Source organism: Dendrobates tinctorius, unplaced genomic scaffold, assembly GCF_039654945.1.
Source record: "Dendrobates tinctorius isolate UK_male_01 unplaced genomic scaffold, ASM3965494v1 ptg000104l, whole genome shotgun sequence".
Classification (NCBI taxonomy): domain Eukaryota; kingdom Metazoa; phylum Chordata; class Amphibia; order Anura; family Dendrobatidae; genus Dendrobates; species Dendrobates tinctorius.
Genome location: NW_027361772.1, coordinates 11,932,100 through 12,220,457, shown reverse-complemented (window position 1 = coordinate 12,220,457; position 288,358 = coordinate 11,932,100). Strand labels below are relative to the sequence as shown.

General features: G+C 44.7%; 5 protein-coding genes and 1 long non-coding RNA gene across 12 annotated transcripts in view; 2 read left to right on the top strand and 4 right to left on the bottom strand.

Moving 5' to 3' along the window:
- Positions 1–95,518, bottom strand: part of LOC141100343 (C-type lectin-like) — a 129,545-nt gene extending 34,027 nt beyond the window's left edge. Inside the window, exons 1-8 of the mRNA XM_073588759.1 lie at positions 95,463–95,518; positions 78,544–78,714; positions 59,121–59,171; positions 58,488–58,595; positions 48,446–48,487; positions 21,783–21,830; positions 20,901–20,942; positions 14,707–14,870 (exon numbers count right to left, since the gene is read on the bottom strand). Coding sequence (XP_073444860.1) covers positions 14,707–14,870; positions 20,901–20,942; positions 21,783–21,830; positions 48,446–48,487; positions 58,488–58,595; positions 59,121–59,171; positions 78,544–78,586 — 498 coding nt within the window. The 5' untranslated portion in view covers positions 78,587–78,714; positions 95,463–95,518. The remainder of the gene's footprint in view (positions 1–14,706; positions 14,871–20,900; positions 20,943–21,782; positions 21,831–48,445; positions 48,488–58,487; positions 58,596–59,120; positions 59,172–78,543; positions 78,715–95,462) is intronic.
- Positions 1–109,352, top strand: part of LOC141100345 (uncharacterized) — a 140,972-nt gene extending 31,620 nt beyond the window's left edge. Inside the window, exons 2-5 of one of the 3 annotated variants that reach the window (XR_012234678.1) lie at positions 20,923–20,979; positions 21,059–21,199; positions 40,618–41,036; positions 43,449–44,411. This is a non-coding gene — a long non-coding RNA (uncharacterized lncRNA). Of the gene's footprint in view, positions 1–20,922; positions 21,200–40,617; positions 41,037–43,448; positions 44,412–108,866 lie in introns of those variants that run through there. The other 2 variants (XR_012234677.1, XR_012234679.1) reach the window with 2 other exon arrangements.
- Positions 33,556–37,604, bottom strand: LOC141100344 (uncharacterized). The gene is made up of 2 exons (XM_073588760.1): positions 36,873–37,604; positions 33,556–34,460 (listed from the first exon to the last, which is right to left on the bottom strand). Exons 1-2 carry the CDS (start codon positions 37,602–37,604, stop codon positions 34,446–34,448), a joined length of 747 nt encoding a protein of 248 aa, XP_073444861.1. The 3' UTR covers positions 33,556–34,445.
- Positions 109,353–126,723: 17,371 nt separating the features above from the next.
- LOC141100436 (uncharacterized) lies at positions 126,724–162,646 on the bottom strand. Its single transcript, XM_073588948.1, has 13 exons — positions 162,196–162,646; positions 160,253–160,381; positions 159,383–159,415; positions 158,364–158,402; positions 158,171–158,244; positions 153,820–153,916; positions 151,993–152,034; positions 149,987–150,064; positions 145,907–145,984; positions 141,079–141,132; positions 134,103–134,251; positions 129,218–129,321; positions 126,724–127,356 (listed from the first exon to the last, which is right to left on the bottom strand). Exons 1-13 carry the CDS (start codon positions 162,644–162,646, stop codon positions 127,224–127,226), a joined length of 1,461 nt encoding a protein of 486 aa, XP_073445049.1. The 3' UTR covers positions 126,724–127,223.
- Positions 162,647–177,213: 14,567 nt separating this feature from the next.
- On the top strand, positions 177,214–248,208 carry EVI5L (ecotropic viral integration site 5 like). Of its 4 annotated transcripts, none has more exons than XM_073588755.1 (20): positions 177,214–177,368; positions 187,665–187,825; positions 199,901–200,066; positions 203,569–203,793; positions 206,246–206,320; positions 206,411–206,536; positions 207,250–207,393; positions 207,993–208,082; positions 213,336–213,433; positions 213,519–213,579; positions 215,886–215,939; positions 218,106–218,138; positions 224,508–224,648; positions 230,753–230,881; positions 232,710–232,850; positions 232,949–233,113; positions 237,475–237,621; positions 238,540–238,635; positions 238,752–238,847; positions 242,652–248,208. In XM_073588755.1, exons 2-20 carry the CDS (start codon positions 187,665–187,667, stop codon positions 242,937–242,939), a joined length of 2,436 nt encoding a protein of 811 aa, XP_073444856.1. In that variant the 5' UTR covers positions 177,214–177,368; the 3' UTR covers positions 242,940–248,208. The 4 variants fall into 4 exon arrangements, with proteins under 4 accessions (XP_073444856.1, XP_073444858.1, XP_073444859.1 ...); XM_073588756.1 differs by lacking the exon at positions 177,214–177,368 and adding an exon at positions 177,390–177,520; XM_073588757.1 differs by lacking the exon at positions 218,106–218,138.
- A 7,869-nt stretch (positions 248,209–256,077) lies between these two features.
- Positions 256,078–278,919, bottom strand: TGFBR3L (transforming growth factor beta receptor 3 like). 2 transcript variants are annotated; one of them, XM_073588753.1, is made up of 8 exons: positions 278,816–278,919; positions 271,186–271,325; positions 269,576–269,704; positions 268,226–268,531; positions 263,459–263,597; positions 262,415–262,447; positions 256,289–256,399; positions 256,078–256,215 (listed from the first exon to the last, which is right to left on the bottom strand). In XM_073588753.1, exons 1-8 carry the CDS (start codon positions 278,859–278,861, stop codon positions 256,193–256,195), a joined length of 927 nt encoding a protein of 308 aa, XP_073444854.1. In that variant the 5' UTR covers positions 278,862–278,919; the 3' UTR covers positions 256,078–256,192. The 2 variants fall into 2 exon arrangements, with proteins under 2 accessions (XP_073444854.1, XP_073444855.1); XM_073588754.1 differs by lacking the exon at positions 278,816–278,919 and adding an exon at positions 277,600–277,751.
- Between the last annotated feature and the right edge of the window lie 9,439 nt (positions 278,920–288,358).

The following is a 288,358-nucleotide window of genomic DNA, read 5'->3' as shown; positions in this document are numbered from 1 at the left end:
AAACATCGAACCAGACAGTGGTCCGTCAGTCAGGTCCCCAACACCACGGACACCCCACAAGGACGGGCGGGCACCAATGATAACCTGGTAGGCGAAAGGCCTCAGTCATGGCATTCCAGACAGCTGAAGGTAGTGGAAGGGGAGAGTAGTGGGAGGTTCACGCCGTAGAGTTGTCCGGGTGGACCTCACCAACCCGAAAGAAGTTGTCACGTGGCGTGCGCGCTGGCGAGTAGCAGTAAGCTGCTCAAAGCATGGTGCTCCCGGTTTTGGCCCAACGACCGGTCCGACAACAGACTGTGGACAAGCTTCAGAACGATGTAGGTAGGGGAGTACGATTGTCGGGACGACAATGGACAAAGGGAGGGGGAGTGTGGGGAAGGTGACTTGACGGACAGACGTGACTGGTAGTAGGAGGGGATGGTTTGTGCACTAGAGACGGAGGTTGACAGGATAGAAGGGTGACAGCTGGGAAAGGTGGATAGGAAAGTGCAGTACCTGGAAATGACCACAAGATGGCAGGGGGGAGTAGTTTAGGACTCAACATCAGCTTATGGCTTGAGAAAGGCTTAGTCATGGAGGTCGGGGAGATAGGAACCCAGGAGGGGAATTCCCGGTGAGAGAGGGAATAAATAGAACAGGGTAGGGTTCCAGGCAGGCTAGTCCAGGGAGGAGCTCGGTAGAAGACGGTGAAGAAGAAGAGCTCGACCAGGGGACAGACAGCAAAGAGACAGTCAGGGGGGTGGCCCTGACCCGACGGACCGCAGGATAGACGAGGACCCGGAGGTACCGATTGGACGACGACCTCGGGCAGGTGAAGCGCTGGCGGTAGATTGGTCTAGGACAGCCCCAGCGAAAGATCCGTGAGGGACGTTACTTCGACTGGAGCAAAGGTGCAGGTACCCGGGCCTGTAGACAGAGAACAGTAAAGTGGCTGCGGTGCATGGCTGTGATCGTCAGGAGGACGACGAATAAATCCGGAACTGTTACAACCGAAATCTGTCTCCGCCTCGTCCTTGCATCGCCTGGTGTCTGTGTCATCCGGACAGGGTAAGCAGCGGTCCACTTCCCAATCCGGCCCCCTACCACACATCAACCAAGGTATCATTTTATTCAGTATCACGGCGCTGTGTAGATTACTATGCATAACCTTGCTGACAGGTTCTCTTTAAGTAGTATTCCAAATCCAGACCTCCATGGGATATTAATTTTGATTTACATTGTTTATTTTATGTTTTATAGTTCTCAATACATTCTACCATGTAATGAATAAAGATTTGCTGCTGGAATATTTCATTCAGTGATATCTAGGATGTGGTATTTTAGTGTTCCCTTTTTTTTGAGCAATGTAGATTGTCTTCTGAATTATGAATCAGAAATCTGCCTAATTAAGCAAGATATCAAGAACGGTCATAAAACAATCAGTTAACAGTCTTGTTGATGCCATCTATTTACCGCACCCAACCCAACACCCAGAATTCTAGCAAGGGACCATTCACAAATGAAGTGGTACTCTCAGGTCAGCCAAACAGATTATGGCTCTTTTCAAATCATGGTGAATCTTTCATTTTAGGTATTGAAAGTGGCTCCAGGGTGCACTGTGCTGTCTAGTCCATTCCAAAAAATCAGTGTGGTGGGGCTGGTTGCATGGTGTCCTCCCCATGCATTCTGCCAGAAATAGCTTTACAGGTACCGACTTCTAGCTTGGGGGTGGAACAAGTTCCAAAATGGCTAGTACACTGCTATAGTATTGCAATCATTCACTAGATACAGTGCCTTGCGAAAGTATTCGGCCCTCTGGAACTTTTCAACCTTTTCCCACATATCATGTTTCAAACATAAAGATACCAAATGTAAATTTTTGGTGAAGAATCAACAACACGTGGAACACAATTGTGAAGTAGAATGAAATGTATTGGTTATTTTAAATTTTTGTGGAAATACAAAAACTGAAAAGTGGGGCGTGCAATATTATTCGGCCCCTTTACTTTCAGTGCAGCAAACTCATTCCAGAAGTTCATTGTGGATCTCTGAATGATCCAATGTTGTCCTAAATGACTAATGATGATAAATATAATCCACCTGTGTGTAATAAAGTCTCCGTATAAATGCATCTGCTCTGTGATAGTCTCAGGGTTCTGTTTGAAGCACAGAGAGCATCATGAAGACCAAGGAACACAAAAGGCAGGTCTGTGATACTGTTGTGGAGAAGTTTAAAGCCGGATTTGGATACAAAATGATTTCCAAAACTTTAAACATACCAAGGAGCACTATGCAAGCAATCATATTGAAATGGAAGGAATATCATACCACTGCAAATGTACCAAGACCCAGCCATCCCTCTAAACTTTCATCTCAAACAAGGAGAAGACTGATCAGAGATGCAGCCAAGAGGCCCATGATCACTCTGGATGAACTGCAGAGATCTACAGCTGAGGTGGGACAGTCTGTCCATAGGACAACAATCAGTCGTACACTGCACAAATCTGGCCTTTATGGAAGAGTGGCAAGAAGAAAGCCATTTCTCAAAGATATCTATAAAAAGTGTCATTTAAAGTTTGCAACAAACCACCTGGGAGACACACCAAATATGTGGAAGAAGATGCTCTGGTCAGATGAAACCAAAATAGAACTTTTTGGCAACAATGCCAAACGATATGTTTGGCGTAAAGGCAACACAGCTCATCACCCTGAACACACCATCCCCACTGTCAAACATTGTGGTGGCAGCATCATGGTTTGGGCCTGATTTTCTTCAGTAGGGACAGGGAAGATGGTTAAAATTGATGGGAAGATGGATGGAGCTAAATACAGGACCATTCTTGAAGAAAACCTGTTGGAGTCTGCAAAAGACCTGAGACTGGGACGGAGATTTGTCTTCCAACAAGACAATGATCCCAAACATAAAGCTAAATCTACAATGGAATGGTTCACAAATAAATGTATCCAGGTGTTAGAATGGCCAAGTCAAAGTCCAGACCTGAATCCAATCGAGAATCTGTGGAAAGAGCTGAAAACTGCTGTTCACAAACGATCTCCATCAAACCTCATTGAGCTCGAGCTGTATGCCAAGGAAGAATGGGCAAGAATTTCAGTCTTTCGATGTACAAAACTGATAGAGACATACCCCAAGTGACTTGCAGCTGTAATCGCAGCAAAAGGTGGAGCAACAAAGTATTACGTTAAAGGGGCCGAATAATATTGCACACCCCACTTTTCAGTTTTTGAATTTCTGCTATTGGCCTGAAGATGCAAAAACTGCATGCCTGCAAGCTGAAACCGCACATTTGCAGGCAGAAAGAGAGGAGGAGAGTGCACACCTGCGAGCGTCTCTAGTAAGACTTGTGGAAGACAAAGAGATAGCAGCTGCAATAGCTAAGGCAGAGTACTTGGAAGCTATGAAGGATCCTGATTATGAGAAATGCAGCAACGTCCTCGGAACAGATCTAGAGCAGCAAGATCCAGAGCAGTGCTTCGCAGAGTATGTCCATCAACATACCGGCATGGATGACAGCCCTGATGCACTACCTCGACCAGCCTATGCCGATTACCAGCGATCCAACCCCGAACTTCGCTATCAAAAACAAGGAGACGTCCAGCACAGAGATGTCGACCACAGCTGCTGTTCGACCGAGCAGAAAGTACAGCTCCCGTCTCACCTTAAAGAGACACCTCTTCCCCGAGACGGTACTGCACAGACTATCCAAAGCCAGAAGCGTCTTACAGGTATGGTGATACACCACACACTAGACATGACTGTAACACATTGGCTCTTGTCAGCACTGACCAAGCCACCATGGACTTTGCAAAGTTCTTTGCCCACCGAGAACTGGTTACAAAAGGAATTGTAAAGTTCACTGATAAAGCAGAGAACTATAGGTCATGGTGAGTCTTGTTCCAGAATGCCATTCAAGGTCTGGACCATTCTAGTAGTGAGGACTTAGATCTCCTGGTAAAGTAGCTCAGAAGTGATTCAGTCGAGCATGCCAAAAGACTAAGAGATATTAATATAAAGTATCCACACATAGGTCTACGTGTGGGAAAGACTTGATGAATGCTATGGGTCCATAGAAGTCATAGAGAATGCTTTATTCAAAAGAATTGATGATTTCCCTAAGCTAAGGACCCAAAGGTTATCAAAAGCTTAGAGAACTGAGTGGTTTATTGATACAGTTACAGGTTGCCCAGGAGGAAGAACACTTGCCCGGATTGGCATTCTTAGACACTGCTAGGGGTGTCAATCCGATAGTACAAAAACTTCCTTACAACCTACAAGAAAAGTGGGTTACATATGGTTCACGGTTTAACCCTCCGTCAGGCGCAATAGATCTGACAGGCACACAGTAATTAGTTTCACTTCTCTCTCCTTGCCCACTTATCAGAAAACCCCACCCCTCCTAGTTATCTCCTGACTCTACAGGCTCTGTGAAACCTGATATCACAGTGACTCAGCAGACCTTCTAGTGAGCAGATATCAACACTTTGGCTTCTCAGGCACATTGCGCCTGATTTCAACACAAATTGAAAGGTTAGTATTTTCTTTTTTAATTCATCACGATTGTGTATTTAGCTTGTTTTATGAAGGATTAATGCTAAGTTAGTGTACATAAGTACTGTTTTCTTGGACAAAAGGAGGGTGGCTTCTAAGGCACATTGCGCCCTAACACATACTCTTTCTCTCTTGCTTCAGATTTTCTGCTGCAATGGCCAGAAAACAGTATGATTCATCTAAACCCCTTCATTTAGAAGAAATGAAGATTTTTTTGTTAGAAGATGATGAGGAAGAACCAGCAGTAACTGAGGATTTAGAGGAATCTAGTGACATTTCATCTGAAGATGAGGTAGCAGAATGTAACACTGATTCTGGAACAGAGCAGGATGGTGATGACACTGATACAGAGGAAACAGACACAGATCTAGCTTATTATTTGGGCAAAGATAAAAATACAAAGTGGAACAAAAAGGCACCCAAGAACAAACAGCGCAGAGAATCCCACAATATTATTACACACCTTCCTGGAGTTATTGGAAGTGCTAGAAAAGCTAAAACTGCAGTGGAATGTTGGAGTAATCTAATTACAGATAGCATGTTGGAAACTATTGTTCGGTTCACTAACCAGTATATTGACACAATCAAAGAGCAATTCTCCAGAGAGAGGGACATCAAAAACACTGATGTGATTGAACTCAAGGCATTTATTGGCTTGTTATACCTAGCTGGTGCTTTCAGAGCAAATAGGCAAAGTTTGGAGGAGCTGTGGGGGACAGACGGTGATGGCATCGAAAAATTCAGCCTTGTGATGAATCTGAAACGATTCAAAGTCCTGATCCGTTGCCTCCGTTTCGATGATCGAAGTACCCGGACAGAACGAAAAGGTTATGACCGGCTTCTTTACAATGCTGAATGTGGGTGGCATCAACTCACAAGTAATTTACCTCGGTAATGAACTTAAACAAATGCGCAGGAGAATGTACCTAAAACATTTGGCTAATGAACTGGTGAGTGGAGAGCTAAGCCTAAGAAGTACAAAGACGGTTGGAATGCCCCTTGCCCTGCAACACCGGTTGAAAAGATATCGTCCCAAGGACGTTCCAGAACAAACACCGACTCTACCACCTTCTAAAAGACGCAGTTGTACTACCTGCTCATTTGTATCTGGTTTCAGAAGGCTTTCTAAATATGACTGCAAAATATGTAAAGAATCAATCTGCCTTTCCCATGCAACTTTCGTCTGCCAGCCTTGCTTTTCTAAGTGTACCTGTGCTGCTTCTGCTGCAATTGAAACCACTGAAGATGAGTAGAAAATAATTAATTAACATCTAAGTGCAATATCCTTTAAGTTTTTTTCCATAATTTTATATTTAAGCAATAGTTAAGTAAAGATAACTGGAGCCTATTTGGCGGTACTACCGAAAAGTGGTACTTTTAGTTTTAATAAGTTTATGGTTAATAAATGTTTTTTTTTGCGTCTGATTTGGTGTAATCTCTTTTAATACATTCCTATGAAGGTCACTGACTACTTCTATAGTCCTGAAATTGAAATATGTAGCTACTATAGGTGGTTTTCTGACCTGTGCTTGTCAGGCACATTGCGCATGAACTGAGGAGAATCTATATTGCGCCTGACGGAGGGTTAAGCAATCACATAATATACCGTTCCCTCCTTTCACTGTATTCATAGATTTTGTCACCCAACAAGCTAAGATCAGAAATGACCCTAGTTTTGACTTCACTCTGTCATGTTCCACTGCCCCCGGTGTCAAACCCAGTAGGACACCCGTGGCAGTCCACGAAACTAACATTACTTCCACAGGTCCTCCTCACAATACGAGTAAGCCCCCTCCAGAAGAGGACAAACCTCAAGATGTCAGTAGGCAGTGTCCTCTACACAGGAAATCACACCCTCTACTAAAATGCAGAGCCTTCAGAGAGAAATCTTTGGAGGATCGCAAAGGTATCCTCAAGGAAAACAGCATCTGCTTCAAATGCTGTGCCATAACCTCCATCTCGCCAGGAACTGTGAAGCTAGCGTGAAATGTGCAGAATGCAGCAGCACGGATCACAACACAGCCTTGCACCCTGGACCACCTCCACGAGTGTTGTCGCAAGCAGAAGAACAAAGACGAAGACACCCCTGCGGTCACCTCTCAATGTACGGAGATCTGTAAGGGACTCACAGGAGGAAGATCCTGATCAAAAATCTGCCTTGTCCGAGTCTACCCAGCAGGCCGCAGGGACAAAGTCTTCAAGATATATGCAATCCTGGATGACTACAGTAATAGGTCTTTAGCCAGGTCCATCTTCTTTGACAACTTCCACATCGTAGGCCCCGGTTCTCCCTACTCCTTGAGGATGTGTTCAGGTACCGTTGAGATGGCAGGGAGGAAAGCAACCGGATACAAGGTGGAGTCAATAGATGGCCAGACCTGCCTATCACTACCAACTATCCTGGATTGCAACCAGATTCCCGACAACAGGTCCGAGATACCTTCAACGGAGGTGGCGACACATCACCCCCACCTGAAACGCATAGCCCACCTGATACCTGAGTTGGATCCAGAGGCGCCAATAGCTTTACTCCTAGAAAGAGAGATACTATGAGCCCACAAGACTAGGGAATCTATCAATAGCTCCCGGAATGCTTCATACGCACAGAGGCTCAACCTTGGATGGGTCATTATAGGAGACGTCTGTCTAGGAGGGGCACACAAGCCGTCCTCAGTCAAAAGTATGCTTGCGAGCACACTAGAAAATGGACGTCCATCTCTCTTCCAGCCATGTCACAATAGTCTGCTGGTAAAGGAATTACCGAACAGCACTCCCCTACCTTGCACTTCCTCAGTTCCTACCAATGAAGACCATGCCTGTGAAGGTGAACAATACCACATAGGATGTACAGTCTTCCACAGGACAAAGGAAGACAACAAGGTAGCAATATCTATAGAAGAGAGGATGTTCTTGGACATCATGGATAAACAAAAAGACAAGGATAAGTCGAACAGTTGGGTTGCACCTCTACCATTTTGACCTCAGAGAAGATGTCTACACAACAACAGGGAACTGGTCTACAGCTGATTCATCTCCCTCAGACACAAGCTTCAGAAGTCACCTGAGACGAAGGAACACTTCTTTACCTTCATGGAGAAGATATTTCAGAACAACCACGCAGAGATTGCACCTGCACTTCGGCACTCAGAGGATTATTGGTACTTGCCCATCTTCGGAGTGTACCAGCCTAAGAAGCAAGTTCAAATAAGATTGGTATTCGACTCAAGCGCCAAATGCGAAGACGTCTCATTGAATGATGCCCTAATGTCAGGACCAGACCTCAGCAACAGACTTCTGGAAGTACTACTCTGTTTCCGCAGGGATTTGGTGGCATTTATGGCTGACATACCACAGATGTTCCACTGTTTTCTCGTCGAAGAGGAACACAGAAACTACTTGAGGTTCTTCTGGTACCGCGACAACGACCTGGACAAAGACATCGTAGAGTACCAGATGAGGGTACACATCTTTGGGAACAGCCTTTCCCCAGCAGTCGCTATCTACGGCCTCTGAAATTCCACCAAAGAGGGCGAAGAAAAGTACGATTCAGACGTCAGATCCTTCGTAGAAAAGGACTTCTACATAGACGATTGTTTGAAGTCCACAATGATAAATGAGGCTGCAATCAGTCTACTAAAAAGGCTCAAGAAATTCTCGCTCAGTCTAACCTAAGATTACACAAGATTTCCTCCAACAGCCGAGAGTTGATGGAAGCCTTTCCCTCTCAAGACTATTCCAGCGATCTAAAGGACTTAGACCTAAGCATCGACTCCCTGCCCATGCAACGGAGCCATGGATTGCTTTGGGATCTGAAGACGATGCCTTCAACTCCAGATCAGCAAAGACGAGAAACCCTTCACGTGCAGAGGAGTTCTTTCATTCGTGAATAGTCTATACGACCCCCTGGGATTTGTAGCTCTGGTAACCATCCAAGGAAAAATGATGCTGAGGGTCTTCACCCAAGACTAGAGTTGAGCGACTTTGGTCAGATCGGGGTTCATGAAACAAAATTTGTTTCAGATGAAACTGGTCCGACTAGGGCAAAAAAAGTCGGAGTTTCGTCTGAAACCTGACCCCAATGCAATTCAATGTGGATTAAAAGTCGGCATTGAGTGGATGAATGTCATCCGCTCAATGCCGACTTTTATTTCCCATTGACTTGCATTGGGGATTGGGTTTCGGACAAAACTCCGACTTTTTTTGCCCTAGTCGGACCAGTTTCATCTGAAGCAAATTTTGTTTCATGAAACCCGATCTGACCAAAGTCACTCAACTCTACCCAAGACACGTCTGATTGAGATGATCCACTTCCGTCAGAAAAGGCTCACCTGTGGGCAGAGTGGAGGAAGTCTCTTGAAGCCTTGACTGACCTTCGTGTGAAACCACTGTATGCTCCTGTGCCATCTACAGAAGTCAAAACACAAAGACTTTGTATCTTCTGTGATGCGTCACTCAAAGCAATTGCAGCAGTAGCGTACCTCAAAACTATAGACGTGAAGGAACAATGCCATATTGGGTTCGTTATGAGCTCGACAAAATTGGCGCCACTCCGTGAACACACGATTCCCAGACTAGAACTCTGTGCTGCTGTCCTCGCAGTTGAGTTGGCTGAACTTATCTCAGATGAGATGAATCTGGAGATCAAAGATGCAGAGTTCTACATCGATAGCAAGGTGCTACTGGGATACATCTGCAACGAGACGTGATGCTTCTATGTCTAAGTCAGCAATTGGGTACTGAGGATACAAAGATCCACCTGCCCTAATGAGTGGCACTATGTACCTACTCACCACAATCCTGCAGACCATGCGACTAGATCCATTGTACCAAGTCATCTTAAGGATGCCACATGGTTCACAGGCCCTGCCTCTTTGAACCATTCGATGCCCCACATCAACAGGCCTCATGTGTTGTGAGCTCATTTTCGGGTTTGCCTCTGGCTTCTGGTGAGGGTTATGGAGCTGGCTGTGCTGACAGAGGAGTAGTGAGTTCTCTATCTGGACTCCCTCTGTTGGTGAAGGGAGGTAATGAAGCTGATCTAAATGGCTGAGACCGGCCACCTGAGGAAGAGGACTGTGATTCGACATCAGGAATTTCTGATTGGATTTAAGGCAGCCGACTCCCTAGTTTCTTGGTGGTGATTTCTCCTGACTGTGGCTTCTGGTTTCCAGTTTGGTTCCTGCCTTCTTAAAGCTAAGTTTTCTCTGCTATTGTTCATATGAGTTTTCGTCTGGTTTACTTAGTTTTTGTGTTCAGCCAGCCCTGGCTGGGACTGGGCTGAATCCCCATTTTGTCTCTGATCAGTTGATCTCTTTTGCTCTGTCTTCAGAATATACCTGAGTGCTGATATAGGGAATTGAAGTCTAGCGACTTCAGGGCCTTTTTCTATCACACGTGTTGGACATTTTTTGGCAAGGTTTTTTGCGTGATTGCAGACAGCAGCTTTTCTTTCCTGTCCTTTCTAGTTAGTGAGGGCCCCATCGTTTGCTCAGCCTATCTTTCTATCTGTGTTTGTGTTTTCATCTTGTTTCACCGACAATACATGTTGGGGGCTGTCTATTGCTTTGGGGTCTGCTCTGGGGCAGTTTAGATTTTCCCTTTCTTTCTTTAGGCTTATGTAGTTCTCCGGCCGTGACAAGGCGTCTAGGACCACCGTAGACACGCTCCACGGCTACTGCTAGTTGTGTGGATAGGATCAGGGGTCTGCAATCCGCTAGTTACCAACCTCTCCGGTTTTCTGGGCTTAGCTTGCTTTTTGTTTTTTCCTCCTCGGTGACTCATTCATAACACTCATGCATTCGAACTAGTGGATCCAGATACCGATGAAGAGCTCCATCCTCAAGTGTCTGCTCTACATACAGAGATTTCAATTTATCACCTTGAATCTCATCGGTTCAGCAGGTTCTCAACCTGGAAGTCACTTGTTTGAGCCATCGCTTGTCTACTTCATGTGACCCAGTCCTACAAGTCAGCACTACCTGCAAGCCAGAGACCTTGTAAAGGTTGGCATCACTGCAAGCATGCGTTTACAACTCCCAACCTGGAAAGAGCCAAGGTTACAATACTTTGTGCTGTACAAAGGGAAACCTACACCAGAGAAATAGACAACCTCAACAAGGGACAACTCATTCCTAAAGACAGCGTGCTGAAGAAGCTCGATCCAATTGTCGACCAAGACGGGCTGCTGAGAGTAGGTGGCCGTCTTCAGGAAGCTGAGGTAGAAGTTTCAGAGAAACACCGGGTAATAATTCCTGGACATCATCACATCACAACCCTGCTCATTCAATTCAGCATCATGATGACTTAGTGAGACACCAAGGCCGTTTGTTTACTGAAGGTAACCTACGGAAGGCTGGACTATGGATAGTAGGAACAAAGAGAAGCATGAGCAAATTCATCTTCAACTGTGTTACGTGCCGCAAACTCAGTGGCATGTTCCAAAATCCGAAGATGGCCAATCTTCCACCCGACAGACTTAGTACTGATCCCCCCTTCACAAACTTTGGACTAGACGTATTCGTTCCTTGGTCCGTGGCTACTAGATGCACTAGGAACATCCATACTGAAGCAAAGTGTTGGACAGTTCTATTCACCTGTCTGTCCATCAGAGCCGTTCATATCGAAGTAATCAAATCTATAGACACTTCGAGTTTTATAAATGCACTTTGACGCTTCATCGCAATCAGAGGCCCTGTGAAGCATATTCTTTCTGACCGAGGTACAAATTTCGTCGGAGCGGCAAGAGAACTCCAAATCCCTTCCAATTTAGACATCGCTAAAATTGAAAGGAACCTAGACGAGCAAGGATGCACCTGGACTTTCATTCTCCCACATTCTTCACACATGGGAGGTGCCTGGGAAAGAATGATAGGGACAGCACGCAAAATGCTAGACTCTATCTTCTTGCAAGCAAACACCAGACTCACACACGAGAGTTTAACTACGTTCTTGGCTGAGGTCTCTGCTATCATGAATGCCAGGCCGCTGACAGCACTTTCCAGCGATTCTGGAGACCCAACAGTCCTTATCCTGCAATGTTACTCACACAGAAAACCTGTGTCCCGAGAGCTCCACTTGCAGAATTCAACGACAAAGACCTCTACAGGCGACAATGGAGGCAAGTGCAAAGCATGTCCAATGTCTTTTTGGGAAAGATGGAGGAAGCAGTATCTCTCCACTCTGCAAATCAGGACAAAGTGGCAGAAGGACCACCCAAACATCCAACCTGGCGGTGTTGTACTCGTCAAAGACAGTCAGTCGCATCGAAACGAGTGGCCACTCGGCCTAGTCACCAAGCCCCTTCCCATCAAGGATGGGAAAATGCACAAAGTAGAGGTCAGAATGTACAAGCTTGGAAAGAACAAACTGTTCCTTAGGCCAGTTACTGAACTTGTATTGTTATTTTCCCCAAAAGAACCAAATAGTTGCATCCGTTGATGCCAAGCGGGGAGTGTTCTGTCCATTATTGCGCAGCAAGTTAATTCATAGTGTAGTGCCAGTTATAAACATTAGATGTCATTAGTTGCTTATTTATCCTGTTCCTGGATAAAGTGAGCATTTCTCTTTAACAGTGTGTTCTGATTAGAACCACCCCCATAGCTTCCTGGGCAAGAAGGCTTGCAGACATTTTCCCCTCAGACCTTTGAGTCTTACACATGTGTTCTGGTACTCTCTCCTTACAAATCACTGCTCCTGACAAGCAGATTCCAGTGAAGATCAAATGTACTTACATGTTTGTGTTAGAACAGTTATGCAGCCACTGTGTAGCATATTGTGTAGTTAGGCATGTTGTGCTTTGTTTCATATTGTTGTTTTCTCTGTATGCAAATAGATGCATGTAGTACAATGCTGGCAGCCTGAACTCGCTCTAGATAGCCATGTTAGCTGTATCTCTGTGTTATGCTGTATTATGTGCTATTTCTGTATTGTCCCTGTTATTCATGTAATTGCACCCTGTATCATGATGTTTCTCTGTTAACTGCCAAGTACTGATACAATGCTTATTTCCTTGTAGTTTTTACCACTCCGTTACTATCCACTCTGTGATCACACAATATCATCCACTATTATTGTTCACTGTTAACGTTCACATCATCACCTCAATAAATATAGACTTAGGCATCCATACAGTCTGTTTACTGGGGAGTGGATTAGGTTAAACTGTATGCTGAAATCCACACAGCACCATACGTGGAGGAAGGCAGAACATCTCCCATTACCTATTTTGAAAATTAAAAACTTGGGGACAAACTAAAACATTTTAGTGGAAAAAAATCTTAATTTTTCATTTACTCAGTCTAATGTTATACAATACTGTGAATCACCTGAGGGTCAAAATGATCACTACTCCCCTAGATGAATTCCTCTAGAGGTGTTTCCAAAATGGGGTCATTTGGAACAACTACTGCTATACCATATGTAACATGGTCAGCATCTACAAAAGTGTGGAGGGAGCTCAGCTTTTGAGCCCCCTAATCAGATGGTGAACCCATCAGTGACTTACATTGGCACGCAAATGGTTGGGCATCCCTGGTCAAAATTACTATTATTGTGAACAGATAAGCACATTGAAGATGAAATGATCTCTAAAAGGCCTAAAGTTAACGATCACACATTTCCTTTGTATTTTAGTACAGCACAAAAAATATCATATAATGGATGCAACAAAATCAAATAATTAACAAAAAAAAAAAAAAAATATAAGGCAAGAGTTGACCAGAAGAGGTGGTTATAGAAGTTAGAATAAGGGAAAAATGTAAAACTATTCAGAACTGTAGTCCGCGTTTACTGGACGAGGTGAGAAGTGTGTTCTTTTTATCTCTGTCCAGTGGATTTGTGTCCACATATCATTTATTTAAGTGTATAGGTAAGCACAGTTGTCTCCACTTTCCTGTACAGACGGTAACCATACAAAAGCACATACCATATATTTTATGGAGATTTTTTGCAATGGATGAATACTAAGGCATCCATCCTGAACATGGCCACTGTTAGGCTGAGTTCACACGTTGCATTTTTTTCGCGTTTCCGCGGCGGTTTTAACCGCGCGATTTTGCCGCGAAAACACGAAAAATAAGCATCCCATGCATTCCTATGGGATTCCGCAATGCTGTGCTAATGCTGCGGTTTTTACCACAGCAGAATCGCTTCGCGGTAAAAACCGCAGCATGCTCAATAATTTTGCGGAATCGCGGTGATCCCGCACCCATAGGAATGCATTGTTCCGCTTACTTCCCGCATGTGGCTGTGCACACCATGCGAAAAGTAAGCAGAACAATTGCGGATGGTACCCACGGTCCGGAGGAGAGGAGACTGTCCTCCGGGCTTTGGGTACCATATCCCTGTAAAAAATAGAATTTAAAATAAAAAATATTGTTATTCTCACCTTCCGACGTCCCGCGCAGCCTTCCCGCCTCTCTCCACGCTCTCGTTCCCAGTAATCCTTTGCGAAAACGCCCGCGATGGCGTCCGTTCTCGTGGGATCACGAAGTCTCTCGGTCATTCGCGAGACGTCATCGCGAATCACCGCGAGACGTCGTGATCCCGCGAGAACGTACATCATTGCAGGCATTTTCGCAAAGGATTACTGGGAACGGCTGCGCGGGACGTCGGAAGGTAAGAATAACACCATTTTTTATTTTTTTTTTACATTTTATCTTTTACTACTGATGCTGCATAGGCGGCCTCAGTAGTAAAAAGTTGGTCGCACTTGTCAAACACTGTGTTTGACGAGTGTGACCAACCTGTCAATCAGTTCTCCAAGCGATGCTACAGATCGCTTGGAAAGCGCTAGCATTTTGCAAGCTAATTACGCTTGCAAAATGCTAGTTTTTCCGCGGGAATTTAAAATGCGATTTTCCCGCGGAATGGAATTCCAGAATTCTCGCGGTAACTTCCGCGAGAGTTCCGCTACGTGTGAACTTAGCCTTAGGCTTATACATCATTTGCGTTTAAGCCAAGAGTGGGTACAAGCTCAGTGAGCACTTAGCCTAAGGCTCAGTCCACATCTGTGTTGTGGTTTCCATCTATACAAACTGGAAACCAATGCCAAGGATTCCATTATTTTTACTGAAAATATAGCTCTAGACTCCAACGCCCATAAGGAAGACTCTGAGGCAAATTACAACATCCCATTAGAAGAGCTGGTTTTTAGGACTTACCATTTCAAAATCGTTTTCAAGTGAAATGAGTATCCCATTTCGATATGCACAATAGTCTTTGCTCCTTTCCCACGTTTCACTATTTCTTGAAAAGAAATAACAATAGGATCTAATCTGTGTCCATTCATGAGGACAACTTTTGCAGGAACCTTCTGAGACGTTCACTGTGGAAGAGAGAAAAGATGAGATACAGTATAGGACTAACATGGAAAGTGGAGGTCATGATGACAGTATCTTGTTGCCAAATGTTTGCTAGGTTTTTTTTGTATTTTATGATTAACTGATTCAAAAAAGACACAAATTGGGGCTAACTTCAGATTACAGGCATTGCTACATTTTACTTTGATGGACTTTCCTTTTGAAGTGCAATTGCAATGCGTTCCATCCCCAAGACTTACACAACAGAAGAACCAGGAAGCCTCAGCTTTTTCCGTGGTATCTGACAGCGAAATCCAAACACAAGTAGTCGTGTCTGGTACCGAAGATCAGTCCATTTCTGTGAATAAGGTTTAGTTGCTGCTGTACAAGTGATAGGGAAAAATGTCTAGTGTTGCACAGCTTGTTGCACAGCTCCTTGAATACCCACAGTTGCAGTAGAAAACTTCACAGAACAGATTACAAGGGATAACAAGCTTTTACTTGTCAGAACATGAGGTAAAGGAAAAATGCACAGTCATACAATGCTGCATCATCAGGAAGTATGAAATCAAAACTGAAACTAACAAGAGAGACCTTTTTCTCATACAATACATTAAGAAAGGAAACTTTACACAACATCTCCATCTATTGCCAGATCAGCATAAAGTCCTCCTTTACATGAATGAAGAAGTCCATAACTGTTGCATATGCCAACACATTTTCTCAACATTTAGAACTTATTCAGTCAAACCTATTTTCTTCATTAGTCTCTGATGTTTTTCAGCATTCAATGCCTTTGTGAAAATGTCTGCTGTCATATCTTCAGCTGGACAATATTTTAATTTCAGGATTCCTTGTTCCTGATGATCCCTCAAGAAATGATACTTCACATCAATGTGCTTGGTTCTTGGGTTAACTCTTTCTATCTGAGCAAGAACAAGACATCCTTGATTGTCCTCATTTATTTTTGTTGGTTCCAACTGTGGTTGCCCTAGGTCTATTAGGAATTGTCTAAACCATAGAATTTCTTGACTTGCATGTGCTGCTGCAACATGTTCTGCTTATGTTGATGACAGCGTTGCTATTGATTGTTTTTTACTAGTCCAACTAATTGGTCCGCCTGAGAGAAAGAAAAGATAGCCACTGGTAGATTTTCTGTCAGTTGGATCTCCAGCCCAATCTGCATCAATGTATCCAGTTAAAATGCATTTATCACTTGTAGGCAGTTTCAGTTTAACATTGCTAGTTCTTTTAACATAACATCTTACTCTCTTCACGGCATTCCAATCCGCTTTATTTGGCTTAGATACTTTTCTACTCAGAATTCCTACTGCTGCTGCGATGTCTGGTCTTGTAACAGTCGCTAGATACAGTAATTTTCCTATTGCCATTCTGTACTCTTCATTATTTGGTAACACATTTTTCTCACTATTCATCTCTTTAAGATAATTAGTTTCCATTGGATACTTTGCTATTTTTGCATCCTTCAATCCAAATATTTCGGTTATGTCTTGAATCGTGATTTTGATTAAGTAAGAAACTTCCATCTTCTTCTCTTTCTATCTGTAATCCTAGGTACTGTTTCACATTTCCCAAGTCTTTGATCTCAAATTGTTGATTCAGGATTTTTAGCATGTCGTCTTTATCCCTTTCTTTTTCAAAACAAACTAAAATGTCATCAACATATATGAGTACATAAATCCATCTGTCCATAAGTCTTTTTGTGTACAGGCAAGGATCAGCTTTGCTTCTTTGAAATTTTTCATTTGTCAGCACTTCTGTGATTTTATCATTCCACGCTTTAGCTGCTTGTTTTATACGGTATATACTTTTCTGTAACTTGCAAAGCATGTTTGGGTTACTTTCGTCTTTGAATCCTGGAGGTTTTTCCATTTAAATATCTTCGGTTAAACTTCCAATCAAAAATGCTGTTTTTACATCCAGATGTTTCAGTTGCATTTGCTTCATTTCTGCAACTGCAAACAAAGTTCTTATTGTTGTATGTTTGACAACTGGAGCAAATGTTTCATCATATTCTTCTCCATATTTTTGAGAATAACCTTTAGCTACGAGTCTTGCTCGGTATCGTTCAGTTGTGCCATCTGTTTGGTACTTTAATTTAAAAACCCATTTACATCCTATAACTTTTCTTCCTTCTGTTAATTCTGTTAGTGTCCATGTCTTTGAGTCATGCATGGATTTTGCTTCTATTTGTGCTGCTTCTATCCATTTATTACCTTCTACAGGAAGTCAAGATATGTCTTTCCAAGAGGTAGGTTCATAAATTTTACTTGTACTTGCCTTGTATGAGAGGCGTTTTGGTGGTTTTCCTTTTTTTCTCTTGTTGAACGTCTTGGATCTGTTTCTGTTTGTAGTTGTATCTCTTCACTTTCAGAATTCTGCTTTTTATGAATTTCAACTTCTTTTTCATCAGATATTCCTTCAGCTATATCACTGCTATTTTTCTCATTTTTTGCTTCCAGTGAAATCATAGTATCTCCATTTAGATCCTCAATGAATGTCACACTGTTACACACCGTAAATTTGCCTGTTTTGGGATCTAGGATTGTATATCCTTTGCAATTTTCACTATATCCAACAATGATTATTACCTTATTTCCTGCTAGGATTGTACTTTCATCATCTTTGAATTTTACAGTAAAGCCCCTGTCACACACAGCGATCTCACTAGCGAGATCGCTGCTGAGTCACAAGTTTTGTGACGCAACAGCGATCTCACCAGCAAGATCACTGTCTGTGACAGCGATCAGTGACCAGCCCCCCTGCCGGGTATCGCTGATTGTTGTTGAAATATCTGGACATTTTTGGGGTTGCTGGTCTCCCGCTGGCCAGCATGCATCGCTGCGTGTGACAGGCGGGAGACTAGCGACCAGCGAGCAAGAGCTGGTAACCAAGGTACACATCGGGTTTCTAAGGGGTGCGCGGCGCCTAGAAACCCGATGTGTACCATAGTTACCAGCGCGCTGGTGCAGGGAGCTGGTAACCAAGGTACACATCGGGTTTCTAAGTGCTGCTTGCCCCTTAAGAAACCCGATGTGTACCTTGGTTACCAGCTCCCTGCATCAGCGCGCTGGTAACTAAGATACACTGCAGGTAACTAAGCGACGTGCGTTGCTTGTTACCCACATGTCGCTGGTCCTGATCACTGGTGAAGCTGCCTCTTTGACAGCTCACCAGCGATCATGTAGCGACACACCAGCAATCCTGACAAGGGGATATCGTTGTCGGGATCGCTGGTGAATCGCTATGTGTGACGGGGCCTTAAGTCCTTTAGCTGTTAGACATTTTACAGATAACAATCCCCCTTCTAATCCTGGAACGTATAACACATCCTGTACAAGTATTTTTGAATCATGTCCAAATTTGAAAGAACAGTTTAGCATTCCTTGTCCAATACCTTCTGCAGTTATTTTGCTTCCATCTGCAAGATAAATGGCTTCCTTCTTATTTAAATCAAGTTCAGTAAATACATTTTTATTACTTGTTATGTGACTTGTTGCTCCTGAGTCAATAAACCAACCAAATGATGATTTCTTATCAGTTACTTTAAATGAGCCATTCCAATTATTTTCACATGAATCAGAAATTGTGTTTTTCACCTTCGGTATATTCTCCCTATGGTTTAATTTCTGTTCTGCTTTCCATATAGTACAGTCTTTCTTTAAATGTCCTTTTTTCTTACATCTGAAACATTCTCTTGTCTCTTTATTACAGGGTCTTTTTGATTCTGTAGCTTTAAGAGCATTTCCATTATCTTTTTCAGTAGAAGAATCATTTGTTTGTTCTTTCCTTCTTTGATATTCATTTATGAGTCTGGTCTTCACAAATTCTAATGTTATATCTGTTTCAGGTCTTGTCTCTAGTGCATTTATTAAAGCAGTATATGAATCTGGTAAACTGCACAATAATATTGCTGCTACATGGCTTTCCTTAATATCTTCACCAATTGATGTCAACTGTGATATCACTTCCATAATAGAGAATATGTGCTTCTGCATGTCATTGTCTGCACTGACTCTCATACTCTAAAGGTTTCTTAACAAAAATAACTTTTGATTTAAGCTGGGTCTTTCATGTAGCTTTCTCAGTGCCTCCCACATTCCCTTTTCTGTATCCTCATTCCTTATGTGGATTAAATGAGCATCATCCACTGATAGGCTGATAGTAGCTCTTGCTTGCCTATTTTTTCTATCCCATGTCTGATTATCTTCAACGGGTCTATCTGTAGTTATTACTTCCCATATATCATCTTTAGACAATAACATCTCTACTTTGAGCTTCCATAACTGATAGTTCTCATTATTCAGCTAGCTACTGTGAGTTTTAGTTATGTGCTACTCATTATCTTTACCTTGCCTTACTTGTTTGTAGAGAATTGTACTGAAGAATTCTTCTGCATTCACCAGGTTCTTTGCTGAGAGTTTGGTGTCCTGGGTATCTTGGGTCCTTGGTGAGGCTCTGGGATTCTCTGTGTCTGGGATTCTCTGTGCCTGGGTCCATACCCTGTTGCACAGCATGTTGCACAGCTCCTTGAATACCCACAGTTGCAGTAGAAAACTTCACAGATCAGATTACATGGGATAACAAGCTTTTACTTGTCAGAACATGAGGTAAAGGAAAAATGCACAGTCATACAATGCTGCATCATCAGGAAGTATGAAATCAAAACTGAAACTAACAAGAGAGACCTTTGTCTCATACAATACATTAAGCAAGGAAACTTTACACAACATCTCCATCTATTGCCAGATCAGCATAAAGGCCTCCTTTACATGAACGAAGAAGTCCATAACTGTTGCATATGCCAAAATCTAGGTCATACTTGACCATTCATCTAGAACGTCCTAGAGGTTCTAGAAACAAGGGAAGACCTTTTTATGGCAACAGTAGATAGAGTAAAGGAACTACACACCTAAATGCACTTAGAGATGCCTCAAATAGGATTCATTGAGAATATTTCACATCTATTGGATGCACCATTGTAAGTACAATATAACATAACATTTTGAATGAAAAACCCTTCATCAGATGTATAGGTTATGTTTCCTGCATATAGGTTAAGGGAATCCAGGGTGTGGGGTGGGATTCTCCCAAATAGGTACAACCAGGATCCAACAGTATCAAGGCCTGTGGTGTGTTTCTAGAGTTCGATCCTGATTGTACTTGTTTGAGGGAAGCCCAACCCACACCATGGATCCGCTTGGCCTATATGCAGTGAAAATAACCTCTACGTCTGATGAAGGGTTTTTCATTTGAAACGTTACAAAGTACTGCTCTTACAGCGGTGCAACTAATGGATGTGAAATATTGTCAATAAATTCTATTTGAAGCATCTCCAAGTGCCTTTAGATGTGGAGTTCCTTCACTTTGGCTGCAATTGGTCTAATGGAGCTCAGTAGTTGGCTAAAGAGGAACTAGCACTCATCTCAAGCTAACTCTAATTCACTGGCTGTGCCACCTAACTGTTTGATTACTACTATTTGGGGGGCAAATTTCCTGGGCCTTGTAAAAGCCTCCTAGAACTTGAGTTCCAAAGCCATTTGGCACCTTCAGAGATGGAAAAGGGGCATTGATAAGGTGAGATGTGCTGGAAAAGGTCAGCTTATATAAATATAGTAACACTTTTGAGGTGCTAATGATTTTGACAGTTGACAAGTATGGTCTAGTTGATCCCAATCACACAAGTCTTGGGAAGGAACCCCAACCAAATGCAAAATGAAAGTCCATCAATGTGAAATACAAAATAATGTCTGCAATGTAAGATTAGCCCCATATATGTTTTTTGGATGGATGGATGGATGGATGGCTGGAGGTTTCCTAATGCTTTAATAGCAGTAGGAGTTATAGAAACCTGCTATAAGTGATGGTATTTGCAGGCCAATATGTACCAGGGTAACTCAACAATTTCAGGCGCTGGTTCTCCAAAGGATTTTCAGAGTGGAATAAGAGACACCTAATTATGGAGCTATACCTGCCTTTAATTACAAATGTAGCTGATATATTCAGCAATAAAGGATATTATGTGTGTACATTACCTTTATCCTTTAATTTTGACAGATCACCCATGATATTGGAAACTGAAAAGAGAAATCCAAAAATTCAATTGTATATACGGTAAGTGCTAAAAAAAAATCAGAACCAAGTATTTTAAGTAGAGGACTACTCCAAGGCGGTGTCTCATTTTGGTGATCAGTAGGACTTCCAGAGCCATGTATATGACAAAGATGACCAGCAGCTGCAGCAGGCATGGCTCTCTCCATCCAAATCGAAGGGAACCTCAAGAAAATTGAATAGAGAGAAAGGCCACATAAGCAGCCGCTACATGCTAATTGATGTGAGTATTAACCTTTGTGCCCAACCTAGACCAACACAAATAAAGAATATCAACATTATCCTCTTGAACCTAAATGATGCTTTTTGGCTATTATCTAGTAAATCACTCCATCAGGAATACATTTTACTAGTACCTTAACCACCCTGCATAAAGATGTGTGATGTAGTGTAGTGACGTAAAGTGACTGCAGACTTGTGAATCCTTACAGAGCGCACAGTGCATGCTGTTAGGATTCTCCTATGCCGGCACCAGGTGTAGACGGGCATGCGACTACAAGTATGTGATTTGCATATACATGCTGTCACATGCCGACTAGACACCGGACATGTCTAGTCAGAATATGACCAGAAGTATGCAAATCACATACTTGCTGTAACATAACCATTGTTCCTTGCACAGAAGAATCCTGACACACTGGGAGGATTCACAAGTCAGCAGTCACATTTAATTCAAATTTAAACTCTGAGCCTGGACAACCCCTTTAATGAGGAGGCGTTTTCCATCTCCACTATCTCCATTATACAGTTCCCCTGCTATAATGATGATATATTACACATACATGCCTTAGTGATTAGATAATTACCTGATTTCCAGAGCTCTGAGACATCATTTTTCATCACTGGCTCTGAAACTGTGGAAGAACCATAAAAGAAAGAGATTGTCAGTTTTTGGCTTTGTGTTCCAGGACACAATGGTCTCTATTAATGTTGGCGCACGTAGGGATTTATTAAAGGACAACATCTGCAAGGAGTTTGTATGTTCTCCCCGTGTTTGCGTGGGTTTCCTCCGGGCACTCCGGTTTCCTCCCACACTCCAAAGACATACTGATAGGGAATTTAGATTGTGAGCCCCATCGGGGACAGTGATGAAAATGTGTGCAAAACTGTAAAGCGCTGCGGAATATGTTAGCGCTATATAAAAATAAAGATTATTATTATTATTATTATTAAAGATAGTGTAAAGGGAAACTGGATAGGTCAATAGCAACTAATCAAATCGCTTTTTCCAGTTTCGCAAACCCTACATGGACAGGATTTTCTCTTCTATGTGAAAAGCCTGGATTTAAAAATGTCTTACTGTTTACAGCTCAAAAACAGACTTATGTGTTTTTATGGTTTTTCTTCTGATTGCAGATTAGAAAAAAAAGGATCAGATTAGACACAGGTTGTGCTTCTAGACAGTAACTATGGAATCACATAGAGGACTGCATAGGAACTGGATACACAAAACTAGTAGAAGACTTTGCATCATGATGCATAGAATCTGTAGGAATCATTCCAAAAATGAACACATCCTTAGCAATGGTTTTTAACTCCAGTTTCCACCCCAAACAGAACAAAAGTTCATAGAAGCATAGAATGTTAGAGTTGGAAGGGACCTCCAGGGTCATCGTGTCCGACCCCCTGCTCAATGCAGGAGTCAATAATCCATCTCAGTCAGATGTCTGTCCAGCCTCTGTTTGAAGACTTCCATTGAAGGAGAACTCACCACTTCTTGTGGCAGCCTGTTCCACTCATTGATCACCCTCACTGTCAAAAAGTTTTTTCTAATATTTAATCTGTATTTTCTCCCTTTCAGTATCATTCCATTGCTCCTCGTGTTTCCATGTGCAAATTAGAATAAGGATGATCCCTCTATACTGACAGCCCTTTAGATATTGTAGACAGCTATTAAGTCTCCTTTTAGTCTTCTTTTTAGCAAGCTAAACATTCTCAGATCCTTTACCCTTTCCTCATAGGACATTGTTTGCAGACCTGTCACTATCCTGGTCACTCTTCTCTGAACTTGCTCCAGTTTTTTATGTCTTTTTAACCTCTTTCTGCCATATGACGTAATATCCTGTCCATGTGCCCTGGGACTTAATTCCCAAGGACGGGATAGTATGTCATAGCGATCAGCGGCGCTCACGTGGTGAGCGCCGTTGATGGCGGTCGGGTGTCAGCTGATTATCACAGCTGACACCCAGCACTATGTGTCAGGGGCGGTCGCCGACCGCCCCCGACATGTTAACCCCTGGCACACTGCGATCAAACATGATCACAGTGTACCGGGAGTTTAGGGAAGCTTCGGCAGGGAGGGGGCTCCCTCCTTGCTTCCCTGAGACCCCGACAGCAGCGCGATGTGCAGCGCTGCTGCGGGGGCCTCCTTCCCTGCAGGTCCCCGGATCCAAAATGGTGGCAGGGACCTTCGGGGGCCTGCAGGGAGCCGGCTTCCTCATGCCTGCAAAGCGCCGGCATGAGGAAGCCTCCAGCACTGCCTGTGTCAGATCGCTGATCTGTCACAGCGATCTGTGATGTGACATATAAGCGATCTGTCACATGACAGTGATGTCCCCCCTGGGACAATATAATAAAGTAAAAAAAAAAAAAAGTGTAAAAATAATTTATAAAAAAAAAAAAAAAATCGCTAAATAAATGTAAAAAAAAAATTCCCTAATAAATTCTTTTTTTGGAAAGAAGAGAAAAAACAAAAAGTGCGATAACGCGCGATCAAAAAGATGGATATAAATAACCATGGTACCGCTGAAAATGTCATCTTGTCCCAAAAAAAACAAGCCGCCACACAGCGTCATCAGCGAAAAAATAAAAAATTTATAGCTCGCAGAATAAAACGATGCAAAAATAATTATTTTTTATATAAAATTGTTTTCATTGCATAAAAGCGCCAAAACATAAAAAACGACATAAATGAGGTATCGCTGTAATCGTACTGACCCGAAGAGTAAAACCGCCTTATCAATTTTACCGCACGCGGAACGGTGTAAACGCACCCCCCAAAAGAAATTCTTGAAATGCTCGTTTTTGTTCATTCTGCATCCCAATAATCGGAATAAAAAGCGATGAAAAATGTCACGTGCCTGAAAATGGCACCAATAAAAACGTCAACTCGTCCCGCAAAAAATAAGACCTCACATGACTCGGTTGGTCAAAATATGGAAAAATTATAGCTCTCAAAATGTGGTGATGCAAAAACTATTTTTACAATAAAAAGCATCTTTTAGAGTATGACAGCTGCCAAACATAAAAACCGCCATAAATAGTAAATCAAACCCCCCGTTATCACCCCCTTAGTTAGGGAAAAATAATAAAATTTAAAAAATGTATTTATTTCCATTTTCCTATTAGGGTTAGGGCTGAGATTAGGGTTAGGGGTGTGTTGGGGTTAGGGTTGGAGTTAGAATTGGGGGTTTCCACTGTTTGGGCACATCAGGTGCTCTCCAAACGCAACATGGCGTCTGATCTCAATTCCAGCCAATTCTGCGTTGAAAAAGTCAAATGGTGCTCCTTCCCTTCCAAGCTCTGCCATGCGCCCAAACAGTGTTTTACCCCCACATATAGGGTATCAGCCTACTCAGGACAAATTGCAAAACAACTTTTGGGGTCCAATTTCTCCTGTTACCCTGTTGGGGGCAAAAATATCATTTTTGTGGAAAAAAACATGTTTTTTTTATTTTCACGCCCAGGCGTTATAAACTTCTGTGAAGCACTTGGGGTTCAAAGTGCTCACCACACATCTAGATAAGTTCCTTGGGGGTCTAATTTCCAAAATGGTGTCATTTGTGGGGGGTTTCTACTGTTTTGGTACATCAGGGGCTTTCCAAACGTGACATAGTGTCCGATCTCAATTCCAGCCAAAAAAAGTCAAATGGCGCTGCTTCCCTTCTGAGCTCTGCCATGTGCCCAAATAGTCGTTTACACCCACCCACATATGGGGTATTAGCGCACTCAGGACAAATTGCACAATAACTTTTAGGGTCCTGTTACCCTTGGGAAAATAAAAATTGGGGGTGAAAAGATCATGTTTGTGGAAAAAATATGATTTTTTTATTTTCACGACCCGGCATTATAAACTTCTGTGAAGCCCTTGGGGGTTCAAAGTTCTCACCACACATCTAGATAAGTTCCTTAGGGGGTCTAGTTTACAAAATGGGGTCACTTGTGGGGGGTTTCCACTGTTTAGGTACATCAGGGGCTCTCCAAACGTGACATGGCGTCTGATCTGAATTCCAGCCAATTTTGCATTGAAAAAGTCAAACGGCGCTCCTTCCCTTCTGAGCTCTGCCATGTGCCGAAACAGTGGTTCCTCCCCACATATCAGGTATCAGCGTACTCAGGACAAATTGCACAATAAATTTTGCAGTCCAATTTCTCCTGTTACCCTTGGTAAAATAAAAAAAATTGGACCTGAAGTAATTTTTTTGTGAAAAAAAATTAAATGTTCATTTTTTTTTAAACATTCAAAAAATTCCTGTGAAGCACCTGAAGGGTTAATAAACGTCTTGAATATGGTTTTGAGCACCTTGAGGGGTGCAGTTTTTAGAATGGTGTCACTTTTGGGTATTTTCTATCATATAGACCCTTGAAAATGACTTCAAATGTGATGTGGTCCGTAAAAATAAAATGGTGTTGCAAAAATGAGAAATTGCTGGTCAACTTTTAACCCTTATAACTTCCTAACAAAAAAATATTTTGGTTCCAAAATTGTGCTGATGTAAAGTAAACATATGTGAAACGTTACTTATTAAGTTTTTGTGTGCCATATCTCTGGAATTTAAGGGCATAAAAATTCAAAGATGGAAAATTGCGAAATTTTCAAAATTTTCACCAAATTTCCATTTTTTCCACAAATAAACGCAAGTTATTTGAATGAAATTTTACCACTAACATGAAGTACAATATGTCACGAGAAAACAATGTCAGAATAAGTGGGATCCATGGAAGCGTTTCAGAGTTATTACCTCATAAAGGGACAGTGGTCAGAATTGTAAAAATTGGCCCGTCATGAACGTGCAAACCACCCTTAGGGGTTAAGGGGTTAAAAATGTGGTTTCCAGAACTGGACAGAGTATTCCAGATGAGACCTGACCAAGGAGGAGTAGTAGGGGATAACTACTTCACGTGAACTAGACTCTATGCTTCTCTCAATACATCCCAGAACTGTTTTTGCCTTTTTTCTGCTGCATCACACAGTTGACTCATGTGCAGTCTGAGATCTATTAGTATACTCAAATATTGGGACATTGTATAGAAATAACTTGTTGTAATTAATAAGTACATAATTTGTGCAATACTAAAATAATCTGAAAAACGTTTTTTTTCCCATGGTCCATTTGATTTACTAATTATAAGAACCATATTTGTTGCGTTGGGGCAACCATGTTGGCAAAACTGTGAACTGCAGATATCTGCCATATTGGTTGACACATCAGCTGAGATTTGTATGATCCTGCTTCAGCAGCCATATTGGTAGTCCATACCTGCTGGACCTGTGAACCTCCTCCTACCTGCCAACATCCCCGGCAACTCTTTTGATTTTTAGGCCAGGCAGGTTGTTACGGTAGCTCGTGTGACACAAACATGAGGTCTACTAATCAAGTGCTGGAGATATAAGTAGGCAGGAACTACTGACTACAGAATGTTTCCGCTGGACTAGGGTTCTGCAAATCTTTCTGATTTTTTTAATTCTGTGAATGGTGACTGAAAAGATGTTGGGATCAGAACCCCTGGGCCATGCAGGCTCAGTCCACCCACAAAGACTAGGGTGGCTGGGATTTGTAGTGCCATCCAGTCTTGCAGTATGGGTGTGTGCTGTCCAGCTGGAGTAATTAATTAGCTCCCTACTTTGGCCAAAGGGACAGCACCACACCCTAGTACAATTCCCAGTTTACTGCAAGGAATTGTCAACTATATTTCAGTCTAGCGCTGTTCTACTCATACAGTTCTGCACCTGCATAACCAGCCTGATTATTATGTGCTGACATTTCTACTGACTCACAATTTTGTGCCTTGCCTGCCCTCCTGGTTTTCACTCGGTGTTCTGACCTTTCCTGCCTGCACTCTCAACCAGTCAGTATCTACTCTGAGGACTCAACCCAGCGTCCCTATGTTAGTTCTCATTCCTCTTCAGGGATTAAAGGTTGAAGGCCAGGGATCTCCTAGGTCATGAAAGTCGGAGTAGGTAGCACAGAGCCTGCTCATGGAAGCAACAAACAGAGCTACCAAGCGATGAGGACAGAGCTACTTTTACACTCTGGTTGTCACTTTTAACCTGACCCCTGTCCACAGGTTTATTGACCACTAGGACTTTTAAAGGGATGTCAACTCTCTTTTATCCGCCCTCTCATTGTTATTTTCCATGATGGGGATACTGTGTGTTAGGAATTTCAGTCCTTCTCTGAGAGGTTTCCAACGTTTTAGACTGTTCTGGTTCATTTTATAGGTTGTTACAGTATGCATAATCAGTAGTATCAGTAGTACACTGGAACACTATAAACTATGAATATATAACTATGTATATATATATACACACACATACAGTCCCTTGCGAAAGTATTTGGCCCCCTGGAACTTTTCAACCTTCTCCCACATATCATACTTCAAACATAAACATACCAAATGTAAATTTGTGGTGAAGAATCAACAACAAGTGGGACACAATTGTGAGGTTGAATGAAATGTATTGGTTATTTTAAGTTTTTGTGGAAATTCAAAAACTGAAAAGTGGGGCGTGTAATATTATTCGGCCCCTTTAACTTATTACTTTGTTGCGCCACCTTTTGCTGCAATTACAGCTGCAAATCGCTTGGGGTATGTCTCTATCAGTTTTGTACATCGAGAGACTGAAATTCTTGCCCATTCTTCCTTGGCAAACAGCTCGAGCTCAGTGAGGTTTGATGGAGATCGTTTGTGAACAGCATTTTTCAGCTCTTTCCACAGATTCTCGATTGGATTCAGGTCTGGACTTTGACTTGGCCATTCTAACACCTGGATACATTTATTTGTGAACTATTCCATTGTAGATTTTGCTTTATGTTTGGGATCATTGTCTTGTTGGAAGACAAATCTCTGTCCCAGTCTCAGGTCTTTTGCAGACTCCAACAGGTTTTCTTAAAGAATCGTCCTGTATTTGGCTCCATCCATCTTCCCATCAATTTTAAACATCTTCCCTGTCCCTGCTGAAGAAAAGCAGGCCCAAACCATGATGCTGCCACCACCATGTTTGACAGTGGGGATGGTGTGTTCAGGGTGATGAGCTGTGTTGCCTTTACGCCAAACTTATCGTTTGGCATTGTTGCCAAAAAGTTCGATTTTGGTTTCATCTGACCCGAGCACCTTCTTCCACATGTTTAGTGTGTCTCCCAGGTGGCTTGTTGCAAACTTCAAACAACACTTTTTATGGATATCTTTGAGAAATGGCTTTCTTCTTGCCACTCTTCCATAAAGGCCAGATTTGTGCAGTGTACGACTGATTGTTGTCCTATGGACAGACTGTCTCACCTCAGCTGTAGATCCCTGCAGTTCATCCAGAGTGATCATGGGCCTCTTGGCTGCATCTTTGATCAGTCTTCTCCTTGTTTGAGATGAAAGTTTAGAGGGACGGCCGGGTCTTGGTAGATTTGCAGTGGTATGATACTCCTTCCATTTCAATATGATCGCTTGCACAGTGCTCCATGGGATGTTTAAAGTTTTGGAAATCATTTTGTATCCAAATCCGGCTTTAAACTTCTCCAGAACAGTATCACGGGACCTGCCTGTTGTGTTCCTTGGGCTTCATGATGCTCTCTGTGCTTCACACAGAACCCTGAGACTATCACAGAGCAGCTGCATTTATACGGAGACTTGATTACACACAGGTAACATAGTAACATAGTTAGTAAGGCCAAAAAAACACATTAGTCCATTCAGTTCAGCCTATAAAATTCTGTCAGAATAAATCCTCAGATCTACGTCCTTCTAAAGAACCTAACAATAACTGTAAGATACAATATCGTTACGCTCCAGGAAGACATCCAGGCCTCACTTGAACCCTTCGACTGAGTTCGCCATCACCACCTCCTCAGGCAGGGAATTCCAGATTCTCACTGCCCTAACAGTAAAGAATCCTCTTCTATGTTGGTGGAAAAACCATTTCTCCTCCAGACGCAGAGAATGCCCCCTTGTGACCGTCACCTTCCTTGGTATAAACAGATCCTCGGAGAGATATTTGTTTTGTCCCTTTATATACTTATACATATACTTATACATGGTTATTAGATCGCCCCTCAGTCGTCCTTTATCTAGACTAAATAATCCTAATTTTGCTAATCTCTCTGGGTATTGTAGTTCCCCCATCCCCCTTATTAATTTTGTTGCCCTCCTTTGTACCCGCTCTAGCTCCATTATATCCTTCCTGAGCACCGGTGCCCAAAACTGTACACAGTACTCCATGTGCGGTCTAACCAGAGATTTGTACAGAGGCAGTATGATGCTCTCATCATGTGTATCCAGACCGCTTTTAATGCACCCCATGATCCTGTTTGCCTTGGCAGCCACTGCCTGGCACTGGCTGCTCCAGATAAGTTTATCATTAACTAGGATCCCCAAGTCCTTCTCCATGTCAGATTTACCCAGTGGTTTCCTGTTCATTGTGTAATAGTGATATTGATTCCTTCTTCCCATGTGTATAACCTTACATTTATCATTGTTAAACCGCATCCTCCACCTTTCGGCCCAAGTTCCCAACTTATCCAGATCCATCTGTAGCAGAATACTATCTTCTCTTGTATTGACTGCTTTACATAGTTTTGTATCATCTGCAAATATTGATATTTTACTGTGTAAACCTTCTACCAGATCGTTAATAAATATGTTGAAGAGAATAGGTCCCAACCCCGACCCCTGTGGTACCCCACTGGTCACAGCGACCTAGTTAGAGAATATACCAATTATAACCACCCTCTGCTTTCTATCACTAAGCCAGTTACTTACCCATTTACACACATTTTCCCCCAGACCCAGCATTCTCATTTTGTGTACCAACCTCTTGTGTGGCACGGTATCAAACGCTTTGGAAAAATCAAGATATACTATGTCCAATGACTCACTTTGGTCCAGTCTATAGCTTACCTCTTCATAAAAACTGATTAGATTGGTTTGACAGGAGCGATTCCTCATAAACCCATGCTGATATGGAGTTAAACAGTTATTCTTATTGAGATAATCCAGAATAACATCCCTCAGAACCCCTTCAAATATTTTACCAACAATAGAGGTTAGAGTTACTGGGATATAATTTCCAGGTTCACTTTTAGAGCCCTTTTTGAATATTGGTACCACATTTTCTATGCGCCAGTCCTGTGGAACAGACCCCGTCGCTATAGAGTCTCTAAATATAAGAAATAATGGTTTGTCTATTACATTACTTAGTTCTCTTAGTACTCATGGGTGTATGCCATCCGGACCCAGAGATTTATCTATTTTAATCTTATTTAGCCGGTTTTGCACCTCTTCTTGGGTTAGATTGGTGACCCTTAATATAGGGTTTTCTTTGTCTCTCGGCATTTCACCTAGCATTTCATTTTCCACCGTGATATAAGGGTTAATAAGGGGCAGCTGGTTGGGGCTCAACTCCTTTTGGAAGTGCATTGAGCAGCAAGGTGGTGTGCTGGTGAAAGGGGAAAAAAAAAAAAAAAAAAAAAAAACTCTTTTAAATCTTCTTCCTGAGCGAGTGTGAACGAGCTGAGTGTGACCTGAGCGTAAGTGCGAACTGTGGTAAGTGTGTGACTTGAAATTCAGTGACTTTAGATTCAGAGAGTTTCCAAGGGAGGTCTTACTGAATTGCTGTTATAGTAATACTTTTTTTTTTTTTTTTTTATTTATTTTTGCTTATCTTATTGTCTGGTGCAATCCCCATTAGGATGTGCTCCACTATTGCCAATGCCATCCAGTGCACGTCTTGCCGCATGTATGCAGTCCTTGAACAGCCGGTCGAGGGTGCATACTGCTGTGCGAGATGTGAGCACGTTGTGCATTTGGAAGCCCAGATACTGGATCTAAATGTGCAGCTGGCAACACTGAGATCCATAGACAATATGGAAAGGAGTCTTCTGCTCACTGAGCAGACGCTCAATGGGATAGATGAGGGGGGGGATGCTAGGTTGGAGCTGCAGGACAATGAAGCAGCTAGCTGGGTGACAGTTAGAAGGTGGGGTAGAGGGAAGAGCACCAGGGAGGCTAGTCCTGATCTGGCACACCCCAATAAGTTTGCAAAGTTGGCAGATGAGGGGAGTGTTAGTGCAGGAGTAGCACTGCTGCAGCAAGGCATGTCCTCTGAAAGCCGGAGGAGTGTCTTCTCCAGTAAGGGGGGAAATAGGAGGGCAGAGCAGGCCAGACAGGTTCTGGTAGTGGGAGACTCAATTATTAGGGGAACAGATAGGGCAATCTGTCACAAAGACAGGGATCGTCGAACGGTGTGCTGCCTACCTGGCGCTCGAGTCCGACACATCGCTGATCGGGTTGACAGATTACTGGGAGGGGCTGGTGAGGATCCAGCGGTCATGGTGCACATTGGCACAGATGACAAAGTTAGAGGTAGGTGGAAGGTCCTTAAAGATGATTTCAGGGAATTAGGCTGTAAGCTTAAAGCAAGGACCTCCAAGGTGGTATTTTCGGAAATACTTCCTGTACCACGTGCCACGCCAGAGAGGCAACGGGAGATTAGGGAGGTTAATAAGTGGCTCAGGAATTGGTGTAGGAAGGAGAGGTTTGGGTTCCTGCAGAACTGGGCCGACTTCTCAGTTGGCTACAGGTTCTACGCTAGGGACGGGCTGCACCTCAATGGGGAGGGTGCCGCTGTGCTGGGGGAGAAAATGGCTAGAAGGTTGGAGGAGTGTTTAAACTAGGGACGGGGGGAGGGTATTCCTTTTATAGGAGGGGAAGACAGTGCAGATAGAGACCTGGGCACAAATAATGACATTGGGGGTGGGGGTGGCATGGGGGGTGGGGTTAGAACAGTTAATAATTTAAGAAAGAATAGAGGTACAGAGAGATACATAAAGTGCATGTATACTAATGCCAGAAGTCTCGCCAACAAAATGGAGGAATTGGAGTTAATGTTGTTGGAACATAATTATGACATGGTGGGGATATCTGAGACATGGCTGGACGAGAGCCATGACTGGGCGGTTAATTTACAGGGCTATAGTCTGTTCAGAAATGACCGTACAAATAAGCGAGGGGGAGGCGTGTGTTTATATGTAAAATCATCCTTAAAACCCATCCTTCGTGATAATATATATGAATCTAATGAAAATGTAGAGTCCCTGTGGGTAGAGATAAGGGGAGGGGGGAAAAATAATAAATTACTGATAGGGGTTTGTTATAAATCTCCAAAAATAATGGAAGCTACAGAGAATATCCTCATAAAGCAAATAGATGAAGCTGCGACTCAAGGAGAAGTCATTATTATGGGGGACTTCAACTACCCTGAAATACATTGGGGAACCGAAACCTGCAGTTCCAGCAAAGGTAATAGGTTTTTGACTACTATGAGAGGCCATTACCTTTCACAACTGGTTCAGGACCCAACAAGAGGGGGGGCACTGCTAGACCTAATATTATCCAACAGGCCAGACCGCATATCAAATGTAAGGGTTGGGGGTCACTTGGGTAATAGTGATCACAAATTAATAAGTTTTCATGTATCCTTTAATAAGATGTGTAGTAGAGGGGTTACAAGGACACTAAACTTCAGGAAGGCAAATTTCCAACGGATGAGAGATGATCTTGGTGCAATTAACTGGGACGATATCCTGAGACATAAAAATTCACAAAGAAAATGGGAGACGTTTATTAGCATCCTGAATAGGACCTGTGCACAATATATACCGTATGGGAATAAACATGCGAGAAATAGGAGGAAACCACTATGGCTAAATAGAGCTGTAAGGGGCGCAATAAGAGATAAAAATAAAGCATTTAGAGAATTAAAGCAAGTAGGTAGTGATGAGGCATTAAATAAATACAGAAGATTAAATAAATTCTGTAAAAAGCAAATCAAGACAGCAAAGATTGAGACAGAGAGACTCATTGCCAGAGAAAGTAAAAATAATCCCAAAATATTCTTTAACTACATAAATAGTAAGAAGCTAAAAAATGATAGTGTTGGTCCCCTTAAAAATAGTCTGGGTGAAATGGTGGATGAGGATGAGGAAAAAGCCAATATGCTAAATGACTTTTTTTCAACAGTATTTACACAAGAAAATCCCATGATGGATAACATGATCAGGGATAAAATTCTCCATTAAATGTCACCTGCTTAACCCAGCAGGAAGTACGGCGGCATCTACAAATCACTAAAATTGACAAATCCCCGGGCCCGGATGGGATACACCCCCGAGTACTGCAGGAATTAAGCACAGTCATTGATAGACCACTATTTTTAATCTTTAAAGATTCCATAATAACAGGGTCTGTACCACAGGACTAGGCAAAACCGTTGGCACAACCCTGTAGTATTAGTGGTGCTCAAGTAGGATCCCAATCCGTGACTCGTGATATACAAAAACTTGGCACACACTTGTGGATTCTGATGCAGAAAAGTGATTGATTTTAATAAAGTACAGTACATACAAATAGACGTTTCGGTCTATGACCTTCATCAGTGTACTGTAGGCATGAAATAAAAATAAAAACAACAATAAACATAGATACAAAGAAAGTATATACAAAAAAACTGGGTCGCTCAAACAGAATCGATCATAAACATATGCAGAGACATCAAATTCATTAATGCACATATGTGTAAGGTGTATATGAAAAGGAATAGTGGTGGAAACCAAGGTCTACTGAGTAAGAAAGACACATACCGTGAGACTGTACTGTGAGCTCAAAAATAACTGGGCATAAATCTAGAAACCCTATGAGAAAAAGGGTATAGTTATAGGACTTAAGGTACACTGGGTGGTGGGAATATAACATACCCGAATTACATACCAAAGAATGGGGAGGCACTAAAGGCCGTTTCTCTGCAAAAGAGAACATATGGAGCTAATGAAAAAAGTCCCATGTCAAAATATAGATAAATTAAGTATCCATAAGGGCTTACCGTTGCTTGTAAATAGTAAATGGACGCGGTATCCACCGCAAGTCAATAGCGCTATGCTAATGGGGAGCGTCAGGGTTTATATCCCTGAGAAATGTGGAGGCTGAGTGAATGAGCGCAGACCGGAAGTGCGCAACCGGAAGTGAGCCTGGCGTGCGCTCCACTAACATCATCGTGCGCTCCAGGCACTGGAAAATGACAGGGAGGGGGCGTAGATAAGTAACGCCAGTGTGTGTGTATGAATACTAATGAGTGGGATGGATTGGGAGGAGGTGCAAGGTGATGACTAGGTTGCCATAGTAACCGCTAGAACGTAGTTACAGGAAGTGCCAGGGAATAAGGCAGAGAAAGTTCAGTGCTCTGGTGACGGTGATTTCAAGACAATTCACAATTGTTGGTTCTGAAATAAAGATGAAAACAGATTAGTATGCGGTATGCAAATTTAGATACATGGTATGTTATCATATAGATCATACCACCTCATATCCCAATAATAATATCATATGATAGCCCATATATTAGCCCATAGATTGCAAATATGGTTACGATGGAAGAAAGGATTGTATATCATAGTCCTTATTTAACCCCTTGGGCGCCAGGGTATTGAGCTCATGAATCCAGTAGGCCTCTCTTCTTTTTAATATATTAATCCGGTTGCCCCCCCTGCGTGACGGATGAATTTGTTCTATAACTTGGAACTTCAGTTGTGCAATAGTGTGTCCAGCAGTGATAAAATGATGAGGAACCGGAAGGAGCATATTTTTGCATCTGATAGTAGATTTATGTTTGGATATCCGATCCCTTATGTGCTGTGTAGTTTCCCCCACATATAATAAGCCACAAGGGCATTTGATGATATATATAACAAAAGAGCTATCACAGGTATAATACTCTCTAATATCATACTTTCTGCCTGTGTGGGGGTGATGAAAGGTATTTCCTTTCTGAATGTTATTACACTGTGTACACTGAAGGCAAGGGAAGGTACCATATTTAGGATTTTTAAGAAAGCGTTGTTGACTATAGGGACGAGGAGAGCCTATGTCTGCTTTAATTAAAATGTCACGTATATTTCTGGGTCTCCTAAAACAAGGGAGAAAAGGTTTTTTGAAAGCCTCTATATTCGGATAGGCAGTTGTCAGAAGGTGCCAGTGGCGTCTTATGTTAGAATGTATTCGATAGGCTAGGGGATGGTGATCATGTACAAATGCGATCCGGTTGGTTACCTTGGGTTTGGGAGGGGAATTTAAATCTAAACTATTCAATGTGTGAGATGGATAACCCCTCTCCAAAAATTTAGTACGCATCTCATTCATGCGTACTTTCTGTACCTCCGTGTCTGAGACTATCCTCTGAACTCTTTTCAATTGCGATTTGGGGATAGCATTCTTCATTTTTGTCGGGTGAAAGCTTTCGTAATGAAGCAAGCTATTACGATCAGTTGGTTTTCTAAAAAGATCGGTGGAGAGGTTGCCCAAGTTGTCTTTAATGACTAGTGTGTCCAGGAAATTGATCTGGTCATTATGATGTGTCATTGTAAAGCTGAGGCCTGGCCAGGATGTTTGTAACATGGAGAAAAAGGCATCCAAGGTGTCAAGTGATCCACTCCAGATGCAGAAGATATCATCGATGTATCTCTTCCACACTATAGAATAGGTGCGGAAGAGAACATCTTGATAAATGACACAGTCCTCAAGGTGGGCTACGTAGCAATTTGCATAAGGGGGTGCAGTGTTAGAGCCCATCGCGGTCCCCCTAGTCTGTAAATAATATTTGTCCTCAAAAAGAAAAAAATTTTTTGTTAATACTATAGACAGGAGTTCACAGCAGAGGTTAGTCTGTTGTGGATGAAATTTAGACAATTCAAGTAGCCTACGTACTGACTGGATACCCTCCGTATGAGGAATAGACGTGTATAAGTCTTTGACTTCAAATGTAACCAGGATAGCATCCTGGGGAATTGGGCCTAAATTATGGATAATATCAAGGAAGGCTCCTGTGTCTAGTAGGAAAGATGGTGTTGATTTTATGAGAGGTGTCAGAATTTTTTCCAAGTATTTCGAGATGGGAGAGAAGATGGACTCTGTAGAGGCCACAATCGGTCTACCTGGTGGATTATTTAAGTTTTTGTGTATTTTAGGGAGAATGTAAAAGACAGGTGTGATTGGAGATTGTTTAGTTAAATAACCACAAGTTTTGTCATCCAACATTCCACTAATTTTGTATTTGGATAAAGTGTCCTGGATTAATAGTCTGACTTCATTGGTAGGATCATGAGGAAGTGGTTTATAAACCGACGTATCGCCAAGTTGGCGATAAACTTCATCTAAATACATGGATTTGTCTAGAATTACAATGGCTCCCCCCTTGTCAGCCGGTTTGATGATAATCTCCTTATCATCTTGTAGGGTTTTGAGAGCTAATTGATCAAGTGTAGTCAGGTTTGACGGGAAATGGACCTTGCCCTTATTGATATCACCCCTGAGGCTCTGAAAAGTGTCATCTATGAAAGAGATAAAAGTCTCTAGGGCATGAGACCCCATGGGTGGTCTATAATTACTCTTATTCCTAAGACCCAGGCTGTCGGATGATATCAATGGTGAGTGCGACGGTATAGATTCGTTTCTGTTATCAATAACACTAGAGAAATGTAATTTAAGTCTTAACGATCTATAGAACCTTTGAAGGTCCATATCAAGATTGAATGTGTTATATTTATAGCTAGGACAAAAAGAGAGACCACTCTGTAGCATACGATGTTCCGCTATACCTAGATTTTTTGATGAAATGTTAACTACAAGTGGGTCATTACCTGCGAGCGGGTTATGCGACCAAAGTCCGTGTTTCTGCGTAGGTCTCTTCCCCCTCCGGGTCCTCTTCTTTTTGAAGGTCTGCGTCTCTGTCCTAAAAAATGACTTGATGGGGCCTGTCTCTCGTAGTCTGAACCTGAGGAAGAAATGTCCGTGGTAGACCTGTAATTTGAGTGAGTGTGGAAGTTCCCGGAACTGTAGGTTTCTCGCCATTTATACACTCTGTTCTGTTCGTAGTCCTCTGTATCTCGAACAAATTTATTCCTTTTCCTTGTCTCGGTGTCCCGTCGATGTTGCTCAAAGACGCTGTTGATCTTGGTTTTCAAATTGTTGAATTCCTCAGTGGTAGTTGAAGATGCTAGCTGTGTTTCGATGTTGGAAATTTCTTCCTTGCACTTAGTGATTCCCAGGTGCAGATGCTCTAACGTTAGAGTGATAAGGTCAAAGGAACATTTATTAATAATTTGCTCAAACCGCGAGCAAAAATCATGTGAATCACTGAAAAGAGTGGGACGTAAGGGGACCCGTAGCCCCCTAGGAATCCTCTGAACTTTGAGGTATTCCGTTAGAGTGACACAGTGTAACTCAAGGTTAGTGCATCGCCTGAGTGTTTTCTCCAGATCACGACCTCTGGTCTCTTTAGGAGGAAGTCTAAGGAAATCACTCGGCAAGGCAGACTGTGCTATAATGTTCGATGTCTCCTCTGCATTATATGAAAAAGTCAATGAAGACATAGCCCAGAGAGGGTGTGCTCAGCGTAAGGGTTACTATAATTAGGCAAAACCGTTGGCACAACCCTGTAGTATTAGTGGTGCTCAAGTAGGATCCCAATCCGTGACTCGTGATATACAAAAACTTGGCACACACTTGTGGATTCTGATGCAGAAAAGTGATTGATTTTAATAAAGTACAGTACATACAAATAGACGTTTCGGTCTATGACCTTCATCAGTGTACTGTAGGCATGAAATAAAAATAAAAACAACAATAAACACAGATACAAAGAAAGTATATACAAAAAAACTGGGTCGCTCAAACAGAATCGATCATAAACATATGCAGAGACATCAAATTCATTAATGCACATATGTGTAAGGTGTATATGAAAAGGAATAGTGGTGGAAACCAAGGTCTACTGAGTAAGAAAGACACATATCTTCTGCATCTGGAGTGGATCACTTGACACCTTGGATGCCTTTTTCTCCATGTTACAAACATCCTGGCCAGGCCTCAGCTTTACAATGACACATCATAATGACCAGATCAATTTCCTGGACACACTAGTCATTAAAGACAACTTGGGCAACCTCTCCACCGATCTTTTTAGAAAACCAACTGATCGTAATAGCTTGCTTCATTACGAAAGCTTTCACCCGACAAAAATGAAGAATGCTATCCCCAAATCGCAATTGAAAAGAGTTCAGAGGATAGTCTCAGACACGGAGGTACAGAAAGTACGCATGAATGAGATGCGTACTAAATTTTTGGAGAGGGGTTATCCATCTCACACATTGAATAGTTTAGATTTAAATTCCCCTCCCAAACCCAAGGTAACCAACCGGATCGCATTTGTACATGATTACCATCCCCTAGCCTATCGAATACATTCTAACATAAGACGCCACTGGCACCTTCTGACAACTGCCTATCCGAATATAGAGGCTTTCAAAAAACCTTTTCTCCCTTGTTTTAGGAGACCCAGAAATATACGTGACATTTTAATTAAAGCAGACATAGGCTCTCCTCGTCCCTATAGTCAACAACGCTTTCTTAAAAATCCTAAATATGGTACCTTCCCTTGCCTTCAGTGTACACAGTGTAATAACATTCAGAAAGGAAATACCTTTCATCACCCCCACACAGGCAGAAAGTATGATATTAGAGAGTATTATACCTGTGATAGCTCTTTTGTGATATATATCATCAAATGCCCTTGTGGCTTATTATATGTGGGGGAAACTACACAGCACATAAGGGATCGGATATCCAAACATAAATCTACTATCAGATGCAAAAATATGCTCCTTCCGGTTCCTCATCATTTTATTACTGCTGGACACACTATTGCACAACTGAAGTTCCAAGTTATAGAACAAATTCATCCGTCACGCAGGGGGGGCAACCGGATTAATATATTAAAAAGAAGAGAGGCCTACTGGATTCATGAGCTCAATACCCTGGCGCCCAAGGGGTTAAATAAGGACTATGATATACAATCCTTTCTTCCATCGTAACCATATTTGCAATCTATGGGCTAATATATGGGCTATCATATGATATTATTATTGGGATATGAGGTGGTATGATCTATATGATAACATACTATGTATCTAAATTTGCATACCGCATACTAATCTGTTTTCATCTTTATTTCAGAACCAACAATTGTGAATTGTCTTGAAATCACCGTCACCAGAGCACTGAACTTTCTCTGCCTTATTCCCTGGCACTTCCTGTAACTACGTTCTAGCGGTTACTATGGCAACCTAGTCATCACCTTGCACCACCTCCCAATCCATCCCACTCATTAGTATTCATACACACACACTGGCGTTACTTATCTACGCCCCCTCCCTGTCATTTTCCAGTGCCTGGAGCGCACGATGATGTTAGTGGAGCGCACGCCAGGCTCACTTCCGGTTGCGCACTTCCGGTCTGCGCTCATTCACTCAGCCTCCACATTTCTCAGGGATATAAACCCTGACGCTCCCCATTAGCATAGCGCTATTGACTTGCGGCGGATACCGCGTCCATTTACTATTTACAAGCAACGGTAAGCCCTTATGGATACTTAATTTATCTATATTTTGACATGGGACTTTTTTCATTAGCTCCATATGTTCTCTTTTGCAGAGAAACGGCCTTTAGTGCCTCCCCATTCTTTGGTATGTAATTCGGGTATGTTATATTCCCACCACCCAGTGTACCTTAAGTCCTATAACTATACCCTTTTTCTCATAGGGTTTCTAGATTTATGCCCAGTTATTTTTGAGCTCACAGTACAGTCTCACGGTATGTGTCTTTCTTACTCACTAGACCTTGGTTTCCACCACTATTCCTTTTCATATACACCTTACACATATGTGCATTAATGAATTTGATGTCTCTGCATATGTTTATGATCGATTCTGTTTGAGCGACCCAGTTTTATTGTATATACTTTCTTTGTATCTATGTTTATTGTTGTTTTTATTTTTATTTCATGCCTACAGTACACTGATGAAGGTCATAGACCGAAACGTCTATTTGTATGTACTGTACTTTATTAAAATCAATCACTTTTCTGCATCAGAATCCACAAGTGTGTGCCAAGTTTTTGTATATCACGAGTCACGGATTGGGATCCTACTTGAGCACCACTAATACTACAGGGTTGTGCCAACGGTTTTGCCTAATTATAGTAACCCTTACGCTGAGCACACCCTCTCTGGGCTATGTCTTCATTGACTTTTTCATATAATGCAGAGGAGACATCGAACATTATAGCACAGTCTACCTTGCCGAGTGATTTCCTTAGACTTCCTCCTAAAGAGACCAGAGGTCGTGATCTGGAGAAAACACTCAGGCGATGCACTAACCTTGAGTTACACTGTGTCACTCTAACGGAATACCTCAAAGTTCAGAGGATTCCTAGGGGGCTACGGGTCCCCTTACGTCCCACTCTTTTCAGTGATTCACATGATTTTTGCTCGCGGTTTGAGCAAATTATTAATAAATGTTCCTTTGACCTTACCACTCTAACGTTAGAGCATCTGCACCTGGGAATCACTAAGTGCAAGGAAGAGATTTCCAACATCGAAACACAGCTAGCATCTTCAACTACCACTGAGGAATTCAACAATTTGAAAACCAAGATCAACAGCGTCATTGAGCAACATCGACGGGACACCGAGACAAGGAAAAGGAATAAATTTGTTCGAGATACAGAGGACTACGAACAGAACAGAGTGTATAAATGGCGAGAAACCTACAGTTCCGGGAACTTCCACACTCACTCAAATTACAGGTCTACCACGGACATTTCTTCCTCAGGTTCAGACTACGAGAGACAGGCCCCATCAAGTCATTTTTTAGGACAGAGACGCAGACCTTCAAAAAGAAGAGGACCCGGAGGGGGAAGAGACCTACGCAGAAACACGGACTTTGGTCGCATAACCCGCTCGCAGGTAATGACCCACTTGTAGTTAACATTTCATCAAAAAATCTAGGTATAGCGGAACATCGTATGCTACAGAGTGGTCTCTCTTTTTGTCCTAGCTATAAATATAACACATTCAATCTTGATATGGACCTTCAAAGGTTCTATAGATCGTTAAGACTTAAATTACATTTCTCTAGTGTTATTGATAACAGAAACGAATCTATACCGTCGCACTCACCATTGATATCATCCGACAGCCTGGGTCTTAGGAATAAGAGTAATTATAGACCACCCATGGGGTCTCATGCCCTAGAGACTTTTATCTCTTTCATAGATGACACTTTTCAGAGCCTCAGGGGTGATATCAATAAGGGCAAGGTCCATTTCCCGTCAAACCTGACTACACTTGATCAATTAGCTCTCAAAACCCTACAAGATGATAAGGAGATTATCATCAAACCGGCTGACAAGGGGGGAGCCATTGTAATTCTAGACAAATCCATGTATTTAGATGAAGTTTATCGCCAACTTGGCGATACGTCGGTTTATAAACCACTTCCTCATGATCCTACCAATGAAGTCAGACTATTAATCCAGGACACTTTATCCAAATACAAAATTAGTGGAATGTTGGATGACAAAACTTGTGGTTATTTAACTAAACAATCTCCAATCACACCTGTCTTTTACATTCTCCCTAAAATACACAAAAACTTAAATAATCCACCAGGTAGACCGATTGTGGCCTCTACAGAGTCCATCTTCTCTCCCATCTCGAAATACTTGGAAAAAATTCTGACACCTCTCATAAAATCAACACCATCTTTCCTACTAGACACAGGAGCCTTCCTTGATATTATCCATAATTTAGGCCCAATTCCCCAGGATGCTATCCTGGTTACATTTGATGTCAAAGACTTATACACGTCTATTCCTCATACGGAGGGTATCCAGTCAGTACGTAGGCTACTTGAATTGTCTAAATTTCATCCACAACAGACTAACCTCTGCTGTGAACTCCTGTCTATAGTATTAACAAAAAAATTTTTTCTTTTTGAGGACAAATATTATTTACAGACTAGGGGGACCGCGATGGGCTCTAACACTGCACCCCCTTATGCAAATTGCTACGTAGCCCACCTTGAGGACTGTGTCATTTATCAAGATGTTCTCTTCCGCACCTATTCTATAGTGTGGAAGAGATACATCGATGATATCTTCTGCATCTGGAGTGGATCACTTGACACCTTGGATGCTTTTTTCTCCATGTTACAAACATCCTGGCCAGGCCTCAGCTTTACAATGACACATCATAATGACCAGATCAATTTCCTGGACACACTAGTCATTAAAGACAACTTGGGCAACCTCTCCACCGATCTTTTTAGAAAACCAACTGATCGTAATAGCTTGCTTCATTACGAAAGCTTTCACCCGACAAAAATGAAGAATGCTATCCCCAAATCGCAATTGAAAAGAGTTCAGAGGATAGTCTCAGACACGGAGGTACAGAAAGTACGCATGAATGAGATGCGTACTAAATTTTTGGAGAGGGGTTATCCATCTCACACATTGAATAGTTTAGATTTAAATTCCCCTCCCAAACCCAAGGTAACCAACTGGATCGCATTTGTACATGATCACCATCCCCTAGCCTATCGAATACATTCTAACATAAGACGCCACTGGCACCTTCTGACAACTGCCTATCCGAATATAGAGGCTTTCAAAAAACCTTTTCTCCCTTGTTTTAGGAGACCCAGAAATATACGTGACATTTTAATTAAAGCAGACATAGGCTCTCCTCGTCCCTATAGTCAACAACGCTTTCTTAAAAATCCTAAATATGGTACCTTCCCTTGCCTTCAGTGTACACAGTGTAATAACATTCAGAAAGGAAATACCTTTCATCACCCCCACACAGGCAGAAAGTATGATATTAGAGAGTATTATACCTGTGATAGCTCTTTTGTGATATATATCATCAAATGCCCTTGTGGCTTATTATATGTGGGGGAAACTACACAGCACATAAGGGATCGGATATCCAAACATAAATCTACTATCAGATGCAAAAATATGCTCCTTCCGGTTCCTCATCATTTTATTACTGCTGGACACACTATTGCACAACTGAAGTTCCAAGTTATAGAACAAATTCATCCGTCACGCAGGGGGGGCAACCGGATTAATATATTAAAAAGAAGAGAGGCCTACTGGATTCATGAGCTCAATACCCTGGCGCCCAAGGGGTTAAATAAGGACTATGATATACAATCCTTTCTTCCATCGTAACCATATTTGCAATCTATGGGCTAATATATGGGCTATCATATGATATTATTATTGGGATATGAGGTGGTATGATCTATATGATAACATACTATGTATCTAAATTTGCATACCGCATACTAATCTGTTTTCATCTTTATTTCAGAACCAACAATTGTGAATTGTCTTGAAATCACCGTCACCAGAGCACTGAACTTTCTCTGCCTTATTCCCTGGCACTTCCTGTAACTACGTTCTAGCGGTTACTATGGCAACCTAGTCATCACCTTGCACCTCCTCCCAATCCATCCCACTCATTAGTATTCATACACACACACTGGCGTTACTTATCTACGCCCCCTCCCTGTCATTTTCCAGTGCCTGGAGCGCACGATGATGTTAGTGGAGCGCACGCCAGGCTCACTTCCGGTTGCGCACTTCCGGTCTGCGCTCATTCACTCAGCCTCCACATTTCTCAGGGATATAAACCCTGACGCTCCCCATTAGCATAGCGCTATTGACTTGCGGCGGATACCGCGTCCATTTACTATTTACAAGCAACGGTAAGCCCTTATGGATACTTAATTTATCTATATTTTGACATGGGACTTTTTTCATTAGCTCCATATGTTCTCTTTTGCAGAGAAACGGCCTTTAGTGCCTCCCCATTCTTTGGTATGTAGTTCGGGTATGTTATATTCCCACCACCCAGTGTACCTTAAGTCCTATAACTATACCCTTTTTCTCATAGGGTTTCTAGATTTATGCCCAGTTATTTTTGAGCTCACAGTACAGTCTCACGGTATGTGTCTTTCTTACTCACTAGACCTTGGTTTCCACCACTATTCCTTTTCATATACACCTTACACATATGTGCATTAATGAATTTGATGTCTCTGCATATGTTTATGATCGATTCTGTTTGAGCGACCCAGTTTTTTTGTATATACTTTCTTTGTATCTATGTTTATTGTTGTTTTTATTTTTATTTCATGCCTACAGTACACTGATGAAGGTCATAGACCGAAACGTCTATTTGTATGTACTGTACTTTATTAAAATCAATCACTTTTCTGCATCAGAATCCACAAGTGTGTGCCAAGTTTTTGTATATCATGTACCACAGGACTGGCGTATAGCAAATGTGGTGCCAATATTCAAAAAGGGGACAAAAACTGAACTTGGAAATTATAGGCCTGTAAGTTTAACCTCAACTGTGGGTAAAATCCTGGAGGGTTTTCTAAGAGATACTATACTGGAGTATCTGGAGAAGAATAACCTTATGACCCAATATCAACATGGGTTTACAAGAGACCGTTCCTGTCAGACTAATCTGATAAGCTTTTATGAAGAGGTAAGTTCCGGACTGGACCAAGGGAATGCAGTGGACGTGGTGTACATGGACTTTTCAAAAGCTTTTGATACGGTGCCACACAAAAGGTTGATACATAAAATGAGAACAATGGGGATAGGGGATAATATGTGTAGGTGGGTTAAGAGCTGGCTCAGGGATAGGAAACAAAGGGTGGTTATTAATGGAGCACACTCGGACTGGGTCACGGTTAGCAGTGGGGTACCACAGGGGTCAGTTTTGGGCCCGCTTCTTTTTAACATATTTATTAATGACCTTGTAGGGGGCTTAGAGAGTAGAATTTCAATATTTGCAGATGACACTAAACTCTGCAGGGTAATTAATACAGAGGAGGACAATTTTATATTACAGGAGGATTTATGTAAACTAGAAGCTTGGGCTGATAAATGGCAAATGAGCTTTAATGGGGATAAATGTAAGGTCATGCACTTGGGTAGAACGAACAAGTTGTATAATTATGTGCTTAATTGTAAAACACTGGGCAAAACAGTCACTGAAAAAGACCTGGGTGTATGGGTGGACGACAAACTCACATTTAGTGGCCAGAGTCAAGCAGCTGCTGCAAAGGCAAATAAAATAATGGGATGCATTAAAAGAGGCATAGATGCTCATGAGGAGAACATAATTTTACCTCTATATAAGTCACTAGTGCGACCACACTTAGAATACTGTGTACAGTTCTGGTCTCCGGTGTATAAGAAAGACATAGCTGAACTGGAGCGGGTGCAGAGAAGAGCGACCAAGGTTATTAGGGAACTAGGGGGTCTGCAATACCAAGACAGGTTATTACACTTGGGGTTATTTAGTTTGGAGAATCGAAGGCTTAGGGGTGATCTTATTACAATGTATAAATATATGTGGGGACAATACAAAGACCTTTCTAATGATCTTTTTACTCTTAGACCTGTGACGGGGACAAGGGGGCATCCTCTACGTCTGGAGGAAAGAAGGTTTAAGCATACTCACAGACGCGGATTCTTTACTGTAAGAGCAGTGAGACTATGGAACTCTCTGCCATATGATGTTGTAATGAGTGATTCCCTACTAAAATTTAAGAAGGGCCTGGATGTCTTTCTTGAAAAGTATAATATTACAGGGTATATACACTAGTTTCCTTAATATTGCGTTGATCCAGGGAGCTAGTCTGATTGCCGTATGTGGAGTCGGGAAGGAATTTTTTTCCCCAATGTGAAGCTTACTGTTTGCCACATGGGGTTTTTTTGCCTTCCTCTGGATCAACATGTTAGGGCAAGTTAGGATAGGATATGGGTTGAACTAGATGGACTTAAAGTCTCCCTTCAACCTTAATTACTATGTTACTATGTTACTATGTGAATACCGTGGAGAAGAAAGTGTTTAATATATTAGCCTTTTCCTCATCATCTACAACCATACTTTCCTCACAATTTTTTAATGGGCCTACACTTTCACTTTTGATTCTTTTACTATTGATATAGTTGAAGAACAGCTTTGGGATTAGTTTTACTCTCCTTAGCAATGTGCTTCTCTGTTTCCTTTTTGGCAGCTTTAATTATTTTTTTAGATAAAGAATTTTTCTCCTTATAGTTTTTTAGAGCTTCAACGGTGCCATCCTGCTTTAGTAGTTTAAATGCTTTCTTTTTACTGGTAATTGCCCCTCTTATTTTTTTATTTAGCCACATTGGGTTTTTCCTATTTCTTGTCCTTTTATTCCCACAAGGTATAAACCGCTTACAGTGCCTATTAAGGATGTTCTTAAACATTTCCCATTTATTTTCTGTATTCTTATTTCTGAGGACATTGTCCCAGTCAACCAGATTAAGGGCATCTCTAAGCTGGTCAAACTTTGCCTTCCTAAAGTTCAGTGTTTTTGTGACCCCCTGACATGTCCCCCTAGCGAAAGACAAGTGAAACTGTACAATATTGTGGTCGCTATTTCCTAGATGCCCAACAACCTGCAGATTTGATATTCTGTCAGGTCTATTAGATAATATTAGGTCTAAAAGTGCTGCTCGTCTGGTTGAATTCTTCACCAATTGTGAAAGATAATTATTCTTGGCTATTAGCAGAAACCTGTTGTCTTTATGGGTTTCGCAGGTCTCTGTTTCCCAGTTAATATCCGGGTAGTTAAAGTCCCCTATAACAAGGACCTCATTATGGGTTGCAGCTTCATCTATCTGCCTTAGTGGATTATATTTATGGATTATATTTATCATCATTAGTCATTTAGGACAACATTGGATCATTCAGAGATCCACAATGAACTTCTGGAGTGAGTTTGCTGCACTGAAAGTAAAAGGGGCCGAATAATATTGCACGCCCCCACTTTTCAGTTTTTGAATTTCCAAAAAAATTGAAAAATAATCAATAAATTTCGATCAACTTCACAATTGTGTCCCACTTGTTGTTGATTCTTCACCAAAAATTTACATTTGGTATCTTTATGTTTGAAGCTTGATATGTGGGAAAAGGTTAAAAAGTTCCAGGGGGTTGAATACTTTTGCAAGGCACTGTACATATATATGTAGTATACCATGTACATACACACACACACATACACACACACACACGTGTTTCTCACAAAATTAGAATATCATCAAAAAGTTTATTCATTTCAGTTCTTCAATACAACAAGTTAAACTCTTAAATTACATAGAGTCATTACACACAGAGTGATCTATTTCACGTGTTTATTTCTGTTACTGTTGATGATTATGCTTACAACCAATCAAGCACAGTGATACTGTTGTGTGTACACCAGGTATTGGTACTTTTGGCGGTGTGGTCAGGTGCCAAGTCCTGCTGGAGAATGAAATTTCTGCCTCCAAAAATCTTGTCGGCAGAGGGAAGCATGAAGTGCTCTAAAATTTCCTGGTAGACGGCTGCGCTGACTTTGGTCTTGATAAAACACAGTGGACCTACACCAGCAGATGACATGGCTCCCCAAACCATCACTGAGTGTGGAAACTTCACAGTAGACCTCCAGCAGCTTGGATTGTGGCCTCTCCACTCTGAAAACAACACCTTGGACCACTGAGCAACAGTCCAGTTCTGTTTCTCCTTGGCCCAGGTAAGACGCTTCTGGCGTTGTCTATTGGTCATGAGTGGCATGACATAAGGAATGCGACACTTGTAGCCCATGTCCTGATACTTCTGTGTGTGGCGGCTCTTGAAGCAATGACTCCAACAGCTGTCCACTCTGTCCACAGCTGTGAATCTCCCCCAAGTTTCTGAATGGCCTTTTCTTAACAATCCTTTCAAGGCTGCAGTTATCCCGGTTGCTTGAGCACATTTTTCTACCACACTTTTTTCTTCCAGTCCACTTTCCATTATTATGCTTGGATACAGCACTCTGTGAACAGCCAGCTTCTTTAGCAATGACCTTTTGTGGCTTACCCTCCTTGTGGAATGTGTCAATGACTGCCTTCTGGACATCTGTCAAGTCAGCAGTCTTCCCCATGATTGTGGAGCCTACTGAAATGGACTAAGGGACCTTTTTAAATGCTTAGGAAGCCTTTGCAGGTGTTTTTTTGTTAATTATTCTAATTTAGTAAGATAATGACTCTTGGGTTTTCATTGGCTGTAAGCCGTAATCACCAACATTATCAGAAATAAACACGTGAAATAGATCACTCAATATAAAAGTTTCACATTTTGTGTTGAAGAACTGAAATAAATTAACTTTTTGATGATATTCTAATTTTGTGAGAAGCACCTGTATTTTTATATATGCTGTTTCTCTACATAATATATTATTATTTTACAATTATTTTACAATGCTGTGAAAAGTTTTACCAAATTAAAGTATTTACCATTAAACTTGAGAACTGTGAGTTCATCGCTCAGCGTTTTATCTGAATGAGAAAGGAAAAGTGTGATTTCCTATCAGCTGATTTGCAGGCAACATAAAAAGGCAAACATGAAAGTTCAAAAATAAAGGATTAAAAAGTCATGGAAAGTGCACACAGGGGATACAGGTTTCTCCATAAGGCCAGGGTCAGACCTGCGAGAAACTCGGACGAGTCTTGAACGTCAATGCCCGGCACTGCCGCCGGCACTTGGATGGGAGCATTCAGATGCATGTATTTCTATGCAGCTGAATGCTCTGATCCGAGTGCCGGTGGCAGTGCCGGGTAGTGACATGCGAGACTTGTCCGAGTTTCTCGCAAGACTGACCCCGGCTTTACTGTAAAAGTATGTACAAGTGAAGTTTTTGGATCTGGACTCTGAAGCAGATCCACTTCAAAAACTGCTTCTGATACACTACAATTACTTGTGGATGTAGATTTTTAAGTGGATCCACTGAGAAAATCCACAGAATCGACTAAGATTTCAAATCCACAGCACTGGTCAAGTTTTCACCATGTATTTGAGACTTCATAAAGCGTGATCCACAATGTTGAATACAAATATAAAGATCTGTGCTGGCTTAGTTGATTGATGCTTTGAGTATTACTTTCTATTGGCACCAACCTTATAATGTACCATACCATGCTCAAACAATTCAAATCCAGTGGATCAAGGGTTACAGTACAGACTATTGTTTTACCGAACTGCCGTGATCTGCTCACAGCCAAAATTGTACACTGAAATATATAGCAGCAAGATCAGTGGATGTCATGGCGGAAATGCTGGGCTACATTGGCAAAGGTGAAAAAATCCATAGTGTTGGTCCATTTCTGTAAAATGTCATCCACAATATTGGATGGTAGTACTATAATATGGATGGAAAATATTCCATATATAAAACAAAGCGTGCTCGTAACTCATAAACTTTTAACCTCTGATAGAAAGATCTATGAAGGCTTAGATTAACTGGTGTCCATCCTGGTAATTTACAAAACCCTTATATTGCACTATATTATGGCCAAATAATACTAACATGCAGTGCTCAAATACATTAACACTGCTATAAAATGCCAAAAACACTGCCAGGCTGCCTGTGACACTTTCCAGTAGTTTTCCATAGCTTAGGGATCTGGTGCAATATCTGAAAGGCTAGGCCTAAGGCAACCAATGCCGATGGCCTCCCCTTAATGAGGTGTGCCACATGAGCAGGAACATAGGCCTTGATTCATTATTTGTGGAGTGGGGGGATAGTCACGTTTCAATTTTGCCTTTGCCATATTTGTTGATTTTTTTTTTAGCTAAATTCTTCAAAATGATGCATGAGGTTCATTAATTTTTGGAAACTTAAAACTGGTATTTATTTATGTCTTTATTCTTTGACATAATTTGCAATGTGTTGCAAAAATTGTGCCAAGAAACTGACGTGTATAAAATTACTCCAGGGTGGATCTGGAATACATTTGTGAAAACTTTTCAAAACGTCGCAAATAATCAATCTGGCGAAAACATTGAGAAACCCTAAACGCCACCGACATTGGCCAACGAAAAACACAACAGGTGATCACATTGAAGTTTAATGTAGATAAATGTGAGGTTTTACACTTGGGCAGCGGAAAGAAAATGTATAATTATGTACTGAATTGGGGAAAACGTTCACTGAAAAAGGCTTGGGTGTATGGGTGGACGCAGGGCCCACCATCAGGGCATTACTGCCCTGACTGGCGTATGGGGCCCGGTGGGCAGAGGGGGCCCGCATCAGGCCCCTTCTCATCTGCTAACCGGGCCCCTATCGGCAGGCTAAACCGGGTCCTTAGCGGCGCTGCGGTGCGGCAGCTGAACGCGATTGACATACGGGCCCGCCGGCCTGCACATCATTAGTTAACATCCGCCAGCCAATCGGAGGCTGGCAGCGGACGCTGGAGGCTCATTGTCAGTCGCCGGCGAGTGCGTGCTTCAGCTGCATGGAGGGAGCTTCGCCGCAGGACCGCGGCCAGGTAAGAACTTTTCTTTTTTTATTGAAAGCGGCAATCCAGGGGGCCCGGGGCAGAATGCTGGACATGGCAGAATGCAAAGGCAATATAGAGTCACTGCACACGGTGGTTATGCTTATTGTGAAATAAATTTATTGCTTGACGGTGAAGAAGCGACATCTGACGTTTCGGCCTTTATCACAAAAGTCGCCCTTTAATTGAATGAAGGATCTGTGTTCACCGAATAGATAGTGTCACTGCTAGGCAATAATGAATTGATAGCATATTCCAAGTCGCCAGTAATCCTGATTCCTGAGGAGGTGGTGGACTGGTAAGTATGCCAGAGAGTTATTGGTGGCGCAGTGGGGGAAGTAGGCACAGCCGTGCCACAGCAGTGTGGCAGAATGCAAGACATGATGGGAGCAGAATGCAGACATGGGGGCAGAAGGCAGACATGGGGGCAGAAGGCAGACAAGGGGGCAGATTGCAAGACTTGATGGGGGCAGAATACAGACATGGGGCAGAATGCAGTCATGGGGCAGAAGGAAGACGTGGGGCAGAAGGAAGACGTGGGGCAGAATGCAAGACATGGGGGCAGAATGCAAGACATGATGGGGCAGAATGCAGACATGGGGCATATTGCAAGGCATGATGGTGCAGAATGCGAGACATGGGGCAGAATGTGACAGTGAGACACAGGAGGGGGCAGAATGGACACAGGGCAGAATGTGACAGTGAGACACAGGAGGGGCAGAATGTGAGACACAGGAGGGGGCAGGATGCGAGACACGGGGCAGGATGGGAGACATGGTGCAGGATCATGGGGCAAGATGGATAAGATGTAGACAGATGGGGCAGGATCGGGAGATCATATGGGGGCAGAATGGATACTCATGAGGGCAGCATGATAAAAAATATGGCTGGAGCCAGGAATGAGACATGATGGGGCAGATTGCAGACATGGGGACAGAATGCAGATGTAGGGAAGGTGGACTGACGGACGGACCTGTCTGCAGAAGGAAGTTAAAGGGTGTAGTGCATTGTAGATGGAAAACAGCTGGAGATAAAGAGTGTAATAGTAGAGTTTGATCATTAGAGGGCAGTGGAGAGTGTGAGGATAGGACTGAACATCAGCCATTGGCTAAGAAAACTTTCAAGTCATGGGGGGCGGAGTTACCAGAGCGGGAAGGTTATAAAAGGAAGAGAGAAGGTTCTGGAAAAGTCAGTCAGCGAGGGGAGCACAAGAAACAGCAAGGTCTGCTGAGGGGAAAGAAAAGAGAAGAAGCCCCAGAGGAGACGGACAGCTGGAATAGGTTACGGGGGTGGCCTGGACAGGAGGGGCCGCAGACAGAGACAGCCTGAGGTACCACAAAACAAACGGACTCGGACTGGTGAAACGCTGTGGTAGGCCTAGGGCAGCCACAGTGAATGAGCCGCGAGGGACGTCCATTTGCCAACAAAAGAAAGTGAAGGTACCCGGGCCTGTGTACAAAGTCGAGCAGCTGCTGTGTGCGGCTATGGAGATTGTCGAGCAGCTGCTGTGTGCGGCTATGGAGATTGTCGAGCAGCTGCTGTGTGCAGCTGTGGAGATTGTCGAGCAGCTGCTGTGTGCGGCTGTGGAGATTGTCGAGCAGCTGCTGTGTGCGGCTGTGGAGATTGTCGAGCAGCTGCTGTGTGCGGCTGTGGAGATTGTCAAGCAGCTGCTGTGTGCGGCTGTGGAGATTGTCGAGCAGCTGCTGTGTGCGGCTGTGGAGATTGTCGAGCAGCTGCTGTGTGCGGCTGTGGAGATTGTCGAGCAGCTGCTGTGTGCGGCTGTGGAGATTGTCGAGCAGCTGCTGTGTGCGGCTGTGGAGATTGTCGAGCAGCTGCTGTGTGCGGCTGTGGAGATTGTCGAGCAGCTGCTGTGTGCGGCTGTGGAGATTGTCGAGCAGCTGCTGTGTGCGGCTGTGGAGATTGTCGAGCAGCTGCTGTGTGCGGCTGTGGAGATTGTCGAGCAGCTGCTGTGTGCGGCTGTGGAGATTGTCGAGCAACTGCTGTGTGCGGCTGTGGAGATTGTCGAGCAGCTGCTGTGTGCGGCTGTGGAGATTGTCGAGCAGCTGCTGTGTGCGGCTGTGGAGATTGTCGAGCAGCTGCTGTGTGCGGCTGTGGAGATTGTCGAGCAGCTGCTGTGTGCGGCTGAGGGGATTGTCGAGCAGCTGCTGTGTGCGGCTATGGAGATTGTCGAGCAGCTGCTGTGTGCGGCTATGGAGATTGTCGAGCAGCTGCTGTGTGCAGCTGAGGGGATTGTCGAGCAGCTGCTGTGTGCGGCTGAGGGGATTGTTGAGCAGCTGCTGTGTGCGGCTGTGGAGATTGTCGAGCAGCTGCTGTGTGCGGCTATGGAGATTGGCGAGCAGCTGCTGTGTGCGGCTGAGGGGATTGTCGAGCAGCTGCTGTGTGCGGCTGTGGAGATTGTCGAGCAGCTGCTGTGTGCGGCTGAGGGGATTGTTGAGCAGCTGCTGTGTGCGGCTGTGGAGATTGTCGAGCAGCTGCTGTGTGCGGCTATGGAGATTGTCGAGCAGCTGCTGTGTGCGGCTATGGAGATTGTCGAGCAGCTGCTGTGTGCAGCTGAGGGGATTGTCGAGCAGCTGCTGTGTGCGGCTGAGGGGATTGTTGAGCAGCTGCTGTGTGCGGCTGTGGAGATTGTCGAGCAGCTGCTGTGTGCGGCTATGGAGATTGTCGAGCAGCTGCTGTGTGCGGCTGTGGAGATTGTCGAGCAGCTGCTGTGTGCGGCTGAGGGGATTGTTGAGCAGCTGCTGTGTGCGGCTGTGGAGATTGTCGAGCAGCTGCTGTGTGCGGCTGTGGAGATTGTCGAGCAGCTGCTGTGTGCGGCTATGGAGATTGTCGAGCAGCTGCTGTGTGCGGCTATGGAGATTGTCGAGCAGCTGCTGTGTGCAGCTGAGGGGATTGTCGAGCAGCTGCTGTGTGCGGCTGTGGAGATTGTTGAGCAGCTGCTGTGTGCAGCTGAGGGGATTGTCGAGCAGCTGCTGTGTGCGGCTGTGGAGATTGTCGAGCAGCTGCTGTGTGCAGCTGAGGGGATTGTCGAGCTGCTGCTGTGTGCGGCTGTGGAGATTGTCGAGCAGCTGCTGTGTGCAGCTGAGGGGATTGTCGAGCAGCTGCTGTGTGCGGCTGTGGAGATTGTCGAGCAGCTGCTGTGTGCGGCTGTGGAGATTAACGTGCAGCTGCTGTGAGGTGCTGTGGGTCGTGGAAAGACAATCAATAAAGAAGACCTGTTGAACACGATCCTGTCTCTGTCTCGAGTCTGTCTGCGGACAGTGATGGACTACCCCCCTGTTGGTTACCCCTACCTACACAGACATGGGAGCAGAATGCAGACATGGGGGCAGAATGCAAGATGGGGGCAGAAGGCAGACATGGGGGAAGAAGGCAGACGTGGGGCAGAATGCAAGACATGGAGGCAGAATGCAAGACATGGAGGCAGAATGCAAGACATGGAGGCAGAATGAAGACATGATGGGGGCAGAATGCAAGACATGATGGGGCAGATTGCAAGACATGATGGGGCAAAATGCACGACATGATGGGGCAGAATGCACGACATGATGGGGCAGAATGCACGACATGATGGGGCAGAATGCACGACATGATGGGGCAGAATGCAGACATGGCGGCAGAATGCAAGACATGGGGCAGAATGCAGACATGGGGCAGAATGCAAGACATGGGGCAGAATGCAAGACATGGGGCAGAATGCAGACATGGGGGCAGATTGCAAGACATGGGGGCAGAATGCAGACATGATGGGGGCAGAATGCAAGACATGATGGGGCAGAATGCAAGACATGATGGGGGCAGAATGTAGACATGGGGCAGAATGCAGACATGATGGGGCAGAATGCAAGACATGATGGGGGCAGAATGCAAGACATGATGGGGGCAGAATGTGACAGTGAGACACTGGAGGGGGTAGAATGTGACAGTGAGACACAGGAGGGGGCAGGATGTGAGACACGGGGCAGGATGGGAGACACATGGTGCAGGATCATGGGGCAAGATGGATAAGATGTAGACAGATGGGGCAGGATCGGGAGATCATATGGGGCAGAATGGATACTCATGAGGGCAGGATAATAGAAAATATGGCTGGAGCCAGGAATGAGACACACGGGGCCAGGATGGGGGATATTATTACCATAGGGGATAATTAAGGGATATTATTACTGCAGTGATGTATTTATTTTATTTTTTTGAGAATACTGTTTTAAATGGGGAAGGTCCTGTTACTGTGCAGAGCGACACTATGTTGCCTTTTTTTCTTCATCTGGTGTATTGAAGAACTTGGGAAAAATTAAGTAATGTGTTCTGCAAGTGGAGCTCTAGATAATGGTGTTATTTCCTGCAGAGACAAGCCCTGCCTGGAAGACATGATGGAGGTCTGTGCTGGATGAAAGATGAAAAGTGAAGCTGAAGGACTTCACCTAAAGACGTCACTGGTGAGTCAGTCTGTTACCTGTACACTGACACTATACACTATATACAGAGCGCCTTTGTACAATGTCACCAATGATCACTGTATTACCTGTGCACCGACACTATACACTATATACAGAGCTCCTGTGTACAATGTCACCAGTGATCACTGTATTACCTGTGCACCGACACTATATACAATGTCACCAGTGATCACTGTATTACCTGTGCACCGACACTATACACTATATACAGAGCTCCTGTGTACAATGTCACCAGTGATCACTGTATTACCTGTGCACCGACACTATACACTATATACAATATCACCAGTGATCACTGCATTACCTGTGCACTGACACTATACACTATATACAGAGCTCCTGTGTACAATGTCACCAGTGATCACTGTATTACCTGTGCACCGACACTATACACTATATACAATGTCACCAGTGATCACTGTATTACCTGTGCACCGACAATATACACTATATACAATGTCACCAGTGATCACTGTATTACCTGTGCACTGACTCTATACACTATATACAGAGCTCCTGTGTACAATGTCACCAGTGATCACTGTATTACCTGTGCACCGACACTATACACTATATACAATGTCACCAGTGATCACTGTATTACCTGTGCACTGACACTATACACTATATACAATGTCACCAGTGATCACTGTATTACCTGTGCACTGACACTATACACTATATACAGAGCTCCTGTGTACAATGTCACCAGTGATCACTGTATTACCAGTGCACCGACACTATACACTATATACAGTATTACCTGTGCACTGACACTATACACTATATACAGAGCTCCTGTGTACAATGTCACCAGTTATCACTGTATTACCTGTGCACCGACACTATACACTATATACAGTGTCACCAGTGATCACTGTATTACCTGTGCACCGACAATATACACTATATACAATGTCACCAGTGATCACTGTATTACCTGTGCACTGACTCTATACACTATATACAGAGCTCCTGTGTACAATGTCACCAGTGATCACTGTATTACCTGTGCACCGACACTATACACTATATACAATGTCACAAGTGATCACTGTATTACCTGTGCACCGACACTATACACTATATACAATGTCACCAGTGATCACTGTATTACCTGTGCACTGACACTATACACTATATACAGAGCTCCTGTGTACAATGTCACCAGTGATCACTGTATTACCTGTGCTCCGACACTATACACTATATACAATGTCACCAGTGATCACTGTATTACCTGTGCACTGACACTATACACTATATACAGAGGTCCTGTGCATAATGTCGCCAGTAATCACTGTATTACCTGTACACTGGCACTATATACAGAGCTCCTGTGTATAATGTCACTGGTGATCACTGTATTACTTGTACACAGACACTGCATACTAAGTACAGATCTCCTGTGTATAATGGCACTTATGGTGATAGTATTATGTTTTTTTATTAATTATCAGTATTGTAGTATTTAGTCACCAAATGGTGGTAATATGTGGTCTGGGCATGGTGCGGTGGTATTTGTCCCTTGTATGTGCTATTATTCTGTCACTGTGGTGGTAATATGAGGTCTGGTCATGGTGTGGCTGTGTTTGTTCCTTGTATGTGGTATTATAGGTTACTATGTGGTGGTAATAAGTGGTCTGGTCATGGTACGGTGGTATTTGTCCCTTTGGATGTGATATTATTTGTCATTTTAAAAATTGAAAAATAAATAAAAAATGTACCTAAATTGTATTGGATATTTTAACAAATGTTTAATAGAATAGAGTAGAGTAGGGCCTGGCCAAAAGAGTCTACCTTGTCGTGGTGGCAGATTTAAAAAATCTTTTGGCCAAAACAAGAGCTGCTGGCTATGTGTGTGATCTGGAGATGGGAACTGTTAATGTGTGATTGGTGAGAAGTGGAGTTTTTCCAAGAGAGAGCAGTGGGACTGTGGACAGTTCAAGGGGTGGAGGGCGGGGCTGGGGTGGAGCCTGGTCGGAGTCTCAAGGGGGCCCCGAAAATTTTGACAGTATGGGGCCCCGAACTTCCTAGTGGCAGCCCTGGGTGGACGGCAAACTCAATGTTAGTGGCAAGTGTCAGGCAGCTGCTGCCAAGGCAAATATCATCATGGGATGCATTAAAACAGGCACCGATGCTCATGTCGAGAACATAGTTTTGCCTCTATACAAGTCACTAGTGCGGCCACACTTACAATACTGTGTACAATTTTGTTCTCCGATGTATAAGGACATAAGTGAACTAGAGCAGGTGTGGAGAAGAGAGACCAAAGTTATGAACTGCAATACCAAGACAGGGTATCAAACTTGGAGTTATTCAGTTTGAAAATATGAAAGTTTGGGACAATCTTGTTACAATGTGGAAATATATGAGGGGACAGTACAGAGACCTTTATAATGATCTTTTTACACTTAGGAATTTGACGGAGACTAGGAGACATCCTCTATACCTAGAAGAAAGAAGGTTCACTTTTAATCACAGAAGGTGGTTCTTTACTGCAAAAGCAACGAGACTATGGATTCTTTGCTGTAAAAGCAGACTATTGATTCTTTACTGTAAAAGCAGTGACACTATGGATTTTTTACTGTAAGAGCAGTGAGACTATGGATTCTTTGCTGTAAGAGCAGTGAGACTATGGATTCTTTACTGTAAGAGCAGTGAGATTATGGATTATTTACTGTAAAAGCAGTGAGACTATGGATTTTTACTGTAAGAGCAGTGAGACTATGGATTCTTTGCTGTAAGAGCAGTGAGACTATGGATTCTTTGCTGTAAAAGCAGTGAGACTATGGATTCTTTACTGTAAGAGCAGTGAGACTATAGATTTTTTACTGTAAGAGCAGTGAGACTATGGATTCTTTGCTGTAAGAGCCGTGAGACTATGGATTGTTTGCTGTAAGAGCAGTGAGAATATAGAGCTCTCTGCTGCATCATGTTGTAATGGTTGATTCACTACCAAAGCACAAGGAGGGCTTGGATGCCTTTCTTGAAAAATATCATACTAGAGATTTTGGGTACTAGATTCGAGAATGGGACATTGATCCAGAAAACTAGTCTGAATGTAGTGTGTGGAGTCGGGAAGATATTTTTCCCCTAATATGGGGCAATTAGCATCTGCCTCATTAAGTTTTTGGCTTCTGGATTAACATGTTAGGTTGTATGTTGAACTCAATGGACTTGTGTCTACCTTGAACCTTAAAAACTATGAAACACATAGCACAGATGTAAAAAAGGTGCTACTGGAAAGATCAATATGGCGCAAACAAAATAAAGGAACAAAACTCTAAATACTCAACAACAAAAAAAAGCACAAAAGCACTAATGAATTGAGCCCATGCTGCTTTATTTAACTGGAACCAAATCATGGGACACTGCGTCCTAGGAACAAGATTGCAGGCTGTGGTCCAAGACAACTAGACATCAAAGAATAGTGCACCAAACCACCAAAAAATGCCATAGAAGGGGCAAATCTTTTTAGCTCAAAGGTTCGGTATGCATACCACTGTGACTTCAATACTTACAATGACCAAACAGGATGCCGGAGAGGATGCCCAAAATGATAAATATGATGCCCAATGTAACTATCAAAGCCAACGACAGCCAACCACGGTTTTTCTTTGGATATCGTCCTGTTCAAAAAATGAGAAGAAACTGACCACACTCACAATAAAGAACCGATGGTTAATCTTTGTAGTAACTCCAACAGATCGTAGAAAAAAACCTTTCCATTCCTTGTAGGTGAGAAAAGTGACTGCAAGAATAGCAGCATTTGCAGCATTAGTGTTGTCTTACATGTCATCAATGGGATGTGTCATGTTTGGGTAGAATCAAAGCTGTCATGGCATTAGAAGCTATGACTTCAGAGGGAATAGAGATTGGGAAAGATAATGAGAGTAACAGAGATGTCACTTTGGGGTACGTGTCACAATATTCTGAATTAGGAATGGATTTCTAAGGTTCATATTGACAAGATGTAAAGGAGGATTCCCATCTTATAAAGCGGTGGCTTCTGCTAGATAATGCCATTACTTGATCATCGGTGGGGATCCAACCTCTAGGACCCCTGCCAACGCTTTCTAAAATGGGAATAAGAGAGTATTTATAAATACTACATTTATAGCTATATATAGGTAACATTCTGGTTTTGTTCTCACCTGTGTGGCTAAAAAATGTTTCATTGAAGTTAGCTGAAGATGTGTCCATATCTAAGTGGAAAGAAAAAGTTTATTTGATTAATTGTTACAGAAAGGTCTTTCCTATTTTCTAAATTTACAATAAGAAGGAAACTTGACATTGACTTGGTTGCGATACATAAAAATGACATGAGGTCATTTTCCCTACATTAATATGCCAGAGGTTCTTGCACACTATTTTGATCTCCCTCTTTCATATCTTTGCTATGCTATCTTGTGCTATATTTTGACCTAGCATTCTAACCCAACTTATTCTCACTACATCACTGAAATAAATGTCCATTTTGGTGGAACCTCAGACTGTTTAACTCTTCTGAACTTTTTGGATTCTGATCCAGCCATCCCTGACTATGCTTTAGGCTCTTATTCTATCTGTCACAACCCAGCTGTCGGGTGACCCAGTATCAGGGGCTCCTTCCCTGTTACTACCTCTAGGGGGTGACCTAGATCACCCTATTCCCCGGGATTCTTCTGAAGGTGAAGATGCTGGGGATGCCAGCCTTGCCTTATCTCCTGAATCAGCCTTCCGTCTGTTCTCTTTCCCCACCCAGGGAAGAGGTGCTCTACTGTGCAACGCAGTACACCAACCCGACGAACAAGGCTACACAAACAAGGATAAACTGAAATTGCCAGGCATACAAATATTCACTCACATATAACAGAGGAATGCACCGGGGCGTGAAGTACGAGGGAATAACCAAAGTAAGAGGAGGCAAGAAAATTATCACACTTACAAACCATGCAATAGTCACAAATAACTCCTCCAAGCTCCTCATATAAACATCTCTCCTCCAAGCCATGCAGAATGCAGAAAAAGCTAGCTCTGACATGGGTTTGAATCGGGACCCAGATTATAAAGGGGATGGAACTGGCTAACTAAGCTCAGCTGAGAGCCCATACGCCCAGAGTTTCCAACATGTCCGATTAACCCCTGTTCTGCCAAAAGAAATAAACACCATTTCAAAGTGCTTCTTTTTTAGCGCAGGAGTAGGAGCAATCCGATGCTGCGGTCCTCTGGCTCCTCTCTGTTGCGGTAACCCTGTGACACTGTCTTTTTTAGTGATTCCTTGGGTTTGATGATGGCTAGTTTAGTTTTTCCTTCATCTGAATGCACTGGTCAGCTTGTCTCTGCAGAAGGAACTTAGGATCCATAAAGTGAAGTCCAGATCCTTGTCGAGGGTGAATATCAAGGTGGCCCTTAGACTCTGCCTAAAAGACTGGCCAGCACAAAGTTTAACTCCAAACCCATTTTATGCTTAAGTTTTCATTACACTGTTCTCCTTAAATCAGTTAGAAGATGGTTTGTGATACACGCCATGACAAAAGAAAATGTCATTGTCTTGAAGAAAACATGAGTTTAGCAGATGCTTCATTATTAGTAGATCAGCAATAAATCTAAGACATTCCGTGGCCTTCAAGTCTGTATCAGAAGGATTTAAGCTATCTAGAAACTTTGATGATAAAAGCATTACGGAAATGATTGTAAAGAAAGAGGATGAAAAATATGAAGATAGAACAATTTTACATTAGAGAATAAGAACTTATCTTATACTACAAGTTCCCATTTCTTAAGATTGAATGCTAAAGCAGAGGAAGCAAAGAATTGCTGAATCTCAAGGGATTAAGTTACTGTAAGTTTTCATTAGGCCATTCAGTCTGCCCTACAGACCAAACAATTTGCCTATTTGTATTAGCAATCAGTGAATTAGATTTTAATTCTAAACTCTGTTGGACACTGAAATAACCTCTTTGAGTTACACGTTATTTTCTATACTAAAACTACATACAGAGACAACACAGAAGTAAAAAGACATTCAGATTTTTTGTAATTTGTCTTTAATTTCACAGTACCCACTTAATACAAATGGTAAAATAAGTATAGAAAAACTTAGCTGTCTCACCTATTGCTTCTTTTTCAATGTTGATCCATTTGGCATAGAAAAACTGTAAAAGTCCTCCATGGGGGAGCAGGTTGGGCCATCATCATCCTACTGCCCAAAGCAAAACCCTTAAGTGGTCATACATATTGGATGGCCGTTATATATATATATATATATATATATATATATATATATAGCAGTTGGATGAGTGATGCTTCGGCTGCCAGCCATCTCAGCCAACTCTCCCGAACACAGGAGCACTCATTCTGTCAAGGTTTCCTGTGTCCTCTATGAGAAAGCCACCGATTGACATGCTGGCCAGCGTCTTATTTCAGGGAGAACAATGCGATCGTCAGTACGAAATCATATATGCCTGATTCGCATCCTTTTTAACCATCATTTGTCCGGCACCCTGATACACTTTAGACTATCAGTTGAACTTATCAATATCAGCCGGTTCAGCTGACATATGGCCAGCTTTATCGGTGGCATCTGATTAAAAGCCTCAACTGTGAGATCATTTTCACATTCTTTTTCACGTGAAAACATTGTGTCACCCCACACCTGACATCTAAGTGACTAGTACAAACTCAGATATTTCCTTTCTATGGTGATGACAGCCAATGAGCCCTTTGGGACATTGTGCATTCTGCAATGGCATCTCTGGATTTAGCAGTAAATACTTTGCTCAGCAAAACCAAAAATCTTATATGAAGTAAATTAGAGTATGAAAAAAATGTGACTGAGCGCTTGTTACCGTATATATAAGAAAGGAAACTGGGTTAGAGGAATTTCCTATTTACGTTCTGTTCAATTTTGAACATTTGACCCCACAGCAAGGAAAACATTGACATCCATGATGAATGTAGAATTCGATAAGCTAATAGTGTCCTAGAGCTGTGCTTTACTTGGCAATTTTACGTCCCTTTCTACCCTTAATTTCTCACAGGACTTTTTTACCCAGTTTTCTCGGATTCAAAAATTAAAAAATTGACCAGATGTGCAGATATAAATGTATGAGGGTAAATCACTATCAATTTAGATAGCTTCTTTGTCATAGACTCTGAAATAATTGAAGGGTAAGGAGTAGAAGCGGTCATAGGACAATACTGTATGTAAACATAGAGGGAAAGGGTGAGGGAAGGATATATAAATGTATATCACCCCCTCAAGCCCACTCAACTTACCATGTTGTGAACAGACATAGCCAGCTTTAGAATGAATGGTGCCCTGGGCAAAATTACCCTTTAGTGCCCCAAACCCATTGTTTTTCTACTCAGGACACATGAGTGGCCATGTTTGTTATTTTTAATGCATTTATAGCACCTGTACAGTTTTTAGTATGGACAGAAAACCACTTTAAAAAGGTTTTCAAGATATTAATATCTATCCTTGGTGGGGGTCCAATGCATGGCATCTCAACAATTTCCCTTTCCTATACAGTATAAAGCCCCCACAATGCCTCTTACAAAGTATGGAGCCTCAAAAGTGCTTGATTATCTATCCTTAGTAGGGGTCCAACATATGGCACTTCCATAATTCTCCAACCCTCAGGGACGGACTTGCCCACCAGAAAACCCGAGAATCCTCCGGTGGGCCCTGGCTTCTCTTTCAGGAGAGTTCATAGTGCAAACCTTGCAGTTGCTATGGGGCTCTTGAGTGGGGAAGAAAGGTGGCCATCAGAATCAAATTCTCTGGTGGGCCCAATGTTCTTCAGTCTGACACTGCCTACCCTACACACTATGAAGCTTGCACGACTGTACAGGTTGCACATAGCTAAGTTTGGCCTTGTGTACAGAACACAATACATGTCTGCACAAAGAGTATGATACATCCAGCTGCGGTTGCCCGTCCAGTGTAGGCTAGTGGGAATCCTTCGCAGTCTCAGCATAATCAGACTTACAGTTTCTTCACTGCTGGTAGATCCAGTTGAAAAATATATACAATATAATGTCTTTATTCACAATATCTACATTTACATGATTCAGGGTTGAGTTGACCCCTTCATCAAGAATAATAACATCTTACAAACAGGTAAAGCATGCTGGCTTAAATACATAAAAAGGTGCCAACAAGGCATAAGTAATACATGCAAATAATTAATAAAAGCATGACAAAACATCGGTAGGTAATTGTTTATTACTTAATAATTGCTTTCGTCCGTATAACAAAAAATTATAGTGCCAGATAGTGATGAGCGAGCGTGTTCAGCGCGGCTCGATACTCGATCATGCATCGGGGTGCTCGATCAAACAGCGCGAGTATCGCATGGTACCAAGTGAGGTAGGTTATTTTGATGGAAGAAGAATATCTATAATGTAAGGATTATTGTTTGTAATCGACATGAGAAACTGGTGTACTAGCAATAAAAACTAGGAGATGAATAATGATCAAATTTGATTCAAAATGCATGTTTTTGCACTGGAGTCTCTCAGTCGGTCTTGCTTCCTGGGATTGTTAATTAAAGTAATTTTGAAATGTTACCGGATTATTGGAGCTGCATGTCTTTTTGCCTTTCATTGCTGCACACAGATCGTGTTGGTGTTGAGTCCGTTGGGCTTTCTCTACTGAGTCTAGCAATACAAATAGCTATTTTCCATAAATTTCAAGAACCTACAGCCTACAGAGGCCGGAGATGGTATTAATATGACCAGGCATAACAATGTACAAGGATGCATGACTGCAAAGAAGTAATAGATAGCCGTGAATTATAAGGAGACCATACTGAACATAAAGCAATATGCGGCATAGATGCTAACTAAAATATACTTCTATGTAGAATGTTATACATATAGGAAATGCAGTTAAAGCCAGCCCATCAGATAAAACAGTATTTGCATGTAACCCTACCAGTTTTTCTCATCAGGCTTTTTCACAGGTTTACACCAGAAACCTCAATAGACGTCCTGACAACTCCATCCATACAGGATATACAGTTAAAACCAGCCCACCTGATGAAACATCATTTGCATGTAACCCTACTGGTTTCGCCTCATCAGGCTTTTTCATGGATTTACATCAAAAACATTGACAGGGGTCCGGACACCTCCAGCTATACAGGACATGCAGTTAAAACCAGCCCATCAGATAAAACAAAATTTGCATGTAACCCGACTAGCTTTGTCTCAGGCTTTTTCATTGGATTATATCAGAAACATCGACAGGGGTCCTGACACCTCCAGCCAAAAGGACTATAGCAGCTCTAAGGAAACTTTACAACCAAGGTGAATTACTTTCACAACTGACAGACTACAAAGAGAATACTTGGTTTGGAAATACACTTTGAACTCACAGGAATTTTCCAATATAGACAACTGATATAAAACAAGTTATTGTGTATCAAAATATCAAACTAAAATCATGACCAATTTGTTTATGAAGTTAGAAAACACTATGAATGATGAACTACACAATATATATTTAAAAATAAAGTATGGTATGTCACCAAAAATATCATACACAGAGGCTTGTGCCTAATTGTCAACTCTTAATTTTTGATGACAAGGCATTTTCTGAGGAATGGGGTGCCTAAAGTGCCAAAAGTAACTGTATTATACAAAGGAGGGCTACACTTAGCGAGACTTTAACAGCTCAAATTGCCTCTCTCATAGACAAACTCCAAACACCTGAAAACCATGTGGATTTATTCAAGATAAATCAAAACATCACCACAAGGTTCTATAAACTTGAGCAGGATTGTATCTTTAAAAAAAAATCACAAAAAACAGGCAATCCCTGCATGCGTTGCGGCTGCCAAAAAGCAGCGAGACATGCAGGTGCGTGGACTTCAACATATTTTCGAGCACACCGAAGATACTCAGCACCAGAGCATAATAAGCAGATTGAGGCAGTGTTATTTTTTGGTCAAGTCAAATTGATGCAAAAAGGAATAACATTGAAAAATCTTGAATAAGGGTAAGAATAAAGAAGTATGTGATGTACAATTGTCATAAATTAGAACCAACTCCTTCCAGTAATTAACAAGAATAGACCCAGGGGTATAACGACCACAGTCGCAGAGGTCGCGACCATGACCGGGCCTATGCAGGTGAGTGGTCTGCCGACGCCAGCAGAAACTTTAACTGGATGTGCGGCCTCGGTCAAAATCTAGCACCGGGGTCCATCAGACTCTAGTTACACAACTGAATAGACCACTTAGCAAGCATACAAAGATATGTGAATGTCCTACCTAACAAAAGGATATTGTCACAGGGTTACCGTGACAGTGTGGAGCCAGAAGACCACAGTGTCTGATTGCTCCTACTCCGGTGCTGAGAAGAAGCACTTCTCCTTCATTTTAAATGTGTTTATTTTTTCTGGCAGAACGGGAGTTAATCGGCCATGTTGGAAATCCCTGTGCTCACAGCTGAGCTCGGTTAGCCACTTCTTTCCCCTTTATAATCTGGGCTCTGATACAAATCCTTGTAAGAGCTAGCTTTATTGCTGCATGGCTAACGGAGGGAAAGGACTTCATATGAGAAGTAGAGCTGGAGGCGTTATTAGTTACTGTTGCTTGGTTTGTACGATTCCTTATCATTATCTATTTTGGTTTACTCCCATACCGCCACGCCCCGATGTTATATGTGAGTGAATATTTTGTATGCCTGGAGTTTTCTGCTATTGCAAAAAAAGGGGGAGACAAAAAAGTGCAATAGGGTCTTATCCACGTTACAAGAGACAGTATATCATTAAATATGCTCACCTGGTTAGGATGAGATAAGAGCGTGTAGGTAGCGGCTGCTGCAGATCCACAGGTCTTCAGCGACCAAAGAAATCATGAATCCAAAGGGAGTTTGTAGCTATATTCCGCGCTGCCGCTTTAGACAAATTCCAGGAGAGTGCTGTATGATTGCAGTGGTTTTATTCTACGCGTTTCAGGGGTCTCATGCCCCCTTCATCAGGAAATACCACAAATACATACAGGTATCACAGACATAAATAGGTTTGAAAGGATGCTGGATTTCAAAAAAATGAGTGCCAACAAGTCAGATGATGCAGTGTCAAAGTTCAATGACACCACATGATTAACAGTTAACCTAAGATATATTACAAAAGAATACGTATTTTAAAAGATTTTTTGATTAAATTTTCGTTTACAAAACAGATAATAAAGTCAAATTTACGATTTAAACAAAAAAAAAAAAGGGGGAAGGGGAGAGTTTATTCCTGTTTAGAGGTGGATACCTTACATGTGAACTATCGTATGGAAACAGCAAACCGCTTTTTTTCATTGAAAGCATTGCAATCTTTATACAAAAAAAGGGGAAAAAAGTGAAAACATAATTTTAATTCTTTACCAATAAAAAATATATAATTTTAGTTAAATTCTAAAAAATTAAATATAAAGTTATTTTTTAGTATAGAGGAAATGGGTTTAAAAAATAAAAAAGGATGCTAAAAGCAGCAACACACGAGAAGCTGCACAGCAGTCAGCGCTGCTCAGAATGAGAACGCAGACAGCATGGATTCATTACTTCACTAATACAAAGATCATGGGCAAATTTTAGATTTAACACGAAGCACATAAAAAAAGGGGGTTAATATCAGATGCAGCAACACACAGGACGCTGTGCAGGAGCCCACTACTGCTCAAAGTAAAAATGCAGGATAAAGCGGCAGAGTGAATGGGTGGCTTCATTAATAGATAAGATCGCAGGCAGCTTTTGTGTTCAACACGTGACACATAAGTCTTTACACTGTGAAGGAGTGGCAGTAACATTCTTGCACTGTTCACTAATCTCTATGGCTAGGCAATATATGCATGGGAGCTGAGTTAAAGGAGAAATGAGATACTATTATCAGCCGGGGTCATTCTTTCATGTCAGACTAGTAGAATTAGTAGCGCTTACCCGGGCTTAATTAAAGAAGAAAAAAAAAAAAAAACTCTTAAAAAAAATTTTTCTTCAAAAAATGCAACTAACAGAGATAATGTTTAAGACAGAGGTATGAAAGTGATTGCTCCCAAGGGCAAAAGGAGCTAAACCTGATAGGAGGCTATACAGGATTTTCATATATATAACACTCTTTTAGAGCTAACGCACAAGTAATATTTAAATAAATACATAAATATTTATTTATTTATTTTTTTTTCATTAGACCAAGGAGGCACAGTATTGTAAAATTAATTATAAATATAAATATAAAATTGCAATTAGGTATTGCATTAAGTACAAACAAATCTATAAAAAATATATAAAAACCACAAGGCGGGGACTGCATAACTAGGTTAACATTATCAACTAGGGAAACTGACACAAATAGTGCATATAAAATTTTAAATTTAAATAGAACAAAGAGAAATTATCGCAAAGAACTCAGAAGCCATCTATACACATGAGGGGTTTTTTTTTTGTTTTTTTTTTCTCTGATTACAGAGCATGTGAATATGGGTGTGAACAAAAATTCCACTGTCTAGGTAAAAACCTCAGTTATTTAATTTAAACCCTGTGGTTTCAGACTCCCTAATTTGTAGATCCAATAGGCTTCCTTTCTATTTAATTTCGTAGATCTGTTCGGTGCACATTTAGGTATATGATCGATAGGGCTAATTTTTAATAATTTCGAATTCTTATCATGTACCAAAGCGTAATGTCTGGACAGCCCATGAGTAAGCAGGCCTTTTTTAATATTATGCCGATGGGAGTTCAATCTGAGGTGTAGGGGTTGTGTGGTCCTCCCTACATATTGCTTACCACAGGGACATTCAATGACATAAATGACAAAGTCAGAGTTACAATTTAGAACAAAAGGGATCATAAATTTCTCTTTAGTAGAAAATGAAATTATATAATTAGCTTTATGATTTATATTAGAACAGCATAAGCAGTTCCTCGTGCCACATTTAAAGATTCCTTTAGTTGAATTCAGGGTGTAACCGTTAATGGGGCTAGCATGAGCTCTCAGGCGGCTAGGGGCTATTAGATCCTTGATTGTGGGGGCTCTACGGAATGTAACCCCGGGATTCCTAGGAAGGATATTGTTCAGAATGGGATCGTTCAGTAATATATGCCAATTCATATGAAAAATTCTACGGATTTCATTATGTTCAATGGAGAATTGCGTTATAAAATTCATTGAAAAGTTCTTATCAGTAATTACTTGCTCTTTAGGCTCCAGCAATGCTCTCTGATTTACTTTGAGAGAGTTTTTAAAGGCATTCTTAATTAAGTGTGAAGGGTATTTTTGGGCAAAAAATCTTTTCTTTAAAATATTGGACTGATCTTTAAAGTCAGTATCCAATGAGCAGTTTTTTCTAATCCGGTGAAATTGATTGTTAGGGATGTTATTCAACCATTTGTTGTAGTGCCCACTATTAAAATGAATGTAGCCATTGGTGTCTACTTTTTTAAAAAACGTTTTGCTACATATTCTGTCTTCTTTAATAAAAAGGTTAATATCTAAAAAAGTAATTAAAAGACTGCTGTAAGCTGCTGTAAAAGAAAGATCCCAGTCATTACAATTTATTGTCTGAATAAAAGTTTCAACATTGTTAGTGGAGTTGTCCCAGATAAAAAATAAATCATCAATGAATCTTTTATAAAAAATAATATTTTTGCTCCAATTTTCATTCAAAATAAAAGAATTTTCAAAAATCCCCATGAAAAGGTTAGCGAAAGTAGGTGCTACCTTTGAGCCCATTGCGGTCCCCTTAACTTGTTGATAAAATATTTTTTCAAAGGTAAAAAAATTATTTTTCAATATAAAATCAATACCTTTTAAAATAAAATCCTTTTGAGCCAAAGAAAGTCTAATGTCAGATTTTAAAAAATGATGAAAACAATTCACACCTACATCATGTGGAATATTAGAATAAAGTGCAGTCACATCCATAGTAATGAAAACATATTGTGGTTTCCAAGTGATTTCTTGGAGTAGATACAATAAATGAGTTGAGTCTCTGAGGTGACTTTTTAATTCAAATACATGTGGTAACATAATCCTATCAATGTAATGAGCTAGATTAGAGGTTAGAGAGTTAATACCCGCAATTATCGGTCTGCCAGGAGGATTGCAAAGACCTTTATGTACTTTAGGTAAGTGATAAAAAAAGGAATGCTTGGGTTTTTAATGCTTAAAAACTTTTTTTCTTTATAATTGAAAATATTCTGGGAAAGACCCTCGATGATTAAAGCATTATAGGCTGTAATAGATTTAGAATAATCGCTAAATGAGCTTTTAATATAGTAGCTAGTATCAGATAAAATTCTATGAGCTTCATTAATGTAGTCACATCGATTTTGGATTACAATCCCACCACCTTTGTCAGCCTGTCTGATCACAATCAAACTGTTAAGAGAAAGAGATTTCAATGCTTGTTTCTCTTGTCTATTAAGATTAGGTTTCTTCCTTTTACTAATGCCCCTCCGTGTTATTTTTTCAAACTCTTTTTGTACAATATCGCTGAAGGCATTAATCTGATGACTTTTGTCCTCAAGGGGATAAAAACTAGATTTATAAGGTACATCGAGATGAAAAAGATCATGAACATCTTCATCCATTTCAGCAGAATCCTTTGTGGTGTTTTTAGCAAAATGTCTTTTGAGAGTTAATTTTCTGATAAAAATCTGCAAGTCCAAAAAGAGGTCAAAATCCTTCGATTTATTATTAGGGCAGAAGGATAATCCTTTGGAGAGAAGGGCTGTCTCACTACTGGTAAGATCATAATCTGATAAATTAAAAATATTAGAAATATTAGAAGCATGACCCTCCTCACTACTTGTTAAGGTAGTATTTTTCCTTTCTTTTTTTCTCCCACCTCTTGTTCCTCTAATGCATTTTTTCTTTTTCCTTTTTTTGGAAGAAAGAACTGATCTATTTGAGGTGTGCTCTTGAGAGCACAGGGTAAAAAAGGCACAATACCATTTTTGGAAACATTAGAGTTATCCAGTATAATGGTATTAATAATTTCTGAGGAAGTAATAGCACTTGTTGTGGCAATATTCACAGTATCAAGCTCATTAGTATTGAAAGGTTGAGAGGGTAAAAGCATGCTTGGTGTAGTATCATGTATAGATAAATCCAGTAATGAAATGGGGAGAGGGGAAGATACCGATAGGGAAACATTGCCCCCTTTCGTGGGTGGACAAGAATTTTTGAAGGTGGAGGACATTTTTACTTTTTCCATTTCCTTATCAGCAATGTTTTTGTTAATCTGAATTTTAATCTTTTCAAGGTGTTCCCTTGCTTCAAGCAGGGTTTGGGAGTGATTAAGAAAACTCTTATTAAGAGCTTTGCCAGAGGATTTTGGAGTACTCATATTATCTGGTGGGATACTGGAGACAGAATTATTGTCCAGATTAGTAATAGGAGTTTTGGTATGGAGGGGTTGTGGGCTAGATCCACCCGAATCACCATTTGATTTCTTTATTTCTGTAAGAGATACAGTATAGGTCTGTTTATTAATAGGCTGTAGTGAAGCAGAATCATTTTCCGGATGACTGTGAGTTCACAAATGACTGGAATAATATTGTAAATAATTGCATGTCAGAAATGTTAACTGCCCTCTTTAAAAAGAGGTCCCAGCTTTGCGATATAGCAACAATTAAGATCAAACAAATCTACAATGATCTTATACCGTTTATAGCGCACCCAGAATATAGGAAAATAAATTCAAATGTGACGACATTTATTATGCAGCTAGAAAATGACACGATAATGAACAAATCCAAAAAATTACAGAGGGACAGGGAAGATTATAAACGAAAAAACAATAACTAGAATAAGAACTTAAAGAGCAATTGTTTAATTGCCTCTACTAAAAATGATTCTGCTTCACTACAGCCTATTAATAAACAGACCTATACTGTATCTCTTACAGAAATAAAGAAATCAAATGGTGATTCGGGTGGATCTAGCCCACAACCCCTCCATACCAAAACTCCTATTACTAATCTGGACAATAATTCTGTCTCCAGTATCCCACCAGATAATATGAGTACTCCAAAATCCTCTGGCAAAGCTCTTAATAAGAGTTTTCTTAATCACTCCCAAACCCTGCTTGAAGCAAGGGAACACCTTGAAAAGATTAAAATTCAGATTAACAAAAACATTGCTGATAAGGAAATGGAAAAAGTAAAAATGTCCTCCACCTTCAAAAATTCTTGTCCACCCACGAAAGGGGGCAATGTTTCCCTATCGGTATCTTCCCCTCTCCCCATTTCATTACTGGATTTATCTATACATGATACTACACCAAGCATGCTTTTACCCTCTCAACCTTTCAATACTAATGAGCTTGATACTGTGAATATTACCACAACAAGTGCTGTTACTTCCTCAGAAATTATTAATACCATTATACTGGATAACTCTAATGTTTCCAAAAATGGTATTGTGCCTTTTTTACCCTGTGCTCTCAAGAACACACCTCAAATAGATCAGTTCTTTCTTCCAAAAAAAGGAAAAAGAAAAAATGCTTTAGAGGAACAAGAGGTGGGAGAAAAAAAGAAAGGAAAAATACTACCTTAACAAGTAGTGAGGAGGGTCATGCTTCTAATATTTCTAATATTTTTAATTTATCAGATTATGATCTTACCAGTAGTGAGACAGCCCTTCTCTCCAAAGGATTATCCTTCTGCCCTAATAATAAATTGAAGGATTTTGACCTCTTTTTGGACTTGCAGATTTTTATCAGAAAATTAACTCTCAAAAGACATTTTGCTAAAAACACCACAAAGGATTCTGCTGAAATGGATGAAGATGTTCATGATCTTTTTCATCTCGATGTACCTTATAAATCTAATTTTTATCCCCTTGAGGACAAAAGTCATCAGATTAATGCCTTCAGCGATATTGTACAAAAAGAGTTTGAAAAAATAACACGGAGGGGCATTAGTAAAAGGAAGAAACCTAATCTTAATAGACAAGAGAAACAAGCATTGAAATCCCTTTCTCTTAACAGTTTGATTGTGATCAGACAGGCTGACAAAGGTGGTGGGATTGTAATCCAAAATCGATGTGACTACATTAATGAAGCTCATAGAATTTTATCTGATACTAGCTACTATATTAAAAGCTCATTTAGCGATTATTCTAAATCTATTACAGCCTATAATGCTTTAATCATCGAGGGTCTTTCCCAGAATATTTTCAATTATAAAGAAAAAAAGTTTTTAAGCATTAAAAACCCAAGCATTCCTTTTTTTTATCACTTACCTAAAGTACATAAAGGTCTTTGCAATCCTCCTGGCAGACCGATAATTGCGGGTATTAACTCTCTAACCTCTAATCTAGCTCATTACATTGATAGGATTATGTTACCGCATGTATTTGAATTAAAAAGTCACCTCAGAGACTCAACTCATCTATTGTATCTACTCCAAGAAATTACTTGGAAACCACAATATGTTTTCATTACTATGGATGTGACTGCACTTTATTCTAATATTCCACATGATGTAGGTGTGAATTGTTTTCATCATTTTTTTAAATCTGACATTAGACTTTCTTTGGCTCAAAAGGATTTTATTTTAAAAGGTATTGATTTTATATTGAAAAATAATTTTTTTACCTTTGAAAAAATATTTTATCAACAAGTTAAGGGGACCGCAATGGGCTCAAAGGTAGCACCTACTTTCGCTAACCTTTTCATGGGGATTTTTGAAAATTCTTTTATTTTGAATGAAAATTGGAGCAAAAATATTATTTTTTATAAAAGATTCATTGATGATTTATTTTTTATCTGGGACAACTCCACTAACAATGTTGAAACTTTTATTCAGACAATAAATTGTAATGACTGGGATCTTTCTTTTACAGCAGCTTACAGCAGTCTTTTAATTAATTTTTTAGATATTAACCTTTTTATTAAAGAAGACAGAATATGTAGCAAAACGTTTTTTAAAAAAGTAGACACCAATGGCTACATTCATTTTAATAGTGGGCACTACAACAAATGGTTGAATAACATCCCTAACAATCAATTTCACCGGATTAGAAAAAACTGCTCATTGGATACTGACTTTAAAGATCAGTCCAATATTTTAAAGAAAAGATTTTTTGCCCAAAAATACCCTTCACACTTAATTAAGAATGCCTTTAAAAACTCTCTCAAAGTAAATCAGAGAGCATTGCTGGAGCCTAAAGAGCAAGTAATTACTGATAAGAACTTTTCAATGAATTTTATAACGCAATTCTCCATTGAACATAATGAAATCCGTAGAATTTTTCATATGAATTGGCATATATTACTGAACGATCCCATTCTGAACAATATCCTTCCTAGGAATCCCGGGGTTACATTCCGTAGAGCCCCCACAATCAAGGATCTAATAGCCCCTAGCCGCCTGAGAGCTCATGCTAGCCCCATTAACGGTTACACCCTGAATTCAACTAAAGGAATCTTTAAATGTGGCACGAGGAACTGCTTATGCTGTTCTAATATAAATCATAAAGCTAATTATATAATTTCATTTTCTACTAAAGAGAAATTTATGATCCCTTTTGTTCTAAATTGTAACTCTGACTTTGTCATTTATGTCATTGAATGTCCCTGTGGTAAGCAATATGTAGGGAGGACCACACAACCCCTACACCTCAGATTGAACTCCCATCGGCATAATATTAAAAAAGGCCTGCTTACTCATGGGCTGTCCAGACATTACGCTTTGGTACATGATAAGAATTCGAAATTATTAAAAATTAGCCCTATCGATCATATACCTAAATGTGCACCGAACAGATCTACGAAATTAAATAGAAAGGAAGCCTATTGGATCTACAAATTAGGGAGTCTGAAACCACAGGGTTTAAATGAAATAACTGAGGTTTTTACCTAGACAGTGGAATTTTTGTTCACACCCATATTCACATGCTCTGTAATCAGAGAAAAAAAAAAAAAAACCCTCATGTGTATAGATGGCTTCTGAGTTCTTTGCGATCATTTCTCTTTGTTCTATTTAAATTTAAAATTTTATATGCACTATTTGTGTCAGTTTCCCTAGTTGATAATGTTAACCTAGTTATGCAGTCCCCGCCTTGTGGTTTTTATATATTTTTTATAGATTTGTTTGTACTTAATGCAATACCTAATTGCAATTTTATATTTATATTTATAATTAATTTTACAATACTGTGCCTCCTTGGTCTAATGAAAAAAAAAAATTATTTATGTATTTATTTAAATATTACTTGTGCGTTAGCTCTAAAAGAGTGTTATATATATGAAAATCCTGTATAGCCTCCTATCAGGTTTAGCTCCTTTTGCCCTTGGGAGCAATCACTTTCATACCTCTGTCTTAAACATTATCACTGTTAGTTGCATTTTTTGAAGAAAAATTTATTTTAAAGAGTTTTTTTTTTTTTTTTCTTCTTTAATTAAGCCCGGGTAAGCACTACTAATTCTACTAGTCTGACATGAAAGAATGACCCCGGCTGATAATAGTATCTCATTTCTCCTTTAACTCAGCTCCCATGCATATATTGCCTAGCCATAGAGATTAGTGAACAGTGCAAGAATGTTACTGCCACTCCTTCACAGTGAAAAGACTTATGTGTCACGTGTTGAACACAAAAGCTGCCTGCGATCTTATCTATTAATGAAGCCACCCATTCACTCTGCCGCTTTATCCTGCATTTTTACTTTGAGCAGTAGTGGGCTCCTGCACAGCGTCCTGTGTGTTGCTGCATCTGATATTAACCCCCTTTTTTTATGTGCTTAGTGTTAAATCTAAAATTTGCCCATGATCTTTGTATTAGTGAAGTAATGAATCCATGCTGTCTGCGTTCTCATTCTGAGCAGCGCTGACTGCTGTGCAGCTTCTCGTGTGTTGCTGCTTTTAGCATCCTTTTTTATTTTTTAAACCCATTTCCTCTATACTAAAAAATAACTTTATATTTAATTTTTTAGAATTTAACTAAAATTATATATTTTTTATTGGTAAAGAATTAAAATTATGTTTTCACTTTTTTCCCCTTTTTGTATAAAGATTGCAATGCTTTCAATGAAAAAAAGCGGTTTGCTGTTTCCATACGATAGTTCACTTGTAAGGTATCCACCTCTAAACAGGAATAAACTCTCCCCTTCCCCTTTTTTTTTTTTTTTTGTTTAAATCGTAAATTTGACTTTATTATCTGTTTTGTAAACGAAAATTTAATCAAAAAATCTTTTAAAATACGTATTCTTTTGTAATATATCTTAGGTTAACTGTTAATCATGTGGTGTCATTGAACTTTGACACTGCATCATCTGACTTGTTGGCACTCATTTTTTTGAAATCCAGCATCCTTTCAAACCTATTTATGTCTGTGATACCTGTATGTATTTGTGGTATTTCCTGATGAAGGGGGCATGAGACCCCTGAAACGCGTAGAATAAAACCACTGCAATCATACAGCACTCTCCTGGAATTTGTCTAAAGCGGCAGCGCGGAATATAGCTACAAACTCCCTTTGGATTCATGGAGTTTTCTGCTAACACTTGTTTGTGTTGCCTTGTTTGTCGGGTTGGTGTACTACAGTGCGTATCCCGGGGAGTAGGGCGAGCTAGGGTGTCCCCTAGTGTTAGAGACAGGGAAGGAGCCCTGGTCACCCGACAGCTGTGTCGTGACAGATATATTGTGATAAGAAAAATCAATAAATGTAAAGATAATGCCATACCATCAATGTTACCCCATATAATTATGGAGAACTTCATCTTTCCAATAAGGAATTAAATTAGTAAAAGGTAAACTTGAGGGAGCTAAGGTACTGACCTGGGATCATGATCCTGTGTGGGGCAGAAGGCGCACAAACATAATTATAAAGTATCCCTTCATACATTTCATGCCCAATTGCCCTTCATACAGGATAATGGCTCCCACACCATTTCACACAGTATGATCACACCACACAACCTTCCACAGAGTATGATGGACACTACATCACTGTATAATGACCCGCAAATAGTCTAATGGCTTGAACACTGTATAATGGCACTCACTAGCCTTCCAAACAGTATAATGGCCACAATATAGCCCTCCTATCAGTATAATGAGCCCCACACAAACCTCCACACAGTATGATGAATCCCACACAACTCTCCACACTATATAATAGCCCACATACAGTATAATGTCCCCGACTAGCCCTCCAAACAGTACAATGCCCCCCACATAGCCCTGCCATCAGTATAATGATCCCCCACAGTGTAAATTGTCCCACATTCAGTATGATGTCCCCCACTAGCCCTCCAAACATTATAATGGGCCCTAAATAGCACTCCAAACACATCATAATGCTCACAAGTAGTCCTCCAAATAGCATAACGGCCCCCACATAGTCCTTCAAATAGTATAATGGCCTCCACATAACCCTCAAACAGTATAATGGCCCCAGGTAGCTCTGTAAATATCATAATGACCCCACATAGTCCAAAAACAATAATGCCTCAAGGTAGCTATCCAAATACCATAATGGCCCCCACATATCCCTCAAAATAGTATAATGGCCCCCACAAAGCCTTCCAAATAGTATAATGGTTCCCACAATGTACTCATGGATTAAAAAAATACCTCCCCTGCTGCTCCAGAATCTCTACAGTGTGTGGTCTGAAGCTCTGCAGAGTGAGATCTAGTGATGTTGTGGTAAAGGCAGGTACATGGGATGCAGTGACGAGACACGAGACGGATTGATCTTTAGGTAGTAAACTTTTATATATATATATATATATATATATATATATATATATATATATGCCGATAGGGCTATCCTGAGCAAACCAAACAAGATAACAGCAGTTGTCCTGGCAGGGACCAAATACAAGAAAACACTGATAATGAGAACACGACTACTCCGGCAAAGGCCGGTCACTATAGGGCCGCGATATGGCCGACTACGGGTCTTTAGTAACTATATGTCACTTAGCCGTTCTGACGTCCAACGGCGAGCTGCTCGATGATGCTTCGGCGACGCAGCCGCTGGGCCCAGCCGCTGAGGATCTGGCAAAGACTTCTGGCGTTCCTATGCGCAGGCGAGGCAGGGGCACAACAGGCACTAGGGGAGTTCTTTGACGGAATGTCTCCCAGCGGAGGCCACAGGATACTGCCTGGGAGTGGGAGAGTGGTGGCCGCAGCCTCCGAAAAGGGACAGGCAGCGGCGATGCTGAGTGGCGGCTGGTAGGCCACCGGTGCTGCCCAAGGCCGTACTAGAAGACCCGAGGTTGGCGGCGGGCATGCCCCTGCTGCGGACTGGAGCGGGGCAGTGGCGGCTGCAGGCGGCAATGGACAGGCCGCAGCCGCGGGTTGGAGTGAAGCGGCAACGGCCGCAGGTGGCAGCGGGCAGGCCGCAGCTGCTAACTGGAGTGCAGTGGTGGCTCTCTGTTGGTCGGCTCAGTGCCGTCTCCCTGCGGTCCACCGAGAATCTCTCTCCTGTCGCTGTCCTCCGCTCTGGTTGCGGCTGGAGGCTGTGGCTCCCTGGCACCCTCTCGGTCTCCTGCTCCTTCTCTCCCGATCTACTGACTCACTCTGACTCGCGTCCTCCGCCCCTTTTATAGTAGCTCCTCCCCCAACCTTTCCAGAAGTCTTTGCGGTCCATCCCCTAATTGTGTCCCCCAGAAACAGTCTCCCTAGGAACCTTGGTAACGGCCCCCTTGGTTCCGGCCCGGATACAGAACGGGACTCCTCCTCCTACAATGTCATCGCGTCCACTGCGCATAGATGTCAGAGCTCAGACGAATAGTGATCATGATGGAGGAGGGAGTCATGGCTCACTGTTACATCCTTGTTTTCAACTGTATCTGCAACCAGGAAGCAAATAAAGTTGAAAACTTGATGCTCGGTGCCGGCACTGGCACCGGACCCCACCTAACTCATGGGCCCCATAGTGGCCACGTGGTCTGCTGCTGTTAGCACTAGGCCACTGCCTATGTGATATGTTAAATACATCAGATATATAGATTACTACTGATCTAATTCCAGAGAGGACCTAAAAACTTAAAAAGCATGATATGTACATCCTTCAGTAACACATCTGTGTTTAGAGAAAATAAATCTTTAGATACCCAAGACATGGGTGTAACGAAAGAGTGGTAAACTATTATAATAAGCTGGTCTAAAAAAGATCAGGTCAGGGGAATTTTTTATAATCATGTTAGTAATCATGTCATTTACAAATCTTCTCGTCTCACAAGGAACCATGGAGCTCAATTAAAATACTGCCAATCCAGTTTCCATCCTGTGGACCACATCAACAAGAATCTTAAGTATGTGAGAAGTCACAAATTCTTCTTGGTTTTCTTCAATTTACAGTGGTGTTCTAGTTATTTTATAAGGTTAGTTACAGATCTAACGAAGACCTTGCTCTAGGCTCATGAAGTCCAAAACACTGAAACAAATGATTCCATAGATCCAAAAAGTTCTAGAACTGAAGAAATGTCCTTCTCCAATGATTAACATCTAACCCCATTATGGGTCACTACTCTACAATTTCTTCCTCCAGTCACTGATATCCAATCCTATAATTCTACTTTTCACTCTACCTTTGGTTCCCACAACATCAAAATCATGTCTCTTACATATATTTTTTGTTACCTGTATTGGATTCATCCAAGGATTGCTCATAAATATTCTTCATTTCTTCCAGGGATAGCACGCTATGCCTTCTCTGATAATTACTGTGTTCTGTATGATGGATTTTGCTCACCTCTGAACCACAAATACATCACATGCCTAATCCCATGTCCATTTGCTCTCTCGGACTTCCTGTAGGCAGTGAAAATAATAAAAATCAGATAATGTGTAGAAAGAACAGAGGAAGTTAGTGGAAAATGCTGATTCTTGGTATTCAAGAGGATTCGCTTCCCTCTAATATACTGTTAAGAGTGGCCAGTTTTACATTATTATTTTTTAATTATTCTTACACTTCTACAATAAATTATAAGCACTTTTGAGTAAGGTTTTAATTGAAATTTTGGGTTATTTTATGTATACAGCTCCTATTTAGTCAGAATATAGTAGTATCATTGTTGGATTTGTAGCACAACAAACCAATATATTTCACTCTATCCAGAGACCATTGAGCATACTCTTCATATTTTCATCTAGATGCCAATTTCTCACCCTTGATCACATATTCACATTCGTTGGAACAATTGCGGTTAACATATGTCGAGTCGAGCGAATTTTTCAAAATTTGGTTCCGATTACGATCAGTGGCGAATATTATATTTGCAATATTCGCCGAACACATCCAAATGTCATTGGAGTCAATGGGAGTATGAATGAGCAAATATGTTCGGAATCGATAGTCAAACAAAAATTCGGCACGAATAGGGTACAAACATGGCACGAATATGGCAAATTCAGATTCGGCGACGATTCCGAACATATTCGCTCAACTCTACATACTGTATGTACTCATCAATGTATTCCTAATGATGTGGGGCAAATGGCAGAATGAGGCATGAAGGATTGTATTGCCTGCCGTAGGTTTACAATAAGAGGCTGAATTTATTTTGCTTGCTACTGTATCGCTACACAATTAAGGATGCAAAAAAAAATATTGTAGACTGGTACAATGGAAAAAGTGAATTTAGGCCCCAAGTCGTTGGCATTGAAATAAGAAAGTAAATCTGGCAAGGTCGCCCCCCTTCTAATGAGCCGATCATCAATGAAACGAGCGTACCGGATAATATTAGATGAAATAGTTATTATCAATGTACAGATAACGTTTTTCCCACCATGTCATAAAAATATTAGCGATTGAAGGTGAAAACTTGGCAGCCATGAAAGCTCCGGATACCTGGAGATAATATTGAAAGAAATATGTAAGAAAAATTACATTTAAGCAAAAAATAAACCGAGGAGATCAAAAATTACCTAAATTATTCAGCACAGGATGGGCCATTTATATGGTGTGATAAAACACTCCGGGATCGCCTTTGCTGGGGTCAAAGGTCACGTGCGTTCAGCATGAAACTCAGGCGCAGAGCTGGGATTCGGGTATAACTGACACTGGGTCAGGTTTATTAATGGTGAAAGCAGTGCATAAAGAAATAAAACATAAAACAAATCCTTGCCTGTCCGGCACTAACTAAACAATGGACAACCTAACTACCAACTGGCGGGCTTCTCCCGTCCAGCCAAACCACAGTTGCAGTGGGCACTGCTTCCACTCACGTGTGTCTCTCACACAGACAGGCTCTCTGTGTTCCCAGGCTGAGACACTCACACAACCACCTGGCATCCTTTTATATCCACCTCCCATTATCCATTAGTAAGCAGGTGCGATACTGACCAGACTAGGCCACATAGGAAAGGAATCTGGGCGAGATATACCTGCCCTCATCCACTATTCCCACATGATTCTCACATATCCCCCCCCTCTGCTCAGACCACTCCGGTCGAGCAATGACACCCGCCAAACAGTGCACTCGGGACAGGGCATCTGCATTTCCCATCTGTACCCCTGGGCGGTGCTCCACCGTAAAAGTGTAGGCCTGCAGGGCAAGGAACCACCGGGTCACCCGGCTATTCCGTTCCTTGTTCAAGTGCATCCACTTGAGAGGGGCATGGTCAGTGATCAGCCTGAACTTTCGGCCCACCAGGTAATATTTGAAGGCCTCTAGAGCCCACTTAATGGCGAGGCACTCTTTTTCCACGACTGCATACCTTTGCTCGTGTTTATTCAGCTTCCTGCTGAGATAGAGGACTGGGTGTTCCACTCCGTCCCTCACTTGTGAGAGTACGGCCCCGATACCGGTGTCAGAGGCATCCGTTTGTACCACAAACTCGCTGCGGAAGTCCGGAGTCACCAGTACGGGCTGAGAGCAAAGTGCCCGTTTTAGGCCATGGAAGGCTTCTTCAGCCGCTAAACTCCATTTAATCATGACGGAGTCTTTCCCTTTTGTAAGATCCATCAGGGGGGTAGCGATGGCTGCAAAATTGGGTATGAACCGGCGATAATAGCCGGCGATTCCCAGGAAGGCTTGCACCTGCTTCTTGTTGACAGGTTGTGGCCAGTCCTGAACCGCCTGAATCTTATCAACCTGGGGTTTAACAACACCCCTCCCAATTACATACCCCAAATACCGGGCTTCTTCTAGCCTGATGTGACATTTCTTGGGGTTCGCGGTTAGACCTGCCTCCCACAGGTCGTCAATCACAGCTTGTACTTTCTGGAGATGAGTCTCCCAGTCCAAGCTGTAAATGACAATGTCATCCAAATAGGCCGAAGCGTACCGCCTATGTGGCCTCAGGACTCGATCCATCAGTCTCTGGAAGGTGGCCGGTGCCCCGTGCAGTCCAAACGGCATATACACATACTGAAATAAACCTTCCGGCGTAGCAAATGCCGTCTTTTCTCTGGCAGCCTCAGCCAGAGGGATCTGCCAATACTCCTTTGTTAGATCTAGGGTCGTAATATACCGGGCTTTTCCTAACCGATCTATTAACTCGTCGACCCGGGGCATAGGATAGGCATCAAATTTTGAGACCGCATTCAGTTTCCTGAAGTCATTGCAGAACCGGATGGTGCCGTCCGGTTTAGGAATTAGCACATTCGGGCTGGACCACGCACTGTGCGATTCCTCAATGACTCCTAACTCTAACATTGCCTTCACTTCTCGGGAAACGGCTTCACGGCGCGCTTCCGGGATTCGGTAGGGCTTTACGTGAACTGTGACACCAGGTTCCGTTACGATGTCATGTTTCATTAGCATAGTCTGCCCGGGTTTTTCTGAGAAAAACTTTTGGTTGTGAAGTAGAAACTGCCTGACCTCAGTCTTTTGCCGCTCCGAGAGAGTCTCTGCAACCCGTACCTCCGGTATGGTATGCGAGCAGACAGGACGGGCCAGCTCCGCTGACAAGGCAGACCGATCCTTCCAGGGCTTTATCAGATTTACATGATAAATCTGTTCAGGTTTCCGTTTACCTGCCTGGTATACTTTGTAGTTTACTTCACCAACTCTTTCCTTGATCTCAAAGGGGCCCTGCCACTTTGCCAGGAACTTACTGTCCACCGTGGGGACCAGGATCAACACCCTATCTCCGGGTGCAAACGTACGGATCTTGGCGCCCCTATCATAGATTCTTTTTTGGGCTCCTTGAGCCTGTATCATGTGTTCTTTGACGACAGGCATAACAGCCGCAATACGATCCTGCATTTGTGTGACGTGATCTATCACTGTTTTAAACGGAGTGACCTGACCCTCCCAGGTTTCTTTTGCCACGTCTAATAGTCCGCGAGGACGTCGGGTGTACAATAACTCGAAAGGCGAGAATCCCGTGGAAGACTGGGGTACTTCCCTGATGGCAAAAAGCAAATACGGAAGTAAATAGTCCCAGTTCTTCCCATCCTTGTCTATCACCTTTCTCAGCATCTGCTTCAGAGTTTTATTGAACCGTTCGACCAACCCGTCTGTTTGAGGGTGATACACGGATGTGCGTAACGGTTCGATTTGTAACAACCGGCAGAGCTCCTTCATTACCCTGGACATAAAGGGGGTCCCCTGGTCAGTGAGTATCTGTTTCGGTATACCGACCCGACTAAACACATGCACCAGTTCCTTGGCAATCGTCTTGGTGGCCGTGTTACGCAAAGGGATGGCCTCTGGGTAACGAGTGGCATAATCCAAGATGACCAGGATATGTTGGTGTCCACGTGCAGACCGTGGAAGGGGCCCAACTAAATCCATCCCAATCCTCTCAAACGGGACTTCAATAATAGGTAGGGGTACCAAAGGGCTACAGAACCGGGGCTTAGGTGCAGAGGCTTGGCAGTCAGGACAAGACTCACAATATACACGAATATTGTGATGCATGCCTGGCCAAACAAAACAGTGTAATATCCTTTCGGTGGTTTTCTGGACTCCCAGGTGACCTCCCATCACATGTCCGTGGGCCAGGTCCAGCACCTGCCGCCGGTAGGGTTTTGGTACGACTAATAGTTGCACCGTATCTTCCCCCTTTTTCTCTATCTGATAGAGTAAATCATTCTCCAGAACCATGTAAGGATATGCCAGCCTAGAGCCAGGTTCTACGGGTACCCCATTTATCACTTTTACATTTGTCCTAGCCTGAGAAAGGGTAGGATCCTTTATTTGCTCGCTTTGGAAGTCATCTTTCTGAACTTCTAAATCTGGCAAACGGGGAGGTGGACGGCTGTCGGCCTCCTCCTCTTGCCCGGCCTCCTCCGTATCACCCGCCATGACTGAAAACGGGAACTGTAGGTCATTTCCAGCAGACTCTTCCCCAGAGTCTTCCGGGGAGACCTCTTCCAGGGGTTCGGGACCCACACGCGCCCTGGGAGAAGAATCATGTACACTATTACCCGAGGGCATCAACTGATTCTCCCACAATTGCCAGAAGTGGGGAAAATCCCGGCCCAGGATAACATCATGCAATAACGCCGGGACGAGTCCCACTTTATGTTGCACAGACCCATAGGAAGTAGTAATGCATATGACCGCGGTGAGGTACGAACAGGTGTCTCCATGCACACACGTTACAGAAAATTTGTCTGATGGTCCAGTCGGGGCTGACACCAGACTGGCCTTCACCAGAGTCACCACACTTCCCGAGTCTAACAATGCCACCACATTTTTGCCATCAACAGTTAAATCACACAAATGTTTTTCCACATCTTTTTGACCGGCATTCACACTCACTACCCATGCAACCATAGACATGCGGTTTTTAGAGTCTGTGACGTCGCACTGCATGGGTTCAGTGGTGACCGGACAGTTCGCAGCAATATGTCCCATCTCTTGGCAGCGGAAACACCTAACGGGCCCCTTGCTTAGCCCATAGTTCGTTACTCTCGGCCTCGCAGTGCGGGCAGTCCTGTTTTCCTCCCCCACTGTCTTAGGGATTTTTCCATCTCCCCTACTCCCTGGAACAGTCTTACCGGTTCCCCGTGGAGATGATGAAGAATGAGGTGGGGTAGCGTCGTCTCGGAGTCCTTCCGCCACAGAGTAACGTTCAACCAGATCCACCAGTTGATCTGCCGTCGTAGGATTTCCATGGCTTACCCACTTCCTCAGGGCTGGCGGTAGAGCTCTCAGGTACTTGTCCATGACGACTCTCTGAATTATCTCTGGCGCTGTCAACACCTCGGGTTGTAGCCACTTCTTCGTCACGTGGATCAGGTCGAACATCTGTGACCGCGGTGGTTTATCCGGCTGATAAGTCCATTGATGCACTCTCTGTGCACGGACAGCGGTCGTCACTCCCAGCCGGGCCAAGATCTCGGATTTCAATTTGTCAAAGTCCTGCGCAGCTTCAGGTTCCAAGTCATAATACGCCTTTTGGGCCTCACCGGAAAGAAACGGGGCAATCAGGCCGGCCCATCGTGTCTTCGGCCATTTTTCCCGCACCGCCGTCCGTTCAAACGTGGTCAGGTATGCCTCGACGTCATCTTCGGTCGTCATCTTCTGCCAGTACCGACTCACGTGAAACACTCCCGACTCGGCTTCCAGGTTAACCTCCTGTAGGCTTGCCAGGCGCTTCGCCACCTGCTGGAGAAGCGAACGATCGGTAGCTGTCATGTCCACCAACTCCTTCAGCTGGGCCATCATCACCCGATTAGCTTCTTGCTGGACGGCGGTGGACTGTACCAGCGCTTTCACCACGTCCTCCATGCTCATGCTTGCAACGTGATGCCCGCGTTCTCCACCACAATGTGATAAAACACTCCGGGATCGCCTTTGCTGGGGTCAAAGGTCACGTGCGTTCAGCATGAAACTCAGGCGCAGAGCTGGGATTCGGGTATAACTGACACTGGGTCAGGTTTATTAATGGTGAAAGCAGTGCATAAAGAAATAAAACATAAAACAAATCCTTGCCTGTCCGGCACTAACTAAACAATGGACAACCTAACTACCAACTGGCGGGCTTCTCCCGTCCAGCCAAACCACAGTTGCAGTGGGCACTGCTTCCACTCACGTGTGTCTCTCACACAGACAGGCTCTCTGTGTTCCCAGGCTGAGACACTCACACAACCACCTGGCATCCTTTTATATCCACCTCCCATTATCCATTAGTAAGCAGGTGCGATACTGACCAGACTAGGCCACATAGGAAAGGAATCTGGGCGAGATATACCTGCCCTCATCCACTATTCCCACATGATTCTCACAATGGATACACGTAAATAAAATGGGAATGGTTGGTGATATCAACTTTCTGTTTGTGGCACATTAGTATATGGGAGGGGGGAAACTTTTCAAGATGGGTGGTGACCATGGTGGCCATTTTGAAGTCGGCCATTTTGGATCAAACTTTATTTTTTCCAATGGGAAGAGGGTCACATGACACATCAAATTTATTGATAATTTCACAAGAAAAACAATGGTGTGCTTGGTTTTAACGTAACTGTATTCTTTCATGAGTTATTTACAAGTTTATGACCACTTATAAAATGTGTTCAAAGTGCTGCCCATCGTGTTGGATTGTCAATGCAATCCTCTTCTCCCACTCTTGACATACTGATAGCAACATATAAATGGTCCACCCTGTATATTCATTATACTGTTTGAATAAGCAAATAGCCTCCTCAAAGAGGAAGAAGACAAGAACTATAGTGCCACCTATTGGAAGTGGCAATCCTCAATATCGACCCTTTAATGACTTAGGATAAAAACCAAACTAGAATCTCCATTTACAGACATGTGATTTGATGTGTTGCCCTTCCTCAGTGCGAAGCATGAGATCTAATTTGTCTGTATGTAAGACCTCTGTCAGAGGCCTCTCATACAGCCAAATCAGATCTCTTAGAGGGACAACACTCCGAAACATGTCTGCAAATTGAGATTCTGCTTTGGATTCTTATTCTAAGTCATGTGGAAAGGCTCGTTAAAGGGTCGATATTGACTTTTAGGATTGCAACTTCCAATAGGTGGCACTAGAGTTCAAGCTCTCTTCCTCTCTAAAGAGGCAATTTGCATATTTAATTTCCCAGAGGAGCATTGCATGGCCTATAAGTCTCCTTAGATAGATTGTCACCCTCCACAAGGAGAAACTTTACCCCTTAGATTACAGTACATTGATTGAAAACCATGCGATAGAATGGCCAGATCATGTGGAATGAGAGTATTTAAGGAGACAATCCAGATGTGAAACTTCTTCCACTCAAAAATTATAACTAAAACATATTTTAATGTTTAAAACTAGTGATGAGCGAGCGTGCTCATCACTACTCGTTACTCGCTCAAGCATCTGCATGCTTGAGGTCCTCATTACTCAGCGAGTATTTTTTAAAATGCTAGAGTGGGATCTTGAATCCCAGCTCCACATGTTTGGTGCTTTTTAGACATCCAGTAAACATGTGAGGATTGCTTGCTAGTCACTGTAATGGCATAGCCATCTTGGTTGTGGCATTACTGTGATTAGCTGGCCGTGTAGCGTCATCAGATCTATATAAGACTCATGACGCTATGCTCGTCACACTGTACCCCAGAAATAGGCAGAAATAGGCAGAGCAGGGACAGATGCTGGTGAAAGAGGGACAGAAATGTAGCTGCGTATTAGCCAGGGATTCAACCACATATTTCTTTAAACTACAACAGCCCTTTTTAGGGCTAATTATAATCAATAGTAATACTGCTGTTAGCAGCACTTAGGGAGAGAATGTGCTGAAAGGATTGTGTACAACAGGATAGGGGGAAATGCACGCCGTTTATGCTTCAGTCTGCAACTCATACTAAAACTTCTTCTCGGAGCTAATAATATTCTTTTGCTCTTAATCCTGAAAATTGTTCTGAGCAGGGAAATATTATACAATAATTTTTCTACTGCAGTTGTGCTTCAAAAGCATACAGCCAGACTTGATTGGATCTCAATAGCATCGCTGTATTGCTCCTGCTGGGTAACCAGTCCATCTGAGCTGGGCCAATTTTCCTGCAATTATAATACTGTAAATTGTTTTCAGCAGCCAAAGATTAGACGCCATTTATAGTGCTCCAGTTAAGCATGTAAACAAAAAAACTTGGTTGGTTAGAAATACCATTGCTATATTGCTCCTGTAGTGTGGTGTAACCAGTCCATCTGAGATGACCAAATTTTCCTGCAATAGTAATACCACAAATTTTTTTTCAGCAGTGAAATATTATACTCCATTTATAGTGCTCCAGTTGTGCATCAAAACAAAAAAACTTGGCTGGTTAGAAATAGTACCACTATATTGACACTGCAGTGTAACAACTCCATCTGAAGTGGGCAAATTTTCCTGCAATAGTAATATCGCAAATTTTTTTCAGCAGGGAAATTTTATACAGCATTAACAGTGCTCCAGATGTGCATCAAAACAGAAAAGCAAGACTTGTTTGGTTAGAAATAGCATTGATACTGCATTGTAAGAGGTCCATCTGAGGTGGGCAAATTTTCCTGCGATAGTAATGCTGCAATATTTTCTCAACAGGGATATATCATATGCAATTTAAAATGGGCAAGTTGCGTCACAAGGGACGGGGAAGTGTATGTATGATGATGATGAGCGCAAAGCCCGAGGCTGTGAGCAAAGTGAAACTCTGCTTGTCAGGGGAGCACAATAAACACATACATCATGTGGATCTAGCTCCCTGTTCCATCTTGTAAGGGGGCACAGAACACCACTCTTGAAATCAGGGAAGTATGAAAAGGTTGTTGGATGGATAGCAGATAATGCTTCCAGTCACTTTGCCAGAACCACCCTGTTTTCCACATGGTCCAGTTTCAGTAATTCTGGACGACAAAATCCTCACCCTGATCATCCTTACTCCAACCATGTCGAGTGTCCGGAGACAAGAGATCCCATGCTTGTACTTTCCGAAGAGCTGTTCACATTGCCATTCATAAATTCTGGCCATTTCAAGCAGAGTATGAGGAAGTTGCATGTAGTGATGTCCAAATATTTGAGCAGCCCCACTCACAAGAAGGTGATGGTGGGAAAATGCAATTACTGTTGCAAGTGGTGGATGATAAGACAAAATTGCCAAAAAGTGATGTTCCTACATCATCAAGTCAGGAGGAGAACCAGGGTGCGAAAAATGGAAGACGAGGTGGTGAGCGATGAAGTCACTGACCCAACCTGGGAAGGTGACATGCAGAGCGAGGACAGCAGTGCAAAGGGGGAGGGATCCATAAAACCACTACAAGCTAGAAGAGGTAGTGGAGTGACCAGAGACCCAAAGCGAGCAACTGTTTCCCAGAGCTCCATCACGAGTGAAATTGCTAAGCCAAGGGTTAGGTGATCCCGTGTCTGGCGCCATTTTAAAGACAGTTCAGTTAACCCTATAAAGCAACATTTGTAACATCTGCCATGCCAGCATCCGCAGCAACAGAACAACTACCAGCCTTACCACCAGCATGCTCAAGCATATGTAAGCACAGCACCCGACTTACTTGGGCCAAAAGCCAGGGTCCAGAAACAGTGTCTGCGAGTGACACCACTGTCTCTTGCCCTGTTTTACGTGCAAGCCTATCCCCTGTACATGATGTAGGCAAAGATGCCCCCTACCCTGCACCCATCGTTGCACACTTGCAACCACCATCAGTAACCACATCCACGTCCTTGTCCCAGCACAGCATTCAGTTGTCCCTATCTCAGTCCTTAGAACGCAAGCGTAAATACACCGCCACCAACACACAGGCCACATTACTGCTTTCCCAGGAAATGCTGCCGCTTAAGCTTGTGGAGACAGAAGCTTTCTGCAGCCTCATGGTGGTGGGCATCCCTCTGTACTCGGTCACCAGCCACCACTAATTCTACCAGTGTGCCATCCCTACCTTACAGAAGCACGTGTCCCATAACCAACGCTGTTACTGGAAAGGTCCACTTAACCACAGACACCTGGACAAGTACTTGTGGCAAGGGACACTACATTTTCCTGATGGCAAACTGGGTGAACATTGTGGAAGCCAGAACCCAGCCGCACCCTGGGACAGAACACATGCTACCAAAACAGAGGATGGCGGCCCTGATTCATTCAGTGTTGCTCCCACCTTCTACAGCAGTTCCTGCACCTCCTCCTCACCTTCCATCTCAGCAACGTCAACAGCAATCTCAAGCTGGAAGCATTGCTGTACTGTCTCAGTCAAGCGGTAACAAGCTCTGCTGAAGCTAATCTGCTTAGGTGACAAACCGCACACAGCAGTATAGTTTTTGAAAGGTCTAAGAGACCAGGCTGATCTGTGTCTCTTGCCCCTGAACCTACAACCAGGCATGGTCATATGTGACAATAGCCGTAACCTGGTGTTAGCTCTAAAGCATGGCAACCTTGCACCCTTACCGTGCCTGGTCCACGGGCTCAACTTAGTGGTTCAGCGATTTCTCCAAACCTACCAGATCTGCTTGAGCTACTTGTAAAAGTATGCTGCGTCCATGCCCATTTCCGCAAGTCAGCTACAGCTGCTGCTGCCCTGGCATTGCTGCAACAGTGTTTGCAGCTTTCAGCTCACCGACTGGTGTGCGATGCCACCACATATTGGAACTCACTGTTACATATCTTGGCAAGGTTTGGTGAGTGGCAGAGAGCAGTAGTTGAATTCGAGCTATACCATTGGTATTCCGTCAGGCTCCACGCATAAGAGCTGATGACTGGGCATGAATGTCTGACATCTGTGCAGTTCTCCAAAACTTTGAGGACTCAACCAAGATGGTGAGCGGTGATAACAATTATAGAGGAGGCATTGCAGGTGGAGCAAGTTGAGATGGTGCAAGAAGCTATACTGGGCGATGCTACACAGTACAGCCTCATCTCATCTTTTCAACATGGATTGGATGATAATGAAGAGGGGGAACAGAAGCTGGTTGCCTGCACTACAGACAGCAGTACCCACACCACCTTCATCTGTTCAGCATGGATGGCCTGAAGATGAGGGAGGATGAGGAGGAGAACAACATGGACAGTTGTCCTCTTGGTGGGAAAAGGTTCAAGTTTAGTGTGTAAGGGGGTGAAGCACAAGAAGAATCAGAGGGGGGTTACCTTCTCTGCTCCTGATCTGGAACCACTTAGCCAGACAGAAGTGTTGCTAGGGGGAAGACTTTCTGCCCTAAATGTACTGTACCATGTGACTGCTGGGTGGAGAGAGGAACAGGAAGGAGGGCAGGCTGAGAGCACGCGCAGCTCAGAGCAGCATGTGCAGGGGAAAGAGCAGGTCGCAGCTGCACGCAGGGGAAAAGAGAGAACTCCCGGTCAGAGGGCACAGACAGGAGGACGTGTGAGAAGTATTGCTGTCTGTGAGTACGTGGAAGCAGAACCTTCAGTGACTAGAGAAATGTGCCCCACTGACCTGTAGAGACATTGGCCAGTGTAGAGACAGTGAACAGAGTGCGTAGCCCCTGTACCCGCGGTGGTAGCACAGAGCCCCTGATTCCTGCTGTGAGAATTATAAAGAGACCGAACACCGTACCTGCGGAGAGACTGCTAGTGCTTAAGCAAAGACTCAGAGCAGGGGAGACCCAGTCTGCCTAGCATTAACCCCTGGAACCCCTGTTGTGGGTAAATAGAGACTGCGGAGCCTACAGAGACCAGTGATACTACAAGTGCCGCTGCTGACGGCGCCCACGTTGGAAAGGATGACCCTACAAGCAAGTTTTCTTCAGAACTGATAAGCTACAGGAATCCCTGTTTTCATTACCGTTATTCTGCTTTACTGTTTGATCACTTGTCTTAGTGCCTATATACTGTTAAAACCAGTTTAACCCTCATTACTTTCTCCCTGCGAGGAGAATCTAATCCCTGTAAATAAACCCTTCAACGTTTGATCTGTCTCTGTTCCGTATTGGACATTCCCAGCACCTGCACATTATTACATGTGCACTCTGTCAGAAGGGCGACGTGCCGGTGGAACGGACTGTAAAAGTCTCTTTACTGAAGAGTCAAAATTCACCGCACGCTCTAATTTTTTCACATGCAAAGAATTTTCATCTATTACTGTCAATTAACATAATCATGATGCAAGGGAGCAAAAAAGATAAACTATAGTGCAGAGCGACTGAACTTATACACAGACGTTTCGACCAGTCCTGGGTCTTAGTCACTGAGCCGCTGTGTCAAATGAAATAGAAAGCATATGCGAGGGTAATAAGGTCCCATAGGGATCCACCTAGGCTAAGCTTGATGGCTGTTGAGTTTGCTGGAGATCTGGAGGTCAGTTTCTGTGTAGCGGCGCTCCTGCGCCTTGCTCATGTGTCAGCCTCTTGGTAGAGACAGGGAAGTCTTGGCTGTTGGCAGTCTGGCACACATGGCTGAGTTTATGTTCAGCTACCTTTCCCGTGACCCTTGAGTTGTACACATTTTGGCCAACATTAATTACTGGTTGGTCACCCTTCTAGACCCAGGCTACAAGGAGAACTTTACCTGTGGTGGAGAGGAATAATAAAATGTTGCACTACGAAAAGTCCCTAGTTGAAGAATTATTTTAAAAATTCCCAACTGACAACGATGATGGCAGAGGTCACAGTTCCTAGGATAACCCAGGAGTAGAGATGAGGGAGACACCCCAGATTCAGCAGTGGCAGGGAAACATTATCAAACTACTGAGACAGATTTCTCAGACTCTCCCATCACCCAAGCCCTGACGCGTTGGGTACATTGACAAGGAGTGAAATGTTTTGGAAGATGCTGTAGGAGTATCTTGCTGAACGTGCCAGCATTCTCCGTGATTCCTCTGTGTCTTACAACTATTGGGTATCCAAGCTAGACACATGGCATGAACTGTCTCTCTATGCCTTGGAGGTCCTGGCCTGCCTGCCATATTTTGTTAGAGCGGGTTTTTAGTGCTGGCGGGGGTATTATAACCGATAGCTGTCAACTAAAAATGTTGAAAGGCTGACTCTTATCAAAGTGAACAACAGCTGGATTGGGCCAGGCTTCTCTACACCACCGGATGACAGCAGCGGAACCTAAACTCAAATCTACTGTTTGGATTTTTTTCTGGTCTATTCCTATGTACCCCATCCCATTCACAACATGAGTATACGCTTTTAGATTTTGTCCTTTTCCTACTCCATCTCCACCCTTGCCATAAAATTTTTAAGGGTGTTTATGATGACTGCATTAACAATTATTAGAGGCCTACTGTTAGGCACCAGGATTCTCCCACTGCATGGGGTAGATCCCAAGCCTTGTCTGCCTCTGCGGTCTCCCATTCTGCTTCAGCTGCATTGGGAGCTGCTCAGCAAAGACGTCAGTCCCAGCATCTTGCTCAGACTCGTGCTATTTGCTTGGTTATTGCTGGCTCTCCAGCCAAAGCTATAGTAACTAGCAATAGGCAGCAGCAATCAGGCGTTCCAGAGGCTAAGTCCATAAATCACCCTACTAAGCATGCATGTTAGGTGGCGACCTCTCATTGGTGGTTGGTCGTCAGCTGCTCGGGTGATGTGGCAGTTCCGGATTGGTCGACGAGCAAGGTCCTGTCTGACTGAACTTGAACAGGAATGTATAAACGGTTCCCTGGAGCGCGCATCGGCGCGCTAAGATCATATGTGTTTAGTGTGTTGATGGATATGCTACTGTAGTACGTGTGCCGACTGGGGGGTGGTCCCTTTCGGCTGCGAGACAGACACAGAAACACGTTCAATCAGGTCCACTTTATTGGGTGCCTTCTTTGACATCCACAGCAATACGACAGCTTCTGCACTTTGGCCCGGGTACCTGTCACCTCCTCCTACTCCTTTTGGCAATGACCCTCTGGGGTCTATCATCATGGCTGCCGTTAGGCCCACGGCCACAGCGCTTCCCCCGGTCGAGTCCGCCCTCTGCGACACTTACTACCCCATCGGTGTCCAGCCGTCCAGTACCCCAGGCATCCTTTAGTCCGCGTCCTTTGGTCTGCAGCTGTCCGGTCAGGGCCACCCCCCCGACTATCCATCTCTCTCCTCTGTCTTTTCCTGAGCTCATCCTTCCTCTGTCTTCTCCTGAGCTCTTCTCTCCTCTGTCTCCTCCCGGGTTCTCCCTAACCTTGGGACTCTCTTTCCTTTTATCCCCTTCCCTGGGAATTCCCCTCCTCTGTCCCGTCACTCCACCCACCATGACTCTGCGTTTCCTAGCTTTAGCTGCTGTTAAGTCCTTTGCTCACTATCCTATGTCTCCATCAAGTGGCCAAAACCCAGTACTACACCGTCTCTCACTAATTCTAGCGGTTTCCTTACACATATATATACAAATTCCCGTCAAGCATTGTACACAGCACATTTTACATTTTCCTTCTTCATCATACAGGTCCACATATCAGTCCACCCTCCTACACTACCACCATGTGTGCATGTGTGCTGCTACTAGCACGATGAATGTGTGTGTCTAGACAGGCAGTGTAGGGTGGGAACTCCTGCTTGGCTCAGCATCTGACTCCAGGTGTCCTAAGTCGCGTGTGCAGTTTGCACAGCTGAGTGTCAGAGCGAGCACAACCACCAGCCTAGACTTTACTGGGGGGTAGCTATAGGGACCCCAACTAGTGTCATTACCACTATGCTCCTGTGTCATCTAACAGGGTATATTCTTGAGTGCTCTTTGTGGTAGTATCACTCTGTGGAGTAACAGAGTCAGGTATTTTGCACACTGTTCACACTGAGTGACCTTTAACTTAGTGTGTGTACAGTGCTTGCTCGCAGTTTCTCTCCACCATTGTTCTATAGCTGCGGTTTTCCATCACCGCATAGTGGACCTTGGGTGGCGATCGCACTTTACCATAATTTTTATTCAGTGTGATCCGCAAACCCTAATAGTATCTTAGCTGCAGGGTCTGGCTAGCAATGGCAGACGAGCAGCAGCTTCCACGGTCCAGCTGGAGAGCAGGTTGTCCATGTTAGAGCGAGCAACCTCAGCAACCTCGCATTAGCAGTGCAGGCAGCCAGTGAAGTCTCTGCTAGGGTTTCAGCTGCAACTCCTGTTCCGTTTTTTCCACACTTACCGCTCCCCAACAAGTTTTCTGGGGATAGCAAGGTTTGTAGGGGATTCGTGAACAAGTGCTTTATCCAGCTGAATCTACTGAGTTCACGTTTCTCGTCTGATTTGTGGGATTTGTGGTGTCCCTTTTGATAGACATTATGGGAACGTAAGGACCTGGTGGTCCGGAGCGCCTCGCGTCTTTTGAGTGCCCTGAAACAGGTCTTTCTAGGACTCCAGTTTACCCATGATACCGCGCTTCAACTCCTGGCCCTGACGCAGGGCTCTTTTCCAACCAGCCAGTTTGCTATTTGGTTTCGGACATTAGCTTCTGAGCTGGAGTGGCCAGATAAGGTCTTGGTCCCGGTGTTTTGGAGGGGCCTTGCAGACCACGTTAAGGATGCTTTGGCCATGAGGGAGATGCCCACTACACTGGAGGATTTAATATCCGTATCCACTCGTATCGACATTTGGTATGCCGAACGAAGGTTGGAACGAGCCCAGTGTGGGAAAAGGATTCGGTTGGCATCAAATTTTACCAATCCTTTGGGGTCTCCGCCTCAGACTAACGCAGAAGGGAAGCCTCTGCTGGGTCATCAGGCGGAGGCTAAATCCCATCCCGTACGTCTCCCTCCAACTTGTCTAGTCTGTGGGCAGGCTGGTCATTTCGCCGACAGGTGTCCCAGGCATCAGGGACAACGTCTGTCTCTAGTGGCTATTGGAGAGGGCACCCCAGATTCGTCAGATGTGTCCTCCAAATTAACGTTTAAGGTGACACTGTCTTGGGTCGACCTCACTTCGTTCAGAGGTCTGCGTGGATTCCAGGGCAGAAGGTAATTTTATGTCCTCCTCCTTCGCCCAACAGCATGGAATACCCATGGTGATGCTCTACACGCCGATCACCATCCGGGTGTTAAATGGGTCTGCACTATCCTCTCAGATCACACATCACCATTGAAAGCAATGCAAATGTGGAAAAACTCAGCAAAAACTCTGTGTGTCAACATAGCTCAAGGTGTGCAGTAGCATTTTCTTTTCTTTATTTTGTCATTATCCTGGAAAGAATGTTTCTTAACATTTTTTCAAATAAAATCCATTTTAACTGCAGTTTTGTATGCTTTATTGTTAGTCCGTAAGAGTGGCTTAATTCTATGACAACTTTGTTCCCAGCAGTGACCTGGGATTCAGAAATGCTTCCAGGGGTCTTCCCTATGCTGTTCCCATGCCATTTCAGCGCTGTTTCCATCATTATCACCAATTTTTACCCCTCTCAAGACCTCTGGGGGGTGGGGGCACTGGAAAAATGCTCAAGTTTACTGTTGACTTCCATTATACTCAAAAATCACAGGAAGAAAAAATACGATCAAATAAAGTCCAAAGACAAAAAATTATTTGAATATATGAATAACAATTTTATTGAATATACAGGAAACTGGAAAAATGGGGATTGTGTCAGAATGACCATAAGGGCACATAGGCTGAAAAAATGGAGCATACATTCGGGTGTATAGACCAAGGGATTAGGAATACATCAACATTCATGGGCTAACATGATGATAAGTATATTGCACCTATCCCACATTAAAGTAATAATACCAGGCAGGGTACAAAAGAATGTATATAATCACATCACAAGAAGTCTTTTACCTGTCAGTATAGTAGATACGGTAGAGGTCCACCCAAGGCATGCCCCCTCCCAACACACGTTTCGGCAGATGGCCTTTCTCAAGGGATAAGGGGAAGCAGGAAGTGAAAGGTATTTAAAAAGAGAATCTACCAATCAAACTGTGAATCAAAGGCATGTGACAGATCAGGCCTATAGCATATAATTGACCATAATACCTCACACAAGATGGCGTTGATCTACCAATCAAACTATGAGTCAGAAGCATGTGACAAATCAGGAATGTAGCATATAATTGACCTTAATGCCTCACACAAGATGGCGTTGATCTACCAATCAAACTATGAGTCAGAAGCATGTGACAAATCAGGCCAGTATCATGTAGAACAATAGTGCCTCACGTAAGATGGCGCTTATCACCATGGTGACACCCAAATAGGGAATAAACTATCACAAAATACTGTAATTAATACACATAAATGCAATTGAACACTAGATAAGAGGAGACACTGTCAACAGTCAACACTTTGTTTTTATTAAAATACGCTATCAAAATGCAAATAGAAGATGCAGCAATAACAATGGCCACAGCCTGCGCCTCATCCTCCCATGATAACACGCGCATTGCCATAGTTACTGTAAACAGGATCGCACTGAGTACTCCTCCCTATTGTGAGTCATCACCGACGCCGCGCCCACCGCTGATGACGCGCGCGTCGCCCCAGACACCACAACAACAGGCGGCGTCAGCGTCAAGCGTCCAGTGACGTCACAATCATGTGACTCATCACCAGGACAACTGAGAGACGCCAAAAGCCACCTGGCGTGAGGGAACCAGGGCGGGCACGGGCTGCTGAAGAAACGGGATGTAAATAAATGCAGGACACAGGGAAAGATAGACAACCCTGAATATCACAAACCTGGTCATATAATGAAATTTTGAATGCTGAAAATATTGAAATAGAGAACCTACAACACTATCCCAAAGTATGGGGAAATGAAGAAAACATGGAATAATGCGCCATCAGAAATTAATTAATTAAACAACATGCCTATATGGAGTATCTCATAGAATGGCATCCGAAAGAATGATATACACCTAGAAGGATATTTGCAATAGATATAAGAGAGCATCGATTATAATACGATATTAACATTAGGACTAGCACAAATAGTACAGAACATGCATATGGAAGGACTACTGAAGATTATATTAAGTCTTATAAAAAGATAATAGATATCTAATTAGATATGCAAATCAGCAAAGAAAATACATATAAAAAAAGCATACCAGAATAATATAAATAAAGTACATAAGTACATCAAAATATTCTCTGATTTCTTCACATGATATAGCCGCTACTATTATCTTCATATGTTAATAGTCCATAGCACTGTTAAGATGACCACACATACATCCGAAGAAGTCCAAACATAACGCAGATGATGCACGGAGATATCGGTAGAAAACTCTAAAAATTAAAAAAGAGAGTTAAAACCAAACAATAAAAACAACAGCCATTGGTCGATATGGTCATATTCGATGGTAAACTCCGCTATAAAAATGGAGCAAAGCTAATAGCCTCGTTTAGCCCCTTTGGGTGAACAGTATCCAGAGACCAAATCCAGCGTGTTTCACGTTGTGTGAGCTTTTGAGTTAGATTACCACCACGGACCCCCGGATCAATAATGTCAATGCCACGGACACGTAGCAAAGAACCATCACATCCGTGTTTGAGCTTGAAATGCCGCGGTAACGTCCTAAGTGTGGTTGGGTCATCAAGGCCTCCTGCCGCCTGTATCCCCAATACATGTTCCCGAACACGTGTCTTCAATTGACGTGTCGTCATGCCAATGTATATTAGATTGCTCGCAGGGCCACCATCAGGGCATGACAGCCCTTATAAGTGTATGGGGCCCGGTGATTATGGGGGCCCGCCGGCGCCGAGCATGCTGGCAGCCCAGTCCACGCTCGGGCTCTGGGCCCCCCTACATTTTGTTCAGCCTCAGGCTTCTCCGCTTTTCCGGTGCGCAGCTCATGCCGGGCCCCTCCCCCCCCCCGGTGCACCTTGGTCCAGCGCCACCCCTTCACGTGACATCCACGCTGCTCTGCTCCACTTCCTTATTCCGGCACCACATGGGACTGGGAGCGGTGGCAGAAGATGGTGGACGGCGGCGGGACGCAGACGGCAGGCAGAGTCACGAGGGGGCAGCGAGCGAGCAGGGTAAGGTAAGTAGTCTGTCTTTGTCTTGTCTGTCTCTCTCTCCATGGCGGCCGCACTGATGATGGGGTGAACCAGAGGGCCTGGCTGATGATGGGGTGAACCAGGGGGCCCGGATGATGATTGGGGGTGAGCCAGGAGGCTGATGATGGGGGAGCCAGGGGGCTGATGATGGGGTGAGCCAGGGCCAGGGGCTGATGATGGGGTGAGCCAGGGGCTGATAATGGGGTGAGCCAGGGCCTGATGATGGGGTGAGCCAGAGCCTGATGATGGGGTGAGTCAGGGCCAGGGGCTGATGATGGGGTGAGCCAGGGGGCTGATGATGGGGTGAGCCAGGGGACCCGGCTGATGATGGGGTGAACCAGGGGGCTGATGATGGAGTGAGCCAGGGGGCTGATGATGGGGTGAGCCAGGGGGCTGATGATGGAGTGAGCCAGGGGGCTGATGATGGGGTGAGCCAGGGGGCTGATGATGGGGTGAGCCAGGGCCCAGGGGGACAAATCTCCAGCGTCCATGATTAGTAGGCACATTGTTGACTGTCTCCACAGTCTCTGCAGCTCAGCCCGTAGTCCTATCCTTTTATTCAGCACAGACTGTGCTGACCAGTACCAGCATCTTGACTGTCTCCACCTGCAGCTCAGCCGTTGTCCTATCCTTTTAGTCAGCACAGACTGTGCTGCACAGTACCAGCATGCTGCTGACTGTGCTGCGGTTTGGGTTGGAGTTAGAATTGGGGGGTTTCCACTGTTTAGGCACATCAAGGGCTCTCCAAACGCAACATAGTGTCTGAACTCAATTCCAGCCAATTCTGCATTGAAAAAGTCAAACAGTGCTCCCTCCCTTCCAAGCTCTGCCATGCACCCAAACAGTGGTTTGCCCCCACATTTGGGGTATCAGCATACTCAGGACAAATTGCACAACAACTGTTAGGGTCCAATTTCTCATGTTACACTTGAGAAAATAAAAAATTGGGGGTGAAAATATCATTTTTGTTAAAAAAAAATAAGATTTTTTTATTTTTATGGCTCTACATCATAAAACTTCTGCCAAGCACTTGGGAGTTCAAAGTGCTCACCACACATCTAAATATGTTCCTTAAGGGGTCAACTTTATCGTAGCATTTACTGACCGTGGGAACATACCGTAAAGCAGGGTTCCCCAACTCCAGTCCTCAAGGCCCACCAACAGATCATGCTTTCATGATTTCCTTTGTATTGCACAGGTGAAGCAATTATCACCTGAGCAATACAAAGGAAATCCTGAAAACATGATCTGTTGGTGGGCCTTGAGGACTGGAGTTGGGGAACCCTGCCCTAAAGAGTTTTGGAATTATTACTGTATAAAAGTTAGTAAACTAAAGAAATGGGGTGATCAGCCCTTTACTCTTGACTCCTATTTTATTTATTTTTGGGTCTTTTCATAATCACTTAGAGTTACATTTTGAGGTGTATTTATGTTCTATAATTTATCGGCTTTTAACAAATACCAATAAAGATGATTTTTTTTTGTAGTATATAATCAGTGATTATATATGCAGTGATATACACTTTCCATTTATTTGGTGGGCAGGCTGAGGCGGCTGCGGTGGGCAGGCTGAAACAACCATTAGATTCTTCTTGATCGGGTGGTGGGCGCGGCGGCAACACCGGCTGTGTGAGTAAATAACAAGTCAATGTATTCGTTTGTCCAGTATGTGATTGTATATATATATATATATATATATATATATATATATATAATTTCAATTAGTTTAAAAAATGTATGTGACACATTCCCTTGAAGAAATATAATTTAAATATACAAAATAAAAAAAAGTTTACCAAAAAAAAAGGTTACCAAAATGTTTAATAGGATAGAGTACAGTAGGGCCCTGCCAATAGAGTCTACCTTGTCGTGGTGGCAGGCTTAAAAAATCTTTTGGTCAAAACAAAAGCTGATGGCTATGTATGTGATATGGTGTTAATGTGTGATTAGTGAGGGCGTGGTGCAGAAGTGAAGTTTTTCCAAGAAAGGGAGGAGGGATTTTGAAAGGTTTGCATGGTAGAGGATGAGCTAGGGTGGAGACGGAACTGGGGGTGGAGCTTGGACAGAGTGTCAAGGGGGGGCCCCATAAATTTTGCCAGTGTGGGGTCCCGAAATTCCTAGTGGCAATCATGGTTACTCGTGTCAAGCACTCGAGTATTTTGATTTTCTCGACTCGAGCAACGAGCACCCAAGCATTTCAGTGCTTGCTCATCACTGTTTAAAGTGCATCAGTGGCCATGCAATATTTGTCTGTAATAGTTTTTTTTTAATCTGCATCCAAATGAAGACTGAACACTTTTGTAACCTTGATGCTGGAGAACTTTTTTCTTTTGTATTACTATCTGGTGTACCCGGACTGCTTTGTACACGCTCGTGGAAGTGACCTGGCAAATATCATATGTACAGTATATACCGTACACATGCTCTGTTTGCCAAAGAGGAGAGCTCCCCATCCCCAGCAATCAGGAAGTTGGGGGGCTGGAGCGTGGTGTTGTTACATCTAGAAATTCTATAAATGTTTAGTTGCAACCCTGCTCACACAGGCTCATCAAGCACAAAAACAAAAAAACGGGAAACAATCAAACACACCAAGATTGGCAGGGGTTACCACCTTACACGCTGCTTGTTTACATGTATTACTTATTTTAGGAGATGAGACAGATAAAGATTTTGGAAAAGGAAATGTTTTCTAACATGCTGATTCATGTTTATTGACAATCTGCTGCATTTCCATTATTTCATCCCATCAGCTATTGTGTATCGTCGTTAGTGCTGGTTAGGAATGTTGTAAGGACTGAAGCCACAATGTATGTATTGCACCCAGAGGTATAGCTATAGGGGGTGCAGAGATGACAGTCAACAATCATGCCTGTTGCCCAAAAGACTCTCTGAAACATAATAAGACATCAGTATTAATGTTTCCCATGGTAAATAACAGCCCTGTTACAGGTCGTCACCAAGTGAATGATGGCTTTTGCTCATTCTACGGTGCCAAGGTGGTTCCTACCAGTCACAGCTTGTGATGTATGCCATGTCTTGGGTTTACCAGACACTATGGATCCTGTGGTAGATCAACTCACTCAGCTGCTCAAAGAGGTAGTCACAGGAACACTTTCCTTTTAAATTTTAAACTGGTTTATTAACCCCTTCACCCCCAAGGGTGGTTTGCACGTTCATGACCGGGCCAATTTTTACAATTCTGACCACTGTACCTTTATGAGGTCATAACTCTGGAACGCTTCCATGGATCCCGGTGATTCTGACATTGTTTTCTCGTGACATATTGTACTTCATGTTAGTGGTAAAATTTCATTCAAATAACTTGCGTTTATTTGTGAGAAAAATGGAAATTTGGCGAAAATTTTTAATATTTCGTAATTTTCCAACTTTGAATTTTTATGCCCTTAAATCACAGAGATACGGCACACAAAAAACTTGATAACTAACATTTCCCACATGTTTACTTTACATCAGCACAATTTTGGAACCAAAATTTTTTTTTGTTAGGAAGTTATAAGGGTTAAAATTTGACCAGTGATTTCTCATTTTTACAACACCATTTTGTTTTTAGGACCACATCACATTTGAAGCCACTTTGAGGGGTCTATATGATAGAAAATACCCAAAAGTGACACCATTCTAAAAACTGCACCCCTTAAGGTGCTCAAAACCACATTCAAGAAGTTTATTAACCCTTTTTTGAATATTTAAAAAAAAATGAACATCTAACTTTTTTTCACAAAAAAAATACTTCAGGTTCAATTTTTTTTATTTTACCAAGGGTAACAGGAGAAATTGGACTGCAAAAGTTATTGTGCAATTTGTCCTGAGTGCGCTGATACCTTATATGTGGGGGGGAACGACTGTTTCGGCGCATGGCAGAGCTCAGAATGGAAGGAGCGCCGTTTGACTTTTTCAATGCAAAATTGGCTGGAATTCAGATCGGACGCCATGTCACGTTTGGAGAGTCCCTGATGTACTTAAACAATGGAAACCCCCTACAAGTGACCCCATTTTGGAAACTAGACCCCCCAAGGAACTTATCTAGATATGCGGTGAGAACTTTGAACCCACAAGGGCTTTACAGAAGTTTATAACGTACAGCAGTACAATTAAAAAATCATATTTTTTCCACAAAAATGATCTTTTCACCCCCAATTTTTATTTTCCCAAGGGTAACAGGACCCTAAAAGTTATTGTGCAATTTGTCCTGAGTACGCTGATACCCCACATGTGGGGGTAAACCACTATTTGGGCGCATGGCAGAGCTCGGAAGGGAAGCAGCGCCATTTGACGTTTTTGGCTGGAATTGAGATCGGACATAATGTCGCGATTGGAAAACCCCTGATGTACTAAAACAGTGGAAACCCTCCACAAATGACACCATTTTGGAAACTAGACCCCCTAAGGAACTTATCTAGATGTGTGGTGAGAACTTTGAACCCCCCAAGGGCTTCACAGAAGTTTATAACATAAAGCCGTACAATTAAAAAATCATATTTTTTCCACAAAAATGATCTTTTCACCCTCAATTCTTATTTTTCCAAGGGTAACAGGACCCAAAAAATTATTGTGCAATTTGTTCTGAGTACGCTGATACCCCACATGTGGGGGTAAACCACTATTTGGGCGCATGGCAGAGCTCGGAAGGGAAGCAGTGCCATTTGACGTTTTTGGCTGGAATTGAGATCGGACACCATGTCGCGATTGGAAAACCCCTGATGTACCTAAACAGTGGAAACCCCCCACAAATGACACCATTTTGTAAACTAGACCCCCCAAGGAACTTATCTAGATGTGTGGTGAGCACTTTGAACCCCCCAGTGCTTCACAGAAGTTTATAACGCCCGGGCGTGAAAATAAAAAATTCGTATTTTTTCCACAAACATGATCTTTTAGTCACCATTTTTTTATTTTCCCAAGGGTACCAGGAGAAATTGGACCCCAAAAGTTGTTGTCCAATTTGTCCTGAGTATGCTGATACCCCATATGTGGGAGAAAACTACTGTATGGGCACACGTTGGGGCTCGGAAGGGAAGTAGTGACGTTTTGGAATGCAGACTTTGATTGAATGGTCTGCGGGTGTCATGTTGCCTTTGGAGAGCCCCTAATGTACCTAAACAGTGGAAACCCCCCACAAATGACCTCGTTTTGAAAACTAGACCCCCTAAGGAACTTATCTAGGTGTGAGGTGAGCACTTTGAACCCCCAAAGGCTTCACAGAAGTTTATAATGCCCGGGCATGTAAATAAAAAAATCGTATTTTTTCCACAAACATGATCAATTAGTCCCCAATTTTTTTATTTTCCCAAGGGTAACAGGAGAAATTTAACCCCAAAAGTTGTTGTCCAATTTGTCCTGAGTACGCTGACGCCCCATATGTGGGAGAAAACTACTGTATGGACACACGTCGTGGCTCGGAAGGGAAGTAGTGACGTTTTGGAATGCAGACTTTGAGGGAATGTTCTGCGGGTGTCATGTTGCCTTTGGAGAGCCCCTAATGTACCTAAACAGTGGAAACCCCCCACAAATGACCCCATTTTGGAAACGAGACCCCCTAAGGAACTTATCTAGATGTGTGGTGAGCACTTTGAACCCCCAAGGGCTTCACAGAAGTTTATAATGCCCGGGCATGTAAATAAAAAAATCGTATTTTTTCCACAAACATGATCAATTAGTCCCCAATTTTTTTATATTCCCAAGGGTAACAGGAGAAATTGAACCCCAAAAGTTGTTGTCCAATTTGTCCTGAGTACGCTGACGCCCCATATGTGGGAGAAAAAAACTGTATGTACACAAGTCGGGGCTCGGAAGGGAAGTAGTGACGTTTTGGAATTCAGACTTTGAGGGAATGTTCTGCGGGTGTCATGTTGCCTTTGGAGAGCCCCTAATGTACCTAAACAGTACAAACCCCCCACAAATGACCCCATTTTGGAAACGAGACCCCCTAAGGAACTTATATAGATGTGTGGTGAGCACTTTGAACCCCCAAGGGCTTCACAGAAGTTTATAATGCCTTGACGTGAAAATAAAAAAATCATTTTTTTCCACAAAAATGATATTTTTGCCCCCAATTTTTCATTTTCCTGAGGCTAACAGGAGAAATTGGACCCCAAAAATTGTTTTGCAATTTGATCTGAGTAGGCTGATACCCTACATGTGGGGGTAAAACACTGTTTGGGCGCATGGCAGAGCTTGGAAGGGAAGGAGCACCATTTGACTTTTTCAACTCAGAATTGGCTGGAATTGAGATCAGATGCCATGTTGCATTTGGAGAGCACCTGATGTGCCCAAACAGTGGAAACCCGCCAATTCTAACTCCAACCCGAACCCCAACACACCCCTAACCCTAATCTCAGCCCTAACCCTAACCCTGGCCCTAACCCTAGCCCTAACCCTAACCCTAGCCCTAACCCTAGCCCTAACCCTAACCCTAGCCCTAACCCTAACCCTAATGGAAAAATGGAAATAAATACATTTTTTTTATTTTATTATTTTTCCCTAACTAAGGGGTTGATAACGGGGGTTTGATTTACTATTTATGGCGGTTTTTATATTTGGCAGCTGAGGCACGCTAAAATACGCTTTTTATTGTAAAAATAGTTTTTGCATCATCACATATTGAGAGCTATAATTTTTCCGTATTTTGACCAACCGAGTCATCTGAGGTCTTATTTTTTGCGGGACGAGTTGACATTTTTATTGGTACCATTTTCGGGCACGTGACATTTTTTGATCGCTTTAAATTCCGATTTTTGGGACGCAGAATGAACAAAAACCAGCGTTTCATGAATTTCTTTTGGGGGGGTGCGTTTACACCGTTCCGCATGCGATAAAATTGATAAAGCGGTTTTATTCTTCGGGTCAGTACGGTTACAGCGATACCTCATTTAGGTCTTTTTTATGTTTTGTCGGTTTTATGCAATGAAAACAATTTTATATAAAAAATAATTATTTTTGCATCGCTTTATTCTGCGAGCTATAACTTTTTTATTTTTTCGCTGATGATGCTCTGTTGTTGGTTCGTTTTTTGCGGGACAAGATGACATTTTCAGCGGTACCATGGATATTTATATGCGTCTTTTTGATCACGCGTTATTACACTTTTTGTTTGGCAGTATGATAATAAATCATTATTTTTTGCTTAGTTTTTTTATTTTTTAAGGGGTTAACTAATGGGACAGTTTTATAGGGCGGGTCGTTACAGACGCAGCGATACCTAATATGTGTACTTTTATTGTTTTTTTTTTTATTTCCAAAAAATGGATTTATTTGGGGGAATATTTTTTTTTTTCTAATTTATTTGGTGATTTTTTTAAATTTATTTTAACACCTTTTTTAATTTTTTTTAACTTTATTAAATAGTCCCAGGTGGGACATCACTGTCCTGTGACAGATCGCTGATCTGTCACATCACAGATCACTGTGACAGATCAGCAATCTGTCACAGGCAGTGCAGAAGGCTTCCTCATGCCTGCGCTTTGCAGGCACTGAGGAAGCCAGCTTCCTCCAGGCCCCCGAAGGCCCCCGTTGCCATCTTGGATTCGGGGGCCTGCAGGAAAGGAGCCCCCAGCAGCAGCGCTGCACATTGCGCTGCCGTGGGGGGCTCAGGAAAGCACGGAGGGAGCCCCCTCCCTGCCGATGCTTCCCTTTAACCCCCGGTACACCGCGATCATGTTTGATCGCGGTGTGCAAGGGATTAACGTGTCGGGGGCGGTCCGTGACCGCTCCTGACACATTGTGCCGGGTGTCAGCTGTGATAATCAGCTGACACCCGGCCGCGATCAGCGGCGCTCACCACGTGGGCGCCGCTGATCGCGGTAGACGTACTATCCCGTCCATGGGCATAGGGGCCCGGGTCCCATGGACGGGATAGTACGTCTGATGTCAGGAAGGGGTTAAAAAATACCGCATAAACCAGTGCAAAATCAGGTAAAATATACACTGCCCTCCTGGCATAAAGGGAACAACAAGATAGCATACAGTACAATCTGTGTGGCTGCAGGGATCCACCCACTCAGGTGAAGAAAAACAAGGTTCAATTCTCTTTAACCATAGCATCTCTGGCACTGCCAAGTTCAGGTGCGATGCGCCTGACAGGCACGCGTTACAAAACCGCCTATACTATCTAATTAACTCAATTTCTGGTCTCTAAAAGTAATCAGTGACCTTCATAGGGATGTAGTAAAAGAAAGTACACAAAATAACATGCAAGAAAAGAACATTTTATAAACATTAACGTACTAAATTAAAAAATACGTAAATTTCACAACTACCACCAAAACCCTCTTATTTGTAAGAAAACCCTACTTATTTCTATGAAATATCCACAAACTTTGCATTATTCATTCATAAAACATGAAAGTAAACAATTGTGATGAAGAAAAAAACAGAAAGTACGAACCTTCAAAACTAAGAAACTTCAGGCGCAATGAGCCTGAGAGGCTACGGAGGTCATGTCTGCTCTCCGGAAGGATGATGGTACAACTGAATGGGGGGGTTTCAAGCAGCACCTAAAGATAGGAAGGTAGTGGGAGGGGCGGGATCCCCTGCCGCCTTGGAGAGGAGGGCAAAACAAAAATGTGTGAGCTGTGCCTGTCAGACCTATAACGCATGACACAGAGTTAACACTAGCACAGCTCTGGAGATCTCATCTCCAGACACACAATGTGACTGGATACACTGCCTCCAGCAGGACGAATTTCTATGACACCCGTGACCCTGGATACACCGCCTCCAGCAGGGCGAATTTAAACAATCTAACGTGCAGCCGGATACACTGCCTCCAGCAGGCCAATTTAAATAATTACACGTGTGTCTGGATACACTGCCTCCAGCAGGGCGAATTTACAGAGATAAGGGAAACACCAGGGAAACCGATACAATGGAGGGCCCTCCGATAGGGAACGGGGACGTGGAGACCTCCTGCACTCCCCTTAGTCAGTGTCTCTACACTCCTGACGGTCCCTAAGCAGGTTCCGCACCTGGCGACGAGCAGGATACCTAAAAACCCTAGCTTGCCCTGCACCTATCCCTTTCTAATGAATTGGACGGTGCAGAAACTAATCCCACCACTGCACTAAGACACACAAACGGAAAGTTACAAACAGGGAAAACACCACTTAGCTTTGCTCTGTTGCTATTGCTCCCAGCAACAGAGTCCAGCAATCCGAGTACAGCTTTCCTCCTTAATAGCTGCTACTTCACTAAAGCTTTGTCAGAGCTGCAAGGAACTCCTCTCTGTGGCTCCTTCCACACCAGGACTCTGACTGAGCTGCAAGGAACTCTTCTCTAGCTCCTTCCTCCACCAAGAATTATTGGAAAGGACCAATATCACAAACAGTGAGTGAGACCACCTGACTCTCCTTTATAGGTGAGAGCCAGCCATCACACCTGTTAGTGATTCCCGTGTAATAATACTAGCCACCACCGGGGGCAAAACAAGAACTAAAGACACCACTGTGTAATGACCCTAATGGCCACCGGGAGCAAAACTAACTTTAAGCAAACAGCTTAAAGGAAAAAAAGGTTACTTGTGCTTTTATCTGTCACAATCCAGCATGGATTGTGACACACTGAACACTGAATGAGTCCAAGGGCTCCACATTTAATTTCTGGACCACACCCTGGGCTGGAGACTTGGTGAACAGCCTCCCACCCAACTTTTCAGCTGTTCACAAAAAAAAACCTAACCCTTAACATGGCTGATTAACCCCTCTCAGCACTTAGAATGCTGCAGCATTTTTTATAGGTTTATATCACTGAGGCTAACATCCTGAGTAGCACACATCTCCCCTCCAGTATCAGTGACCTGTCCACAATCCTCATAGTCTATATCACTACTTTTCATAGATGCTTGACCACTTATGGCTGAGAACATGCAGCATGCCCATTGCAAGATAATTTTTGCAACAGGACTTCAATCCTAGTGTTTCAGATTTCAGGATTACAGCAGACCAAGCAGTGATTTCCAAATCTGTGAAAAAAAAGTCTCTCTGCACTGTTCATGACTTTTTTCCTAGAGGAAACACTCTGCCCCACTTGTGCAGCACCACTCTAATGGCCCACCGTAAGTCTCATGCAACTTGTTTCATCACACATTGAGCAGGTTCCTCTAGCTCCTTACCATTATAATACTGGTGCCAAGCTCTTCTATTTAAAGGGGGGTGGACACTACTGGACAGCGCCTTATTAATGGGTCCTGGAAGTGAAAAAAATGTAAAAAAAAAAATTATGAGACCATTGAGACCAATAGTGGATGCAGTGCTGAGTTCGGAGAAGTGGTGCCACTCTGAGTGAGAAGTGAATATTAGTGTTAACCAAATAAATGCACAACTTGGAATCAAATTTACTGAAATTCACAGGTCCTCGCTAATTCTAACACTCTGTGATTCAATTTGCAAGGATCGAATAAAAGAAAAAAATATCACCGCCATTTCCCACGCTGCTGAAGATTAAGAAAGTACGCTAATATTTTCAGGCACAGCCGCTCAGGTTTCCTCATAATGGCCTCACATGGTCTAGGGCAGCCAATCGGAGTGGCCATCACAGCCAGTGTAAAAGAGGGGGGCAAGCCAGGGAGCGCCATTTCATGCTTGTACCGGGTATCGATAGGAGGTCAGAGCACACAGCTTATTCCACAATTGAATGGAAAAAGACCTAATCTAATTGTGTACTATTTCAGTGTTGAAATAGATTGGATTATTATTCAGACTGGTACTAGCACTCCCATTTTCAAGGATTCATGTAATATATAGAGAACTACTGAATCTGTATAGCCACTCAGCGTCACTTCCCCCCCGCCAACAAGAGGCTCCTCCAAACATCCTGCACGTGGCCTGTAAAGAAAATGTATGATACAAATAGTTAAGGGGTATTTCAGTTTTTCTTTTTTAATAAATTTGCAAAAATTCCTACATTTCTGTTTTTTTTCAGCCAAGATGGGGTGGAGAGTGTACATTAATGAGAAAAAAAATGAACTTTTTTGAATTTACCAAATGGCTACAATGAAAAAAAGAGCAAAAAATTTATAGGAGTCTGAATACTTTCCGTACCCACTGTATATCACTGGCTGCATTAATTCCCAATTATACAATTTTATAATTAATTCTATCTTTTCTTCGGTTTGTAAATTTGATATATTTATCCCTTAACTATTTGTATCGTACATTTTCTTTACAGGTCACATGCAGGATGTTTGGAGGAGTCTCAGGAACTGAACTCGCTCTCTACTAAGGGGACGCCGGCAGCGATACACAGCCAGCATCTGCTGCTCACTGGAGCAATCGCTGCTTTCTAACCATTTCTATTCCACTGTCAATCGCTGACAGCACCATTTAAAGAGTCTGCCATCAATCCCCGCCCCCCGCCAGCGATCACGTGGGTTACAATGGCAAACAGGAGCTTGCTGAAGACCAACATGGCTTTCATCATAGTCCTCATGTGAAACGTCTCGAGGGGCTTCACGAGAGAACATCAGTTACACTATGATATTGCAGTGTAAAGTAAATGTATATTATTATTATTATTATTATTATTTATAATTATAATAATAATATTAAAGTATATTAGTATAAAGTATATTAAAACTTGGTTTGAATTTAGCCTTAGGAGACAAAACATAAAAGGAAAAATTAAAAAAAAAAAAATAATAATATACAAAATCCCCTCCTTTTACCCATTCAAAGATTTTTTTCAAAAAGCGTCAAAACAATATAAAAATGTAAAATTATGGTATTTATACATTGGATGTGAAGATCTGAAAAAAAAACCAAAAAAAAAAGGAAATGCCAGAATTGCTGTTTTTTGGTCTTCACACTTCGCAAAATAACGCAATAAAAAGCAATTTAAACATCATATGTACCCCAAAACGTAATCAATATAAACCGAAGCTCCGCATGCAAAAAACAAGCTCTTACACTACATTAACGGAAAATAAAAAAGTTACGGGTGTCCGAATAGGGCATCACAAAAGTGCAGACTTTTTTTTTTTTTACCACCAAAATATTTATTTAAAAAAACCTTATATTTGGTTCGCCATAATTGCAGTGACCCGAAGAATTATATTTCCAGGTCATTTTTAAAATTCAAAATAACCTCTTCCTGACCAGGCTATTTTCTGGGGGGTTTTTTTTTCAGTTTCGTTTTTTCCTCCCCTTCTTTCAAGAGCCATAACTTTTGTATTTTATATAGCCGCATGAGGGCTTGTTTTTTTTGCAGGACGATTTGTACTTTTGAATGACACCATTCATTTTATCATGTGTACACAGATGCCAAATATGTATATATATATATATATTTATTTTTTTTTGGACCGTGAAGAAGGCGGGTTTTACCGCTGAAACGCGTAGTCCTATCTGCACTACTTTCCTGCGTTATTGCTGTTTTGAACTGCTTGGTCCATTGTATTTTAATGGATTTATGAATAAAAAGAAAGAAAAGATTTTTAACAGCATCCTGGATTGCTCACGTTATTGCTGGACTTTGCTTTGTCGTTGTTCACATTTGTATGGATGGACTCCTACATCCAGATCCGGGCACAACGGAGTTAACCAGGTCAGCTGAGGTTCCAGGTGGTTCACAGGAGTGAGCTGGTCTACATTGTTGGATTAATATATATATATATTTTTTATTATTTTTTTAATTTAAGTGGTGAAAACAAAATCAGAAATTTGAAGAAAAAAAAATCTTCTTTTGTCGCCATTTTCCAAGACCTGTAACATTTTCCATTTTGAGGTATGGGGCTTTATGAGGGATTATTTTTTACTGATACCATTTTGGAGTATATATGATGTTTCGATCGCCTCTTATTGCACTTTGTTGTGGTGACCAAAATAAACGTAATTCTGAGGTTTCGATTTTTTTTCTCATTACGGTGGTGACCAATCAGATTAATTAATTTTATATTTTGATAGTTCGGACATTTCTCAACCCAGCGATACCAAATATATGTATTTTTTATTTTTAGTTGTTTTATTTTTAATGGATTTTTTTTAATTTTTTTTTTTTTTTTTTTTTAATTTCTCACATTTTACTGCAATGGAGTGCAGAGACTGACAGCGCCATTTACCAAGATAAGAACCATGGGCAGAGGAGCACCCGCCGCTGTTAAAGGCAGATTTTGGCTGATTAAATCAGTCACTATATAATAATAATAATAATAATAATAATAATCTTTATTTTTATATAGCGCTAACATATTCCGCAGCGTTTTACTGTGTTGCACACACTATCTGCCAAAAGAGATGCGAACTTGGAGCCATGGAGTTATGGTGCTAATGCAGTAACATGAAAAATCTAAAAAAAATATTAGAAATATTATCCCATTTTTCAGTACATTATATGAATGGTGTCTTTCAAAATTGCAACCCTTCCTGCAAAAAAAAAAAATAAAAAAATAAAGGTACTATATGTCTATGGAGAAATAAAAAAAAAAGCGTTATGGCTCTTGAAAGAACAGTAAGAAAATGGATTTCTGAGACATTGCACATGTCCTGTAATGCGTGGACTGATACTTAACAGTCTACTGTACTGTTGTGCCCTCTAGTGATCAATAAGGGAAATGGCAACAAGCGCGGGAACTGAAAACTCTCCACCTCCACCCAGGATGCAGCAGAGGAAATGAGGCGTTAAATGGTACCTACTACCCACTGTGGTGGACAGAAACAACATGAAATCACTTCACCAAATTAAAATATTATTTTCATTTTTTTAATGATGAAGCATGGCAGTCACAAGGAAGGTGATATATTTGTCTCCTTTAACGTGCTGTTCGTACGTGACGATTCTTACAGTTGTTTTTGAGCAGATTATACAAGAAGCATTTCGCGAGAATGAGTTATATTTTACTACAAAAAGTAGAAATGTATACTTGCCGGGATTGCATAACACAAAAATCCATAAATTCTGATAATCCAGCACTTATTTCCAGCACAGAATTGCACAGCATTGGTGTTGGTCACAGGGACACTGGTAATAAAATCTAGGACATTGCTCAGGACCAAAAATTCTTTACAAAATTCTTTACAAGCGGCAAAAATCTGTCAAATATGTGTAGTCATGCACATGCGGATGAGTGCATCAACAAAACGCATTACTGTCTATGGGATCGCATGCGCACGCAAGGACATGCGTACGCACATGTGTTCAATACAAAGGCGTAATTTTAATGAATTGGTCCGGAAGTGATTCAACAACCAGCTAATTGATAGCGCTATAAAAGGATGTGTAGACACTGCAAGGCCATAACTCTCTGGACTCTGGAGGATAACACAACACTGGCTATGTAAGTATAGACCCTTAGAAAATGTCATCCTCCCTCACTGCTCTTTGTACTAATTTTTTTTCTGTTACTTTTAGACTTGTCGACTCTCCTGGTGCAGTGGTTGTCTCCTGGTGCAGCGGTTTTCTCCTGGTTGTCTCCTGGTGCAGTGGCTTTCTCCTGGTGCTGCTTTCTGTCGTGGTGAGGACAACACTGTCTATGTAAGTATAGAAGCTTTGAAAATGTCTGTCTCTCTCAATGCTTTTTCTGTTCCTTGTAGACTGGTCGACTCTCCTGGTGCTGTGGTTGTCTCTTGGAGCTGTGGTTGCCTCCTGGTGCTGCCGTTTGTCTCTGGCCTGTGCTGACTGCTGTGCTGTTGGACTACTGCCTGTAATGTAACTATTGATGTCCATGGATTTTTTTTTTTTTGGTCTACATTGTTTTTGGATCTTAACAAGTTTAATTTTTCTTCTGTTCTTTTCTGTAGTGTTTCACTTGACTGCTGCCTGCTCTTCAAACATGTCCTCAAGCGAAGAACTGGCTTCTTCCCAGTGTGGACCTGACAAATATTATGTAGTCACAATTGCTATACTGATTTGTATGTATTGACTGGCAATACTACACATGTGTTAAATCATGTAACTTCTTTACAGGTACCTGCCACTGATGAAGAGCAGGACAGTCGAGTGGAGATGATTCTTCCCAGAGTCGTCGGGGTCATTTGTCTCAGGAGGACAGACGTGGTGTAAGTAGTATTTTCATCAGAGTTATAATAGAATTTTTTTTCTAATTTATCTATAGGTTTCACAACGGGAAAAAGCCACAATCGACATAGACAACAAGCAATTAATCCACCTTGTCCAAGAGCGAGTACCGTTGTAGGACAACCGTGACCATCAGCACTCCGACAATGTGGTGATTCGACGTCTCTGGGAAGAAGTGGCAACATCGCTGCTGGCTGATTGGGACTGTGCCGCGCGACGTGCCAGAAATGATTTTGTGTACATATTGCAATGTGATCTGGCGTGGCAGTGAACCTGTTAATGTATGTGCATTGTTTTCTAATTAATTTTTCTTTTTTTCCCCCTTCACAGTGAAGAGAATCAAAATCCGTTGGCACTCGATGAAAGACCGCTTCAACAAGCACATGAGAGAGGAGATTCGGGTTCGAAGTCGTTCTGCTCAAAGGTTCCGGAAATACAAATACCACCGGAACCTTGCATTTCTGAGGCCTTCGCTTGCTCAGGAAACGTAAGTATACATTTTTTTTAATTTTTTTTATTTTCTTTTTAATAATGTTTTAATTTTTTTCCCACACAGAACCTGGAGCAGCCCAACACAACCTGTTTTTTTTCCACTAATGTTTTTTCCCACACAGAACCTGGTGCAGCACAACACAACCCGGATCATCCTCTGTTGAAGCAGCCCCTCATCTACCAGCCAGCCACTGAACAGACACAGTCCCAATCATCCACCAGCGATGGAGCAACCTTGCAGGCTTCACAGGCTGGGGAACAGCCAGCCGTTCCATCAGGTTTTCCCCTCTCCTAGCCCTCTGCCCCTGCTTTTGTTGGGTCTTCTCGTCAGCAGCAGAGGGCCCTGGAGAGGTCAGGCATGCCCGAGTTTATGCACTTAAGCTCAGTCTTCCAGGATGGTGTTAGGTTGATTGCTGACAGAGTGAAGAGTGGGTTCAAGGACGTCAACAAACGCCTTGACCGCCTGGAAGCCGACCTTGAGAGATCGGCGTGACATTTTTTTCTGCAACAGAGCGGAGAATGTCGGTAAAACCTTATGCCTCAACTCCAGCTGAACGTCATGCAGGCCTGCCAGGCTACTTACAGCCATAAATTGCAGCAGCAGCAGTCCCAAGCTACAATCAACAGGCCGGAGGATATTACCAGCAGCCAATCTATTTCCCAACTCCCATAGCACTGAACTATCCTCCACCACTGCCTCCAGTTCACAGAGCGACAACGCTGCCGAATTCATCAAACTTGCAGCCAGCAGCATCCACCATGCTGCAGAGTCCAGCACCCATGCAGCCAGCAGTATCCACGATGCTGCCCACTCCAGCACCCGTGCCCAGTCCGGCACCCGTGCTCAGTCCAGAAAACCTGCCCAGTCCAGCACCCCTGCAGACAGCACAGTATCCACAATGCGGCCCAGTCCAGCACCATGCCAGATGACTGCTGCAGAGACCACCACTCCCAATCGGCCAAAAAACAGAGGGCAAAAAAAAAAATGTTACACCAGAACAAAAACTAGGAGCCAAAAAACCATTCCCACATTGAACCCACCACCTTCACCCTCACCTACCAATTTGTAACTACCTTCCCTTGTGTCTTTGTCTGTTCCTTTTAGTTTGTCTATTGATTTCCATGATTCCACTTTGTCATCTATCCCCAATGTCTCCACTGCCATCCCTGATCAAATCCTTCAATTTGTTGCCCCTTCCCCTGTAGATCCTTCCCCTATAACCCCTTCCTCATCAACTACCACCCAATCCTCACAGCTCCACACCTCTGGGCCTTTTCCTGGGAGAGAGACAACTTATCCACCACTTGGTCCCAGATCTGGTGCATTCTCTCCACCACAGTGTCAACACCTGGGCAGGCAGAAGACTCCACCTGCCCTGAAGAAAATCGAGGATGAAACCCAAAGTTACAAAAAAAAGGTGACATCAAAGTGGCAGAACTAGCTCTATTATTTAAAGCAAATTCGGCCAAGGGCAAAAATGAAACCCAATCATCCTGATCAGCGGAAATAAAACATCTCAAATACGACTCCAAGGTCTGGTTTGTTCTCTCCATCTGCCCATTGGTCTGAGGGTGAAAAGCAGAGGAGAAGGACAACTGAATTCCCAGCTTGGAACAGAAAGTCCTCCAAAATCTAGACACAAACTGAACTCCTCTGTCAGATACAATGTTCTCAGGAATCCCGTGCAAGCGAACCACCTGTTGCAAAAACAGGGGCACCAACTCAGAGGAAGATGGCAACTTAGGGAGTGGTAGAAGATGAACCATCTTAGAGAACCTATCACAAATCACCCAAATAACAGTCATACTCTGAGAGACAGGCATATCAGAGATGAAATCCATTGAAATATGGGTCCATGGCCTCCTGGGGACCGGCAAAGGCATCAACAACCCACTAGAGCGAGAACAAGGTTTAGACCGGGAGCAAGTCCCACAGGACTGCACAAAATTCCTGACATCACGAGACAAGGCGGGCCACCAAAAAAAACGACTCACCAGATCTCTAGTACCAAAAATACCTGGATGACCAGCCAATGCAGAGCAATGAACTTCAGACATCACTCTCTTCTTCCACTGGTCAGGAACATACAACTTTCCACTGGGACAACGCTCAGGTTTGTCCTCCTAGAACTCTTCCAGAGCACGTCTCAAATCGGGCGAGATGGCAGAAAGAACTACCCCTTCACCTAAGATGGTAGCAGGCTTGGTCACCACAGGAGAATCAGCAAAGAAGCTCCTAGAGAGAGCGTCAGCCTTGACATTCTTAGTGCCAGGAAGAAAAGAGACCACAAAATCAAAACGTGTAAAAATCAAGGCCCACCTAGCCTGTCTAGGGTTCAAGCGTTTGGCCGACACCAGGTAAATCAAATTCTTGTGGTCAGTGAGAACCACGACTTGATGTTTAGCTCCCTCCAACCAATGTCTCAACTCCTCAAATGCCCATTTCATGGCTAACAGTTCCCGATTCCCCGCATCATAGTTACGTTCAGATGGAGAGAACTTTCGGGAAAAGAAAGCACAGGGATTCATTTTAGATGTTACAGGATCCTTTTGGGACAAAACAGCTCCTGCACCAATCTCAGAAGTGTCCACATCTACCTGGAACGGGAGTGAGACATCAGGTTGCCGCAAAACCGGGGCAGAAGTGAATCTTCGCTTCAGCTCCTGAAAGGAAGAAACAGCCTCCGGAGACCAATTCAACACATCAGCACCCTTCTTAGTCAGATCAGTCAATGGCTTGGCAATACTAGAAAATTTTGCTATAAATTTCCGATAAAAATTAGCAAAACCCAAAAACTTCTGGAGGGCCTTCAAAGAAGTGGGCTGAACCCAATCATAAATGGCCTGTACCTTGGCCGGGTCCATTTCAATAGTTGACGGAGACAAAATAAATCCCAAAAAAGAAATCCTCTGTACCCCAAAAAGGCATTTCGATCCTTTGACATACAGGGAATTCTCCCTCAAGATCCAGAACACAGTCCGAACATGTTCCACATGAGAATCCCAATCCTCGGAGAAGATCAAAATATCATCCAGATAGATAATCAAAAATTTATCCACAAAGTCTTGGAAAATGTCGTTCATGAAGCACTGGAAGACAGAAGGGGCATTAGTGAGCCCAAAAGGCATCACCAGGTACTCAAAATGTCCCTCCGGAGTATTAAACGCCGTCTTCCATTCATCCCCATGCTTAATGCGGATAAGATTATACACCCCCCTGAGGTCAAGCTTGGTAAACCAGCAAGCACCTTTAACACTGGAGAATAGATCCAAAATCAGGGGTAACGGATACTGATATTTAATAGTAATTTTGTTGAGGGCACGATAATCAATACAAGGCCTTAATGAACCATCCTTTTTGGCCACGAAAAAAAAACAGCACCTAAGGGTGAAGAGGATGGTCTAATATGACCCTTCTCCAACGCCTCCTTAATATAGGATCGCATAGCCTCGTGCTCGGGTACAGATAAATTGAAGAGCTGACCATTGGGAAATTCACACCCCGGGCTCAGTTCAATTGCACAGTCATAACTCCTATGAGGAGGCAGAGACGCAGACTCATTCTCACTAAATACATCATAAAAGTCCGCCAAATAATCAGGAACATCATGCGACTGAGGACAGGTGGAAAAAACCGGAGCCTCACTAAGGGCACACCGACAACCCCAACTCACCACAGACACAGATTTCCAATCCAAAACTGGATTATGAATTTGCAACCAGGGAAACCCCAGAACAATGGTATCATGCAAATTATGCAACACCAAAAATCTGCAATTTTCTTGATGGTCTGGGGTGACCCGCATTACCACCTGGGTCCAAAACTGAGGTTTATTTTTCGCCAAAGGAGTGGCATCAATCCCCCTCAAAGGGATAGGCGTCCGCAGAGGTGTCATCGGAAATCCACAACGTTTAGCAAAATCCAAGTCCATTAGGTTCAGGGCTGCTCACGAATCCACAAAAGCCTTGGCGGAAAATGTGGACAGGGAGCAGATCAGAGTAATTGCCAGAAGAAACTTAGGTTGAACACCACCCACAGAAAACGTGTGTGCAAAACGTTTCTCTCGTTTAGGACAGACAGAAATAATATGCGAGGCATCTCCACGAAAAAAACACAGCTTATTACGCCTTCTGAAATCCTGACGTTGCTCCCTGGACAAAACTCTATCACATTGCATAGGTTCAGACACTTGTTCAACAGGTGGCAACACCTCTCGTGCAGTCCTGCGTTCACGTAAACGCTGATCAACCTGAATGGCTAATGACATAGAATCGTCAAGACCAGAGGGAACAGGAAATCCCACCATAGTATCTTTTACGGCTTCTGACAAACCCTTCCGAAAGAGCTGTCAAGGCATTATCATTCCAGGTAGTAAGGACCGCCCACTTTCGGAATTTTTGACAGTACAATTCTGGAGAATCTCGACCCTGCCTCAATGCCAACAGGGTCTTTTCAGCCTGATCAATAGCATTAGGTTCGTCATACAACAACCCCAAGGCTTGAAAAAATGCGTTCACATTAGTCAGAATAGGATCATCTGGTTTCAAAGAAAACGCCCAATCCTGGTGATCGCCACGCAGCAAAGAGATGACAATTTTAACCTGCTGCGCAGAGCTCCCTGACGAGTTAGGCTTCAAGGCAAAAAATAATTTACAATTATTTTTGAAATTCAAAAATTTAGACCGATCCCCAAAAAACACATCAGGAGTAGGGATCTTTGGTTCAGCAGCATGTGAATGAGCAAGGTAGGCGGAAATTCCCCACACTTCCGCAGCGAGCTGCTCCACACGATCAGACAATTGCTTTATCTCCATTGAGGGAAAAGAAAAATTCCCCCTACGGCCTCAGAGATATAGAGGAAAAAATATACACACTTTTTTTCTTTTTTACAATTCTTTCCTGCTATTGAGTACCCTAGGATCTGCGGTAGGGCTGGTGATTCTGTTATGAATGAGTCACCGTAGGAGGCAAAAACAGAAATACTAGCTAAGTCCAGAAAACCAGAGAAGTTGGCAACTATCGGATTGCAGACCCCTGAACCTATCAACAACAACTAGCAGTAGCCGTGGGGGGTTCCTACGGTGCCCTAGACCCCTCGATCACAGCCGGAGAACTAAATAGCATAAAGACAGAAAGGGAAATCTAAACTGCCCCAGAGCAGACCCCAAAGCAATAGGCAGCCCCCAACATATAATGACGGTGAAGCAAGATGAAAAAACACTCACACAGATAGAAAGATAGGCTGAGCAAATGATGGGGCCCAAGCTAACTAAATAGGACAGGATAGAAAAGCTGCTGTCTGCAATCCGCCAAAACCCTATCAAAACAAGAGCCAACAGGCTGATAGGGAAAAAAGCCCTGAAGACGCTAGGCTGCAAAAAGACTATATCAGTACTCAGGTATTTTCTGAAGAGAGAGCAAAAAGGAATTCAGCTCACCCCAGAAGGGAATGGCAGAAATCCAGAAAAACAAGGCAAAACAAAACCAAAACACAAATGCAAAAAGCAGAGCAGAAAACTTAGCTTTTGAGGAGCAGGAATCAGACTGGTCTCCTAGAATCCCTCAGAGAGATCACCAGCAAGGCAGAAGGGCGTCGGCTGCCTTATATCCAGTCAGCAATTCCCGTCACCCAGTCATCATCATCCTGCCCAGGTGCTTGGTAATCAGCCTCACTACCTTCCTTCACCAGAAGAGGGAGTTCATCAGACCTCAATGGTGAAGGGGAAAATGAACTCACAACAGTCCACCCCATCTCACCCTCACGAAAAACCCGACGCAAAAACCAATCACCCCGACCTTAACCCTTCTTTTTTGTTAAATTTTGTAAAATAAAAGTTGTATTTTGTTTGCACTATTTCTTGTTTTCTTTGGATCTTTTTGTGCCACAGCCACAAACACACATGTGTATTGTATTTTTGAGGGAAGGTATTTTTTTATTTAACTCAGCAAACATTAGGGGTAAATTGTAACATTATATGTACATTTTTACATCACAGGTACATTTAAACATAATAGGTATGTAATTTTGACATTACAGGTAAATTTAAACATAACAGGTACATTTAGCTTAGCGGCTTAAATCATTTCATCTTGCCATGCCACACGTCCATTATCTGAAGCAAAGTAAGCAGCAAGCTTATCCCTCAACTGGGCAACTTCCCCTGTGGTTCTCAGAGGGTAAAATTGGTAATCATGCTATGTAACAGGTTCCTCAGGTTGTAAGTTTGGTTGCTCTTTTACCAGGATGTAGTTGTGCAGAACAACACATGCTTTCACAACCTTATCAATAATGTCAATTTTTAGATTAATGGATGTGCACAAATTTCATCATTTAGATACCAGCAATTCAAATGCACACTCCACGGTTCTTCGTGCCCTTGTCAGTCGGTAGTTGTAAATTTTTTTTTGTGTGATTTAAGTTCTGACTTGAGTATGGTTTAACCCCTTAACCCCCAAGGGTGGTTTGCACGTTCATGACCGGGCCAATTTTTACAATTCTGACCTCTGTCCCTTTATGAGGTAATAACTCTGAAACGCTTCCATGGATCCTGGTGATTCTGACGTTTTCTCGTGACATATTGTACTTCATGTTAGTGGTAAAATTTCATTCAAATAACTTGCGTTTATTTGTGAAAAAAATGGAAATTTGGCGACAATTTTTAAAATTTCGCAATTTTCCAACTTTGAATTTTTATGCCCTTAATTCACAGAGATACGGCACACAAAAAACTTAATAAGTAACATTTCCCACATATTTACTTTACATCAGCACAATTTTGGAACAAAATTTTTTATTTGTTAGGAAGTTATAAGGGTTAAAAGTTGACCAGCGATTTCTCATTTTTGCAACACCATTTTATTTTTACGGACCACATCACATTTGAAGCCACTTTGAGGGGTCTATATGATAAAAAATACCCAAAAGTGACACCATTCTAAAAACTGCACCCCTTAAGGTGCTCAAAACCACATTCAACAAGTTTATTAACCCTTTAGGTGCATCACAGGAATTTTTTGAATATTTAAAAAAATGAACATTTAACTTTTTTTCACAGAAAAAATACTTCAGGTTCAATTTTTTTTATTTTACCAAGGGTAACAGGAGAATTTGGACTGCAAAAGTTACTGTGTAGTTTGTCCTGAGTACGCTGATACCTGATATGTGGGGGGAAACCACTGTTTCGGCGCATGGCAGGGCTCAGAAGGGAAGGAGCGCCGTTTGACTTTTTCGATGCAAAATTGGCTGGAATTCAGATCGGACGCCATGTCACGTTTGGAGAGCCCCTGATGTACCTAAACAGTGGAAACCCCACACAAGTGACCCCATTTTGGAAACTAGACCCCCAAGGAACTTATCTAGATATGTGGTGAGAACTTTGAACCCCCAAGGGCTTCACAGAAGCTTATAACGTACAGTCGTACAATTAAATGATCTTTTCACCCTCAATTCTTATTTTAACAAGGGTAACAGGACCCCAACAGTTATTGTGCAATTTGTCCTGAGTACGCTGATACCCCACATGTGGGGGTAAACCACTATTTGGGCGCATGGCAGAGCTCGGAAAAGAAGCAGCTCCATTTGACGTTTTTGGCTGGAATTGAGATCGGACACCATATCGCGTTTGGAAAGCCCCTGATGTACCAAAATAGTGAAACCCCCCCACAAATGACACCATTTTGGAAACTAGACCCCCCAAGGAACTTATCTAGATGTGTGGTGAGCACTTTGAATGCCCCAGTGCTTCACAGAAGTTTATAACGCCCGGGCGTGAAAATAAAAAAATCGTATTTTTTTAACAAACATGATCTTTTAGTCACCAATTTTTTTATTTTCCCAAAGGTACCAGGAGAAATTGGACCTGAAAAGTTGTTGTCCAATTTGTCCTGAGTACGCTGATACCTCATATGTGGGAGAAAACTACTATATGGGCACACGTCAGGGCTCGGAAGGGAAGTAGTGATGTTTTGGAATGCAGAATTTGCTGGAATGGTCTGCGGGTGTCATGTTGCTTTTGGAGAGCCCCTGATGTACGTAAACAGTGGAAAGCCCCCACAAGTGACACCATTTTGGAAACTAGACCCCCTAAGGAACTTATCTAGATGTGTGGTGAGCACTTTGAACCCCCCAGTGCTTCACAGAAGTTTATCGATCCACCGGGCGTGAAAATAAAAAAAATCATATTTTTTCAACAAACATGGTCTTTTAGTCTCCATTTTTTTTATTTTTCCAAGGGTAACAGGAGAAATTGGACCCCAAAAGTTGTTGTCCAATTTGTGCTGAGTACGCTGATACCCCATATGTGGGAGAAAACCACTGTATCGGCACACGTCGGGGCTCGGAAGGGAAGTAGTGATGTTTTGGAATGCAGACTTTGATGGAATGCTCTGCGGGTGTCATGTTGCCTTTGGAGAGCCCCTAATGTATCTAAACAGTGGAAACCCCCCACAAATGACACCATTTTGGAAACTAGACCCCCTAAGGAACTTATCTAGATGTGCGGTGAGCACTTTGAACCACCAAGGGCTTCACAGAAGTTTATAATGCCCGGGCGTGAAAATAAAAAAATCTTATTTTTTCTACAAACATGATCATTAAGTCCCCATTTTTTAATTTTCCCAAGGGTAACAGGAGAAAGTGGACCCCAAAAGTTGTTGTCCAATTTGTCCTGAGTATGCTGATACCTCATATGTGGGAGAAAACTACTGTATGGGCACACAACGGGGCTCGGAAGGGAAGTAGTGACGTTTTGGAATGCAGACTTTGATGGAATGGCCTGTGGGTGTCATGTTGCCTTTGGAGAGTCCCTGATGTACCTAAACAGTGGAAACCTTCCACAAATGAAACCATTTTGGAAACTAGACCCCCTAAGGAACTTATCTAGATGTGTGGTGAGCACTTTGAACCCCCAAGTGCTTCACAGAAGTTTATAACGCCCGGGCGTGAAAATAAAAAATATCATTTTTTTCCACAAAAATGATATTTTTGCCCCCAATTTTTTATTTTCCTAAGGGTAACAGGAGAAATTGGACCCCAAAAGTTGTTTTGCAATTTGTCCTGAGTACGCTGATACCCTATATGTGGGGGTAAAACACTGGGCGCATGGCAGAGCTTGGAAGGCAAGGAGCACCATTTGACTTTTTCAACGCAGAATTGGCTGGAATTGAGATCAGACGCCATGTTGCATTTGGAGAGCACCTGATGTGCCCAAACAGTGGAAACCCCCAATTCTAACTCCAACCCTAACCCCAACACACCCCTAACCCTAATCTCAGCCCTAGCCCTAACCCTGGCCCTAACCCTAGCCCTAACCCTAGCCCTAGCCCTAACCCTAACCCTAACGGGAAAATGGAAATAAATACATTTTATTTTAATTTTATTATTTTTCCCTAACTAAGGGGGTGATAACGGGGGGGTTTGATTTACTATTTATGGCGGTTTTTATATTTGGCAGCTGTCGCACGCTAAAAGACGCTTTTTATTGTAAAAATAGTTTTTGCATCACCACATATTGAGAGCTATAATTTTTCCATATTTTGACCCACCGAATCATGTGAGGTCTTATTTTTTGCAGAACGAGTTGACGTTTTTATTGGTATAATTTTCGGGCATGTGACATCTTTTGATCGCTTTTTATTCCGATTTTTGGGATGCAGAATGAACAAAAACCAGCGTTTCATGAATTTCTTTTGGGGGGTGCGTTTACACCGTTTCACGTGCGGTAAAATTGATAAAGCGGTTTTATTCTTCGAGTCAGTATGGTTACAGCGATACCTCATTTAGTTATGCAATGAAAACAATTTTATATAAAAAATTTTTGCATCGCTTTATTCTGCGAGCTATAACTTTTTTATTTTTTCGCTGATGATGCTGTGTGGTGGCTCGTTTTTTGCGGGACAAGATGACGTTTTCAGCGGTACCATGGATATTTATATGCGTCTTTTTGATCGCGCGTTATTGCACTTTTTGCTCGGCGGTATGATAATAAATCATTATTTTTTGCTTCGTTTTTTATTTTTATTTTTAAGAGGTTCACTAAAGGGGTTAACTAATGGGAAAGTTTTATAGGGCGTGTCGTTACAGACGCGGCAATACCAAATATGTGTACTTTTATTGTTTGTTTGTTTTTTTATTTCCAAAAAATGAATTTATTAGGGAATATTTTTTTTTTTAATTTATTTAGCAATTTTTTTTAAATTATTTTTACACTTTTTTTTTTTTTTTCACTTTATTACATTGTCCCAGGGGGGACATAACTGTCATGTGACAGATCGCTGATCTGTCACATCACAGATCGCTGTGACAGATCAGCGATCTGTCACAGGCACTGCACAAGGCTTCCTCGTGCCTGCGCTTTCCAAGCACTGAGGAAGCCGGCTCCCTGCAGGCCCCCAAAGGTTCCCGTCGCCATCTTGGATTCGGGGACCTGCAGGGATGGAGCCCCCCGCAGCAGTGCTGCACATTACGCTGCTGTGGGGGGCTCAGGGAAGCACGGTGGGAGCCCCCTCACTGCTGATGCTTCCCTTTAACCCCCGGTACACCGCAATCGTATTTGATCGCGGTGTGCAAGGGGTTAACGTATCGGGGGCGGTCCGTGACCGCCCCTGACACATTGTGTTGGGTGTCAGCTGTGATAATCAGCTGACACCCGGCCGTGATCAGTGGCGCTCATTATGTGGACGCCGCTGATCGCTGTGACGTACTATCCCGCCCCTGGGAATTAAGTCCCAGGGCACATGAACGGGATAGTACGTCACATGGCAGAAAGAGGTTAATGAGGTTGGCCCACATTTGGAAAGCCTTATCCCCAACAACAACAAAAGGCATTGGCGGTCCATCAGTGTTGGGAAGAGGTTATGACTGCGGAAAATTAAAATCATTCCCATACAGACGTTGGCTTATGTCAGAGTTTTTGAAAGTCTCCGAGTCATTTCCTCTTCCAAATGAGCCAATGTCCACGGCAACAAATCTACACTCGGCATCCGCAATAGCCATTAGAACAATGGAAAAGTATTTTTTATAACTGAAGTACTCTGTTCCACTTCCAGTAGGTTTCATAATCCTAATGTGTTTGCCGACCACAGCCCCTACACAATTAGGAAAATTACAAATTTCCTGGAATTTGGAAGCATTTTCAAGCAAGAGTTCAGTTGTGGGTTGGGGGAGGAATTCTTGCCGCAGAATGTCAACTAAAGCTCGACAAGTGTCTACAATAATCCCAGAAAGTTTGGACACTCTAATCCTGAATTTAAATTTGAGTGATGATAATGTCTCTCCGGTAGCCAGGAATCTGCAGAACAGAAAATGAGGGGAAAAAAATCAGTACATGGCTTATATAGCAATCATACTAATGCCAGGTGTTTCTTTTTCCAAATTACATATCTCAGGGTGACCAAAAGACGTTCCTCAGCAGGAATTGCTCGACGGAGCTGTGTGTCCTGCCTTGCGATGGCTCCTTGGACACTTAGCAGTAAGTCATGGAAGCTCTGTTCTGACATCCTCGTGTAGTCAAAAAACTTCTCTGTGTTTTGCTGCAGCTCTGTGTACAAAAAGTGCTAGGCTCCACGTCTCTCGGAATTCAAGTATGGGGTGTTGCCAGTAGCAACGACGACGTCATCTCCATCTTTCTCTTCTTTGTTCTTGACAAGCAAAAGCAAAGGCAGCAGCTAATTTCAATTGTAAATCCAGATCTTCATAGAAGCTGTCCATTTCAAGATCCATCTTGCAGCTAAACACAGCAGCCAAAGACGAGGATTTCATCAGTGCAGTGTGTCTTTATACATAGAAATCTCATGAGACACGCCTACTGGGTGTCTGATGTCAAGGAAAAGCTACTGCAAAACATTGGAAATTGGCCTAGCAAATGGAGGTCTAAGGCTAGGTTCACATTAGCGTTTCTGTGAGCAGCGTATTATCTGCATGCGCAAATGCATGCAAAAACGCATAGAAACGCATGCAAATGCAGTGTCATGCGTAAGATGATGCGGACAAAAGCGCTGCGTAAACATGCGTTTGCATGTGGTTTTTCATGCAATTGCGCATGCAGATGATACGCACAAAAATCGCTAATGTGAACCTAGCCTTAGACCTTCATTTGCTAGGCCATTAGACCACCAGGGACTTTACTATTAGCACAGTTTCTACCAATAAACTTTAGATACTTAATGCTACTATTGAATGGAAAACAGATGGAGAAGTTAAGAAGACACACTTTGGTCCATGAGGATCACTGAATACCACTGCTTTCTATACACCAGAAGCGTAGATATGACTCCGAGTCCCAACCATCTTGAGGTCAGTGGAGAGTCCTGGGCTAGAAATACTGTCCCCCTGTCGTGTAAAGGCGGCAGCATGTCACGTTGTCAATTGTATCTGTGTATTTAGGATGCAGATGCAGTTGCATATAATGGTGGAGTGGGGAGTGTCAGCGTCCTGCTCCACCCTTCACCGTCTTAGGCTTGGCACCATGACATTGATGTGTTGACACATCCCAGAGCGGAGAACTTTTCTCCTCATGGGAATGGGGCTAGGTGAGTATTTGTTTTCATTTGCCAGTAGAGTCGAGGGGCACCACACTGGTGGGAACGGGGCACTGTAAGGCATCATACTGTGTGTGGGGGGCAGCATGCTTTGTGTTGGGGGGCTGTGGATGCACCAAACCAGTGGTATGAGGGCATTGTGTGGTATCATACCATGTGTGGGACATCATACTGTGTGTGGGGGATTGTGGGGGCACCACACCAGTGGGATGAGGGAATTGTGGGGTATCATACCATGTGTGGGGGCAGCATGCTATATGTTGGGGCGCTGTGGGGGCACAACAACAGTGGGATGAAGGCATTGTGGGGTATCATACCATGTGTGGGGGCATCATACTGTGTGTGGAGGACTGTGAGGGCACCCCACAGGTGGGATGAGGGTATTGTGAGGTATCATACCATGTGTGGGCATCATACCGTGTGTGGGGGACTGTGGGGGTACCACACAGGTGGGATGGGGGCACTATGAGGCATAATACTGTGTGTGGGGGCATCATTCTGTGTTGTTGGGATCCTGGGAGCATCATACTGTGTGTGAGGGACACTAGGTGCATCATATTGTGTGTGTGGTCACTCTGTGGGAATATTTGTGTGGGGGTATCATTGTGTTGGTGGAGCAATGTGACAACATCACGTTGTATGAAGGGGCACTGGGGTATAATATTGCATAGGGGGACATCTGACTGTGTAGTGGATATCATTTTATGGGGGGCACAGTGAGAGGGCATTATAATGTGTGTGGGGCACTGTGTGTTCATCATAATGTGTACAGGGGGCATCATACTGTATGGGAGCGGCACTGTTGGGGAACCAAGGGGGTAACGTAGAAATATCAAAGTTTGCGGGGAGCATCTTTGGGGAATCAATCTGCGTAGAGGTCACACAAGGGGTACTAACTGTGTGGGAACACCCAGGGGTTTCATTAGAGGCATAATTTTATATGGCTAAGTTCACACCAGAGAATAAAAAAATTGTTTCGCGTGAACCAGTACAAATTTTATACATCAGCAGTTTTTACAAAATGACAAGACTAAATACAGCTTCCTGTGTTAAATAATTGAAATGTATCTGTAAAGATCAGATGCTATTCAGTTTTTACATATGGAATCCAATTTTTTTTGCGCACCCATAGACATGAATGAATGAGGCTCATCCAACATATGGAATGCACTAGTGCATGCTGCGGTATTTTTCATGGTCCGTGAAAAAAAAATGCTCATCTGCTTTGCCCAATTGATTAACATTGGTCTGAGTGGTGTCCATGCGCTGTCTGTTTTCTGTCCGATTTTTCATGGACAGCACTCGGACCGACAGTTCGGACATGTGAACGTGGCCGGTAGGTGCAGAAAAAGGACTGGACGGGGTTAGGACTGTGGCTTAAAGGTTAAAAACAATTGCCAGTGACCCTCTTTACTGTCACTCAGAGCTTAGATATGGCCGGGCTTCAGTGTAAGACGTAGACTTGCATTGATCAGAGTCATTACTCAGCAGGTTGTTGCTTTTTGGCAGATGTAATCTATTGTTTTGTCACAATCCAAGTCGTTCCATCCTCCTGTTATCATCTCAGTGCAGTGCTCACGTTGTGCGGCATTATTGGGTTCGCCATTATTCCAGTTACTGTAAAGAAAAGATATGGTACAGATTACTGTATCCCTGCTATCAGAGCTGTTGTGACCTGATTGTGAAGAAATACAGCACCTTCCATCAACCTAGTAAAGGACTGGATTTTCAAGGGGTTTTCTGGATTATAAAAAGTAGTCTAGAATAGGGGGATCATAGCGAGAGGTTCACCATACAGATCTCCACTGTATGCTGCAGTGATCTCAATCTGGAGGACTTGACACCGTCAGTAGTTATAGGCAGTTCCACCTCGTAGTAACACATGAAAAGATATGCAGGGTCCAACCAGGTGAGGTGGCCGATGGTTATGATTTTAATGTATGCCTTAAAGGAATGGTCTGATACCTATAATGCCCATAATAAATATCTATGTTTACGCTCTAATCATTTTTGTAATACGCTTTATTATAAAATTCCCACTTTTCTTCCGATCCTGCTGTTCACTATAACCATTATTTTATTTTACCTCCAGTAACGTGTCATTTGCGGAGGTGACTCAGGAGTCTGGGGCTGCACTCTCTTCTCCTTAGCTTCTATAAATCACTCTTCCTGAAACAAGACATCATCAGGGGGTGGGCACTTACCACAACTTATGTCCCCGCCGTCCCCTGATGATGTCCTGGTTCAGAAGTGGTGATGGAGAAGTGACCACATCTTTAGGGGCCGCTGCCTCACTTCTTCTGTCCCCGCCATCAGCAACTTCAGTTGCTGCCATCACAGTCCATGATTCTGACACCGCCACCTCTTTCCCTGTAATGAGGTGTCATCAAGGATGGTGACTAAAACATGGTGATTGACAGCAGCACCGCCCCACAGCTTCTGTTACCACCCTAAAATGAACTTTCATCAGGCGCTGGTGTCACTCACCCTGCTTCTATCACCGCACCCTGATGGCAACTCATTTCAGTGAAAGAGGCGGTAGAAATTAAAGCAAGGACTGAAATGGTGGCGAATTAAGTTGTGGGTGGCGGTAACAGAAGAAGTGAGGCAGTCACTGAAGATATGATCACTTCTCCATCATCACTACTAAACCAGGACATCAGGAGGGGGCAGTAGTGACAGAAACTATGGTATGTTAACACAGCGTAGCCCCATAATGTTTATTTTTTTCACGAGGGGTGATACACGCTGCAGAGAAGTGGCCGCAGGGATATCTTCCTGTTGATCTCCCATTTGAGACCCCCCCTAAAAAGAAACATCACAGAACGTAAAGTAAAATAACAGTTATAATGAATAATAGGACATTGAGAAGAGTAGGACATTTATGAGAAATCTAATTACAAAACTGTTTACAGCTTAAATATACTGTAGATGTTTAAAAGGGGCATCATAGATATAAGACAACCCATCTATAAAAATCTAAATCATCAGTCGCCTCACCTGCTAAAACCAAGCATATCGTCATAAAAAATTTTTTTAAAAACACAGTAGGAATAGTAGCTTAGGGACAATGGTAGGGAATTTTACAAAATATAAACACAAAAATGGTTAGGGGGTAAAAACAGATATTTATAAAGGGCTTTAAAGGTATCAGACAGCCTCTTTAAAGGGAACATGTCGAACCTTCCAAACCTTGTGCTATACCAAAAATGTTGTCCAATAGTCATACACCCTTTTAGGCTATAAGCCTTCCACACCCCTGACCATGCGTTTCCACATCAACAAGCATTCCAACATCACGCACAAGAAACCATCCAGGAATGGTGCTTTGTAGGAAGTTTAAGCAAAGGGATTTTCCATTTCTTCTCTCGATTAAAATTTATGAGAGTAAAGTAGGGCGGCACGGTGGCTCAGTGGTTAGCACCATGGAGGCTTTCAGAATACGTCTGTATATGAAACCTGTGCACTCATCACTCACGTGTACGTGGCCATCGTTCCATCAACCCAAAGCCAAGTGTTTCCATTGCCCTTCTTGAGACCGATCCAAAACCTCTTATTGCCAGTTAATGGACGAAGTGCAACCTGGGGAAAAGGTGAGCACATCTCAGAAACAATAAATTCTGAACAAATTGTATATTGACGACTCTGACAAATCATCTTTGATGACTAGTAATAAAAAAATGAGTTGTCAATGACTTAAAGGTACAGTCACACATGATAGTATATTGTTTCGTCTCATTTTATTACCAGAATGTTCTCAAAATCGCTTTAAAATTGCAATGGGATTGCAATAATTGAAGCAAAAACAGCAGTCTATTTTGTATTGTTAAAGGGGTATTCCCATCTCCAAGATCCTACCCCTATATGTACTAGGTGTAATAATAATAATATTACAAATACCTCTCATTTGCAATGAAATATAGTTCTCCTAATAACCTATGCTGCTTACCCCATGTGCAGGCCATTGCAGTAGCTTATGTATCCATGGTTAAGACCACAAATAGCTAACTATCACTAAATAAGTTGTCGTAACCATTAATACCTAAGCTACTGCAATGCCCTGTACATGAGGTAAGCCCCATAGTGTCATACATGTTTCCATACAGCGGCACACATGTTCTATAGTGTCATAGATGTTCCCATAGAGCGGTAGAGATAGTCCATAGTGTTACAGACGCATGATGCAGTGCCAGAGGTGTCCATAGATGTCCCTAGTGTCATAAAGTCCCTATACAGCAAAAGAAGCATCATAGTGTCATAGAGGCCCCATACAGCATTAGAGATGCCCCATAGGGTCATAAAGGCCCCATACAGCATTAGAGATGCCCCACAGGGTCATAAAGGCCCCATACAGCATTAGAGATGCCCCACAGTATCATAGAGGCCCCATACAGCATTAGAGATGCCCCATGGGGTCATAGAGGTCTCATACAGCATTAGAGATGCCCCATAGGGTCATAAAGGCCCCATACAGTTTTAGAGATGCCCAATGGGGTCATAGAGGCCTCATACAGCATTAGAGATGCCCCATAGGGTCATAGAGGCCCCATACAGCATTAGAGATGCCCCATAGGGTCATAGAGGCCCCACACAGCATTAGAGATGCCCCATAGGGTCATAGAGGCCCTATACAGCATTAGAGATGCCCCATAGGGTCATAGAGGCCTCATACAGCATTAGAGATGCCCCATAGGTTCATAGAGGCCCAACACAGCATTAGAGATGCCCCATAGGGTCATAGAGGCCCTATACAGCATTAGAGATGCCCCATAGGGTCATAGAGGCCTCATACAGCATTAGAGATGCCCCATAGGTTCATAGAGGTCCCATACAGCATTAGAGATGCCCTATATGGTCATAGAGGCCCCATACAGCATTAGAGATGCCCTATATGGTCATAGAGGCCCCATACAGCATTAGAGATGCCCACAGGGTCATAGAGGCCCCATACAGCATTAGAGATACAGATACTACAGAGGGTGGCTATGGGGGTGCATTATACTACAGAAGGTGGCTATGGGGGTGCATTATACCACAGAGGGTGGCTATGAGGCTACATTACACTACAAAGGGTGCCTATGGGGGGTGCATTACATTATAGAGGATGCCTATGGAGGTGCATTACACTATAGAGCAGACCTGGGCAAGGGCCCGCCCACTGCCTGTGACCAGCCCGCGGAGGGGTCTGGGACTTCTCCGGTTCCTGCTTTCCTCATGAATCATTCATGAGGAAAGCAGAAAGCAGAGGAGTCCCGGCAGACGTGGCGGTGAGCGGAGTGGACCCCGACCTCCTGAGAGAGGCACAGAAACATTGCCTCCAGCGCATCGCCCACACACCAGACCTGCGGCGCTGACTGGTCGAGGCTGGAGGGGGGCGTGGTCTGAGAGAGGGCTGCATAGATGCCGTTGGTGGCGTCTGCTTGCAGCAGTATACATCACACCACGCCTCCAACTCTGTGCTAAAACGTGCGGGCGTGGAGGCGTGGAGTGACCTATACTGCTGCAAGCAGACCAGTGACACTGTGGTGCAACGTAAGGCTAGCATCAATTACTTTAGACTGGGTCTGGACTGGGTGTTTGGGTCTGGACTGGGTGTTTACGTCAGGCCAGGGTCTGGGACTCTGGGTAGAGTGGTCAGCGCCTAATAAAGCCCCTGTGAGCAGTACAGGAGTGGTACACAGATAATAATGTAATTAAGTCCTCCATATTTTCATTGTATTGTAAATCTTTGCATTGTTTAACATACTGTTTGTTTATGAAAAGATAGCATATGTATACTATATATTATATACATATATAGTATTGGGTACAACTGAGTTAATTATATTAGTCCGGCCCTCTGACACCATCCCATGGCAAAATTAATTGCCCACCCCTGCTATAGAGGCTGCCTATAGGGGTACATTACACTAGGCTGCCTATGGGGAGTGCATTAAACTATATGAAGACCTATGGGGAATGCATTATACTATATGGAGCCCTATGGGGAGTGCATTATACTATATGGAGTCGGTGGACTTATGGGGAGTGCATTATACAATATGGAGAACTATGTGGAGGCCTATGGGGCGTACATTATACCATATGGAGATCTATGGGGAGAGCATTATACTATATGGAGACGGTGGACCTATGGGGAGTGCATTATACAATATGTGAAATCAAAAGAAACAAACGCGGACGGCACCGCTGTTACCGTAGAAGCTCAGATGGCGTGCGGCGTGCAGGAAGCTGACAACTGGGAATCTCGGGTGCCCGACCTTTGGAAAAAGCGATCCTTGGAATCCACATAGAAGAAAATGTCGCACTCAACGAGTCACGTAAATTTTCACAGGTTTATTGACACATGCATCACATGTCAGGCCGGGGGAGTGACATAGGAGTGCGAAAAAGACTGACAACGGCCGTTTCGCGCTGTTTCGCGCTCCTCTTTAAATCATACTGTGTAAAGAGGAGCTGTATAGGGGGAGACTCGAGACATTGTTAAATGTAAAGTGGGCACTTATTGTTATAGGGGAACTCAGGTTGCTGTGACTGTCAAAGGGGCACACACAGGGCAATATTACATTCTAGGAGACAAAATGTGGGCACTGTTTTCTAGGGAACTTGCAACCGGCATTACTATTTTCTAGAGGGTTGCTTTAGAATTTAGTGGTCACACAGGGCCACACAATAGGTGAAGTAATGGGGACACATAAGGCAGCAGCGGCTCAGCATTGGGGTATTAGCAGGATGAGGAGCTTGTGCAGGATGAGAAGTTCCATGCTTTTTTTTGCAGCGCGTTTTTCCCCAAAAAAATGCATGGAAAAAACGCATACAAATGCTGCGTTTTTTTCAAGCATTTTGTATGCGCACGCATGAAAAAAACGCAGCGTTTTTATGCGTTTGTATGCGTTTTTAGTGCGTTTTTTTCCAACATTAGTTGGCCTCACCAAAAAAATCAAGATAGGGTTAGGATTAACACTAACCCAAACCATGACTTTACTAACCCTAACCCTAACCCTTAACCAAACCATGCTAACCCTAACCCTTAACCAAACCATACTAACCCTAACCCTTAACCAAACCCTACTAACCCTAACCCAAACCCTAACCCTAAACCCTAACTAACCCTAAACCCTAACCCTTAGCCAAACCATACTAACCCTAACCCAAACCCTAAACCCCCTTAACTAACCCTAACTCTAACCTAAACCCCTAATTTCCATTGTCTAACCAATGGTCAACAAAAAAACGCATGCGCAAAAAAACGCATACATGAGCATGCCAATGCGCACATATGCGCACCCATAGACTTACAATGGGTGTCTTGCTGTAAAAAACCGCATTGCGCGCGCATGCGTTTTTTTGAGGCAAGTCGGACACCCAAAAAATGTAACAGGATGCATTTTGTGCGCCCGAGCGCACACCACAAAAAACGCATGCGCGTAAAAACGCATACAAATGCATGTGTATGCGCACATAAGCGCATCCCATGCAAAATATAGGGAAAAAAAGCGCATGCGTTTTTTAGCGCTAAAATACAGCGCGAAAAAACGCAAGTGTGAAACCAGCCTTAAACGTGTCTGTTGTATTCTCTGCAGTCGAGTCCTGGCTGGAGGAGTCGTCATGTCGGTCTGGGCCAGATGGAAAAGACGTGAAAAGTGAACGATTCCATCAGAAAGAACGTCAGCGGTAAGTCATTATCTGTAACTCTGCTGTAATCTATTATATGTTCTGTAGGACTGGTATCTACCACTGACCATATGGCAGTTATATCAATATTGGTCTTTATATACTGTAGAGATTATTTTCATTAACAGAGCAGTCATCTGCTGAGGTTCTCCTCCACTATTAGGGTGCGTCACCCAGTTATAATCAAGGTTACCTGGTTAGGGGCCCACTCAGAAGTTTCGCCCCCCTGAACCAAAACCCTAGTCACGCCTCTGAACCGAACTGTACATCCAAAAAGATGCTGCTATAATACTGCGTCTTATAATTGGTCCAAATTTTGGATTATTATGCTGTAGTATGAAGTGTTTTATAGTACTAGATGCCTTCATTACGGAATATTACTGCTTTTACAATATGTGTCCTGACTGCCTATATAAATTTATCTTTAGTGGTATGTTCCATTTTGGACAATCCCTTTTTATTAAAAAAAATGTGTTTAGACGATGAGCCGATCACAAGATATCCTTATCTGACTTCCAAAAATCAAGTGTCCAATTTCTCTACAGCGCCACCACAGAAGAACTGGAAGAGAAGCTCTGTGAAGCCTCTCTGGACATCCATTCCTCTCTCATCTAATAGGATGTTGTTTTCTAAATCAGACACCCTCTTTAATTAATATACCGTCCTCCCCATAAGAGTTCATAAATTACCAGTTCTGTATTGCTTTTCAGGACGAGGAGGGAGGAATCCCTTTTACTGCATTCTTTCCGTGAATTCTCCCAAGTCTGGTGGGATGTAGAGAAAAAATAGCAACTTGAACCAAGCTGGGACCAGCCGGCCGGACAGGACGTACAGAGGCCTAAAATCAGAACGAGAATGGTTAACTAGGTGACAATACGGCATGGAGTGGTAGGGAAGGTTTTAATGGGTCATCCAATATATATTATGTATGTCTACTCTGTGCAGGGTATAGCGGTATTACACATGTCAGGGCAGTGGTGAAACCTAGCTGTAGTGACAAGGGGAATTGTGTGATCTTTCTGCTGCCTCTTAGGCCTTAAACATTTAAAGGGGTACTGCAAAAATGTGAAGCCCCCGTATTTGTTTTATTGTAGCTGGCACAGTAAGGGAAGGTCATTAAGGGGTATTGTGGCTGGCCGTTAATCCATTCCCAAATGAATAAACTTCCTTGGCAGGGGTCCGCAAAAGTGTGGAGGGGGCTCAGGAGTAGACACTCTCCTACGTCGCTAATGCTGTTCTTACAGCTCTCCTGACACCTCTCTCTGGCTGCACTTACAGCTCTCCTGACCTCTCTCCCACAGCACTTACAGCTCTCCTGATCTCTCTCCCACTGCACTTACAGCTCTCCTGACCTCTCTCCCACTGCAATTACAGCTCTCCTGACCTCTCTCCCACTGCACTTACATCTCTCCTGACCTCTCTCCCACTGCACTTACAGCTCTCCTGACCTCTCTCCCACTGCACTTACAGCTCTCCTGACCTCTCTCCCACTGCAATTACAGCTCTCCTGACCTCTCTCCCACTGCACTTACAGCTCTCCTGACCTCTCTCCCACTGCACTTACAGCTCTCCTGACCTCTCTCCCACTGCACTTACAGCTCTCCTGACCTCTCTCCCACTGCACTTACAGCTCTCCTGACCTCTCTCCCACTGCACTTACAGCTCTCCTGACCTCCCTCCCACTGCACTTACAGCTCTCCTGATCTCTCTCCCACTGCACTTACAGCTCTCCTGACCTCTCTCCCACTGCACTTACAGCTCTCCTGACCTCTCTCCCACTGCACTTACAGCTCTCCTGACCTCCCTCCCACTGCACTTACAGCTCTCCTGACCTCTCTCCCACTGCACTTACAGCTCTCCTGACCTCCATCCCACTGCACTTACAGCTCTCCTGACCTCTCTCCCACTGCACTTACAGCTCTCCTGACCTCCCTCCCACTGCACTTACAGCTCTCCTGACCTCCCTCCCACTGCACTTACAGCTCTCCTGACCTCTCTCCCACTGCACTTACAGCTCTCCTGACCTCCCTCCCACTGCACTTACAGCTCTCCTGACCTCTCTCCCACTGCACTTACAGCTCTCCTGACCTCTCTCCCACTGCACTTACAGCTCTCCTGACCTCTCTCCCACTGCACTTACAGCTCTCCTGACCTCTCTCCCCAAGGCCTACATTGTGGGTTTGAAGCGGGTCCCCCATATTGCACAAAGGACATAAGAACACCCTGGATTGAGATTGCACCTTAGAAAGAGGACTACCTCAGTTCAAAGTTTTACTGAACCCTGTTGAATTTGATAAAAGTTTACTTGCACTTGTACTGTTTTATTGCACTTAATATAAAGAATGTTTTATAGTATGGCATAGAATGTTTATTGATATTTGCGCTAATGACGGTTTCTGCTAATATTTTCTAGAGAAGAATAGTGATAGTATTTCTCAAGACTTGAAAGCATTTACTGCAGGGATGCTTAATGTAAAGTGTTACATTTTATCAGGAGTATCTTTATATTTCACTGTTGTGATTGTTATGTAACGTTAAAGAAAAAGTGCCTTCCATAAAGGGAAGTTGCGTTTAATTTTAATATTTGTTGATATGCATGTTCAAAAATGTTGTATGTTTCTGTAACATCTGTGTTTTTCTCTGTTCCAGCCCGCGGATGTGCTGTGTTTAATGGGGGGTATGTGGTGCCCCTGAGGGTTCAGTCGCCACAGAGGTACTGCACCTCATCCAGAGGTGTGGTACCCCACTCTCAGGTAAGGAGGGAGCACCACCCAGGACTCTAACACCTGCACCCAACACACACTAGAGCAGCAGGGTACCCTGGACGTACCCTGCCCTGACCTCTCTCCCTCAGCACTTACAGCTCTCCTGACCTCTCTCCCACAGCACTTACAGCTCTCCTGACCTCTCTCTGGCTGCACTTACAGCTCTCCTGACCTCTCTCCCGTTGCACTTACAGCTCTCCTGACCTCTCTCCCACAGCACTTACAGCTCTCCTGACCTCTCTTCCGCTGCATTTACAGCTCTCCTGACCTCTCTCCGACTACACTTATAGCTCTCCTGACCTCTCTCCCACAGCACTTACAGCTCTCCTGACCTCTCTCCGGCTGAACTTACAGCTCTCCTGACCTCTCTCCAGCTGCACTTACAGCTCTCCTGACCTCTCTACGACTCCACTTACAGCTCTCCTGACCTCTCTCTGGCTGCACTTACAGCTCTCCTTAACTCTCTCCCACAGCACTTACAGCTCTCCTGACCTCTCTCCCACAGCACTTACAGCTCTTTTGACCTCTCTCCAGCTGCACTTACAGCTGCTCTCCTGACCTCTCTCCGGCTGAACTTACAGCTCTCCTGACCTCTCTCCAGCTGCACTTACAGCTCACATGTGAGTGAGTGTGAGGGAGTCTGTCAGAGTGTGGACAGACTTCCATGTGTCCAGGTGGGACACTACAGAGTGGTCTGTGTTCTAAGGAAGGAGAAGCCTTCCTGTGTCTGCAGCTGCAGATAGAGCGTCTGCTATGACATTGCCCTGGCCTGTGTGTGCACAGGACCTGAGGGAACCAAGCCCAGCTAAGGACTGTTTTTGTGTTGCTGTACAACGATTTGCCTTTTGTTCATGCTTCAATGTATGTGAACAGCAGCCGGAGGTGCCGGTGATTTGTGACAGCAGGAGCTGTAGCAGCGCCAGAAGGAACTGGTGTGGTGTTGTGCTTAAAGGGCCAGTACCAGCCCAAAAAGACAAACTGTACTGTGTGAACTGTGGCATAAGAAGTTCTGCAGAACGGACATGGGGAAATCCCGAAAGGGGGCGGTGGCCCAAATCGGGGTGGTAGCCCAAAAGGGGGTGGAGTTCCAAAAGGGGGCGGTGACCCAAATTGGGGTAGTAGCCCAAAAGGGGGTGGAGTCCCAGAGGGGGGCGGTAACCCAAATTGGCAAGGTGGCAAAAAAAGAGGCGGCGGCAAAGGTGCCATTGGACTGTAGCCGGGAGCAGCGAAGTTTCTGCTGTACTGTGTGTAGCTCGGTCAGTGAACCGACCCTACAGTGCCCCTTCTGGCTGGATGGAGAACGGGTGATGGGATTGTTAGACCCGGGGAGTCGGGTGTCTGTGCTAAGAACCACTCCTGGACGTTGTGTGTCGCCTGGGACGGTGACGAGAGTGAATGGCTTTGGTGGGGACGATAAAGAACTCTTGACAGCATACCTCTACATTGACACGACTGAGAGTTCCACGTACCATGTAGTGACAGTAGTCCCAGACTTACAGTGTACTATGGTAATAGGGCGGGACTTAGAAGCCCTGTGGGACTGGTGGACAAAAGGAGAAGTGTCTGTTGAAACAATGTGTATGGGAGGTAATGGTGTGGAAAGTCCACCCCCTAAAGTTGACAGTCCTAAGTTAAGCATGACCAGAGAGAACAGTGCATCGGCCCAACTTACGGACATGATGTCACCTGACGGGTACCACAGGGGGACTGATAGTGGTGTGGTAATTACAAAGAGTGGACCTGACACACGAACAGAGAGCAACATGAGCGTTTCCCATACGGTGGGGTGTGACACAGGTACCGGGCGTGACTGTAATATGTTATTGCCAGTAGCAACCACTAGGGCTGAAGACAGTGGTTGTCAGACAGAAGCACGAACCTAGGGTAATGACAGTTTGCACCAGGTAGAAGCGCACCTATGAGACTTGGAGCAAGGGCGCGAAGAGAGGTGTCAACAGCTGGCGAGGGAGTGTGTGAAGGTGGCGAGTATGGAAGTCGCCAACTCTGCGCAGGTGGAGCAGCTGCACCACCTAGAGTCCGAGCTCTTGGCAGTCAAGGCACTGAGACAAGTGACTGAGCACAGAGTGGATGAGCTGGAGAAGGAAGTCTCTGAGCCCAGAGGTCACCTGTCAGCGTGTAAAACCATGAACAAGACCCTGTTGGAAGATATAGAAGTGCTCAGAGAGACCCAAGAGAAGCATCAACAGGAGATTCTCCGGAGAGAGGATGAGCGTCGCTGCTTGGCAGAGGAGCGAGATGGAGTTCTTCAAGAGCTCAAGATAAAGGAGACTAAGGCCCAGCTCCAGAAATCCACAGATGACCGGGAAATCAAACTGTTGCGCTCTCCCGAGCTGATCACAATGAAGAGGAGTGAGCTGGAGAGGCTGACCAAAGAAGGGGCCTCCACGAAGGAAGAAATCCAGCTGGGGAAGTGCCACGCAGGTGGCCATACAAGGGATGCCGATGTCTTGGAAAACTGCACTGGCGCTCAGGATGAGGAGGTCCAACAGTATGTCCAAGAAGGGGAGACTTCGCTTTTCAAGTGTATAATAGAGGTACCCGAAGACATGCGAGAAGCGTGTGCCATTGAGGATCAGCATGAGGCCTTTAGGAAGGCTATAGAAGCATGTAGTGTGATCTGGGCACCAGACACGAAGCAGTAGGTCATACTGTCAACTAAGGAAGTCACAAGGAAGCGGGTTGCTATCCTGAGGGATATGCATCTACAATGCCTCCGCACAAAGCAGATGATCCTGTTGAAGAAAAAAAAAGCCGCTCGATGTCTAGAGTGTGCGAGGAAAGTTCAAAGTCAGCAGGGCATTGCAGAAGACATCATTCAAGTGCCCGGAGGTCTGGTGAGGAAAGTCATCGGAAGGTTTGGGAAAGTGATGCAGGAGATGGTGAACAGGTCTGGCGTGATGAGAGTGAGGATTCCGGCTGATGACGAAGCCCAGGACATGGGTGAAGATGGGAGGGTTCCATTCCTTGTTGTCCATGGAGCCCATGGAGAGTCTTGGGAATATCCGGATGCTCATGGAGTATCGCGTGTCATACCTGAAAGAAGTAGAGCAGCTAAGACTTGAGAGGGAGCAGATCAACAGAGAGCTGCAGGAAATGGAAAGAAGATGACCGCCACCTTCAACTCGCGGTATAGAAAGGCAAAGAGGTTCGCTTAAGACTGGAAGTCCTCAAGCTGGAGATAAGAGAACACATAGAGATAAATGGAAGGGCTGCTCTCGGGACCATATAGACCTTAGGAGAAATGGCCAGCAGAGAGATGACAGTAGGTGGCCTGATGGAAGAGGAAGTAGTGATGCTTCAGTTAGCTCAGAGCTGAGTGACCTAGGCGGGAGACCCTGTAGAAGACGTGGTGACAAAGAGTCAGTCCAGACGAGGTATGGGGGCAAGGGAGTCGCAACACCATACTGACCGCCGGGGATGCGGGTGGTCTGACATGGGCCCATCTTTATCAAAGAACGAGACAGAGTCGGATAATGGACGCCTACTGAAGGGTTCACTAACAGGGCCTGACTTTGATAGACGATTTGACTGGCAGAGACGACCGAGAAGGATCTCTGGTCGAGTAATAGAAAGTGCCAAGCCCCACGGCTTTAGGCAGAGGGGGGGAATATGTGGTGTGACGGGTGATCGCGTGGTTAATGGGAGGTATATGTCACATGGATGGATGTTCCCTGCGATGCAACCCGGAGTATTTTGTCTCTAGTGTATATGAGCACTAAAGATGTCATTTAGTGCACTGGGTGTCCGGGTTGCGGGTAGCTATGAGAGATGGGAGGGTCTGGCTACCCATATTGCCTCACCTTTGGGTGAGGGTGCGGACTGTACCCCATTTTGCCTGAAGATATGTGTATTTTCAGGACCTGTGGTGAGGTCCTGACCATGTGATCAGCTCATGTGAGCCATACCTCACCTATGGGTGTGGTTACAGGGCTATGTAATTGAGGTGTTTAGCACATGTGAGTGAGTGAGGGAGTCTGTCAGAGTGTGGACAGACTTCCATGTGTCCAGGTGGGACACTACAGAGTGGTCTGTGTTCTAAGGAAGGAGAAGCCTTCCTGTGTCTGCAGATAGAGCTCTGCTCTGGACATTGCCCTGGCCTGTGTGTGCACAGGACCTGAGGGAACCAAGCCCAGCTAAGGACTGTTTTTGTGTTGCTGTAGGACAGTTTGCCTTTTGTTCATGCTTCAATGGTTTATGGAGAAAATAAACCGAATGGACTCGTTTTAACCCTGCGTGTGCCAGTGTTTACCACCAAGACCTGCAAAGTGAGTAACCCCCGTCCACAGACAGTGTGGAACGTTACACTACAATCCTGTCTACAATGTGATGATGAGCTGCAGATTGCATTATTAAAGGAAAAATGTCACCAGGTTTTTGCTCCCCCATCTGAGAGCAGCATAATGTAGAGGCAGAGACCCTGATTCCAGAGATGTATCACTTACTTTATTGTGTGCAGCAGTTGCAATAAAGTCACACTTTTCTCTGCTGCAGATCTAGCAGAGCTCTGAATGCTGAATTGTGTATAACCCCACCCACACCACTGATTGGCTGCTTTCTGTGTACACTATGCATAGGCAAAAAGCTGGTAATTCATGGTTTGGGCAAATTTACACAGATCTCATGAATACACGGCAAGAGACACCTAGTCCTATAGTGATAATCTCCTGCTGATAAAACACTTATTCTATTGAAACAACAACACAGCATAGTAAGTGACACATCACTGGAATCAGGGTCTCTGCCCCTACATCATGCTGTTCTCAGCCTTCATAGCAAAAAACCTATTGACAGATTCCCTTTAAGTAAAGGGATTTCTGTATAATATCTCTTGGAGGAGACGGAAGACCAAAAAAACATGATGCTTTCATTGTAGACTTACCCAAAACTTTTTTAATGGTTTTTACATCTGACTTTAGAAGCACTAATTCATTCACTGTAAAAAAAAACAAATGACACAGACTTTAGGATCAGAGGAGGATGTCAAGAATTGATGGAATTAGTGGTGCGCAGTCAAGAAAATTATAGCCGAATTATGATGCTCATATCGTACAGGATCGCATGCACGGCTCATTGTTCCTTAGCACCAGCCCTGCGCCATGTGGCAATGGGGCAAAATTTAGTGAAAACAGCATAAATTGATAAACTATCCTTAATAGATGTCAATCATTCAGGCTGGATTAGGTGGAATAAGAGTGTGCGGGGTGTTTGTTTTTTTTTACACACCCCAGGTTGTCTGATATCTGTGGATGGATGTTTGAACACTAGAGCTGACCAGGGCACAATGATCGTGGTCGGGTAGGGTGTGACCTGGCCTGGGGATGAAGGGGGCCCGCCAACGCCAGCGCCTTTTTCAACTGAATGTTCATCCTCTGATGGAGGGCATTATTGCAGGATAGGAGTCAGGATGGGGGGCATTGCTACAGGATGGGGGGGGATTATTGCAGGATAGGGTGCCAGGATGGGGGGCATTGCTACAGGACGGGGGGGATAATTGCAGGATAGAGTGCCAGGATGGGGGGCATTGCTACAGGACGGGGGGATAATTGCAGGATAGAGTGCCAGGATCGGGGGCATTGCTACAGGATGGGGGGGATTATTGCAGGATAGCGTGCCAGGATCGGGGGCATTGCTACAGGATGGGGGGGATTATTGCAGGATAGCGTGCCAGGATCGGGGGCATTGCTACAGGATGGGGGGGATTATTGCAGGATAGGGTGCCAGGATCGAGGGCATTGCTACAGGATGGGGGGGGATTATTGCAGGATAGGGTGCCAGGATCGGGGGCATTGCTACAGGATGGGGGGGGATTATTGCAGGATAGGGTTCCAGGATCAGGGGCATTGTTACAGGATGGGGGGCATTATTTCAGGATGGGGATCATTGCTACAGGATGGGGGGCATTATTACAGGATAGGGTGCCAGGATCGGGGTCATTGCTACAGGATGGGGGGGATAATTGCAGGATAGAGTGCCAGTATGGGGGTCATTGCTACAGGATGGGGGGCATTATTGCAGGATAGGGTGCCAGAATCGGGGTCATTGCTACAGGATGGGGGGGATAATTGCAGGATAGAGTGCCAGTATGGGGGTCATTGCTACAGGATGGGGGGCTTTATTGGAGGATAGGGTGCCAGGATGGGGGTCATTGTTACAGGATGGGGGGCATTGCTTCAGGATGGGGGGCATTATTGCAGGATAGGGTGCCAGGATGGGGGCCATTGTTACAGGATGGGGGGCATTATTGCAGGATGGGGGTCATTGCTACAGGATGGGGGGCTTTATTGCAGGATAGGGTGCCAGGATGGGGGTCATTGTTACAGGATGGGGGCATTATTTCAGGATGGGGGTCATTGCTACAGGATGGGGGGCATTATTGCAGGATAGGGTGCCAGGATCGGGGTCATTCCTACATGATGGGGAGGATTATTGCAGGATAGAATGCCAGAATGTGGGGAATTGCTACAGGATGGGGGGCTGTATTACAGGATAGGGTGCCAGGATGGGGGTCATTGTTACAGGATGGGGGCATTATTTCAGGATGGGGGTCATTGCTACAGGATGGGGGGCATTATTGCAGGATAGGGTGCCAGGATCGGGGTCATTCCTACATGATGGGGAGGATTATTGCAGGATAGAATGCCAGGATGGGGGGAATTGCTACAGGATGGGGGGCTTTATTACAGGATAGGGTGCCAGGATGGGGGTCATTGTTACAGGATGGGGGGCATTATTGCAGGATGGGGGTCATTGTTACAGGATGGGAGGCATTATTGCAGGATAGTGGCCAGGATGGGGGCATTGCTACAGGATGGAGGACATTGCTTCAGGATAGTGCAAAGATGGGAGACAATGCTACTGGATGGAACCAGAATGGAGGACATTATTACAGCATGGGGCAACGATGGAGGACATTACTACACAATGTAGGACACTACTACAGGATAGGGACCAGTATGGGAGACATTACAGAATGGGAACATTATTACAGGACAGAATGGTGGTGATACTCAGATACTATCTGATGATAATATATGGGCATTGTGTAGCGGTATTTATCGCCTTTATTTAGTTTATTATTGGTATATTAGTTTTGATTTAGTGGACATGTTCAATAACAATATGGTGATATTTTTTATTTAGTAACTGTGTGACTGCTATTTAGAAGTATTACTTAGAAAACAATGTTATATCCATGTTCTCTGTGCAATTTATTTATTTTAGGATTTTTAGGATTTAATGCAATTGGGGCCCATACATCTGAAGAACATGCTGGTGGGGGTCCAGGTCCATATTTTGCACTGCACCCACAGGACTCCAGTTACGCCTCGGGGCAGACCTAAGAATTTTAGCTGGCTACGTTCATCTCATCATGGCAGCTGTTGACCCCATGGTAGAAGGACGCTGTACTATGTCACAAGGCTAGTACACTGATGGACTGATTCTAGAAACATGTATCTTCTATGGTTCCCTGGTCTTCAAAGTTCCCAGATCTTAATTCTATAGAGCATCTCTTGGATGAGGTAGAAGGAGATGTTCAGAGAAGGTCACCACCTCCATCTAATGTTCACCAACCACCAAAGGCTAGTCTGTCCCCATGGGTCAGTATTCAACCCTCAGTGAAGTCTGCACTTGTCAAATTGCTGCAGTTTGGAAACCCAAAGGGGGTCCAGCTCGCTCCGTAATGGCTGTCTCTAATAAAGCGGCTATTCATGGAACAAACTCCAGGTGCTCGTCTTACTTGGATTCGAACCCAGAATCTCAGTTACTCTATATCAATATTATTCACAGATTCATTCATCAAATTACCCAAAATATGCCAGGAAAGGAAACCTTTAATCAATTTTTAGATGTCTTATCAAAATCATATAAGTAGGTGCCACCATACTCGCTGAGCAGGGCCACTAACCATGAATGCACCCATTACCCATTAGGCTGTGTGCACACGCTGCGGATTAGGTGCGGATTCATCCGCGCGGATTTTGTAAAATCTGCAGGTGAAACCGCAGGTCAAAATACCTGCGGTTTTACCTGCGGATTGCTCTGCGGTTTTGCCCTGCGGTTTTTCATCTCCTCAATGGAGGAGATGGCAAACCGCAGGAGAATCCGCAGAAAGAATTGACATGTCAATTCTTTCTGCGGATTGAAAACCGCAGATAATCCGCGCGGAAAATTCCGCACCGTCTGCATTGCGGTTTTTGATTCCCATAGGGAATCATGGTACTGTACACCGCAGCAAAAACTGCTGCGGGTCCGCAGCGGCCAAAACCGCTGCGGAACCGCAGCAAAATCCGCAGCGTGTGCACACAGCCTTAGGCTGAGTTCACACGTTGCATTTTTTTAGCGTTTCCGCGGCGGTTTTAACCGCGCGATTTTGCCGCGAAAACGCGAAAAATAAGCATCCCATGCATTCCTATGGGATTCCGCAATGCTGTGCTAATGCTGCGGTTTTTACCGCGGCGGAATCGCTTCGCGGTAAAAACCGCAGCATGCTCATTAATTTGCGGAATCGCGGCGATCCCGCACCCATAGGAATGCATTGTTCCGCTTATTTCCCGCATGTGGCTGTGCACACCATGCGGAAAGTAAGCAGAACAATTGCGGATGGTACCCACGGTCCGGAGGAGAGGAGACTGTCCTCCGGGCTTTGGGTACCATATCCCTGTAAAAAATAGAATTTAAAATAAAAAATATTGCTATTCTCACCCTCCGACGTCCCGCGCAGCCTTCCCGCTTCTCTTCACGCTCCGGTCCCAGTAGTCCTTTGCGAAAATGCTCGCGATGACGTCCGTTCTCGCGGGATCGCGAAGTCTCGCGGTCATTCGCGCGATGTCATCGCGAGTTACCGCGAGACGTCGCGATCCCGCGAGAACTGACGTCATCGCGGGCATTTTCGCAAAGGACTACTGGGAACGGATGCGCGGGACGTCGGAAGGTAAGAATAACACCGTTTTTTATTTTTTTTTTTACATTCTATATTTTACTACTGATGCTGCATAGGCGGCCTCAGTAGTAAAAAGTTGGTCACACTCGTCAAACACTATGTTTGGCGAGTGTGACCAACCTGTCAATCAGTTCTCCTAGCGATGCTCCAGATCGCTTGGAAAACGCTAGCATTTTGCAAGCTAAATACGCTTGCAAAATGCTAGTTTTTCCGCGGGAAAATCGCAGGAATTTAAAATGCGATTTTCCCGCGGACTGGAATTCCGGAATTCTCGCGGTAATTTCCGCGAGAGTTCCGGTACGTGTGCACTTAGCCTTAACCTAAATATCCCTGTGTGGCTCATTTCTAAATTTTTTACCATAACCAGGTTCCTCGCATCATGTTCTCACTCTCACATGTTTTTTGCATTTAATAGCCCTCTGTGTCTGTACTGTTACATATTTAGACTGTTAACTGGTTCCTGCAGCAACAGGAACACCCGATTCTTACACTAGGGAAGGTCCAAACCATAAAAACAATAAAAGCAATGGTTACCATCCACCTTTCGTGTCTCCCCTTTTCCCTTATAGACTGTAAGCTTGCGAGCAGGGCCCTCATTCCTCTTGGTATCTGTTTTGATCTATGTGTTTATTGCTATGCTGTATTGTCTATTGTCTCTACAAGTCCCCTCTATAATGTAAAGTGCTGCGGAATATGTTGGCACTATAGAAATAAAATTATTATTATTATTATTATTCTGCAAATTAAGGCACCGAGATTCACTCACCCAATGTTTGGTTCATCTTCATCAAGTTTTCTTTCCAAATTTCTTTTTCTTTATTGATTGAGTCCTGGACCCGCGATACTATTATGAAAGCAGAAATGGGTTTTTCCAAAATCAACCTCGGTTAATCATAAGTACAATTTGTGATTGGTTAATATGCCAGTCACTATTCTTTTCAGACAGCAGATTGGAAATGTTGGAGCCCGTAACAGAGTTAGTATTTGTCATTAAATATAATAACCATCTTAATGTATATACGGTACATACCGTCCATTGGCTACATCTGGTGCCTCAACTCCATGTAAAGACAAAAAAGAAGGAAAAAATATGCAGAACGTTCTACATATTTTATCGCTAATTTTCAGTTGTCTCTGAGCTGTTAAGTGACAATTCGCTGCTAGGAAGTCTTTAATATACAGTGTACACAGACATGAAGTAATTTTGTGCTCTTATCTTTATGTTGCACATGTTCAGAAGCAGCAGCAGCATGGAGGACATTATACAGAATAACTGAGCAGTGCAGCTGTGATTCCAGCTTCGAGGTGAGATATAGACTTGCTATAAAGCAGCAGCACAGGAATGTGTATGTATGTCTGTGCCTTTTTTAATCTGCTCCTCTCTCTCCTCTCCAAATACTGACTGACTTTAGACGTTTTCCAGAGAGGATGATGAGTTTAAAAGGCAGAGGGGTAGGGAAGAATTGGCTCATAAGTTGAGAAAGATTCAGAATTCTTTAGTAAAATATACTCCAAAGTTTTGTATATTTGCTTGTACTAATGACTTCTGCAGTGTGAGCTGAAGTGACAATAACCATTTAAGAATCAGAACTTGAAACTACAGTGAATACAGAAAGTATTCAGACCCGTTAAAATTTTTCACTCTTTGTTTCATTGCAGTCATTTGGTAAATTCAAAAAAGTTAATTTTTTTTCTCATTAATGTACACTCTGCACCCCATCTTGATGGGAAAAAACAGAAATGGAGAAATTTTTGCAAATTTATTAAAAAAGAAAAACACAAAATATCACATGGTCATAAGTATTCAGACCCTTTGCTCAGACACTCATATTTAAGTCACATGCTGTTCATTTCCTTGTGATCTTCCTTAAGATGGTTCTACTCCTTCATTGGAGTCCAGCTGTGTTCAATTAAACTGATAGGACTTGATTTGTAAAGGCACACACCTGTCTATATAAGACCTCACAGCTCACAGTGCATGTCAGACCAAATGAGAACCATGAGGTCAAAGGAACTGGCCAAGGAGCTCAGAGACAGAATTGTGGCAAGGCACAGATCTGGCCAACGTTACAAAGGAATTTCTGCAGTATTCAAAGTTCCTAAGAGCACAGGGGCCTCCATAATCCTTAAATGGAAGAAGTTTTGGACCACCAGAAGTCTTCCTAGACCTGGCCGTCCAGCCAAACTGAGCAATCGTGGAAGAAGAGCCTTGGTGAGAGAGGTAAAGAAGAACCCCAAGATCACTGTGGCTGAACTCCAGAGATGCAGTAGGGAGATGGGAGAAAGTTCCACAAAGTCAACTATCACTGCAGCCCTCCACCAGTTGAGCCTTTATGGCAGAGTGGCCTGACGGAAGCCCCTCCTCAGTGCAACACATATGAAAGCCCCCATAGGGTTTGCTAAAAAAAAAAACACATGAAGGATTCCCAGTGTTAGGCGTCGGATTCTGGTCACTGCACAGCAGGAATCCTGAGCCTTGCATTCGACAGTCTCCTATTCCTCTCCGGCCTCAGAGGAGGCTGCTTAGCAGACTCGTCGATCCAGGCTCTCTGCTCAGACCAGCTCTGCAGGTTTGGCTGCTGCTGCCACCTCTGGTCCAGCTATAGCAAAGCATGCTGGTCAGCAGCGAGCTACTCCAGGGACTAAGTCCTCTTTTCGGTCCACTGAGCATGCCCGTGGGACGATCTCTCATTGGAGATCGGAGGTCACATGCTCAGGTCCTTCTCCAGCTTGGATTGGACCATCAGGAAGGTCAGGAAGGTCCCGGAAGGACGCTGCTATAAAAGAGTTGCATGGCCGCACGGCCATGCGCTAGTATAGACAAAGTTTAGACCATGTGGAGTGAGTTTTGTATGCATGTATGAAAGTCTCTGGTGAATGACTCATTGGAAACCCCTACCCTTGGTACGCATGTGTTGTGCAGCCTAGCCTGTCAAGCGCCCAGGTCTAGGTGTAGGTAGAGGCAGAGTCCGAGACTAGAATCAGTGTCCACCGGTAGCTCTACACGCCACGGTGCAGGTGCTCAACACTCCTCCCCGGTCAACGTCTATAGTGGTGTCCGCAGGTGCGACACCACGTGCTCGGAAGGTCTAGAGGGACTCTGGCCCCGGGTCAGAGGAAGAATGGCAGAGGATCCCCAAATCCTGGTGTGAAAAACTTGTTGTATTATTCCCAAGAAGACTCATGACTGTACTAGCTCAAAAGGTGCTTCTACTTAATACTGAGAAAAGGGTCTGAATACTTATGACTTTGATATTTCAGTATTTCTTTTTTAATAAATTTGCAAAAATTTCTACATTTCTGTTTTTTTTCAGTCAAGATGGGGTGCAGAGTGTACATTAATGAGAAAAAAAATGAACTTTTTTGAATTTACCAAATGGCTGCAATGAAAAATTTAAAGGGGTCTGAATACTTTCCGTACCACTGTAAATATAATTTTTATTTTTGGCCATTTTATGACTTGTATCCTGCATATTTCACCAGTTTTCCCCTCTACATTCTTTATCACTAATTTTCAGTTGTCTCTGGAGGGTGAAGACGAGCTGCTAGGTTGTCTCACATACACAATACCCAAACTCTTCTAATTATGTTGCATATATTTAGAAGCAGTTCAGCATGGAGGACAATATAGTAATAATCATTTTTATTTGTATAGCGCAAACATATTGCCCAGAACTTTATAATTCAAAGGGTACAAACAAGATAAGACATTACAGAGTAACACATAGTTCAACAGATACCAAGATGAGTGATGTCATGGCGATATCGCGACAGAGAGGGGCCAGAAGATTGCTTTGTCTGGTTACTCCTGCAATTATTAGAACTACTTCAACATCCTATTAAACGGTGCAGGTTTTCCATGCTCTGTCACAGCAAGGGTTAATATGTTCAGTTGATCTCCTGGAGCTCATCAACCTGAATTGCTTCACATGTTCTGTGTTGGCCACTCTCCTCCCTTTGTATATATGCTTTCCACTGGCACTTGGGAGTTGTCAGTGATAGCTCTTTCTGGTTTGGTGGTGAAGGAGAGAATTCAGTGTTTGGAGTAGGTGGTTGGAGAGTTTTTCTCGAGATTTTTGTGTGGAGTTGGTTTGCGCATTTTTCCTTATCCTCTCCCATTTGGTTTCCCCTTCCTATAACTCTTTTGTTTCCCTCTTTGTTGGTTTGTGAGTGTATTTGTTTAACAGTGGATTTCTTTTACAACTCTGTTTACTGCTGTCTGGTTATTGTTTGCCTATAAACTTTGGCCCCTCACCTTCCTGGGTGGGGGAGGGATCAGATAAAAGTTAGGTTAGGAGCACGGCTAGGTATGAGACCCTGGCTTCTCCACTCTCCAGGATAATCTGGGGGACAGGGATAGAATAAGGTGCCCTTAGCTTGAGGGAGTGGGTAGGCGCCCACAGTCCTTTGATGCTACGTGACAAGTGAGGGCCCTGCTTGCAAGCTTACAATCTATGAAGAATTAAGGGCTGAGCAGTGTAGCTGTGAATCCATCTTTAAGACGAGATAAACACTTACTATTAAGCAGCAGCACAGGTCTGTGTATGTTTTTGCCCTTTTTAATCTGCTCCTCCCTATCTTCTCCTGAGACTGACTGACTTTAGAAGTTTTCCAGATAGAATAATGAGTTCAGAAGGCAGAGAGAAAGGGAAGAAGCATAATTCTCTATTAAGAAATATTACAAAGTTTTGCATTGGCCATGGTCATGGGCAGAGTTATAATCACATGCGGCCAGGCAGATTACCTGGCCCCATCCTTACTCTCTGTGTGAAAACATGCACCATGTAGATTTGGTCATAGCACTTTGGAAGAAATGAAGTAAATTGTATTGCAAGGCTTTGCTTACCCAGTGACTTGTTGATAGTCATCAAGTTTTCCTTCAAACTTTCTCTTTCATTCTTGATTGAGTCCTGGACCCAGGATGCTGAGTAGAAATTAAATACAGGTTATTCCAAGATTGTAGCACTGGTTACATAAATATCATTAACCATTAAAGGAGTTGTATAAGATTAGAAAACTATGACTGCTTTTCTCCAGGAAAACCTCCACCCCTGTTGTCACGCTCACGCCTTGGCTGACTGGCGTGAGCCGGGGGGGGTTTGTGGCCCCACTGTGCCACAAACCAGACTACCCTGGAAGGGGCGTGACTTCGACAGCTACCTCGGTCTTCACTGGAGCCTCTGATGGTGAGGTCAGGCTTGTGCGGCAGGTAGTTGTCGGGTGCCACTCCAGGGTGATGTCTGGCTGTGGCTGCTGATCCCACTCGGGGACAAGTCACTTGGACAGGTGTGACTAACAGGCAGGCTGAGACACTGGGCAAGCAGGCACGGCTTGGTACACTGGCAGCCAGGCACGGCTTGGAGGCACGGCTTGGAGGCACTGGGCAAGCGGGCACGGCTTGGAGACACTGGGCAAGCGGGCACGGCTTGGAGACACTGGGCAAGCGGGCACGGCTTGGAGACACTGGGCAAGCGGGCACGGCTTGGAGACACTGGGCAAGCGGGCACGGCTTGGAGACACTGGGCAGGTAGGTGACGGCTTGGAGACACTGGGCAGGTAGGTGATGGCTTGAGACACAGAGCAAGCAGGAGTGGTATATGAGAGAACAGGTTTGGACCTGTTCACACAGGAGGTGCAGGTATGGATATAGGCAGGAAGGAGTGGAATATGAAGGAACAGGTTTGGACCTGTTCACACAGGAGGTGCAGGTATGGATGCAGGCAGGCAGGCAGGCGTGGAATATGAAGGAACAGGTTTGGACCTGTTCACACAGGAGGTGCAGGTATGGATGCAGGCAGGCAGGCGTGGAATATGAAGGAACAGGTTTGGACCTGTTCACACAGGGTGTGCAGGTGAAGGCAGGAGTGGAGAGAGAAGCTGCAGAAAGAGGTTCTGCAGCGGCAGCAGGAGTGGAGCAAAGCTGAACCACAAGGTCTGTGGAGAGAAGCTGTATCAAGAAGTTCTGCAGCGGCAGCAGGAGTGGAGCAAAGAAGAACCACAAGGTCTGTGGAGAGAAGCTGCAGCAAGAGGTTCTGCAGCGGCAGCAGGACTGGAGCAAAGCAGAACCACAAGGTCTGTGGAGAGAAGCTGCAGCAAGGGGTTCTGCAGCGGAAGCAGGAATGGAGCAAAGCAGAGCGGCTAAGGGGCCATGCAGACAGAGCGGCTAAGGAGCCGTGCAGATAGGGAGGACACAAGGAAAGACACGGCAGAGAAGGAACCACAGACAAGGAGACTGACAGACAGAGGTAAGACTGAGTTCAGACAGAGACACCGGGACAAAGACACAAGGACCAGGATATTCTGCCTCCTGGCAGGTGGACAGAGAACAGACAAGGCACTGGGAACAAGACTCAAGGGCCAGAATATACAGCCTCCTGGCAGGCAGACAAGGTACAAAGCAAGACTAGGAGTAAACCTCCAGATACACAGAACAGGGCCTGGCTTCCTCAGTAGCAAGATACTAACTGAGATTAGACATTGCACAGGCAATGTTTCAGTGGGAGTGGCGAAACTAAATAGTCAAGGGCTCCAGGTGATTGGTCAGGGACAGATTACACAGGTGCACCCTGACTGCATAAGAACCAGAGAGTTCAGGCGCTGCCCCCCTATACATACAGTCTGGAAACATGGAGAGCAGAGGCACAGAGCTGGCAACAGACAGAATTCACAGCATGGCTTGAAGCAGAAAGTAAGTTGGTGTGCGGGGGATGGGAGACCATGCAGTGATGCCAGCAGGGTTGTTACACCTGTCCATGGATTGTGACTACTACATTGCAAAAAATGGAGCTGGGCTGCAATACTACACCCAAAAAGGCAACCATGTATTTCCAATCCCTTTTACATGCTAGTCACCATTTTTCTTCAGCTCGGCCAGTTGATTGGAGATATTGGAGTCTGAAATAAAATTAGAATTCGGCATCAGATCGAATTAAACACACTTCCGTCATTATATTACTATGTGTATAGAGAATAGATCAGGTTCTTCAAACTAAGAGAGAACCTGTGATATAATGACTGTATGAGATTCAAAAATTATGTATGCTTTTCCCATCCTCATAATCGCCCCCATACTGTCACGACTCTGATGTTGGGTGTCCCAGGACCAGAGGATCCTTCCCTGTCCCTAACACTAAGGGAGCCCTAGCTCGCTCTGTTTTCCTGATTACTTCTCATGGTGAAGATGCCGGGGCCGTGTTCTTTGCCTTAGCTCCTGAATCCACCCACAGCCTGTACCCTTCCCCCACCCAGGAAAGAGGTGAGTAGTAGTGTACCATAATACACCAACCAGACTAACAAGGTAATACGAACAGGGATAAAGGAAAATACCAATCATACAAATATACTCACACAAACAACAGGGGTACACACCGGGGAATGGAGGATGGGGTAAAACCAAAGTAGGAGAAGAAGGGAATTAGTACACACCCAAAACCTACAACAGTTGATGATAAATCCACCAAACGCCATCACAAGTTAACAACAACCAACAACCTCCAGCCATGCAGCATAAGCTAACTCTGACAATGAGTGCTTGCCAAGGCCTAGTTTATATAGGAGATAGGAGTGGCTAACAGTGCACAGCTTTGCCTTAATGCAGGAAACTTCCAAGAGCTCTCAACTTATCAGAATAACCATTGCACTGCTAAAAGAAACCTGCACCATTAATAATATGAAGGTGAAGTGCGTCTAATCAGTGCTGGAGTAAAAGAAATCAGACGCTGTGGTCTTCTGGCTCCTCTCTCTCACGGTAAACCCTTGACACATACAGTATCACTCTTATCCATGGACTGTGCCTGGTATGAGTCTCAACTGCAAACAAAGCCCATGGTTAACGTTGGTGTTCCATAGAGGAAAAAAGCAAAGCTTTTTTTTGAGTACGGGTCAATTTTTAAAAAACACAGAATAGCTCTTTGCGACACTGGCCTTATATAATCACTGTTTCAACCAAAAAACATCAGCTTTGATAGTCAATGCAAAAACGAATAAAATTGCAAAGCTATTTACCTAAATTGGCATTGGTGACCCCAAAAACTCACTCCAAAGTGCCCACCATAGGCTGTCTCCCTACTCTCTAAATTGCTATCCACTGACTTATGTCAAATGTAATCCATCTCTAGCAGAAGGGGCACCAAGGCAGGGACGAGTTTCTTCTCTCATTTTTTCTGCACTCTTATCTGTCACACTGCATACTAGAACGCTCAAGAGGCTTTCCTTTCAGAGCAGGCCATAGGACCATAGCAGACACAGTGCATGCTCTGAAGTGAAGGAAAGGAAGTTCTAGATCCTATAGTGCTGGCTGAAAACTGAAGAGAGTCGGTAGAAAGTTGCAGATCATAAGAATCAGGACAGTTCCTACAGTGACATGTGCATGAAAGAGCAGTATTAATATAAGATAAGGATATGGGGAAAAAGGTAGGAAGACGCAGCTTCTACTTTGATTTTGGATGAAATGACATGTACACTTTTAGAACTTTTAGAACCAAAAACTGATTATTTCTGTAAACAATGACTATTGATTAATTTTCTTACAGCAAACAATATGTTAGTGTTAACTATGTTCTTTCTATTCGGTCGTTTACAAACAGGAAACTAGAATACCTTTTCAGAGTAAGAACCTAGAATTCTGCCGTTTCATCTTGATTTAGAAATCTTGGGTGAATCTCCTGAAAAAGTACTCACAATAGATGAAGATGATGCTTGTCAGAAGAATCAAGAAAAGAAACGTGAGAAGCAGGTAGAATATCAGAACCATCTTCTTCCAATGGCATACTCGCTTCTCAGCCGGTCCAGTGGTTGGCTCCACTAAAAGACAAGAAGATCAACTATGATAATACAGTAGAAGGACAAACAAATCACTTTTGGAACAAATCAAGTCTGACATGTCACTTGAAGCAAAGATCACCAAGCTATGACTTGCCTACTTTGGACACATCATAAGAAGAGATCAGTCACTGGAGAAGAACATCATGGTCGGAAGAATGGAAAGAATAAGGCGAAAGGAAGACCAGCAACTCGATGGCTTGACACTGTCCCACATAAAAGATTGGTAAGTAAGATGAGAAAGCTTGGGCTAGGGGAAAATGTGTGTAGATGGGTAGGTAGCTGGCTTAGTGATAGAAAACAAAGAGTGGTTATTAATGGGGCATACTCAGATTGGGCCTGGGTTACTAGTGGGGTACCACAGGGGTCTGTATTGGGCCCCCTACTATTTAATATATTTATTAATGATCTAGTGGATGGCTTACACAGTAAAATATCAGTATTTGTAGATGATACAAAACTATGTAAGGTAGTTAACACAAAGGAGGACAGTTTGCAACTACAGACAGATTTGAGTAAATTGGAGAATTGGGCTGAAAAATGGCAAATGAGGTTTAACACAGATAAGTGTAAGGTTATGCACATGGGAAGGAGAAACAGATGCTACAATTACTTACTAAATGGGAAACTGCTGGGGAAATCAGACATGGAAAAAGACTTAGGCATCTTAGTCAATAAGAATCTAAATTGGAGTGCCCAGTGTCAGGCAGCTGCCACCAAAGCAAATAGGGTCATGGGATGCATTAGAAGAGGTCTGGGGACACGAGATGAAAACATAATTCTCCCTCTGTACAAATCACTCGTCAGACCACACTTGGAGTATTGTGTGCAATTTTGGACGCCGGTGCTCAAGAAAGACATTACTGAACTTGAAAGGGTTCAAAGGCGGGCTACTAAAATGATAAATGGAGTTGGTTCACTACAATACCCAGAAAGGTTATCAAAATTAGGTCTATTTACTCTAGAAAAGAGAAGACTTAGGGGAGACTTAATATATATGTACAAGTATATCAGAGGGCAATACAGAGATCTCCAATGAACTGTTTGTAGCAAGGACTGTGAAAAGAACAAGGGGGCATTCTCTTCGTTTGGAGGAAAGACAATTTCTGTACCAGCATAGAAGAGGGTTCTTCACGGTAAGAGCAGTGAGGCTCTGGAATTCTCTTCCTGAGGAAGTGGTGATGGCCAACTCACTGAATGAATGTAAGAAAGGAATGGATGCTTTTCTTGTGAGTAACAGTATAGAAGGTTACGAATAACAGAATATTATAGGTAGATGGTTGACACAGCTTAGGGGAAGGAATTTTTTTCCCTATGGAGAAAATTGGCTACTACTCTGTGGGTTTTTTGCCTTCCCCAGGATCAACAATGCAGAACAGCTGCACTAAAAGTAGGCTGAACTAGATGGACATAAGGTCTTCCTTCAGCCTTCAAAACTATGTTACTATGTTATCTAGGTAACAGTGGAGAAGACCCTGGTGGACCTATCTAGGATTGCACAAGATCGATGTCTCTACAGATTGTTCATCCACCAAGTCGCCATGGCTTGAGATCGAGCCAAAGGGTGATGAGAAATAAAATAGAAGGACAGATCATTAGGAAACCATCAATTGTCTTATGTTTTCCTTTATTTTCATGATATCTATGATTTTTAGAAGAAAAGTTAAAGTAGAAAAGAGTCATAAATCATTACAAGGGGCACTAAAGTCAATGAGCATCAATTTAATCTTTTTGAGCTAGTAGTCTTTTAGACTCCTATCCGTATGGTCTAATAGGGCACATAGTTTTTAGCCAAAAGAAATCCTGTAGTGTTGTCCAAAAACATCGGCAACTCTTCCATGGCACAAAATACAGATGACAAAGATCTGTCACCTGCACAAAATAGAAAAATTATTTTATTGGTCCTTTTCCAATAAATCAACCTGCTTTCATTGTTTTCTTCCACTGATAATTGAAGAAATTTCACTGGTTGAGATGAGGCCCAGTGATCAATATGATAAGTGTAATCAAAGCATCAGCTCAAAAAGGCTTCTATGCACAAAGCTGGAGTAAACCAGTTTCCTCAGCAGGCCCCAAGGACACTCTTGATTTTCACCCTTGTACCCTTATATAGGGATCTGGCTTTAGCTGTAGACACCTTGGTTGTGTCCGCAGAGTAGCTGTAGGTCGTTGTAGAGAGTTAAGGATAGAATGATCAGCGAGCCAAGTCAGAATAAAATACCAAAGACATAGGGAAGAATACAGGTCAAGTTTAGAGAGTGAAGTAAAGACCTGAGGCAGAAGACAATAGTCCAGGGTGAAATCCAGAGGGCATCTAAGAGGTTAATCAGCAGAGTTGTAAAGATATATAAGAATATTAAGGCTCAGCCAAATATACAGTGCCTTGCAAAAGGTCTTGGTAGATTTGCAGTGGTATGATACTCCTTCCATTTCAATATGATCGCTTGCACAGTGCTCCTTGGGATGTTTAAAGTTTTGGAAATAATTTTGTATCCAAATCCGGCTTTAAACTTCTCCACAACAGTATCACGGACCTGCCTGTTGTGTTCCTTGGTCTTCATGATGCTCTCTGTGCTTCAAACAGAACCCTGAGACTATCACAGAGCAGGTGCATTTATACGGAGACTTGATTACACACAGGTGGATTATATTTATCATCATTAGTCATTTAGGACAACATTGGATCATTCAGAGATCCACAATGAACTTCTGGAGTGAGTTTTCTGCACTGAAAGTAAAGGGGCCGAATAATATTGCATGCTCCACTTTTCAGCTTTTGTATTTTCACGAAAATTTAAAATAACCAATAAATGTTGTTCAACTTCACAATTGTATTCCACTTTTTGTTGATTCTTCATCAAAAATTAACATTTGGTATATTTTTGTTTGAAGCTTTATGTTTGAAGTTCCAGGAGGCCGAATACTTTCAAAAGGCACTGTAATCGCCCCAGGGCCAGAATAGACATGGCAATAACTGGCAATAGGAGGAAGGAGGATGCCACAAGAAGGTGGAAATAACGAGCCACGTGCTTCCACTGGTGGCCAAACCCAAGCTATCATTGGTCTACTACCCAGCACAAGCGTTTGGCCGATCAGCAGGATCTTCAATATTCTGATTTCTGATACTAATATGAATGCCGCCAAGCAGGAGAGGAGGATAGTTATCCTTTAGAGGTGTGAGTAGTTATGTGGGCTGGATGGCTGAGAGCCACCACCCAGAGATGACATCCCACCTCTTCCTCTGATGTCAGCACCGTCCACGCAGCGGCACCTGACAGCATAGGCAATCGACATGGGAGCGGGGAGGGGGGACTATGTTTCTCTAAGAATCAGCAGCAAGAGCTCAGGAATTATAGTCATGGGTCCTGGACGTTTTATTTTCAGAGGTCACCAGTAATTTTGACCTTGACATAAGAATAAGATATTTCTCAATTTATACATATTTCAATCAGACACATCAAGCATCAGATTGCGGGGACTCAACTGCTTGGACCACCACTGATCATAAAAATAGGGGCCCGTTGTTCCTGTTTTACTAGTGCTGCTGTGGTTCATAAAGCACCATTCTGAGTCTACAGGTCTCAAACAGATAATCATATAATATAAAATGAAAACCTGGCACTCAACTTAATGCTTGGTGAGGCAGTTTATTGTAGTACCAGAAAACCACGTCCAGGAGGAACAGGCTGCGCTGATATTTTCAACTATTAAGATTATCCTGCGTTACAGCAGCTTTCTGACCATTTGATTACTGGCGTTAGCAGTGAATAACATAAAAAGCGCCCTCCTTCAAGCTACTTTCAAACATACTAGCACGTAACTGATGAAGGTCTATATCGACCGAAACGTTTTCTGGTACTACAATAAACTGCCTCACCAAGCATTAAGTTGAGTGCCAGGTTTTCATTTTATCTTATATGGTTTGGGAACCTAACTTGGCACCACTACAGTAGTGCACACGGTGTTTTGTATCAAACAGATAATCAAGCTGTCTCCGTGGGATAAAGGAGCCCAATTTCTGTGATCTATGGAGGTCCCAACATCTAAACCCGCAACAATCAAAACACTTTTTGGGTTCTTGGAAATCCCCTTTAATACAGAGATATTCTGGTAGTTCCCTGTGAGAGGGAAACATTCACACACTCAATACCCACACTATTTAAATGGGGACCTTTGCATAGACTGCTTCCTCTTTTAGAAGGTCACAAACAGATTCCTGTGGCTGCTTACCTGTCTGCTGATCTCTGAATGCTGCATTTACCGCTTGGGACGAGAAGTCGAGACCTAAAGGAAGAAGATTGCAAAATGTCCTCCTAACATATGAATGGGATGAGCCATAGACATGGGAAATACAAACATACAACTTACGGTATATCTTCTGCTAGTTGGTCCTGTTCGCTTACCTATTCGCGGTGGCTGAAATGGTGGAGAAATTCCTAGTCCTGACAATAAAGAGCACACATAAGACAGTGACTTCAGAGTTAAAATGTTATCAACAGGGACACTTCTGGCAAAGCTGATGCACTACAGGGTGCCTAGCACAAGCAACACCAAAAGACCATGTATCATCATGTAAGGTCACGGGTTTTACCAGAAACGGAACCCTTTACAAAAAGCCTTGTTCCCTCTCACACTTGACACTTTAAAAAAAAAAACGATATGAAAAACAACAACACGGATACACATGAACATTTTAATACAAAGGCAATTTTTTTTTCGATGCAATGGTGACTACTCATAGTATTAAAATAATGCTGACATATAGTGTCCACATAAGACATTCATATATTCCCCAATACTGTCATACCATGTACAAATTCTCCTGCCATACAATTCTCAGATGTCAGCCTGATAACATATGCAAATAATACTTCCGTATAATGTGCACATATAGGACAGTCATGTATTTCCCAATACTCTCATTCCATGTCCAAAATCCTACCCCCATACAATGCCCAAATGTCAACTTCATACCGTATGCAATTAATACTACCGTATAATGTCCACAGGGCAGTGATTTATTTACCAATTCCAAATGTCAAGTGGTTGGTTGAGTGCCGTGGATTATTCTGTACTGCTGGAATTATTTATTTCCCATATAAGGTCCAAATAGACTTGCAATAAGTGTCCAATAATACTACCACTATGTAATGCCAAATTGCTGAAGGAATGGAAAGAAATTAACGCTAAAGTCCCTGGTGGTCCCCAATTCTGAAGATTTACATTCTACACGTTCACGTTGCCCATGGAGGTCCTGTCCTTAGGGTGCCCATGGGATACCGCGATGGGCCATTGCTGAGTTAGCCACACCCATTAACCGACTATAGGGATTACACAGGGTATTACGGTATTTTTGCCTATACATTAAGTTCAGTATCAGTAAATCATGGTCTGTGCATAGAGGATAAATATAAATTCTTACCATGACTTGCAATTTTTGCAGCCTGATCCATACCTGAAAGAAATATTTTGACAATGACCAGGAATGAATTAATAGCAAAGAGGCTAAAAGTAAAATGGGCCTGTCCTGGTAATGTTTCATGTGACCACATCTTTATTCATAGCTCTTTCCTGGCCCCTTGCCACCCTTCTAAGAGGGAAGAATAAGTCCTGCATTTCACACTTAGAAAAATTGCCGATTTTAGCTGTCGGCAGACCATTTCCAGATAAAAAGGCCACCAGAAGAACTTGCACAGCTATACATTGCTCTTAAACCAACATATGATCTGGCTCAATTTTTTTGGTTTTGGCTTATCTAATCGTTGCAGCCAAAGAAACCATACTTAATGACGTATAGATATGAAAAAGTAGACATATTATATTACAGTAATGTACAAGTTGTGGCGCTCCCTGCATGACCTGCCAGCTAGCATTCAGTTCTGCAACAGACGGAGCCCAACAGCGTAGAGATCAGGATGGCTTATCTTGAAAATCCATGCCAGAATCAATATATAATGCTTAATTATAGTTTACATTTAATCTCCTGCCTTTCCTCTGCTCCTCAGTTTTCTCTTCTCTGCTGAGATCTCACACTGCTCTGTTCAAGCCGCATTGTCGGTCAGGGCAGGGTGGGAGAGGACTGAATACTCTTGGACTCAGGAGCTCTCTCTTTAGATGGACTCATAAAATGCTCATCTTAATATCAGGATCATACAGTTATTCTGACATAGATTGTCAAAGTAAATACACCAATCTCATCAAACCTATGTATTATAGTATACAGCTTGTATTGGAGAAATCTGGTCACAGATCCATTTTCAGTTGTACAATTTGTGAAGGTTTTTTTTTTTACATTTTAGTTGCAGGTCTTTTTTGCCTGTGGTTTCGTTCCCCTTCTTTAAGCGTTCTGGTACAGCAAGCACCTTCCTGTTGTCAATCACATTCTCATAGTCATCGGCGTCGTCATCAGATATTCCACATACTGAGGACAAGAAGACAAATTTACATTAGGAAACCTGATGAAGGGGTTACACAGTAGGTCAGTTTCGGACAACCTCATTTAGCCACTTTTTAGGCTTCAGATTAACGTTTCAATACCCGGATCTCTTAGTGCTCTAGTGCCTTGAGCTTAGGTCACCATAGATTTCCGTGATGTAATTCGGCACAGTAGACCAGAATTCTGCAGTGCGCAGGCGCCGGAGCCACGACAGGAAGGGAAGAAGAGGACGGCGTCGTATGAAGATTGGAGGCGCCGGGCCGGACCGGACAGCCCCCCCGGTGAGTATAATCTAACTCTTTTTTCTTATCTTTCAGGTTACATGGGGGGCTTATCTACAGAATTACAGAATGCTGTAGATAAGCCCCTGATGTCGGTGCTGGCAGCTCATAGGCCAAAAAAAGGGTGACAGATTCCCTTTAATGTCACCTTACAATAGAAAGATGACATTAACCCCTTATGACCCCACTTGCCACCGCTACAGGGCAAGTGGGAATAACCCGACAAAGCTCCAGAATAGGCGCATCTAATAGACTTGATGACGCTAGGCGGCCAGTCAATCACAGTCATGCTACAAACAAGATGGCTATGGTATTACAGTGACTGGCAGGCAATCCCCACACGTTCATTGGATGTCTAAAAAGCGCCAAATGTGCGGGGCAGGAACTCGAGCTCCTGCACGAGTAATGAGGAGCACGCTAGCTCATCACTACACCTAAGCGATCAGGTGCTATAAGGAAGACCCTCTTAGCTCAAGTATATTTATGTCTTCCTGAATAATCCATACACCTGTACTCACCTGTTTTGACTCCGCTCCCTGATGAGGTTCCATAAAAATTCTGCATCTTGTCTTCACGTACAGAGGAACTTCTATATTTCCCAATATCTCAATATCTTCAGTCCGTTAGCCGTCACATAGCTCTCACAGCTTCCCCTGTAGAAGACCACAAATGAGCTCTGTCCTGATGTGGTGCAATGGAGTGAAATAGTCCTGCAAACCTACGGACTTATTAACTGATGTGCACGTTGTGTTCCTCCAGAGTCATCGACGTACGTGGCAGAAGTGTCTCACTTTGCTTTTTCTTCCTCATAAAGACCAACAGAGCAATGCCGATCACACCCAACAAGTAAGTAGACCTCCCTAAGGACACTTGGTTCCAGTGCATGTAGGCAGTAAAACCAGTATACCTTTCTTTCACTTCTGTCATTTTCTTCTTCTTACTGGGCTTTTTTAATCTTTTTGAAACCCATTTATATCACTGACTGAAATACAGTAAGTAAAAAATCCTACTGACTAGGGATGAGCAAATCCGAACTGTAAAGTTCAGGATTCGTACCGGATACCTAGTGTCCACTGCTGAACTCCGAACACGCACTTCTCCCAGAAGTCCGTTTTAGTGTTTGAATGCTCAATAAAGCTTGTTGAAAGGCTGCAGCACAGCCAATGAACAAGTTTTTAGGTTGTGGCCACTTCCGCAGCCATTACAGTCATATCTAGTATTGGCATGGTTGCGATTGGCAATGCACCACTTGACGTCCACCAAGTCGTGTCACCCGCATGCATCAGAGGAAGGTGTTTCATTTGGGCGCGTAGCAGTAACAGATCAACCTCTTCCTCTACCTTCAGCAACTACAGCACCACGGCCACGTCCCCTATTTGATGCCTGCTCATTTTTTGCACCTCAAAAAAGTGCAGAGTATTTCACGGGCTGCATACAGAGAGAGTGGCCAGCAGATTATTACACTGCCTGTATGCAGCGTTCCACCACAAAGGCTGTTTTGCAGAGTACCCCCCCAACGTGTCTGTGTAAAAAGGTCAGCCAGGGCTGTAGGCATGGCCGAGGACACCGGGGCACCTGAGCTCTGGTCTTCCTTCACAGACACACTACATTTCTTGTGTAGTTCACTTGCCTCCACATTCCTGGCGCTGATGAGGTCCACCCTCCTTTTCGTGGGGTCGCCTTTCGCCTTGGGTGAATGAACAGAGACACAGCCGTAGTATAATTCAAAATACAATACTTTACTCTCAGAACTTCGCAGTACTTCCACATCCAGTACAGCATTTACAGCAGTATTCACTTCACACAACACTTCTTCCTTCCATTCCTTTCTTGCTCTGTTACATGATTCGAGATCGGGTTGTACCGCACTGTACGTATTCTCCCTATGCAGCCTGACTTCCTTTGAGAGTTCCCCCGGCTGTTTCTCCCTGGCTCTGAGGGCGCCTGCCCATGCTTGGAACTGCCACATGATGAGTAAACCGCCCGTCCGTCCTGCCGTGTACTTCAGTGTAGTTTCTTCACTAGAAACGTCTGTAGCTATAGCTATGCTACTTGCACTTCACCTGTAACTTTACTGCTTCTTGCTCTGGCCATGGTGATGCTGCTCCCCACGTTCTGGATGATGGGGCTCTCACTTGTGTATAATGGTGCGGGGTATCAAACTTGTCCGGGCCAGAGGCCACCCGAGCTCTATGGGCATCCTTGCCCCCACTGATCCTAACCAGGAAGCTCCCTTCCCTTAAACTAAGTGACCCCTCCTATATTAACTATCTACATTCCTACTATTCCCCCTATTGTCCTATATATATTTCCTATATAATAGGCCCCATCTAGTGGCCTATTAACAACACTGCATTAAATCACATGATATACATATACTAGACACAGCATAATAATGAAATTACGTAACAACGAAATATACATATATATGTGCATACATTAGCAGCTTAGGGTTCTTAAAGGGGTAAAACCTTCAAACCCTTACACCTGATTTACAGATTATCACCCATCAAAATAAAAAATAACAATGTTGACCTCCTCCTCCACCGCCTCTTATACCTATACTGCCTTGTCCATCCCCTCCTCAACCAACCCCATTTAGACATCGGCCTCCTGGTTCAAGATTATTACATTATTTATTTTTTGTATTCTGTTATTTTCAGTCATTTTCCTATCAACATTTGTTTGCAGGGCAATTGTCTCACTCTTACCCCCATTTTGCTCCCTTTTACACCCCCTTAGCTTTTACTATGACCATTTTACAGCACCAAAGTTTAGATCAACATTGACTTCTATGGGGTTCGGGTTAAAGTTCGAGCAGAGATCTGGTACCCAAAGGAACTTTGGACTGCAGTTCAATCGAACCCAAATATCCACGGGTCCGCTAATCTCTACTTCTGACATTGAACACATCCTAGACACGCATCCAATCTTGCCTCCATTTGGATAGTATACAGCGGGGTTTATGTCTATTTCTTTGCTTCTGGCTGCATTATTATTATCCAGTTCTTAGCAACAAAAAAAACAATGATCTAGCAAAAAAATTACCGTATATACGACAAAATTTTCAGCACTTTTTTTTGTGCTGAAAACGCCCCCATCGGCTTATACACGAGTCATTGTGCAGAAAACCGGCGGGGGAGGGGGAGCGGCGGCTGTGGCACAGTGACAGGTGCAGCTGCAGGCGCCGGCTAACAGAAGACATCATGCTCACCTTCCTTGCACCGACGCTGCATCTCCGTCCCTGTATCTCTGTCCCGGCGCCGGCAGCTCTTCCTGTGCTCAGCAGTCACGTGGTACCACTCATTAAGGTAATGAGTATGCACGCGTCTCCACTCCCAATGGCGTGGAGCGCCAATTTATTACTTAATGAGCGGTACCACGTGACCGCTGAGCACAGGAAGAGCTGCCGGGACAACGGAGATGCAGCGACGGTGCGAGGAGAGTGAGAAGGATGGGGGAAAGGGGAGCCATGCATACAACGATGGGAGGGGGGGAGAGCCATGCGGGACCGAGGGAGCCATGCGGGACCGGGGTGCCATGCATACAACAGGTTGGAGCCACACATAGCAGGACAGAACGGGGGAGCCACACATAGCAGGACAGGACGGAGGAGCCATGCATACCAGGACAAAACGGGGGAGCCACACATAGCAGGATAGGAATAAGGTGACGATGCATACCTGGCTTATACTCGAGTCAATAAGCTTACCAAGTTTTCCGTGGCAAAATTAGGTGCCTCGGCTTAAACTCGGGTCGGCTTATACTCGAGTATATACGGTATATACAAGTTAAGTATACGTGTGTGAGGGAGGGCCAGGGCCGTAGTCGTGGCAGAGATTAATGGATCAGGCACGTCATGGCCTCCCATCACAGGCAAACAGTGTTCATTACTCTGCATACCTGTGGCTTCACTTTCTGCACCGTCAGTGTCTCCTCTGCGTTTCTGTAGGCTCCCTCTAGACTGTTTCGCACAAATCGAGACACAGTCAATTTCAACTTTCAAATGAACAACTTTACTGGTTTCCTTACACAGCACATCTATATTCATTACAGCATCGACAACAGGTTCCATTATGCACATTTCTTCCTCTTTCCCTGTACTCCTTTCTTTGCCATACGGCACGTGCCCGGGTCGGACCATATCATACGGTTCCTCCCTGTCCAGACTTACTTTGCTTGGGGGTTCACTTAGCCGTTTCTCCCCGGACCTGAGGGCATCTGCCCATGCTATAATGTTATGATGAGTCACCGAAGGAGGAAAAAACAAAATACCAGCTAAGTCCAGAAAAAAACAGAGAGGTTGGCAGCTATCGGATTACAGACCCCTGAACCTATCCACAACAACTAGCAGTAGCCGTGGGGGGTTCCTACGGTGCCCTAGACCTCTCAATCACAGCCGGAGAACTATATAGCCTAAAGACAGAAAGGGGAAAAACTAAACTGCCCCAGAGCAGACCCCAAAGCAATAGGCAGCCCCCAACGTATAATGACGGTGAAGCAAGATGAAAACACTAACACAGATAGAAAGATAGGTTGAGCAAATGATGGGGCCCAAGCTAAATACATAGGACAGGATAGGAAAGCTGCTGTCTGCCATCCGCAAAAACCCTATCAAAATGAGCCAACCGACTGATAGGAAAAACAGGCCCTGAAGTCGCTAGGCTTCAAAGACTATATCAGCACTCAGGTATATTCTGAAGACAGAGCAAAATATCAACAGATCAGAGACAAAAATGGAATTCAGCTCACCCCCGGCTGGGGATGGCAGAACTCCCAAAAAACAAGGCAAAACAAAAACAAAACTGAGGAGTACAAAGCAGAGCAGAAAAACTTAGCTTTGAGATGCAGGAATCAGACTGGTCTCCAAGAATCCAGCAGGAAAATCACCAGCCAGGAAGAAGGGCGTCGGCAGCCTTATATCCAGTCCTCAATTCCAGCCACCCAGTCATCATCTAGCTGCCCAGGTGTTTGGCAATCAGTCTGACTACCTTCCTCCACTAGAGGAGGGAGTTCATCAGACCTCAATGGTGAAGGGAAAAATGAACTCACAACAGTATCTCCCCCTTGAGGAGGGGTCACCGAACCCTCATCCATGCCACCAGGCCGCTCCGGGTGAGCCCGATGAAAGGCACGCACCAATCTTTCGGCATGAATATCAGAGGCAGAGACCCAGGAATTATCCTCCTGACCATAACCCTTCCACTTAACCAAATACCGGAGTCTCCATCTAGCCAGACGGGAATCCAGTATCTTCTCTACCTCATATTCCATGTTACTTTCAACCAATATAGGGTCAGGAGGTGCCACCACAGGAACTACTGGTTCAACAAACCTCTTCAACAAGGACTTATGAAACACATTATGAATTTTAAATGTGACAGGAAGAGCCAACCGAAAAGAGACCGGATTAATAATCTCCAAAATCTTGTAAGGTCCAATAAATCTAGGCTTAAACTTAGGAGAAGCCACCTTCATAGCGATATTTTTTGATGACAACCAAACCATATCACCCACCTTAAACTGGGGACCAACGGTCCTACGCCGGTTGGAAAACCGCTGGGCCTTTTCCTGGGAGAGAGACAACTTATCCACTACTTAGTCCCAGATCTGGTGCATTCTCTCCACCACAGTGTCAACACCTGGGCAGGCAGAAGGCTCCACCTGCCCTGAAGAAAATCGAGGGTGAAAACCAAAGTTACAAAAAAAAGGTGACATCAAAGTGGCAGAACTAGCTCTATTATTTAAAGCAAATTCGGCCAAGGGCAAAAATGAAACCCAATCATCCTGATCGGCAGAAATAAAACATCTCAAATATGACTCCAAAGTCTGGTTTGTTCTCTCCGTCTGCCCATTGGTCTGAGGGTGAAACACCGAGGAGAAGGACAACTGAATTCCCAGCTTGGAACAGAAAGTCCTCCAAAATCTAGACACAAACTGAACTCCTCTGTCAGATACAATGTTCTCAGGAATCCCGTGCAAGCGAACCACCTGTTGCAAAAACAAGGGCACCAACTCAGAGGAAGATGGCAACTTAGGGAGTGGTACAAGATGGACCATCTTAGAGAATCTATCACAAATCACCCAAATAACAGTCATTCTCTGAGAGACAGGCATATCAGAGATAAAATCCATTGAAATATGGGTCCATGGCCTCCTGGGCACCGGCAAAGGCATCAACAAGCCACTAGAGCGAGAACAAGGTTTAGACCGGGAGCAAGTCCCACAGGACTGCACAAAATTCCTGACATCACAAGACAAGGCGGGCCACCAAAAAGATCGACTCACCAGATCTCTAGTACCAAAAATACCTGGATGACCAGCCAATGCAGAGCAATGAACTTCAGACATCACTCTCTTCCTCCACTGGTCAGGAGCATACAACTTTCCACTGGGACAACGCTCAGGTTTGTCCTCCTGAAACTCTTCCAGAGCACGTCTCAAATCGGGCGAGATGGCAGAAAGAACTACCCCCTCGCCTAAGATGGTAGCAGGCTTAGTCACAACAGGAGAATCAGCAAGGAAACTCCTAGAGAGGGCGTCTGCCTTGACATTCTTAGTGCCCGGAAGAAAAGAGACCACAAAATCAAAACGTGTGAAAAACAAGGCCCACCTAGCCTGTCTAGGATTCAAGCGCTTGGCCGACTCCAGGTAAATCAAATTCTTGTGGTCAGTAAGGACCACGACTTGGTGTTTGGCTCCCTCCAACCAATGTCTCCACTCCTCAAATGCCCATTTCATGGCCAACAGTTCCCGATTCCCCACATCATAGTTACGTTCGGATGGGGAGAACTTTCGGGAAAAGAAAGCACAAGGATTCATTTTAGATGTCACAAGATCTTTTTGGGACAACACCGCACCTGCACCAATCTCAGAAGCGTCCACCTCCACCTGAAACGGGAGTGAGACATCAGGTTGCCGCAAAACCGGAGCAGAAGTGAATCTTCGCTTCAGCTCCTGAAAGGAAGAAACAGCCTCCGGAGACCAATTCAGCACATCAGCACCCTTCCTAGTCAAATCCGTCAATGGCTTGGCAATACCAGAAAAATTAGCTATAAATTTCTGATAAAAATTAGCAAAACCCAAAAACTTCTGGAGGGCCTTCAAAGAAGTGGGCTGAACCCAATCATAAATGGCCTGTACCTTGGCCGGGTCCATTTCAATAGTAGACGGACACAAAATAAATCCCAAAAATGAAATTCTCTGTACCCCAAAAAGGCATTTCGATCCCTTGACATACAGGGAATTCTCCCTCAAAATCCGGAACACAGTCCGAATATGTTCCACATGAGAGTCCCAATTCTTGGAGAAGATCAAAATATCATCCAGATAGATAATCAAAAATGTATCCACAAAGTCTCGGAATATATCGTTCATGAAGCACTGGAAGACAGAAGGGGCATTAGTGAGCCCAAAAGGCATCACCAGGTACTCAAAATGTCCCTCCGGAGTATTAAACGCCGTCTTCCATTCATCCCCATGCTTAATGCGAATAAGATTATACGCCCCCCTGAGGTCAAGCTTGGTAAACCAGCAAGCACCTTTAACTCTGGAGAATAGATCAGAAATCAGGGGTAACGGATACTGATATTTAACAGTAATTTTGTTGAGGGCACGATAGTCAATACAAGGCCTTAATGAACCATCCTTTTTATCCACGAAAAAAAACCCCAGCACCTAAGGGTGAAGAGGATGGTCTAATATGACCCTTCTCCAACGCCTCCTTAATATAGGATCGCATAGCCTCGTGCTCGGGTACAGATAAATTGAAAAGCCGACCCTTGGGGAATTTACACCCCGGGTTCAGCTCAATTGCACAGTCATAACTCCTATGAGGAGGCAAGGACGCAGACTCATTCTCACTAAATACATCATAAAAGTCCGCCAAATAGTCAGGAACATCATGTGACTGGGGAGAGGTGGAGAAAACAGGAGCATCACTAAGGGCACACCGACAACCCCAACTCACCACAGACAAAGATTTCCAATCCAGAACTGGATTATGGATTTGCAACCAGGGAAACCCCAGAACAATGGTATCATGCAAATTATGCAACACCAAAAATCTGCAATTTTCTTGATAGTCTGGGGCGACCCGCATTACCACCTGTGTCCAAAACTGAGGTTTATTCTTCACCAAAGGAGTAGCATCAATACCCCTCAAAGGGATAGGCGTCCGCAGAGGTGTCATAGGAAATCCACAACGTTTAGCAAAATCCAAGTCCATCAGGTTCAGAGCTGCTCCTGAATCCACAAAAGCCTTGGCGGAAAATGTGGACAGGGAGCAGATCAGAGTAATTGCCAGAAGAAACTTAGGTTGAACACCACCCACAGAAAATGTGTGTGCACAACGTTTCTCTCGTTTAGGGCAGAGAGAAATAATATGCGAGGCATCTCCACAAAAAAAACACAGCTTATTACGCCTTCTGAACTCCTGACGTTGCGCCCTAGACAAAACTCTATCACATTGCATAGGTTCAGACATTTGTTCAACAGGTGGCAACATCTCTCGTGCAATCCTGCGTTCACGTAAACGCCGATCCACCTGAATGGCTAATGACATAGAATCGTCAAGACCAGAGGGAACAGGAAATCCCACCATAGTATCTTTTACAGTTTCTGACAAACCCTTCCGAAAGAGGGCTGCCAAGGCACCATCATTCCAGGTAGTAAGCACCGCCCACTTTCGGAATTTTTGACAGTACAACTCTGCCGAATCCCGACCCTGGCTTAATGCCAACAGGGTCTTTTCAGCCTGATCAATAGCATTAGGTTCATCATACAACAACCCCAAGGCTTGAAAAAATGCGTTCACATTATTCAGAATAGGATCATCAGGTTTCAAAGAAAATGCCCAATCCTGGGGATCGCCGCGCAGCAAAGAGATGTTTTAACCTGCTGCGCGGAACTCCCTGACGAGTTAGGCTTCAAGGCAAAAAATAATTTACAATTATTCTTGAAATTCAAGAATTTAGACCGATCCCCCAAAAATACATCAGGTGTAGGAATCTTTGGTTCAGCAGCATGTGAATGAGCAAGGTAGGTGGAAATTCCCCGCACTTCAGCAGCGAGTTGCTCCACACGATCAGACAATTGCTTCATCGCCATTGAGAGAAAAATTCCCCCTACGGCCTCAGAGATATAGAGGAAAAAATATGCACACAAAAAAAAATAAAAAAAAATTCTGACACTTTTTTCTCTTTTTTTTACAATTCTCTCCTGCTATTGAGTACCATAGGATCTGTGGTATGGCTGGTGATTCTGTTATGATGAGTCACCGAAGGAGGAAAAAACAAAATACCAGCTAAGTCCAGAAAAACCAGAGAGGTTGGCAGCTATCGGATTGCAGACCCCTGAACCTATCCACAACAACTAGCAGTAGCCGTGGGGGGTTCCTACGGTGCCCTAGACCCCTCGATCACAGCCGGAGAACTATATAGCCTAAAGACAGAAAGGGGAAAAACTAAACTGCCCCAGAGCAGACCCCAAAGCAATAGGCAGCCCCCAACATATAATGACGGTGAAGCAAGATGAAAACACTAACACAGATAGAAAGATACGTTGAGCAAATGATGGGGCCCAAGCTAACTACATAGGACAGGATAGGAAAGCTGCTGTCTGCCATCCGCAAAAACCCTATCAAAATGAGCCAACCGACTGATAGTAAAAACAGGCCCTGAAGTCGCTAGGCTTCAAAGACTATATCAGCACTCAGGTATATTCTGAAGACAGAGCAAAATATCAACAGATCAGAGACAAAAATGGTATTCAGCTCACCCCCGGCCGGGGATGGCAGAACTCCCAAAAAACAAGGCAAAACAAAAACAAAACTGAAGAGTACAAAGCAGAGCAGAAAAACTTAGCTTTGAGATGCAGGAATCAGACTGGTCTCCAAGAATCCAGCAGGAAAATCACCAGCCAGGAAGAAGGGCGTAGGCAGCCTTATATCCAGTCCTCAATTCCAGCCACCCAGTCATCATCTAGCTGCCCAGGTGTTTGGCAATCAGTCTCACTACCTTCCTTCACTAGAGGAGGGAGTTCATCAGACCTCAATAGTGAAGGGAAAAATGAACTCACAACACTATAAGCTGCCACATGGTGAGCGACCTGCCCGTCTGTACTGCCATGATCATTCTTTCAGCTCCAGTTCCCACTATTGCTGTACTGCTGTTGTTCTGTCCTACTGGTCCTGGATGGCTGGGCTCTAGCTTAGAATGTTAAGTGATCACTGCTTCTATCCCGGGCTCTATATCCCGATAGGACGGTCTAGGCACCCTGGCCCTACTGAACTCTTAGAGGAAGTCCTCCCTCCCTTAACTGCAGTTGACTCCTCCAATACTTAACTATGTACAGGGTGTTGACTAACTAGACACTGTCAGAACCCCATCTTGTGGACTACATGGGTACTGCACTTTCCCTATGTCAGAAATATTATACATAGCAAGAAATGTATATACAGTACATTTATACAAATATAAACAAAGGGAGTATTTACACTAAGGAAGGGAGTGGATTATTACATGGTCCCGATACACTCCTTACACGTGCAAAGTGTAAAAGCATGTTCACACTGTGACCATTTCACAGACAAAACCCAAGAAAGAAAAAAAAACAAAAAGCACATATACCCTACAGCAAATAAATAAGTAAATAGTAATAGTGCATGTAATGAACATAGGATACAAATTTAACGCTATTTTGATTTAAAAAAAAGCATAAAAGCCATCCCGCCATGACAAGATGTACCCAGTCAGGATGGCTCTAACCTGTCTCTAGTAATTGTGTCAGCTGACCTCAGTGTAAATAAGGGCAGAGCAGGACAGGGGCCCCGAAGCTATACAGAATAAATACTTAGCTCATCAGTAACGTATTCCCTATCCTGTGGGATATATCCTCGAATTTCAACACCCAGCCAGGACCCTCACCTTCATATAACGTGCCGAGCCACAAGAGGAGAGTAATTTGCCCATGGCCACCGGAATCCTTCACAAGCATCTGGTCATATATGTTATGTGCAGGAGTGTGTTGGCGTTTTACAGGTTCAGATGGCTGAGGACGGATATCGTTAAAGAAGGGGGAAATGTAAGGAGATGGACATAACACCCATGTTCCCTCTTGAAGGAACCAGTATAATGTTATGTGATGTATTGTGAACTGTGATGTGCGTTAAAGATGTTAGTAACAAGATAATGTGTGTAGCTTGACAATAGGGTTAGTGACAGTTAATGTTTAGGACTAGCTGATAGTGGGAAGGGCTAACTAGAAAGGAAAGTGACAATTTTCCTATTAGAATGTCAGATTTTGCCTAGAGTGCGTTAGGGGGCTCCAGACTACACCTCCAGACTGCTGTTAGAGGGGGGCTCCAGACTACACCTCCAGACTGCTCTTATAGGGGGGCTCCAGACTACACCTCCAGACTTCTGTTTTAGGGGGGGCTCCAGACTACACCTCCAGACTGCTGTTATAGGGGGGCTCCAGACTACACTTCCAGACTGCTGTTATAGGGGGCTCCAGGCTACACCTCCAGACTGCTGTTATAGGGGGGCTCCAGACTACACCTCCAGACTGCTGTTATAGGGGGCTCCAGACTACACCTCCAGACTGCTGTTATAGGGGGCTCCAGACTACACCTCCAGACTGCTGTTATAATGGGCTCCAGACTACACATCCAGACAGCTGTTATAGGGGGCTCCAGACTACACCTCTAGACTGCTGTTATAGGGGACTCCAGACTACACCTCCAGACTGCTGGTATAAGGGGCTCCAGACTACACATCCAGACTGCTGTTATAGAGGGCTCCAAACTACACCACCAGACTGCTGTTATAGGGGGGCTCCAGACTACACCACCAGACTGCTGTTATAGGGGGCTCCAGACTACACTTCTAGACTGCTGTTATAGGGGGCTCCAGACTGCACCTCCAGACTGCTGTTATAATGTGCTCCAGACTACACATCCAGACAGCTGTTATAGGGGGCTCCAGACTACACCTCTAGACTGCTGTTATAGGGGGCTCCAGACTACACCTCTAGACTGCTGGTATAAGGGGCTCCAGACTACTGTTATAGAGGGCTTCAAACTACACCACCAGACTGCTGTTATAGAGGGGCTCCAGACTACACCACCAGACTGCTGTTATAGGGGGCTCCAGACTACACCTCTAGACTGCTGTTATAGGGGGCTCCAGACTACACCTCCAGACTGCTATTATAGGGGGCTCCAGACTACACCTCCAGACTGCTGTTATAGGAGGGCTCCAGGCTACACCTCCAGACTGCTGTTTTAGGGGCTCCAGACTACACATCCAGACTGCTGTTTTAGGGGGCTCCAGACTACACCTCTAGACTGCTGTTATAGGGGGCTCCAGACTACACTTCCAGACTGCTGTTATAGGGGGCTCCAGACTACACTTCTAGACTGCTGTTATAGGGGGCTCCAGACTGCACCTCCAGACTGCTGTTATAGGGGGCTCCAGACTACACCTCCAGACTGCTGTTATAATGGGCTCCAGACTTCACATCCAGACAGCTGTTATAGGGGGCTCCAGACTACACCTCTAGACTGCTGTTATAGGGGGCTCAAGACTACACCTCCAGACTGCTGGTATAAGGGGCTCCAGACTACACATCCAGACTGCTGTTATAGAGGGCTCCAAACTACACCACCAGACTGCTGTTATAGGGGGGCTCCAGACTACACCACCAGACTGCTGTTATAGGGGGCTCCAGACTACACCTCCAGACTGCTGTTATATGGGGCTCCAGACTACACCTCCAGACTGCTGCTATAGGAGGGCTCCAGACTACACCTCCAGACTGCTGATATAGGGGGCTTCAGACTACACCTCTAGACTGCTGTTATAGGGGGCTCCAGACTACACCTCCAGACTGCTGTTATATGGGGCTCCAGACTACACCTCCAGACTGCTGCTATAGGAGGGCTCCAGACTACACCTCCAGACTGCTGTTATAGGGGGCTTCAGGCTACACCTCCAGACTGCTGTTATAGGGGGTTCCAGACTACACTTCTAGACTGCTGTTATAGGGGGCTCCAGACTGCACCTCTAGACTGCTGTTATAGGGGGCTCCAGACTACACCTCCAGACTGCTGTTATAGGGGGCTCCAGACTACACCTCCAGACTGCTGCTATAATGGGCTCCAGACTGCGCTTCCAGACTGCTATTATAGGGGGCTCCAGACTACACATCCAGACAGCTGTTATAGGGGGCTCCAGACTACACCACCAGACTGCTGTTATAGGAGGGCTCCAGACTACACCTCTAGACTGCTGTTATAGGGGGCTCCAGACTACACCTCCAGACTGCTGTTATAGGGGGCTCCAGACTGCACCTCCAGACTGCTGTTATAGGGGGCTCCAGACTACACCTCCAGACTGCTGTTATAGGGGGCTCCAGACTACACCTCCAGACTGCTGCTATAATGGACTCCAGACTGCACCTCCAGACTTCTATTATAGAGGGCTCCAAACTACACCACCAGTCTGCTGTTATAGGAGGACTCCAGACTACACCTCTAGACTGCTGTTATAGGGGGCTCCAGACTACACCACCAGACTGCTGTTATAGGGGGCTCCAGACTACACTTCTAGACTGCTGCTATAGGGGCTCCAGACTGCACCTCCAGACTGCTGTTATAGGGGGCTCCAGACTACACCTCCAGACTGCTGTTATAATGGGCTCCAGACTACACATCCAGACAGCTGTTATAGGGGGCTCCAGACTACACCTCTAGACTGCTGTTATAGGGGGCTCCAGACTACACCTCTAGACTGCTGGTCTAAGGGGCTCCGGACTACTGTTATAGAGGGCTCCAAACTACACCACCAGACTGCTGTTATAGGGGGGGCTCCAGACTACACCACCAGACTGCTGTTATAGGGGGCTCCAAACTACACCTCTAGACTGCTGTTATAAGGGGCTCCAGACTACACCTCCAGACTGCTGTTATAGGGGGCTCCAGACTACACCTCCAGACTGCTGTTATAGGGGGCTCCAGACTACACCTCCAGACTGCTGTTATAATGGGCTCCAGACTACACATCCAGACAGCTGTTATAGGGGGCTCCAGACTACACCTCCAGACTGCTGTTATAGGGGGCTCCTGACTACACCTCCAGACTGCTTTTATAGGGGGCTCCAGACTACACCTCCAGACTGCTGGTATAAGGGGCTCCAGACTACACATCCAGACTGCTGTTATAGAGGGCTCCAAACTACACCACCAGACTGCTGTTATAGGGGGGCTCCTGACTACACCTCCAGACTGCTGTTATAATGGGCTCCAGACTACACATCCAGACAGCTGTTATAGGGGGCTCCAGACTACACCTCCAGACTGCTGTTATAGGGGGCTCCTGACTACACCTCCAGACTGCTTTTATAGGGGGCTCCAGACTACACCTCCAGACTGCTGGTATAAGGGGCTCCAGACTACACATCCAGACTGCTGTTATAGAGGGCTCCAAACTACACCACCAGACTGCTGTTATAGGGGGGCTCCTGACTACACCTCCAGACTGCTGTTATAATGGGCTCCTGACTACACCTCCAGACTGCTGTTATAGGGGGCTCCAGACTACACCTCCAGACTGCTGTTATAGGGGGCTCCAGACTACACCTCCAGACTGCTGTTATAGGGGGCTCCAGACTAAACATCCAGACTGCTGCTATAGTGGGCTCCAGACTACACCTCCAGACTGCTGTTATAAGGGGCTCCAGACTACACCTCCAGACTGCTGTTATAGGGGGCTCCAGACTACACCTCCAGACTGCTGCTATAATGGGCTCCAGACTACACCACCAGACTGCTGTTATAGGGGGCTCCAGACTACACCTCCAGACTGCTGTTATAGGGGGCTCCTGACTAAACATCCAGACTGCTGCTATAGTGGGCTCCAGACTACACCTCCAGACTGCTGTTATAAGGGGCTCCAGACTACACCTCCAGACTGCTGTTATAGGGGGCTCCAGACTACACCTCCAGACTGCTGCTATAATGAGCTCCAGACTACACCACCAGACTGCTGTTATAGGGGGCTCCAGACTACACCTCCAGACTGCTGTTATAGGGGGCTCCAGACTACACCTCCAGACTGCTGTTATAGGGGGGGCTCCAGACTACACCTCCAGACTGCTGTTATAAGGGGCTCCAGACTACACCTCCAGACTGCTGTTATAGGGGGCTCCAGACTACACCACCAGACTGCTGTTATAGGGGGGCTCCAGACTACACCTCCAGACTGCTGTTATAGGGGGCTCCAGACTACACCTCCAGACTGCTGTTATAGGGGGCTCCAGACTACACCTCCAGACTGCTGTTATAGGGGGGGGGCTCCAGACTACACCTCCAGACTGCTGTTATAAGGGGCTCCAGACTACACCTCCAGACTGCTGCTATAATGGGCTCCAGACTACACCACCAGACTGCTGTTATAGGGGGGCTCCAGACTACACCTCCAGACTGCTGTTATAGGGGGCTCCAGACTACACCTCCAGACTGCTGTTATAGGGGGGGCTCCAGATTACACCTCCAGACTGCTGTTATAGGGGGCTCCAGACTACACCTCCAGACTGCTGCTATAATGGGCTCCAGACTACACCTCCAGACTGCTGCTATAATGAGCTCCAGACTACACCACCAGACTGCTGTTATAGGGGGCTCCAGACTACACCTCCAGACTGCTGTTATAGGGGGCTCCAGACTACACCTCCAGACTGCTGTTATAGGGGGGGCTCCAGACTACACCTCCAGACTGCTGTTATAAGGGGCTCCAGACTACACCTCCAGACTGCTGCTATAATGGGCTCCAGACTACACCACCAGACTGCTGTTATAGGGGGGCTCCAGACTACACCTCCAGACTGCTGTTATAGGGGGCTCCAGACTACACCTCCAGACTGCTGTTATAGGGGGGGCTCCAGACTACACCTCCAGACTGCTGTTATAGGGGGCTCCAGACTACACCTCCAGACTGCTGCTATAATGGGCTCCAGACTACACCTCCAGACTGCTGTTATAGGGGGCTCCAGACTACACCTCCAGACTGCTGTTATAAGGGGCTCCAGACTACACCTCCAGACTGCTGTTATAGGGGGCTCCAGACTACACCTCCAGACTGCTGCTATACTGGGCTCCAGACTGCTGTTATAGGAGTAGGTCTATGTCTGGTGTGATCTCGGCAGAGACACATGCTGCACAGATCATGCACTTGTATTTCTATTATTATAGCTAAAGGGAAATATTTCCTTCTCAATTCCCTATTGGTCCACTTATCTGCCAATAAGAAAAATTATCTATCATCCTATTGGCTAAACACATCCTACCAAGCCCCGCCTTCTTCAGGAAGGTAGCCGCTAGTAACACACTTATCTAGTCCCACCCAGCTGTCATTTTCTCGCTTCCGGATTGGTTCTTCTCTCACTGTCTTCTTCTCGGATTGGCTCCGCTTGCTTCCCATAGACACTGGAGCTAGCTCCGCCCCACTGTCACCGGTTCTGTCTCTGACTGGCTGCGGCTTACGTCAATCGTCCAAAGGTCGCAACCCCATTGCCTGGGTCTGTCTTGGCGTAAGAAGGAAGGCGGGACTATGCCGTGGGTCTGATTCCTCCGCCGTTCGGTGCTGGAGAGCCCCGGGGAGGGAGGAGCTGCGTGACAGCGCCGGGGGCCTGAGGTGAGAGCTCGCTGGACGGTACATGGCGCACTAGTATGTAACGTAACGAAGGCATTTCCTTCTGGGGTGATACTGGACGTCACGGTGACCCCGGAGAAGGCGTGTCTCCGGTGCTGGTGACATCATCACAGGATCAGGTGCTGCAGGCAGAGGTGTGAGGAGTAGGCGCAGTGCTGTTACGTCATTCACTGATGAGGTCATGAGTCAGCTCTAGATTCCTCCTTCTGACGTCTCTATGTAGCCAGCCTCATCCACCTATCCATCATCTGCCACCTGGTCCTGAGCCCACCCTGCCCGCACCCAGACGGGGTCCTCTGTGTCCAGTACTACCCCCATCACCTCCCTGTGTGCAGTACTACTCTCCCCATCCTCTTTCCCCATGTCCAGTACTACTCTCCCCATCCTCTTTCCCCATGTCCAGTACTACTCTCCCCATCCTCTTTCCCCATGTCCAGTACTACTCTCCCCATCCTCTTTCCCCATGTCCAGTACTACTCTCCCCATCCTCTTTCCCCATGTCCAGTACTACTCTCCCCATCACCTCCCTGTGTTCAGTACTACTCTCCCCATCCTCTTTACCCATGTCCAGTACTACTCTCCCCATCCTCTTTACCCATGTCCAGTACTACTCTCCCCATCCTCTTTACCCATGTCCAGTACTACTCTCCCCATCACCTCCCTGTGTTCAGTACTACTCTCCCCATCCTCTTTCCCCATGTCCAGTACTACTCTCCCCATCCTCTTTCCCCATGTCCAGTACTACTCTCCCCATCACCTCCCTGTGTGCAGTAATACTCTACCCATCCTCTTTCCCCATGTCCAGTACTACTCTCCCCATCCTCGTTCCCCATGTCCAGTACTACTCTCCCCATCCTCTCCTCCCTACTCCTGTCCATGTGTGCAGTACTACTCTCCCCATCACCTCCCTGTGTGCAGTACTACTCTCCCCATCACCTCCCTGTGTGCAGTAATACTCTCCCCATCCTCTTTCCCCATGTCCAGTACTACTCTCCCCATCCTCTTTCCCCATGTCCAGTACTACTCTTCCCATCCTCTCCCCCCATGTCCAGTACTACTCTTCCCATCCTCTCCCCCCATGTCCAGTACTACTCTTCCCATCCTCTCCCCCCATGTCCAGTACTACTGTTCCCATCCTCTCCCCCCAGTCCAGTACTACTGTTCCCATCCTCTCCCCCATGTCCAGTACTACTGTTCCCATCCTCTTTCCCCTTGTCCAGTACTACTCTCCCCATCCTCTTTCCCCATGTCCAGTACTACTCTCCCCATCCTCTTTCCCCATGGTTAGTACTACTCTCCCCATCCTCTGCCCCCATGTTTAGTACTACTCTCCCCATCCTCTTTCCCCATGTCCAGTACTACTCTTCCCATCCTCTCCCCCCATGTCCAGTACTACTCTTCCCATCCTCTCCCCCCATGTCCAGTACTACTCTTCCCATCTTCCCATCCTCTCCCCCCATGTCCAGTACTACTCTTCCCATCCTCTCCCCCATGTCCAGTACTACTCTCCCCATCCTCTTTCCCCATGTCCAGTACTACTCTCCCCATCCTCTTTCCCCATGTCCAGTACTACTCTCCCCATCCTCTTTCCCCATGTCCAGTACTACTCTCCCCATCCTCTTTCCCCATGTCCAGTACTACTCTCCCCATCCTCTTTCCCCATGTCCAGTACTACTCTCCCCATCCTCTTTCCCCATGTCCAGTACTACTCTCCCCATCCTCTTTCCCCATGTCCAGTACTACTCTTCCCATCCTCTTTCCCCATGTCCAGTACTACTCTCCCCATCTGCTTTCCCCATGTCCAGTACTACTCTCCCCATCCTCTCCCCCCAAGTCAATACTACTCTCCCCATCCTCTACCCCCATGTTTAGTACTACTCTCCCCATCTTTCCCCATACTACTCTCCCCATCCTCTCCCCTCATGTCTAGTACTACTCTCCCCATCCTCTTTCCCCATGTCCAGTACTACTCTACCCATCCTCTTTCCCCATGTCCAGTACTACTCTACCCATCCTCTTTCCCCATGTCCAGTACTACTCTCCCCATCCTCTCCCCCCATGTCCAGTACTATTCTCCCCATCCTCTTTCCCCATGTCCAGTACTACTCTCCCCATCCCCTTTCCCCATGTTTGTACTACTCTCCCCATCCTCTGCCCCCATGTCTAATACTACTCTCCCCATCCTCTCTGGAAATCTCCGTTTCTGATCTCGGTGACCGATGTGAAGAACTCATTGACTTCTTAGGAAAATGTGATGAATGTGTTAGTTTTGCATAGTTCTGCAATGTAATGAGTCACGTCTGACTGATCGCACAGGGAGCGGACAGTCCGGTGCTGGGAAGAAATTTAGGCTAAATCCTCTATAGGAACATCAGACAGATTAACCCCTTGTGTGTGAGCCCGATCGTGTAACCCTTGGCTATGGAGCGAGTCCCAGGGCATCGCTGTCACAACTGAGCCCAGAACTCAGAAACGCTGCCCAGGTCTTTATCCAAAATATCAAACCAGATTTTATTCAAATTCAGTTTAATAACTCCCAAAAGTTCATGAGACCTAGAAAACCCCTCTGTGCGTGTTTCGCCCCTGCTTTGTCTGTGTCTGCCACCCCAGATGATGCAGTTGCGAAACTCCCGTCAGGTCTGTCCTTGGTGGGTGAAACCTGATTCTTCAGGGCAGTGATATCTTTTTTTTTTTTTTTTTTTTTTTTTTATGTTTGGCTTAAAAAAATTCTATGCTTTGTTTTAAGAAATTGGTTGTGTCCCCATTGTTTGCGACCCATAACCCGTAATTTTCTGGTATATGCAACGTGGTGATTGTTTTTTTTTTTATTGCAGTTTTTGCGGCGACTGAAAAACGTCAGTGTCGGTGTTTTTATTTTTGCTGTTTGTATTTTGGGATCTGATTTCCGGTGGATCCGGAGGTTGGCACCCGCATTGATGCTGCTGGGTTGTTTGTGTGGTTTTTTTTTTTTTTTTCATTTTTGACATTTAGACTTTTTTTTGTTTGTTTACTGTAAAAAATGTTGTAATTTAATAGATCGGACTTTGATAATTCAACAACACCAAGTTTATTTTATACATTTTTCATTTTCTTTACTTTTAATATTGGAAAAGTGCAGCGACTAGAATATTTTTTTTTTCTTTTTTTTGGGGCGGGGAGAGGTGTTTTTTTTTTGTGCTTAAACACTCTTTTTTAAGTCTGTTTAGGGAACTTAAAATCGTGATCATTTGTGTAATATTTAAGCATTGTACTCTATGGTTGAGATTTTTCACCCAAAGCGCGTAAGCATGGTGGGTTTTCTTTTTCAATATGTGCACATTCTCACAATTTCTTTTGGGGGGGGGGGAGAGTTACAGGTGCTTCTCACAAAATTAGAATGTCATCAAAAAGTTACTTTATTTCAGTTCTTCAATACAAAAAGTGAAACTTACATATTCTATAGAGTGATTACACACAGAGTGATCTATTTCAAGTGTTTATTTCTGTTAATGTTGATGATTATGGCTCACAGCCAATGAAAGCCCAAAAGTAATGACTTAGATAAGAATACTTTATAACAGCAGCTTGAAGAAATGATTTTAAAATCCAAAATGTTGGCCTACTGAAATGTATGCTCAGTAAATGCACTCAATACTTGGTCGGGGCTCCTTTGGCATCAATTACTGCATCAATGCAGCGTGGCATGGAGGCGATCAGCCTGTGGCACTGCTGAGGGGTTATGGAAGCCCAGGTTGCTTTGATAGCAGCCTTCAGTTCGTCTGCATTGTTGGGTCTGGTGTCTCTCATCTTCCTCTTGACAATACCCCATAGAATCTCTATGGGATTAAGGTCAGGCGAGTTTGCTGCCAATCAAGCACAGTGATACTGTTGTTTGTAAACCAGGTATTGGTACTTTTGGCAGTGTGGACAGGTGCCAAGTCCTGCTGGAGAATGACATTTCCATCTCCAAAAAGCTTGTCGGCAGAGGGAAGCATGAAGTGCTCTAAAATTTCCTGGTAGATGGCTGCGCTGACTTTGGTCTTGATAAAACACAGCGGACCTACACCAGCAGATGACATGGCTCCCCAAACCATCACTGATTGTGGAAACTTCACACTACACCTCCAGCAGCTTGGATTGTGGCCTCTCCACTCTTCCTCCAGGAGCGGGGACCTGGATTGAAATGCAAAAATTTAATCTGAAAACAACACCTTGGACCACTGACAACAGTCCAGTTCTGTTTCTCCTTGGCCCAGGTAAGACGCTTCTGGTGTTGTCTATTGGTCATGAGTGACTGACACTAGGAATGTGACACTTGTAGCCCATGTCCTGATACGTCTGTGTGTGGTGGCTCCTAAAGCAATGACTCCAGCAGCAGTCCATTCCTTGTGAATCTCCCTTAAATTTGTGAATGGCCTTTTCTTAACAATCCTTTCAAGGCTGCAGTTATCCCAGTTGCTTGTGCTCATTTTTCTACCACACTTTTTCCCTCCACTCCACTTTCCGTTAATATGCTTGGATACAGCGCTCTGTGAACAGACAGCTTCTTTAGCAATGACCTTTTGTGGCTTACCCTCCTTGTGGAGTGTGTCAGTGACTGCCTTCTGGACATCTGTGAAGTCAGCAGTCTTCCCCATGATTGTGGAGCTACTGAAACAGACTAAGGGACCTTTGTAAACGCTTAGGAAGCCTTTGCAGGTGGTTTTTGTTAATTATTCTAATTTCCTTAGCTAATGACTTTTGGGTTTTCATTGGCTGTAAGCCATAATCATCAACATTAGCAGAAATAAACACGTGAAATAGAGTCACTGTGTGTAATGACTATAGAATATGAGTTTCACTTTTTGTATTAAAGAACTGAAATAAATTAACGTTTCAATGATATTCTAGTTTTGTGAGAAGCTCCTGTATATCCTGTGTACTGCAGTGTTGAGTATTGCAGCATATAATACTAATCGAACAAGATGTCCAAATACCACAGTCAGCGAATAGTTAAACAGCGGCGAATGGAGCTGGAGGAAGATGTCGGCTGTATAACACAGACCTCGCTTCTTACCCCGGCACCTGTCCGCAGGAGAGCGGCTACCTCGGATGGTCCCATAGACAATGAATGGAGCATCAGTGTGCGTGCTCTAGTCCTCCGCTCCGTTCAGATGGAGCTGTGTAGAGGGCTGTTCTTAGGATCAGTAGGACTGCAGCGGTCGGACCCCCAGGAATCAGTAGAAATTTAGTGTGCCCTCTTTAACTTTGACCAAACTCGCCCATTTTGGAAGAACTGGGCCACCATTTATGTGTCATCCCCGGTAGATGATATCGGGAGAATGAAAGATTGGACATGTTGACTTCTAACACCCAATCTTTTTGTTTTCCCTGGGGCTCCTGGTCGTAATTGACTCCCCTCCCGCTGTTCAGAGCACATCCATGCTCTGACATACTGATCAGGCATGTGTACAGGTGGCCCTTAGGGATAGTCATCAGCTAACCGAACAGTCAGCCAACAGCTTAAAGGGAATCTGTCAGCAGAGTTTTGCTCTGCAGTCTGAGAGCAGCATGATGTAGGGGCTGAGACCCTGATTCCAGCCATGTGTGACTTACTGGTATGTTGCTGTTTCAATAAAATCAGTGTTTTATCAGCAGGAGATCATCACTGCAGGACTAGGTGTCTGATGCCTGCTAGTCAGCTGCTCTGTATGACCCCGCCCCCCAATACTGATTGGCAGCTTTCTGTCCGTGTACCCAGAAAGCTGCCAATCAGCGTTGTGGGCGGGGTCATACACAGCTCAGCATTCTTGAGCTCCGCTATATCTGCTGCAGAGGGAACAGGGATTCTATTAAAACTGCACCAAGCAGCCCAGTAAGTGACACATTGCTGGAATCAGGGTCTCAGCCCCTACATTATGCTGCTCTCAGATTAAATAGCAAAAAAAACAGTTACAGATTTCTTTTAACTTTATCTTCAGCTTTATAGGGAAGCCACAAAAAGTGGGAGTAGAGCGATGAATACATGAAGGGTGATGAAAATTGAGGTCTACTCGAAAATGCATGGATATCTGTCATCTGACTACTCTGATTTGGCTGATCGATTTTATCGGAGCGCAGCCCCTTTAAGTGACCCCCGTCTTTTACACGGCTATAGTGTTCTCTTTATTATCTGAGGGATTTAAAGTTAAACTTTAGCCTAAAGTTATTTTCTGGACTATGCCAGGAATTCCCTTAAGTGTCACTTTTAGGCCGTCCGGAGCGGTAACAAGCCACCCATAAAGGCCATGACTGCACCTCTGCTGGCCTCTGATTGGAGCCCGGTATAGTCGGATTTCATAAGAATGTAAAAAACCCCCACATTCAATGATGTTCTGTAACTGGAGGTTCTAAATGTCTGCACTCACCCGGAGGGACCACAATGTAGGCCATGGTATGTTTTTAGCCTTTCTGTTACTTGCTCACTTTGTTCTCATCTTTTTTTTCTCACTGGTTCCCATGTGGAAACAATCAGCAAGCAGGGTTACTGCTGTTAACGGATCTTATGCTGGATCTGGTGCAGGATATACCTGTATCAGGAGCTCGATTGTTAGTGCCACCGACTAACGGGGAAATCCCCAGCATGGAGTCAGTGTGTGATTCAACTTTTCTCCGTCGATAATCTCCCTCCCCCCAGTGATAGGAGTTATAGCCAGACCTATGAAAAGAGGACTTGATCAGTGACCTTTTGACTTCTAGGGTATATATCAGCTCATGACCTATTCATTTAAAGGAATTTTACTAGTAGGTAATGGTCTAAAATAAGGAAATAGTTGTCACTGGGTGTCCTCCGCTCCAGTCTTCTCCACCAGTCCTGTAGTGCTGACATCCCATCCATCATTCACATGACCACTGCAGTCAATCACCGGTCTCGGCCACCACGTGCCATGCACGCAAGCGTCTTCTTCAAGGCTAGTTATTGGCTGCAGCAGTCATGTGACTGGCTATCATTCACAGATTGGTGAAGACCACCGGAGTGGAGGCACCAGGAAATCCAGTAAGTATTAGTAATCGGGTAAGGTGTTATCAGAGGGTCTTCGGCGTGCTCGTATATTATGTTCGAGTCCCCGCTGCTGCATACTAACAAACGGGCAATCCCTACGTGTTGTGACTGCTGAACAGCCGCGAGACTTGCAGCCGCGGGGACTCGTACCTAGTATTCGAGCGTGCCGAAGACCCTCGGGTAACGCCTTATGCGAGCACGCTCGCTCATCACTAGTAGTATCCCTTTATATATTCTTGGAAAAGTGTCTTAAAATCCCCGAGAACGCTTTTGACAGTTGTCCATGTCACCCTTAGTCCCCCATTCACAGGGATGTTCTCCAAGTATTTATCTCCACGAGCGCGCGCCGCTCCTCTGTCTCGCGACTTCCTGCTCCCCATGGTGAGGGGCAGTTGACAGTTCCGCTCCACAGCATGGCTGAGCCGGTGGTCTGCACAGGCCGCGTTGAAGAAGCCCAAGGACGCTGACCGGATCCAGCAGCCCGGCCAGCTGCAGAGCTCTAAGCTCCTTGCCTAGGAATCCGCCACCTCGGAGGTGGCTAGTAACTTTAGCAACAAGCTGTAAAGTTTAAAATTAAAAATCAGAACGAAGAGGAAAATTGCAAATTTTCTGGGTTTCACTGATTTAATAAGACGAGACGACCCCTTTAATGAGAACATATAGTGGTGTCCTTTTTTTTTTTTGCATAGTGCAGGGTGCTATGCTATTTTAGGCCGGCCATGACGCTTCAGACTGACTAATCGGACCGATGAACACGTTTAGTGTCGACGCCAGTAAATTCCCTGCTGTCCACACCAATCATGACAGCGTGTGAACCAGTCCATCAGGACAGGCGATGACCGTGCCGCCTGTCCTGCCTCAGGACCAGCAGGTACTAGAATTTCACACCATCTTTCATAATCCATCAGAAGAAGAAAAACCGGCTACAGTGAAAGTGATTTTTATATGGCTGCCACTTCCCCGGGGCACACAGGAATCCTGCGCAGTTAGATGGCTGTATTACTCGCGCGAGGATCGCGTCGCAATGCTCGGACTGGCCGTCGGCTCTCCTCACCTGAGCGTGACGGGCCGGCATGTATTTCTATGCAGCTGTCACGCTCAGGTGAGAAGAGCCGACGGCCAGTCCGAGCATTGCGACGCGATCCTCGCGCGAGTAATATGGCCATCTGTCTGCACTCTTACTGTATACCTCAGGCCTCCAGGGTCCTGCACTACTGCCTAAAACGGCTTTGCTTATAATAAACAGGACCTGTCACCGGGAGAAAAGCATGTGTCTTAATTGAAAAATCATTAGAGACTTTTTCCACCTATTCTGAGAGCAGCGTAACGTAAGGGCCCAATCCCCGATTCCAGCAATGTGTCACTTCCTGGGCTGCTTACTGCAATTTTGATTAAAACATTATTTAATCCGCAAGAGATTATCAGTAGAGAAGACTAGCTAACCTGCAGCTCTGCTAGTCCTCTCAATGCTGAGCTCTGTATAACTCCGCCCCCAACACTGATTGGCAGCTTTCTGTCTATGGACAGTGTACTCAGAAAGCTACCAATCAGGGGTGTGGGCGGGATTATACAGAGCTCAGTATTGAGAGGACTAGAAGATCTGCAGCAGATAAAACAGTGATGTTATCAAAACTGCAGCAAGCAGCCCAGTAAATGATACATCGCTGAGATCAGGGTCCCAGGCTGTACATCACATCATTTTCACGGTCATTTGGCCTACAAAAAAACATGGACATGCGAACATCCCCTTACACTATAATAATTAAGTAAAAACGCAAGAACGGGGTCTGACTATTCCGGCATCCAGCCATGGGAAGATATATAGATGAAATGCCTACACCAGAAAAGGTACAAGAAATTAGAACAAAACTAAAAAATTGACATGGACGTCACAGGTACATGAAAATTGGATGTCTGAATGAAATTTTGGGATGAATGACCCGACTCGCTGCAGGGGTCTGTTATGGATCTTCGGTCCCCTGTGGTCCCGTAAACCTGTCGTCCTACAGAATCTTGCTCGTTATTGCGATATCTTGCCCCTCTATAACATTATACACCACCTTATTGACCACCTCCTATTTAGAGCAGATTTTCGGAGCCACCATATATTATATATACCTGCCATTTTCCTTGAGCAGACCATCCCCCCCCCAAAGGAGACCACTTTTCATTGGAATTTTGATTTGTCACCATAAAGATTATTTTACTCTATATAACAGTTATGGCCAAAAGTTTATTATTAGTATTTTCTACGTTTTTACACTTTTCTTGACAAATCCATCAAGTTTATGTAAAGTTCAATAAAGTTTTGACCCTTAAATGACAAGACTTCTGCCCTTCGCCCCGGCAGCTGGATATTAGCTTGTGGGCCAAATCCTGACTGATGATCGCTCATTCTTGACTCATCGGTGCTCGGAGATTATCACAATTTCTCTGGTTTTGTTTGTCCTCCCGCTTTTTGAGGATCAACCGCAGGTTCTCGATCGGACTGAGATCTGGGGAATTTCCAGGCCAAAATGTCAATCTTTTGTTCACCGAGCCTCTTAGTTATCACTTTTGCCTTGTGACATGGACTCCATATTTCTGGCGAAAGCATTGTTCATCACCATAGTGGTCCTGGATGGTTGGGACACATGAGCGGTCTCCATGGATGAAAAGCCCCCTCACATGAGTGCTCTCAGGATGCTTTACTGTTGGCTGACGCAGGACTCATGGTGATCCTCAAGTTTTCTCCTCCAGACAATCATTCTTCCTGATGTCCCAAATAGTATAAAGGGGGCTTCATCAGAGACAATAACTTTACCCTAATTCTTCTGCAGCCCTTCCTTCAGAGTTTTTTTTTATCTGATGAAGCCCCCTTTGTTTCCCTACAGCCAGGGAACAGGGGTTGTTCCAAAATTGGAAGATTCCCTCAACTGTGAACCCCTTTTCCGTAGATTCGTGGCGATCCCTGCAGTCTGACACCGCCTGTGAGTAGGTCATAAAGTGCTCTTTAATGAATTTTGGAGATTTATCAAAACAAGTGCATGGGGGGGGGATTGAGTAGTTGCTCATGGAAACCAATCAGATGTGAGCTTTCATAATCAAGAGGACCTTTGGAAAGCGGACCTTTGGAACAAATGACAGCAGCGAGCTGATAGGTTGTGAATGGTAATTGCTCCATTGTGCCCTTACCGTGAAGTCATGGTATGGTGTAAATGGAGATAAGCTGTTCCTACACCCATGGTGCCCTCCACATTCTCAGTTTCTGTAAGTGACTCCCTGTTTTATCGTTTCAGATGAGCACTCTGGCCCCCCTCCATCTCGCAGACATGGCCAGCCCGGCTCTCAGTCCCGATGATTCGTCCCTGTCGGCGGCGGTGAGCATCTCGCCCTCAGACTCTGAGAACCTCAGTCCGGATGAATTGGAGCTGCTCAGCAAACTGGAGGAGCAGAACAGGTACACGGCACATAATGCTAGACACGTATTGTGTGCGTAAGGCCATTTACGTCAGTGAGATGACACCTTTGATATGACACACGTGGTTGCCTTTAGTTTATAAAAATCCAGTAAGTTTGATTCTTCAATCTTCACCTGATAGGCAGACTGTTCTGAGTTTCAAATATTACTGTGGTTGTCAGACCTGTGTGCACCCCGGGTGGTGGGATGATGTCTTCATTAACTCCTATATCAGCACAGCTTCTATCCTTCACCTATTTCCTCTTGATGTGCTTTCCTCCTTGTCTTCAGCTCGTGTTCTCTGCCCTCCCAGAGACTATGCATGCTTTCTTCCATGTCCACATTTTGGAGATCTGTGTATACTCTCTTGTTCCTCCCCTGCTGCTGTCTCTGACACTGAAATAATGTAGAAGTTGAGCAGAGAGAACTGTCAGGAGTAAGAGCCTTTACAGATTTGTATCTTGTTTTTTAGGTCTCTTGACTAGATAAAGGACTTCCAGACACTCTGCTGCAGCAATATGGACTATTCAGAAAGTTACTTAAGTTAGGGAACAAGTGAATAAGCAAAATTAAATTTTGTGCATAGATAATGGAACTTGGTGTAATTAATTGATACCCCCAATCATCGCTAAGAGAATAACTGTCCTTGTTGTCCATAGCGAGCAATCAGAGCTCACCTTTAATGTCTTAAACTGCTTTGTTAAAATGAAAGCTGCTCTGTGATTGGTTGCTATGGGCGACAAGGCTAGTGTTATTTTTGTTTTGATAAATGAGGTCCAATGATTTTCTTGCTGGAAAAAAAAAGAAACTGAATGATTTACAGTGGAGGGATTATGAGAAATCAATGATAAAGCCGGGGTTTTCTTCTTTATGCATCGTCTGATGTATCTGTTACTGAACAACACTTTTTATTGCGCAGGAATCAATTTCTCGGCTCTTAGCTTGATCTCAGCTTTTTTTTTATTCTCCTGTTTAAGAAAGGAACAATGTGAAATGAGGTGACATTTTAAAAACTCTCCCCATCCTTAAAATCTCAAGTCCTTGAAGGGGTTTTCCTCACGAACAAAGTACATTCTAAACAATAAGTCTTGGAATAATAATAATTTCCACAGTTGGATGTGTTAAAAGTAAATGTTCCTGTGCCGAGATAATCTTATAAATGTGCCCCTGCTGTGTACTGTGTAATGGCCGTGTCTGACCGTACAGGGACATCACCTGATCATACGACATCTCCTGGGCAGGGGAGGAAGCAAAAGAGTATACAGACAGGACAGCACAGGATTGCAGCCCTTCAGGAACAGGAAACCTACAGATACAAAAGGGCGGCACCTCTCCCACGCATCAGTTGGTTTCCTGTTCCTGAGGGGACGGGATCCTACAGAAGACCGGATCCCAGGCCGGCCGGTGCAGGTAGCGAGGGGGTCTCCTACCTCGGCCTGGTGCGGAGCTCCTGGAAGACGCCACGATGGCCCAGGATGGGTGGCACGGCGGTGGCGTATGCAGCAGGGAGTGGCGTCCGGAGGAGGTCCGTCTCCATAAAAGAAGCCGTTGCCGGTAAGTATGCCCCCCGGGGGCTCCCAGCTCCGGCGGCGCAATCACGGTGGTCAGGGGGGCCGGCACGGCTGCGGTGTGCTGAGGCCGGGGAGCGCTGCACACTGGAGCGCCCGGGCGTCCCGCTTGACTTCCGGTCACGTCGGAGTCGCGGTGACGTCAGGGGGCGGAGCCGGGGGCGCTTCCGGGTCGGCGTAGCCACTGCGCAGGCGCGAGGACCCAAGATGGCGGCGCCCATCGGAGAGACGCCGATATGCGCCGGTTCTCCTGCCAGGAACGGCGCCAGCTGGGAAGGGGGGACCTATTAGGGGGGAGGGCGCGGCAGGAGGAAAATCTGCTGTCCAGAGGAGGGGTATATAGGCAGGACCCTAGATGGGTGCCTTGCCTTGGCCACATTATTGCAAGCAGTAATGGAGAGCGATCAGGAGCAGCAGCAGCAAAAGCAGCAGCGACAATCATCATTGCCGCCCCTGGATGACCATCGGCAGGTCAAACAGAAGAAGAAAGAGTCCCGTGACAGTAAGGAGCGTGCGGGACGAAGTGACCAATCCAGTCATAAAGGCTCCTCTAGGCGGACAGGAGCATCGACTGAGAAAAATCCCCCTCATTCTCCGGTACTTAATTGTGGCACTGGTAAGTGATCTTTGTGAATGTTCACTCAGTGACGGGGCCTCCTTCTGTGTTTTATTCTAGGGGAAGAAAGCTACGAGTAAAACCAAACACAGGGAATGCGCACTCTGTGCATGCCCGTTACCAGACTCATGCCCCAAAAGGTTGTGTCCCCCCTCTATCTAGCAGACAGTGGAGGAAGAGTCGCCCGTGGTAGCTGCGAGTTTAAGGGACATAGTCAGGGCAGAGATGAAGGAAACCCTAAGATCCCTGTCCCAACCAGAAAGTTTAAGGGGTGGGGACCCGGTAGAGTCCGATTCCTCGGCAGAGTGGAGGAGAAGTAAGGACTCCCATGTTTCATCTCCCTCGACCTCAGAAGAAGAGGACTCTGGTCGGTTTTGTCTGCCGCTTGACCGAGTAGACAAGCTAGTAAAAGCAGTCAGAGGGACAATGGAAGTGGCGGAGCCTAAGCCCCAGTTATCCATGCAGGATGTCATGTTCGGGGGACTGGAGCAGAGGAAGCGAAGAGTCTTCCCATTGAATGAAAAAATTCAGGATCTGATCCGCAGAGAGTGGAAAAAAACAGATAAAAGAGGGTCGCTACCACCAGCCCTCAAGCGGTAGATATCTCTTTGACGATCCGACAGTGAATACTTGGGACAAGGCCCCCAAATTAGATGCAGCCATTGCGAAGGCATCAAAATGGTCCTCACTACCCTTTGAGGACATGGGGTCCCTTAAAGATCCTCTAGACAGGAAGGCAGATACCTTCCTTAAAAATACTACCTGGGAAATGGCAGCCAGTTCCTTAAGACCAGCAGTAGCATCAACATGCACGGCCAGGTCCATGATGGTCTGGTTGGACCAGTTAGAGTCGCAGTTAAAACAGGGAACGTCTAGACATACAATTCTTGGGGCCCTACCAATAATCCAGGAGGGCGCAGCCTTCCTAGCGGATGTCTCGGCTGATGCAGTAAGAATGGCCGCCACGGCAGCAGGACTCTCTGATGCGGCTCGTAGAGCCCTGTGGCTAAAGTGCTGGCCGGGAGATATTCAATCCAGGGCGAAACTCTGTACTATCCCGTGTGAGGGGGAATATTTGTTCGGTGCAGTCCTGGACGAACTGCTTGAGAAGGCCGTGGACGATAAGAAAAAATTCCCAAATCTTTGGTCTGCGTCCTACCGACGTCCATTTAATAGAAGGAGATTCGGTCAGGGGAGAAGGCGCAATCCTTCACCTAATAGAGACTGTCCCAGATGGGAGGATAGAAGAAGAAGAGGTACGGGCTTCATGTTCAGGCGCTCGTCGAGAGAACGAAAGAGACAGAATCAATGACTAGCAATTCCCGTGGGGGGTAGACTGTCATCCTTCCTCCCGGCATGGTTACAGATCACCAATAGTGACTGGGTGCGCAATGTAATATCCACCGGGCTTAGGTTGGAGTTCACTCAGGTCCCACGAGATACCTTTAAACCAACTCCATTAAGATCTTCACCCCTCGAACAAGCTGCTTTAGAAGCGGAGGTCTTGAGCCTGTGCCAGAAAAACGTCCTGATAGAGGTTCCGGAATCTGAGAGAGGTAGAGGGTTCTACTCTTCCTTATTCCTAATCCAAAAACCGGTTAAAACATTTAGAACGATTATTAATTTACGTTTCCTTAATGAGTTTTTGGTTAATCGCACCTTTAAGATGGAATCCATCAATTCAACAATAAAAATGCTGTTTGAAGGGTGTTTTATGGCAGTTTTGGACTTGAAAGACGCATACTATCATGTACCTATCCACGCAGATTTCCAGCAGTTCCTGAGAGTGGCGGTTTCAATAGATGGTATAGTCCGTCATTATCAGTATAGAGCCCTTCCCTTTGGTCTCTCATCAGCGCCCCAGGTATTTACAAAAATAGTGGCCGAAGTTATGGCTCATTTACGGGAAGTTGACATCTTAATTGTCCCATACTTAGATGATTTTTTGATTGTGGGAAATTCGGTGGGCCATTGTCTATCCCAGATAGAGAGAGCTAAGTCCAGACTAGAGAACCTCGGATGGATAATAAATTACAAGAAATCCCGATTTCAGCCCTTAAGGTTCCAGAAGTTTCTAGGCTTGCTATTAAATTCAGAAACTCAGCAGTGTCTGTTATCTTTAGATAAATTACAACAGATACAGCAGCAGGTTCTTCGGGCAATTGATAATCCCTCCATGACCCTCAGGCAGGCCATGTCTCTGTTAGGCTCTCTAACCTCATGTATACCAGCAGTCAATTGGGCACAATTCCACACTAGGGCCCTTCAGAAAGACGTCCTGGTTAATAGCAGGGCCTTAGAAGGCTCCTTACAGGGTCAAGTATTGCTAAGCCCCTCGTCTCTTACATCTCTTAGGTGGTGGCTCGATGACGGAAACTAAAGGGGGTTTTACACTAAGCGATATCGCTAGCAATATCGCTAAAACGTCACTGGTTTTGTGACGTAGCAGCGATATTGCTAGCGATATCGCTATGTGTGATACTTACCAGCGACCGGCTCCCCCGCTGTCCATCGCTGATCGCGCGAGAATGTCCGGCTCCATTTCTCGTCGGGCGCTTCCTGCTGAGACTTCCTGCTGTGACGACGAGCGACGCGTGGAGGCGGGCGGGAGGACGTCAGGATCGCTGTGTGTGAATGGTAAGTATCGTGCGCTGCGTCGCTGCTGAATCGCTGTGAGGTCTTTCTGTATGAAAGCTCACTAGCGATCATTTAGCGATGCACCAGCGATCCTGACCGGGTGGGATCGCTGGTCGGATCGCTGGTGCATCGCTAAATGTAAAAGGGCCTTAAGCCTTAGGGGTGCCCTGGGTAACGCAGATAACCCGCATTATAACCACAGACGCTAGTCCTTTTGGTTGGGGGGCCCATATGGGGGACATAGTGGTACAGGGACAGTGGGACTCCGATGCTGAGACCTCATCTAAACAGAGGGAGCTGTTGGCGATTGAGTTGGCAGTCAAAAAACTCATTATGTACCTACAGGGCCATCATGTGAGGATACTCTCGGACAACCAGGTAGCAGTAGCCTATGTCAACCACCAAGGTGGAACTCGTTCCGACGCCCTGATGCGGATAACGGAACGTCTCCTTCAGATAGCTGAGAAAAATTTTTGATCTTTAACTGCACTCCACATCGGGAAAAGACAACGTGAAGGCAGACTTTCTAAGCCGCAGGGCCCTAAAGCAAGGAGAATGGGCTTTAACCATGGATATTTACCACCAGATTGTCCGCAAATGGGGTCAGCCGGAGGTAGACCTCTTTGCCACCATAGAAAACAGGAAAGAAAAATCGTTCTGCTCTCTGAATCCCAGGGAAAATCCACTGGCAGTGGATGCCCTCCTGATAAGATGGGACTTCTCTCTAGCATATGCCTTTCCGCCATTAAATCTCCTACCTCTGGTAGTAAGGAAGATCAGGGAAGATCGGGCAAGGGTCATATTAATTGCCCCCTTTTGGCCCAGGAGGACCTGGTTCGCATGGTTGAGGACCATATCTGTATGCGATCCCTGGGTACTGCCGAACTTTCCGGATCTCCTCTACCAGGGGCCAGTCAGCCACCCACAGGTAGCGGGACTCCATTTGACGGCGTGGTGTTTGAGAGGACACTATTAAAGGATAGAGGGTTCTCCAAAAATTTAATTGATACCCTCCTAAAAAGCAGAAAACAAACTACCACAAACATCTATGCTAGAACCTGGAGGCAATTCCTGTCCACCTTTCAGTTTGATGTCAGGGACGGAATTTCCACAAAACTAATTCTGGAATTTCTCCAGACGGGTCTCGAATTGGGTCTCTCCACAAGCACATTAAAAGTACAGGTTTCAGCCTTAGGGGCCCTGTTTGCATGTGATATTGCCAATAACTATTGGGTAGCGAGGTTCATCAAAGCAGCGGCTAGATCGAGACACATACACAAAGACAGATGTGTACCTTGGGACTTAAATTTAGTCCTTACGGCCATGACAGACCATTTGAACCTCTGGATTTGGCCTCGTTAAAGATTATATCTCTTAAGGCAGCTTTTCTGGTAGCGATAACATCCGCACATAGAGTAAGCGACATACAGGCACTTTCCAGATTGCCCCCTTACACAGAGTTCTTACAGGATAGAGTAATCCTAAGGCCGGACCCGGCATACCTTCCCAAAGTAGCATCACACTTTCACAGGACACAAGAGATTGTTCTGCCTTCCTTCCTCCCTAATCCTACCAACCCTAAGGAACAAAAACTTCAGGCTTTAGATGTTAGGAGATGCTTACTTAAATATTTTCAGCCACGGATCCTTGGAAAAAGGAGAATGCATTATTCCTATCCTTCCAAGGTCCCAGGAAAGGTTGTAGAGTATCAAAACGCACGTTAGCAAGGTGGATTAGGGAGGCTATCTCTCTTGCCTACACAGCAGGTGGCGGTCCGGCTCCACAGAATTTGAGGGCGCATTCCACTCGTGCCATGGCATCATCTTGGGCAGAGAGATCGGTCAATTGACCAGATATGTAAGGCGGCCACCTGGTCATCTCCTTCCACCTTTTTTAACCACTATCGGTTAGACATGGGTGCCTCCTCAGATCTCACCTTTGGGCTAAGGGGGCTGTAGTCCCTCCCTAAATTAATTTTACATCTCTGTAATTCTCTCGTGATGCTGTCATGGGAGTCCGAATAAAGTATTAAGTTATGTACCGGTAACGGTATTTTTCGGAAGCCCATGACAGCACCCTTAGTTCCCTCCCTTTTTCACATATAGGGGTGCACTCCTTTAGAAGATTGTTCACAAAATTACCTTATGTGAGAGATGGTGTAAAAAAAAAAAAAAAAAAAATGTTTTGGTAAATAGGATAGATAGGTTGTATATATTATATGCGGTGTACTAACCATGGTAGCCTCTCAAGCTCTGTAATCCAACTGATACGTGGGGGAGGTGCCGCCCTTTTGTATCTGTAGGTTTCCTGTTCCTGAAGGGCGGATCCCCTCTCTCGTGGTGCTGTCATGGGCTTCCAAAAAATACCGTTACCGGTACGTAATTTAATACTTTACCTCACAGAAAGAAGCAGCCGTGATTTCCCTTTTGCCTAAAAAATATATTTTTTTTGCGCTAAAAAGTCTCAGTAAAGGTTAAAGACAAGAATAAAGACCATTTTTATTTTTGCAAGAAAAAAAAAAATCACAAACCCCGTGAACCCTTTTTTTGAACAATTTGATATACAGAAAAAAATAGGAAATTAATATCCTCCTAAAAAAAAAAGAAAGAAAGGTGACTTAAAAAAACACAAGGGATGATTTGGGCTCAATGTCTTCTGTAGAAGTAGCCGCTGGTCTGACCGATTTTCTTGCTGAGGTTCAGATTGGACATCATCCACTGTAGGGAAAATGTAGTAGTACGTGGCAGCAATGTAATATGCGACTGGCCAGGTCTGCGCTTAAAGGGGTTGTCTACTTCTGAAATATCAAAATGGAGAGCGCTGCAGCCAGTCGACGGCTCCTGCCCTGTACGTTGATGGAACATTGATGAGCTGCAGCCGATCAGCGATTGTTATGTCATGTGAGTGCGACCTGTACGGTCAACGACATCGCTGCAGTGGTACTGATGTGGTGATATATGGTCCTGAAACGCGTTGTACAGTATCTCGTAAAGAATAAAATCATACATACATCCACGCAAGTAATGTTGTCTGTCATCCCGATTTATAAAGATGGAGACAGTCAGAGCAGTCATGGATCGTGAACATGGGCATGGGAAAACCTGAAGACCCGAACAGTGGAGAAGACATTGTGGGCAAACACTCTTCTTATTCACCAGCTCGAGTGGACAAAATCCTGTTGATTTTTAGTTAGGGCCTGGTCAGACTCCTGTAGGTGACAATGTGATTTTTAAAGGGTACAAATTAACACCTAAGTCGTTGATCGGTGGGACCCCTAGCCGGAAAAAGCTATACTCAGCTATCTACGGCAGTCCCGTAGAGATTGAATGGGAGCGGTGGCTTGACATGTGCTGAGTCCCATTAACGGGATCGGTGGGAGTCTCACCCATTGGTCCCCAACGATCAGCAAGTTAGAGCCAATTGAATGTGCCGGGAAATAAAGAGCCTGTAAATGCCAAATGGTGCAACGCTTTTAAGGGAATTTTTTTTTTTTTTTTTAAGCCCTACGCGCCAAAAAGGTGGAAAAACCTTTAAGTGGTCTTGCAATGTGTTTCCAGCCTGTCACTCAGCAAACTCAAGCTGAGGGGAGAGAAGAGGGTCCTCCGTGTCTCGTGACTACACAAGCCAGTGAGCTGTCAGTCAAGCAAAGGAAGGTGGGGCTAGGTGTGGAATAGAGCTGGGGAGGCAAAGGCTTGGGATGTGCTCCGATCATGCCCAGAGCACTTCAGCCTTATTAGCATATGGATTAAATAATAAACCCTTATCAATACCAGTGACACCCGCACTGTCTGTGTGTATCAATTACACATAACCTAGGTCAGCAGCTAAGATTAAGAGAAGCATAACGGCGGGCGAACGCTCTGCAGGATGTTACATTGCGGTAGGAATCACCCATGTGGCTGGCACACTCAGACGAGCTCACCCCTAGCTGGTGTGAGTGATATGTTTGATCATTTCTGCACAGAGCTCATTAAAATGTGCCGAGACCCCCGCACTGAAAAAAACCCTCCATTGCTGCGTGTCTGGGAAAGTCAGCTGCAATTCTCACAGCGGGACAATGCAGCATAGATAGCGGAGCCAGGCGGCTTTCATCCTCCGTACAATGGCCTCTTTCAGACGCGCGGTGTCGGGTGAATAGCGCAGACTGGCTTCTTTTCCGATTTAACTCACACTAATTAAATCTAGAATTCATTACCATCTACAAGGCAGAATGGGGGATAGAAATCCACAAGTCGTATATGTAATACATGGAATGGAAATCGCACAAGACGGCAGGATATACTCAACTACCAAAGTGAAAATACTGGTCTCCTAAATAGGTTAGTACCGCTTGCCAAGGTTACCGGCCACCTCTGCGCTGTATCAGAAATGACTGGTTTCCTAGGCAATGAGTGAACTGCTTTGCTTTAGGCCCCCTTGACACATCCTGATATTTCTGGAACTGGAAAAACCTGTACCGGAGCTGTCCGTGGGTTACATACGTGTGGCGTGCGTGCGCCGCATCAGTGTGACACATACGGTTCCCTGGTGCAGGTGCTGAAGGCAGCTCTCATCATTGTCGCCTGGTCTCCCTGAGATCAGTGCGACCAGGCGACAATAATTGGAGTTGTATTCAGCACCCGCTGTGTACATTGTGTTTAAAATAAATATATATATATTTTTTTAAATGGCATTTCATAACCAGCAGAGGAAAAGCCCATGGCTGGGGGCTGGTGTTACTAAACTGGGAAGAAATGACAATATCCCAAAAGGTTCCCAGGCAGGCTACTAATATCAACTCACAGCTGTATTAGACTGTTGTGTTCTGATATTAATAGTCTGGGAAGGGGCCAGGAATATTGGCCCCCCTCCCAGGCTACCAACATCAGAACTCAGATTCCCCAAAAATGGCGCTTTCATAAGATGCACACTTCTGGCGCTTAGCCTCATTTTTCCCACTTGCCCTGGTGTGGTGGCAATTGGAATAATACGGTTGGGGTTGATGTTAGTTGTTTTATGGCATACACAGCCAAATTCATTTATGACTAAAAATTAAAATAATAAAACACCATATTCCTCACCTGTCCGAAGACATTCCATTTGTCCCACAAAGAAGTCCATCTCTGTTACATCTGCATGGCTGAGCAGTGGCATGATGTGTCAGCGCCGGGATTTTTTCTCTAATCACCAACCTCGGGTAAAGCTCATTTAGAGCGTTCAGCGATGAAACCAGGACACACTGAGCTGACCTTGGGGTGCAGCTTCAGGGATGAACAGTAACGTCATGGATGTTACCGCCAGTCACTGCCAGCTGTTCCCACACTCAGTTCAGTGTGAGCCGGCCGATGAACTGGTGTAAACTTCATGACGTCACTGCTAGCACCGTGAGAAATGTAATAACCTGGGAACCTTTTGCGATATTGTCCCCTTTCCCAGATTATTAACATCAGCCTCCAGTGGTCAGATTTCCCTCAGCTAGTTATGAAAATTATCCTGGAGCCCATGCCATTTTTTTTCTTATTATTTATTTTACACACGATGTACACAGTGGGTGCTGAATACAACTCCCATCATTATGGGTCCGTCCACTTCTGCTCCGATGCTGCACAGGGAAAGCTGCCTCCTATGGCAGGATTGGAAAAAATGTAGTTTGCGACCATTGTGCAAACAGGAACTGTCAATCTACAGTAGTGCACTCACTGGGAGGCAGGGGAGCAGTGTGCTCCTGATGAAAAAGAAATTGAAAAAACCTTTAAGAGGTTGCCTACATGAGATGTCCAATCTTAGCAAGATGGTGGGATAGGTGATAAGACATTGATGGCTGTCCCACCAATTGCAAAGAGGTTCAGCAGTTCTTCATGTAGTGAAGTAGTGGCCATGAATATGTAGCCATAGCTTCATTCAGAGCCCTGCACTAAGGATCACTGGGGATCCTCACAGCATTGGGACCTGGACCCCCCACAGTGATCAAGATATAAGCGTCTTAAAAAACATGATTGGCCTTATTGTCAAAGACGACATCTGAGGGGTCATGCAAGTACCACCGCTGCCACTAAAACAGTGAGCATATGTTATTTACACCTCCTATTCCAACACATGGAATATATATATATACCCCGGTACTGTCACTGCTAACGCCATGATAACCAAAGAGCTACTCACTGCCACCACCAATCGTTTTTCACAGGCCGATTAGACGCCTAATTTTTGGTTGTGTATGGCTTTCAGAAGTGTGGTTTACAGAACAAAAGGAACAGACCTGTTACCGTAATTTTTTTTTTTTTTTTAGTCCAGAACGACACGCTGTGTTTATAAAAAAAAAAAAAAAAATATATATATATATATATATATATATACACACAAAGGGAACAAAACAACACAGGATATACAATTTCATAAAATAGAATAATGAAACTTACAACACTGGCCACAGAGATGGCTCATCTAGCGAAGGAGAGCACTTTGGAAACGTCCAGTGAGCGGGAATCATGCATACACTGATATGTATCTCTCTGCAGGAACACAGATCATAATTCACCCCACACACCTCCCCTTGCTGTCTCATAACAGGTCTGGTCCTGGGATGTGACTTCAGTTTCAGAAGATTATGAGATTTCCAATTTCCAGGATATTTTCTCTCCTGGGGTCACAGGCGGGATATATTACCGTCATATTTTTTATCATGATTTTATTGTTACCCAGAGACCAACTCTACGACGTCGAAAATCTATATTTCGTAAATATAGGGTTGATCAAAACCCTAATATTCATAACTTTCCACCAGTGCCCCAGTGTCTAGCTGTTAATGTTCCCTTCAGAGGAAATGGGACAAAAGTTCTCTCTAACGGTGCTAGATTTCCTGATTCTCTTCTGCTCCAATCTATAAATCTCCGTCTTCCTCTTGATAGACATCCTGCTTGGTACTGCAGAGATCCTCCGCTTACGTAATTTAATCTCTTCCCATATGTTAAATATGTGGTCTTGTTACCAAAAGAAGTTTTATAGATTGTAAATTCTTTTTCCTACTGTAATTCTGTGTGAGAGAGGAGTACGGGGGAGTGATTGCCCCCTCACTGGAGCTGTTTTATGGATCTTGATGTTTTCTGTGACACTTATCTATTGCCGTATTTCTGGTCCATGATCCCGACTGTGACAGCGCAAGGGCACGGTGCTCCTTAGCATAATCCTGCTTGCACTAGGCATAGCGCACAAAGTATGGTTGGAGCATTTCTTTAATGTTGCCTTAGTCTGATGTGTATGGTCTTCCTATCTCAGGCTCCTGGAAGCAGACTCCAAATCCCTACGCAGTGTTTCCGGATCCTGCAGGACCAGTGTCACCTCCCCGGGGCCACCACCTCTGGACCAGGACAGCTGGGAGCTTTGGGGACGCATTGTCACTCACTGGGAAGAATGGACCAGGAGGAAGGAGAAGCTTCTAAAGGTTAGTGAGAGGCAGAGATGATGAAGAAGAGCTTATGTATGACCACGCAAGGTCAGGTTATCTGCCTCTAGAGGGAAAAGATTTGATTATGTTCTGTTCTTCGGGTATATTACATTACAGGACAATGTATTACCCTGCTGGCAATCATTAACACTGATTGTGCTATTACTGAGCAGACGGACGGCTGCATGCTCTTCATCAGCTGAAATCCTATCTGCTTCTTCCTGTGTTCATGGCTGCTGGTGCTGGATTGTAAAAGCTCAGGCTCTGCTCCCTACATGTGACAGCTGCTCTGCCTGCAATACCTTCACATGCTTCTGTACACTCTTGTAATTATCTAGTGACATTGCTGTCACTTGCTAATTATCTCAGATTTGGCATGATTTTATGCAAATTAGCTGTAGGAGGAAGAAAGCTGATACTCTAATGCCACCTACTGGAGGAAGCCATCGTATTAGTCGGTGTCAACCTTGTAAAGGGAATCTGACAGCAGGTTTTGTTATGTAATCTGATAGCCTGATAGCATATTGTAGGGACAGAGACCCTGATTCCAGTGATGTACCACTTACTGGGCTTCATGGTGCAGTTTTGATAGAATCCCTGTTTTCAGTGTCTCAGCCCCTACCTCATTCTGCTTTCAGATTAAATAGCAAAAAAACTTCTTACAGATTCCCGTTAAATAAAATCTGTCAGCAAGTTAAGTCCATCTACAGTGGCTTTCAAAAGTATTCACCCCTTTGGCATTTTTTCATGTTTTGCTACCTGACAACCTGAAATTTCACTCTTTTTTTTGAGGGTCTGCATCAGTTGATGTAAAGAACATGCCCACAGCTGTGAACATTTGTTTTTCTGTTTATTGTGAAGCAAGCAACAAATAGTACACAGTAACTGAAAACTTCAGTGTGCATAACTATTCACCCTCCCAACCCCCCCCCCCCCCCAAAAAAAAAAAAAAAAAAGTCAGTTCTTTGTAGAGCCTCGTTTTGCGGCAATTACAGCTGCAAGTTGCGTTGGAAAAGTCTGGACTTTCCACACCTTGCCACTGGGATTTTTGCTCATTCCTCAAAGTAAAACTGCTCCAGCTTCTTCAAGTTAGATGGTTTCCTCTGGTGAACCGCGATCTAAAAGTCTAACCACAGATTATCAATTGGATTAAGGTCTTGGCTTTGACTAGGCCACTCCAAAACATTTACACGTTTCCCCTTAAAACACTCAAGTGTTGCTTTAGCACTGTGCTTTGCGTCATTGTGTTGTTGGAAGGTGATCCTCCGTCCCAGTCTCAAATCACTGACAGAGTTTAAACAGGTTTTGCTCAAAAATATCCCTGTATTTTGCACCATCTATCTTCCCCTCGACTCAGACCATTTTCCCTGACCCTGCTACCGAAAAATATCCCCACAACATGTTGCTGCCACCATGTTTCACTGTGAGGATGGTGTTCTTGGGGTGATGAGCTGTGTTTTTTTGGCACCAGACATGGTGTTTTACTTAGTGGCCAAAAAGTAAAATTTTGGTCTCATCTGACCAGAGCATATATTTGGGGAGTCTCCCACATGTCTTTTGGCAAACTCAAAGCGAACCAACGAACCTTACAATTTGTGTGTGGGTAAGTAAAGGCTTTTTTCTGCTCACTCGTCCATAAAGGCCACCTCTATGTAGTGTATGACTTATTGTGATCGTATGGACAGAAACTCCAGTCTCTGCTTGGGAACTCTACAGCTCCTTCAGGGTCACCTTTGGTCTCAGTGTTGCCTCTCTGATTAATGCCCTCCTTGCCTGGGCTCAGAGTTTTGGAGGGCGGCCCTCTCTTGGCAGGTTTGTTATGGTACCATGTTCTTTCCCTTTGATGATAATGGATTTGATGGTGCTCCGGGACCGGGAATCATCAGAGATTGCGATTTTTTTTTTATAACCCAACCCTGACTTGTACTTCTCAACAACTTTGTCCCTGACTTGTTTGGAGATCTCCTGGGTCTTCATGGTGTTCGGAGATCTCCATGGTGTTCGGTTAGTGCCGTGGGGCCTCTTGCTAATGGTGTTGCAGCCTCTGTGGCCTTCCAGAAAAGGTAAAGTGTATATACTGACAGACATGTAACACATAGATCGCACACAGGGGGCGTCCTGTCACTAAATATGTGACTTATGAAGGTAATTGCTTGCACCAGAAATTTTAAGGGGCTTTGTTGCAAAAGGGATAAATACATATGCACATGACAATTTTTAGTTATTTGATCCCATAAATTTAATTTATGACTTTATTTCTCATTTCACTTCACCCTCTTAGACTATTTAGTGCTGACAAATCACACACAAATCGGATTACAAAAATATTTGAACACGTTGTAATGTAACAAAATAGGTAAAAAGCCAAGGGGTTGAGTACTTTCGCAAACCACTGTATATGCTCATGTAGGTCATTAAAACAATTGACACCTTCCAATTTGCTGTGTGTTGATCTGGGCGGGATAAATTTGTAGGTTTTCAGCCTGGGAGAGGCATGTAAGGTTATGGTCCCATCAGTGGGGGTACATCTTGTCACCACTAACGGGCTCTCACAAATTGGCTAATTTGTGCTCTAAGTACCTTCATTTTTTAACATGTTTTTTATAGCAGTAATGCCGTTCCAATGTCCTATATTCGGTGTTTGCATGTTATAGCATTTCGGAGTGCAGCGGTATTTCCTTGGTTATATTGAATAGTGGTGACGGCTCGCACCTGTTCGCACTTCTCTTATTCTGTTTGGAGGTGCTGGTCAATTTTTTTTATTTTTGCTTTCGGCATTTCCCGGTTGGAATTTTTCTGTGTCCACAGCACCCGCAGGCAGTTCCCTGGGCCAGCCAGCTACCAAGACTTTCGTTAGGTGCCCCGGGCGGGACGAAGCCCCTAACGCTTCTTTAACGATTTGTCCGGAAGAACGTAACGGGGCATTTAGCTTTTAATGACCTACATGAGCGTATAAACGGTTAAAAGGGGTGGGGTGGGTTAAACTTGCTGACAGTTTCCCTTTAAGAAACCTTAGCCAAAACGAAAAAACCTCCATCTGTAGACAAATGTTTCTGGGTTCTTGTCCTCATCTGAGCAAAGTAGGTTACTAGTTGCCTGGGTGAGAGGCCTTCGGCAGAGGTCTGCAGGGGGGAATTTTCCTTGAGGAGGTTGCTAAGATGGCAAGAACCTGGGTACAGCTGCGGCAGATGGAGGCTGTCTCCTTTTTAGAGAAGACACTGGTTTGGCTGAACTTCCAAAAGCCCTATGGCAGTGCTCAGAATAAGGTCAACATTGACTTATAGGGTAGCTACCCCCAGTAGGTGGTACTAGGGTGAAGTTTTGGTCTTCACGGAAAATGGCTACTTGGCGTAGCTTTTTGCCAGGACCTTTACCTGGCTGATAAGTCTCCCTATGCCCCATCTCAGCGCACATGTTGGTAGCGGCACTTGCCTCTCTTAAGCTCTAACTTCTTAAAGACATCTCCCGTTTGCCATCTACTTTCCCGTGTGTCCCGCAGGAGCTCATACGGAAGGGGATCCCTCACCACTTTCGCGCCATAGTATGGCAGATGTTATGCAACGCAACAGACATGCCAGTGAAAAAGCAATACGCCGATCTTCTCAAGATGTCTTCCCCCTGTGAGAAGCTGATCCGGAGGGACATCGCTCGTACCTACCCTGAACATGACTTCTTCAGGGGTCAGGACAGCCTGGGGCAGGAGGGACTGTTTAATGTCATGAAGGTAAAGAAAAAAGACAATATGGGAGGATTCCATAATCATGGAGGAATGAATGAATGAAATCCACCATGTCAGGGTATGAGAAATGGAATCCTGCCATTCACTGCCCAATAAAAGGGTACCTGTTAAAAACTTTTGACATGCCAGACATTTTGATGGGTGAGGGTCTTGGTGCCTCCATAGATCCCTTACAAGTAGGAGCAGGACCCCCGTAGCTGAGTGCTGTGCCCCTTCATCTCTGACCAGCTGTCCTCAGAGAGCGACACAGGTGGTGTAAGGACCCGTTTAAGGTACGTGCACCCATTTAGTATTTAGACATCTCGGCTGCAAATACTGAAGTGTTGTCAGGAAAAACGCAGCGTAAAAGTTTGCCACGTTTTTTCCAAGTCATTGGAAAGCGCTAAGGAAATGCTGTCATGCTGCAGATCTGAAGCTGCTTCAAAATCTGCAAAAATGCCTTGAAAAAACACGCCAAAAACACAACAGGTGCACGTTCCCTAAAGATCTCAGCGCCCGGATGACAAGTGTAGGTTTATTAGAGGGCCCCTATCCAAAATGAGTGCGTTGATTCGCAACCAATCAGATTCACCAAGAATTGCGCCAAAAATTTGAATTTGCCAAGGTCCAACTCTTTTGTGACTTGTTTGCTGGATTTCTATTGACCGCTGGTAAGGGAGTTACAAACAATAAAAGATTTCTACTCCCACGTCCAAGACTCGCCACTGACTTGTCTTCCCACCTCGCCTCCAAGCTAGGATCTGTGCTTCGGATCTTCGCCCCCGAGATTTACGCCGCTGACTAGGTCTCGGGTCACTCATAGGTTTGAGTCATCTGAATCGACAAGTAAATCTGATTCAGACCAAAACTAAGGTGCCCCGAAAAGATGTTTTAATGTTGAGGTGTTTCCAGAAGTATAATAAAAAGAAATTCAGGGAAGAGGTTAAAGTAGAATACAAAGTCGTTCAGGTCTGAGGAGGCCTCACATCTCTGCCACTCCGTGCTGGAAGACCTAAGGATCTGTAGTGAAGGCAGGGAGCTCCGGCCGCTGGACAGGGAGGACCAGGCCTAAGACAAGGGGAGTTGAATCTTGTGCTGTTCTTTAACCCCTTCCCTCCTTTAATATACGTCAAAGTCTGGAGAGTCCTCAGAACGTAACAATCTTTCTTGGCACTTTCGATTTGGGTTGTAATTTTTTTTTTTTTTTGTGGATTCAGATGAATCAAACCCCCCCCAAAAAAAATGTTAAAGGGGTTATCCAAGACTATATTAATTTGTTAGTGTGGGCCTAAAAATTAACAGGCAGGAAGTCGCTAACTACCTGCCTTTTGTGCTCAGCGCCGACCTCGGTTGGCACAGAGCTGTCACAGACCGCTCTTGCCAGCGACTCTGCTGCTTCTGCTGATTTCACGTCGACAGGGCAGTGGCTTCCCCTCCGCTTTGCTCTGTTGACAGGGCATCATTGCCAACGTCATGCTGATTGAAGCTGGCTCCTCGCTACCTAGCTACAGGACGCTGGCTATCAATCAGCATGATGTTGACAGTAACGCCCCGTCAGCAGAGCAGCACTGAAGAAGAAGGAGCAGCTGAATCCCCACGAGGAGTGGGCAGTGACCTCTCTGAGCCGGCACCGCATAGAACAGGCAGGGAGTTAGTAGCTAGCTGCCTGTTAGTTTTTGTCTCATAGTAAAATAATAATATATTTCTGGATAAACCCTTTAAAAGTTCTCTGGTACCTTTCGATTTAAAAAACTTTTGACATGTCATAGCCAGTCTTAGGTTACTTTCACACCTGCGTTTTTTTGCGGTGCGTTTTTTGCGCACACAAACGCATGAAAAAAAACGCATCATGCATTTGTGTGCATTTTTTTTGCGGGTTTTGGTGCGTTTTTTTTTTTAAACACATGCGGTTTTTTGCACATACGCGCGCATTACAGTGCACACGTATGCGCACCCATAGACTATAATGGGTGTTTTGCTGTAAAAAACGCATTTCATTTTTTTGGGGCAAGTCGAACATACAAAAAATGCAACAGGATGCATTTTGTACGCCCGAGCGCACACTGCAAAAAACGCATGCGCATACAAACGCGTACAAACGCATGTGTATGCGCACCCATGTGAAAGATAGGGGGAAAAAACGCAAGTGTGAAACCAGCCTTATCAATCCTTCGACTTGGTCCTTACCCACCAATCACATTCATCAAGTGTCCGCAGGATAGCTGACTCCCACCGATCACTAGATCCCCCCATTTCTCCTAGCTGTGGATGTTGGTCTTACATAAGTGCTGCCGCTGCATTCATTGTCTATGGGACTGACCGAGATAGCCAAGGCTGCATCATCATTAACCAGGAGGAGATGTGCATGGAACCGGCTGTCACCATCAGTTCCATGATGGACAGATGGAGCCACAGTCCTCCTTGTAGTATACAGAGCTTCTTCTCTCTCTCCCCCCAGGCGTACTCACTGATAGACCGAGAGGTGGGCTACTGTCAGGGCAGCGCTTTCATTGTGGGCCTTCTTCTCATGCAGGTGAGCCGCTTCCTACACATCTGTCTTGTATGGCCTCTCCTTTAGTATTTGCCAGTCTTATACCATGCCCATTGCTCTCTGCCCCATTAGATGCCGGAGGAAGAAGCCTTCTGCGTGTTCGTCCGGCTGATGCAGGAGTACCGGTTACGAGAGCTCTTTAAGCCCAGTATGGCTGAGCTCGGCTTATGTATATACCAGCTGGAGTATATGTTACAGGTACGTCGCGCTCCGCGGGCTTTCTACTCCAGAGGGAGTTCAGTAGATAATACCAGTTTTCCTATCCTGATCTATGAATATAATGATGACATTGGCTACACGTGTAAATGGTGGGAGGCTGAGAAGGGGACAGGTCAATCTGGGCCCCTCTTTACTTTGGGTTTTACCCTTCAGTTACGTTAGTCTTAATATTACGACACCCACCGGGAACAGCAGCACCAACATCGGTGGAAAGGCGCCGTTGCAGAGCAGCCATAGTTTTTATTTTCTATACGGCGTTGAATTGATTTCACAGGAGTTGTCAAAAAGTGGACAACCCCTTTAATCAAGAGAGGCCGTTGAAATCTCCTATGGGTCACAGTTCAGTTTCCTTTTCTGCTGCTTGAAGTTACAGGTCCCACGGCTGCAGGCGCTTTGCCCCTGTGCACCCATAACAACCCTTCCCATCTTAGTTCTGTCCTATCATGGGCACAAATTATGGACTAACACCTAAGTCACAGTTCACATGCATGTCCATAAATAAGTGTCACTGTCCCGGCCAGTTATTATGCAGACTAGTGACTCTGATTCATAAAACGCTCTTGTGACGAGGCCGACAAGCTAAGAAGTGTTGTCATGGGGTCTCATATTGTGATAACTAAGCACAGCGAACACGAAAAAAAGTATCACTACGGGATGGATTATTGCATAAACGCCTGATATTCCTGTTTCAGGACCAGCTCCCAGAGTTAAACCTCCACTTTCGCTCTCACTGCTTCCACACGTCTATGTATTCCTCATCCTGGTTTTTGACTCTTTTCCTCACGACGTTCCCATTGCCTATAGCCACTCGTGTGTTCGATATTTTCATTTATGAGGTGAGTGGCGGCTGTCTCTCTGCTACCGATTTCTGCTTTCTCTGTGCTGCCGATTTCTGCTTCCTCTGTGTTCCTGATTTCTGCTGTCTCTCTGCTACCGATTTCTGCTTTCTCTGTGCCACCGACTTCTGCTGTCTCTGTGCTCCTGATTTCTGCTGTCTCTGTGCCTCCAATTTCTGCTTTCTCTGTGCTGCCGATTTCTGCAGTCTCTGTACCGCCGATTTCTGCTGTCTCTGTGCTCTCTGTTCTCTCTGCTGTCTCTGCGCTTCTGATTTCGGCTTTCTCTCTGCTACCGATTTCTGCTGTCTCTGTGTCGCCGATTTCTGTTCTCTCTCTGCTGTCTCTGTGTCGCCGATTTCTGCTTTCTCTGTGTTGCCGATTTCTGCGGTCTCTGTGCTGCCGATTTCTGCGGTCTCTGTGCTGCCGATTTCTGCGGTCTCTGTGCCGCCGATTTCTGCGGTCTCTGTGCCGCCGATTTCTGCGGTCTCTGTGCCGTCGATTTCTGCAGTCTCTGTGCCGCCGATTTCTGCGGTCTCTGTGCTGCCGATCGCTGCAGTCCTAGCCGTGAATGCTCCGATATCTTTGCTGTCACCTTTCAGGGCCTGGAAGTCATATTCCGAGTAGGGATGGCCCTGCTGACCGTGAACCAGACCGAGCTGATGCAGCTGGATATGGAAGGCATGTCTCAGGTAAGAAATATGGCCGCCATCTATGGCGATCGTTCATAACCATGTCTATAATCTGCAGCAAGCAAGGCTTAACAATGTCATGTCGGTCTAAAGTCGCGGGTGCTGAGCAGTGGAAGGGTGGTCCCTTATAAGTCCTTGTGGTACACATATTTGGTCCTTTTTTGGAAAAGGGTCACATTTTTATAAATTTGTCTCGCTTTATACAGTGAAATATAATAAGTTCAAATTAATTCTGCAGGTCACTTTGACTGTAGCGGTACCAAATATTATATTTTTTTAGGTCGTAATTTTTTTTAAAAATTATTTTATGTGTTATTAAAAGGGGTTGTGTCCTTTTTCTCCTTCGCCTCATTGGGGGACACAGGTACTGTGGGTGTATGCTACTTCCACCTGTAGGCTGACACTAAGTGGAAAAAAATAGGTTAGCTCTTCCTCCGCCGGATACACCCTCGGCCCGATTGCGGGCGGAAACCAGTTCATGCTTAGTGTCCGTTGGAGGCATATGTCTGTTTTTTTTCCCCCCCTTTTTCTATGAAGATGAGAAAGGGGTGACGCACAAAATTGAAAGGGTCCGATCTCCCCAAACCAACAACGGGCGAGCACGTGCGAGTGTCTCCTCCATATATCCTCTCCTGCACTGTGGGACATGATGCGGGACTTAGCCCTGACCACCCTAAGGTATTGAAACCCTAGGCTGTACAGAGGCACAAGCATAGTCCGTGCGGCCCCCACTGCTCCACCAATGCTAGACTGCAGTGCTGCAAGGCGGCGGACAGTCCCTCTCCTCACCCTTGGGTTAGATGGAGCTAGGGTGCCTGCACCGTCCTATATGTGGACCCCCCCTCCCTCCCATCTACCTGAGCTGGAAGCTGAAGCATCGTCCCGGAGGGGGATGGCCTGGGAGGGCTCCTGCAGCAGCGTCCACAGGGCTGGAGCCTTAGCCTTTTCCCCGGGGGCTAGAGACCACGGCAGCGTGTCCTGGCATCAGGCCACGGATCCTCGGCCTGGGACTCCGTGGGTCGGTAGCCCCCCGTTGCGGGCAGACGCTAGAAATCCAGCCCGTGGCTTCTTCGCGTCACTTCCGGCAGCCCACCCCCGTGGCCTGGGCGGGCGCCGAAGAAATTGAGCCCCCTGCTTCGGACCAGCGCTAGGCTTCAATTCAGAAGTACCGCCCCAAGGACGCCTCTTCTTCCGACGGCCCGCCCACAGCTGAGGCGAGCGTTTTTTTGAGCTGGAGCAGCACCCTGCTCTTCCAGGACACGCAGGGGCACAGGACTAGGGTAAGTGCTGCCCCCCAACCCGAGAGGCCACGCTACGTGAAAACGAGGAGTGCTCCCCCCCCCCCAGCGGTCTGGAGTGCTGATGCCTGGCAGATTCAGCATGTCTGGAAAAGCTAAGACACACACGTTTCTTTACGCTGCATGCATCTCTTGTCGGGCCGCTTTTCCGCAAGGGCAGAGCAAGCGATTATGCGAAGGCTGCGATTCCAAACGCGCCCAGGAGCCCTCCCCTGCGACTGAGCCCAGTGTACTAAGTCCCCCGAAATGGGCCCTATCACTGTCGCAGTCTATGGCGTCACTTACGCGAGTAATCGAGTCCCTTCACACCCCAGATGGGGGCAGGGATAGTGGCTCGCCTGTCTTGGAGGGGTCCTCCACCTCACAGGAGCCTCCGGACTGCAGGGGCCGCTCTCTCACTAGGCAGATGCGGGGGAAACGAACCCACACGGCGTCTCCCGGTCCATCCGGTGCCTCGGCATCAGTGAGTTCTGCTTCTCGCTCTCCTTCACCAGTAGTCGATAGCGAGCAAAGCTCAGATTACGACTCGGACGAACCCCTTGACCTAGATACTCCGGGGTGTCGGGAAACAGTGGACAGCCTCATCGAAGCCGTCATCCAGACTCTGGGGATTGAGGATGATTCCACCTTGGCTGCAGGCCATAAGGTGTCATTTAAGCGAGTTAAGCGGCCGCATAGAGTATTTTGCACTAGCCCAGAGTTCGAGGACATAGTGCAACAACACAGGGAACGGCCGGACAGACGCTTCTCGGGCCAGAAGGCGGTCGATGCGAGGTATCCGTTTGCCCCGGATCTCTGTAAAAAATGGACGGAATCCCCAACGGTGGATCCACCCGTGTCACGCTTGGCCTCTAAAACCCTGTTATCAGTACCTAGTGGTTCTTCTATTAAGGATCCCGATGATCGTCTCATAGAGAGCTTGGCTCGCTCAGTTTTTGAAGCATCAGGATCAACACTCTCTCCCTTGTTCGCGGCAACATGGGTAGCCAAGGCCATGATTTCTTGGTCAGAATCATTGAACAGAGCCTTACAAGATAGGGACCTACCTGCAGAGGTATCAGAGATCGTGAGTCAGATCACTATGGCTGGGGACTACTTAATCAATGCATCTTTGGATGCAGCCAATTGCGCGATTTCCATTAGGAGAGCGCTATGGTTAAGGATATGGTGGGCCGATTCAACCTCCAAGAAGTCCTTGGCTTCTCTACCTTATCAGGGCGGCCGCCTATTCGGAGAGAAGTTAGACCAGCTCATCTCCGACTCCACATGAGGGAAGAGCGGTTTTCTCCCTCAACAAAAGGTCAAACCGCCGTTTCGTCACCAGTTTCAGGCACGTTTTCGGGCCTTTCACAACCCCGGGTGGACAACAGCGGACAATTCCGCCGCTCCAGGTCGCCCCAACCAGGATAGGGATCGACAGGTCTCATATAGAACCAACCCGTTGGGGAGAATGCATACTCACCAGCCCAGGTCGAGGGGAACCAGGTCCCAAAGATCCTGAGCCAAATGACTCGAGGCATTTTTCAGGCAACATCAGCAAAGTAGGCGGCCGCCTACTCTAGTTTTGCCACATCTGGCTCACCTTCGCATGCGACACGGCCATCCTGCACTCCCGGGGCACAGTCATCTTGCCTTACTTAGACGACCTCTTGGTCAAGGGCCCTTCGATTCGGGCATGCGAGGAAAGTGTCAAAATCACGCTAGATACTCTTTCCCGCTTAGGGTGGTTGGTCAACGTGAAGAAATCATCCCTTGTTCCAGCTCAGAGGATTTCCTTTTTAGGGATGATCTTCGACACCTTCCAAGGGTTGGTAATTCTCCCTCGAGACAAGGCTCTAGCTCTCCGACAGGGAGTCCGGACGCTTCACCAACCAGTCCCTCACACCAACCATTTCGGGATGAGGATTCTAGGGAAAATGGTGCCAGCAATGGAAGCGATCCCGTTCGCCCTGTTCCATCTTCGTCCCCTTCAGCACGCCCTCTTGTCATCCTGGGAAAAGAACCCTTTCACGCTCGACCACCGGTGCTGGTTGTCCTCTCAGGTCAGACAGTCACTCGAGTGGTGGACAGTCAGTTCCCCCAGACCATTGGTTGGTGGTCACAACCGACGCCAGCCTCCTCGGCTGGGGAGCGGTTTTTCGCCATCACACGACCCAGGGATGGTGGTCGCCACAGGAGGCACGCCTCCCGATCAACTTGTTGGAAATACGAGCGATCTGGCTGGCTCTGCAACATTTTCATCACCTTCTAGCAGGCCGCCCCATCCGGATTCAATCGGACAATGCCATGGCGGTGGCTTACATAAATCATCAAGGGGGCACCCGCAGCAGAGCAACCATGTGCGAGGTAGGGCACGTTCTTCACTGGGCCGAGAGGAACCACTCGGTGATATCGGCGGTCCACATCCCGGGCGTGGAGAACTGGGCGGCAGACTTCCTCAACCGGCAAGGTCTTGCGTCCGGGGAATGGTCACTACACCCCGAGGTCTTCCAGCAGATTTGCCAATGGTGGGGAACACCGGATGTGGACCTGATGGCCTCCAGGTTAAACGCCAAGGTGCCCACGTTTGTCGCTCGGTCCAGGGACCCGCAGGCGATCGCCGTTGATACGTTGGTTCTACCATGGAACCAGTTTCGCCTCCCATACTTATTCCCCCGCTGCCACTACTTCCGAGGGTCATCAAGAAGATCAAAACAGAAGGGGTTCCAGCGATTCTGCTGGCCCCAGACTAGCCCCGTCGAGCATGGTACGCAGATCTAGTGCAGCTGCTCGCCGACGTTCCTTGGCGACTGCCAGAGCGCCCAGATCTACTGTCCCAGGGCCCGATCTTCCACCCGAGCTCAGGGGCCCTGTGCTTGATGGCATGGCCGTTGAATCTTGGATTCTGACCCAGGCGGGGTTTGGGCACAAGGTGGTTGCTACAATGGTTAGCGCCCGGAAGCCTACCTCGGCGCAAATTTACCATCACACCTGAAAGGTTTTCTTTTCTTGGTGTCGAGGCCGCGGTTATTCTCCACTGAGATTTTCTATTCCCAACATCTTGGCCTTTCTCCAGTCTGGCCTGGACTCAGGGTTGGCCCCAAGCTCATTGGCTCCAAGCTCCCTCAGGAGACAGATATCGGCACACTCTACTCGGGCAGTGGGCGCCTCTTGGGTGCTTCGGCACCAGGCTTCAACGGAACAGGTTTGCAAGGCAGCAACCTGGTCCAGCCTGCACACGTTTGCCAAACATTACAATATCCATACTCAGGCTTCAGCGGATGCAAGCCTAGGTAGAAGGATTCTCCAAGCAGTGGTGGCGCACCTTTAGACAGGAGGTGCATGTAGCTTGGGTCGGTGAGTCAACTTCCCACCCAGGGACTGCTTTAGGACGTCCCACAGTACATGTGTCCCCCAATGAGGCGAAGGAGAAACATGGATTTTTGTGATAAACTCACCGTAAAATCCTTTTCTCCGAGACGCTCATTGGGGGACACACTACCCACCCTAATAGCCAGTTGGCTCTTGTTTGTTTAATTAATGTGTATTTTCATTGATATTAGGGTGGTTTTTTTCTAGACATGTTGTTACCTGCATTAAGGCTGATTTTGTTGTTCTCCTACTGCTTTTGCACTAAACTGGTTTCTGCCCACAATAGGGGCGAGGGTGTATACGGCGGAGGAAGAGCTAACCTCTAGTGTCAGCCTCCAGGCGGCAGTAGCATACACTCCACAGTACCTGTGTCCCCCAATGAGCGTCTCGGAGAAAAGGATTTTACAGTGAGTTTATCACAAAAATCCATGTTTCACCTATCCTCTTAATGTATGATTTTTTTCTGGGATCACCCCTTTAAATGTCCGAGACTGGAGATAACTCTGATCCTGGCTATGTGGCAGAGTGTCCGCTGTCAAGCCTCTGCAATGATTTGTTCCCGGACGCCTATCTCTAGTAATATGTCTGTACTGGCGTTTCTCAGTATTTTCAGAAGGTGATCCCCCATCAGTTTGACAGCTGCCCAGATAAGCTGATCCATAAGGCATATCAAGTCAAGTACAACCCCAAGAGGATGAAACGGTAGGAAGCATCCCATAACTTTCTCCCCTTGAGGATGACTGTACAACTTTAATGCTGAGACCTGTTGATGGTTATTCTCTTTTAGATTGGAAAAAGAATATGCTGCCATTAAGAGCAAAGAGATGGAAGAGCAAATTGAAATCAAGGTGAGCACCGTCAGCTTTCTATAGCGAGGCGAAGCTAAACATAAAACTTAAATTTTCTTCCTTTTTTTTTTTTTTTTTAACTATTTAGCAAGCACTTTAATTGCTTGCAGATGGGTGGGGTTTGGCTCTTCAGACCCCTTACAGTTGCTCAGTGCAGCACACAGGAGCTAATGAGCAGATCAGCAGACAGGAGCACTCACATAGGCTGCGATGCCTATGCTCTTTATTGAATCAATACCCCAATTTTTGGTCCAAGGGCTCAGAACGACCATGTAATACCTCATTTCTCCTGTACTGGCCACTGCAGGAGAAATGTGTCACTTTCACCAGCAATAACAAGCGATCGGCTATGGTTTCAATTGGTGTATATACTGTATGTGTGTGTGTATAAATATACTAGATGGAGGCCCGATGCTATCGCATCGGGAGGGCAGTAATGTCATGGTGGGGGCAGGCTTTGCAGCGTTGAGAATCTCTCCCATCATGTGTTCACCCACCTATCCACTCTCTCTTTCCCCATGTGCTGACTTCTCCCGTCTGTGCTCTTTTCTTTGACCTGTCTACTCCATGTGCTATCCCCCTTGTCTGCTGTCTCTCTCCTTCCTGTGCTGTGTTCTCCCCTCATGTGCTGTCCCGTTTGAGCTGTCTGCCCCCGTGCTTTGTCTCTCTCACCCCGTGCACGTTCTCACTCCCCCATCTGCTGTCTTCTCTCATTGTCTGTGTCTGACCATGTACAGAACATACCACAGCTCCTGAGCAGGGGAGGAAGCAAAAGACAATACTAACATTACAGAAGGAGATCGCAGAGGATACATTTTGTGAGGTAAAATATTGTTTAAAAACAGTCAGTGAAATATTTTACCTCACAAAATGATTCCTCTGTGATCCCCTGCTGTAATGTCAGTATTGTCTTTTGCTTCCTCCCCTGCCCAGGAGATGTGGTATGCTCTGTTCACAGTCAGACACAGAAAATTTTTAAAATGAACTTTCGTTCGTGGGAAACCCCCCCCTTTAATGTGACCGGCTTCCTCTGCCTGTGGACACGTCGCGCATCTGCTGCAGGGATCAGCCAAATGATTCACTGTGCGGAATTCACGCAGGCGCAGAAAATCAGACCACCGTACAGCGTATACAGTGTGTGTGGGTGGTGCGATGGTGTTCCGCTGGTGGTACCGCGCAAGAGGCTGGTACCACCAGCAGTTTTCATATTGAGACACCCATCACTTGGGTGTCCGAATATGGCGGTCGGTGAACTTCCGCCACTTGGAATTCTGGGATCCGGACACATCTGGACAGAACAGGATGTGAAGACATTACAAGGTAATTTTAAATATAGATAGCAGACCAGTCATTGTTCCTGTCATAGTGAAAAATCCTGAGTTCTGTATTTTATGATATTTCTAATATTTTAATTTTTATTAAATTATTAATTTTATTACATTAAATTTATTTAATTTTACTATTGTAATATGTCTAAAAATTCTATTTTCACATCTTTTCTTTGTAATTCCAGAGTTAAAAGGGTTGCCAGTGCCACATAAACCAGATAACTCTCTTACCCACTGCAGGATAGATGATCTAGAAATGATATGCGGAGGCGCCATTAGCTGAGAGCCACCATTGATTTTGAAAATAGGTCCCCAAAGTCCCATGTGTGAATCGAGGGTTAGGAGCATGTGCGATCCATGCTCCCTTCACTGTCTGTGGTTGCACATGCTCCTACTGCTCCATTCACACTGGGGACTTTGCCCTATTCTCAGGATCAGATATATATCTTATTTATAGGACAACCCCATTAAAGTCCTAAAGGCCTTAGTCTACAAGTCTGTAGTCACTCTGTGTGAATTCTCACATTGCGCGCGCTGGGAGCAAGCTGTCATGTGACCATAGTATGTGGTTTTTTGACTAGACGTGTCTGGCCTCGGCCACTCACGTATTGTCGGCATGTGACTGCACGTATGCAAATGACATGCATGGCGCTCCCAGAGCTGGAATCAGAGAATCCTCACAGTGCACATGATGTGAGGTGGTCACCAACAATTCTGGGGGACGCCCATTGTTGAGATGGGTGCTGGTCACAATCATGAGCCAGGCTTTATCAGTCATTTGTGGCACTTATAGACCTGATGTGTAGAAGATTTTTGCTGTGTGGCTGCTTTACTGGGAGCTTGTGCTCACTGACGTGCGAGACGACACTGCGCATAGAGGTAGTGAATACTACTGGGGGCAGTGTTAGTGAAGACCCCTCTATTCTACTCCTGCAGGTGGTTCATTGTATCTCACTTTTCTCACAATCTTTTATGCAGCGGTTAAGAACAGAAAACAGACTTCTGAAGCAACGAATCGAAACTCTAGAAAAGGTAAGAAATGTCCTATGTCCAGAGTTATCGGCCCATTTTCTCATCTGTAGATCCATTCCTTTCTTTCCTATGCAGGAGGGTTAAAGGTGGCTGCCTTGTCTGTTGCAGAGGATAAAGCATGCTCCAGCACCACTCATGTCAGTGGCAGAGGATAAAGCATGCTCCAGCATCATACATGTCAGTGGCAGAGGCTAAAGCATGCTCCAGCATCATACATGTCAGTGGCAGAGGATAAAGCATGCTCCAGCATCATACATGTCAGTGGCAGAGGATAAAGCATGCTCCAGCATCATACATGTCAGTGGCAGAGGATAAAGCATGCTCCAGCATCATACATGTCAGTGGCAGAGGATAAAGCATGCTCCAGCACCGCACATGTTAGTTGCACAGAATAAAGCATGCTCCAGCATCGCACATGTCAGCTGCAGAGTATAAATCATGCTCCAGCACCGCACATGTCTGTTGTAGAGGATAAAGCATGCTCCAGAACCGTACATGTCAGTGGCAGAGGATAAAGCATGCTCCAGCACCGCACATGTCAGTGGCACAGGATAAAGCATGCTCCAGCACCATACATGTCAGAGGCAGAGGATAAAGCATGCTCCAGCACCGCACATGACAGTGGCACAGGATAAAGCATGCTCCAGCACTGCACATGTCAGTTGCAGAGGATAATGCATGCTCCAGCACCGCACATGTCAGCTGCAGAGTATAAAGCATGCTCCAGCACCCTGCATGTCTGTTGTAGAGGTTAAAACATGCTCCAGCACCACACATCAGTTGCACAGGATAATGCATGCGCCAATGCTCCAGCACCGCACATGTCAGTTGCAAAGGTTAAAGCATGCTTCATCACAACATGTCGGTTGCAGATGATAAAGCATGCTCCAGTGCCGCACATGTCAGTGGCAGAAGATAATACATGCTCCAGCACCACATGTCAGTTGCAGAGGATAATGCATGCTCCAGCACCGCTCATTTCAGCTGCACAGAAGTTAGAATGCTTCATCACCACATGTCAGTGGAAGAGGATAAAGCATGCATCAGCACCGCTCATGTCAGCTGCAGAGAATAAAGCATGCTTCAGCACCATACATGTCAGTGGCAGAGGATAAAGCATGCTCCAGCACTGCACATGTCAGTTGCAGAGGATAAAGCATGTTCCAACACCGCACATATCAGTTGCACAGAATAAAGCCTGCTCCAGCATCGCACATGTCAGCTGCAGAGTATAAAGCATTCTCTAGCACCGCATATGTCTGTTGTAGAGGTTAAAACATACTCCAGCACCGTACTTGTCAGTGGCAGAGGATAAAGCATGCTCCCACACCGCACGTCAGTTGCAGAGGATAAAGCATGCTCCAACACCGCACATGTCAGCTGCAGAGGATAAAGCATGCTTCATCACCACATGTCAGTTGCAGAGGATAATGCATGCTCCAGCACCATCATGTCAGTGGCATAGGATAAAGCATGTTCCAACACCGAACATGTTCCAGCACCACACATCAGTTGCACAGGATAATGCATGCACCATTGCTCCAGCACAGCACATGTAAGTTGCAGAGGATAAAGCATGCTTCATCACCACATGTCAGTTGCAGAGTATAAAGTATGCTCCAGCGCCGCACATGTCAGTTGCAGAGGACAATGCATGCTCCAGCACCGCACATGTCAGTTGCAGAGGATAAAGCATGCTCCAGCTACACACATGTCAGTTGCAGGGCATAAAGCATTCTCCAGCACCGCACATGTCAGTGGCAGAGGATAAAGCATGCTTCATCACCACATGTCAGTTGCAGAGTATAAAGCATGCTCCAGCGCCGCACATGTCAGTTGCAGAGGATAAAGCATGCTCCAGCACCGCACATGTCAGTTGCAGAGGATAAAGCATGCTCCAGCACCACACATGTCAGTGGCAGAGGTTATCTGACATGGTGCACATTGAGCTTATGCCTTGGCAACCATTTTTCTCTCCTCTTTGGGTAATTTCTTGCTATAGAAGTTGTCATTTATAAAACCTGTGGACGTCTGTCCTGCGTCTTGTAGTGCGGTGGTGGTTACCTTTTTCTTTCTCTCCCCTCTTCTTCCTGCTCTGTCTTTGTTTCTCTCGCTCTGTGTCTCTTATCTCGTCCTGTCCCTTCGTGTTTGTGGACTACCTCATAGGAAAGCGCTGCGTTAGCGGACAGGCTCATCCAGGTACAGTCACCTATCTTCTTGCTTATTTGTCTTCAGGATTGTTCCTGTTTTTTTCCTGTCGTATTTTTCCTATCACATTGTAATGGAGAGAAACTGAATGGAGGACAGAAGAGTTGAGGAAATTGTAGGTGGGAAATTAAAGGGGTTTCCCGCTTTTGGGTACTTTAGTTAAAAACTTCCCCTTTGGGCCGTCAGAACAAGCTCACTGTCCGATCCTTAGTTAACTCATTCTGCAGTCAGCAATTGACAATGCAACACACATGCTATTCACTGTATGCAGAATTATGAGACAAGTGAGTATTTTGACCATAATATCTTTTTGTGTGTCTTGCTCAGTGGTGGTCCAGTGTCAGTCTCCTCAGCTCGGCCGTGTCTCTGAGCACTGAACACCTTGTACTTCTGTGTCTTGCTCAGTGGTGGTCGGTGTCAGTCTCCTCACCTCGGCCATGTCTCTGAGCACTGAACACCTTGTACTTCTGTGTCTTGCTCAGTGGTGGTCGGGTGTCAGCCTCCTCATCTCGGTCGTGTCTCTGAGCACTGAACACCTTGTACTTCTGTGTCTTGCTCAGTGGTGGTCGGGTGTCAGTCTCCTCACCTCGGCCATGTCTCTGAGCACTGAACACCTTGTACTTCTGTGTCTTGCTCAGTGGTGGTCGGGTGTCAGCCTCCTCATCTCGGCCGTGTCTCTGAGCACTGAACTCCTTGTACTTCTGTGTCTTGCTCAGTGGTGGTCGGGTGTCAGCCTCCTCATCTCGGCCATGTCTCTGAGCACTGAACACCTGGTACTTCTGTGTCTTGCTCAGTGGTGGTCGGGTGTCAGCCTCCTCACCTCGGCCATGTCTCTGAGCACTGACCACCTTGTACTTCTGTGTCTTGCTCAGTGGTGGTCGGGTGTCAGCCTCCTCACCTCGGCCGTGTCTCTGAGCACTGAACACCTTGTACTTCTGTGTCTTGCTCAGTGGTGGTCGGGTGTCAGCCTCCTCATCTCGGCCGTGTCTCTGAGCACTGATCACCTTGTACTTCTGTGTCTTGCTCAGCGGTGGTCGGGTTTCAGCCTCCTCACTTCGGCCATGTCTCTGAGCACATTGTACTTCTGTGTCTTGCTCAGCGGTGGTCGGGTGTCAGCCTCCTCACCTCGGCCATGTCTCTGAGCACTGACCACCTTGTACGTCTGTGTCTTGCTCAGCGGTGGTCGGTGTCAGCCTCCTCACCTCAGCCATGTCTCTGAGCACTGACCACCTTGTACTTCTGTGTCTTGCTCAGTGGTGGTCGGGTGTCAGCCTCCTCACCTCGGCCATGTCTCTGAGCACTGAACACCTTGTACTTCTGTGTCTTGCTCAGTGGTGGTCGGTGTCCGCCTCCTCACCTCGGCCATGTCTCTGAGCACTGACCACCTTGTACTTCTGTGTCTTGCTCAGTGGTGGTCGGTGTCAGCCTCCTCACCTCGGCCATGTCTCTGAGCACTGACCACCTTGTACTTCTGTGTCTTGCTCAGTGGTGGTTGGTGTCAGCCTCCTCACCTCGGCCATGTCTCTGAGCACTGACCACCTTGTACTTCTGTGTCTTGCTCAGTGGTGGTTGGTGTCAGCCTCCTCACCTCGGCCATGTCTCTGAGCACTGACCACCTTGTACTTCTGTGTCTTGCTCAGTGGTGGTCGGTGTCAGCCTCCTCACCTCGGCCATGTCTCTGAGCACTGAACACCTTGTACTTCTGTGTCTTGCTCAGTGGTGGTCGGGTGTCAGCCTCCTCACCTCGGCCATGTCTCTGAGCATTGAACACCTTGTACTTCTGTGTCTTGCTCAGCGGTGGTCGGTGTCAGCCTCCTCACCTCGGCCATGTCTCTGAGCACTGACCACCTTGTACTTCTGTGTCTTGCTCAGCGGTGGTTGGGTGTCAGCCTCCTCACCTCAGCCATGTCTCTGAGCACTGAACACCTTGTACTTCTGTGTCTTGCTCAGCGGTGGTCGGTGTCAGCCTCCTCACCTCGGCCATGTCTCTGAGCACTGACCACCTTGTACTTCTGTGTCTTGCTCAGTGGTGGTCGGGTGTCAGCCTCCTCACCTCAGCCATGTCTCTGAGCACTGATCACCTTGTACTTCTGTGTCTTGCTCAGTGGTGGTCGGTGTCAGCCTCCTCACCTCGGCCATGTCTCTGAGCACTGACCACCTTGTACTTCTGTGTCTTGCTCAGTGGTGGTCGGTGTCAGCCTCCTCACCTCGGCCATGTCTCTGAGCACTGACCACCTTGTACTTCTGTGTCTTGCTCAGTGGTGGTCGGGTGTCAGCCTCCTCACCTCAGCCATGTCTCTGAGCACTGATCACCTTGTACTTCTGTGTCTTGCTCAGTGGTGGTCGGTGTCAGCCTCCTCACCTCGGCCATGTCTCTGAGCACTGACCACCTTGTACTTCTGTGTCTTGCTCAGTGGTGGTCGAGTGTCAGCCTCCTCACCTCGGCCATGTCTCTGAGCACCCAATATGTTAGCAATTTCCAGACTGCTGCTTCCTCTATAAAACTTTTCACAATTTCTGCCTTTTCAGAGTCAGGTAAATCTCTTTTTTTGGCCCTTTTTCCCTGAGGAAAACAGGCTGCCTAATAATTCTGCACACCCTGATAAAGGCCTTGCATCCTCTGGCCTCATCCTCCGCACTACACAAATACACGTCACCTGATCTGGTCCATCCAATAATCAATCACATTTATACAGCGCGGAGTTGGAATTATGCATAAAAACAATGATTTGGTAAAAATCCTCTCTTGTCTAATAATCTGCACACAGTGTGCAAGGAAAATGGCGCAGAGTTGTCAATGAAACTTAGTTACAAAAATGTTTTTTTTTTGTTTTTTTTTTAGCCAAAAATACACGCACTTTAAAAAAGGAAAAAAAATTGTCACGTAAAGTGGACAACCCCTTTAAGACAGAAAATATTCACGCTAAGCTGCTTCAAAAGTCTCTAGAGATCAGTAGTCATCCTGATATTTCTTCTGATAAACTTACTGGTCCGGGACTGATTGTAGTGTATACTGTACAGAGTGTATAGAGACACAATACACAAGTACATAGATTGTATATATTGTGCATAGATCTCTGTGTAATGTGTGTATAATGCCTGTAATATACAGTGAGGAAAATAAGTATTTGATACACTGCCGATTTTGCAAGTTTTCCCACCTACAAAGAATGGAGCGCTCTGTCATTTTTATCATAGGCACACTTCATCTGTAAGAGACAGAATCTTAAAATAAAATCCATAAAATCACAATATATATGATTTTTTACATAATTAATTTGCATTTTATTACATGAAATAAGTATTTGATACAATAGAAAATCAGAACTTAATATTTGGTGCAGAAACCTTTGTTTGCAATTACAGAGGTCAGACGTTTCCTGTAATTCTTGACCAAGTTTGCACACACTGCAGCAGGGATTTTGGCCCCCTCCTCCATACAGATCTTTCTCCAGATCTTTCAGGTTTCGGGGCTGTCTCTGGGCAACATTGAGTTTCACGTCCCTCCAATGATTTTCTATTGGGTTCAGGTCTGGAGACTGGGCTAGGCCACTCCAGGACCTTGAAATGCTTCTTACGGAGCCACTCCTTAGTTGCCCTGGCTGTGTGCTTTATGCCGGAAGCCCTAGCCACGACCCGTCTTCAGTGCTCTTACTGAGTGAAGGAGGTTGTTGGCCAAAATCTCGCAATACATGATCCAATCCTCCATTCAATACGGTGCAGTCGTCTTGTTCCCTTTGAAGGAAAGCACCCCCAAAGTATGAGGTTTCCCCCACCATGCTTCACGGTTGGGACAGTTTTCTTGGGGTTGTACTTATCCTCCTTCTTCCTCCAAACACGGCGACTGGAGATGATAACAAAAAGTTCTATTTTGGTCTCATCTGACCACATGACCTTCTCCCATGCCTCCTCTGGATTATCCAGATGGTCATTGGCAAACTTCAAACGGGCCTGCAGAATTTTTATCAATGAGCGTGTAGTGTGTTAGTAACGGTATTGTTTGAGACTGTGGTCACAGCTCTCTTCAGGTCATTGACCAGGTCCTCCCTTGTAGTTCTGGGCTGATTCCTGACCTTCCTCCGAATCATCCTTACCCCATGAGGCGAGATCTTGCATGGAGCCCCATAAAGTTGTTTCCTTCTCACCAAGCTGCTTGCCTATTGTCCTGTAGCCCATCCCAGCCTTGTGCGGGTCTACAATTGTTTTCCAGGTGTCTTTAAACAGCTCTTTGGTCTTGGCCATGGTGGAGAGCGTGGATTACAGGTAACAAGTTCACACAGGTGCAGTTTATGCAGATAATGAGGGCAGAGTAGGAGGCTTCTTAAAGAATAACTAACAGGTCTGTGAGAGTGAAAATTCTTGCTGGTTGGTAGGTGATTAAATACTTAAAAATGCAATAAAATGCAGTTTAGTTAAAAATCATGCAATGTGGTTTTCTGTTTTTATTATTTTTAGATTGTGTCTCTCACAGTTGAAGTGTACCTACGATAAAAATTACAGACCTCTCCATTCTTTGTAGGAGGGAAAACTTGCAGAATCGTCTGTGTATTCTACCCCCAGTGTGTGTGTGTGTGTATATATATATATATATATATATATACACAAAACACACGTATATTCTTAACTCCATAGTAGTGTGTGTATGTTTTATATACAGCGGATGAAATAAGTATTAAACACGTCACCAGTATCAAGGTGCTATTATTGACATGTAATTCTCACTAAATGTCGATAACAACCCATCCAATGCACACAGGCAAAGAAATCAAACTATAGATATCCATAAATTAAGTTATATGTAATAATGAGAAATGACACAGGGAAAAAGTATTGAACACATGAAAAAAAGAGAGATGCAAAAAGCCATGGAAAGTTATAACACCAGCTGAAATCTGTCTAATTAGAAACCAATCCTGCCAGTTAGTGAAGAATAATATCAGCTGGTTCAACTGATGACCTATAAAAAGGTGTCACATTACCAAGGTGCCACACAAGAAACATCTCCTGATGGGTAAAACCAGTGAGCTGCCTCAAAACCTTCACAACCTTATTGTTGCAAAACATACTGATGACATTGGTTGCAGAAAAATTTCTAAACTACTGAAGGTTCCAGTGAGCACTGTTGGGGCCATAATCTGAAAGTGGAAGAAAAATCATATCACCATAAACTGGCCACGACCTGGTACTCCTGACAAGATTTCAGAAAGAGGAATGAAAAGAATCATCATAAGAGTTGTCCAAGAGCCAAGGACCACCTGTGGAGAGATACAGAAAGACCTGGAATCAGTAGGTACAGTTGTTTCAAAAGAAACTATAAGTAATGCCCTCAGCCTCCATGACCTGCGTGATGAGGGCTCATCACGCAAAGCTCCATACCTGAACAAAAAACTTTAAATGCGCTTGAACATGCTATCTCAACAACATTTAGACAAGCCTGTGAAATACTGGAAGAATAGAGTCTGCTCAGATGAGAACTCTTTGGATGCCATAATACACTCCATATGTGGAGGCCAAAAGGCACTGCTTATCGCCCCAAAAACACCATACCAACAGTGAAGCTCGAAGGTGAGAATATCATGTTGTTGGACTGATTTTCAGCACACGGCACTGGCAAACTTCATGTGACTGAAGGAAGGATGAGTGGATAAATGTACCGAGACATTCTTGATAAAAATCTGCTGCCATCTACCAGGAAGATGATGATGAAACGAGGGTGGATTTATCAGCAAGACAATGATCCCCAACACAAGGTCAAAGAAACTCTCAATTTGTTTCAGAGGAAGAAAATAAAGCTGCTAGAATGGCCAAGCCAATCACCGGACCTGAATATCAATTGAGTCCACAGAAGGAGCCCACGGGACCTTCAGGATGCGAAGAGTGTGTAAAAGAATAAGCTAAAATCACACCTGAGCAATGCCTGTGACTAGTTTCTCCATATAAGGTGAGTCTTGAAGCTGTCATCACCAATAAAGGCTCTTGGGCGAAGTATTAATTAAATATCAGTAAGCGTGTTCAATAATTTTTCTTTGTATCATTTCTCGTTATTACACCACTTAATTTATGGACATCTATGGTTTGACTACTTTGCCAGTGTGGATTGGCTGGGTGGTTACTGACATTTAGTGAGAATTTCATGTCAATAGCACCTTTAGAAATTAACAGGAGGGGCAGCACACTGCATAAAATATTTTCCAGATTTGTTTTCACATGAAGAATGCGATTATTCAATAAGACAGTCAGGAGAAACGCCGTATACCTGTATTTCCAACTCCTGAGTGGGAAAACCAACCGGGCCATTATTTGGCAGGAAGTATGGAGCCAGATGATAGAAATTATTTTTTTCCGGATTCTCACATTTAGGGTCAGGTGACACGGGCCCAAGAAGCTGAAGAAAACTACGCCATCAAAAGAGAGCTGGCTGTAGTAAAACAGCAATACTATACGGCGACTGAGAATCTACAGAGCGCCCAAAGTCTCATCCGCCAGCTGCAAGATAAACAGGTAAGAGCTCTGTGCCCGGGCTCCGGAGGCTCGTCACAGATGGCATAGAGGCTTCCTTACTTGGCCTTTAAGGGAAATTGTAGGGGTAGTGTTCAGAATATTCTGCAGGACTCAGTGTTACCACATATATATAACGTTCTCTCATTTTTTTTGTAACGTGTGACGGCCTTCACACTTCCACCCGTAATCAACTGATTAATCGCATTTACGGATGGTTATTAAAGGGATATTTCCTTCTCATACATTTATGGCTAATACACGGGATATGCCATAATTACATATCACTAATGGGACCTGCATTCACGTGTCAGGGCCCCGTTCGCAAAATAAATCCTGGTCCCATTGGTGGGATCCGTATCAAGTATACATCTACAGCATATTCATAAATGTACGAGGTGGGATCACACCTTTAAGGGTCACTAGTAATTTCTCCTACCACCGAAATTGCCCTAATATCACATTTTTTTTTTAAACTTCAGTTCCACTTCCAGAGAACCTTTGTTTCCGTTCTTACAGATGTAGTGGTCGTCATCTTAGTGTCTGAGGCAGAATTAGCGGCTGCCATCTTAATGGCTGAGACGCATGTAGCGGCTGCCATCTTAATGACTGAGGCGGATGTAGCGGCTGCCATCTTAATGGCTGAGACGGATGTAGCGGCTGCCATCTTAATGGCTGAGACGCATGTAGCGGCTGCCATCTTAATGGCTGAGGCGGAAGTAGCGGCTGCCATCTTAATGGCTGAGACGCATTTAGCGGCTGTCATCTTAATGACTGAGGCGGATGTAGCGGCTGCCATCTTAATGGCTGAGGTGGATGTAGCGGCTGCCATCTTAATGGCTGAGACGGATGTAGTGGCTGCCATCTTAATGACTGAGGCGGATGTAGTGGCTGCCATCTTAATGGCTGAGACGGATGTAGCGGCTGCCATCTTAATGGCTGAGGTGGATGTAGCGGCTGCCATCTTAATGGCTGAGACGGATGTAGCGGCTGCCATCTTAATGACTGAGGCGGATGTAGTGGCTGCCATCTTAATGGCTGAGACGCATTTAGCGGCTGCCATCTTAATGGCTGAGGTGGATGTAGCGGCTGCCATCTTAATGGCTGAGACGGATGTAGCGGCTGCCATCTTAATGACTGAGGCGGATGTAGTGGCTGCCATCTTAATGGCTGAGACGGATGTAGCGGCTGCCATCTTAATGGCTGAGACGCATGTAGCGGCTGCCATCTTAATGGCTGAGGCGGAAGTAGCGGCTGCCATCTTAATGGCTGAGACGCATTTAGCGGCTGTCATCTTAATGACTGAGGCGGATGTAGCGGCTGCCATCTTAATGGCTGAGGTGGATGTAGCGGCTGCCATCTTAATGGCTGAGACGCATTTAGCGGCTGTCATCTTAATGACTGAGGCGGATGTAGCGGCTGCCATCTTAATGGCTGAGACGCATTTAGCGGCTGTCATCTTAATGACTGAGGCGGATGTGGCGGCTGCCATCTTAATGGCTGAGGCGGATGTAGCGGCTGCCATCTTAGTGGCTGAGACGGATGCAGCGGCTGCCATCTTAATGGCTGAGACGGATGTAGCGGCTGCCATCTTAGTGGCTGAGGCGGATGTAGCGGCTGCCATCTTAATGGCTGAGGTGGATGTAGCGGCTGCCATCTTAATGGCTGAGACGCATTTAGTGGCTGTCATCTTAATGACTGAGGCGGATGTAGTGGCTGCCATCTTAATGGCTGAGGCGGAAGTAGCGGCTGCTATCTTAGTGGCTGAGACGGATGTAGCGGCTGCCATCTTAATGGCTGAGACTCGTGTAGCGGCTGCCATCTTAATGGCTGAGACGCATGTAGCAGCTGCCATCTTAATGGCTGAGACGCATGTAGTGGCTGCCATCTTAATGGCTGAGACGCATGTAGCGGCTGCCATCTTAACGGCTGAGACGCATGTAGCTGCTGTCATCTTAACGACTGAGGCGGATGTAGCGGCTGCCATCTTAATGGCTGAGGCGGATGTAGCGGCTGCTATCTTAATGGCTGAGGCGGATGTAGCGGCTGCCATCTTAATGGCTGAGGCGGAAGTAGCGGCTGCCATCTTAATGGCTGAGGCGGAAGTAGCGGCTGCCATCTTAATGGCTGAGACGGATGTAGCGGCTGCCATCTTAATGGCTGAGGCGGATGTAGCGGCTGCCAACTTAATGGCTGAGACTCATGTAGTGGCTGCCATCTTAATGGCTGAGGCTGATGTAGCGGCTGCCATCTTAATGGCTGAGATGGATGTAGCGGCTGCCATCTTAGTGGCTGAAGTGGATGTAGCAGCTGCCATCTTAATGGCTGAGGCGTAAGTAGCAGCCGTCATCTTAGTGGCTGAGGCCGATGTAGCGGCTGCCATCTTAATGGCTGAGATGGATGTAGCGGCTGCCATCTTAGTGGCTGAAGTGGATGTAGCGGCTGTCATCTTAATGGCTGAGGCGTAAGTAGCAGCCGTCATCTTAGTGGCTGAGGCCGATGTAGCGGCTGCCATCTTAATGGCTGAGACTGATGTAACGGCCGTCTTCTTAATGGCTGAGGTGGATGTAGCGGCTGTCTTCTTAATGGCTGAGGCGGATGTAGCGGCCGTCTTAATGGCTGAGATGGATGTAGAATGGCTGAGATGGATGTAGCGTCCATTGTCTTAATTGCTGAGGTGGATGTAGCTTCCGTCTTCTTAATGGCTGAGACGGATATAGCATCCGTCGTCTTAGTGGCTGAAGTGAATGTAGCGGCTGTCATCTTAGTGGCTGAGGCGGATGTAGTGTCCATCTTAATGGTTTAGGCGGATGTAGTGTCCATCTTAATGGTTTAGGCGGATGTAGTGTCCATCTTAATGGCTGAGGTGGATGTAGCGGCCGTCTTCTTGATGGCTGAGGCGGATGTATCCTCCGTCTTAATGGCTGTGACGAATGTAGTGTCCGTCTTCTTAATGGCTGAGGCGGATGTAGTGTCCGTCTTCTTAATGGCTGTGACGAATGTAGCGGCCGTCTTCTTGATGGCTGAGGTGGATGTAGCGGCCGTCTTCTTAATGGCTGAGACTGTTGAAGCAGCCGTCTTCTTAATGGCTGAGACTGATGTAGCGACCATCATTTTAATGGCTAAGGCAAATGTAGTGGCTGCCATCTTAGTGGCTGAGGTGGATGTAGTGGCTGTCATCTTAATGGCTGAGGCGGTTGTAGCGGCTGTCATCTTAATGGCTGAGACGGATGTACAGTGGAGGGAAAAAAAAGTATTTATTTCAGCCACCAATTGTGCAAGTTCTCCCACTTAAAAAGATGAGAGAGTTCTGTAATTGTCCTCATAGGTAGACCACAACTATGAGAGTCAAAATGAGAAGAAAAAAAAAACGAGAAAATCACCTTGTCTGATTTGGCAAGATTTATTTTGCAAATTATGGTGGAAAATAAGTATTTGGTCTCCTAAAAACATACAAGATTTCTGGCTCTCACAGACCTGTAACTTCTTCTTTAAGAGGCTCCTCAGTCCTCCACTCATTACCTGTAGTAATGGCACCTGTTTGAACTTGTTATCAGTATAAAGACACCTGTCCACAACCTCAGTCACACTCCAAACTCCACTATTGTGAAGACCAAAGAGCTGTCGAAGGACACCAGAAACTAAATTGCAGCCCTGCACCAGGCTGGGAAGAGTGAATCTGCAATAGGCAAGCAGCTTGGTGTGATGAAATCAATTGTGGGAGCAATAATAAAAAAAAATGGAAGACATACAAGACCACTGATAATCTCACCCTGTGGGGTCAAAATGATCACAAGAACGGTGAGCAAAAATCCCAGAACCACTCTGGGGACCTAGTGAATGGCCTGCATAGAGCTGGGACCATCATAACAAAGGCTACGATTAGTAACACAGTACGCCACCAGGGACTCAGATCCTTCAGTGCCAGACGTGTCCCACTGCTTAAGCCTGTACATGTCTGGGCCCATCTGAAGTTTGCTAGAGAGCATTTGGATTATCCAGAAGAGTATTGGGAGAATGTCATATGGTCTGTTGAAACCAAAGTAGAATTGTTTGGTATAAACAAAACTTGTCGTGTTTGGAGGAGACAGAATGCTGAGTTGCTTCCAAAGAACCCCACCATACCTACTGTGAAGCATGGGGGTGGCAACATCATGCTTTGTGGCTGTTTCTCTGCAAAGGGACCAGGAAGAGTGATCCGTGTACATGAAAGACTGAATGGGGCCCATGTATCGTGAGATTTTGAGTGCAGACCTCCTTCCATCAGCAAGGGCATTGAAGATGGAACGTGGATGGGTCTTTCAGTATGATAATGATCCCAAGCTCACTGCCAGGGCAACGAAGGAGTGGCTTCGTAAGAACCATATGAAGGTCCTGGAGTGGCCTAGTCAGTCTCCAGATCTCAACCCCACAGAAAACCTTTGGAGGGATTTGAAAGTCCGTGTTGCCCAGCGACAGGCCCAAAACATCACTGCTCTAGAGGAGATCTGCATGGAGGAATGGGCCAACATACCACCAACAGTGTGTGCCATCCTTGTGAAGACTTACAGAAAACGTTTGACCTCTGTCATTGCCAACAAAGGATATGCAACAAAATATTGAGATGAACTTTTATTAATGATCAAATACTTATTTTCCGCCATAATTTGCAAACTAAATCTTGCGAAATCTGACAAGGTGATTTTCTGGATTTCTTTTCTCATTTTGACTCTCACAGTTGTGGTCTACATATGATGTCAATTACAGGCCTCTGTCATCTTTTTAAGTGGGAGAACTTGCCCAATTCGTGGCTGACTAAATACTTTTTCCCCCCCACTGTAACAGCCGTTTTCTTAGTGGTTGAGTCGGATGTAGAGACGGCCAACATAATGGCTGAGTCGGATGTAGTTGCTGTCATCTTAAAGGGAATCTGTCACCTCATTTTCGCGATGTATGTAAATTAGTTGGGTCTGGTCCGATGGGCGGTGATTTTGCTCCTTCCTTCCACCCCTCCTTGGCCCCGCTGTACGCAATATTTCAGGTAATTTTCGTAGTTCTTATCGATATTTCGCTCGTGCGCATTGCAATCTCCATTCGCGCGTGCGCAGTATGCTTTGCCCAACTGCGGACAAAGCCGAAAAGCATTAGTGCGCATGCGCCGGTGAACTGTGTCCCAGAGCACAGAAATGGCAGCAAAATACTTCCGGGACATAGTACTTCTAGTACATGCAAACTATTTTTTTCTGGCTTTGCCCGCAGCTGGGCAAAGCATAATGCGCACGCGCGAGTGGAAATTGCAGTGCGCACGCGCGGAATACGACAACTACGGAAATTACCTGAAATATTGCGTACAGCGGCCAAGGAGGGGTGGAGGGAAGGAGCAAAAACACCGCCCATCGGACCAGACCCAACTAATTTACATACAGCGCGAAAATGAGGTGACAGATTCCCTTTAACGGCTGAGGCAGAAGTAGCGACACGTCTTCTTAATGGATGAGGCGGATGTAGTGGCTGTCACCTTAATGGCTGAGGCGGATGTAGTGGCTGTCACCTTAATGGCTGAGGTGGATGTAATGGCCGTCACCTTAGCGGCTGATTCTCGCGCTGCTGGTAGCACAGTCACTGTTTGCATAGCGGACTGCTTATTAGAATCAATTTTGGAAGGATTGGACCATATGTCGTCACGTCACTTCTTAAGACTGGGTAACTCTGGTCTGCAAAGTGGAAACCTGCTGAAGCACCTGTATTTTGGACCTGATGAGGCTGGGGAGTCAGACTGGCTGTAAAATACCCAAATAAATCTGAACATAAGCAGGAAAACTTTGGAAAACCGATTGTACCGCTATTCTAATCTGGATGTCCAAAGTAAGTACACCACCCTCATCAGGTCTGAAATATCTATTTAATACTGTCATGCTGTTTATATTGTGAGATCTAGTGACAGATCCACTTTTATTGGCTGCCATGTAATATTACATATCTAATGTATTGAGGTCACCGCAGAGGAAATGTCAAGCCAAGTAGAGCTTCCAGAAGCCTGAATTATGTCAATAGTCTGACCACCAAAGTGGAGGTCTCCGTTGTTTACCATGCAGACCACCCATCCATCCACCACGTCTTTCTTGCAGAATGATCCACATGCCACAGAAGAGATAGTCAGTCACCTCGAGTCCGAACTGGAACAGTCGCGCCTTAGGGAAACGGAGACATTGGGAGCTTTAAAGGAAATGCAAGATAAAGTAGTCGAGTTGGAAAAGGTAAGTTGTCAGCCATGGTCCTCACCAGCTGGAGAAGAAGAGACACTTTACTTAATGAGCTTTAGGAACAGGATAGATCTTTAGTCATTTACTTCAATGGGGGTGAGCTGTAATACCAGATACAGCCGATGAACAAGGGAGAAAAAAAACAAACTCTTCTATGCCTTAGATTTGAAGGCTTGTAGAAAAGTGGTAGAACCAAGGATATTGGTGATCACTGTGCCTTTGAGAACCCACTTTTGAGAACAGGAGTCTCATATTCCTCTCTGCGAATGGAACGATAGGGAGCATGTGCGACCACCTCTTTTAAGAAATTTATTGGAGCAGTGGTCGCACTTGCTCACTAACATTTCATTCACATAGGAGACGTAAAGGGACATTCCCATCTCAAAGATCCTATCTGAATATGCACTAGGTGTAATAATAATAAAATTAGCAAATACTTATAGTATAGTTCTTCTGATAAGCTATGTCGCTAAAGGTACTGTCACACTTAGCGATGCACCAGCGATCCCGACCAGTGATATGACGCGGTCAGGATCGCTGGTACATCGCTAGGTGGTCGCTAGTGAGCTGCCACACATGCAGATCTCACCAGCGACATCGCAGGGGTCGGGGGTCGCTTCTTATCTGTCAGACGAGACGATCCTGACATCCTCCCGCCCACGTCCACGCCACAGGAAGCTGACGACGAGAAACGGTCCAGGACGTTCTCGCGCGATCAGCGATAACCAGCGGGGGAGCGGTTGGAGGTAAGTATCAGACATAGCGATATCGCTAATAATATCGCTGCTACGTCACAAAAACCAGTGACGTTATAGCGATATTGCTAGCGATATCGCTTAGTGTGACAGGCCCTTTACTCCATGTTTAAGGCATTGTAGTGGTATCTATGGTTACGACCACTCATATAGTGACAGTTAGTTGTTAGTGGTTGTAACCATGGATACCTGCTACTGTCATGCCCTGCACACAGGGTAAGTGACATAGTGAATCTGAAGAACTATACTGCATTTCTAATTGGAGCAAATATTGGAGCTATTTGCTAAAGTTATTATTACACCCAGTACATATTGGGATAGGATCTATAGAGAATACAGGGGCGTTTGGCAGAGTGTATGGGAGAGCAGACAAGACAGCTGCCGGATGAACCATTGTACAGCCGACAGCTATCTAATGTGTTTGGGGCTCTTACGGCCTCTGGACTCGGGATCTCAGCAGCTCGACCCCCAGAAATCTTACATTTATCATCTATCCCATTTATAGGTGTTAAATGTTGTTTATGGGACGTCATCATATTATATAGCGCTGTGTACTTACAATTGCTCGTTTTGCCTTTCTACCCAGATAACTCTTCTCATTTCTCTGCTCTATGTAGAAATAGGAAGTTTCTTGTCCCTGCATTTATCATTCCCCTCTTTAGCTCCTGACCCAGTTGCTCTATTCTTCCTCTCTGCCAGAGACTTTTACAGTGATGACTCACGCAGGGAAAATTGACCTCCTGTCTCTACATAGAGCTTAGAACTGAATGCTCGTCAGTTTTTAATCATGTGATGTCATAGACCTAAAGGAAAAGAGAAAAATTAGCTGGGTAGAAAGGCAAAATGAGCAATTGTAAGTACACAGTGCTATATAATATGATGGGTGCAATATATTAAGAGGATAAAAACTTTGACAGGAGCAGGAGCGCTGCTTTAATGATTGCAATAGCAAAGGTGTGTATCGGTCAGCTGTCACAGTACAGGGCTGATGGTCCTGTGCCTAGAAGCGACCGGGGTACCATCAGACGTATGGAAAATGAAAAAGACTGGTTTCTCATTCTTCTTAGAGAAACAGTTCTCTCCCCGATGAAAGCAACGTCGCCCTTCTCCAGGAGGAACTTCTGTCTCTGAGGAAGAGAGAATCTCATGCACTGCAGGTTATGCGTGAAGGTCAGAAGCAAGTGACAGAGCTGAGTGACCGCTGGCAGGTAAGCGCCACATGTTATGCGTACATTCCTTTGCCTGTTATTTATCTAATCTGTCCGACACTTGTAGTAACGAGCCTTCCTATCTTTTCATTATGTAGTCCTTGTCTTCCCGGGGTGGAGGTGGAGGTATTTGGAAAGACTCGCCTCGTAAGAGTGCAACTGGGGACCTACAGGACGAGGTCATGTCTTGCCGGTTACGAGAAGTCATGGCTCAAAGCGAAACACGTGAACTTCGGCAGAGGGTTCTTATTCTGGAAAGTCAGGTGTACTTTCCATCTGTGACTGTCTTCTGTGTTGTATATTGAGTGGTAGATTGTACACTCGTGGACCGTAGACGTATCGGCCAGACCGATAAACTAGGGCCAAGAAAAACCGGGCTCAAATGCCATTACTAAAATTGGATCTCCTCTTTCCTATGCCACCGAGGCCTTTTTAATATTGACATCTATAAGATACTGTCAACAGGTTTCTCCCAAACGGTTGCCACCCTATTGCTTTTCCTTTAAAGAGGACCTATCAATAAGTCAAAATTGGCCACTTTTCCATTTTTTTTTTTTTTTTTTTTAAAGGGAAGCTGTCACAATGTTTTTGCTACCTCCTCTGAGAGCAGCATGATGTAGGGAAAGAGACCCTGATTCCAGTGATCTATCACTTAGTTTACTGGGTGCAGTAGTTGTAACACAGAGTTTTTAGATGAAGCAGAGCTCAAAAGCTGCCCCCAACCACACCACAAGTTTCTTGTGTACGTTGTATATTGATGGGGGGGGGGGGGGGGGAGTTGGACCAGGATGCACGAGAGCTGTAGTCCTGTAGTGTTCATCGCCTGTTGATAAAACCACTCTTTGTATTGTAAAAACAGCACACAGCCTAATAAGTGACACATCAATGAAATCAGGCTCTCAGACCCTACCTCATTCTAGCCTCAGATTAAATAGAAAAAACCTGCTGACAGATTCCCTTTAAAAATCTGCCATACAGTTCTGAAGATATGGGTCTTTTAATTACTTGCTAATTTTTAAAGTCCTTTATCAAAGGGGCATGAGTCACAGGATCCTCTGGGGCGTGACCTTAGGCTCCACTGGGCCGTGACCTTAGGCTCCTCTGGGGCGTGACCTTAGGCTCCTCTGATTATTACTCTGCGACCCACACCCCCCTTGTAAAGACTATAAAGGTTAGCACTAAATAAAAAGGCCCATATCTCCAGAACTGTATGGTGGATATAAAAAAGAAGGAACTATTTAGGGGAGCAGCAGGAATAAAATAGAGCACAAATTTGCCACTTTTGAGCTGCTGACAGGTCCTCTTTAAGTAAATTTGTAATTGCATTTCACCCCCACAGCCCTGCACACTTGATATAATCCTTTTTTTTTTTTTTTACTTCTCCCGTACAATAAAATATTTGAAACCTATGAGAAATGATGTTCAAGACTCATGTGTACAGATATATAAAATCAATCTTTATTCATCCATTCATGAAGGAGTAACCTTTTAATTTTTATATTATAAATCAATAGTACACATGAAAATGAGGCAATTTGTAATATTTTTTATCAGAGAAATTTGCTATTTTCTCCTTCTGAACTGGTCTTTCGTTCCCACGTTTGTCTTCAGTGAATACAGATTGTTTTTTTCCATTACTGAGATAGGAGATGACAGTTGGTGTTCATAAAGTTCCATGGAGAACTGTAACTGTCACTTCAGGAGAACTTGCAGCAGGATGTCTGTATTCCGCTAGCTCCTCCCCTCTCTGCATAGAATTTTAAAAGCACCAACTGCCATCTCTTATTTCCGTAATTGGAAAATCTGTCTTCACCGAATACAGGTGATGGCCTTGAATTGAGAATGAAAGATCAGTCCAGGAGGAGAAAGAAGCAAACATAAAGATACCAAATGTAAGTTGAATGAAATTTATTGGTTATTTAAAATTTTTGTGGCAATTCAAAAACTGAAAAGTGGGGCGTGCAATATTATTCGGCCCCTTTAACTTAATACTTTGTTGCGCCACCTTCTGCTGCGATTACAGCTGCAAGTTGCTTGTGTTATGTCTCTGTCAGTTTGTACATCGAGAGACTGAAATTCTTGCCCATTCTTCCTTGGCAAACAGCTCGAGCTCAGTGAGGTTGGATGGAGATCGTTTGTGAACAGCAGTTTTCAGCTCTTTCCACAGATTCTCGATTGGATTCAGGTCTGGACTTTGACTTGGCCATTCTAACACCTGGATACGTTTATTTGTGAACCATTCCATTGTAGATTTTGCTTTATGTTTGGGATCATTGTCTTGTTGGAAGACAAATCTCCGTCCCAGTCTCAGGTCTTTTGCAGACTCCAACAGGTTTTCTTCAAGAATGGTCCTGTATTTGGCTCCATCCATCTTCCCATCAATTTTAACCGTCTTCCCTGTCCCTGCTGAAGAAAACCAGGCCCAAACCATGATGCTGCCACCACCATGTTTGACAGTGTTGATGGTGTGTTCAGGGTGATGAGCTGTGTTGCCTTTACGCCAAACATATCGTTTGGCATTGTTGCCAAAAAGTTCGATTTTGGTTTCATCTGACCAGAGCACCTTCTTCCACATGTTTAGTGTGTCTCCCAGGGGGCTTGTTGCAAACTTTAAACAACACTTTTTATGGATATCTTTGAGAAATGGCTTTCTTCTTGCCACTCTTCCATAAAGGCCAGATTTGTGCATTGTATGACTGATTCTTTTCCTATGGACAGACTGTCCCACCTCAGCTGCAGATCTCTGCAGTTCATCCAGAGTGATCATGGGCCTCTTGGCTGCATCTCTGATCAGTCTTCTCCTTGTTTGAGATGAAAGTTTAGAGGGACGGCCGGGTCTTGGTAGATGTGCAGTGGTATGATACTCCTTCCATTTCAATATGATCGCTTGCACAGTGCTCCTTGGGATGTTTAAAGTTTTGGAAATCATTTTGTATCCAAATCCGGCTTTAAACTTCTCCACAACAGTATCACGGACCTGCCTGTTGTGTTCCTTGGTCTTCATGATGCTCTCTGTGCTTCAAACAGAACCCTGAGACTATCACAGAGCAGGAGCATTTATACGGAGACTTGATTACACACAGGTGGATTATATTTATCATCATTAGTCATTTAGGACAACATTGGATCATTCAGAGATCCACAATGAACTTCTGGAGTGAGTTTTCTGCACTGAAAGTAAAGGGGCTGAATAATATTGCACGCCCCACTTTTCAGTTTTTGAATTTACACAAAAATTTAAAATAACGAATAAATTTCGTTCAACTTCACAATTGTGTTCCACTAGTTGTTGATTCTTCACCAAAAATTTACATTTGTTATCTTTATGTTTGAACTGAAGAATGATATGTGGGAACAGGTTGAAAAGTTCCAGGGGGCCGAATACTTTCGCAAGGCACTGTATATTGTAAAGTTGCTTATCACGTACAATCAGTGCGTGGCAGTCGGAGGAGCGGGCCCAGACCAGAATCCATCTCTTTAGCATCTTATTGATGTTCATAGCGCCCCCTACGTCATCCACACAAGTTGTCTCTTGCTGTTGCCGTTGAACTAATACCGGACGCCGCCTGCACATAGGACGGTTATTTCCGCTGCGCTGAGCGCGGTACTGCGAAATGAGCATGTACTGATCTTCAGCTCAATTCGGGATCGCTCAGTGGGGATGACGCAGAAGACATCTATATGAATCCGAGGCAAAGGGTCTGAATTCTGAGACTGACAGCAGTCGGAGAGGCAGATCCATCAGACCAGTCGGCGCTGATAGGTATTCGGCAGGGGAGAAGTAATAAGTGCATTTTTATCAGTTTTGTTGGCTGCAGGGGTCAAATGAATGCCCAGATTAGTGTTTATGGGGTGAAGACTAGTAATGAGCGAATGTGGTGGGATAAGGTGTTATCTGAGCATGCTCAGGTGCTAACCAGTGTCTTGGATGTGCTGTTTGTTAGACAATCTCTTCTTGTGTTGTGACTATGAACAGCCGCGAGACATGCAGCCACGGGGACTTCAATATATTTTTCATGTATCCTGAAGTCACTCGGTTAGCACCCAAGCATGCTCAGATAACACCTTATCCGAGCATGTTCGTTCATCACTAGTGAAGAGTTTAGAAGAGGGAAACCGGTTAACAGGTTCCCTTTACACTAGTGGGTGCTAAAAGTTCCCAAAGTATAGTTCCCAGAAGCAGCATTCAACTGAAAAGGACATATGGGAGGAGAATTGTCAGCTGATGTCTGTCCAGTGATCTCAGCCAATCAGTATCACTAAGATTGTTCTCAGCCATTCTGATTGCTTGAGAGTAGATACAGCAGCTCTCAGTTCTTCTCCCAAATGTCCTTTCCAGCTGGATGCCCGGCATGTTATACCCTCCCACCAAAATCTGCTTCTGGAAACTGAACAGTGTGAGCTTTTCACTTGCGTTAGTTTGATCCAGTCCTGTAGCCGCCTGTCTGAGAGGACGACGTCCAGAATCGTCCGGTTCTGACATCAGAATGTGTTATTACAGGTCAGTGGAAACGTTCTAATGATGCATGTTAGGTACAGTAGTGATGTAGAGCAGCCTGGATAACCCGTGCGTCCTGGACTAGTTCAGGGGAATCCCAGTACATGGAAGCTTTGTATCTTCCAGGAAGTGATGCACGAGAAGCAGCTGTCTCGTCTGGAGAAAGAGTGCAAGGAGCTGCGAGACCGGCTGCAGAACGAGGCCGCGCAGTACAAGGCCCTGCAGTCTCAGATGAGCGAGGACAAGCGGAGGCACGCAGTCACCGAATGTAAGGTGAGGGTCTCGCATCTGTGACAGAGAGCGGAAAGTGACATTCCTTTAGTCTGGAATCTAAAGTGCTCAGCGGGTGCCACAGTCTGGATTATTAGAGCGACTTTGAAAAGTAAAGGATAAATACATTTGAGGTTGAGATTCTCTTTGACTGTTTTCAACCCAGTGAAAATTACAATGAGATCACCAGATTCCCCAATAAAGGGATATAGTAAAGGGACCGGTCACTTGCCATAAATATATCCTTTTATACCTGGTGGAAATGGCGCTGTTCTCCCAAATCCGGCGTTGTATTTCTTTTGTTCCAGAGCCCCTTTGTTCCTGAGATATGGCCTCCATTTCTGTATACAAATCTAGTCTAGTTATCCAAGTGGGCGTTATCATCAACCTTATGTGGGCTTCTTGTGGACCATGCCCTTTTGGCTAATGAGACCAAAACTGCATACAGGAAAGAGGAGGCCATATCTCCGGAACGGAGAGGCACAGGAGCAAAAGAAAAACAGCCCTATATTCAGAACAGCGGCATTTACACCAGGTGAAAAATATTACTTATTTATGGCAAGTGAGAGGTCTTTTTTTTTTTTTTTAAGGAATTGTCCCACCAGCAACATTTATCACCTATACACCCCATAGTCAATGTATGATTGTGAGGATCAAACTGCTGGGAGTGGACCTTTACAGTTTGCCATCACTTCTCACCACCACATCGGTCCTGAGACTGCCGCGTGAATGGACTAGTACTGCTCATGTATGACCACCTCTCCATTCACTTCCTGAGAGTGGTGGTCGCACGTGCTCTGTTCTGCTCTTGTAGACCCATACACATGACAACCTCATTTACACTGAGTCGTGGGGGGTCTCAGATATCGGCCCCCCCCCCCAGACAACCTGACGATAATAGATCCATTTCCTTGCTCTCAGAATAAAGAAGAGGTGATGGCAGTGCGGCTGAGAGAAGCAGATAGTATGGCGGCAGTGGCAGAAATGCGTCAGAGAATAGCAGAACTGGAGATACAGGTGAGAGACTCTCCGTGTGTGTGGACCCCCTAGATTTCTGTGCACTACCACCAACCTCTATATGATCTGTCACAGATGTCACATTCTTAGGACTGAACTTTATTTCTCCCACTTAGAAAGAAGAGGGGGTGATAAAAGGGAAACTGAATGATTCCGATTCTTCCCAGTACATCCGAGAACTGAAGGACCAGATCGAAGAACTGAGGCAGGAGGCAAGTCGTTACCTGGAGAGCCAGTCTACAGTCGGGGCTCAAAGTTTGGAGACTGACACAAATTTTGGTTTTCACAGTTTGCAGCTTCAGTGTTTTTGATCTTTTAGTCGGCTGTTTCTGTGGTTACTGGAGTTCAGTCAGCATTTCATAAGATTTTACACCTTTATTGACCAATCCATCAAGTTTACATGAAGTCTCAATATTTACAACCCTTATATCAACTTCTGGGCCAAGTCTTGACTAATGACCCATTGTCTCATCAGTGGTGGGTTTTATCACAATTTCTGTGATTTTCTTTGTCCACTTGCTTTTTGAGGATTGACCATAGGTGTTCAGTGGGGGGGGGTTCTTGGCCATGGACCCAAAATGTCAATGTTTTGTTCAGCTAGCCATAAAGTTACCAACTTTTCCTTGTGACATAGTCTCCATGATGCTGGAAAAGGCTCACGACCAAGTTGGTCCTGCATGGTTAGGAGAAGTTGTTCTTGGAGGATGATTCGATCCCTTTATTTATTCATGGCACCATTCTTAGGCAAAATAATGAGTGAGCCCCATCCGTGTATGAAAAGGAACCCTACACATGAATGGTGTCAGGATGTTTTACTGTTGGGATGACACAGGACTCATGGTAGCGCTCACCTTTTCTTCTCCAGTCATTCTTTCAGCAGTTCAGAAAGGGGCTTCATCAGAGAGTATAACTTTATCCCAGTCCTCTGCAGTCCAATCCCTCTACTTCCTGCAGATTGTCAGTCTGTTTTTGATGAGAGAAGTGCTTTTTTTCTGCCCCTAAGAGCCATCCCCTAACTGTGCACTGACGCCTGCCTGCTTCCATTCCTGAGCAAGCTCTGCACTGGTGAACTGATCCCGTAGCTAGATCCTCTTTAGAAGTCTTGCCACTTGCTGGACTTTCTTGGGTGCGCTAATGCCTTCTTCACAGCAATTGAACCTTTCTCTTTTTGAAGTTTTTGATGATCTGATAAATGTATAAATGTTTATATTTGCAATTCAACAGATCAGTCTTCATTACAAGCCAGAGTTAATACAAATTGACACTATAAAAACTGAAGCAGCAAACGTTGTGAAAACCAAAATTTGTGTTGGTCTCAAAACTTTTGGCCACAACTAAACACAGTATATTTACAGGCAGGTAACACGGAGTAACCTGCACATAATTTAGTGAGCTTGGGCTGATTTCTTGTGCACTACTCAAAGCTAAAGCTGAATTACAGTGGGGCAAAAAAGTATTTAGTCAGTCAGCAATAGTGCAAGTTCCACCACTTAAAAAGATGAGAGGCGTCTGTAATTTACATCATAGGTAGACCTCAACTATGGGAGACAAACTGAGAAAAAAAAATCCAGAAAATCACATTGTCTGTTTTTTTTTCATTTTATTTGCATATTATGGTGGAAAATAAGTATTTGGTCAGAAACAAGCAATCAAGATTTCTGGCTCTCACAGACCTGTAACTTCTTCTTTAAGAGTCTCCTCTTTCCTCCACTCATTACCTGTAGTAATGGCACCTGTTTAAACTTGTTATCAGTATAAAAAGACACCTGTGCACACCCTCAAACAGTCTGACTCCAAACTCCACTATGGTGAAGACCAAAGAGCTGTCAAAGGACACCAGAAACAAAATTGTAGCCCTGCACCAGGCTGGGAAGACTGAATCTGCAATAGCCAACCAGCTTGGAGTGAAGAAATCAACTGTGGGAGCAATAATTAGAAAATGGAAGACATACAAGACCACTGATAATCTCCCTCGATCTGGTGCTCCACGCAAAATCCCACCCCGTGGGGTCAGAATGATCACAAGAACGGTGAGCAAAAATCCCAGAACCACGCGGGGGGACCTAGTGAATGAACTGCAGAGAGCTGGGACCAATGTAACAAGGCCTACCATAAGTAACACACTACGCCACCATGGACTCAGATCCTGCAGTGCCAGACGTGTCCCACTGCTTAAGCCTGTACATGTCCGGGCCCGTCTGAAGTTTGCTAGAGAGCATTTGGATGATCCAGAGGAGTTTTGGGAGAATGTCCTATGGTCTGATGAAACCAAACTGGAACTGTTTGGTAGAAACACAACTTGTCGTGTTTGGAGGAAAAAGAATACTGAGTTGCATCCATCAAACACCATACCTACTGTAAAGCATGGTGGTGTAAACATCATGCTTTGGGGCTGTTTCTCTGCAAAGGGGCCAGGACGACTGATCCGGGTACATGAAATAATGAATGGGGCCATGTATCGTGAGATTTTGAGTGCAAACCTCCTTCCATCAGCAAGGGCATTGAAGATGAAACGTGGCTGGGTCTTTCAACATGACAATGATCCATAGCACACCGCCAGGGCAACGAAGGAGTGGCTTCGTAAGAAGCATTTCAAGGTCCTGGAGTGGCCTAGCCAGTCTCCAGATCTCAACCCTATAGAAAACCTTTGGAGGGAGTTGAAAGTCCGTGTTGCCAAGCGAAAAGCCAAAAACATCACTGCTCTAGAGGAGATCTGCATGGAGGAATGGGCCAACATACCAACAACAGTGTGTGGCAACCTTGTGAAGACTTACAGAAAACGTTTGACCTCTGTCATTGCCAACAAAGGATATATCACAAAGTATTGAGATGAAATTTTGTTTCTGACCAAATACTTATTTTCCACCATAATATGCAAATAAAATGAAAAAAAAACAGACAATGTGATTTTCTGGATTTTTTTTTTCTCAGTTTGTCTCCCATAGTTGAGGTCTACCTGTGATGTAAATTACAGACGCCTCTCATTTTTTTAAGTGGTGGAACTTGCACTATTGCTGACTGACTAAATACTTTTTTTCCCCACTGTATGTATCACAGGCTGCATGAACTATTTTTTTTTTATCGTTTGTGCAGAGGCTGGAAAAATTAAGAACAGAGTAAATGGGGCTTGTGCCCCATTGCTGAGTGCCCAGGAGAGCTAACAAAACACTTTGCCGGATCATTTAGCAATAGGGCTCAGTTTGCTTCCTTAAAGAAGTTGACCACTACTAGGGCAACCCCTTCTTGATCAAAATGTTTGGCACCGATAAAATAATAAATCCTATACTCACCTCCTGTGCCGGTGCCATTTCCGCAGTGTCCGCACTCGCTCTCCCCAGGGCTATCGTGCGATGTTGTGACGCGTGATCCCAATCAGCGCTGGCGTCACTGTCTCCACCTTCAGACAAATCAAACATGAAGAGGAAGTCTAGTCTGATCTCAGACCTCCTCTTCCTGCTCAATTCGACAGAAGGCGAGGACAGTGGTGCCAACACTAATTGGGGCGCCGGCATCACGTGTCGCGACACTGTACGAGAGTCCTTGGGAGAGCGAGTGCTGACACCACGGGAACGGCACCGGCACGGGAGAGGAGTTTATAAGCTTTATTATTTTATCGGGGCCAAGCAAGCGGTATGAGAAGTAGTTGTCGAAATAGTGGACAACTTCTTTAAGATGGACATACACATTAGATGGCTGTCGGCCGAGTGATAATAATGTCAATCTTTTGGCCGACAGCCGGTTCACCTGTACACAGGAGCCCTGACTCTGGCAAGCGCGCCTGTGTTCTCTTTGAGAAACCCACTAACAAACATGTCTGGCCTCTGCTTATCTCCGATAGAACAAAGCGATTGGCAGTCCAACATCAAATGCTGTTTCCACATCTCGCTCGATGATCAGTTACGTTTAATCTCTATAGATACATTTTGTAAAACTTCTCATTTTGAGGTTGTGGGTTCTCCAGTACGATAGGTGTCATATTTTTACAGTTTCTTTCTTTTTCTCCTGCATTTCCAAAGATCCTCATTATTCGAGGTCATAAACCATACTCCGATCCCATCTCCTTTGATGGACTGGACCTTTCCTCCCGCTCAGGGCAAGAAGATGAAGACTCACTTCCGTCTTCAGATGAAGAGCTTCTGTCCCGGCCCCTCGGAGCCTTGCAGGATGCCCTTTACCCTCATTCTCCGCACAAGGCTTGCTTCCTGCGGCCTCTCAGAAGTTCTGCCAGCTCTGACAGTGAAGAAGGAGTTGAAACTAACGGAGCCACATCCGATACACCTCCTGAGCCGGCAGAGGAGGAATAGCACAGGGTGCGAGGAGACTGAAGCAGCGCAGCATTGAATGATTCATGGTACCTTTAGAATGAACTACCTTAACAGCTTCAGTTTCCTCTTTCAGAATCTTGTGGTACATAATGGGTGCTTGAACTGCTCCTACTTACCCCAAAGAGGAACCTTGCTGCTAACTCAAGGGGCGAGTATGAACCACATGAGGTACACTTGTGCCAGTCGGTAGGAGCATCGAACAAGACTCTTGTATGAAGTTGTTCTCATGATCAAATGTAGTTTATAATACTAATCTGAAGGTCAACGCTACATCTACAAGCTTTACCCCTCCCTAACAGCCACACCTCTGAGGGGTCAAGGGGAAATAGGGCAATTTACAGTCCCATATCGAATCCCCAACTTGCACTACATGGGCAAAAGAAGCCCCATCATTTTGGAAAATTAGTCTGTGACCCATTTACAGTTTTTCTAAGTGTAATTCTTCGTAAACTATATATGGATCAGTATTCCTGACACCTTTATACAGTATTTAGCAGGTTTCTCTACATCTTCTAGTCACAGACATGATACAAAGCATGTCTTAAAAGCATCCAGCTATTACATGGGTGATCATCTTCGTGTCATGGGGTGTCGTTTATTTTCATGGCTCTCCTAGTGATCACAGATGTACATCATGGACCCAATTCATTCTAGGTAGTGTGGTATCGATGAACCCAGTGTATGTCACCGTTGCGGTCAACATTGCCAGGTCCAGTACATACGGTGTCAAGTTTTATTTATAATAACCCTTAAAACCCCTGTAACAGGTGACCAAGTGATTCTTTTAAAAATGGCGGCATCCACTGTTTGCTCCATGAAGTGCCTCTGTCACAGTCCGTGATCCATCTCAAGCCCTGGCAATGACTGCCTCTACCAGGCACAGGTCTTCTACACCACCAGTAACAAGATGGCAGTATATACCTCTATATACGTCAAGGGAACACTTCTGATCAGCTTAATATTTAGTATTACATACCATACTGAACCTTAAAGGGGCCATCCACCTCACAATAAATGGATAATATATTAATAAAATACCCGGTGCTCTCCTTTTTATTCTTTCTGACATTCCCTTTAATTTCTGAGACTTTCTGTGTATCCATGGCTGCCAGCTTCCTCTATGACTACTGCGCTCTGGAAGACTGGGATACTCCCACTTCCTCCAGGCTGGTCCACTTAAGAGCAGGGGAGGGGGAGTGCCTCAGGCTAGATTATTCACACTGTTGTTCGGTAGTATGAGACATCCCCCCCTGTAGTTAGATGGACCAGTCCAAAAGAGGGAGGAGTGACTTAGTGTAGATTATGCACGCTGTTATGGTAATATGAGACACGCCCCCCTCCTGCATTCACGTGGACCAATCCAGTGCAGAGGGAGTGGCTCAGAGTTCCAGAGCACAGTGTTCATAGAGGAAAAGGGACTGAGAATCAGAAGGACTATGCCGGAAAGAATAAAAATGAGAGCAGCAGATATTTTAATTTTGTGACATTTTTCTTTTATGAGGTGGAGTGTCACTATCTGGCACTTCAGAGTCTCCCTTTAAGGGAACCCACATGGTTTGTATTTATTGATCGCCCTGGGAATGAGCGAGGCTGGTCCTGATCTGTCCAGACGCTACAACTACTACTGCCCCATCAGGCCCTGCATTTCTTATCATTTCAAATCCTCCGTTTCGCCCCAGAGTTCCCCTTTAAACGACTCCCAAAAATGGGAGATTTATTTGTTGTTGTGTATTCGTGTGATGTTTTCCCTCTACAGCCAATCTCAGGGGCTCCTTTCCGGGAACCCGCCTCCCATCGTCTGACCTCAGGGCTGTATGTACATCGGTTCTTATGGCACTGTGTCCATGAACTAAAAAGGGAATGTGACCGAGAGTTGTAAAAAAAAGTCGACCGCCGTCATTCATTTTTGTAACGTGGCTTCCCCTTTTCTATAGAGTATAACTTACCCATTTGGCAGCTGACATAAGAATCGGGTGCCTGTAAGAGTTTACCAAACTCTGCCAAGAAAGCCTTATGGCCGCACCCGCTAACCAGCCCGTTCTATGTCCTCCTCCTACCTGCAGTATTCCTGACACTCCAGGACAAGCCGCGTTACACTGTACATACTTCTATATGACTATTTTCGTTATTGTAAAAGCTTCGGACCGATCGTAACGATCACACGAGCGATCTGTGGCTCATTTTCTATTCTCATTGTTACCTACAAGGAGTCCGAGATATGAAATTTACACTAGCCTTATGTTTAATGTCTGTAGTCGCAGTGTTACAGACGTCTGGCATATTGTATAAAATGTAGAGCAGTCCCTTTAATTGTTGGGAAACTAATGGCCTTCATATTGCTCAGTTGTTTGTTTTTTTTACAGTGTCAAAAAAGTGGAGTCACTTTGTAAATGCACTACAATACTTACGGTAGCTTGTACTGACCCTAATGCTTCAGAGCTGTATTCGTAATTATGCGCCATATTCGGCTGACAGATCCTATACCTCCTTATGAATATCATTTTACCCATTTACAGAGAGATAATTACATGAAAAGGTTAAGAAAACTACACAAGCATCTCTTAATACACCATGGACCCATTCTGAGCTACAACCTGTGTTTTAATCCAGAGCTGTATTCCTAATTCTGCAGAGTTCTTACACCCCCAGCAATCCTTGCTTCTTCCAAGCAAATTTCCAGTGGCCTTCAGACCACATTTGAGGGTTTTCTCATTATCTCTACTGGGCTAAAATTGTAAGGTTCTTGTAAAAAGAATTTATCTCTTACAAAAATTCTTCTTTGTTCTCTAGAAAGGAAGGATTTTTCACTTTAGGCTACATTCCCGTAATGAGCTTTTGGTGAGTTTTTAACGCTGCACATTTTTTAAATCTATTTTACTTAATGGTGCAGAAAATCTGCAACATCAAAAACTCATCATGGGAACACAGCCTTATAGTTTTACTGCTCATTGCCTAGGTTACCGGCCACCTCTGCAGTGTATTAGCTGTGGCCAGCCTCCTAGTAAAGCAGCGTAGCGCTTACAAGCTCTTTATTATAGAGCTTGCAAGCACTGCTGTGTATCAGAGAGCGCACAGTTCAGATTAAGAGCTCATAGGATGCCGGTAGGTAGGGGAGCAGTGTATTTCTGAAGACCCATAATAGAAATAACAATATAAAGGGAATTTGTCAGCAGGTTGTGCTATGTAATCTGAGAGCAGCATGATGTAGGGACAGAGACCCTGATTTCAGTGATGAGTCACTTGCTGGGCTGTGTATTGCTGTTTATATAAAATCAGTGTTTTATTGGCAGATTATAATTAGAGGACTAGGTGTCTCGTGCCTCCTGGTCCATCCACACTCCCACCATTGATTAGCAGCTATCAGTAACTATACAGTATACACAGAAAGGTCCCAATCAGGGGTGTGGGTGGGGTTATACAGGGCTCAGCATTCTTGAGCTCTGCTAGATCTGCAGCAGAGAAAACGGTGATGTTTAACCCAGTGATAAAGAAGTGATACATAGCTGGAATCAGGGTCTTGGCCCCTACATCATGCTGCTGTCAGATTACGTAGCAAACGCCTGCTGACAGGTTGCCTTTAACAATCTCTGCTCGTCTATAAATGAGTCGTTCAGCGTTTGTTTATTTGCCTCAAATTATAAGTAAAAAATGATCTTTATTACAATCTGTCCCCTCAACAGCGCCATGTTACTGGCAGCACAACCTCTGGCTACACCGGGCGATGTGATGCCGATAACGATGTGTTTGGTACAATGCAATCACCAGACGAATGAGCGATTTGCACTGGATGATAATTGGGAACCAGCGATCTTTTGAGTCTATCACTTGATTGTTTTCCAAAGACAACCAGAAGAATTATGAATGCAGCTCTGGAGTATAAGACACACTCTAACAGGATCCGAATGGGACAAGTGCTGCATATATTTATATATGAAAGTTTATCAACACTTCTAAGTGCTTTACATGTAAAATGTTGATGTTCATATGTGTTAATTTTTACGGTTCGAAGCAACATGGGTGACTTGTAGCCACCGGGGGGTTTAAGTCTCCCCCACATGGAGCTTGTGGTGACATGACGGAAAACTGATGCCTGAGGCCTTGATCCTTATAGAGTCAAAGTATTGAAAATGTATAAAGTCTATACAATACAGATATATATATATTGACTTCACGTGCAATAAGCCCCCCGCCGCGGCGCTCCGCAGCGCTTCATTTACACTGATCTTCTATATTCCACGGGGAGATTACGGGATTCTGTCTGACATCTCATCCTCCGGCTGCGAGGAGCTGTGTACAGTGTCGGACGCTGCAGCGGACGGACCTCATCCCGGCGTTAGTGTCCCGTGCAGGGAGCGGCTCGCACCCCCGTTGTGTATATGTGTATAGTGTGTACATAGCACTAAATGTTTGTGTCGTTATGCGTGCCAAATGCTTCAGGGGCGGCAGCGGAGAGATAAAGGCTGGCGGTTCTCTGTCTGGGGTCTGGAAATGTGCCGGCATCGGGCTTGTGCGAGTGCGGAGATGTTCAGTACAAGGGTAAGTGTGAGATTAGAGTGATGCTCTGCAGTAAATGAGGCATTGTGCGGCTAGTGATGCTCTGCAGCACCATAAGGTATTGTGCGACTAGTAGGGATTGTGAGATTGAGGAAGACGCTTTACAGGCATGGTAGAGTGATGTTCTGCAGGGCTGTGGGATTGGAGTGGTGCTCAGAAGGCGGATGAGGAATTGAGGATTTTTAAAGCACATTAGTGATGCACGACTGTACATGGGAATAGCAGAGTTGTAGCCATGGGGTGTTGGCTCAATGCTCTGCAGACATGTAAAGCATTGGAGTGATGCTGTGCAGGCTCTTGGGATATACTTTAGTTCCTTGCAGTACACAAGAATGAAGTGTGATCTTCAGTCACGAGAAGGGTTGTATGCAGGGGGTTACTGGTATTAGGATGACCTTCTGCTGCCATATGTTGGCTGGTTGGTGAGACGCGATGGTCTGCAGACAGTGATTTAACACTTTGCACCTTTTTAGTTTTTCTTTGTATTATTGAACAGATTTCCAGAGTCCTCTGCGGTTCTGTCAACTTCTACCTGTCGTGTTATGATAGTGCCATACACCGCACACATTCTGCACTTTTCACCTGGTTAATATGACCCGTGTGGCCAGAGGATCCAGTGGGGATCGTTGTAGTGACCCCTGGGGGCCACAGCTTCACTGTATTCAATAAATACATTCACATTGATACTAATAAACTCTGTGTTCTTTTCTATCTGCTGCTTGCTGTCAGGGATACATTAACCTGCATGGGGCAGAACCAGCTGTATGACCGAGCCTAGGATGGGTCAGGCCCTGAGCTACGTCATAGTTACTCATACTCGCCCCACCAAGTCTACAAGTGTACTGTCTACTGGCTCTATACTGCAGCGAAGTGGGCACCTCATGGGTCTCTGGATGGTGCCGTCACTTGCCACCATACTACTTTCGAGGCCTATGCCTCCATAGATGACCCTCGCTGACATTCTGTATGTAAAAGGTGGAAAATAGAGTTTCTCCTTCGCCTCATTGAGTGACAGAGGACTGTGGGTGTATGCTACTGCCGCCATGAGGCTGACACTAAGTGAATGGGAAAAAAGGTTAGATCCTCCTCCTTAGTATACACCCTCGCCCCATTGCAGGCAAAACCAGTTCATGCTTAGTGTCCATTGGAGGCACACGTCTGGTTTTCTCCCAGACTTTTTTTTTTTTTTCCTATGAAAATGAGACGGGGCGATGGACCCTATTGAAAGGGTCCGATCTCCCCAAACCAACAACAGGCGAGCACGTGGAGTGTCGCCTCCACGTATCCACTCCCGCAATGTGGGACATGATGCAGACCGGACTCAGCCCTGGCCACCCTAAGGTATTGAATCCCTAGGCTGTACAGAGGCATACGACAGTCTTTGCGGCCCCCACTGCATCACCAATGCCAAGGACTGCGGTGGTGGACAGTCCCTCTCATCCCCTATGGGGAAGATGGAGCTAGGGTGCCTGCACCGTCCTTTGTGCAGCCCCCCTTCTAACCTGAGCTGGATTGAAGCGCTCCATCATGGGGGATCATGGAGGAGGGTGGCCTGGGAGGGCTCCTTTAGGTGTTCCCCGGGGCAGTCCGGCCCATAGGCCTGATGTCCCTATTCCCTGAGTGCCGTGCGGGTGCAGCTTCCGCTGCAAGTATGGCGCCATTGGGCACCGTAGCGTCCGGCAACGCCGGATCCTTGCGCCCTGGCCTAGGCCTCTGTGTCCGGTGGGCCCGCTCCCCTCGCGGGCGGGCACCAAAGATCCAGTCCGCGGCTTCGGCCGACGCTAGGCCGCAGGCGGAAGTCCCGCCCCCCTCGACGTCTCTTCCATCGGGCCCGCCCCCCCAGGCTCAGGCGGGCGCGAAAAATTTAGCCCCCAGCTTCGACCAGCACTAGGCTGCAAGCGGAAATCTCGCCCCCCAGGACGCCTTCCGGCAGCCCGCCCACAACTGAGGCGCGCATTTTTGAATCAGGAGCAGCCGCTCCGCACTTCCAGGATGGTGAGGGGGCACAGTACTGGGGTAAGTGCTACCCCCAACCACCCGAAACAGTTGACAGCCTCATCGAGGCCATGAACCAGACTTGGGATTGACGATGAAGCCAATTAAGCGAGTCAAGTGGCCTCAGAGTATTTGGCACTCACCCAGAGTTTGAGGACATAGTGAAACAACACAGGGAACAGTCAGACAAGCGTTTCTCATTCCAGAAGGTGCTAGAGGCAAGATACCCATTTACCCCTGATCTCCGTAAAAAGTGGGCGGAATCCCCAACGGTAGATCCACCCATGTCGCGCTTGGCCTCTAAGGCTGTGTGCACATGTTGCGGTTTCTGCTGGCACTGCGGATCCGCAGCAGATTTTGCTGCGTTGTACAGTACCATTGTATTCAATGGAAATCAAAAAACGCAGTGCACATGCTGCGGATTTTTCCGCACGGATTTGCTGCGGTTTCAAATGCGCAGCAAGTCAATTCTTTGTGCGGAATCCGCAGCAGTTTTACACCTGCTCCATTGTACAGGTGTCGAAACGCAGGTCTCTTGACCTGCGGATTTATTTGCGGATTTAGTCAGATCCGCACGGAAAAATCTGCAGCCCCATCCACAACGTGTGCACTCACCCTAAAACCCTGTTATCCATACCTAATGTTTCCTCTATCAAGGATCCCACTGACCGTCTCATAGAGAGCTTGGCTTGCTCAGTGTTTGAGGCGTCAGGTTCAGCACTCTCCCCCTCGTTCGTGGCAACTTGGGATAGCCAAGGCCATGGTTTCTTGGTCAGAATCATTAAACAGAGCCTTGCAGGGTATGGACCTACCAGCAGATGTATCAGAAATCGCAAATCAGATGACTTTCTTTGGCCGGACACTACTTAATCAATGCGTCCTTAGATGCGGCTAACTGCGCGGCACTCGCTGCTGCGAATGCAATTTCCATTAGGAGGGCTCTGTGGTTGAGGACATGGCGGGCAGACTCAACCTCCAAAAAATCCCTAAGTTCCCTGCCTTATCAGAGCGGCTGTCTATTCGGTGAGAAGTTAGATCAGCTCATCTCTGACTCCACGGGGGGGAAGAGCAGTTTTCTCCCTCAGCAAAGGGTAAAGGCCATTTCGTCACCAGCTTCAGGCACGTTTCCGGTCCTTTCGCAACCGCAGGTGGGCTGCAGCTGCCAACCCCGCCGCTTCAGGTCTTACCAACCAGGACAGGGATCGTCAAGTCTCATATAGAGCCAACCAATTGGGGGGGATGCGTACCCACCAGCCCAGGTCAAGGGGACCTAGGTCCCAATGATCTTCAGCCAAATGACTCAAGGCAATTTCCGGGCGACACCAGCAAGATAGGCGGTCGCCTACTTTGGTTTTGCCACGTCTGGCTCACCATCGCACATGATACATGGGTAAGAGAGCTGGTATCTTCGGGGTACAAGGTAGAATTTGTCAAGTGCCCCCCAAGACTTTTTTTTCTTTCCCTTCCTCCCAAAGCCGATACCCGGGCAAAGGCTTTACTCAAGGCCATCGAATTGCTCCAGCACAATGGGGTCGTTATTCCCGTTCCGGAAAATGAGAAATTTCAGGGCTTCTATTCCAACCTGTTTACATTCCCCAAAAAGGATGGGACTGTCAGACCCATTCTGGACCTGAAGCTCCTGAACAGATTTGTCAGGATCAGACATTAACAGATGGCGTCTCTCCGCTCAGTCATATCTACCATGGGGCGGGGAGAATATTTGGCCTCTATCGACATCAAGACGCCTACCTGCACATCCCCATTTTCCCTCCGCATCAAAGATTTTTACGATTCGCTGTCAACGGCCTACATTTCCAGTTCGCAGCCCTGCCCCCATAGTGTTTACAAAGGTCATGGCGGTCGTCATCGCCATCCTGCACTCCTGGGGCATAGTCGTCTTGCCTTACTTAGACGACCTCTTGGTCAAGGACCCTTCATTTCGAGCATGCGAGGAAAGCGTCAACATCTTGCTAGATACTTTTTCCCGCTTAGGGTGGTTGGTCAATCTGAAGAAATCATCCCCTGTTCCGGCTCTGAGGCTTTCCTTTTTTAGGATGATCTTCGACACCTCCCGAGTGTTGGCAATTCTCCCTCGGGACAAGGCCCTAGCTCTCCGGCAGAGAGTCCAGGCACTTTGCTAACCAGTCCCTCATACCATTCGTTTTTGCATGAGGGTCTTAGGGAAAATGGTGGCAGCAATGGAAGCAATTCCATTTGCCCAACTCCATCTTCGTCCCTTGCAGCATGCCCTCTTGGCATCTTGGGACAAGAACCCATTTATTCTCAACCACCAATGCTGATTGTCCGCACAGGTCAGACAGGCACTCGGGTGGTGGACAATCAGTTCCTCCCTTCTTCAGAGTAAACCTTTTCCTCCGGACCATTGGCTGGTGGTCACAACCGACGCCAGTCTCCTCGGCTGGGGAACGGTTTTTCGCCATCATACGACCCAGGGACGTTGGTCGCCGCGGGAAGCACGCCTCCCGATCAACTTGCTAGAGATACGAGTGATCCGGCTGGCTTTGCAACATTTCCATCATCTTCTAGCAGGCCGTCCCGTCCGGATTCAATCGAAGAATGCCACGGCTATGGCTTACATAAATCATCAGGGGGGCACCCGCAGCAAGGTGGCCATGCATGAGGTGGGGCATGTCCTCCACTGGGCTGAGAGAAACCACTCGGTGATGTCGGTGGTCCACATCCCGGGCATAGAGAACTGGACGGCAGACTTCCTCAGCCGACAGGGTCTTGCGTCCGGGGAATGGTCACTACACCCTGAGGTCTTCCGGCAGATTTGCCAACGTTGGGGAACTCCGGATGTGGACCTGATGGCCTCCAAGGTGAACGCCAAGGTGCCCACGTTTGTCACTCGGTCCCGGGACCCGCAAGTGATCGCCGTGGATGTGTTGGTTCTGCCATGGAACCAGTTTCGCCTCCCATACCTATTTCCTCCGCTGCCACTACTTCCGAGGGTCATCAGGAAGGTTAAGGCAGAGAGGGTTCCAGTAATTCTGCTTGCCCCAGATTGGCCTTGTCGGACGTGGTACGCAGACCTAGTGCAGCTACTCGCTGACATGCCCTGGCGGCTGCCAGAGCGCCCAGACCTGCTTTCCCAGGGCCCAGTCTACCACCCGAACTCAGGGGACCTGTGTTTGACGGCTTGGCCGTTGAATCTTGGATTCTGACCCAGGCTGGGTTCGGCCGCAATGTGGTTGCTACAGTGGTTATAGGCGGGAAGCCCGCCTCAGCACATATTTACCACCACACCTGAAAGATTTTCTTCCTATGGTGTAGGGAACGCGGTTGTTCTACACTGAGATTCTCTATTCCCAACATTTTAGCCTTTCTCCAGTCTGGCTTAGACTCAGGTTTAGCTCCAAGTTCCATCAGGAGACAGATATTGGCCTTATCCATCCTGTTCCAGCGCAGGATTGCTACCAATCTGCAGGTAAACACCTTCATTCAGGGGGTCTCCCACTTGGTACCTCCCTATAGGGCCCCTCTGGACGCCTGGGACCTTAACCTGGTCCTAGGCGTTCTGCAGGAAGCTCTGTTATGAATGGGTCACAGAGAAGAAAAAAGCAAAACAAGCTAAGTCACAGAAAACCAGAGAGGTTGGTAACTATGCAGATTGCAGATCCCTGATCCTACCACACAACTAGCAGCAGCTGTGGAGCGTACCTACGATGTTCCTAGACTGTTATGAATGAGTCACCGTAGGAGGCAAAAGCAACTATCAGATTGCAGACCCCTGAACCTATCAACACAACTAGCAGTAGCCATGGGGGGTTCCTATGATGCCCTAGACCCCTTGATCACAGCCGGAGAAATACATAGGCCTAAAGAAAGAAAGGGGAAATCTAAACTGCCCCAGAGCAGACCCCAAAGCAATAGGCAGCCCCCAACATATAATGACGGTGAAGCAAGATGAAAATACTAACACAGAAAGATAGACTGAGCAAAGACGGGGCCCCAAAACTACCTAGATAGGAAAGGACAGGAAGGCTGCTGTCTGCAATCTGCCAAAACCCTATCAAAGACATAAGCCAACCAGCTGATATGAAAAAGGCCCTGAAGCAGCTAGGCTTCAACAACTGAATCAGCCGGGGCTGGCTGACCACACAAAAAACTGAATAGACCAACAAAATCAAGTGTGAACATTAGCAGAAAAACTTAGCTTTAGATGACTGGAACAGAGCTGAAAACCAAGAGCTGACAAGCCAGAAGGAATCACCAGCAACTGAATAGGGCGTCGGCTGTCTTAAATCCAATCTGAGACTCCTGAGGTCCAATCGTCATCCTCATTCTCAGGTGGCAGATCTCCACCGATCAAATCGGCCTCACTACCTCCTGTTACCACCAGAGGGATTCTGGAAGGAGAACTCACAACTGGTGAACCAGAGAATGAACTCACAACAAAACTCCATTTGAACAGCTACAAGATGTCTCTTTGTCATACCTTTCCTGGAAGGTAGTGTTCCTTGTAGCTATAACATCAATCAGGTGGGTCTCGGAGCTGGCAGCTCTATCCTGTTGACCCCATTTCTGATTTTGCACAAGGATAAGATGGTTCTCAGACGAGCTCCTCCTTTTCTGCCGAAGGTCGTTTCCTCGTTTCATATTAATGAGGATATTGTCTTGCCCTCTTTTTGTCCAGCATCGGTACACCGTGTGGAAAAGGCTCTTCATACGTTGGACCTGGTGAGAGCTCTCAGGAGGTATGTGTCACGGACGGCATCCTTTTATCAGACAGACCCGCCTTTGGTGCTCCCTGAGGGTCGCAGGAAGGGACTCGCTGCCTCAAGGTTGACCATAGCCAGGTGGATTTGGTCGACTATTCAGGAGTCTTACCGCATCAGAGGAGCACCTGTTCCAGCAGGGATCAGAGCACACTCCACTCGGGCGGTGGGCGTTTCTTGGGCTCTTCGGCACCAGGCATCGGCAGAACAGGTCTACAAGGTGGCAACCTGGTCCAGTCTGCACACATTCGCAAAGCACTACAATATCCATACTCAGGCTTCAGCGGACGCGAGCCTGGGTAGAAGGATTCTCCAGGCAGCGGTGGCGCACCTTTAGACAGGAGGTGCATGTAGCTTAGACCGGTGAGTCAACTTCCCACCCAGGGACTGCTTTAGGACCTCCCACAGTCCTGTGTCCCCCAATGAGTCGAAGGAGAAACCGGGATATTTGTGAGTACTCACCGTAAAATCCTTTTCTCCAATATTCTCATTGGGGGACACAGTACCCACCCTGTTAGCCAATTGGCTCTTTTTTTTTGGTTACTAATATGTATTTTTGATAGTAGGTGGGTTTTCTAGACATGTTACCTGCATTAAGGTTGATTGTCTTTTTTATCTCCTACTGCTTTTGCACAAAACTGGTTTCACCTGCAATCGAGGCGAGAGTGTATACGGCGGAGGAGGAGCTAACTTTTTTCATTCACTTAGTGTCAGCCTCCTGGCGGCAGTAGCATACACCCACAGTCCTGTGTCCCTCAATGAGCGTCTCGGAGAAAAGGATTTTACGGTGAGTTATCACAAAAATCCCTGTTTCTGTCACGCGTGACTTATGATACAGCAGCAGATGGTCCATCTGCCATAACAATAAGGCTGTGACTATATAGCAGCCTTGACTTCGACGTAGTCCATGTGGCCAAAAATCACTCCATGCCGCTGTGATATCACGCAATAATGCAGGTGAATGGAATTGCACTGCGACCTGCAGGTTAACATCGCGGCAGGCAAGTTAAAAAAGGTTGACATCAGTTTGATTTTTTTCGACTTGCTTGTCACAGCGATACCTTGTGAAATGCAATGAGAACCCCATTCTCCTGCCTTAAAGGGGTTTTCCCATAAGCAAAGTAGATTGTAATAAATAGATCATGGAATAATAAGTTCCACTATTGGCTGTGTTAAATAGAAATGTTCCTGTGCTGAGATAATCTTAGAAATATGCCCTTCTGTGTGCTGTGTAATAGCTGTGTCTGACCAGACGGGAACATGGTCGGCACATACTGTAGCAAAAGAGCGTAGGACAGCATGGGATCACGGATGCTGATTTCTGCGAGGTAAAACATTTTCCTGCTTTTTTAAAAACAATGTTTTACCTCACAGAAAAAATGTTTTACCTCACAGAAAAAAAATCAGCTGCGATTCCTCTTTAACATCCTCCCCTGCCCAGGAGGTGTGGTATGTACAGACCATGTCCCTGTATGGTCAGACACAGGCACCCCTTTGTGATGTCAGAGTATTATTGTAATCTATGATCAGATGTAGATTTGAGCTGTAATTTATGCCAATTTCTAGCGATCTCATGACAATGCCGCTGCAATTAGTTAATGGCGCTGTTTTCATTCTGACCTATAACGTCTCGCGATAACTAGAAGGATCTTGTGGTTTGGCTCTGTATGCTGCCAAAGATTATGGCAAGGTCATATGGCATGCCGGACATCTGGGTCAGTGAGGTCATTAGCCATCACTACGCCATTTAATTTTTTTAATTCTTTGTAGTTTCGGACTTTTTTTTTTTTCAATAATTAAAAAAAAAAAAACCCTCAGGTTCCAGGTGCTCTGAAATAGACGATCTGCTTTATTCTATAGCTACAAGGGCAGGAGCATTGCAGGATCACTACAGGGAACCAAATCCAGTCACTGTGTTCATTGCTAGAAGTCCTACTGACGTCCTCACGAGGTCTGAGTGATGGGGGCTGCAGAGAAGACACAAGATGGTCAGACATGGAAGTGTCAGGAAGGATATATACAGAAGGAAATTATAGTCACCTGTCCTACCGTGAATACACCACAGTCCAGCTGTCAATATCACCCCAACGAAGAAGGAGCTGAGGGTGACGCCAACCGCTGCCGCTATTCCGACCCCGTGTACGGTAGATTCTGTAAGAATATTGAGGCTTGCATAATTCAGATTAGGCCGGTTTCACATTTGCGCTTTAGGGCGCAGCGACAGCCTGCGCAAGGCCGCCGCTAAGCCCCGCCCCCTGCCGCGCCTCCGCCGGTAGCTCCGCCTCCGGGCGCATGACGCTGCATGCATCCCCTATCACTGAGGACGCAGGCCGTGCGCAGTATGCGTTTGGCGGCGCCTGCGTCCTTTTGACAGTGCGCCGAGCGCAACCAAATTGCAACAGGTTGCGTTTGGCGCTGGTCGGCGAACCGTCAAAAGGACGCAGACGTCACCAAACGCATACTGCGCACGGCCTGCGTCCTCAGTGATAAAGATAGGGGACGCATGCAGCGTCATGCGCCCAGAGGCGGAGCTACCGGTGGAGGCGCGGCAGGGGCGGGGCTTGGCGGCCGTGCGCAGGCCGTCGCAAATGTGAAACCGGCCTTAGAGGATGCGTTTGACACTCGTGCATCTAAAGGTGTTATCCAGAACTGTAGTAATTTTTCACTGTGGACCTAAGAACTAACAGGTAGATAGTTGCTAAGTACCTGTGCTTGCCACTACAGAACAGATCTCTGCCAAAAAAGAGCAGTCACAGACCGTTCCTGCTGGAGATTTTGCAGCTTCCATTGATGTCTCAAGTCGACAGACCAGCAGCTTCTCTTCCACTCTGTTCTGTTGACGGGGTGTGACTGCCAGCGTCATGCTGATTGATAGCCAGCACCCACTACATAACTGTGGGAAGCCAGCTGTCAATCAGCATGACAGCAGCCATCACGCTGCACCAATATCTGCTCTAATGACGTGGACAAACCCAAGACAAACAAAATGAGCATATAACCTGCTGTAAGTAAAAGCAATAGTACATGTAAATAAGGTACATAATAGACACAGTTTTTTTATAAAAAAAAAAAAATACAAACGCCATCCCACCAGCGTCAAGGTGTACCACAATCGGGATGGTCCTAACCTCTACTATTAAAACCAGGTAAGTGTGTGGCCTCCCTTTCTGTGAGCCTGCCATTACGTTTTATAGCTTCTTATTTGTTGGGTCTCCATATTCGGAACCCGGTCCTGCTGAGCCCTTATTCACATCGACGTCATTTTGACACATGGTAAGGTTTTAATACTAGAGGTTAGGTCCGTTCAAATTGTGGCGCACCTTGACGCTGGTGGGATGGTTTTTACGGGGTTTTTGGTGGGTTTTTTTTTTTTTATTCAAAAACTGTGCTTACCAAGTACCCAATATTGTTCACATGCACTATTACTTTCTCTTACTTACAGCAAGGTATATGTTCACTTTGTTTCTGTCTTGGGTTTTGTCTAGTTTTGTTTAATGGCCAATGTGAACATGCTCCTATTTTGTATGCATAACAACTTATATTTCTGGTCATTTTTTTTCGGTTCTGTTGACGTTGAAGCAGCTGAATCACCGACAGGAAAAGTCAGTGACCGCTCCAAGCTGGGGCCCGCTAGAAAAGGCAGGTAGATAATAACTAACTGCCTGTATGTTTATTGTCTCATAGTAAAAAAAAAATAATTTAGTCCCAGATAAACCATTTGATTTAGTTTTATGAACTCCGTCAGACCTCAGTTTTTCACATATATGGTTTTGACAGATTATCCACTAATCAAATATCTGTTTTTAGGCTACGGTTAGGCGGCTGAATATTCTCTCATTTAAAGAAAAAAAAAAACAGTACGATTATCCAAATGACATTCATCTCAAATCCTGTCAGACTTTGAGCCAAGTGTCAGCATTGTGTGATCCGATCCTCTCGGATCAGAGAAACATAGCACAGGTGAGAAGATGGAGAGCAAAATCTTTCCATCTTCTGCATTGTGTCGGGGCACTATAATTGGACTGCACTCAGATGTCATCCGAGTGTAGTCCGATGATTTACTATGCACCCATAGACTAGAATGGACAAGTCTTGTCACACGCTATGATTTTTTTTTTTTCTGATGCTTAATCGGTATGAGAAAAAAAAACAATGATAGGCACTGCCCCATAGTATAACATTGGTCCGAGTAAAACACTGGATAGCACTTGTCTGATTAATACGGGGTGTGAACAAGCCCTTAATCAAATTTGCAGACCAAATCATCCACGCAAGTGTACGAGCTCATAAAAAACGGACAGCACTCATGAGTCATGCCAATCGTGTATACTATTAATGCCATCCTTTTTTTTTTAACTGTTCATTGGGTAAGAGAATCCTGGATTTTTTTTTTTTTTTTTTCATTCAAGAAAAACAGATGTCGTATTGAGGGTAAGACCAAAAATGGATGAAAATTGGATCCAGTGCACTGCTGAAAAATCTTTTTTTTCTCATATGCAAAAATACTGACAGGTAAATGAAGCAATACTGTGAAATGGGTTTTAAAGGAACACTCCAGGCAAAATAAGATATGGTGGGTGGTGATGGACGTATGAGATTCCGATGTCTTCCCCAAGTCTGCTTTAGACTCTGCACTAAGAGTAAATTTGTGCATCATCTATATAGAGTCATTCGCCATTTTTCATTTGCGCACACATAAAATTTTTGCTGCCTGCAGCCACCACTAGAGGGAGCTCACTGCATATAGATTTCTTTTGTAACTCAAGGTTTTTCTAACAGCAAGTTATGCCACATCTCTAAAATACGTCTTAAAGAGAAGATGTCAGAAACTGTCTCCCGTTTACAAAATTATTTATATGACTGTTTAGCCCTTAAGAAATGTAAGCCAGTCGATCTATTTATGGCCTCAAAGTTCTTATCCATCAGCTAAAAAAAAAATATTGCAAGTTGTGTCTGTATGTGCATTGGGGTGTGACGGTGCACTTACAGCTTCTCAGCCTCGCACTGTACAGGTTGGGCCATTTATATGGATACACCTAAATAAAATGGGAATGGTTGGTGATATCAACTTCCTGTTTGTGGCACAGTAGTATAAGGGGGGGGACTTTTCAAGATGGGTGGTGCCCATGGTGGCCATTTTTAAGTCGGCCATTTTGGATCCAACTTTTTTTTAATGGAAAGAGGGTCACGTGTTGTGAGCTCATTTTCGGGTTTGCCTCTGGCTTCTGGTGAGGGTTATGGAGCTGGCTGTGCTGACAGAGGAGTAGTGAGTTCTCTATCTGGACTCCCTCTGTTGGTGAAGGGAGGTAATGAAGCTAATCTAAATGGCAGAGACCGGCCACCTGAGGAAGAGGACTGTGATTGGACATCAGGAAGTTCTGATTGGATTTAAGGCAGCCGACTCCCTAGTTTCTTGCTGGTGATTTCTCCTGACTGTGGCTTCTGGTTTCCAGTTTGGTTCCTGCCTTCTTAAAGCTAAGATTTCTCTGCTATTGTTCATATGAGTTTTTGTCTGGTTTACTTAGTTTTTGTGTTCAGCCAGCCCTGGCTGGGACTGGGCTGAATTGCCATTTTGTCTCTGATCAGTTGATCTCTTTTGCTCTGTCTTCAGAATATACCTGAGTGCTGATATAGGGAATTGAAGTCTAGCGACTTCAGGGCCTTTTTCTATCAGACGTGTTGGACATTTTTTGGCAGGGTTTTTTGCGTGATTGCAAACAGCAGCTTTTCTTTCCTGTCCTTTCTAGTTCGTGAGGGCCCCATCATTTGCTCAGCCTATCTTTCTATCTGTGTTTGTGTTTTCATCTTGTTTCACCGACAATACATGTTGGGGGCTGTCTATTGCTTTGGGGTCTGCTCTGGGGGGGCAGTTTAGATTTTCCCTTTCTTTAGGCTTATTTAGTTCTCCGGCCGTGACGAGGCGTCTAGGACCACCGTAGGCACGCTCCACGGCTACTGCTAGTTGTGTGGATAGGATCAGTGGTCTGCAATCCGCTAGTTACCAACCTCTCCGGTTTTCTGGGCTTAGCTTGCTTTTTGTTTTTTCCTCCTCGGTGACTCATTCATAACAGTCACGTGAGGCATCAAACTTGCTGAGAATTTCACAAGAAATACAACGGTGTGCTTGGTTAACATAACTTTATTATTTCATGAGTTATTTACAAGTTTCTCTTTGTTTACAGCCATTGACATGTCGCATAGGTTAACACGTGAGGAGCGGGTAGAAATTGTGTTGATGTCTGGTGAACGCAGTACCCGGGTCATTGCAGCAGATTTCAATGCAAGACGCCCTACGCAAGAAAACTGTCATCATTCCCATGTTATTTAGATGTATCCATATAAATGGCCCACCCAAAAAAGTTTGCCTCATCACTGAACATAATGTTCTGTGTAAACTGAGGGTCCTGTTCCAATTTTTGCTTTGCCCATTCTGCAAATTCAGCGCGCCGATCTGGGTCACCAACCATTCCCATTTTATTTAGGTGTATCCATATAAATGGCCCACACTGTATTTCCTAACTTGCAGCTCCCTCACTTTGTTGATTGACAGGCAGTTTGCACTGGTACGCAACCAACGACCTGTCAATCAACCAGGAGAGGGTGTTACTAGGTAGAAAATAGTGTGAAGCCTAGAAGTTGCAAGTGCATCAATACGCCCCAATGCCCTTTCAGACATAACTTCAAAACAAATTTGCTTTTTGTTTTTGTTTTTTTTTTGTCTTCTGAATATCAAAATTTAAAAATAAAAAAAACCTAGACATTTTGTATCCCGGGTAGGGTAAACGCTGCATTTTCTGCCACTTTTTATCTTCACGTTTTCAGCAACTGTTCGCACCAAAATACACAATAACAATCTTCTCTGATTATTGCGTTTTTTCTGCATATTCTTCTTTAATTGATGCTTTTTTTTGTTTGCAGATTTGAAGCCGCTCTTTTGCATGTTTTTACTACAGAAAAGAATTGATTCTGCTAGGAAAAACACAACTGTTTTTATTTATTTATTTATTTATTTTTTTTACATGCAGTTTGTCGGTTTTCAGGTTCCCATAAAAGTCTAAAGATTAAAAAAAAAAAACCCACAGTTCAACAACGATTTTAGACGAACAGTGGACAGGGGTTTTCATGAAATCACATCCGATTTGCTGCAATGAACTGTCCAAGCCGATTTTAGGCGCAAAAAATACAACAAAGTTGACAAAAAGTAAACTATGGCAAAAAAAAAAAAAAAAAAGGTGGGGGGAAAAAAAAAATGACTGTGGTGCAATAAACACATGGAGTCTGAGGAATGTTTTGTTGTCCACAGATCCCTTGATCAAACTGGCCCTTGACCAACAAAACACTTGCTTTTTTTCCCCTGTATAGACCAATGGGATTCAACAGGGGGCTCGTGGGCCCCTACATGATGCTCGTGGGTCTCTACATGAGGCTTATGGGCCCCTACATGAGGCTCGTGGGCCCCTACATGTGGCTCGTATGCCCCTACATGAGGCTCGTGGGCCCCTACATGTGGCTCGAATGCCCCTACATGAGGCTCGTATGCCCCTACATGAGGCTCGTGGGCCCCTACGTGTGGCTCGTGGGCCCCTACGTGTGGCTCGTATGCCCCTACATGAGGCTCGTGGGTCCCTACATGAGGATCGTGGGTCCCTACATGAGGCTCGCGGGTTCCTACATGAGGCTTGTATGCCCCTACATGTGGCTCGTGGGCACCTACATGAGGCTCGTGGGTCCCTACATGAGGATCGTGGGTCCCTACATGAGGCTCGCGGGTTCCTACATGAGGCTTGTATGCCCCTACATGTGGCTCGTGGGCACCTACATGTGGCTCGTGGGTCCCTACATGAGGATCGTGGGTCCCTACATGAGGCTCGCGGGTTCCTACATGAGGCTTGTATGCCCCTACATGTGGCTTGTGGGCACCTACATGTGGCTCGTGGGCCCCTACATGAGGCTTGTATGCCCCTACATGAGGCTTTTAAGCACTAGTAGCACCAAGGAAATTGTGCTAAATGGCAGGATATACAAGTCCCACCCTCAAACCACTAAGAAATAACCCTAAAACAATCCAAAACGTTTATATTTTTACATATTTGCTTTGCCATCCCTCTTTTGTGATCAGGTTCATTCTCGGACCAGACTACGTCCACTTTTGTCGTCCGTTCTTACCTTGATGATCAGAAACTGGGACTTTCTTATGACCTAAAATAGAGACAAGAACTGAGTGGGCTGCATTTTCAGTTATGCTTTTATTATAAGGGGGCTGTACAGTGAGTGAGGGCGGTAGCCATGGACGAGCTGATGACCCATCACGCGCTGGCATTTTACAGGAAAATCGTGTCCCGGTGTGCGGTCAGGTGTGGAAGGCTTCAGACTCAGTTGTAGGCCTCAGGCCTCCACTTTCTCCATCTTCAAGAACCGCCGCACATAACTCGGGGAACACCCGGTTCATTTCAACAAGCAAAAGTTTACTGGACAGTTCAAGTTCATCGTAACACAACGCTTCTTAGTTCATGTTTCCTTAATACAGTGCATCTTCAGCATCACTATCCGTTCCTCCTGGACTATCCCTATCTTTACTGCTCTGTCAGCCCTAGGTATCTCCTGTCCAGTTCCGCAATACACCCGTGATCCGCTACCCTCTCTTCACGCGGTTCCACGTCCGCTGTGCGCCAGAGGATAAGGCAATATGCGTAGTACCTGTATCGAGTCTTGAGCTCCAACGTTGCAGGAATATCCACAAGGAATCCCAGTAAGGCCTCCCACTGCCCCGAATGATAGATGCTCAACCACTGCAACTTGACCTTGGTTACTGTACTTCCCTATCTTATCTTGCTATCATAAAGCAGTCCCTTTTACTGGGGCTTTCATCTCCCATCATGGGCTAATCCCAAACTTTGTCTGTAGCTGACAGATATACCTTTACAAACATTATGCATGGCATTTGCATACGTTAAACATATTACATTTATACTGCTTACCAAAGTCTCTCTTATTCTATGGTGTCTACCTTGTGTACTCTATATTCCCTATAGCCGTGCTGCACACTAGGCCGAGTATACTAACGATGCTTATCAAACTCTATACATTACAAGATATGTCTAAAACTGCATGACACTATTCACATTATTATGTACTGCACAGCGTGATTCGTGTCTTTAGGGTTAGGAACACAATGCCACAGTCCACCACTATGACATGGGCATTACTGACCTGTGCTGGACTGGACCAGGGGACGGGTGGGAGCAGAAATGGTGACCAGCAGAGGTTGTGTCACTGTGCGTTGGAGCTCAGGCCTCAGGAACAAGGGGGCAGCACCAATACGGGTGCAGGGGTCCTCAGTAGTGTGACACTGAAAGGATGGAGTGAGACAAAGCTGGTGAAGTTAACTTTTAATTAATATTTTGCTATTTTATTTGGGCAATTATGCATTGGTACCAAATATGTACTTTTTTATGCAGTGATACCAATATGTAATTTTTTTTACTTGTTTACATTTTGTTATTTGGGGATTATGGGGGTGATTTAAATTTTGATTTCATTTATTTTTTTTTATTTTTTTTAAGATATTTTAAAGAAAAGTATCCCAAATTTTTCTTTTTTTTTTACATAAACTAATTATATATATATATATATATATACAGTATATATATATAATTAGTTTATGTAAAAAAAAAAAGTGGTCTCAATTAGTAAAATGTAAATAAGTAAAAAAAAATGCCGTATATATTTGATATCGCTGTAATAATAATATCGCTGAAATGGCAAAAAGAATTAGAAATGGCAAAAATAGATTAAACAAAAAATCTAAATCATATGGGCACCAAAATGCTACCAATAAAACTACAGCTTTTCCTGCAAAACAAAAAAACTAATACTAAAGCCAATTTTTTTCATTTTGTTAGCTGCTATTGCCAGCACATCACTTCTCATTAGAGTCAGAAAGAGAGCACACTGTCACTGTGCATAAAAAAGAGCATTGTACAATGACAAGAATCCACTAAGTATACGTCAGAGTTGACAATAGGCGCCTGCTCAGTATAGCACGGAGTAGCTCAGCACCTAAAACGTAGGTCAACTTAGAGATGGGTGGACACCTGGATGTTCAGGTCGGGGGGGTAAAGCCAAACAGTTACAAAAAGTTCGGGTTTAGGTACCAGAACAGTACCCGAACAAGAACCCGGACCCCATTCACTTGAAAAGACGGTGTGAACGCTCAGCTATGATCAAAGGTATAAAGTTTACCTCCAGTCACACTGGTGTCAGCTGATGGGACTACTGATCCCATCATCCGACACCTGCTGCCGCTAATTACAGTGAGCGCAGGAGCAGCGGATGGGAGTATTCATCAGCCGCTCCTGTGCTGTAAATAAATAATTAATAAAAAAAAAAACTAGCATGGGCTCCCCTGTATTTTTGCTAACCAATCAGACAAAACTCACAGCGGGGGGGCTGCCACCCCTCAGCTGTCAGCTTCAGCAAGGCTAGTTATCAAGAACAGAGGAGTCCCCGCTGTTTTTTTAAATTATTTAAATAATTAGAAAAATCACAGTGGAGTCCCCCCATTTTTGACAACCATTCTTGCTAAAGCAGACAGCTGGGGGTTGGTATTCTCAGGCTGGTAAGAACCCATGGATATTGCCCCCTAGCCTAAAAATAGCAGCCGCCCAGAAAAGGCACATCTATTAGATGCACCAATTTTGGCGTTTTGCCCGTCTCTTCCCACTTACCCTGTAGCGGTGGCAAGTGGGGTGATAGTTGGGGAGGTGTTTTCATCTTTGTATTGTCAGGTGACATCAAGCCCACTACTTAGTAATGAAGAGGCGTCTATAAGACACCTATCCATTACTAATCCTATAGTCACATTGTAACCTCAATTACGTCACCACCTGTCACAGCCACTCAGTCACCAGTGGTTCTCAGCCTGACCGGTCGCATCTTGGCACCGTCCAGGTTGAAAACTGTTTATCCCCCAGACATGGATTACAGCTTGGGACAGAACGACGGACAGGTATGGTATTTTGTTGTTTTTTATTTTAGTTTTATTACAGAAGATCGAGGGCTTCGGTGGAATTAGGCAAGGTCGTAAGTATGGTTTAATTAAGATTACTAAAGGAGTCTGTCATTCTTTCAATTAAAGGACTTTTTTCTGGGTGTCTTTGTTTTCTTACAATGTGACTATGGGGTTAGTAATGGGGGGCGTCTTATTGATACCTCTCCATTACTAACCTCGGGGCTTGATGTCACCTGACAAAAAGGTGACATCAACCCCCCCAACTATCACCCACTTGCCACTGTCCCTTACCAGCCTGAGAATAAACTGTAAAGCGAATATGTTGGTGCTATATAAATAAAGATTATTATTATTACCAGCCCCCAGCTGTCTTCTTTAGCAAAGCTGGATGTCAAAAATGAGGGGGATCCCACGTCATTTTTTTAAAATATTTATTTAAATAATTAAAAAAACAGTGTGGGGACCCCTCTATTCTTGATAACTAGCCTTGCTGAATCTGAGGGTTGCAGCCCCCAGCTGTGAGTTTTGTCTGGCTGGTTAGCAAAAATACAGTGGAACGCATGCCGTTTTTTTTGTAATTATTTATTTACAGCGCAGGAGCCGCTGAATACTTCCATCCGCCACTCCTGCTCTCACTGTTATTAGCAGCTGCAGGTGTCGGTTGATGGGATCAATAGTCCCATCAGCTGACAGCAGTGACCAGGAGGTAAGCTTTATACCACTGATCACAGCTGAGCACTCACGCTGTCTCTTGACAGCGTGGGAACAGCGGCTCTTTGAGTGGGGAGATGATTTCACCACCGATTAGAAATGGTGTTTGCCACGCTGTCATGCTCATGACAGTGCAACAAACACCCGGTGTTTGGGCAGCCGAAGCCGAACAGTAATGCCACATACACACATTGAGCATTTGGTTAGTTTTTTACTCCATTATTTGTAAGCCAAAACCAGGAGTGGGTTAGAAATGCAGAAGTGGTGCAAATCCACTCCTGTTTTTGGCTTACAAATACTGGGGTAAAAAACTCAGCAAATACTCTATGTGTGCACATGACCTAACACAGGCTTCCTGGTGAAGTCCGTGTTCGAACAGTAGGTGTTCGGTATGGACGCTGAACTTTCCTGTTCGGGTTCGCCCATCTCTAGCAATGAAGACACTTTGCTTCAGGGAAGGGGCAGCCTCTGCCCTCTATTGAGGTCTCAATTAAGTATCCCAGCATGCAGTGGAAATTCTCAAACAAAGAGGCATCAAAACGGAAAAAGGTTAAAAAAAAAATAAAAAATAGAAAAAAAAAGCAGTTAGATTAGAGAGGGAGCAGTAGGGACTTTTTAATTAAAAATACACTGATGAGCAAAGTTTTGAACTTTTGACTTTCACGCTCCGCATCTCACCATCCACTACTGCTTCGCACATGAGGCACTATCATTTCATAGACCATTATCTTGGCTATCTCTTACATAAATTTGACTTGCAGCTATTTAGGATTTGGTTAGTTATGCAGATTCTTGTTGGTTCATTGCATTGTTACTGTTTTGTTCCTGGTGATGGAGAAATCTTTTTCTTCCTGAATATTACAAAACACAACCTGTTCTCACATTCCCTAATAGCGCAGTGTATTCTGTTTATTCCCAAGCGAAAGGTCACTGGTTCGAGGAGCAACCATGAAGATTTCCCAAGAAAAGAGAAACCGCATCATCCAGCTCATCGATAGCGGTCTATCGGCCAAGAAAATTGGCAAATTGCATTATGTGAGTGCCATGACATTTGGAAGAATACGAAATGAAGTCCGTCCATCCATTCAAAAGCCAAAAGGTGGACATCCAGGCAAAATATCCGAGTCAATAAGTCGGCTCATCACAAGGTCGATCAGTTGTGGCGCGACAAACATCAGTGGAGGAGGCTCGTATGCTTCATAATAGTGAGATCATAGATGTCTATGCAAGCACCGTGAGACTCATGTTACACAATTCTGGTGGCCTGAGAAATGGTGACGATGTAGGGAGTTGGACTGGACGCGGGTACCTGTAGGCCGGGTCCGGAACTGGAAGGGCTGCATCCTCTGTTCCCGGGGTGAAGCCTGAGTTGTGCGGACCTTCCCCTGCTGTTTGAGGGAAGCCTGAGTGAGGAGGACCTTAACGAGGACGGAGAAGGGCGGGGAGCGTCAGGGACATAAAAGAAAAAGTGCGTGAAGCAGGGCAGTCTGGAGCTGGCGGGGAGCAGCAGGCAGAGCGGTGAGCAGCGCGCTCTGCTTCCCCCACCAGAGAGTAGCGGTGTGGCGATGGGCCATATAGAAGGAACCGTGCACACAGAGTAGAGCTGAGCCGGGTGTTGCAGCAGCGAAAGAGAGGAGTGCTCCGTCCGGGGAGCACCAGCCTCACACACACCAGCAACCGCTGTCGCCAACCGCGGGGACCAGAGAGAGACAGGCAGTGTGTGCCCAGTGACCGACATAAAGCCAGGAGCCATATACTTCAGGATCGTGAGTACCGTGCGTGTGCTGCCTGAAAGAGACCGGGAGCGAGACTGTAACCTAAACTGTGCTAGTAAATCTCGGCCCCAGACACTTATGACTTGACTTGACCATTGTGTACTTGCAGAGACACTTTCGAATCAGATTTCGGTAGAGACATGCTTGAATCTGATCGAGAGCATGCCCAGCATGGGCCTGCCATATTGAAAGCATGCAGTGACGTGATGAGAATCTGCATAACTAATGACATGCTAAATAGTTGCTAGTCAAATTTATGTATGAGATAGCCAGTAGTGGATGGTGAGATACAGAGCCTGAAAGTCAAAAGTTCAAAGCATTGTGACCCTTTTGCTCTTTAGTGTATGTTAGAAAGGAGATTGCATTATAATTAAATGAAATAGACATTTAGGATTAAAACCAATGTTAGTTTCGGGTCATCCCTATAAGTATCTTCAAGCACATCTACAAAACTAGAAGGGATCCTGTAGACTCACTCACCTCTGGAATATTTCGGGATCCCGCACGACCTCTGCACGATGCCTCCCTATAGCACAAATGGACCCTGCAGTGCAGGAATTGTATAGAGTTGTTGTAGAAAGGGGCGAGTTGAAAGCCGAAGGCCTTCGTCATTAAGGCGCTGGTGCAAGGCAGGGGTGGGACCATTGTTAAGGACACACCCACATCAGCTGGGCAGCCGTTCACGACAAGCAAGGTATGGGAATAGTTATTAGCATCTGAAGATGGAGACAGAGCACACAGAGCCAAAGATAGACCGAGAGATGGCGGAGCAGCGGAGAGAGACACCTACGAGTAAGTAATGGAGGAAATATTTAATATTACAGAAGATGGATTTATTATTAATCTTAAAGGGGTTGCCTCGACATAGCGCTTCAGGAGCACACTACTCCCCTGGCTTCCTGCTTGCTGGGGGCTGGTGCGCTCCTGATGATTGACAGTTTAGAACAGCGGCCAGGTCAGAGTCAGTTTGCCTCGGCAGAATTGGAGGCGAACAGGGTCACTGATCAGCACTTACAAGCTCCGTAGCAAAAAGCTTGGAAGTGCTGCACTGGACACCATTGATAGATGGCAGAGGTGGCGGGTAACCTAGGCAATGAGAAGCAAGCTATACAATTAAACATCCATCCGTCCTTGAGAACGGAGACTGTTATTAATAAGCGGTAAATTGCAAAGTTCGTTCGTTTTTAATTTTAACCGTTGATGCTGTTGAGAAAATCCCCTTAAAAGAAGCTGTACACACTGCAAACTCTCCTAATCCAAAACTTGAGTTACAGATATAGAATTTCATCTCTACCATCAGTTATACACATTGGCCATGTTTTTTCTTTCTTTTTTTTTTTTTTTTAAACAACCCACTTTTTTCATGCAATTTTGAATGGTTGCCCCGAAAGAGGCTTCACTATATATAAATGAGCTCCCCCTAGTGGTGGCGACAGTCAGACAGAATTTCATTATATAATACTGTGGCTGGGTGAGGGGAACAAAAAAGAGAATGTGGAGCTCCATGGCAGAAACATAAATCTTTGTCTTCGGCAAAGATATGGAATCCAATTAATCAGCAGAGTTTGGGATATGAAATCAAAATATTTTTCATACTTACACTTTAACAATCCATTATATCACAAGAAAATGCCAAGTGCATCACAGCATCATACATTTTAAAAAATGATGGGGTGCACAGATATAAAAGTGCAAATTTATCATTTAAGCTCAGATGTCTTCATCATCTTCACTCCAATATCCCTATGACAACACTTCTTGCACTGTGTTTTGATGTTTCTGTTTTACTATGGGGAATTTTGATATAAGAGATCATACGAGTGACCTGACCTCAATTTGTAACTTGCTTCCTACTTTCATGCTGCACATGATGCCATGTTCACACTGCTTGTCTGGACCCCGGACCACCAACTGGACAACCACAGAGTCCAGAACGTTGTCCTCTGATGTACACGGGACCTAGAGTGATGGATAACAAAAAAATGCTCAATATACAAATTGATGAAAATTAATTTAATTATGAAATTATGATGCAAAGGATTTGGACCTAATTACAGTAAAATTTTAAAAAATGGCATTATTCTGACGCTGTTTATAGAGGGGTGGTGGTACTCTGCCCCAAAAAACCTACCAAAAATACAGTAAAAATCCATTAGATATAAATCCAACAAATATTAGTCCCATGCCAATATATTATAAAATAAATCTATTAATCAGGCAAATTGGGGGTTTGGTCAGTCTGATTCATAGTGTAAGTTTTTAAAGGAAGGGTAGGAATGTCAATGGAATATCACAGACCTACTTTATCAATCAAAAAGCTGGATTTTTCTTCTCACAGACGCGCAGCACTCTTAATGGTTACAGTCCACTGAAAGTGGCACAATACGTTTGGTGGTTATTGCTTAAAGCTGAAATACCTCAACTGAAGAAGCTTTGGGCAGGGGTGGACACAGACGTGTGCAGCCACATAAGATCCCAAGTGGTAAGGGACCATATCCACCTCAAAGTAGGAGGACATTTGCATTACGATGAATTAGTGGACTGCAAATGGCCCATAAATTGTTATTGCACAAGGGCCTTCTGTCTGGGTCCGTTCCTGTCTCAACGTGGCTCAAAAGACCAAGAGGTGTGCCACGAATTCCCCAAAGGTCAGCTTGTATCCAAACTTTGTTTCTGCCCATAACAACTGTGACAGTATGGGTCTCTGTAAGACGTCCCTCCGCACAGTCTGCCCTCCCTAGGTGATTCTTTTGGGGTTGCTATTAGTCAAGGTCTGACCAGTGGCTAAATAAATATACTGAGCTGCTAGACCACTACTTTTTGCAGAATGTACTTTGCCATTTCCGGCAGTCCTATAAACAATGAATGGAGTGGAGGTCCAGTGCACACTGTGTCCTCAGCGAAAGGGCTGGACAAGTTAGAAAGTCAGAGTGTGGGTCACGTGGTACAGCAGAGGACCAAGATGTCCTAAGAATGAGCCTCGAATGAATGAAGCACAGCTTCCACTGGCCAGTGTTGACACCTTCGGGTCTTGGTCTTGCTCTGCCCCCGTCTATCTGAGGTCTGCTGACACATAGGTGAACTACAATACTTGGGGACATCCTGCAATACAGCAACATGGTAAATACTTCTTAGCAACACGTTTTTACACCAATAAAAACAAGTTACCCAAGGCACTACCCTAATGACACTCCTAGGAAAAGGTGGATACTCTACGCTACCAATGTGTTGGCTTATCCTCCAATTATTAAGTTGCATTGTCCATTTGCTCCTCTTAAAACCCAGAACATGCACTCAGTCTGGGTAGATATCATCAGGTCTTGCCCCCTCGGCCTCTGAGCAGCCAATCCTCACTATCTACCGATTGTCCCTCAGGGCTGGCCCATCCTCGGTCCATAACTTCGGCCACAGGATGCATGAGGCAGAGCTCTGTCACTTACTTCTCGCTCTTTCAAGATGGTGTCCATTTTGCCATTTGGATAACGGCATGTGACTGGGATGGGAGCTGGAGATGGAGTCTGTGAAAGATGATTTGAGCGGAAAGCTCTGGAAACTTCAAGATTTAGCCAAGGCGGAGGACCTAAAATAGAGAAGACCAAGTGATATTCATGTACCTTGTCAATTATATTAAGTACTAGCTGAAGAGCCCGGCGTTGCCCGGGCATAGTAACTAACTGTGGTTAGTTATAAGAAATTATAATTATCCTCCATCCCATAGTCCCGTGCCCATATACTCATCATACAATCATACATATCCACGATCCCATAGGCCCGTGCCCATATACCCATCATACATATCCACGATCCCATAGGCCCGTGCCCATATACCCATCATACATATCCACGATCCCATAGTCCCGTGCCCATATACCCATCATACATATCCTCCATCCCATAGTCGAGTGCCCATATACCCATCACACATCCTCCATCCCATAGTCGAGTGCCCATATACCCATCACACATCCTCCATCCCATAGTCCCATGCCCATATACCCATCACACATCCCCTCTTTGGTCTGCAGTGCCAGAACGTCTGATGGTATATATACTAAACATATTAATTAATTTTGGTTTACAAGTCTGAGGCATATGTCAGGAAATACTCCTAATGCATACCTCCAATGCAGAGCTCTGATGTAATTTTCACAGAGCAGAAAGGTAGTACTAACTGTGCCAATAATATTCAATGTAAAAGGCATGAAGGCAGCACCTTCTGTGCCTACATCATTTACTTGGAGAAGAGTGATGATGTTGTATCTGTGCCTAAGTCATTGCAGGGAGAGACAGTAATCCAATATGTTCTGTGTTTACATCATTTAAAGGGAAAGAGAAGTGGTGCAGTACTATCTGTGCCAATAATATTCAATGTAAAAGGCACAAACGCAGTACTTTATGTGCCTACATTATTTACAGGGAGAGACAGTGATATTGGACTGTCACCTTGGAAAATGCCATTTTCCTGTAGCTATAAAGGTAATCTGCTTTACAATGCTGCCCAACCGCCTAACTGAAAGTTCAGCTACAGGGAGAAAATGAACATATTTCCTCCTGGAAGCTGCTAGCTTTCAGTCACCGCTCACTACACTATGAGTTGCGGCTGTAAACATGCCCCGAAACTTTGACAGTTTACTCTGCACAGATGCATGGAAGATCAAGCTGTCAGTGACTGAATGGCATCTGTATAGAGTAGTTGCAGAGATTACCTAGCAAACAGGCTTACTACTACCTGAGCTTTAGTAACTCAACTAATGGCAAACTAACTATACAGGGTACAATAAATCCAATACAGGATAACATAAATGTAGAGTGTCTTGAAAAAGTATTAACGGCTTGTGAACGTTTCCACATTTTTTCACGTGTCACTCAAAACCTTAAATGTGTTTTTATTGGGATTTTATGTGAACACCAACACAAAGTAGTAAGTAATTGTGAAGTGTAAAGGAAATGATACAAGGTTTTCTAACTATTTAAAAAAAAAAAAATCTGATAATTGTGACTTGCATTTGTATTCAACCCCCTATAGAAGGGCCGGCTCCAGGTTTTTGTGGGCCCCTTTAAATATTGTGGACACGGCAAAGATCTCTATACAGTATTATGGGCACCATATATTGCTCAATACAGAATAATCGGTCCCATTTAATGTTCCATAACGTATAATGGGTCCCATATAATTCTACATATAGTATAATTGGCCCCATTTCATGCTCCGTACAGTATAATGGGACCCATATATTGTGCTACACACAATATAATGGGCATCATATAATGTTCCATACAGTATAACAGGCCCCAATATAATGATCCATACATAACTGAAAAAGCACTGCTCGACATCTCCTATCATTGTTTTCAACTATATCAGTATCCAGGATGCCGGAACAGTCAAAAGTACAATGCGGGGTGTGGGGGAATAACATGGTGCTGACACTGACACCAGTCACCCCCTTCCCCTAACTCACAGGACCCGTCAAGTACCGATGTCCCCAATGGCAAGTGGCCCAACACCCTTTGATCAGGGCCCTGGCACTTACCCTGATGCGCTAGGTGTTGATGCTGGCTCTGACCTGTAGTCTGATACCCCTAAATAAAATTCCGAGTGACCAATTTGCCCTTCACAAGTCACAATTAGTAAATTGAGACCACGTGCATGTAATTTATTCTTAGTATAATTACAGATGTTCTGTGAAGGCCTCAGTAGTGTGTTTGAGAATATTAGAGGTCAAAGAGCATCATGAAAACCAAGGAACACACCAGACAGGTCAGGGATAAAGTTCAGTAAAGCAGGTTTAGGCTATTTAAAAAATAGCCAAAGCTCTGAACATCTCACGGAGCACTGTTTAATTATTCATGCAAAAATGGAAGGCGTATTGCACAATTGCAAACCTACCAAGACATGGCCATCCACCGGCACACACATCCCAAGCAAGGAGAGCACTAAATAGAGAAGCAGTCAAGCCAATCTGGAGGAGCTGCAGAGATCTACAGCTCAGGTGGCAGAATCTGTCCACAGGACAAACTATTAGCCATACCCGCCACATGCCTGGCCTTTATGGAAAATTTGCAAGAAGAAAGCAATTTTTTTTTAAATCAAGTCATAAGAAGTCCTGTGTACAGTTTGCAAACCCATGTAGGAGACACAGCGAGCATGTGGAAGAACATGCTATGGTCAGCTGAGATCAAAGTAGAAATTTTTGGGCTAAATGCAAAATGCTATGTGTGGAAGAAAACTAACAATGTTTAAAAAAAGAGAAAAAAGAAGTATGCAAGAAAAGGGATCATCATCAAATATTAGATAAATATTTATCTAACACGTAACCAAAGGACATGCACATAAAACCAAGTAAAAAGTTATACATTTGAAAAGGACAAATACATTTGATAAGACTTAAGTCCTCCCTAAATGCCAAATTTAAGAGAAAGCCTACCGATAAACCTGTGTGACTGAATGTAATGCAGTGCTGGTGTGTGGCAAAAAAATACAGAGCGACAAAAGACCAAAAGTGAATAGACAGGGTGATCCCTTTTCATCTAGTGGTGCCCTCCATTTATGTTGGAAAACTAGCAATGCACCTCACCCTGAAAACACCATCCCCACCATAATACAAGGTGGTGGCAGCATCATGCTGTGGGGATGCTTTTCTTCAGCAGGGACAGGGAAGCTGGTCATAGTTGATGTGAAGGTGGAAGGAGCTAAATATGGGGCAATCCTGGAGGAAAACCTGTTAGAGGCTGCAAAAGACTTGAGACTGGGGCGTAGGTTCACCTTCCAGCAGGACACCAACCCTTAACATACTGCCAGAGCTACAAGACCAAAGCTCTAAGTTTAGGCCAAAGAATATTCATGTGTGTGAATGGTCCAGTCACAGTCCAGACCTAAATCCCATTCAGAATCTGTGGCAAGACTTGTAAATTGCTGATCTCAGACGCCTCCATCCAATCTCACTGAGCTAAAGCAAGTGTGCAAAGAAGAAGGGGCAGAAATATCACCTTTAGATGTGCAAAGCTGGTAGAGACAGACCCCAATAGACTGCAGCAGTAATTGCAGTGAAAGATGTTCCTACAAAGTATTGACTCAGAAGGGATTGAATACATAAGCATGTCACAATTTTCAGATGTATATTTTTAAAATATTTAAAACCCATGCATTATTTCCTTTACACTTCACAAATACTTGCTACTTTGCATTGGTATATCACATAAAATCTCAATTAAATTCATTTAATTTTGTGGATGTAACGTGAAAAAATGTGGAAAAGTTCACATGGTATGAATAGTTTTTCAAGGAACTCTATTCATCACATAGGATATACTGAGACTCTGCTGTATGCAACACATAAGATACACTGAGACTAGTGTATATCCATCCGCCAACTCCTGGACAGTCTGTGGTGCAACGTGATGTTGTTGGATGGAGCGAGACATGATGTCCCAGATGTGCTCAATCGGATTCAGGTCTGGGGAACGGGCGGGCCAGTCCATAGCTTCAATGCCTTCATCTTGCAGGAACTGCTGACACACTCCAGCCACATGAGGTCTGGCATTGTCCTGCATTAGGAGGAACCCGGGGCCAACTGCACCAGCATATGATCTCACAAGGGGTCTGAGGATCTCATCTCGGTACCTAATGGCAGTCAGGCTACCTCTGGCGAGCACATGGAGGGCTGTGCGGCCGTCCAAAGAAATGCCACCCCACAACATTACTGACCCACTGCCAAACCGGTCATGCTGAAGGATGTTGCAGGCAGCAGATCGCTCTCCACGGCATCTCCAGACTCTGTCACGTGCTCCATGTGAACCTGCATTCATCTGTGAAGAGCACAGGGCGCCAGTGGCGAATTTCCCAATCCTGGTGTTCTGTGGCAAATGCCAAGCGTCCTGCACGGCATATGTGTCCACCGGATTCAATGATAAGATTGATATGTCTATTTTTTTTATAGTTCCCCTGTTATGCTCTTTTTGTTTTTATATCAAGTCTTTTATTTTGCACATATATATAATTTGAATGTAATCTTGTTAGTTATATGTATTTAATTGTTGTTTCACTCAGGGTTTTTGGGGGAGGAGTGTACCTATGCTCAGGTATTTCTTCCTTCTGTCATTTCCTTTGACCTGTTGACCCGTAGAAGCGCAACAGCGCGAAACGGCCGTCGTCACCTGCATACTCCTTTCCCTCGTTCTCCCGCCGAAGATGTTTTAACCGTCATGAAATAACGTTTCAATTTTGAAGATTGGTGAGTGCCACCTTCTTTCTTTGTACCAGGACATATATATTCTTTGCTACACTCTCAGACAGGAAGATACACAGACCCTGTCATATCACCAGCAGCTCTCCTCTTCTTATCCAAGTTATCAGTGGAGTGCCAGTGCCATTTTTTTCATAATCCCGTATTAGTTTATTTACTACATACAGGCTGCAGTATATACAGGTACTATATACAGGGTGCAGTATATACAGGTACTATATACAGGGTGCAGTATACACTGTGTATACTGAACCCTGTGTATACTGCACTATGTTCTCCTTCAATAGAAGTCTTCAAACAGAGGCTGGACAGACATCTGTCTGGGATGATTTAGCGAATCCTGCTTTGAGCAGGGGGTTGGACCAGATGGCCCAGGAGGTCCCTTCCAACTCTACCATTCTATGATTCTATGATTGTATGTATATACTACCTGTGTATAACACACACGCACAATATACTGTACACGGCGAAAACACCAAAAAAAAAAAAAAGAAGAGTATAAGTACCATAAACAAATATTTTATTAAACACATGTATAATGCCCAACTCAGGTTCTACCACATGTCCATAAATATAACGAGGCTGAAGTTGGTTTCTTATTCGTCAGTCTCTTATTCGACAATTTTTTCCTTTCTGTTTTTTACATGTTTAACAACAAAAAATAAGCATCACAATAATAACATACAATGCAGCGAGGTGCCCTGATGTGAATACACAAAAACAGCTACAAAAATTATAAAACTGGCACAAAATAGGCATCAAAGTGGGCACCGAAGGGCATTAATGAAAGGGTTAAATGACCTTTGGGCCACTGATCTCACACTGCAGACATATAGAACAGGGTCCCACATCAAAACCAGGTCTTTCCAGCCTGGCCCAAATGGGTTCTGGGCATCAGAACTGGCATCAAAGTGGGCAGTCAATTTTATCCATTTGAATAAGTAACTGGTGTTTTTAAGGGGTTAAATGATTTTGTTCCACTGATCTCACACTAAGAATACACGGATAGTGATGCCCTGCATCAAACCCAGGACCCTCCAGCCTAGACAAATGAGTTCTGGGCATCAGAGTGGGCAAACAGCCCATTTTCACAGATTTGAATAAGTCATTTAACCCCTTAAAAACATCACTCATTCAAATCTGTGAAAATGGGCTGTTTGTCCACTTTGATGCCAAATCTGATGCCCAGAACCCATTTGGGCCAGGCTGGAGAGACCTGGTTTTGATGTGGGGCTCCCTGTTCTATATGCCTGCAGTGTGATATCAGTGGCCCAATGTCATTTAACCCTTTCATTATTGCCCTTCGGTGCCCACTTTGATGCCCATTTTTGTGCCAGTTATATAATTTTGTGGCTGTTTTCTAGTGTATTCCCATCAGGGCTCCTCGCTGCATTGTATGTTATTATTGTGATGTTTATTTTTTGTTGTTAAAACTGTAAAAAAAAAAATTGCAGTATAAGAAACTGACGAATAAGAAACCAACTTCAGCCCCGTATAAATATATGACTAACATAATAAATTACTGCCAATAAAAGCGCATACAGTGCAAAAAAGCTGCCGTTCAAAGCGTGCAAAAAGTAGCAGTAAAAATCAATGAGATTAACTTACATTAGCGAGGACAGGGGTGTAGTGATTATGGTGCTCCCACAGTGACCGCCCCAAGTTCTAACTTAACTCGCTCTCACTCGTGGAGTGGCACACTCTAATGGCGGCCAGACCGCCAGCCTCTCGCGTGCTGTTGCCTGTCCTCACAGCGCTCAGCCTCAGCTCCGGAGGGTTCAGAGGCGTGCTTACGTAGCACGCTGTACATGACACGCCTCGGAACCCTGTCTGAACCCCAGCTGGCTCATCCAATCCCGGGTGCCATAGCAACACGGTCTCAGCCTGCAGTGAGTCCTGCCACCTGGCTGTCAGGTGTGTGAGGCCGTCCGCTCACCCGAACTGCCGCAGCCAGGTCTTTATAGTACATGCTTCGGGGCAGGCGGACGTCCCTGAACTGTGTTGATATTTAACCGGCCCGGGGGGCAAATGGCTCTCTGCCACCCGGCCCAGCCCACCCCTGTATATATCAATCATTTGCAAAGATAGAAAATGTAGGCGATCTGTACCTATATTATTTACAGGAAAAAGAGACAGGGAAGCAGAACTAAGTTTGGTACCAACCACAAGAGGTACAGATATAGCAATGCTGAATTTGCTATGTAAAGGGGTTGCCTATTACTTTTCTGGCACTTGGGAGGAACTAGGCTAAAATATGATGTGATATAAAACACATGTGACATGTACAAAAGTGAACAAGTCGGTAGGACAGTGTTCACACCACCCAAAGACTGAAACACAGAAAAAACACAGTATAACAAACGTGCAAAAATACTCGGTTGTAAAAAATATATATAACAGTAAACAGCAAGTCCTAGTAAAAAGATAACAAAAACAGGGTATTTAGTTGATGTGTTTTTTTGCAAAAAATGTATACTAAGCCGCTCCACCAACGTCACGGTATACCCATCTCGGAGCAGTCCTATCTAATGTATTTAAAACCTGATCATGTGAACAGTACCTATATGAGCAGGATTCAGAAAGGGGCTGCCTGATATGGGCACGCTGTGTAAGACGGCTCTTTATGTGCATGTCTCACAAGAGAGGGGTGGGAATCTCCCAAACCTTGCATAAGCAAGAAACTAATAGATTAAAAATGATGAACTTAGCCTAATGCCATTTAGTAGTCCAACACTCTCCTTGAGGAATTTTAATTAGCCGCTGTTATATTCCGTTCTGCTACATCTGTATCCACACACATATATTGCAATAAATAAAAACATACCTTTTGCCAACCCGACACACAAGAACATGATGAGGAGAAAATGCATCGGTGCTGCTCCTCTGGAAGGAAAAATATTTCTCTGGGAAAAAAAACAAAAAACACAAAAAAACCAACAGAATCTTGAAGAAGTTTAAATGTTGACGATTGGAAATAGACTCTTGAATCTTTTTGATATCACATCTTTCCAGGTCTCTGGTTAAATATATCTTCTGATATGTAAAAAGCACAGTCTTTAATTCGGGACTCTTACCGATTTCCAGGAGTCTCTATAAAGTGCCCCAACTCCTTTGGTACTCCTCAGAGATTTCTGTTACTGAAATGAACAATGGTGTCTATTTCAACAGATCTTTGTTTAGAATCTTGTGTTACGATTGTAGTAAAACAGAAATCTCCGAGCGGTGCCAAAGGGGTTTAATCTATAAAGTCTTTTAATTCTGGAAATCCATGGTGGTCAGAAATCACAGATTTCATAAATGTGAAGATGATTTTAACTGGACAGCCCCTTTAAATGCTAAACCTATAGAATCTCATTACATTTATAGCAGATGGATATCCCATGATGCAGCCATTTACCTGGTCTAGTGGAGCTGCAGACTATCACTGCCACACTATAGACGTCTGACTGTCAGCTAACCTAATTCTGGCACCAGGTCTATACTCAGCCCACGCCTACATCTCCCTACCTGTGGACCGTCCTTCATCCCCTTCTCCTCTTACTAACCATGTACTATTCAGTGGCCTTGTCCTGTATTTAGGCAGAAGACACAGACAAAACATAGTTAATCTACTTGTAAGCAAATGTAGGTACAAGCAACACGGCTCAGGTTTTTACATGGCGCCAAAAAAAGCCATAATTTCTGAAAATATGGGGTTTATATACTGCTCAAAAGATTAAGGGAACACTAAAATACCACATCCTAGATATATCAATGAAATATATTACATAGTTGAATGCGTTAACAGTAAAATATAAAAATGATCAATGTAAATCAAAATTAATATGCCATGGAGGTCTGGATTTGAGATGATACTCAAATTCAAAGTGGAAAAACAAATCACAGGCTGATACAACTTCAGTGGAAATGCCTCATGACAAGGAAATGATGCTTAGTAGTGTGTGTGGCCTCCATGTACCTGTATGACCTCCTGTGACCTCCACGTGCCTGTGGGGAACGGGCAGGCCAGTCCACTACATCAGAGGATGCTGGAACCACCTTGTTTTTCCTCTGCTTGTTGCCTAGCTGCAGGTCTGGATTCCGCACAGCACATTCTCTTGATGGAGGCCTCAATTTTGCTGCACCTGTTGAGCTGAATACTCCCTCTCCCCCCTTTTTTTTTTTTCATTCATAACATCAATGCCTTCATCATGCAGGAACTGCTGACACACCTCAGCCCCCTGAGGCCTAGCATTGCCCTGCATCAGAAGGAACCAAGGGCCCACTGCATCTGTATATAGTCTCACAATGGGTCTGAGGATCTCATCCTGGTACCTAATGGCAGTAAGGGTACATCTGGCTAGCACATGGGAGGGCTATGAAGCCCTCCAAAGAAAAGCCTCCCCACAATATTTCTGACCCACTCCCACTGACAGCCGGTAATGCTCAAGGATATTGCAGGCAGAAGTATGTTGTCCACGGTATCTCCAGACTCTGTCACACGTGTCACATGTGTAAAGCTGCCCTCATCCATGAAGAGCAAAGGGTGCCAATGTTGAATCTGCCAATTTTGGTGTTCTCTGGCAAATGCCAGTCTCCCTCTACGGTGTTGGGCATACAGCCCAACACTCACTTGCGGACGTTGGGCCCTCATACCACACTCAAGAAGTCTGTTTTTGACAGTTTGAGCAAACACATGGATGTTAGTGGCCAGCTGAAGCCATTTTGCAGGGTTCTGGCACTGTTCCTTCTTGCACAAAAGAGGAGGTAGCGGTCCTGCTGCTGGGTTGTTGCCCTCCTAAGGCCCCCTCCATGCCTCCTAGTGTACTGGCCTGTCTCCTGGTATCTACTCCATGCTCTGGACAGTGTGCTGACAGACAAAGCTACCCTTCTTGCCACAGCTCGCATTGATGTGCCATCCAGGATGATCTGCACTACCTGAGCAACTTCCGTGGGTTGTAGACATCATTTCATGTTACTGTACAGTACCTCTAGGGGTGAGAGCAATGAGAAAATTCAAAAGTGACCAAAGCAACAGCCAAAAAGGATGAGGACAGAGAAATGGTCTGTGATCACCACTTGCAGAACCACTCCTTTATAGGGATTGTCTTGCTAATTGCCTAACATTTCTACCTGTTGTCTGTTCCATTTGCACAACAGCAGGAGAAATTGATTCACAATCGGTGTTGTTTCATAACTGGACAGGTTGATGTCACAGAAGTGTAACTGACTTGGAGTTACACTGTGTTGTTTAAGTGTTCCCTTTATTTTTTTAGCAGTATAGTTTATCATAAGTGATACATATTAGAAACATTCACTTCTGTCAATTAGAAAACGATAGGATGGGAACATCACACTTCATTACATACACAATCGGTGGCAACTCAAAAAGCACGAGTCTATCTGGATGGCGTAGGTAAGATTCATGCAATGAGCATCTTAAAGGGAATCTATCAGCAGGATTTCATCCCCCAACTATTTATATGTAGCTACTGTATATCCAAGACTAGCCCAGCAATACCTTTACCTGACCAGTCCGTTCCTTCATTACTGAGAAATATTAGGCTGAAGAGCTACTTGTAGATATCATGCCTCTGTCACACCAGCTCTAATCCATGGCCAGTGACACCTCCTCCTGCTTGACTGACAACTATCACACAGGATAAGGGCTGTCAGTCAAGCAGGAGGCGGCGGCACAGGATGGGAATAGAATTGGAGTGACAGAAGCTTCAGATCTACAACTATCTGAAATCACACTACTTAAAGAGAAAGATGTCATGCTCCACACACCACTTCCAGCAACTCCTTTCCATTGTCTTCTACACTATCAACCCATTTCTGATGAAGGACCAGTTATAGGACTGAAAAATTACATAATTCTGGATTATTGAAAAATTATTTTGTATTTTTGAATTGGAAATACATTTTTTCTGCAAAGTCCCCCTGAATGCCAAGTTTTCCATTAATTTTCAGATCTACAAATAGCTTTTCAGCCTCATTTGCATATCAATTCAAAACAAAGATTTCCCAATAACAGAGGAAAAAGCTGATCATGTAAGAGTATTTTTGGACACTACATATAAATACAACAGATTCCCCTTAAGAGGCTGTGATTAATTTTTTGAGCCAGTCACATCCGCAAATTGCTGATGTTTGCATATCTGCACGTTTGTCTGCATCACGGACAGGTGAAATTACTAAGCGAAATTGAAAGGATGATACCAATATATGCTTCAATTTTTTTCCCACAAGGACCTATGTAAGGGAAACTGGGGTTTTCCACTTTTAGAAAACTGGTCTCCAAAATGACCAGATAATATTTTTTTTATAAAAAGCTAATACAAATCGAACTCACCCTGCCTGTGTCCAGAACCGGATACTCGTCGTCGTCAATGCTTCTGCATTTTTGCTGCAATGGTGATGTCACGTAGACACCGAATCTCATTGCTGTAGCCAATCACTGAGATCAATGGCTTGTGCCATCTACATCGGAATGGCTTCTGAACTCAGTGAGTAGCTGCAGCGTTAATGTTCCTCGTCAACGTGATGTCACCACTGCAACCAAAACACAGATAGGAACAACGTCAGGGAGCCAGTGTTGGACCTGGGGAGGGTCATCCTGTCTGTATGGTTTTTTTTTACTAGTATCTGATTGTTTGAGGACCACGTTTCTAAAAGTGAAAAACCCCGTTAGCATACTCCGTATGACTTTTGCGATCCCTGCCCACTTTCATCTAAGATTTTCCTCAATATTCCTTTTATACAGTGAAACCGCAGAGTGTTGTGTCACTAATTTTTGTGATACCCCCTGTGATTTCCTCCAGATATCCTACTTATCGTTCTTATACTGGTGACAGAGCAAACAAGAGAGATGGTTCTATGTGGGGTTGCTACAAACATACCCACCATGGCATAATCAGAAGAATATGCCATTTATCCATGGTGGGTCCTGGCTAATCAGAAGAATAACCAGGACCCACCGTGGCTTTAATCAGAAGAATAGCCAGGACACACCATGGCATAATCAGAAGAATAGCCAGGACCCACCATGGCATAATCAGAAGAATAGCCAGGGCCCACCATGGCATAAATCAGAAGAATAGCCAGGACCCACCATGGCATAATCAGACAAATAGCCAGGACACACGATGGCATAATCAGAAGAATAGCCAGGACCCACCATGGCATAATCAGAAGAATAACCAGGACCCACCATGGCTTAAATCAGAAGAATAACCAGGACCCACCATGGCATAAATCAGAATAGCCAGGACCCACCATGGCATAATCAGACAAATAGCCAGGACCCACCATGGCATAATCAGAAGAATGGCCAGGACCCTCCATGGCAAAATCAGAAGAATAACCAGGACCCACCATGGCATAATCAGAAGAAGAGCCAGGACCCACCATGGCAAAATCAGACAAATAGCCAGGACACACCATGGCATAATCAGAAGAATAGCCAGGACCCACCATGACATAATCAGAAGAATAGCCAGGACCCACCATGGCATAATCAGAAGAATAACCAGGACCCACCATGGCATAAATCAGAATAGCCAGGACCCACCATGGCATAATCAGACAAATAGCCAGGACCCACCATGGCATAATCAGAAGAATGGCCAGGACCCTCCATGGCAAAATCAGAAGAATAACCAGGACCCACCATGGCATAATCAGAAGAAGAGCCAGGACCCACCATGGCAAAATCAGACAAATAGCCAGGACACACCATGGCATAATCAGAAGAATAGCCAGGACCCACCATGACATAATCAGAAGAATAGCCAGGACCCACCATGGCATAATCAGAAGAATAACCAGGACCCACCATGGCATAAATCAGAATAGCCAGGACCCACCATGGCATAATCAGACAAATAGCCAGGACCCACCATGGCATAATCAGAAGAATGGCCAGGACCCTCCATGGCAAAATCAGAAGAATAACCAGGACCCACCATGGCATAATCTGAAGAAGAGCCAGGACCCACCATGGCAAAATCAGACAAATAGCCAGGACACACCATGGCATAATCAGAAGAATAGCCAGGACCCACCATGGCATAATCAGAAGAATAACCAGGACCCACCATGGCATAAATCAGAAGAATAGCCAGGACCCACCATGGCATAAATCAGAAGAATAACCAGGACCCACCATGGCATAAATCAGAATAGCCAGGACCCACCATGGCATAATCAGACAAATAGCCAGGACCCACCATGGCACAATCAGAAGAATGACCAGGACCCTCCATGGCAAAATCAGAAGAATAACCAGGACCCACCATGGCATAAATCAGAAGAATAGCCAGGACACACCATGGCATAATCAGAAGAATAGCCAGGACTCACCATGGCATAATCAGAAGAATAGCAAGGACCCACCATGGCATAATCAGAAGAATAACCAGGACCCACCATGGCATACATCAGAAGAATAGCCAGGACCCACCATGGCATAAATCAGAAGAATAACCAGGACCCACCATGGCATAATCAGAAAAATAGCCAGGACCCACCATGGCATAAATCAGAAGAATAACATGGACCCACCATGGCATAAATCATAATAGCCAGGACCCACCATGGCATAATCAGACAAATAGCCAGGACCCACCATGGCATAATCAGAAGAATGGCCAGGACCCTCCATGGCAAAATCAGAAGAATAACCAGGACCCACCATGGCATAAATCAGAAGAATAGCCAGGACACACCATGGCATAATCAGAAGAATAGCCAGGACCCACCATGGCATAATCAGAAGAATAACCAGGACCCACCATGGCATAAATCAGAAGAATAGCCAGGACCCACCATGGCATAAATCAGAAGAATAGCCAGGACCCACCATGGCATAATCAGACAAATAGCCAGGACACACCATGGCATAATCAGAAGAATAGCCAGGACCCACCATGGCTTAATCAGAAGAATAACCAGGACCAACCATGGCATAAATCAGAATAGCCAGGACCCACCATGGCATAATCAGACAAATAGCCAGGACCCACCATGGCATAATCAGAAGAATGGCCAGGACCCTCCATGGCAAAATCAGAAGAATAACCAGGACCCACCATGGCATAATCAGAAGAATAGCCAGGACCCACCATGGCAAAATCAGACAAATAGCCAGGAAACACCATGGCATAATCAGAAGATTAGCCAGGACCCACCATGGCATAATCAGAAAAATAGCCAGGACTCACCATGGCATAATCAGAAGAATAACCAGGACCCACCATGGCATAAATCAGAAGAATAGCCAGGACCCACCATGGCATAAATCAGAAGAATAACCAGGACCCACCATGGCATAAATCAGAATAGCCAGGACCCACCATGGCATAATCAGACAAATAGCCAGGACCCACCATGGCATAATCAGAAGAATGGCCAGGACCCTCCATGGCAAAATCAGAAGAATAACCAGGATCCACCATGGCATAAATCAGAAGAATAGCCAGGACACACTATGGCATAATCAGAAGAATAGCCAGGACCCACCATGGCATAATCTGAAGAATAACCAGGACCCACCATGGCATAAATCAGAAGAATAGCCAGGACCCATCATGGCATATATCAGAAGAATAGCCAGGAACCACCATGGCATAATCAGACAAATAGCCAGGACACACCATGGCATAATCAGAAGAGTAGCCAGGACCCACCATGGCTTAATCAGAAGAATAACCAGGACCCACCATGGCATAAATCAGAATAGCCAGGACCCACCATGGCATAATCAGACAAATAGCCAGGACCCACCATGGCATAATCAGAAGAATGGCCAGGACCCTCCTTGGCAAAATCAGAAGAATAACCAGGACCCACCATGGCATAATCAGAAGAATAACCAGGACCCACCATGGCATAATCAGAAGAATAGCCAGGACCCACCATGGCAAAATCAGACAAATAGCCAGGACCCACCATGGCATAATCAGAAGAATATCCAGGACCCACCATGGCATAATCAGAAGAATATCCAGGACACACCATGGCATAATCAGAAGAATAGCCAGGACCCACCATACCATAATCAGAAGAATAGCCAGGACCCACCATGGCATAAATCAGAAGAATAGCCAGGACCCACCATGGCATAAATCAGAAGAATAGCCAGGACCCACCATGGCATAATCAGACAAATAGCCAGGACACACCATGGCATAATCAGAAGAATAGCCAGGATCCACCATGGCATAATCAGAAGAATAACCAGGACCCACCATGGCATAAATCAGAAGAATAGTCAGGATCCACCATGGCATAAATCAGAAGAATAATGAGGACCCACCATGGCATAATCAGAATAGCCAGGACCCACCATGGCATAATCAGAAGAATGGCCAGGACCCTCCATGGCAAAATCAGAAGAATAACCAGGACCCACCATGGCATAATTAGAAGAATAACCAGGACCCACCATGGCATAATCAGAAGAATAGCCAGGACCCACCATGGCATAATCAGACAAATAGCCAGGACACACCATGGCATAATCAGAAGAATAGCCAGGACCCACCATGGCATAATCAGAAGAATAACCAGGACCCACCATGGCATAATCAGAAGAATAACCAGGACCCACCATGGCATAAATCAGACAAATAACCAGGACCCACCATGGCATAATCAGAAGAATAACCAGGACCCACCATGGCATAAATCAGAATAGCCATGACCCACCATGGCATAATCAGACAAATAGCCAGGACCCACCATGGCATAATCAGAAGAATGGCCAGGACCCTCCATGGCAAAATCAGAAGAATAACCAGGACCCACCATGGCATAATCAGAAGAATAACCAGGACCCACCATGGCATAATCAGACGAATAGCCAGGACCCACCATGGCATAATCAGACAAATAGCCAGGACACACCATGGCATAATCAGAAGAATAGCCAGGACCCACCATGGCATAATCAGAAGAATAACCAGGACCCACCATGGCATAAATCAGACAAATAGCCAGGACCCACCATGGCATAATCAGACAAATAGCCAGGACCCACCATGGCATAATCAGAAGAATAGCCAGGACCCACCATGGCATAATCAGAAGAATAACCAGGACCCACCATGGCATAAATCAGACAAATAACCAGGACCCACCATGGCATAATCAGAAGAATAACCAGGACCCACCATGGCATAATCAGAAGAATAACCAGGACCCACCATGGCATAATCAGAAGAATAGCCAGGACCCACCATGGCATAAATCAGAAGAATAGCCAGGACCCATCATGGCATAAATCAGACAAATAGTCAGGACCCACCATGGCATAATCAGACAAATAGCCAGGACCCACCATGGCATAAATCAGAAGAATAACCAGGACCACCATGGCATAAATCAGAAGAATAGCCACGACCCACCATGGCATAATCAGACAAATAGCCAGGACCCACCATGGCAAAATCAGAAGAATAACCAGGACCCACCATGGCATAATCAGACAAATAGCCAGGACCCACCATGGCAAAATCAGAAGAATAACCAGGACCCACCATGGCATAATCAGAAGAATAGCCAGGACCCACCATGGCATAATCAGAAGAATAACCAGGACCCACCATGGCATAATCAGACAAATAGCCAGGACCCACCATGGCATAATCAGAATAATAGCCAGGACCCACCATGGCATAATCAGACAAATAGCCAGGACCCACCATGGCATAATCAGAAGAATGGCCAGGACCCTCCATGGCAAAATCAGAAGAATAACCAGGACCCACCATGGCATAATCAGAAGAATAGCCAGGACCCACCATGGCAAAATCAGACAAATAGCCAGGAAACACCATGGCATAATCAGAAGATTAGCCAGGACCCACCATGGCATAATCAGAAAAATAGCCGGGACTCACCATGGCATAATCAGAAGAATAACCAGGACCCACCATGGCATAAATCAGAAGAATAGCCAGGACCCACCATGGCATAAATCAGAAGAATAACCAGGACCCACCATGGCATAAATCAGAATAGCCAGGACCCACCATGGCATAATCAGACAAATAGCCAGGACCCACCATGGCATAATCAGAAGAATGGCCAGGACCCTCCATGGCAAAATCAGAAGAATAACCAGGATCCACCATGGCATAAATCAGAAGAATAGCCAGGACACACTATGGCATAATCAGAAGAATAGCCAGGACCCACCATGGCATAATCTGAAGAATAACCAGGACCCACCATGGCATAAATCAGAAGAATAGCCAGGACCCATCATGGCATATATCAGAAGAATAGCCAGGAACCACCATGGCATAATCAGACAAATAGCCAGGACACACCATGGCATAATCAGAAGAGTAGCCAGGACCCACCATGGCTTAATCAGAAGAAT

What these genes read in the sequence shown, in the direction of transcription:
- LOC141100344 (XM_073588760.1), bottom strand. Translation starts at nt 37,604, where the DNA reads ATGTCTTCATTGACTTTTTCATATAATGCAGAGGAGACATCGAACATT.
- LOC141100436 (XM_073588948.1), bottom strand. Translation starts at nt 162,646, where the DNA reads ATGTGGCAGTTCCAAGCATGGGCAGGCGCCCTCAGAGCCAGGGAGAAA. An exon ending in AAGCATCATCTTCATCTATT is followed by an intron (nt 152,035 to 153,819) that starts GTGAGTACTTTT and finishes ATTTTATTTCAG; the next exon opens with ACTCCAATATCTCCAATCAA. An exon ending in TGAAAAGCAATACAGAACTG is followed by an intron (nt 129,322 to 134,102) that starts GTAATTTATGAA and finishes CCTTTTCCCCAG; the next exon opens with GTTGCACTTCGTCCATTAAC.
- EVI5L (XM_073588755.1), top strand. Translation starts at nt 187,665, where the DNA reads ATGAGCACTCTGGCCCCCCTCCATCTCGCAGACATGGCCAGCCCGGCT. An exon ending in ATATGGAAGGCATGTCTCAG is followed by an intron (nt 208,083 to 213,335) that starts GTAAGAAATATG and finishes GGCGTTTCTCAG; the next exon opens with TATTTTCAGAAGGTGATCCC. An exon ending in GCCAGCTGCAAGATAAACAG is followed by an intron (nt 224,649 to 230,752) that starts GTAAGAGCTCTG and finishes TCTTTCTTGCAG; the next exon opens with AATGATCCACATGCCACAGA.
- TGFBR3L (XM_073588753.1), bottom strand. Translation starts at nt 278,861, where the DNA reads ATGCATTTTCTCCTCATCATGTTCTTGTGTGTCGGGTTGGCAAAAG. An exon ending in GATCCCGAAATATTCCAGAG is followed by an intron (nt 263,598 to 268,225) that starts GTGAGTGAGTCT and finishes CCATCCTTTCAG; the next exon opens with TGTCACACTACTGAGGACCC. An exon ending in CCTGGTCCAGTCCAGCACAG is followed by an intron (nt 262,448 to 263,458) that starts GTCAGTAATGCC and finishes TCTCTATTTTAG; the next exon opens with GTCATAAGAAAGTCCCAGTT.